General features: G+C 44.0%; 13 protein-coding genes and 1 long non-coding RNA gene across 27 annotated transcripts; 6 read left to right on the top strand and 8 right to left on the bottom strand.

Moving 5' to 3' along the window:
- Window positions 1-41,764: 41,764 nt before the first annotated feature.
- LOC144247222 (uncharacterized) lies at window positions 41,765-77,186 on the top strand. Its single transcript, XR_013340943.1, has 3 exons — window positions 41,765-41,791; window positions 51,184-51,247; window positions 77,123-77,186. It is a non-coding gene; the product is annotated as an uncharacterized LOC144247222 (long non-coding RNA).
- An 8,725-nt stretch (window positions 77,187-85,911) lies between these two features.
- On the top strand, window positions 85,912-100,324 carry CCDC92 (coiled-coil domain containing 92). 3 transcript variants are annotated; one of them, XM_021532785.2, is made up of 4 exons: window positions 85,912-85,986; window positions 96,689-96,825; window positions 97,131-97,172; window positions 97,724-100,324. In XM_021532785.2, the coding sequence occupies exons 2-4, from the start codon at window positions 96,696-96,698 to the stop codon at window positions 98,494-98,496; spliced, it is 945 nt and encodes a 314-aa protein (XP_021388460.1). In that variant the 5' UTR covers window positions 85,912-85,986; window positions 96,689-96,695; the 3' UTR covers window positions 98,497-100,324. The 3 variants fall into 3 exon arrangements, with proteins under 3 accessions (XP_021388460.1, XP_021388461.1, XP_031362137.1); XM_021532786.2 differs by having other exon boundaries at window positions 85,923-86,004; XM_031506277.1 differs by lacking the exon at window positions 85,912-85,986 and adding an exon at window positions 93,997-96,383.
- Window positions 100,325-100,431: 107 nt separating this feature from the next.
- DNAH10 (dynein axonemal heavy chain 10) lies at window positions 100,432-149,229 on the bottom strand. Its single transcript, XM_031506278.2, has 77 exons — window positions 148,941-149,229; window positions 148,544-148,636; window positions 147,940-148,055; window positions 147,334-147,502; window positions 146,548-146,705; window positions 145,635-145,865; window positions 144,786-144,976; window positions 144,123-144,321; window positions 143,361-143,555; window positions 143,040-143,210; window positions 142,227-142,403; window positions 141,709-141,882; window positions 140,917-141,086; window positions 140,068-140,219; window positions 139,527-139,691; window positions 138,864-139,071; window positions 137,839-137,995; window positions 136,228-136,704; window positions 135,912-136,070; window positions 135,452-135,577; window positions 135,270-135,372; window positions 134,859-135,037; window positions 134,095-134,306; window positions 133,641-133,797; window positions 132,989-133,222; window positions 132,765-132,887; window positions 131,770-132,003; window positions 131,050-131,273; window positions 130,314-130,583; window positions 130,044-130,227; window positions 129,624-129,758; window positions 129,086-129,238; window positions 128,334-128,522; window positions 128,091-128,237; window positions 127,374-127,565; window positions 127,089-127,207; window positions 126,769-126,927; window positions 126,338-126,473; window positions 126,105-126,227; window positions 125,809-125,943; window positions 125,290-125,503; window positions 124,925-125,044; window positions 123,864-124,009; window positions 123,295-123,447; window positions 122,753-123,013; window positions 121,942-122,114; window positions 121,484-121,577; window positions 120,302-120,469; window positions 119,823-120,011; window positions 119,000-119,171; window positions 117,927-118,130; window positions 117,068-117,148; window positions 116,464-116,661; window positions 115,683-115,844; window positions 114,965-115,139; window positions 113,935-114,116; window positions 113,597-113,733; window positions 112,654-112,871; window positions 112,095-112,316; window positions 111,409-111,556; window positions 110,404-110,683; window positions 109,815-110,044; window positions 109,173-109,446; window positions 108,428-108,532; window positions 107,808-107,962; window positions 106,920-107,074; window positions 106,523-106,706; window positions 105,764-105,964; window positions 104,473-104,682; window positions 104,007-104,102; window positions 103,226-103,397; window positions 102,691-102,822; window positions 102,188-102,399; window positions 101,946-102,113; window positions 101,554-101,734; window positions 101,158-101,303; window positions 100,432-100,764 (listed from the first exon to the last, which is right to left on the bottom strand). The coding sequence occupies exons 1-77, from the start codon at window positions 149,155-149,157 to the stop codon at window positions 100,618-100,620; spliced, it is 13,578 nt and encodes a 4,525-aa protein (XP_031362138.1). The 5' UTR covers window positions 149,158-149,229; the 3' UTR covers window positions 100,432-100,617.
- A 767-nt stretch (window positions 149,230-149,996) lies between these two features.
- On the bottom strand, window positions 149,997-165,739 carry ATP6V0A2 (ATPase H+ transporting V0 subunit a2). The gene is made up of 20 exons (XM_021532782.2): window positions 165,574-165,739; window positions 164,264-164,342; window positions 163,169-163,266; window positions 162,207-162,344; window positions 161,758-161,858; window positions 160,965-161,091; window positions 160,104-160,186; window positions 159,667-159,760; window positions 159,135-159,347; window positions 158,452-158,602; window positions 157,633-157,772; window positions 156,722-156,876; window positions 155,697-155,787; window positions 155,284-155,402; window positions 154,645-154,855; window positions 154,389-154,508; window positions 153,788-153,907; window positions 152,452-152,569; window positions 151,880-152,051; window positions 149,997-151,014 (listed from the first exon to the last, which is right to left on the bottom strand). Exons 1-20 carry the CDS (start codon window positions 165,688-165,690, stop codon window positions 150,912-150,914), a joined length of 2,550 nt encoding a protein of 849 aa, XP_021388457.1. The 5' UTR covers window positions 165,691-165,739; the 3' UTR covers window positions 149,997-150,911.
- Window positions 165,740-166,682: 943 nt separating this feature from the next.
- On the bottom strand, window positions 166,683-174,770 carry TCTN2 (tectonic family member 2). Its single transcript, XM_021532820.1, has 18 exons — window positions 174,586-174,770; window positions 173,750-173,863; window positions 173,397-173,470; window positions 173,095-173,290; window positions 172,790-172,890; window positions 172,344-172,540; window positions 171,983-172,106; window positions 171,355-171,490; window positions 170,670-170,735; window positions 170,166-170,291; window positions 169,830-169,907; window positions 169,456-169,536; window positions 169,032-169,143; window positions 168,551-168,654; window positions 168,032-168,182; window positions 167,260-167,385; window positions 167,083-167,171; window positions 166,683-166,930 (listed from the first exon to the last, which is right to left on the bottom strand). Exons 1-18 carry the CDS (start codon window positions 174,671-174,673, stop codon window positions 166,824-166,826), a joined length of 2,070 nt encoding a protein of 689 aa, XP_021388495.1. The 5' UTR covers window positions 174,674-174,770; the 3' UTR covers window positions 166,683-166,823.
- A 901-nt stretch (window positions 174,771-175,671) lies between these two features.
- GTF2H3 (general transcription factor IIH subunit 3) lies at window positions 175,672-181,078 on the bottom strand. Of its 2 annotated transcripts, none has more exons than XM_021532818.3 (13): window positions 181,025-181,078; window positions 180,795-180,874; window positions 179,782-179,891; window positions 179,084-179,247; window positions 178,768-178,830; window positions 178,503-178,532; window positions 178,045-178,073; window positions 177,886-177,960; window positions 177,647-177,700; window positions 177,364-177,432; window positions 177,114-177,249; window positions 176,995-177,031; window positions 175,672-176,907 (listed from the first exon to the last, which is right to left on the bottom strand). In XM_021532818.3, exons 1-13 carry the CDS (start codon window positions 181,032-181,034, stop codon window positions 176,838-176,840), a joined length of 927 nt encoding a protein of 308 aa, XP_021388493.1. In that variant the 5' UTR covers window positions 181,035-181,078; the 3' UTR covers window positions 175,672-176,837. The 2 variants fall into 2 exon arrangements, with proteins under 2 accessions (XP_021388493.1, XP_021388494.1); XM_021532819.3 differs by having other exon boundaries at window positions 179,782-179,888.
- A 5-nt stretch (window positions 181,079-181,083) lies between these two features.
- EIF2B1 (eukaryotic translation initiation factor 2B subunit alpha) lies at window positions 181,084-185,900 on the top strand. 2 transcript variants are annotated; one of them, XM_021532781.3, is made up of 9 exons: window positions 181,084-181,154; window positions 182,552-182,653; window positions 182,730-182,866; window positions 182,940-183,056; window positions 183,246-183,358; window positions 183,977-184,045; window positions 184,691-184,766; window positions 184,962-185,087; window positions 185,514-185,900. In XM_021532781.3, exons 1-9 carry the CDS (start codon window positions 181,142-181,144, stop codon window positions 185,667-185,669), a joined length of 909 nt encoding a protein of 302 aa, XP_021388456.1. In that variant the 5' UTR covers window positions 181,084-181,141; the 3' UTR covers window positions 185,670-185,900. The 2 variants fall into 2 exon arrangements, with proteins under 2 accessions (XP_021388456.1, XP_077643391.1); XM_077787265.1 differs by lacking the exon at window positions 181,084-181,154 and adding an exon at window positions 181,350-181,362.
- A 209-nt stretch (window positions 185,901-186,109) lies between these two features.
- Window positions 186,110-193,694, bottom strand: DDX55 (DEAD-box helicase 55). The gene is made up of 14 exons (XM_021532780.2): window positions 193,576-193,694; window positions 193,290-193,340; window positions 193,118-193,204; window positions 192,445-192,536; window positions 192,282-192,344; window positions 191,538-191,687; window positions 190,781-190,970; window positions 190,558-190,640; window positions 189,940-190,071; window positions 188,936-189,028; window positions 188,214-188,328; window positions 187,378-187,546; window positions 186,753-187,045; window positions 186,110-186,357 (listed from the first exon to the last, which is right to left on the bottom strand). Exons 1-14 carry the CDS (start codon window positions 193,681-193,683, stop codon window positions 186,193-186,195), a joined length of 1,791 nt encoding a protein of 596 aa, XP_021388455.1. The 5' UTR covers window positions 193,684-193,694; the 3' UTR covers window positions 186,110-186,192.
- Window positions 193,695-194,263: 569 nt separating this feature from the next.
- TMED2 (transmembrane p24 trafficking protein 2) lies at window positions 194,264-201,085 on the bottom strand. Its single transcript, XM_021532779.2, has 4 exons — window positions 200,875-201,085; window positions 199,593-199,785; window positions 197,195-197,302; window positions 194,264-195,730 (listed from the first exon to the last, which is right to left on the bottom strand). The coding sequence occupies exons 1-4, from the start codon at window positions 201,052-201,054 to the stop codon at window positions 195,606-195,608; spliced, it is 606 nt and encodes a 201-aa protein (XP_021388454.1). The 5' UTR covers window positions 201,055-201,085; the 3' UTR covers window positions 194,264-195,605.
- Window positions 201,086-204,190: 3,105 nt separating this feature from the next.
- Window positions 204,191-225,127, top strand: RILPL1 (Rab interacting lysosomal protein like 1). Of its 4 annotated transcripts, none has more exons than XM_021532774.3 (8): window positions 204,191-204,613; window positions 207,903-208,053; window positions 212,426-212,544; window positions 213,399-213,626; window positions 215,951-216,123; window positions 216,638-216,730; window positions 219,970-220,057; window positions 222,368-222,481. In XM_021532774.3, the coding sequence occupies exons 1-8, from the start codon at window positions 204,314-204,316 to the stop codon at window positions 222,371-222,373; spliced, it is 1,158 nt and encodes a 385-aa protein (XP_021388449.1). In that variant the 5' UTR covers window positions 204,191-204,313; the 3' UTR covers window positions 222,374-222,481. The 4 variants fall into 4 exon arrangements, with proteins under 4 accessions (XP_021388449.1, XP_021388447.1, XP_021388450.1 ...); XM_021532776.3 differs by lacking the exon at window positions 219,970-220,057 and adding an exon at window positions 219,070-219,145 and having other exon boundaries at window positions 204,193-204,613; window positions 222,368-222,463; XM_021532772.3 differs by lacking the exon at window positions 219,970-220,057 and having other exon boundaries at window positions 222,368-225,127.
- Window positions 225,128-225,979: 852 nt separating this feature from the next.
- Window positions 225,980-227,567, bottom strand: SNRNP35 (small nuclear ribonucleoprotein U11/U12 subunit 35). Its single transcript, XM_021532777.3, has 2 exons — window positions 227,457-227,567; window positions 225,980-226,981 (listed from the first exon to the last, which is right to left on the bottom strand). Exon 2 carries the CDS (start codon window positions 226,976-226,978, stop codon window positions 226,181-226,183), a length of 798 nt encoding a protein of 265 aa, XP_021388452.1. The 5' UTR covers window positions 226,979-226,981; window positions 227,457-227,567; the 3' UTR covers window positions 225,980-226,180.
- Window positions 227,568-227,571: 4 nt separating this feature from the next.
- On the top strand, window positions 227,572-237,637 carry RILPL2 (Rab interacting lysosomal protein like 2). 3 transcript variants are annotated; one of them, XM_021532770.2, is made up of 4 exons: window positions 227,572-227,978; window positions 229,514-229,665; window positions 231,873-231,980; window positions 232,459-237,637. In XM_021532770.2, the coding sequence occupies exons 1-4, from the start codon at window positions 227,631-227,633 to the stop codon at window positions 232,481-232,483; spliced, it is 633 nt and encodes a 210-aa protein (XP_021388445.1). In that variant the 5' UTR covers window positions 227,572-227,630; the 3' UTR covers window positions 232,484-237,637. The 3 variants fall into 3 exon arrangements, with proteins under 3 accessions (XP_021388445.1, XP_021388442.1, XP_021388446.1); XM_021532767.2 differs by having other exon boundaries at window positions 231,873-231,983; XM_021532771.2 differs by lacking the exon at window positions 232,459-237,637 and adding an exon at window positions 231,406-231,499 and having other exon boundaries at window positions 231,873-231,975.
- Window positions 233,924-245,311, bottom strand: KMT5A (lysine methyltransferase 5A). 4 transcript variants are annotated; one of them, XM_021532764.3, is made up of 8 exons: window positions 242,323-242,394; window positions 241,920-242,014; window positions 239,729-239,882; window positions 238,697-238,910; window positions 237,946-238,030; window positions 237,545-237,604; window positions 236,872-237,062; window positions 233,924-236,149 (listed from the first exon to the last, which is right to left on the bottom strand). In XM_021532764.3, exons 1-8 carry the CDS (start codon window positions 242,330-242,332, stop codon window positions 235,939-235,941), a joined length of 1,020 nt encoding a protein of 339 aa, XP_021388439.3. In that variant the 5' UTR covers window positions 242,333-242,394; the 3' UTR covers window positions 233,924-235,938. The 4 variants fall into 4 exon arrangements, with proteins under 4 accessions (XP_021388439.3, XP_021388440.1, XP_077643390.1 ...); XM_021532765.3 differs by lacking the exon at window positions 242,323-242,394 and having other exon boundaries at window positions 238,697-238,769; window positions 238,845-238,910; window positions 241,920-242,158; XM_077787264.1 differs by lacking the exons at window positions 241,920-242,014; window positions 242,323-242,394 and adding an exon at window positions 245,201-245,311.
- Window positions 245,312-246,814: 1,503 nt separating this feature from the next.
- Window positions 246,815-278,107, top strand: SBNO1 (strawberry notch homolog 1). Of its 2 annotated transcripts, none has more exons than XM_021532761.3 (32): window positions 246,815-246,969; window positions 253,308-253,441; window positions 253,891-253,995; window positions 254,832-255,141; window positions 256,852-256,952; window positions 258,062-258,158; window positions 259,250-259,410; window positions 260,384-260,517; window positions 260,656-260,746; window positions 261,672-261,833; window positions 262,334-262,469; window positions 262,549-262,654; window positions 263,845-263,998; window positions 264,087-264,269; window positions 264,474-264,571; window positions 265,248-265,399; window positions 265,929-266,126; window positions 266,400-266,570; window positions 266,659-266,828; window positions 267,512-267,643; window positions 268,760-268,895; window positions 269,321-269,433; window positions 269,533-269,604; window positions 270,057-270,156; window positions 270,664-270,738; window positions 270,984-271,130; window positions 271,209-271,303; window positions 271,440-271,532; window positions 271,909-272,046; window positions 272,566-272,642; window positions 273,359-273,552; window positions 274,434-278,107. In XM_021532761.3, exons 2-32 carry the CDS (start codon window positions 253,310-253,312, stop codon window positions 274,574-274,576), a joined length of 4,176 nt encoding a protein of 1,391 aa, XP_021388436.1. In that variant the 5' UTR covers window positions 246,815-246,969; window positions 253,308-253,309; the 3' UTR covers window positions 274,577-278,107. The 2 variants fall into 2 exon arrangements, with proteins under 2 accessions (XP_021388436.1, XP_021388437.1); XM_021532762.3 differs by lacking the exon at window positions 246,815-246,969 and adding an exon at window positions 247,447-247,878.
- The last annotated feature ends 3,372 nt before the right edge of the window (window positions 278,108-281,479 follow it).

Below are 281,479 nucleotides of genomic sequence, written 5' to 3'. Positions count from 1 at the left end.
GGGACTGGGATCATTACCATGGACATCCAGGCCATTCCAGGCCGTTCATGTCTTTCTAATTATCTGCTGAGCTTGTTTCCCCTGCAGCCTCCTTGCTGCCAGATCATTCGCACAGGTTCCACTCCTGTGTCAGATGCTGGAGCTCCTGCTCCAGCACTGCCCAGTGGGAGGCCAGCCCTGGCTGGCTGTTTCCACAGGGCACCTTACAATCCTGCTTTAAACTCACAGGGAGCAGCCGCCTTCAGACAACATCTCTTCCTTTCATTTGACCTTTCTACACACACACATCATGCCACAGGCATTGTGGGTGTAAAATAAATATTTGTTATGTGGGTATCTATAAAAACGCAAGTTCACAAAGCAAAATGCATTTTTTCCTTTGAAGAAAAGGGGCTTCTGCTGAAAAGATGTTATCCTTTGAATACTAGTAGTTTGTCTCATAAATTATCTTGCTGTTTCCTCAAGATCTTGTGCAGAAGTGTTGTGCATTCTGGTCACTAGTTTCAAAGCCTGGTTCAAACCAAACAAACTGCAACAAGTCATCTCTGGAAAGCAACTGAGCTGTGAATAGCTCTGGAGATCAAAAGAAAGAAGCTACTGACAAGACAAATGAGTTGGCTCTTTAGACATAGGCTGCAGCAACAGGGCTTGCTTCCAGTTTCCAAACTTCAGCAAACATAGGAGACAATTTTAGATTCTACATCTTGGCTTATAAGAACGGGGAGCAATGTGTAAAGAAAATTAAAGGCAACGTGATGTAGCAAAGCACTGGACTGGGATCTCAGGTGGCTGGACTTGCTGGGTCATGGGAACCTCTCTGCTTCATTTTTCCAGAGGACATCCTGCTGTTTTGCAGCAGATTTTGGCAGAGAGCAGGATTAATTAATATATGAAAATAATCCTTCACATAAGAGAATCTTTTTCATACATCCTTACATAAAGAAACCCCTATTCAGTTGCTTATAGCATAAACTGCCATAACAAGAACTGAAATATGTCTTTGTGTATTTTCCTTCTTGTCCTGCTGCCGTCCCTGCCCTGATTAGCCACACCTGAGGTGGTCATTAGCCCTGAGGGCATCAGTGGTCCCTAATGGCCCTGACGAGCTTCACCTGGGACCTCCACCCAAATTCTCTGCCTAAGGGGTGGGTCCTTGAATCCAGTTCAGCTCAGTCCTGAGGCTCTCCCCTCTCTCCAAGCAGTGGGATGTCTGCTCGTGGACCTTGTTGACGTGGTCCCTAAATTGTTCAGTGTTCTTGCCTTGGCCCTGCTTGGTGCAGACTGGGCTGTGTCTGACCCTGCCCTGCATTCCCAGGCTGTGCTGTGGATTCAGCTGAAGCTGGCTGCTGCCTCCCCTGCTCTGCTCACTGCTCTCAGGTATGTTGGGGCTGGGGCTGCTTGGCACAGGCCTGGCACTGCTGGCCTTGGTACTCTGCTTGGGGTTTGGCTCCCTCTCCTGAGAGGAGCAGCAGGCTTTTGACAAACTCTCATGCAGAAGATGCCCAGTTAGCAAAGGAACTGTTGTGAATAATTGTAGCCTTTCAGGTCACAGCACTCTCAGGCTTTACTGGCTTTCCTGGCCAGATCTGCTTCAGGCTCTGCCTGTTTCAGGGCTGGCTCTTTCTTCCCTCTATTTGTGAGGAGCAGCAGGTGTCTGGAGAAGTCTGGCAGAGCTGATGCTTCATGGGTTGGTGACACATTACTGAGTTCATCAGGCTGCTGCAGCTGACTCAGGTTACCTGCCCTTTGCAGCCCATCTAGAGGCCACAAGGCTAAGGACCTTTCTTTTAGCATTAAATAAATAAATAAAATTAAATCACACAAGCAGCTATAGCTGTATGGAGCTGCTTCTTGTGTGTATATCTAAGTCACATCTGAATTCTTAGACAAGGTATCCATAATATCACCCTCCTTCCTCAGCCTAGCAGTGCCAAAGGCTCCCTGGACCTGGCAGAACAGATGTCCCCACCTGTGCCTTGGCTCTGCGTGGCCTCACGTGCACACAGGGTTAGCTAGTGAGTAGCTCCAGGGTCTGGTGCAAGGCTCTTTATTCCCACAAAAAAGGGAGAAAGAAAATAAGTCCTCTGAGGTGAACCTGGCCTGTACAAATGTTTTCCTACTTGAATGTTTTCTGAAATATAAAACACCTGCCATCTGGGTAAATACACCTCAAGGAGAAAGGGGTAGTGTCTGGGGCAGGTAAGCCTGCCTGGACCTTCTCAAACATATTTGGAAAAACACAGTCAACTGGAAAATCCTAAATATTGATGCTTCAGCACTGCTGCACTGGTCTTTGTTGCCCAGAAAGTTTTGTGACCAATCCAAAATATTAAATCATATGTACAGGCTCAAAAATCTCTCAGTGGACCAGTCTGTCTTATCAATGGCAAAAACAAGTGTCAAGGCCATTATCTGAATGCTGTGCTGAAAGCAACGTGGTCTAGGTGAGGGATGGAGAAAAACTTGACTATATCCTGACATCTCTCTGGCCTTGCACCAGGTTTACTCTTCTCTTGACAATCAGCTTATATTTTCTTCCTGGAGTGCCAGGATCTGGAGCCACCAAAGGCCCTGGCATTCAATGTGCTGCACAGCAACCCTCAGAATGTACAAAGCAGAGGTGGGTCAGGGAATGGTGAAGGCATTGTGGTTTAGATGCAAAAGCAGTGATACACATCCCCTTGTGACTGTTCCTGAGCCATGTGAGCAAGTGGCTTGTCCTAGGTCAAAATTGGGGTAGGGTGAGGCTGGATTGTCTTTCTGCTGCTTTTTTACTTTCCACCTACAGGCTATGAAAAAACACTATGATTTTATTTATCCAGGAGACCAAGGCTGCTCTGACAGCCAGACTGGTTCCCTGAATGAGGAGAAAAAAAAAAAAAAAGGTGTATTTTTGAATCCTTTCTGTGGAACATACATGTCCTTGCTCTCTCCTTCTTAAATATCATCAAGGAAAACTGAGACATTTCAGCAAGAAATGTATTTTGAGCTTTCTTTGTCTACCTTCAGTGTGTTTTTGTTTCTTTCCAAAACAGTTAGATTTCCAGACAAAAAGGACTGGGACTTTGCTTTGAGTTTCTTGGCTCTTCTTAGTTCATGTTTCCCTGGCCATTCCTTCATTCAAACAGAGGCTTTTGTACGTAGTATATGAAGTTGAACCGAGGGCAAATATTATTACAGTCTCATGTTCTGAACTGACACCAACCAAGCCTCCCTCTGCAGGGCTCCAGCAGGATTTCATGTCAAGTTGTTCCCCTGCTCCAAAGGTCTGACTGTGCCCTTCTTCAGTACAGTCATCTGAGTCCTTTGGCTCTGCAGGGCAGGACTGAGAGCAGAGCAAACTCCCTGCCCAGCTCAGACTGGCTTGCACAGCTGAAATCCAGGTGTTGTCTGGGGAAGGCGAGTGCTGAGACTTTCAGTGGCCTTCAGAGTCAGAAGAGGGAAAGCAGCAGTTAGATCTGAGTCTGGCTGTAGACAGGGTGCACAGAGTTCAGAAATTAAAGTGGTTTGAAGGAAAGGCACTCCTCCAGGGACAGGGTAGGAAAAAAATAACTGGAGGATAACATTCAAGACCAGCCTTGAAGCTGCTAATAGTTTCTTCATTATCTCTCCCTACTTTCGTCTGACTCTTTTACTATTTTGCCTTTTCTTGATGCCTTCCTCTTTCAGCTGTTCCACTAATTACTTCCTTGCTTAACTTTGAAGCCCTGTGTGGCTGTTATTTATTTTCCCTTTCAGCTGGTTGATTGTTTTCATCCTTCATTCTCCTCTTTAGCAGCAGCAAAAAGATGGCAAGCAGAAGAGGTGTGGGTAGAGGAGGTTAAGCTAGTAAGGAAACAAGTCCTATCCCTTTGAGGAGACATCTGGATGTGAGGAGACTGGATCTAGTCAAATATTCCTGCAGTAGCAACAGTTGTATACCTGAGGAAACTGGCCTGAGACATGCTGTCACTGTGGAGTACTTTGTTGTAAGAAATTTTTGGTGAGTGCTTTGGGGTTATGTTTTTCCCACTTAAGCTTTTGGAAATGGGATTTAACAGAAGTTACAGGTAATAGTAAATCCCTAAAATATACTGAAGTCCTGGATTTGATATTGGGAGAGGGAATTGTATATGGCTGCCCCTGGGCTTTAGGAAAAAGGCATGAATGAGCATTATCATCCAACAAATGCAATATCCATCCAACTGCTCACCCTGCCCTGGTCTTTTCTGTCCCTGTCAATGTTCTTGTTGACCCAAATCTTCCTCTGCTTTGGAGTTTATGGTTCAAATGCAGCATTCCCCTGCCCCTCTGATGGGAGCCTGCCTACAGATATACCTGGGTGTGGGTCTGGCTCTCCTTGGTCCTTCTTGATGTGACTGCTGTCTCCTGGGAGCTGTTTTGGCAGGGCTTCTTTAATCTTGTGCACTTTGGAAAATATCCAGACTGTCTTTTTCTGCCCCCTTTCAGACTCACAGCTAATATGCACATTGCTTTAATTTGTTCTTTATATGAAACCCAATTATACCTGTAGGTGCCTGGCTGTTAAGGCAGTAATTTACTTCATGGTAGCTTAGTGTGTTTTTTAAATGCCTGGCTTGCTGTGGGGTGTCTGTTCATTGCAAGGCTGTGCAAACCTGTAAAACAGCACTGGAAAGAATTTCTTAAGGGGAATAAAAGAGGCTCAAGGTGAACCATGCTTCTTCTGTTTACCCATAGGGCCATAAAAGAACCAAAGTGTTGGTGCTGCTTTACAAGCTTTTCAAATTTGTTCACTCTCTCATCGTTGGTTTGTGTATTTGTTAAGGATTTGGAGAGGGACATTGCCTTCTCCCTGTATTCTCTACATGGTAACAGTGTGGATTGTGTGAGGTGGGGTGAGCTTCAAGTCTCAAAGCATCTCTAATTTCAAAGCATCTTTTCCAGCCTCTGCACTGACATTACATTTTTCCATGTCCCATGCCTCATCTTGCACCTGATTTGGGCTGACTCTGCCCACATAAACTAAATTCCCTGGTAGAGACTGGTTATGTAAATCTCAGGATTTTTTTCTGATTGACCTGAAGAACTCCCCTGCCTCAAAAAAAAAAAAAAAAAAAAACAAAACCAGAAGCTAAACGATTCAGGTCATACATGTTGGCTGCTGACCCGTGTAGTCACTAGAAGGGGTGATATTCAGGTGCTTTTGGCTCTCCTTTGCCCAAGTTTGTTGTCGCTTCTCCGCTCCTCCAGAGCTGAAGGCAGCAAAGATGGACGCTCCAGATGGAGGCCTGCTTTGCCAGGACTGTTGAGACTTGCTGAACAGATTGGCTGTGTGTGTTCATCCTGGGACAAGCAGAGCAGCGTCACTGAAACCAGCAACGCGGGGCTGGTTAATGCACTGGGAGAGAACCGGAGATGGGGGAAGGCCAACAGCAGTGGGCCAGGGATGGAGGGGTTTGGGCTAGGAGGAGGCTGCCAGGCTGCATTTCATCCTGCTCCGTGGCAGTGGTGCTGCAGAGCCATCTGCAGAGAGCAGACACACTCGGAGCAAGCGGAGCAGCAGCTGCAGCACCAGTTGTGCTGAAGTGGGGGAACAGCCCTGCACAGCCCCAGGACTGCATGAGCAGTAGTAGGTTTATGCTGCAGCAGCCAAAACTTTAGTTTAAATAAACCAAATCAGTCTAACCTCAGAGCTGCAGGCATTCGTCAGCCTTTGCAGAGGCAGAGTGTCATGGGGCCAAGTGGGACATTTGCCTGAGGATTTATCCTGCAGGAGCCTTTAGTTCCCAACTGGGTTAAAATTGTAGGCAGTCTTCTGCACAAAGCCTCACTGATGTGCTTCTGAGGATGCTTGAAAGAAGGCCAAGGATCTTTGTGGAACAATTCTACATACCCAGCAGCACCAGTCTGTGCTGGCTAAATTGTAGTCCTTTCCAATCTGTGTGCTTTTACTTGGTCCTCAGATTTGTGGTCCCCAAAAGTAAACTCTTTCCTTCTTTCAGCTCTGGTTTAGCACACATGCTTTTAAAGCAGAAAAGCAAAGTATTTCAAAGCTTTCTCTGTGTTTCTGGTGCTGTGGCTTAGACTGGATTGCTGTATTCAGTAAATGGTATAAATGGTATTTGCCTCATTGATGCTATTCCTCTCTGCTGCCTACCCTCTTACAAAGTAACCAACTGCAGGCAGCTTTAATAGGAGGCTCAAGCAACGTCATGGACTGACTTTGCTCAGATGGGTGTTTGGAAACGAGTTGAGAATTCAAAAGACACTACTGCCCTGCTGGGAACATCAGAGCTCTTGGTAACATGGTGTGCTTTTAGGTCTTTCGAAGAAACAAACAAGATTACACTTTCAGCTCTGAAATCTTAGTAGCCTTAGGCTTTTGAAAAGTTCTGTTTTATTTAGATTCTGGCATTTACTTTTGTTTGCTTGGACTATAAAGACTTTTTTATTCTTATCCTCAAGAGCTGTTTACCATCCAGCACATGTGGTCTGCATCTCTCACACTAAAATCTTTTGAGGACTTGGCAACCTTTTTTAGTTCTCTGATCAATGCTGGCTAAGGAACAATGGTAAAAGCCCATGGAAGTGTTTCCCAAAATGTGCTGCCCCTGTTCTGATTAACTAGCAGCCTCAACTGAGGAGGAGGTTGCTGGCTTGATTAGGGTTTTTTTGGGAATGCTGGTGCCAATGTCAGTGTAAAACCAGAGGGCAGCTTTGCTACCCGCTTTTGTGTCTGCACACAAAGTTGAGATCAGTTTTCTTTCTACCCTGATTTACAGCTTAGTGCTTCTGTGTACTGTTGGCACTTTCCTTTGGTCAGTTCCATGGACAGCTCTCAGTTAAGGGTGCATAAAACTGGCACCAGAGCCTGTGTTCTGCCTGGACATACTCTGCATTGGACCTAAGTGGAATCTTCTGTGCATGAAAACCGACATTTATGCCTTGCAATAGCTTTTCTATGAGCTTTGTTACTCAGAGTATCCAAGAAACAAGACTTGGCTTCAAGCCCCCCTGTGCACAGTCGAGGGGAAGGGTGTTAACCCAATGGGAGAAAACATCGCCTTCCTGCAGCACTTCTCAATTAGCAGCTTGGAAACTTGCCCAAGAAGCAACTTCCCATTGCTAAATATTGCAGTGTAAATGTCTGGGGAGAGGTGTTTGCAAAGCCAGGGGAAAATGGGCCATGCTGGCTTTTGAAGAGGAGGAAGAAGAGGGGAGGAAAAGCAACAGCAGATTCACAGTGACTGCTGAGAATGTCGCAGCAATGAAGTCCTAGAGGGAACATTTTGCCTGTGCCCTGGATCAGCCTGTGCTCCTACTGAAGCTGTTTCTGGCTGAACATGAGATGCAGTGAAGCCTCTGAGCTGACGTGTTCCGTTGAGGTGTGATACTGTAGAGTTAAATCCATGTACACAAGGAGAAGTCAAATAATATTTTTTTAGTGACTAAATCGCAATAGCTGCATCAGCACAGCTGCCTAAGGCTTCTCTCCTTTTTTTAACAAATCTACCAGCACCATCCTAGGTGTTAATTTTAGAGGATAATCTGCATATCTGCACATGTGGGTTAGAGCTCACTGCTGATCTGAACCTGCCTTTCTCTAAAGCTTTCAACATGCCTGAAGCTCTGTCTTTATGAGCTGCTCCTCTCTGTAAAAGAGCTAAACCAACTGCAGAAATCCAGTTCCCTCCACCCTGAACTGGGGGAGTTTGTGGGTCAGGTGCAGAACCTTCTCCTGGAAAAGGTGGTGTGAAATTGTTGGGATCACCAGCTTGGGCTCAAGGAAAGAAGAACTGGGTCCATCACTGGCCAGTTTAAAGAGCTGCCCTTCCAATTCCACCTCGCAAGCAGAGGACTGCCCACTACAGGGGTGGTGTGCTGGTGCCAACAAAGGACTGAAACCAGGCCCTCAAGGGACCCTGGTAAGATCATGGTGCTGGAGCAGCTCCTGTGGAGAAGGAGCTGAGGTCCCAGGAGCCCTCTCATGTCCTGACCATGAAATGCAGACCATAAACCCATCCCCCGCCAGGTGGCTTCCAGTTGCAGGAGCTCTGTGCTGAAGCACAGTCATAAAAATAACTAAATTATGTTTCATTTCACTGATGGGTTTGCGTGGCTTGTAGTGGCCACAGCTTAGCAAGGCACCTGCCTAAAATTAAGCACACTACTGGCTCTGTGCCCTGCTTTGCTTTACTGGGGTACAAAGAAGTCTGGTTCTCTTCCTATCAGTTCATTCTAGCAGCAAAGTGAAATAACTGTCCACTGTGCTGGCCTGCTTGTACCTCTTGGACTCTGTTCTTAAAGAAAAAAAATAGAAACTCGAGGGTGCAAGTCATGGAATGGGGGGAAGTCCGTCACTTCCTCAGGAAACACCTATAACAACAGTGCTTGGAAAAAATATTCAAGAAAACCTCTCCTGTTTTGATTAAAAAAAAAACCTTCTCTGCTCTAACTCCACAACATTCTCCTTTTATTTATTTTCCTAGAGACATGGTCCAATTTTTATATTTTGCTGAGTTAAATGAGCAATAAGTAGTAATCAGATGTTGACATAAAGTTATGTGTACACCTGCTGACTGACTCATAAAGAACAAGAATGCTTTTAGTTAAGAAATGGCAAGAAAATTAAAATACAGCAAATAACTTCACTAATAAGAAACCCAGGCAGTTAAATTATATACATTTATTAAATCACACAAGACTTCTGAATGACCTTTTTAGTTTGATGCTGCCTGATGAAAGCAATTCTGATTTCAGTTCTGATTCAAAAAATCTGGAATTCTTCAAGGTTTTCCAGCCAAACTGTGTATTTTAATCTTTCAGGTAAAAGGGAGAGGGAGTGATGGTGCCAATCACTGTAAATTCTTATCTCACCCAACTCCGAGTGCCAGTTGGGCATGTGACTCTTGGATTATTAATGCCTTGTTGGATTCTTAGCAGGTGTAAAATTATCACTCGGTGCCCCAGTCAGGAACACAAGAGGCCCATGAACAGTGAACTGCAGAGATGTGTGTGCACCTGTGTCTCCATTGGCGCTCGAGGTGCTGAACTGGGGGTCTGCAGTGTAAAAATGTGGGAGCTGCTGCCATTCCAAACAGCACAGAATTGCTGGCTGAGAGCTGGGGTAGGTCTAGGTCTGAGCACACCGGGACCCCTGGGGATTTCTTGCAGTTTCTGTGGGTCTGAGGCATCAAGAAACAACAGTACTGACCCAGCCAATGTGCTCTATTTTCATACTAACTGTGATCTTTGGGTGCTCTCAGAAACCTTTCTATTTAGAGAAATGCATCTTCCTGGTTGTAGTAGACTCTGACTTTTTATAATCAGTTGTCTCAAGCAGATAACTGCACTGGTGTTGGGCATTGTAAAGCTTTAGGCCACTTTGCAACAAGCCCAGAATGAGTCTAGAGCTGTGATATCTCTGTGAACAGCATGTCAGTCTTTAATGGTTTTTCAGTTAAAAAAAGTAAGTCCCAGCAAAGGGTGAATTTGATCCTCTCACCATGTGGTGGAGGGAAATCAGAGAGGTGGTCTTGAATTTCAGGCATGAGAGTTGAGTGCCTTTGAACTAACTTCTGGGTCAAGAGCAGTTTCTCAGAAACAGGATATGTGATGTGAACTTCACAGCCTATAACTGCTTCCTAGTTAAGACAGACACTGATAAGCTGTACTCATGAGGTGTGCAAGAGCTCCAAGGGTGTTTGTGGTAATGTCTCAGTGATCCCTTGTCTTTCTCATTTACAGGCTGAATTGGTGCTCGGGGAGTCTGGGAATTCACAGCTCTTGGTTAATATGTATTAATCCAGAAAAACCACCTGAGAGTTTTGGTCACAAGGGTAACACAGAATGTCACACTGCAAAGTTAGACTCTTGACATGCCAAGTATCTTCCTGGTGGTGGATGATGGTGTGATTTTGGGGGCTCTGTGTGTATGAAAACCTGCAAGACTGGAATTGAAGGGCATCCAGTCAGGGAAGGAGCAGAGCCTGGTCTGCTGTGACACTGACAGTCCTCCCAAGGTGAACCTCAGGCACACCAGAGCAGTCTGGCCATATGGCTGGAGCTTGCACTCAGGCAGCATTTCTGAGCTAAGTCTGGTCTATCAAAAGGCTGTTTGACCAGCCTGCATTCCTGCTGCTCCTCTCTCCACCAGGAGATTTAATGGGGCTGCTGGGACAGAGCTTTGCTTGTTCAAATTTCAAACAGCATTGCAAGGAATGCAAGGAAGTTGTTGGACATGTTAATCAAAGAAAACTCATATTCAGGAGTTTGATTTATACCTGTGCCCTACACACAGACCATGTAGGCTGCTAGATTGACACTCAGGCTACAGGTTGTAAAACTTCTCACATGGATTCTGCCCTCTGCCCCTTCCAGCCACATCAGACTGGAAGCAGCTCATATCTGTGTCCCAGATGCCTCATGAAAGAGGGACACTCTGACTCTTGAGAGGCAGTTGTGCCCTCAGAGCTGCTCTGTACCTTCTTTTTATTCCTGCTCTTCTCCAGCTCAGATATGTTCACTTTAAAAGCCCTAGGACACCAAACAGTTCTTGTCCAGGATCTGACCCTGTAACAAAGACAGTGCAGTCCCTCCACCTAGAAGAATCATTCCTGTGAAAAAACAAGAGGGTATTTATCCCTGTCTACCACATCTGCAAACTCCAGCTGGAATCTGAAAGCTGAGCTAACGTTTTTGTTGTCATTAGTGCCTCTTTGTAGGAAATCCTGCCTAGAATTGCTTGCAGAATACATCCTTCACACTAGGAACCAGTGATAAGTAGCACAATGTGTGCAGTGCTGTAGTGTGCCCTCCTTCTGCAGCTCACAGCATGGAATGCAGACACTGAAAGGCCACCAAATTGCCCACAGAATGTGTGCTCATGCTTGTGACACTCTTGGGGAGATTAGGAGCCAGTCCTGAATTCTGAGCTCCCATTACCAGTGCAGCTTGTTCATGAGGCCTCAGAAATGCTGGCAGCTTTGATCGTTTCAAGTCCTAGCATATAACTGGGGATGCCAAGCTCTGAGTTCAAAGTCTGTCAGTCCCCAGATCCATAAACTGATCAACAAGCACTTGCATGTCATCATGTAAAAAGGACTGATGAAGGGGTGGGGTGGGAGTGCATTCCTTCCTTCCCCAAAACTCCTGGGCCATGCCTGGAGGAGGCTGGATGCTTTGGTGTGATTGCTTCTGGTCTTTTCCTTCCTTCTTCACATTGTAAATTATTTAGGTGTCAGCATCAAAGATCAGAGAGGAGCACAGGAAAAAAAAATCTCAAGTAAGTGCTTTATATTCTTTGGGATCATCTGTCCAAAGAGCTCTGCTTGCTTTGTGAGCATGGGCTGCATTCAGCCACAAAACATCCCTATAATAGTTTACAGCTGGGGAAACTGAGGCATGGGGCTGTTAAAACGTGACTTGGCCAGAGCATCTGCACAGTCTCTGCCAGAGATGGGAGGAGTGTTCTGTCCCCTGACAGCTCCTCTGCATCTGCAGGAGCAGGCTTCCTCCCTCCAGCAGCTCTCCAAGGGCTGCACCAGGGGAACCCTGCTCCTGCACATCTCCTGCACATCTCCTGCTCCTGCACATCTCCTGCTCCTGCACATCCTGCCCCTGCTTTTAGCATGGTAATGCTGCTCCCATGACAACTTACTGATCCCATCTACACCCAGCCTGCTGGCCACTCACCAGCCCCATGCCTCCAGTGTTACACACACCCTACCTCTCTGCATTCCCATCCCAAAGCATCATCAGCCTCTTCTGCAAAACTTTGGCCCACATACAAATGTTCTGGGTGAGTTCCTATCCATCTAAAGCTCTCCAAATTTCTTTCACTTTATTTTCCTCACTGGAATGGAAAAGGGCAAATGTCTAGAGATGCTCTTAGAAGAGACTTTCTCCAGGCTCTGCTGAACTTCATGCTGTGCTGCCCCTTTCCTGGGTTAGCATACAGGACTATCAGGCTCCCTGTGGGTGCTTTCTGCTCTGCTGGATTAGTCCAGCTGCCTGAAGAGGAGGGATGTCTTGTTTGGTGTCTCTTCATCATGTAGATTTTACCAGCAGTGGAGTTTAAGGTTGCTATAAACAGTTTTGTGCCTTGTCACAGGAGTTACCCACTTATTACAGTTTTCTTCCTTGTCAACAGCCTTCCTCAAAATTGGCTGTAGCAAAAGTTTTGGAGTCTGTGACTGCACAGTGTTCTTTGAAATGCCCTGTTCTAGAATAGCTGCAGCTCCCTGACTGGGGCAGGGATGTCTGATATCCTGAGGAGCTTTACCTGTTCCAGCCATCTAGTTTTATAACTTAACAACATGGCCTGCAGCTCTTTGGTGGATCCCTTATCCTGGAATGGTCTTGTCAGTTCTGCAACCTCCTTCTGATTTTCCTAGGAAAGGCTACTCAGAGATCTGCCGACAAGCAGAGGGAGAGTATTTTTTAAAATTATGACAAGAGAACAAGAGACTCCCTAATGTGAGTTGGACTTCCCAACATTCCTTCAGGAAACACATCATAAAAGCATTTTTGCTTCATTCCCTTGTCTGTTCCCCCACTCCCATTTTAAAGAAATGAAATCCAGCCCCTCTGGGGTGGAACACAGCATCCACTGAGCAGCCTGTGGTAAAACCACCTGCCTGGGTTAAACATGGAGCAGCAGATGATTTTGTCTCCCTTGGAAGGTTACATAGGGTACAGGGAAGCTTTGTAGCTGACCCAGAGAGAAGTGCCAGGCTGTGCTCTTAGCTCAGACAAAAATTGCTTGTGCTGGGGAAGGTGGTTAAGGGTGAGCTGAGGTTTCTCAGAGTCCTGAGCCAGTGGGTAGCTCCTGTCTGGAGTTTGGTTGTTGTTGGCTCTGTGTAGGCTTTGGGTGCTGGAGGAAGTGAGAGGTGATAAAGTTTGTGCTCTTGGCAGACCCTTTCTGATCTTGGCAGATCCTATGTAGTGTCCAGATGCTGGCAATTTCTTCACTGTGTGCATCTGCCAGCAGGGTTTTTGTATCACTCAGTGGATTTAAAGTTTTCATGGGCATCTGAGAAAGGCTTTCTGCAGTCCAACACTGAATAGCAGAGATCAAAAACACACCTCTATCATTACTAAAGCAAGAAAGACATTTATTGCTTGGGTACCAAAATGAGGCTTTCAGGACCTGCCACTGGCTGTTTTCTGATGTTGGCCAAATCACATATTTGTCCTCACAACATGCCTCAGGTTCCTCACCTCTAAAAGAAGGACAAAGTATTCCTCAGCCCTCCCCTCCTCACTGTGCTGCTGTGGAAGGAAACCTGGTGAGTACTGGTTTTCTTGTGTTATAGCTCCCAGTACTGTGTGGCTTTAACAGTAATTCAGCCCAAAAGAAGATATCAACTTACAGAAAACCTTGAAGAATGTTACAGATTGTAACCTCACCAAAAGGATGAAACAAATATCTGATCTCTGAAAGAGCACACTAAGGGAATCTTCTTTTTATAAAGCCTTGGAAAATCTTTTTTTGTTTTCTTCTCTACAGCTTAGGATAGTGAATCTAGAGCTCAGGTAAGCTTGCCAGCCTTTAAGGGAATGTAGAACAACAGCAGACTGTGGAGACAGAAACCTTCAGCAGTGTGTGCTGTAGGGAATGGTGTGATCCAGGCCTTGGATGAAATGCTTCAGGCAGCTACTTCCACACCTTCTGACATTCATACAGAAAATTTGTCTTTTTTTCCTTTGGCTGCCTCACCCCATGACCCAAAATGCCTAGTCCTTCTCAGCTTCATTCTCTGTTTGGTTCCTGCAGCCTCCACCTCCATGGAGACAGAGAAAATTAGCATTTTTACTTTGGTCTGATAAGAAAATTCATACAGGGTTTTTAGATTGGATGAAGATTCCTAGTGTCCTGCTGTTAATTTAAGAAACTTGTTCAGAAAGAATTTTTAATGCTTGGAGGAGTTGAATGAATCCAAAGAGAAACAGTGGGCTGCTGGAGAGGGAACGGGGACATCACGTTTGCCAAGTGATGGATTTAGCTCTTGGTGGAGCACCCCAACACCCATCTATGCTGGGGCTCCACCCTCTCAGTGTCCCTTTACTGCCTTAATGTTTGGATTCTTAAATCTGGCAGGTGCCTGGATCTGCTGAGCAGGTTATGGCCCCAGTGCTATTTTTATCTACTGACTTAACAAGCAGTTTGTAGAGCTGTAGCAGGCAGGAAATAAAGTCCCTCTAAAAATACAGAGGGTAACTTTTAAGAGGTGGATTTTTAATTGCAGCTTGAGCAAACTATTTTTAGTTTGCATGAGTCTGCTCCTTCTTGTCTCCTCTGCAATCTGGAGCTTCCCCAAAGAAGAACTTGTCATGGTTGTAGCCTTATGGCCCCACGAGTCTGTGCCTCTGCTTTCCCTGAGCTTCTGGCATCCCTGCCAAGATCAGGCAACAGCAGCCCCAGATTGTCTCTCCAAATCTGTGCATCTGCAGTTGGGCTGAGGGGAATCCAGAAAGGGGAAAACTGAGGAAATTGCTTTCCTCCCTCTTTGGGGTATAAAATGTTCTCTTCTTTCAAGTTAATTTGTTCTATGAAAGTTCCCCTTGAAATAATTTTCCAACTACTTTGAAAGATCAAATAGATTATATTGAAAGCTACTGTAAGATGAAGTGCCCATTTGGATTTAATAAATGCTGGTTTATAGAGTTCAGCTCGTTATTTCTTTGGGATAAACCTATAGAGAATGGAAGGGAGGGAAGATTTTCATGTTTCTGAAAAACTTAGCCCACAAACAGTAAAAACATACCCTAGAAATATACCAGCCACAAAAATGACATATTAAATGCCGTATTTATGACCTTCTGTATTTGTTTTGCATAAACTTTTCTGGTTTCTATTACACAGATTGATTTATGGAGTTTATTTGGAATAAATGTAGTGCATATTTGAAGCAAACAGAGTCCTGGCCTGTGAAGCACCCAGGAGATACAAAACCTCTGTATGGTTCAACCTGGAAACCTCCAAATCCTTTTTATCAGAATATCTTTTTCCATTGAGAATAAAATGCAGAAAAATAATAAGAGATTAGATGAAGAAAAGCAATTTGGGAAAACATATGTAGCCAAAGTTTCTACTAAAATTGATCTGAACTTTGTATTCAGTGTCTCATTCTGTTCCTTAATGAAATGTTCTTTATCCAAATGGAAATTTTACCATGAATATAATTTTTCACAGATTTGTTTGGGAGGTGTGGGGAGCTGACAGGGGCTGGAGGGGATTGAAAACTTCTCAGAAAACATTTTGATTTTACTGAAATTCTTGTAACTTTAGAAGGCACACCGAACTAGAAACCTCTTAGTAGCTTTTCCATTAACTTCAACCTTTAGGAGTGAAGGGAAGCAAACAAGAAGAAATTTGCCCATAAACCATTAATTCTTGATCTGTAAATGAGCTAATAGCATATTTTAGCAGGTTGGGGGAAAAACAGTAAAACAAAGATTGTCTGTATTGATTTATTTTTAAAGCACATAAGTTACATTTATCTCTGCTTTCCTCCTGTTCCTCTGAAAGGCTTGGCATCTGCCCTGTTCCTTCCTGTAACTGGATTATTTGTGTACTTTTAGTGCATTTCTAGATTGGCTAAAATAGTACCTTTTCTGTATATTTTAGAGGGGGTTTCCAAGCCATTACAGCACAAAGATTCTCTCAGAAACCTGAGTGTCCTTTACATGCCCACAGCAAAGCACCTGGGCTTTAAATACCCAGTAAGTGATCTGCACACTAATAATTATTAGGCGAATAAAATTTATGGTTATCCTGAATTTGTTATTGAGAAAATGCTGGCAGATAAAAACTGAGGCTTGTCAGCTTTTTAATAGCTAAAAAATGATACTTTAATCTGCATTTTCCTGCTGCCACAGGGTCTGAGTGGCTGCAGACAGGAAGAGTGTATGGTCGTATGCTGCTGAAAACTAATCAGTGGGCTGTTCTCCCAACTGTGTCATCTTTCCAAAAACCATCTGGTATTTAATGTCATAAGTCTATTTTTCACAAGCTGCCTAGAGTTCTCTCTATAAGAAGATCCAAGGCTGTAGTCAGGTTGTCATCATCTGTGCTAAATGAAATGGGGAGATCCCAGCAATCTCCCACCTGCTGGCCTGAGCATTATGACCCATATGGTCACTCCCTAACCCAGACTGATCTAGGGGGAAAGTGACTGCAGGTGCAAAATGTCTGTCCAAATGAACCACCTGTGGAGTTGTTCTCCTCCATCTTTTGGAAGAAAAGAGGGATATTTTTAATCTAATCCTTTGTGGCGCACTGGATTGCAGCCTCAGCGTTGTCATGGGCTCATCCAGATTAAACTTTGTTTCTTTGCAAGCCAGGGTACCCTGAAAGATGTGCTCTCACACATGTGGGTCTCAGCAGTGACCATGTTTGGTGGATTGTGTGCTTGGCTCCTGCCTGGCAGTTTGTGCTTTCCCCTTGTAATCTCTCGTGTGTGATTCCCCTTGAGCCCCACATTGCTCTGAGAGCACTGAGACAATGGGGGCCTCCTACCTTGCCAGGCTCGAGCACTTACATAAGTGGCTGTCCTTAATTAGGACCTATTTGATGGAGAAATAATTGACCGTGGCACATGAGTGCTGATGTAACCAGGTTTAGGAAGCGTCTTTTTCATGCTGGCTGAGTAGAGAGCCATGGGGAATGGAACCAGAGAGAATAGCACTAAGGAACAAATCCTGTCCTCCAGCCTGTGGGCACAAAAAGCTTTGATGCCCAATTGTTAATTGCTGAAAGGATGCACAGATTCCTCTGGCAAGGCCTTCCTTAAGCATCTGACACTGCACTCTGGCAGGGGAAGAGCTTTGAGGTGGCTGTGCTTGACCCACTCTGCCCCAAGATAGCTTTTGTTGTAGTAATAGTCTTCTGTCTCTCAAGTGGGAATTTTTTATTTCAAGCTGCCTATTCTTTGGAAGTTATTTTGAACTTCAAAGAGCTGGGTTGAATAACTTTTCTTTGCCTTGCTTTGCCAGAGAAAAACCTGGGCTGCCTGATTTCTGATGTACTGCTTCTTGTACTTCACAGCCCTATTCACAATCGTGAGGGGTTAAATAGTAAAATGCTACAAGTAGTAGGATATCAGCAAACTGGTAGGAGAAACTGGAGCCTGATTGCTCTGTGCATTTAAGAATCTCCAGGCATATTGGCAGAAGCCCAAATGTGCCCAAGAGGCCAGGATAAGAAAGCTGAGACTATTGTTCTTCCTTGGCTAACATGGCATTCATTGAGGCACAAGCTGTTGCTGCAGGACCAGACTCCCACTTCCCTCTCCAGCTGCTAGTTTTCCCTCAGAAACCTGTTTTGCTCTCCTGTATAGAAATAACTGTGATGTACTTTAGCACATGTCTTGTTTGTGATGGCCCCCATCCAAAACCTACTGATATCAGAGGAATGTTTTGCAGGGACTCGGAGGGATTTTAGATCAGATCTGAACCTTTGCAGCTAGTTTTGTATTGCTTTCCTGCCAGGACTGACTGTCCAGCCACCAAACTCCTGAGAAAATCAGCATGAAGTGTCAGTCAGGGTTCAGTTCAAGTGACAGCTAAATTTGCCTCTCTGGAGATGAATAAGAGTTGGTGGGCCTGAAATGCAAACGACCTCAAACAAAGCCAGCCAGTGTCCACACCAGCAAGTTTTTAAATCATACAGTAGCCTTCAACCATTAACACTTCAAACACCGTCTGGCCCTTTGAAAAGGCAGTTCATTTATTAATGTTCCTGTTAAAGTCCCTTCCACACTCTGTTCACAGGATTGCCTCCTGGATTGGTCAGACCCTGGCTTCTCGATCCCACTCAAGCAAGAATGAAAACCAGCCCTGAAACGTTTCAGGAGAGATGGCAGGATCCAGTGGTGAGATGTCAGTGTCTGGAGTCTGGCACCTCCCCTCCATTTTTGAGTGAGTCACGGCTCCTTCCTCTCTCTGTCAAGGCTGGGAGGCTGCTCAGACAGACATGCCTGCACTGTGGTGGCTGTAGATCCAACTGTGGTTCCAGGGATGGCAGGGAGTTTCTAAATTCACTGCTAGATCCTGCTCACTGGCATGTGCCTGAAAGCCTGAAAAGGTCTTGGATCTGCCATGCTCTGGTTGTCACCCTGTCTGACAAGAAACATTCTGGGCTGTGAGATGGAGCTGCAGAGCTGCCCTGAGATCTTTTTAAAAGTCTGTCTCTGGGTTCTCTGATCAGAAGGCTGTGCAGGGCCTGTCTTCAACTCAGATTCCCCACACAGAAGCTGACCTGCACGCTCCCCTTGCTGGGTTTGGACATCTCTACTTTCTTGATTTTAAAATGTTCTTTAGAGCAAAAAAACCCAAGAATGTTGTCTTTTCTCCTGTTCCATGGACAGACTCAGTGCAAGCAGAGTAAGCATGAATTGCACCACACTTGCTGCTCACCAGCTGGCCAGGGGAGAACAGTGCTTGCCTCTGTCTGGGCTGTGGGGCTGGAAAGGTGAGGCTAGCAGCAGGAGGCAAGACAAATACGAGCCTGTTTTTGATTTGCCATCTGACCCCTGCCAGCTCAGAGCACCCTGTCTGTAATCGTGACCTAAATTAAGCCCAAATGCCATGAGCAAGGCTGTTGCTTTCTCTCACGATGCAAGTGTTTCCAGGTACCTAGCCCAAGATTTATAATCCAGCACTAATTACATTCTTGTTTGTGTCTGCTGTCATGCTGATTTGGGCTTTCTGTGGTTTGTTAAGTCCAGGAGCGTGCCTAGCCCTTTGTGCTGCCAGCCTGTGTGTGGAGACAGCAAGGGGCATCTGTGGCTGACAGCTTAGCAAGCTGCTGGAGGAAACCTGCTGGGCTGGGCTGGCTGTCTTTAGTAGCCCAAATATCATGGGAGACATTTTGGCTTGTTAAATTCTTGACTGCACAGGTCTGCTGTCCACGGTAGGTTCACTTGAAGGAAATAGCTCTGGCAGCAGCCCAGCAGCAGGAACACTGCTTTTCTCTTAAATGTAGAAGACAGAGACTTGGTGTTCCCAACTCTTGCCTTGTTGATGGTGGATGACCAGCATCTTTAGCTGAGCTTAGGTGCAGTGGTTTGGCTGTGAAGCAGAAGATTAGATCCTTGTAAACAAGGTCTGCAGTTGATTACCAATAATTAGCACAGCTTCTCCTGTCAGGGTACGGAAAGGAGCAGGATGGAATAACAACCCTTGTGATGTCACATGGCTCTGCAGTGTTGGCTCCCATGGGCTGTGCTGTGCTGGGGACTGTGCTGGGCAAACCCTTTGTGAGAATCCACAGAGCAGGACAAGATTTTATTCTGCATTGCAAAGCCTCTCCCCAGAAATACAGGAATGGTTTCTGAAGAAACCCAACTGGGTGTATGCAAAACCACTGGCTTCTCCAAGGAGCCAAACTGAGTTTTCACTTGTATGGTCTGTGCTGGCTCCCTCCTGCCATTTTGTGCCAGGTGACACCACCACAGCCAAACTTAAGACTCTCCAAATTGCTGTGGAGGAGAGCCCTAGTGCATATTAGTGGAAAAGCAGTTCCAAATATAATATAATGCTTTCTTCTACCCTTTGTCTGCTTTCTGTGTTTTCTCCCTGTGCCAGGAGTTCTTGAAGTCTGTGTTATGATTGTGACATTGGGACAGACAAGTCAGGCAAATTCTTCACACACACACACACATGCTCCAAGCAAACCAGACATCCGGTATTTAGAAATAAACAGCGTAAAGAGATTTGGGAAAGTTACTGTTCATGCCAAGACATTTAAGAGGCATCTTGGTTCAAGCAAAAGCCTCAACTCATTTCCATTTTAATTTTTGGGGTTTTTTTTTCACTTTGTTTAACTGTTGAGTTAGTTACTTCAAACCAAACTGGATTTTTCCTATTTCCAGTTGATCATAATGAGGTAATTTGTCTTCCACTTACATTTTGAGGTGCTGGTTTTCACCTAAATATTTTATCTGTCAATGGACAATCATTTTACTGATGGAAAAAAAAAAAAATTAAGTTTCTACCTATCCCCTGGTAATTCACTGAAGTTTAAGCTGACTCTCTTCATCTTAAACTCTTGGTTTCCATTGCTTAAGAAGAAACTCCCTCCTTCACTACCCAATACCTGGGTTAGCAGGGATTGGAGGGAGACGGTGGCCATCCAAGAGAGGTGTCAGGTTCCACTTCTGTCTCCTGTCTGCATCACAAAGTGTCACTCAGAGGGCTAAAATCTACAGACACCATTGCCTATAGACTGGGCACTACTGGTCCGCAGTCCTGGAAATTTGGACCAAATCCAGCCTGGGTTTTGCTGGTTTTTAAGGGTCAGCAGTCATTAAAGGTGACGAGAATCTTGGAGTGAGACCCAGTCAGCAATCACTAAACACAGGTGTACAGAACTGGTGACGTTACTTATTTGTAGCTGTAAAGGAAAGTATGGCTGCATAGAGCATGTGTCCTGATATGTGTGCTCAGTTGTGGGATTGTGGTTTGTCTTTGGTTGTGCTGTATATTTTTGAAGTGGAATTGAAGCCAATGGTGTATATACTTTGTCTCGTGTGTATTCAGATTTATGTGGAATGGATTTGAGAAAATATAACAGATGGGAAATAGATGGTTGTTTTTTTCCATGCAGGTTGGCAGTTGTTTTTACCTGCTAGCAGCTTAAATAATGGAAGCTGGGTGATGACCACACATTAACACTTTCTGCTGCTCTGAGTACTTTTCAAGAAGGGAGCAATTACTTCAAAATCTGCTCTCCTTGTAGTCAGGCCAGTATTCAGAATTTAAGTCCTATTTCAGATTCATTTCAGTCACCCATTTTTACCTGGCAGATCACTTGCAAAGATGCTCATTGCTAATCAATACCTAATTTCTGACAGATTTATACACATTCCATCTCTTCCTCTGTTTGTAAATGGAATTGGGGTTTGGTTTTTGGAAAAAACATGAGCAGAGTCTAGGAAGTTCAGGTTCTGACTGTGTCCAGTGTTCATCAGGGAGAAATTTGGCAGTGGTTGCTGTGTGCTACTGGCATAGCTGAACATCAGGAAATGGAACCACTTACTCTTGCAGCCCTCGAGGATGTGCTGGCCATGTCTGGGAATGAGGAGAACTTCCCTTGCCCTGAGAGAGATGGGGCTGGGGCTGAGTGAAGATGGACTCCTCTACATCCACTGTGGCCAGAGGGTATTGGGAGTTTTGAGAGATTCAGTTCACTGAGTTGCAGAGAAATGCAGAATGATAGAGATTTTGTAGTTTCCCTGTTGAGATCTCCCTTTTTCTTAATCCTCCTTCCAGGCCTCTGTGATGCAGATGGGATTCTGTTCATTGGGCACATGGTACACCACGAAACATCTCCAAAAGCCAGCAGTGTAGGAGAGAAGCACAAGCTGGAGGTTCTGTGGCTCCAGGATTGGTAAATTCGTTGCATGCAAGATGAGGCAGTGTTAAAAGAGATGATGCTGACGAAGTTGTCTCTTGCTCCCTGCATGCTTTGAGTTAAATTCTGCCAAGGAGGACTTTTCATCCTGCAAGCTTGGTCTCCTCTGTGGGGCTGTTGGCAGTTATTAAAACACAAAGCCCTTCTTGCCTACAAATCCATGTGCTTGATCTTTCCAGCCCAAATCCTACAAGTAACATGCACTTGTCCCCAGGGCAACTTGCTCAAATAACCACAGCTCTGCCGGAAAAAGGGCCACTTGAGCCTTAGGGAATTGGGAGGAGAGATTGAACTATTCCCAGCATCCAAAGACCAAGAGGTTCCTTCTTCAGCAAATGTTTTCAGTTCCCACTTGGTGAATTATTGCTAGGGATTTTTTTTCCTTTCAGTGTTTCCATGAATGTGGTTGAGGCTCTGATCCAGGAAATGGGGAGAAAAAAAACTTCTGAAAAATGTATCGCACCATTTCAAAACTCAAGTGGAATTAATTAAATCCAAATTTCAACAGTGTGTCCAAAGTTGAGCTAGGCTCAAGACACACTTCAGAAGGTTTGATTTCAAAACAATCCCTTTGAGCACATGCACATAATTTAGGGAGTTTTCTGTGTATCCAGAGCAAGGCAGGAACAGGGACCTGCTGGGTACCTGAGCTCCAAGAGGAAAGGTAGTATTTGCAGGCCATCCAGGAAAAAACCTTTTTCTGCTTGATTCAGTTTATCCTAATCCTCTGCTCAGCAAGCTGCAGGCTGGAAAAAGAGTCAGGAAATAAAGTTGTGGAAAGGAGAGCCAAACCATTTGAAATGGAGATGCTGTGGCTGGTACACTCACAGTTCTGCAGCTCTGCTTGCTGGAGAGGTAAAAAGAAGTAAAAATAGCTAAGGAACAGTAGAGAGAAAGTGTCCAGGACATCAGGCTTGGACTGAAGCAAAAGAGTTTTGTAATGAAAACTTTTTTGAACAGTTCCACCCCTGAAAGGGAGGTTACCTTGGGGGGTCTGAGTGTTTCCATCCTTTTATCTGTTAAGATAATGTAATTTACTGCCCCAGAGAAAACATGATGGATTTTTAAAAAACAGTGCTAGTAGGCTGGAGTTTTCTCAGGGTTTTTTTCAAAGCCCACATGCCAAAACTTTTCCTCATTTTCATGCATATGTCCCAGCTAGCTGTAAGAGAGTTACACATGGGTCAGTGAGGAGTAGAACAGACTTTTTAAAATGGTATTTAACAAATTCTTTCTGTCATGCCTGTTCCCTGTTTTTTCACTCATTTTGGAGGAAACCAGCATGTCTCATTTACTCTTGACTTGTGGTGGTGACCTGGGAGAAAGTTTATGGGGAGGACTCCTGCATGAAAGACCAATTGTGCCTATTTAGTCTCTGCAAATGGGGAGATTTTTCATTTAGAGCCTGAAAATGGGGGTGGTTCTACCTCATTTCTGCCAAGCAGCAACACATGTTGTCAATATTTTTCCTGCAGATCTTCTTCCTGGGCAGGGATGATGTGGGTAAAAGTCCTGATGTGACTGTATTTCTGTGGAAATTGTATATACTTATATATATATCTGTGTGTGTGTGGCTATATATTTTGGTGGAATTTCAGGTGCACTGTGAGTTAATGAACTCTGTCGCAGGTGAGAGCAGAAGTATTTCTGTCAGCCACTGTCTGGGAGAAGGGACACAGCAATCCCTGCTGTACACTGAGTTTTACAGGCTTTAACCTCATCACTACAAGAACAGTTATCTGTAAGTCAGCACCAGCTGTTGCTGCATGGCAGCAGGTGTACCTTGAAATACTGGGGAGTATTTTGGATGGGAATCACATTGCCTTAGCAGGCTGAGAATCCCAGAGTCATGCCTGAACCCTGGAATTAAGGGGCTCTGACAGCTCTGGAAATCTATCTTGTTGAACTCCATAGCAGCTAGACCTGCTGGTACAACAGAGATATTGAAGGATGAGATGAGTCCATTTGTTTCCAAGACCTCCCAGGCAGATGTTAGCCCTGCTGTATTGCATATGGCTTTCTTCAGGCACAGAGTTAACACTGAAACCTGAGCCAGCTGATAACAAGGGCAGCGAGCACCAGCTGGGTCTGTGTGGCATTACCCATCCACCTTTTCCTGGCAGCTCCAACACTGGAAATACATTAACAGTGTGGTTCAGGAGAAGCTCAGGAGCTCGACCATCACAAAGGCCATGCAAATACTTTTTCCCTTTGAAATGGCTACTGACAGCTTGTTTGTTACTCCAAGTCTTTTGTAGGTAAATGGCATATCAGAAATTAATTTCCTCCTGCATCCTTCTGCATTGCATCAGCAGTGTTGGAAGTCATTGGCATGACCCGAAACAACACAATGAAATAACCTAGACATTCCTTTTCCAAGCTGAAGAAATTCCCCTTTATTTTTTTTTCTTTCTTGCCATTACCTGCTGGATCTCCTACTTTTCAGTTTGCTGAGGCCTCTTCTGTTAATTGGCCCATAAATGTCCTTCCTTTTGTCCTTGTATCCTCCAGCTTGTTTCCTTGCAGGTTTTTCATGTCTTTCAGAGGTAAAAAGGAAAGGTAGGAAATTATAAAAGTATAAAAATACAATAGTTTCATGTTCCTGTTCGACTGCTCCTGGGATGCTTTCACATGTGGCAAACATACCCAGACAATTAATCTTGTGCACCCACAGGGTGTAACTGTAAAACAGTGCATGATAGATGAAGATGTATCTTCCTTCCCTATTGTGCTGTGTTTGGGGGATTTTTTGGAACCTCTGCTTTTGCTGTGGCAGGGCCAGTTACCCATCTGGACCCCCGGGCATATTCTAGTTGATGTGATAAAGGCAGATCCTCTGTGTCTTATTAAAATTATATATTAGGGCATACATTCATTTTCCCTTCTTTTCCTTTTTTTTTAATTTTTGGAATGGAGAAGTAGCCAAAATCAGAAGAAACTCCTTGGCATGGAAGAAGGGTGGGAGAGAATTGGCTAACTGCACACTTGTTCTAAAGGGGCCTAAGCTGAAGTGTTGCTGGTGTGAATGAGCAGGTACAAACCAGCCCATCTGAGAGGGCTCTCCAGAGCAAGAACTGCCAACCCATTTAGGTGGTTACACTGCTAAAGGGGTCCTGCCTTCCCCGAGTGTCCTTGTGCCAGGGTGGAGCACTTTGGGAAACTCATATAATGAGCACATGCTGCTGCTTCAAGGGCTGGAGGCAGGAATGCTCTAAGTACAGGAGCAGTGCCTGCTCATTCGTGTGTCTCTTCTGTCTGAGCTGACAGTTCACAGTGCTGCTCCCCTGCAGATCTGGAATCTTGTTATGCTGTCACCTCTGCCATTCTTTGTGCACCTCAGAGTTTTCTGCATTCTCCCCAGTATATCCTCAATTTCTCTGCATTATAAGCACTTCTTCTATCCAGACTTGCTATTTATATAGATGACAAGATGACATTTGGTTTCCATGCAGAAGGCCCTGTGGACATTAATTCTTTGGGGCCATACTAGATGGTCGCTCCAAGTTAAAACTGACTTTGGGATAAGCTCCTTGTGCCAACTACAGACCTGTGTGTCACAGGGAATGAGAGCTGAGGGCAAAGGAAGGAGCAGCACAGCAGTCTGGGGTTTGTTTAACGTGTCTGCCCATGTTGGATAAACTTGTGCCTGGTGCAGTCCACGTAAGAGCACCATCCCCCAGCATCTGATTCTTTCTCACACACTCATCCAGGGTTTTCCAGATCCACCTCTCTGGGAAACAGCCAGCCTGAGAGAAAAGACCTCAGCAGGCAGCAAGGATCCAGGCAACAGGCACTGCTGCTTATGCAATAGGCAAACATTGTAGTAAATAACATGTGTAGCTTTGTTATTAAGCTTGATCTTGTTAGGGGGGCAATAAATGTTCTCTGTGATCATTTTTCTTGTAGAATATCAACACAGGATAAAATTGTGGCTCTGGCTTTGCTCTTCCTGCTCATTAGAGCTCCATGCTGCTTCATGCCATGGCCTCAATCTGTTGCTGTTTGCCTTGACAGCTGCATGTCCCCAATTTCCTTCAGACTCATTTTGCACATGATAATGCTGGCAGTTCTTGGGTTTTTCATGTCCCTTCCCCCCTGCCCCTTCTCACTTTTACAAAACCAACTTAGGAGCAAATTGTGCTTAATTTAAAAGAGATGGTTTGGGCAAGATACCTGTTTGCTGGAAACCAAAATCAGGGACATCTGGCATTCATTGACTTTTAAAAGCAAAGAAATGACACAACTAAAATGCAGATACAGAGGATTTCCAGCTACTTTGGGGGGGGGGGGGGGGAGGGTGTTGTTTTAGTAAATTGAACTCAGATTTGTTCTAGTTGCTCCTAGCTGTTGCTCAGGGTATAGTCTGGACTGAACCACTTGTTTAAATTATATACCACTAAAAAACTAGTTTTGCTTCATAAAGTGTCTTCTCTTTTTTTCTTTTGTCTCTGTTCATCTGCACAGGATGGCTGCTTTAAGGCCTGAAGACCCTTCTAGAGCCATCCCGTGAATCATCAAACTCTACCTTTCTGCCAAAAAAAGCTTTTGTATCATATCCACAGCCAGGTACCTACACTGTACCTGGGGGAACTTGAGCTGGGAACTCCAGCCTCACTTCCAATTTCTAGGTTGATTTACAATTGAGGAGCCAGAGAATCACTTGATTTGATTTGCTGGGCATACAGGTGGGAGTGAGAGATGTTTCCCAGAGCTAGCCAGGCCCTGTGATGCACAGGAGCTGAGTGATGCCCTGCCAGCCTGGAGCTGTGAGGCAGCTGAAGCAATCCCATCTAATCAGTAGCTGTAAAACAAAAAACAGCCCGTACAGTAGAGCTTTATTTGAACTTGGAGAGAATAAATGAGCCTTTGGCATTATGTGGGGAGAGGAGGCTGTGCTGCTTGCTGCCAGTAGTGCATACTTTCTAACTCAAGAAGGAGCAGCAAGGCAGATCCCATAGACAGTATCAGGCACGAACCCAAAAAAATCCTGGCTTTGCCCATGGAGAGAGTGAGAAGTTGGATCCTCTAGAACAGAGGCTACTTTATGAGGAGTCAGAAACTGGGCCACACACAAACTGGGTATGTGAGGGTAGCAGGGCACTGCTGAGGGATCCCCAGGCAGGTCAGCCTGGGCCATACAGCCTCTGTCCCAGCAAGCTGCAGATCTCTCTGCACTCACTGTGCATGACAGGTTTTGTGTCAGCTGCCTCAGACTCCCCACATCTCCCCACTGCTGGCAGTGCTGGAGTCTGGATCAGTATGAAACCAGAATAGTAGAAGAATAACTCTCCCCCACATTTCACTCACTTCCCTATTTGTAATTTCTGGTTGAATCCTTCACCTCCTGCTGGATCTTCCCCTGGGAAGTGATTGAAAGAGCCTCAGCAGTTTAATCTAAATTGCCCTCCAGTTCCCTGGTGATGCAATTAATTGAAAGCAGGATTTTTACATCTCTATTCTGCTTAAAAGTATCCCCTGGCCATCATGCTCTCCTAATGAGAGAGCTAAGAGTCACTGTGCTGGCAGCCACATCCAGCATGAGCCTGGATTTCTAAGGGGATAATCCAGGGAGACATCAGGTCCCCCTGTGTGGCAGTCCCAGCCACAACCAGCCTCTCTTATAGTTCTATTGCAGCATCAGGGGTAGTTTCTTGCAGCACTGAAGCTTGCAGTAGCTGACTTAAACCTTTCTCCCCACAGTAATCTGCAGTGGGAGAAGCCTCCAGTGCCTCCCCATGATGGATTTTCTTTTGAGAATTTCTGTGAATCTGCTCCCCTTGCCACAGAATTAATCGCACTCAGAAAACAGTCCTGCCTTTGCTAGAGAGAATGTGCTGAAATACAGTAAATTCCATGTGAAAATATAATGTCTGATATAGGGAAACTCTAAGGAGACAACTTGAATGAGCAAAATTCTGAGAGCTGGGTGAAGTAGGGTAGCAGATTCTGGGATGAGAGAGAGCGAGGCTGTGGCACAGTGTGCCTCAGTTTGCCTGTTCCACAGATGAGGAAGAGGAGAACAAGGACTGGAGAATTTAGGGCTCTGATTCGTATTTCCTGTCAGAATTAGCTGTGAACAGGATAGGGAGAGGTTTAAGAATTTGGCGTAAGAATTTGGCCATAAGTTCTGACCGGCAGCTCCTCCTGCCCACGCGACCCTCGGCAGTGAGAGCAGACTGTGGCAGACAATTTGCAGGTGGACTCCAAGCCAAGGCTGAGCCCCAGTTTGGCTGCTCTTCCTTACGAAAGGGAAGGCATGTTTTGGTTTTCCTGGGCTGTCTGCAGAGCCTCTCTCTCTCTCTCCAGTCTGGGACAGGTGCCAACCACTTCCAAGCCTTTTCCCAGTGAGTTTAATAACTCTACTTCCTTCATCCTGTCTTGAGCTCTCAAAATAGCATCCTCAGGTAAGACATGACACACTCTATTGCCCTGCTGTCTGCTGCAGACAGTGTCCTCTTTCTTTCTGCTTATCCCTGCTTCAGTCTATACATAGTCCTTGGGATTGGCATCCTTTGTCATATTATAGATGCCAGAGGGACTTGGGGATAAGAGGAGGCAACTCCTGCTGAGAGCACTGGAGTGTGCTGTAGAGTTCTAATTCCCACAGCACTAGGACGCATTTTGGCTTCTTAATTTAACTTAGTACCATACTTGCTTTGGTGTTGGGAGCACAGCACATCCCACAACATCTGGGTTTTACCTGAGGCAGGAGACCCTATCCTTTCACCTGAAAATGGTGGGTCTGTGCAGACTATGAAGCAGTGATCACAGATCTCCCTTCTCAGGTTAACTGCTGACTCCTGGCAAAGCCAAAACTCCTGAGCATGAGTTCATTAGCCCATTGGAACAGTGCTTCCTTGGCTCCTGACTTCCCTCCAAGGCTCTGGCAGCCAGACACCACCTCTGCTGCCAAGCTAAACCTTGCCATGCTGTGTGATGGGACAGGCTCAGCACACAGCCAGGAATGGGCCTGTTCTCACTCAGCCACTGAGCATCCCTGCAGACACGCTGGTTGTGCCAACCTCCATCCTACAGACTTCCATACAGGCTCAGATTTCCTTTGAAGCTGCCTTGTCCTTTCATCCACACCTTATGAGGAGAGGCAAACCCGTTTGCCTCATCCTTCCCTACAAAAAACCTGTCTGGACTGCTGATGCCCCATAGAGGAAGTTAAATGACCCCTTGAAGGGACTGGCTGCCATGTGAACAACCTGGCCCGGCCACTGCAGAGCTCATTTGGCTGCTTTGGCCTCTTGCAGGCTCTCCAAAAGACATCTCTCCCCCTCCCTGCTTTGTGCTCCTGCCAAGTGAGCTGTGCTGTGCTGCGTCCCTGATCTTTTCTGACATTAATTACCCTTTCCTGGCTCAGGCTGCCCTGTTTGTGGCCAGGAAACCAAACTCACTTGCGCCTGGAAGCAAAGCAGGAGGGAAGAGAGAGTGCCTGCTTCCTTGGATGGCCAACTGGAATAAGCAGGTGTCTCTGAGCCCTTCCTGCCCCAGGGAGAGCTGATACAAGGCTTTGCCCATTGCAGCCCAGGCTGGATCCAGCCAACTGCTGAGCACCTGCTCTGCCTGCTGGAGTCTCTGGGAGTGAGGGTAATGGGCCAGCTCTGAATGTGTGCCCAGCATCTTCAGAAATGCACCACAGACAGCACAAGTGCAGTGAGAAACAGCAGGAGTAAACCCCGGAGGCCACCCGTCTCCTTCTTCAGGAGACTTTTTAGGCCACTAATTTAAAAGTTGCTTTCCTCCACCTCACCTGGGTGCTTGTGGTTTCTTCCCTGTTACCTCTGAAGAGCTCTACTGCAGTAAGTGACACCAGTGGGGTGGCACAGGGCCCCAGCTCTTCGTGTACAGCCTGACAACCCAAGGGTGGATGCTTCTCTAAAACACCACTGAAGACTTTCCTGGCACCAGCCACATGCTCAGTGCCACCCACATTCCCAGGGTGACAGTGCTCCTGTGCAACCAGGGATTTGCTGGCAGAACTGAATTCTCTGAGCTTCTGGTGAGGGTGTGCACTTCTGCTGCTGGGCTTCTGGAGACTGCCCCCAGCCTAAACCAGGAGCAAGAGGCTAAGTCAGGGAATGGTAAACACAGACACAGAGTTGTTCCTGACACTTCTACAGCGCTCTGAAGTTCCCATCACACACCCAAACGAAAGAGCAGCACTTGGAGAGTCTAACTGGCAACTCCCCAGTTACAAATTCATAGTCTCTATTAACTCCTGTGCTATAAACAGACAGAAAAGAAAAGCCATACTTTCCTTGAAAAGAGCAGCAGCATTTCTCAAAAGAGCCTGTGTGTGTTTGCCACATCTTTGAGCCTGCATCCAACATAAAGGCACCCACGAGGCAGCGTTCTTTCTAAAATACAGCACCATCTAGTGCTGCACTGCAGCAGGTCACCCACCCCGTGTCCCACCCCGGCACCCGCAGCACTGCGCTCCTCTCCTCCCTTTCCCTCCCCAGTCTCAGACTCTCTGCCTTTTGGGAGCGGGTTTTGATTTGGTTCGTGTGTCAGATGGCAGTGAGTTGTCTGAGAGCTGCTTCAAAAAAATCTCTTTGTGCCTCTGTGTACTTGCAGCGTTCCAGCAGCCTCTTGCATAATTCATGGAGAAATTCTGTTAAAACTTCATCCAAACCCCAAATCATATGTGAAATGCAGCTGGAAACTATCTTTGTAGATTTGAGCCATTGCAAACATCCCTTCCCCCTGCTCCACCACACCTTTTATTTCTGTGTGTTAAAGCCAGGCAAAATTTCTAGTTGTGCAGAAATCCTGGGGCCGAGTGACACAAATACAGCTGTTTTTCTGGGCAGGGACTGTATCCCTGTGCTCTGCACAACCATAGAGGGTGATGTGCTGTTGCTGAGGGTCAAGAGGGGTAAGAAAGATATTATCTGCAAGTTAAAATTTGCACTTTAAAGCATTATGTTTTCACTGGAAAATAAACTTCATGAGGCTTGAAAACTGCTGATCTGAAGTATCTATGGGATAAAAGTGGGATTAAAAGGGATTTAAAATACTGCAAACACAATTTGCTAGGTGTAGAAGTTGTTTGGCCAAAAGCAGAGCTGGGTGATTATTACGGAGTTACTTTCACCTACGTTTCCACCACCCCATCATAAATAAACAATCTGAAATTGATTGGCTTTTTCCCATACGTAAAATTCAAGGGTTCAGATTAAAACCAAATTCTCTTCAAATTATATCCATGATTCATGTACGTGTTAAGCTGTGTAACATGGTATTAAGAGCTTCTATAAATTAGAGTAATCTTTATATCAAAGCAACTTTACACTCTCTTTCCAAACCCAGGCAGTATGAGGTAAAACCCTTGAGCTGTAGGAGCATGGGAGGGGAAGCCAGGAGGCCAGGAAATGCTTGCAGAGGTGCTGTGGGATTGACTCTTGCAGCACAGACAGGTTTCCTCCTGCTTTTCCAGGGAGAAGGAATGTTGTATGAAGAGAGCACAGCCTGGCCATAGCTTTGTCTGATGTAACTATGGGTAGGAGTTGAGATGGAAAATGTTTCTTCTGTGGTAACCAACACCACAATGGGGGAGGACGCCTGAGAAACTCGTTTCTTTCACAAGCAAGTGCGTGATACCTTTTCCCACATTTATTTGACCATTTTACCCCAAGGAAAACATATTGTTTCTTTGCACCAGGCTTTGTTATTTTCACTTTCCCAGAGGATGCAGCCAACATCAGCATAAAGTTGTGAGAATTTGGAAGCAGAACTGCTTGCTGCGTGCATAAGGGGACAGTTTCCTTGTGACACCAACAGAATCAAAACTGCAAAATTTCTATTTTGGAGGCAGCCCTGATGGCAATAAAAATTGTCTTTTTCAAGTTTTTTATTTATTGAAGCACAAAAGCCAGAAGAGTAGGAACTTGCTTTCCATGGCTCACAGCAAAGGCAGGGTTGGAGGATTGTGGTGGACAAGTTCTCAGACACAGCTGTGCTGAGACTCTTGGAGGTTCTGCTTTTGGAGCCCCAGGCCACAGTCATGAACGGTGGAGCCTTGGAAATCCACGTGGCCAAAGCGTTTTGCTACTCAGCCATCAGGAAACCCATTTTGCAGGTGCTGTGGCACATTCCTTTGGTCTAATCTCCACATGTCAAACGGGCCTCTCTCGCTGTTTTCTGCACAAACAGGAGCTGCTGCCTCGCACTGGAGCACACTGGATCTGTTTCCCATAAATGCACCAACATCCTGCCCTGAAGGAGAGAAGTTCCAGACCCTGCCAAGCATCAACATCAAGAACATGTCCCACAGAGACAAGGCCACACAGCAGCTTCCATGTGTCAGCATTCCCACCGAGTCCTTCCAACAGGCAGCCCAAATTCACTGCTCACACACACTGTTACGGTAAGCTAATATTCAGATTAAAACATTGGGAAATTCACCTTTATGTACCTCTCCTTGGCACTGTCTTAGCCTTTCCTGGGTCAGCATGGGACTGTTGCCTCTCTTTGCTTCTAGACCTTTTATTTTTCCCTTTGCCAACCTAATTATGAGTGTCCCAGCTGAGAGGCTTTTCCATTTCCTTCATTTGCTAGGAAACTAAATGTCTGTACATTTCCATAGGGTCCTGTAAACATCTCATGGTACATTCTTCTAATTAGAAAACAATAGTCTGTAGTTGTGTTTACATTGCTATGCTTATTAGGAAGAAAATGCTGGGCTAGTTTTGTGTTATGTGCAACCTGAGAGTGTACATTTGTGTGCTGTTCAGAGTATTTAATTGGTTTTTTAGAAATGTATCTTGGGGGTTTCTTGGTTTCTGAATCAACACAGAGAGTTTACAGCTAGTTATTGTATGAAATTACAGATCATATGTTCCTGTGAACTTTCCCTAAGTTTATTCAACTTAAAGAATGCAAGTTGAGGTAAGAAGGAAAAATTGCATGGCTTCAGCAATGAGCCATCTCCTTGGGAGGCACTACTTGTGATCAGGCAGTAAATTTTGGGGCAGTTGGGCAGAACTAGGAACAAATATCTCAATTAATATCTGTACAAAGGGGCATCAGAGGTTTCCCACACTTCTAAGATGATTAATAGTATTCTAGAAACATGCAGCAGGAATCCATGAGTGCATCAGTCTGATCCTCCATATAATACAGGCTGTAGTAATAAAAATCAGATTGAAATTAATGTCCTTTGAACTGAATATGTATTTGAGAAAAGAGTCCAGTCTGCGTTAAAGGTTGCCAGTAGTGAGGAGTTGATTGCTACCTTAGTAAATTGTTCCATTTATTAGAAATGTTCACTTTATTGCTACTCTAAATTCTCACTTCAACCCCCAGCCTCCAAACCTACATTTTGTCTGCCAGAATGAAAAGTCTTTGGTCAGTTTTGTTCCCTGCATTTCTGCTTCAACAGAATATAAGATCACTCTGTAACAAGAAGAAATTGCAGTACTGGATCCTTCTGCTTGAAACTTATTTTGTAACCTTTTAATTCAATTCATGGCTCTTGCCTGGACCTTTTCCAGTCTATCCATATCCTGTGAATGGTGAACCCAAGCACTGTGTGCTGCCATATGCATCAGTACCAAGTGCAAGGCTGGGGGAATTGTTCTTTGGTACTGATGATGTTACAACACCCAGTCACAGAAATGTCTCTTGGAAGACCATTTTTGGAGACCTACTCACCATCCCTTGCCTTACAGAGTAAGGCAGATCCTAACTCCCTCTGGTAATCTGGACCTGGCCTTATTTTTTAGGAGCCACCCTCCCAGATGGCCAAAGGCTGCAGTGTGCAGGATCACAGCTCCCTGGGAGTCCCGTTGTGAGTCTCAACAGGCACAGCCACAGGGTGCTGTGCCCCTCTGTCTGCCCTTGACAGAAAGAGCCCAGTTCAATGCTAACCCTTAAGCAAACAGTGCCCTGACCTCCCAGTCAGCAGAGCAGCCCTTCTTGCTTATTTTATTCTGGTATTTGAACTGCAGCACATTCCAGTTGGGTAAAAAGGCTTCGCTGTCTGGAGCATGCCGGAGTCAGGTGGTGAGCATACCAAGAGCCAGACAGGATACTGTGCTTCCTGTGGGAGTAAACACTGAAAGTCATGCAAAGCATCCTTCATTCTGGCTGGGCCTCAGCAGCCAGCACAGCCGCTGGAAAGGAAGGGACTTCACAGACACAGAGAGATTATTCTCTTCTGCCTTAGAGGCTACCTGGACTTTTAATTATATTTGAAACTTTGTATGTTTAAAGGCTGCTCACTTTGTTGGCAGAATGTACACCCAAATTTCCCCCAGCCCTACATCTGCTGGGAGCTTGCAGCCTCACTCAGGGATCTGCTGTGGATGCTCTGCACCTCCTAAGTTTATATCTAAGACAACACCATGGGATAACTGAAGAAGCTCCTGGACTTATCCCAAGTCTGCTCCAATGTAAACTAAGAGAGAAATGCACTGCTAATGAAAAGTTCAGATTTGCCCTAAGTAATTGCACCTCTGGACAATCTCTCTTAAGGGCACAGAGAATTGTTACTGCCAGGAGAGGGGCACTGGGTTTGTCCTGCTTTTAAAGAAGTTCAGAAGTCATAAAGAGAATGTCTAAAAGTTTCATCGAGCTTCATAAAGAGTAGAGGCAGAGTTCTTTGCCAGAAACTCCTGTATCTATTCAGTCCTCTTCAGCATTCACATGAACAGCTAAAAAAAACTTCATGGAAACCATTTGTTAGGCATTCAAGACACCTTCCCATGTGGTGTGGTTGTTGACAACTGAGCAGATTGGAGCAGATGTTGATGGCATCCTCACTGTTGCATTTTAGAAGCTGCACCAGTCACAGACTCAAGGCCAGCCTGAATTTTGGACTCTCACAGTGAGGATGAGCACAGGAAAGCCATTGGGATCACAGTAGCCAGCAGGTTCTGCAACAGATGGTTCTAACCTTTCATCATAATGTTCAGGTGTTGTATTTTATGCTATTTTGGAGCCTCCCACTGGAGTGGGCTGGAAGGAAATCAAGCCCTGTCTAGGCATGTTTGAGCTGTGCTTCAAGAAATCCTTTAATTTCCATAAACAAGTGCAGTCAGAAATCTGGCCCTTGACTCTTGTCTGTCTTTATTCCCCATCTGTAAATAGAAAAAGCAGCATAATCTGGCTTGCAGGGATATCTGAGGATAGAAATATCCCCACCATGCAGGAGCAGCTCAGTTAAAACAAGTCACAAGAGTCCATGAATCCCAGTATCCACAGCCAGGTCCCAAAAGGATTTTTCATCACCTTGTGGAAGAAACACTTCAGTTTTCCAACAATCAATAAAAATGAGATTCTGTTCTTCAAAAAGCTTTGCCTTTCATACTGATCTCCACAAAGTTCATGGTGCTCAACAGATTTTCCCCAAGCTGGTCTATTATATGTGTTTTCCTAATGGAGAATTCAATATTTTCATTTTTGCTTGCAAAACTGTCTCTACATCAAACTTTGTTTTGATTTTTATAGACTCGAGCTCTATTTTTAGGGTTATGTTATTCATTGAGGCTTAAAGCCAGCAGAGTCATCTTGGTAAGTCAGACTTTATGGCTATTTTCATGAGATCAGATGTAACATCAGTCCAGGCTTTTGGAAGGCAACTGCTTTAGAGCTGCCAGTCAATTTGTGAGAAGATACTACAAGGATATTCTCTTCCTATTGTGCATTTCTTCCCTAACAAAACTAAACTGTTTTAATACTTTAATGTCTGAAAGGGTTTTAATATCTCTTCCTTCTTGTCTAGCAACATTTTAAGTAAAGAACCAGATATGGTACTTTTTCAACAGAAGAGGTAATAATTTAAAAATACTGTGATTTTATTTCTTTTTAGTGTTTCCAGCTGATCTATTGATCTGGACTTCAACAATTGCTTTATTTATTGATCATGCAGTATTTTAAAAGTGTTTTATTGGTTCTACAGCATAAGCATGGGTCTTTGAAGAAAAAAAGGCTTGGTGGGAATGTTTTGAGGGTTGTGTCCTGCAATGCTCTCTGTCTACTGAGGTTTTCATCATAAATCCTGGCGATATAATTCCATTTCCTAGAAATGTTCTTTTGCAGATTCCAGATTTTTTCACCAACACCAGTTGTCTACAGTATCCCAGTGAAAAGAGTATTAACGTGGTAGTTTCAACCTGGGAAGGAGCTCTGCCAGAGTTTGTAGGGCAGCAGTAATGAATTGTGGATTTCCCTGAAGTGATTCCTCCAGGGAGAAACAATCAGAGGTGGGTTGGTTCTTAGATTCTGGGTTGGTTTTATTTTTTGCAATACTCTCTTTTCCAGGATCTTTTTTCCCCTGACAGAAGGCTTGCAGTGGTGGTCCCAAACTCCTCTATGAGATATCTGTGAGTTAGGAGACCTGGCACACACCCCTATCAAACACCGACTGCTGCCACACACCCTCTTCCCTGATTTATCTTGGCAAGCCCCTCACTTTGCATATCTGACCATTCCCTGCAGGTTTTTTTCATTCTCCATTTGCCCTGATGTTCTTTCTATGCTGTCTAAGTTGAGCTGAAGATCTGGAGAAGAAATGCATAGTGGTGTGTGATTAGCTGTGCCAGTAGCAATTGTTATGGCCTGCAGTGTGTTCTGACATCTGTTCCAAAAGCAAAGCTGTTTTTCCTTCAGAAGCTCTCACATTACTCCAAATAGCCACATCCTTTCAAAACATGCTCCTGTGCTGTTCATACTCTCCTCTGGAAACCACTGAAATCCATTCTTTGCCTGTTGAGGGACAAACAAGGCATATAATCAAGTATTTGTAGAAACAGTAATAAATGCTCAACAGCTTTTGAATCTTATTTACTTCATACTTTTTTGAATAAACACCTAATTTCTAATTATTGCAAAAACTCACTGACTGGAAGCTTTAGAACTTTCTTATAAATTATAGTGCTGCTATAGACAGATTTATATTAATGTTTCTTCAATGGTTAAAAAAAACCCTACCTGTCCTGAAATGGAACATGTGAAATTAATCTATTCCAATTCTTTTTGCATTAGTCTCTTCCCAAGCTGGAAACCTAACTTATCTGCATCTGATCAAGTGCCAATAATGATAGTCTGTAAGCAAAAAACTTACCCAAATTCCTGGCGTGCTTTCGTTTCAAGATAACCAAGTACAGATTTCCAGGGTGTTTCTGTAACAGATTTTGTATTTGGTGTATATTTAGAGGATATTTCTCTCATATGAGAAAAGAGAGAGTGATTCAGAGTTTGGGTTTGCACCTGAATTACTGGTGTTGGCATTTACTTCCCAGTCATTTTCTTTCAGCTGGGGGAAGATTATTGATAGGCTTGACAAGGACTGGACAAACATTTTACCTGGACACCTGGACATTCTGTGCCGTGGGATTTTGCCCTTCCCAGGGTGGCCTGGATTCAGTTTGGCTGGGTGCTGTGTGCTGCATGTCTTTGAGAGTGACTCTCAAACTCCTTGAAGTCTCCAGCAAAGCCAGCAGAAGGCACAGCTGTTTATACTTTTATCTTGCTGTTTTCTTTTGCTACGGGGTCAATCTTAAAATGAAATTTGCCTTTAGAAGTGGGAGCCTTTCTGGTTCTGCACTTACTGGAATAGGTACAATCATTCACATTTTGCCCAAAACTCAGTGAAATAGCTGAATATTTTCTCGACAGCTGCCATGTCTAATCACACTTATTTGTGTTTAAATTTTGACGTATGGTTCCCATTTCTGAGAAGCCTTCATGCTCTTTAATGGATACAACATTATTTTAAAATTGTGGACACAAGCAGAAACACTGCTTGACATTAGACTGATTCTGAAACAAGGTAACCCTATTTAGAGTTAATTATGACCCCTTGAGGGGAGCTGGCATAAGAAGCCCTGAGAATATTTGCAAAATTGGGATGTTAGTCCAAAGAATATTTATTAGGCTTGAAATAAAGCCACATCTTTTTTTTTTCCTTTCTTTTTTTTTCTTTTTTTTTTTTTTTTTTTGTGTCAGTTTGAGAGGAACAAGTATAATTGAATTGGCAAAGCGCTCTCTCTGACATTGATTTTTACAACAACTTTACCTTTTAGACAAAGTCTCACATGTTATTGATTTGAAAATTCATTGTGAATGTTTTGAGGTCTGGTTTCTGTCTTCTCTGGGGAAACCAAAGAACAACACACAAAACATTACAGTGTAAGGTACGGGTCAGGAGCAGAACAGTACATGTGACATTCTCCTATTTTCAAACCCAACATTTGACTTTCCAGAGTTTGTTGTTCCTCTTGACTTATTTCTCTCTGCATCTATTACAGTTATGACAGGGGCACAAACCATCTCTAGATTCATTCATGTGTGTGCCCATGCCCACACAGAGCTCCACTCTTCAGATGTCAGAAAACTCTATTAAAGGGGGGAAAAATAGCAAGACATTTTTGCAAAATATTCCCTTCCTTTTGGTTTTAATTAGTGGTGCTCAATTACACAAAGGCATTATGATTGTATGAACAGAAAGACCCCACTGACTCTTTTGAGGGGGTCTTGCACCAGAGGAAACCACATCTACGGGGCAGGCACATTTCCCTAGTGACTGAGAGGACTCAGCTGTTGGAGATGCATTTACACTTTGTCTTTCTTAAGTGTTTGTTGTCTCTGCTGCCATATTTCCCCTCTGGTTTTTTCCCAGGCAATACTAGATGTCACAGGACAGATGCTGTTTAGGTAGGCATTAAGATGTGGCTTGCCTGAATGCTATTCAGGAATTCCTGAATTTGAATCATTCCTTTTCTAAAATAACAACTTCCCTATGCAGTGAATCATTTGTGACTCCTACCCTTGTGACTGGGACCCCAGGATGGACCAGCTCAGACACTCTGCAGCCTCTGCAGGCTTCCCTGAGTAGCACAGCCCTGTCTCATGTTCCCATTAACCCCCTGCTCATATTTGTGGTGTTTCAGAGCTGTGTTGTGTTGCACAGGCAGCCAAGGGACAGTGCAATGAGAATGAGTCTTTGTGCATTGGGGAGGTATGACATTCTGAGATAATTTCTCCAGTACAGAGCAAGAACTGATCAGCACATGTGGATCCTGGAACTGCAGGGGACATCTGGGCTTGAAGAAATCCCTTCAGGCTGCCATGCTACCTCCAGGTCTCGCAGAGCCCACACTGTGTGCTGGGTTTGTACATAGATCCTGAGTTTATTCACGTTCTGGAAAGCTGCCCCGGGAATGTCTACAATCTGGCATGTAGCATATTACAGCTGCATTGCTGAAAGAACCCTCCAGCCAACAAATCCCAGCCCGTTCCTGCACAAAGGCTCCTCTCTGTAGCTGCAGGCTCAGCTGGGCTATGGCCTCCCATGTGCAGATGTTTGCTCAGCCTGTCTCCACCCCAGCAAGGGCAGGATCTGCAGGCTGTGGGATGTGGCTGTGTGCAGCCCACCTGCATCACCTGCAGCATCCTTTGGGGTGAAGGAAAGACCCAGCAGGTGGATAACTCCTCACACTCCTCTACTCCGTAGGCTCACTTGGGAAATAGTTGACCTGGAGACCTGGTACCCAGTGGACAAAGCAGAACAAAGCCAAACCACATTTCCTGGGTGACTCTTTGCAAGGAGGAACTGCTGCAGTGACCTGCCTCAGCTGTAGTGTCTGTGAGAAGTACAGAGAAAAACAACAGAACGTGGCCTGAGAAGAAACAGAGGAAAACTGAGCAACGTGGCCTTCCTAATTCACACATCTACCCAGATGTCCAGGGCTAAACTAAGTCCAAAGGACCCCAATGTTGTTTTTTTTTTAAGCTGAACAGTTCTCATTCGGGACCAAGGTAATTAATTGCCTTAGCAAGGAATGGCATGCACTGCACCACACTGCTTGCAGAAGTTGCTGATACCCAGAAGCAAAGATAATACTACATTCCCTCTATTCTCCACCCTGAGAATTCACATCAGTAACAACCCATTAGATCTCAACACTGTTTCCAAGAAATGCGGCTAAAACAGCATTTCTTTGGAGGTAACAAAAATAAATATTACTCAAAAGAAAGCAATTTACCTAGGAAACTGAGAGCTCCAAACATTAGCATATCTCAGCTTTCTTGGGATTTTTTTTATTTTTATTCTGCATTTCTAAATGGCACGGATTCAGTCCCCGTAGATGGGCCGTGACGGCACACATCTGGTTTTATGGTTAAGGAAATAGCTGATTGAATCGATACACTCGACACAGCTGACTGGGGTAAATAAAAGAGGCTTTGAAGGAAGCCTTGTTTTCCCCTGGATGGATGAATCCATGTTCAGTGCTGTTGCAATTGCCCTGGGGTGCGTGAAGTGACACAAGGGGGGAAGAGCTGTCACTGTATTCATGAAATGAGCGTGCTTGCTCTCTGTCCATCATAACTTTGGTTTTGTGAGAATACAGCTCTTAAAAACTGTCCGATGCTTTCTGCCCAACTTGCCACAGTCAGCAAGAGAGGGAGGTGGCAGGCTGGGCCAGGAAAGTGGGACTGACCCATGAGGTAAATGGTTTCCATCACTGTTATGATCACACCTAATGATTCTGCGTGGAGTAATTGTCAAACATGAGCTTCTTTGTTCTCACGAGCCCATGGGAAAGGATGGGGGAAATTGTAGGAGAAATCTATGTGTCCAGAAGGGTAGCAGAGGGAGGCAGTGGGGGTTCAAACCTGGCAGCAAATCCTGACTCAGTGTAAATGAACTGCAGAACTCTGGTGGAGCCCCAGGGTTTTGGAGGCCACAGGCTCATGTTTCTCTGCTTCAACCTTTTGGGCACTGTAAACTGTAAAAACACTGGAACAAAAAATGTCAGTCACCTTTTGCAGCCCTGGGGCAGCCAGAGAATAGCACCTGAAGAGTTTGTGGGGCTGCACCATGGACCTCTCAGGATGATCTCCTGGGTGGGCACAGGCTGCAAGCATCAGTTTACAGCTCCTTGTCTGCTAGATGTGTGTGAGATTCCCACAGAGCAACTGGTTGGCTGTAACCATTCCAAGAACTTACCTTTAAGCTGATAATTGGGGGTAAGACACAGACCTTTTACAAATACCTCAGTTTTATTTGTGCCTTTGTTCTCCTTGTGCAGACCATACTCAGAGTCTTTCAGGCCCCTGCTCTCTCTGGAAGCCCATATTGGTCACAGCTGGAAAGTTACCATCCTAGGAATGGCTTTTCCCAGGCAGTGGGAAAGTTATTTTCTTAGGCACCTCATTGTCACATCATATTCTGGGGAACTACTTCAGAGCAGGATCTGTTAGCTTTATGACAAATCCCTTTATTTACATGGAGGGATGGTAGTTTGGGGTTTATCCTACTAAAACATTGCAATGAACAGGCCTACAAACAAAAATGCTGGTGTAAGATTCATGCAGAGCTATCCCCAGGGCTGTTGATCTCCCAGATCTCCCTGCTGCAACCCAAATCCCTCCCTACAGATGCAAATTGCACCTTGGATTTTATCTTCTTTCTGCAGCCAGGTCACCCTCTCACTATAAAGCCCAAGCAAAGGCAAAGTAGGTGGTTTGTTTCTAACACCTGGGGGCCTTTGGTGCTCTGTTGCCCTAAAGCAGCACAGATGGGGCTCATTTACCTGAATTTGACCTCTTAGGAGGGGCCCCTTGACTCACCTCTCCTGGGTAATTCTAGTGCAAAGCTGGAGGTGCTCTCCTAACCCAGGTAGGGCAGGAGCTTCCTTGTGTGCATGATTACACTCCACATACAAGGAGAATATGAAGAAATACAAATGCAGCTTGATTTGGATGTGCAGTATGCCTCTCCATGAGGAGTTTTTGCACTTAAAGTCTGACAGAGAAAGTGTCACCTGCCTGCCAGAGGCAGCCATGCTCCACCAAGGGCTTGTGTCCTGCAGGTGTGAGGCAAAAGTGTCCTTGGGAGCTGAGCTCCTGCTGGAAGGTACTTGGCTGTGTGCTCTTTGTTTGAAAATGATTTAAAGAGGAGGCTCTTCTTAGGTATTGCTTTTAAGGACTGCCATTAGTAGCTGAAGTGATGCTGAGTGTTTAGGGGGTGAGGGAGGCTACCTGGAGGCCCAGTAGGAGAGGAGTTCATGTACTGTGGCTGGCTCTGGTGGGAGTCCCACTGGAACCTGTGCTCCTTGGTACTTACCACGCTGGGCAGGCTTCTCTCAGCTCTGCCAGCCCCGAAGACAAATTATCCAGACCTCAACTTGGGGACTGTCAGAGAAACAATTCATTATTAAAGGACATTAAAAGCTCCAGAAAAAATAGAGCTAACCAGAAAAGATGAGTCTAAACAATGGATTGTCAGGACTTTATTGAAGTATGCAGGCATTGAAGTATGCAGGTTGCTGTAGGAAAACTGAGATTATGACATTTAGTAATACCTTCTTCTCCTTTAGCAGGTAACTTGGCTCTGGACAGAGAAATGGAGGAAATATCTGACAGATTTACACCATGGAGAGCAGCACTTGTTTGGTGAGTGACCTTGGCAGAGGAGGGGTGGTCACTGTCTTCACTGTGGCTGCTTTGGGGACCTTAATTTTTGTGTCCCCCCTATGGCCTGCCTGCTACCAAGTTCCCTCTGCATCTCTGCTTGGTGTGTTTGGCTCAGCATTAAGAGCATGTGTCTGCTCTTAATGGAAATTGTGTTTCTGAGTGACATGGAAGGAGTTTTCCAAACTCTGCTGGTATTTCAATGCGTGATCTGGAGCAAAACAGGCTGCCCTGCTGCACCTCGATTGATTGCTCCTGAAGAAAGTGGACTCTTAATGCCTGTCCACAGGGGCGTTAAGAAATGTAAAAAGTATTTGTAAATTAAAATGCCTGAATGAAAGGCTCTGGTATGTGTAATCATAGAATATCACATTAAGTAGGAAGGCAAATGTCAGGGGAGTTCCTGGCATTCCATGGAGCCTAGCTTGTCTCGCATAAATAGATTTAATAAGCTCTGCTAGAATTGAAGACAGGTTACATTTAAGCATATTTATTGGAATTTACATAAGTATACATCAAAGAGAAAATAATGCAGGCTCTCAGTTACTTCGGTCTAGTTTTTGATAGCTAATACTTCATCCCTTCCAGCATATCATAAAGTTCCTTTTCATGGTCTCAGAAGAGCATAAGGAATTGAGTGAAAGAGCTGAGTTGTTACTCTGTGTGATGGTCTGGGGTTCAGGGTAGAGCTCTGTGTTTCACTGCTTTCCTTGTGTTCTTGTTATGCCTAACTCTCGAGAACCCTGAGAAAGACAAATGACAAAGGCCATCAGAACACTGATACATGATTTAGCCTTCCCATTCAGGACTAAGCAGGGCCCTGGTGAAGGCAGAGGAAATTTCTGCTTTGGGAACAGGTGATCACTCAGTGGTCAGTGCAGAGCTGACCAACCATCTTGGCCCTTTAGCTGTATTTCATGCTCTTGGTGTGTGTGAGAGCAGAAGATGTGTGCTGTGCAGTCAGGAGTTACTAATGAGCAGGGGATGAGATGAGTTCCTGGTGTCCCAGGGAAGCTGAGTGCCAAAGGGACCCTGGAGAGCAGGTACTTGCATGAACACTGTCCCCAGCAGCCTGTCCTGCTTGCTGAGTGCTCTGTAAACACTTGCATGTCAGTATTTCTGTCAGAAGAAGAGACATGAGTCTTTCTTTCACTGTAAATGTCCAGAGGAAAATAATTTAATCTTCCTGTGCTTCTGTTCCCCAGCTAATAAAATGGGGCTGCTCCCCCTGCTCCCCTCTACTTACACAAAGCTTTATCCCTGCTGACAGTGTTATGCTCCAAGAAGCAACCCTTAACACAGCCAGCTTGTACATCTTGGTGACCTGGTCTTATCCAAAAAGCCAAGAAGAGCCCTTGGCAATCACAGCTGGAACTTAGAGGCCAGTCTGTGGTCAGAAACAAGAGTGTGTTTTGTTCATACACAGCCAACTCTGCCAGCTGTTTCCACACTTTAGCAAGTGTTCCCTATTGAAACACAAAATGGTTGATGGGAACTGAACCAGATAGAGCCATTCCAGCTACCAGCAAAGAGTTACACCCACAGAGAAGGTGAAAAAGATGTTAGATGTCTCCAATGCAATATTTACCAAATTGCCAGATGTTTGGAATCCCTTAAGTCATCCAGCAGGCCTTTGCAAGGCAATGTTACCCTTGAGTATCATGGCTCTCCTGAAACAGCATTAAAGTGAACTAATTTTAGCCTTGAATGATGGGATTTTTTTTCTCTAACAGAAGGTGTCCCTGAGGACATGAGGGTAGATTTTTATTTCCAAAACGTTGCCTTTGTATATTTTAAACGGATCATCTGGATGAAGTTCTCATGGCTGGTTCAGACTGTCTGATTTATAGCAACAGCTGTTCACCTTTGCAAATGGGGAGATTCTTGGAGATACAGAATGCATTTATGAACCTGATATTCCACACCAAGGTCAGGGTTTCTTGCCTCATTTTTTTACAGGTATAAATCCAGATAGGCTCCCATGAAGTCAATGAAATTGTTCCATGAAAGGCATGAAAATCAGAGCTGCAGGAAATGGCAGAGCAGTTATTTCTTTCTCCAGTGGACTGAATTTCAGAACCCATAGCGATTGGAGGTGATTAAGGTTGAGAAATGTGCCTAAGGAGTGATAGGGTGTTCCTGCTGAGTGATTGGGAAAAATGTGGATTCTTGCATGATGCCTGGGGAGCCATTTCTTCATATGGCTAAAAAAGATGGCAATCAGAGATCCCAAAATTAGGAAGTAAAAAATGAAAGAATAATGAGAGGGGGAGATACCTTGAATATTTAATCCCTATATTTAAATATTTAATATTTAAATATTTTAATCCCTATATTTCAAAAGGTAGGATTCCTACTGCTGAAACTTCCTGCAAAAATTTCTTTGATATTCATTGTTGAAGTCTGTAAAAAATAATTTACCATTCTGGGTTTAAAAAAAAAATTAAAGCAGCTTTCAGACAGCTGTATCAATATATTTTTTACATCTTCAGATATTTTTACTATTTTATCTAAACTTTGCCAGGAAAAAAAAAAAGCTTCAAAATTTCCCATTACATTTCCGTGTTTTGACTGAGCAGATACTTTTGGGTTTTGCTTGAAAATTTGTAACTCTTTTACAAAAAGAAAAGAAGTTCCTTCAGATATTGTAGAAGCTCCAGCTCTAGCTTATCTGTGGGGACTTACTTATTCTTTTTTAGGTGTTGCTGGAACATTAGTATCCAAATGAACAATCAAGGCTATATAACTTTATTATTACCAAATTTTACTTTATTATTTCACACATTCGCACTCTTTTCACCTCCAGCTACTCAATCCATCTCTGTGTCTCCATATAATACTCTTAGAGCTGAGCTGTTGATGCCAGCTCTGATTTAAAATGCCATGATGATTAAGTGTCCTCCATAATCCACTAAATGGAATAAATAACATTATTAATTCAGTATGCAATTGTCTGGCTTACAACACTGAGCTTAATATTTAATACAGCGTAATGGACCTGATTTCCAGCTACTAGATGCCTTCCCTTAACTTGCCTCTCCAGTCATCACTATTTGCTTAAAATATTGTTCCAGCTGCAGTGCAGCAGGAAAATTGCTCAGTAAAACTGAGGCAGAAATGAGACATGAGGAACTGGTTTGAGTTCCTGGGGGAAACAGGAGCACAAAACTCCCTGTCAGGAGTGCAGGCATGGGCTGTGTTGCTGTCATGTCAAAACTGTGGTACCCCAGCCTTGCTCCTGAGAGCACACGAAGTGTTGTTTCCCATTTGGATCGTGGTGGCCACGTGGTCCTGGAGGAGAAACAAGAACAAAAGGTGCCTGAGCTCCACTGACATTTGTGTAGGTCCCAAAGGATCTGCTAGAGGTAGTGCTGCTCCTCTGGATGGATATTTGTTTGGCAGAGTTATAATGTGCAATCAAAAAATGGAGTTAAATCAAAGACCTGGGACTCTTCCCAAAATAAAATCAATGGGAAGAATTCACCCTGGTATCTTTTAAGCAGTCTGGATACAAAGCAAATTATTTGGAGCTGGATACTCCCTGCCAAAACCCGCAGCTTTATTCATCTGAAATATTCCAGCGTAGGAAAAGGCAATTCAGGACTATTCTCTGCTTTGTCTGGTTTAGATCTCAAGCTCCCAAGGGCAGGGGCTGCTTTTCAATGCCTGACACTGGGACCTTAATGCTGCTCCAGCTCATCCAGTACAGGGATAATGAAGTGAGCTCCTTGCAGTAATTTGGTTTTGCTCTGTAGGCCTGGGCAATAGGCAGTCATTTTAAGACCTCAGAGATTTGGTTTCCAGAATACCTGATGATGGATTTTTATAGCCAGTTTTACTGCTGCTGAGTTGTTGTTAGCAGAGAACTAATCTGAATGCATAATATGTGGAAAACACAGTTTATATCACCTGGCAAATATATGCTTCAGCTTCTCATCCAATCCAGAGCTAGAAACAGGATGATTTGTAGGATCTCCATGGCCAATCACAAGAATTTCTTTGGAAAGGTTCAAAATTCCATTTAAAATCAGAGTTTTTTTTAATGCCAGGGGTTTGTTTTCTGAGTTGACCTGGATTTGCACAGAACTAGCAATGCACAGACAAAAACCAGCTGGAAGTGTAACTGCAAAGAGAATAGAGAAAACTTCCCAAGGGGATTTTTTTTTTTTCCCTTGAAAACGGGCAAGGAATTAGATATTGTTGCTTCAAATATCTAATGAGCAAAGAAGGAAAGCATGAACCTGGGAGCTGGCAAGACAGCCAGGTCAAGTCTCTGCTGGCATTACTATGATCCAAACCACTGGGCCTATCACAAAAAAGATTTTGCTGCTGGTTATTCTGGGACCAGGCTGTGATGTGATAATTCTCCTGTATCAAAACATGCCTGAACTGACTTTAACTGCTGGACATCCATGTCAATGAAAATTTATTCTTAATGAGGTTCCACTGGAGCTCTGTTCTTTGATAACGGTATTTTAAATGTCTTAGGTAGGGTTCTCTATGAAGAGAAAGGATATTTGAGATGTTTAGTTCTTCCATATTTTCTTATATTTGTCACAGAAGGTGCCAGAGAGCTGGCAGTTTGGTACCAGGAGTCTGATCCAGCCTGAACTCTTAGAAAAATCTGTAACTACAGTAGGATTTTTTTTTATGGAGGACCCCTGATTGGAACACTCAGGCTACTTCAGATTAGCCCTTGGTTCTAATGCAAATACACAGAGAAATTGCAAGGAATATATAAATGCCATTTCTGTGGAAGACCTTTTTCCTCTCTGCTTAAGGATTTCTAAACATACAAGACCGTGCCTTAATTGCTTACAAATTATTGGGTTACCACAAATGCTTGGACTGGAAGTGTCAGGAGATGCTGGTGGCTTTTTTTTTTTTTTAATGATAACAAAGTGCCTGTCCACAGCCACACCCTCTCCATAAAGAGACATAACACTTGGAAAACTCTTAAATTTCTACTTGTGACAGAGACTCTGGGTTATGCTGCTGTATCAGCATGTATCTTAACAGTGTCATTCTCTCAGAAATAGCTTTATATTGCTGGTCTCTAAAACCCCAAGGTAATCCTACTCTGCAGCCAGCACTAAGGGATACAGAAATCCATCAGGATTTCAATCCAGGGCATACCTGGGAAACATGAGCATGATGCAGTGTTCCTTGTGCCTGGCTTGTTCCTTGTACAGCCACACTGAACTCTGTTAAAAAATACTCTCCATCATTACCAGCAGCTTTCCTCTACTCTTCTCATGTGCCCCCTCCATTGCTGTCTGTGTTTATAGCTCAAAATGCAGCCAAGGGCCAGAATTGTTGCAGAAATACAATGTGTTCATGCATTGCTTTGGATGAGAGATGGTAGAGTGCTGCCACTATTTTTCTATGGATTGAGAACTTTTCAGCAAGCTCTGTCTGGTCGCTGTGGTGAGGTCAAAGCATTGGCAAGAACAAACTCAAAGGATGTCTTGCACCATTTCTCAATGTCTGTGGTTGGTTGTCTTTTAAAGTGTCAGCTCTTCCTGCAGAATGGAAACAAGGTTTTGTCTAGGAAGCATCCAAATGCCTTTTCTTTTTGGCCCATGAGAAACCTTTTGAAATCTTCCAGATGAAAAACAGAAAACTCCCCAGGCATGAGTATGGGTATTTGTTGGTGCTTCACAACTGCTGAGGGCTAAAAAGTACAAGGAAGTCCAGGGATCTGTGCTGGTAGGGTGCAATGGTAGATGAAGATGCAGCAGTGTCTTGCTTTCAGCCCTCTCCTGCTGCCCTCCAAAAGAAACTCAATGGCAAATTTTTCATCCAAGCCACAAATGAGAAAATGCAGTGGTTCATGTTTCCTGTACTTTACAGTAAGTTTACTGTAGTTGATCAGGTTAATTCATCTTGGCCCTGCTTCTTAGAATGCTCCCTGGTATATATTCTCAGAGGAAAAGCCACCTGTTTTTCCAATCTGCTGCAATATCTACATTTAAAAGAGGGGAATATTGTATGGAGTCCTGCTCCTGTTCTGAATGGCCTCCCTGTATTGGGATGACAATTTTGCCACATCCCAGTCAGTCTTTTATAGGTGCAGAAACTACAAGAAAGTCCCTGGAGTGGCTATTTGGTGAGGACTCTTCTACCATTAGGGCTGCATTATAGGGCACTTCTGACTGCTTTTGTCAGCAGTCAGACTGATCTCCACTGAAAGCTGAGCAAGGGAAATTCCCAGGCCAGCTGGGTTGAAGGAGCTTTTTGTACCTGCAAGGCTGAGGGAAGCAGTGGATGAACTGGATCTGAGTTTGTGCCTTAAAGATTTCCCCACATAATAAAATCTTTCAGGTCTACTTTAATACATCCCTTACTTGGTTCTTTTGAAGGGCAGCAAGAGCAAGTAACTTTGGGTGTCTCTTGCAGCATCTCTAGGACATCTGGAGCTCCTTATCTCCGTGAAAGTAGGAGGTTGTTGGCTTAACAACCTGTGCATGTGACATGGCAACCACACTGGCCTGTGGCACTGCTGGGTTCTCCTATGAGCCACAGGAATGAAGAGCTCTGTGACATGCAGGGCACTGGAGTCCAGTTAGTTGTGTCAGCAGCCCATCTCAAATAACAACAAGAACAGATGACATTCCCTTGGAAACTCCTTTACAAGGAAATACTTTGGATTCCAGATGTTTGGGATTTTCTGCATAGTTGTAAAGTTAAAATGTTCCTGTAGGACTTGGTCAGCAATTATCCATGCGAGGTTTTTTTGCTTTCAAACTGTACTCAATTTTTTGTGAATGTTGGTTGCTGTCCACACTACAGCCTGGAAGTCCTTGCTGGTGACAGGAGAAACTGAACTTGCAATGATTCAATCTCACAATGTGCTGGTAGCAGTTTAAATGATTTGCGTACTCCCATTAAACAAGTGACAGAGCCAGTATTTCTCTTCCCCTACCTTCCATTTAAATCATAGCTTATTGCAGTGAAAAACTTAGTTGTTTTGTCCCTGAGAAGGCTGGGGAAAAAGGTTTGTGTTCCTGCTTGCTTAATTGGGAAAAGGGATTTTATGTGGCTGCCTGCACTTGCTGCCCTTATTACACGAATTATTCCTCTACAGATTTGAGAGCATCCTCTGAGCAGTGAGTCATAAGACACAGCAGACTTCCCTGGAGAGGCAGATGCAGACAGCCTTATCCAGAGCATCAGCTGTGCCTTTCTTCTCTTTTCACAGACAAAGCAAAGGCCCACAGGGGCATCCTGCCTCTCTGCAAGCAGAGACCTTTGTCTTCTAAGATCAGCTACCTAAAGACATATCTGGTTTTCAATCTATTTGGATGAGATTTTATTTCTTTCTGCAGTCCCTGCCCATTTCTGCCTCAAAACCATCACTGTAACCCCACTGCATGATTTAAAATTTTTACTGTCCCTTTCAGGAGATAAGTATCTGTCTTCTCTTCCTGTCTAAAGTACCAACACTCAGCTTCTCCATGTGGTTGTTTTGGTAGGTGCTGTGAGTTTGGCTTAGTGGTCTTTTAGAGGTGCACAGTCTGAGGGCTGGAGAAATTTGAGCAGGGTGAGGAGTCAGATATCCTTTCTCTTGGTTTAGCACATTTGCCAGTGTGCAGCAGCCAGAAATGGTTTCTCCCTGCCCTCAGACCCAGAGCATCAGCACAAACATCTCAGTAAATCCCATTCCATTCCTTGCACAGCATTTCAAAAGTGTCCTTAATGCCATGGGAAATTGGCCCTGCATGTGTCCAGAAGGGGATGGATCTGGCTGGATCACACATTCAGCCCCTGGCTTTGTTCATTTGCACCAGCTTCTGCACACATTGATGGGCTTGAAAAGCTCCCCAGTTCCCACTCCCCCAGTGCCCTTCTCTTGTGCTGGGCAGACAGGAGGATCAGGAGAGACTGGTTCCTTTGAGGGGGAGAGCTGGAGTGCAAAATGAGCAGCCCACAGCCCCCGACTGGCAGTACTTCATTCAGGAACACTTCTCTCTCCACAGGGGCTGGTCTGCTCTCTTTATCCATCCTCTGACATGATCCTATATTCAGGCACTTAAGAAGAAGAAAAAAGCAGCAAAACTGAAAGCTGCTATTTTTAAACTCTGCCCTTGGCTCTTTGCAGCACTCTGCTTTCCTCCCTGTGATTCAGTGTTCCTTTGAAAACTAGGCACCAGGGCCCTGTGGTTTCCTGGTACTTGGAACATAAAATCTCCTAATTCTTCTCTCACAGCAAGCTTCAGAGGCCAGGGAGTGATTGATATTTTCTATCGCATCATTAATAGTCACGGCACAGTAGTTTCCTAATCTGTTTTTGCACTGCTTCTTATTTTGAATAATTTGTCTTTCAAATTCCCTCAGCCCTCCATGTCACACAAAGCGACTGCTGTTTGCTCCCCTCCTGCCTTTTAACTGCTGGGTTGAGATCTTCAGGAGTTGGGAAGTTGTGGGTTTTGCCTCAAGGGGCTTCTCCATGTTTGTTTTAATAAGTGTGGCAAATAATCCCGAGGGTATGTCCCAGAGTGATCAAAATCCTTGGGAAAAGAGAGTTCATCCCAATTCCTGAGAGTCTCTGTTCACCTCCATCACTGTGCACAGTGAGAAAGTTTGTGCCATAATCCATTTTCCCAGCTTCATGGCCAACCTTGGATCTCCGCTTCTTCAAACTGGACCTGTTTTGGAGTCCTCTGTGACAAAGGCAGCCCACCCATCCCACAGTGGTCAACAGGATTCCTCTGTTTGGCCATCAGCATGGATAATCTGTAGTGTCTGAGCTGCTTTTCTGTACTTCTTACATACCTCCACCAATCAATTCTAGTCCAGGGAATTCCAAGTTTAAAACCTGGATATTAGACCTACTTCTGTGGTGAATAAGGTGCTCAGGGCATGGGAGCTAAACAAATCCCTGGCAGAGAAAGGAAAATCTGGGATATCTCCTGCTGACCGTGCCCATCCCCACCACATCTTCAGGGATAAAGCTATACTGGGTAAAGGCAGAAAATGCAGTGGGACCCATTTGCAAGGGGCTTGGGCATCCACAGAGGAGATGGGGGAAAACAGGATGGGAGCCAGTTGAGAGCCAGCTCCTCCCTCCCACACAGCCTTGTAAACACCTGGAAGCTTTACCTGTACATGAGCTGCTGGCCCAGATTAAACAATGCTCTGTGCAGCTGGGGCTCTCTGGCATGACTGCAGTAATCCTGAACTCTCTGTAAACTGCTTTTTCATTCAACCCAACTTGGAAAAAGGCAGACAGGCTGTAGTCTAAACACCCCAAGAGTCTGTATGTGCTTTGTTCCAGCACACTCTGCTCTCCTGTGATTTAAAACAATGTGTCTTTGTGCTTATCTTCTGGGCTTGGCAAGGCAGGATTTACCTCTGAGTTTTTGTCTCAACAGGAGAAATTGCTGTCTAACAGATCCTTTGTGGACTTCCGACCAAAACCATCCAGTGCAACATATGGTAAGTCATTCAATGTTTTATAAACTCAGACCCTCAACTACAGCCATTTATGGTGAAAACTGGCATATCAATATTTTCTTTTTGGTTACAAGGGTAGTGAATTCTGGCTTATAGTTTTTACGACATCTCAGTTTGGGTTTCTCCAGCCCTTCCTTAGATTATAATGCCTTTGACTTTACATTTGTTCCTTCTGGTGCCTGCCACAGCAGCTTAGCACTGTGGTGTGTCAGCAGAGGAAGAATTTCAGCCACATTCCCCTTGCTCCAAAACACACAGGCCCTTATGACTCCTGTTAAAGGGGAAGGCTTGTGCCCTGATGTCACACGTGGCAACAGCGTGTGAGGACGTGGCTTTGGATGATCTCTTACTGCACTGATGTATCTATTCTTAGTCATGTCCTCCTCTGATGCAAAAAGAGATGAGACAGTGGATAAATGAGTGTGGCTTGTGGGGTGGCTTTGTTTAAGTTCTCTTGGTCTAGCCATCAACACTTGAGTGATGCCTGCAGTGGAGAACAGTTGGGATTTATTGCACCTCAGCATGTGGAGGGATACACTGTACAGTGGTGGAGAGAAACTGTGCTGGCAACCTCTGGGCTAGTGCAGAGAGCAGGACTGGGTCTGCTACACCAGCACATTTCTATCACTGCAGCTCTGCAGCTTTCAGCTTATGATGTTGCTCTGTGCTCAGTGTTTGTAGGGCACTTGTGTGCCCTAATTCCAGCACAGGGTTAGGAGGTTAAACTTTTTCTGTAGTTGTTTGATTCATATGAATTTCTTCTGTGTATCTGCTTCTGGTATTCAAAAGTGGTTGTCATGCATTGCAGGGATCACCTGGAAATTAGGTTGACCATCTAGCAGCATTGAAAATATTTCCTCAATTCCTTTTTTTTTTTTTTTCTGATGTGTCACCATTTCAGCTCTGTAGCTACCCTGCTCTTGGATTAACCAAGCTGAGATGGTCAGAACTCTTCTCAGAGTTGGAAAAAGGGGGTGTTCTGGCATGGAGCTGCTGTTAAGCCGTGGCCTTCATGTTTCCTGTTGGATTCACTGTTTTGCACTTGGGGTAAACCCCTCCCTTCTTAACTGGCAGACTTCTGCATTTCCAAGTTCTGCCTAGTAGCAGAATTGGACTGAGCAAAAGACCACAGGAAGGACAATGCTGAAATAAGTATTTATTAACTCTGTTACCAGATGCAGAATGGTAGGCAGCAAATCCAGCCAAGACACATCTAACCAAATTTAACTGAAGGTCGTGAATCAACAGAGGTTTTCTGACAACATGCCCAAGAGATGTGCTCTTGCCTGACCATATCCTATCTCAAATGCACATGTTGCCTTACTGAACTCAGCATTTTTCTCTTCCCATCACCCCTGTTAAATTCAGTGAGGTGCTAAGAAGCCAAGAGTTTATGGTTTCAAGGAGAATGAGGAGTTTTTAAAGTTTCAACTTGGGAAAGTCTGACTCTTGAGAGACCAAGCTTTTCAGCAAGTATTTTGCACCTGAAATTTTGTGTTTTGCAATACCTGAGGATGGTTGTGCCAAGTCACCTTGGACATGCAGCAGTGAGGTCTTTGATCCAAAGTCTCCTGGAAGTGCGTGGCAGTTTGCCCAAGAACAGGGATGGGCAGTTTCTCTCTCTTTCAATTTCAAAAGCTAGCAAAACTAACATGACAAGTTAAAGAGCATGTCCCATCCCACTGCTCTGTGTGCATGCTTATCCTTAATGATGTGCTTTTAAGGATCTTGGATAGGAACCAAAAGGAGAGCTTTGAAAACAGCTCATACAGAATAATTGTATTTAACCTATGCTGTCAGTTCACACCGTATCATCTTCAAGAATAATAAATAAGCAGTCAGCATTCTTACAGTAACCTCTCACTATTCAGTACCAGGAGGTGAGGGGACATGTGCCTCCCCAGACATCAGGTGGGCCCTGGGGGTGGTGGGAGTGCTTCCTTTGGGTTTTACACTTGACGGTAGCAGTGGGGGGATGAAGTTAAAATGCAATCATTCTGAGTCAAACAGTAAGGCCTAGGAAAACAGATGTGGGATGTGTGCCATGAGCCAAGATCAACTTCACAAAACTCAAAAGATTACTTCTACAAAAACTGGAGGGGGGGTGGAATTATCCAGTCAGGGCTGTGATGGATGGGGGCAAGGAAATAGTTCGGGAAAGTGAAACAACAGAATCTGCAACACAAAAATGTTAACTTCATGGTGTTGTTGCTTTGTCATAGGTAGGAAATTCTGATATGAAGGGTATTTAGTATCTTCCTCTGACATGAAATGGGGGAACAGAGGCTTTTATTTCTCTGAACTGTTTCTGCACTATCTCAAGAGTGCAGAACTGCCTTCCTCTTTAAAATCCTGAGCATATAGGGCTAATCAAAGTACAACATTTTGAGACCACTAAGCTCATCCTAAGTACTGCAAATCAGCTGGACACTAGATTGTATTTACCTGCTCTTCTGGCCTGCCTTCTGCATCCAGGTTGTCTCTTATGGTGCTGCTGTGCATCAAGTGTCTCACTGGACTGGGTCTTACAGCTTTGTGCAAGAGTGGCCGTGGAGACAAAGCACTTCCCAACTCAGCTGTGAGCACAATTCTGGCTGCTGCATCTTGTCCAGGGTGAAAGAAGGAGAGTTCCCTGTGCATCTCTAAGCCCTGTGCTCCTGGGGCTCCAGGCAAGAGGCTCAGAATGAGTTTTGTTTGCTGTCTGGGAGCTCTTACCCTGCAGCCTAGAAATCCTTTGGACTTAACTGCAGGCTGTAAAACAGGCTGGGGAGACACTGGCTTCTAGCTGTTTGTCTCCAGAGGTAAACCACTGTTCATACAGTCCTAGCCTCTAGCTCTTAGGATGAAATTCCCTTTCCATGCTAGAAAAGCAGCAGCTCCAGCCTACAGAAAGCTCATTTTCCATGGTTGTGCTGTGGGCTTGTTTTCCTCCACAGTAGCACTGGTGTCTGGCTGGAAACCATGGCAGATGAGGCTCTCAGTAAAACTCCTCATCCCTCACCAGAAGACAAAAGAGCTGCATCTCTAATGGACAGGCTCATATCTCCCTCTGAGGAGAACCATTACAAAAATATTTCCCAGATATTTGGCTGGGCATTTCACAAAACTATCCAGTTTCATGATGCTGATTTTCTCATTGTCTAGACAGTTGCAAATCCAGACAGCATTATCAGTGTGAACCTACTGCACACATGCAGGCACACAAAAGCCCATTTTTCTGCCCGTGGCTTTTACAGGTATGTTCTTGCTCATGGTGGTCACCTTCTGAATTGCTCCAAAGTGCCTGGACAAATCCCATAGGGATCCCATTGCTTCTGCAAGGCTGGAACTTGGTTCAGTCAAAACTGAACTGTGTGGATGCTCTGAAGGTTGAACTGGAGAGAGGACCTGGCCCCTCACTGGCTACCTTCTCCTGCAAGGAAAACAAACTGTGCTCAGGGTTGGACAGTGCTGTGAGCCAAGTCTGGACATCCTCCTTGGGACAATCTCTTGCCACAGTGGAGTTCCAAGGATGAAAGTGTTCTTTCTGTGGCTTGCATGCTGGAAGTGCTCATGGAAAGATATTCTGGGGCTGTAGGCATGTAGATGAGGCCCTGCCAGTCTCCTGACAACAAAAAAGGTCTGTGGGCATTTGTTCCCTCTGTCTGGCTTCAAATATTAAGACCTGGATGGAGGAACAGCACACTTTTGCTCTGCACAGCAGGGGTGCCAGCCCACATTTTAAGAGGCTACAGCACCTTCCCCAGACTTTGGCATGATCAGTACCTGTATTTATAGCTCCTCTGTAATGCCAACACAAAAAAAAACCACAGTAGGAGCAGGAGCTGTATTTACAAGTAACTTCTGAATGAAGGTGCTTAGCCAGCAGCAGCATTTCCTATTGTTTCTCTTCTCTAACTTGCTAAATTCTTCACCTTCTTCTCAGGGTCTCTTTCCATATGTGCATGGTTTTCCTGGCCCACTGAAGTGGGGTTAGCCCCTGGCTGCTGGGCTGTACCTGGCTCTGTCCACACTTCTGAGGAAGGTCCCCTTGAAATACAAAGGGCTTGACTGCAGCACCCTTCCACCTTTTTTGGAGGGTACAGGGACTCACCCTGTGTTTGTGGAATGTGAATCTTGCCAAGCAGCTCTTGACTGTGTGTGGGTTTACCAGCGTGACTGAGGCACCAATATTGTTCTACTAATGAGAGTCCAGGATGTGTAGTGTCTGAACAGCAGTGACCTTGTTCTTTCCCTAGTGAGGGCTCCACCCAGGCTGGGTGATTTGTTTCCAGGAGCCACTACTGGCTCCTAAAGGTGAACAAAAGGGAAGAAACTAAATATTGTGAAAAATAACGACAGTGTGGTTGTTTCATCTTCTGATTCAGAGGTATCTGTTACCAGAGCCTGGGAGGTGCAGGCAGAGAGAACCCAGTGGGATCTGAGCAGTGCTGAGATAATGTTCCAGACAGCCAGTCCATGCTGGAGTGGAGGAGGAAGAGGGCAGTTCTAGGTCAAAATCTGTGAGGTTTCGCAGTGAAAGTGTTGGGAAGGGGGGGCTGGAAAAGTTCTTTCTTCCTCCAGGATGGCTGTGGTCTGTTCCCCAGCTGAACTCTCACTCTTTGTCTGCTCTAATCCACATCTTCCCTCTGCCAGCTGGGTTTGTTTTGCAAATTCAGATCAGATCTCCTTAGTTTGTCCTGTGTGTCTTGCTCAGTTTTCACAACTCCAAGTTTCCACCAGATACACTTTAGAGCAAAGCATCCTACTTGCTCCTTTGTGACTGAAAAGGGAAAGTATTGTGGCTCTAATAATAGCAGAAATCTTCTAGTCTAAAGTATTTTGCAGAAGGCTGGTTACATCAGCAACTTTACTACTGCATCTCTCATTGTGACATTTGACTTATTGAAAACTGAAAGATTCAGCCCCATGCAAATTTTATGTCCATGGAACACACCCAGCTCTAGGACAGTAGCCCCATTTGCCAGAACAATATAGCATGAACAGAGAGGGTGTTTCTGAATCTCTGTACCAGAGCAAAACCCAAGAACTTGGTTAGATTTTTAGATTTGAAATGGCCTTTTGTGAAATGCATGTAATTGGTTATTTTGTGCCCTTCTGACAGAAGTTAGGAAAGCAGACATCTACTTAAACTTTCTTGGAGCAGGTCTGCAGATGAGTCTCTGACAGATTTTACTTGAAACCACACTAACATCACTCTGCAGGCCAGAAACACATATCAGGTCCTGAGATTTGAGGGGTTGTCCTGCTCTGCCACAGCCCTCTGGCACACTCTAGAGTAAGTCCCTGGCTTCAGTGGAGTGAGAGGGAGTTATTTACCCCACACTGATTGCTTTGGAAGGATGTGAACTCAAAAAGTGTTTGAGTAACAGGTGCCAAACAAAGGTCATCAGAAAGACAGGTCCAAAGGCAAAGCTTTTTTAACAGGTGGGCACATCCACTGTTGAAAGAGACTGTAGTAACTGTTTCTAAGGTTATGATATCCCTGAGGAAAGCCCCTTTTGGCAGCAGCCTGGCCTTATGTTTCCCATCAATTGTAGCTTTGTTTCTTCTGAAGCCCCATGCTACAAATGAGCAAACAACTGGCTGAGACAAGATGTATGGAAAATATTGCCTGTGCTAGAGAGGTAATGGCAAATCCCATGCCAGGAGGAATAATGAAAAGGAGATCATTGATAGAACTGAGCTAGTCTCGATAGGTTTTCCACCAGGCATGTGGGAGCACCTATAAAGGAGGCATTGTCTGCACTGTCACTGAAGGGAAACAGGAGAAATGAGCTGGAGCAGGTGAGGGAAGGGTGGGTGTGCCTGGTGAGCAGAATTGATCAGTATCAGCAGGATGGGAAGGAGTGGGTAAGCTGTGAATGCGGAGGATCAAAAGGTGTCCATCAGGCTGGTGTTCATTAGCCAGACCCCTGCTCTCAATCCTTGGTGATAGGCTGGGACTTGAACTGCAGGTGTGAGTCCAGTGGCTTAAGTGCATCTTGCCCAGAGCCCCCATGCATGGATGCACATTTTGCATCTGGAAATGGTGCAGGTTTATCAATGTGCAGGATCTGTGCTGTGGTGGTAGAGCCTGGGCACGTGGAGATTTTAATGTTGCTGCACAGACTGAACATTTCTAACAGGAATGCAGAGTTGGGCTTGTGTGTGAGTGCTGTTGCAAATGTCACTCCTGCAAGTGATATAATGCAGAAGAGATTCCTTGAGGGTAGAGTATTGCACTCCCACCCCAGGATCTTCCTGTGACACTGTTCTACTGGGCAAGAAGCAGGGCAGCTTCAATGAATATGGGTATTGTTTTTCTCTTGGGACTTCACAAAAACCTCTTCTGAAACCCCGATTATAATCTCAGCCAGATTAAAAGGGATGGGGAAAGGTACATCTCACCAATAAGGTTCTGAACATTTGCAGGCAGGAGCACCTCTTCTCCAGCTTCTCTCCCTTTGCTTCCTTGGCTGCAGATAACAAGTGCTTCGGTCCCAGTTTTCCTGATTCTTGGAAACCTCAGGCAGACAGCAGCCTGCTCTTCCAACATGCTGTAGAAAAAAATTAAAGGTGTGTGGGAGGGAGGAGGAGAAAAACTATTTCCTGCAGTGAAACTCGATCCTTTTCAACTTAAAAATAGGAGGAAAACAAATTCCTGTGGGACCTTCTATAAAAGGGTTTGACAGTTGCCTACTCTCAGCCCCACCTCCCAGAGCTCCCCGTTTGTCTGATGCCTTGGAAAGAGCCCTCCTGGGCACAAGCACAGATCTGTGACTGCAGCCCTGCTGCTGGGGGAAGCAGCTCTGCTCCACGGTGGGGGTCAGCTGCAGGGGAGTGTAATGCACTGTGACAGGTAGCAAAGCCCAGGATTAAGTGTTCTTTGTGTGGACCTGCCATGCAAACAGCTTTTCCTGGGCCTCTTTTTCTTGCTGTAAATTTTGTCCAGACCACTATAAAGGTGCAAGGAATTGCTGAGCATATTTTCAGGCTGTGTCAAGCCAGGAGCCCCCAGGATGGATCACACAAACAGCAGACAAGCCCCTATCTGTGCTTGCATCCCATCATGGTGGCCCTGAGCTGTAAGCCTGTGTGCATGGCACCTGGAGGAGAGGGAGCTCTGGGCACAGCTTATCTAGGCTTGAGTGCCTGGTCAGACTCCAGCACCTCGTAGCCAGAGCCATGTCCCTGCTCATCCCTGCTGCTGGATGTCTGCTCTCCTCTCCCTCCCCACCCATCCTCACTCCTTTCTGTATCACCACCTGATTCCAGGGCTGTGTGGCAGTGCCATGGACCCCAACTCAGCAGCCTGTCCACCCACCCCCTGTGCTCTCCCCTGTCAGTCCTGCTCCTTTTGCTTCACTTTATCAGTATTGCTCTCCTCTCCCTTCTACATCCTCCCTCCTTCAGCATTCTGCATTGGCAGGGTAGGGCTGAAGGCAGCTCCAGAGGCAAGTTTTCTGGAAGCTCCTGTTCCTCTCTAGGGAAGAGAAAATTAAGCTTTAGGAGGCAGAAAATATAGCCAGAAAGTCTCAGCATCATTGGCAATGGCAGCCCCACCAAGAATGCTGCTGCAGTTCTCCTGCCCCAGGGTTGCTGTTGGACCTGACATGGCCTGGCCCCATGACAGGCATTGATCAGAGCTGTGCCATCCTCTGCTTCATCATCTGCCCATGCTGCTATCCTGAGTCACTTCAGCTCTTGGCTCCAGTCCCTGCTGAAGGAGGGAAGGCTCCCTACAGGAGTGATTCACCATGCCTTGCCAGCCACCTTTCATCTGCTTCCAGCCACATCACCTCGGGGCTGGAGCCCTGGAGCAGAACAGCTCCAGTGCTTTCCCATGGCCTCACTGCAGAGCTGCTCTTCTCCTCCCTGACCTCCTTTAGACCTCCCAGGTTTGTGCTGTTAATGCATTCCTGTGATTCCTCCCTCCTGAGTCAGTAACAAACCAGTTCTGGTGCAGGTCTTGGGGCTGTGCTCCCCAGGGAGGTGCAGAGCCTGGCTGGAGCAGGACCGTGCCTCTCTGAGCTCAGAACCACCCTCAGTCCTCCTGTGAGCTTGGGGATCCCTGTGCTCGGGAGCCCATGAGCTGTTAAAGCCATCCCACTGAAGCCAATTAACGTGACTAGGTACTTTCCAAAAAGCCAAAGGGTTTTAGGCTATGGGCTTAGGCCAGTTTGTGCTCTGGATAACCACATTATGCCTCACTGTGCCTCAAATCAGCCGTGAGCTAATGCAGGGTACTCTGTGTCCAGCAGCACAGGCACTTAGCACAGCTCAGCTGACCAGCAATAATTCATTAAGCCTCTGTAGCTCAGTCACTGCAATCATCTCTCCAGCCTTAACAAAGCCAAATATATTCCCACTGTGATGTCACAAGAGTACAAAATTCTTTTTTTTTTTTAAATGTCTATCATTGCTCATCCCTCATAAATCTGCAGCTCTTTGTCATCTATCCAGACCAGCAACCTCTCCTTCCAAAGGCTGTTTCCCAGAGTTGTACCTCCTCAAGGAAAACGGGTGGTTTCGATGAGTGCAAACCTCTTTCTCATACAGACATGAGACCAAATTACTTGGCCTATGATTGCTCAATAATCAATTACCCTTCAGCTGAAGCAACCTCAGCATTGTGTACATGCTTACAACTTGCCCAGCTCCTTCTCTGAGCTTGCACAATGTGTTTGTCTTCGTAAGAGTCTGATGCTTGCTGAGCTAATCCAAACCAGCCAAGGCTCTGGAGCCTGTTTGGACAGTCACTCCTGGACAGTTTGATGTGTCACTTCTACTGCGGCTTCTTCCTCCCTCTGCATCCAAAAAGTCAATTTTCCTCTTGCAGATACTTTAACTGTAACCACCAGGCTTTGCCCTGGCATGAGCACAGTCCCTTTAACCAGATCTTTATCACCCTGAGAAACAACTTTTTCTGTAGCACCTAGACACCTACACCCCTAGCATCAGCTTGGTGTACCAGTTGAACTCACCAACCAGTGGTTTTCAAATTAGCTTTAATTAAACACCCATAAATTTATCTGTAGAATGCCCTGTATGTGCATGTGGCACAATAAACCCTGAAGAAGGGAAACAGTCCTTTTGATAGAGGAAGCAAGCATGCCTCAAGGTGGGCTGTGATCCAACTGCATGGAAGGCTTTGTACAGAAATGTGTTGTGTTTGCTGATTTTTTCCTTTTCTTTCTAGCTGGTGTGGAAGAAAAGAAAGGATAGTTTCCAACAGGGAGGATAAAACAGTACAAATTAAATCCATTCTTAGGCCAGTGTAACAATTGTAATTTCCTGCTATTCCTTGGAAGCGGTACAACCCAAAAGGGAGATATTTCAAGACCGGTGTGTCAGGGGTAGAAGCACATGCATCTGGTTATTTTTAATGGCAGCTTTGTCCCTAATTTTCAGTGCTGGCCTTGATGAGATGCCAGCTCTGTTTCATTAACCTTTTGTCAGTATGGTAAAGAATAAAAGGTGGCTCCCAACTTTAGCACCTGAGATAAAGCTCCTTTTTCCAAAAAGCCATTAGAGGTCCTCAGCTAAACCAGGCAGAGTTTTGGGTATAGAATGGAAAGAAAAAGGAAAAAAAAAAACTCTGCAAAGGTTTGTTTAACAGAGCCTGTTCAAGTCTCATATCTGCAGTCTTCATTACTGTCTGAAATGTATGTTAGAACCTAGTTGCAATCAAGGTAACCATTTTCCTTTACAAGCCAAGAAAAATACTGGGTTTATTTTCAGACCATTAGCAGTAGTCTCTCAGAACAGCTCTCGTTTCCTTGCTTCATCTGGGCTGCTTAAAAGCAAAAGAAAAGGCACTATTTCAAAACCATGGCAGCTAGGAGCTGCACATGGGTTAGACCCCAACAAACAAAATCTTCACTGTGGCTTGGAAGTGTTTTCTCAGGGTCCAAGACTTAATCCAACACCACAGCCAAAGGATTAGTGCTCTGGTGGTAGGGCTGGGCAAGAGACAGGATTTTTGTTCTGTGAGAAATAATGCAGTGGGTTGGGGGTGGGAAGAGAGAGGGAACACAAAGTCAGATTTGTTCCAAAGCTCCAGTTTGTTGGGATGTCAGCACAATGCAGCTCCAGCCCTGTCCTCCCTCCATCTCCTGCTCTGTAGGTATGACCAGTTCCTGCAGCCACAGTCCCTGCCATGGATGCTGCCTCCCCCCTCAGCTTTTTATGGAAACAATCCATTGCTGTGAGCTCTGCTTGAGAGAGAGTCTGGACAATGCCTGCAGGCCAGCTGGTGGCTGTGAGTTAGGGGAAGGCTCTGGTTGAGCTGTGGCTGTTGCACAGTTCAGCCCCAGCTTCCAAGTGGTGAAAGACAGAGCTGTTTGCTCTCTGAGCTGCAGCCTCAGGAGGTTTGGGTTTAGCTTATCATGTGAGATCAGGATCACTGCTCCTCAAATGTCAGCAGTGAGCTGTGGAGCAGGAAGAGGAGGAACCCTCACCCAAAATTCAGGCAATGCTAGTAAATGTCAGGTATTTGCACAGGAGTCTTGGGGCTGCTGAGAGGGGGACCTCTTCTGAAAGCATCTGTTCTCTGCCAGGTTCCTGTCATCTTGTACCACAGATCCTGAGGCCTCCAGACAAGGAATGGCTCACCCAAGACAGCGCTGGGCTGGCCAAGGGGCTGCCACAGCATGACATGACTGGGAGCACTGGTTTACACTGGGGCTGATAGCAGCAGAGCAGCAGGGACAGGCCAAAAACACATCCCAGGGTCTCTGAAGGCAGCAGCTCTGGGGAGCACCACCACCTTACTGCTGTGGGATGGCTCCTTCATCTGAGGGGAGTTTGTTCATCATCATATAGAGTTTGTTCTATATGAGCACAGCACAGGAAAGGAGGAGCAGTAAGTGAGGGCAGAGATCCCCAAAGCTTGTGCTGGCCAGGGTGAGCAGGGGCACAGGCTTGGCACAGCCCTGAGGCAGCTGTGCTGTGTGAAATAGAGCTCTGCCAGGAGTCTCAGTGCTGAGTGGCTGCTCATCAGAGCAGCAATCCAGATGGCCAAGAGAAAGGGCTTCTCTTTTCAGGCAGGGATTGTGACTCTGCCTTTGCAGGGGACGGAGCCATGTTTGCTCTGGGCACTTCCAGCACATACAGAGCGTTCCAGACAGCACATTCCCCTTGGCACAGTGCTCTGGTTTGGTACCTCCCAGGCTGTGACACTGCAGCCCATGTGCCTGCCAGGCCACCAGCTCCAAGTCATCCCAGGAACGAGCACAGCAGTGAGCTGAGGGCTGCTCTCACAGCCAGGCAGAGGCCTTGTTAGAAATAAGCCAAGGAAACAATCCAAAACAGGGCAAAGTAAATTACATTTAGACTAGAGGTGCTGGTAATGCTGCTTCTCTAAGCAGTGGTACAATCCTAGCTCCAGCTTCTGGCATGTTTCATGTCTAAACACTCCCACTTTCACTGCAAAAAGCAGTGAGGCTCGACTGCATGCAGATGTCAGGATAGATTGAAAGGAATGGCTTCCATTTAGATGTAGTCACCTCCAGATGGGGCCCTGGGCTGCCCACTGCTTTGCACAGAAATAAATAACCAGCCTGGTGTCTGCGATGCCAGGTGTGGGATGGAGCCTGGAAAACTCTTGGAGTCCCACCTGCTTGTACCATAGCTCAGTGCATCCATTTCTTGTGATCTGTCCTGTCACACAGAAATGGAGACAAGAGCAGAGATGGACACTGAACCATTAGAAAATCCACCAAGTAAAAGCTGTTGGCTGCAAACCTGCTTACTTGCAAACCAGAACATTTCTTTAAATGTTTAGCGCATTTAAAGGCAATGCCAGCACGCAAACGCCGAGCGCTACAGGCCTGTAATTTGCCTTTCCCATCTCTGGGTTACTGGAGTTGAGTGAACATTCTCTAAGTTTCATTATGGTCTCCAGCTGCAAGCCAGGTTCTCCAGGACATCCGCTGCAGGCAGGGATTTGGACAAAGAGAAAAAGAGAGAAGGTCTTGTGCACAGAGCCTGGGATGGGTCTTGATTTGAGGTTTGAGTGAACCTGGGCCATTTGGGTGGGACCAACTGAAGTTAAGAGGCTCTGTGTGCTTTGGATTCAGATCTTGGCAGAGCTAAGCTCCAGCCTTGATGAGCATGTCTTGCTCCAGGCCCTTCCTGAAGTGACACGGAGCAGTCCAGGGAAGGGATGAGTGCTGAGAGCTCCTGGACACAGGCAGTGAGGGAAAGTCATGGTTTTCTTCCAAGCTCTCCTTTCCTTGTGCTTCTGCCCTGGTTGCAGATCTCAGTGCAGGTGGTCATTATTCTCAGTCCTCACAGAGATATGAGGTTTCTTCCCTGCCCTTATTGTAAACCAGGACAGTAAACTTGGAATCTGTCTGGGATGGAATATAGTCACAACACAACCTTGGTGTTCCCTTGAAGCAAAATCCCAAAGCTGCAGCAACAGGATTTCATCTCAACATGGTGTGTTAAGGCAGACTTAACAGTAAATGTGGGTTTATACACACCATGGCAAGAGCCCACCAGAGCATTCTTCAGGGCTGAAATGTCCAGCTGCAGAAAGCATCCATGTAACAAGGGATGCACATGTGAAGATGTGCACATCTTTTTTTGGCTTTGGATAGGCAGGAGGAATGTTTTTCTCATACACTGAGAATAACAAAGAGGATTAATCTCTGGGAAAAAAAAAAAATGGGGCACTGTGTTGAAGTGGGTTTTCATCAGTTTTGTGCTATTGTGTGTGTATCTCAGGTTTACTAATGATTCAAATGAAAAGTAATCAGGAAAAGTGCTTGGAGAAGGAGATTTTCCTGTATTTATTTTGGATGCATGTCCAGTGGAAAAATATCTTCCCAAGCATTTTGCTTGGCGATGTGGCCTGTTTCATTTGGAGAACAATTGATGGTGATGATGAGTGGTGTTAGATGCGATCGCTGTTCGACAGCTTTTTGACTTGCCTGCAAGTCAAAACAGTAAATTCCATGGGACTGCACGTGTGTGCTGAGGAGAGGGTGGGGAGGCAGAGGCCTTGGACACCCTGCTAGGTGTGTTCACTCCTGTCTGTGCCAAACTCCTCACCAGGCACCGCCGGCTCGATAGCGCATCCCGTGTTTGCAGCAGCTCCTGCTCATCCCGAGGGGTTTGTTTTCTCTGCAGTTTGATGGGACACCACTGATCCCATCAAACCTCTGGGGTTCATTTTCTCTGCAGTTTGATGGGACACCACTGATCCCATCAAACCTCTGGGGTTCGTTTTCTCTGTAGTTTGATGGGACACCACTGATCCCATCAAACCTCTGGGGTTCATTTTCTCTGCAGTTTGGTGGGACACCACTGATCCCATCAAACCACTGGGGTTCATTTTCTCTGCAGTTTGGTGGGACACCACTGATCCCATCAAACCACTGGGGTTCATTTTCTCTGCAGTTTGGTGGGACACCACTGATCCCATCAAACCACTGGGGTTCATTTTCTCTGCAGTTTGATGGGACACCACTGGACTAACAATGCCCTGGGTGTACTGCAGGGAGAGGTTTTACCTCTCAGCAGAGAGCCTGCCCATGGCTCTGTGCAAGGTGCACTCCATGCCTACAGGAGCACACTGCTCCTGCTGGCTTTCTGTTTTGTGGGGTATGTTCTCAGTTGTTGCTGTCCTGGCTTTGTATTCACACCTTCCCAGCTGTAGCCCTGCCCATCCCTCCTCTCCTCCAGGTCCAGAGAGGATGAAGAGACTGACACACACAAAAACCATCACACCCTGAGCTGGCAGCTCAGCAGAGGGGTCACACGGAAGGTTAAATCAGTGAATGCCATTTGTCAGGTTTCATTTCTGAAAAAGGAACAGCAGCCTGCCACGTTCATTCCTCCTTTTGCCAAGGACGTTTCAGAGCAATGGCCTCTGGTCTCGGTGGCACAAGGGATAAACCCAAAGTAACTCTGCTGAAAGTCTCCAGAATTGCTCCCAGAGTAACTGAGAGCAGAGCAGGGGCCCTGAGAGTTTCCTGAGCTTCACAGCCATAGCCCCAAGGCAAATAAAATGAGATTAACCAATTACAATTAAAATGAGAGAGAACTGCTTTTGACAGTAATTTTGAATTTCCCCTAAAACCACTTCCAGCTGTGACCTGTGACTCGCACAGCATTTGCCTGAGCTCTGCCCCTGGTTGTTTGTTACAACTGGTGCTTTCAAGGACACTCAGTCCTGCCTAGGCAAAAAAAAAAAAAAAAAAAAAAAAAAGTGAAAAATGGAAGAGGAACTAACACAGGGCATCCCTGCAGCGAGACCCAGACACCAGAGCACTTCTGGCAAGCAAATCACAGCAGCCAGGCATCCTCCAGGGAATTAAGCAGGGTAGTGCTTGCATCAAATTCCTGCAGCCCCACACGGATGTGTTGCTGTCATGTAGCTGTGAATCCCACCCTGGAATATCCTAATTCCTACTGGTGTAGGAGCAGATCTCTGAGCTCACAAAGAAGCTGGTTGTGCACAGCCTTGCCCTTGCAGAAGAGAGCAAGGCTGTGTCTATTAGATAGAAATTATTATCATTATTCTTATCCAGAGCTTCCAGAAGATTTGTTTTGGAGCAGTGCCACACAACCAGCTCTCACCTTTGGTGCATCCAGTCCTTTCAGACCATGTAATATCCTGAAAGGAGGAGGTGGTTTTGAGTCATTCTTTGGCCTATGCTATCATCCTCTAGCAGAATTTCTCCAGGTCCTGTTCAAAAAACAGCCCTGGAGGAGATTTTGGAGGAATAACATAACTGAGTGTGGGTTTTCACCCAGATATTATCAGCAGCTGCCCCTTCCCATGAGGAGACTGGAGATTCCCTTCTGAGAGGATCAGTTCTCTCCTGCGAATCATTTCCAAACAACCAGCAGCACTCACAAGATTCAAGGCTCATCCTTTTGGGGAAGGATGCTTTGCCTTTAATTAGAGATCAGGTGTTGCAAAAAGAGCTGTTGGGGTGTTTGTCAGGAGATGCCTGCAGATTTCTGCCTGGGCTGGTGAGTGAGGAGCCTCCACTGCCAGCACCATCCCTGTGGCCATGAGCCTTGTGCATGCTGCATTCCTCCCTTCCAGCATTTCCATGTCCTGCCTGGGAGGAAGCTGGGACTTGCAGGGCAGGGATCTTGAACTCTCTCCATCATGCAATGTGCAGCAGAATTGGTTTCCATGCTGCAGGGAGACAGGGCTGCAAGAGCAGCCACTTGGGCCAGTGATTTGGAGTGTAAAATTTTATATAAAGTTGCTATTTTTACTCTTCAGGCACAGAAGGTGAGAGGAAGAGTAGACAGAGATAAAGGTGCATCCTCTTAAGGCTGCATTACCTGAGTCAGAGTCTATATTAGATTATTTATACTGATCTGCCAGTTTTGAAAGCCCTCCAGGTGCTGTGGCACTCTCCTGTTGAGGTCAGGACCACAGTCACCTTTCCCTACAATTTCCTGTGTCATTAGTGCCTTTTAGGAAACTATTTATTCTTTAGAGATGAGGTTGAAAAGCAATTTTGGAAACAAAAATGCTGTTTGTTACTCCCACACTAGTTATTTAATTTGAAATTAATCAACTGCTATTCAGTGCTGTTACACCTGGGTGACTTTCAAAACACTTTTGTGTAAGCAACTGTCTGCCCACGCTGGGGTATTCTTGTCTCTGCAAACACCATGATTTGTTTTGTAAAGTACCTGAGTTTATATCTGAAATGCTGCAGTCTCTTCTTAAAAGCTTCCCATGATGGACATTTCCCATTTCCCTAGGCAGCCCATCCTAGAGTTTTCTCTTTAGTTGGCTTTACCTACAGTACTGTCTAAAACTTCCTGGCAATAAATTAGGCTGATTTCTTCTTGCCCTTCCCAAAGTCCTGGGGAACAGTTCCCATCCCTTTTGCAAATATTGGAAGATCATTATCGTGTTCCACTCATTCTTCTCTCTTCTAGACTAAACAAATTCCCTTCCTTCCACCTTTTTTTGCAGGTCATGTTTTCAAAACCTCTTTATCATTCATTTTATTCTCTTTGCACACACTCCAGTCTATTGTCTTCCTGAATGTATACTGCCCCAAACTGGGGATGGAGTCTCCCACTACAGGGAAAATCTCTTCTAAACCATTATCAGCTTCATAACATCCTGTTTGGAATAAGAGCCTGTGCAGCCAGCATGCCCAAAAAATTATTTACTTTTTCAGTTATGTCTTCTTTGGTGATATTCAGGACAAGTCATGGGTGCCATTAGATGTGCTCTTTGTTTTCAATTTAAACTCCCTTCATGAGTCTCAGTAGCCACCTCTTTGCCTGAGTTCTTCCATTTGTGGAAAAAAATGAAAGGAAGGAGAAAAAGATATCCTTGATATACTAAACAGCCCCATACTCGCCTCATAAGATCTTACAGCCCTCAAAATATTTGCTTAATCTCCCAGTATCTTGGCAGGGCACATAGGTATTAGCACTCCCAGGTGTTCTTATCCACTGATCTCAAAATATTCTCCTTCTTGTTTTAAACATGGGGAGAGTGAAGTGTTTGGAAGCTCAGTTTTCATAAGCAACAAAGATCCCCCTCTCCACTTAAAGTCAGTGGAAATTGTGGTTGCAAGCCAGCAGGGGAACTGGGCTTTAAGTGCCAGGCTGGGGTCCCCTCAAAGGTTAATGCCACAGGCAGGAGTTGGAGCCCAGCTTTCCTGAGCCTGTCTGCTGAGCAGAGCCAGGCTGCCTCCCCCTCAGCTCTGTGAACACACCTTGCATGGTCCAACCTGTCCAAAAACCCCAGGAAAACCTCCTGGGTCCTGCCAGGGATCATGGTGCCCTGGAGAAGAGTTGGGCTCATCATGAATCCTCCTGCTCCCCAGCTAGAAATCTTTTGTTTGCATGTTGCACAGCTAAAAAGCCTGTTAAAGAAAGCAAACAGCACCTGTGCCAAGCTCTTTGGTTCTCCAGCAGTATAAGGTATTAATAGTTTCCAGCTCTGTATTTTGCCTCCTGCCTTGCCAGAGCTCACCTGCTCTCTGTGACTCGGGATGCTGCTCACTGAACAAAAGGCTGGTTTGTAAAAGACAAATCTGGGAGAATTTTTTAAATTCCAAAAATAGACAAGGGAGGAAAATGTGCCAGCAAGATGGATTTCATTTCATTTCCCAAATCCCTCTGGTCTCCAGAGTTCATTCTTCGCTCTTAATGTTTCATGCTATGGCTTATTTTAGGCTCCTTAGTGGAAAGTTTAAAACATTTACTTAAAGGCAAAGCTTCAGCTGGCATAAACTGTCACAGCTCCCTTGGCTTCAGTTGCCTTCAACAGAGGCACTGCCCTTTAGCATTTAAATTGCTCATTAGAGAATGGAAAACTGAGTTGCTTGAAATCATCTGCAAATACTAAGGAGAAAGAAATAGAGAGGAAGGGGCCACAGAATGGATTTCAGCTGAGAAAGCGTCTTTCCACGTGCACAGGTGCAAACGCAGAGCACTCCTGGCACTCACTGCTCTTCAAGTCTTTCCTCAGGTCCCCCAAATTCCACCCATGCTGGCCTGAGTTCCTGTGATCCCACAGGGAGGGCTAGAACAGCACTGTCACAGGTGTCATTCAGTTTGTGCTTTTACAGGGAACATCTGCAAGCTCTTCCTTTTGTTCAGCATATTCTAAAGGAAAAAGAAGAACAAAAGAAAGAAAAATCAGTGAAGGTGCAATATGTTTTTCTTTTGCTGTCAAGTTTAACAAACAGCAGCCCTCTGAGCCTGCCTCATTTTATGAGGTTGTGTTTCTGCACTGGGCCCTTTCTTGTGTGTCCTGACTTAAATGGAACCAACCTCCCAGATTCTCTGGGAAATCTCATCAGCAGGACTGTTCCTGATCGACACCAGCCTAAGACCAGGGGAGACTGCCAAAGCCCCAAAGATGGGAGCAGTTATTTTGGCAGCACCCTGGCTGGATTTGTGTTTGTGGGAATGCCTACACTTCCCTTTGCTTTTGCAATGGCATCAGCGTGTTGATGAACTGCAGTGCTGCTATTTATCCCTTAATTACTCCCATGACTCACATTAAAGTAACAATTTTCCATAGAAACAAACACAGGCAGAGCTGACACCGCTCAAACTGCTTTTATTCTGGAACACACTCTGTACTTTGGGTTTTGAGGGTGGCAATTTTGGAGCCTGCTCCATATTCTTGGGTTTTGATGGAGTTAAGGAGAATGAGAGTCACTGGGCACTCACTTGCTCTGGCATGGTGGGGAAGGGTTGTATTACAGCCCACGTGGGGCTGAGGACCACTCAGCATGGTGTGATTTTGGGGGAGATGGATGAGAAGCACAGCTCAGGACAGGATGATTCTGTCCTCAGTGGTTCCTGGGTGTTCTTAGGACTCATTCACCTGCCAGTGTTCTTGGCAGGACACTCCTCTGCTTAATTGCTCATGGGTGTTTCAGCCTGGGCTGCTGCTCTGTGTTTTTACTTGTCTTGAGAGGCTCAATCAGGCAGAGCAGCAGGAGTGCCTTCCCTGGATCTTATCTGGGGATATTCATCCTGTTCTCTGCATCCTTTCAATTACAGGTGTCACAGCTGGGTGTGCTCATCCTTGGCTGAGTCAGTTATTTAAAATGACTAATGAAATAATTAGCTGGCAGATCTCAACTGCATCCTTTGGGCCAACCTGGCATCAGTTCTTGTGTAGGGTCGTCATGGGCTTCAGATTTTGTGCCTGACCTTCATAAAGCATTGTGCACACAGGAGGTGTCAATTGGGATCTTTTCCTTTTCCAAACCTGCCTGCCTTGGCACGAGAATTGTCAAATATCACCCTATTTTTGGTCATCTGTGAAACCAAGAGAAACCGGGCAGAGCCAAAGCTGTTTGTCTCATTTCTCCATTTGCAGCTGCCATTATTTATAGCAATTAGATGTCCCTGGTGAGGGTGTTCCAGTGCTTCCCCATCTGCAGGCATAGAAGAGTGAAAACATCCCTACTGGAGGTTGTTGCCAAGCCTCCCTGTAGCCAAAAAAGAGGGAAAATGGCCCCAGACTATCTCCTCCAAGGCAGGGAATTGTAATGTCCAGTGAGATGTGGATACTGGAGCGCTCAGAGCCCTCAGCTAGGAAACTGGGCCCCTTTACAAAAACTGCTACACAGTCATATAAACACCCCATTCCTGCTCCAAAACACTCCTAGCATCATGGAAAAGGCTAGAGCAAGCAGGTGGATGGAGAGAGGAGGGATGTGGGAGCACGGGGTGATGACAGCAGCAGCACCCAGGGCCAGGAGGTGGCCAGAGGGCATCTGCTTTGCTCTGGGCTTTGCTTTGTACCCTGGGGAAAGGAGGGAATGATGGAGCAGAGCCCTGGACAGCTGGAGTGGGCTGCCTCCAGGCAGGCAGCGTGCTGCTTTTGCCACTGTGTGTTTTGAGAGATTGTGTGAGTTGATGTAGAGTCTGTTAGAGTTGGCTGTAACCTCCCCGTGCTTTGTCCATGCAGATAAAGTTGCATTCATTTCGTACTTCTCTGCTCCACACACACACACACTAACTCTGAGCCGCGTGGTTTGAAAAAAAACAAAACAAAACAAAAATTTAAATGCAACTTTGGCTGTGCAGCCTTCCCAGGAAATGCCTACAGAAACTGCCTGTGCAGGAAACAGCTACAAAGGGAAGGAGGGAGGGAGGCAAAGCCCAGCAGACCTGGATTCTCAGACCATGTGCAGCTTCTTCCTCTCCAGCTCCTCAGGGCTCTTGGCTGTCTCTTCATGTTGCTTCCAAGGCCCCACACATTACAAATGTCTTTCATGAGGGCTTGTCAGCCTCCCACCATGCCCTACTCCCATCAAGTCTCTTCTCCTCTGAAGGAGAAACTTGGAAGGGCTCAGTAGCCACGACTGAAGCCAGATTTTCAAACAGGGCCAGCACTCCATAAACCACTGGGCTTTTCTGAAGGTCTGGCTCTGAGGAAAGCCTTTATTTCCTTTTTATTTTTTTTTCCTACTCTAGGACTGAATCAGTAATATAAACATTAGGCTGAATAGGCTGAATATCTCCTCCCTAGAGAGCTTCTCTCTTTTTCTGCCTCCTTTGTCTCTGCCAAGGTGCTGATAACCAACATGTGCCATGTGGAAGGGTATCCATGGGCTGATAGAGCCCTGTTCCACGGGCATTTTCAACCCAAAAAAGCTGGGAAGGAGAGAGTGGGAAAGCCTTGACTTGTCTCACATGTTTGCCAGCAACAGGTTCTGCTTCCAGTGAGTACTTGAAAATATTTACCTTTTTTTTGAAGCGAGAAGGCAGAAAGAGGATTCCCTTACTCCTTCTCCTGCTTTAAAAGAAGGTTCAATTTGAGATGTGAAGCACAAATCAGTGCACCTTCACACCTGCACTGTTTAGCTTGAACAGCCAGGCTGCAGCTTCCTGGCTGTGCCAAACACTCTCGTCCTCCCAGGATGCAGAAACATCAACTGAGTAGCATCTGCTTAAGTTTTCTTTTGCCTAGAAGTTGGCATGGGGTGACACCAGCTAGTGGCTCATGTTTTCGCAGGTAGGGGCTCCAGATTTGTTCCAGAAAGAGAGTTTAATTACCCCTAACTTCTCCAGAGCCCAGCAGCTTCAAAGACATGTCCCCCACACTCTATCATAACAACATTTAGAAAGCAGTTTGAATTTCTTCCAGCTGGCCTCATGTTACAGAGATCCCTATCAGCACCCAGGAGGAAAGAATTAGCAAGAAAAACAAGCGTCTCTTTAAACTTCACAAAGAAAATGAAAATGCAAAGAAAAAGCCCACGGTAGAAAACATAGATGTAGCCAAACAATGTGCTCTTTTCCTAGGGTTGTCTGAGGTAGAAAGGATCCTAATGCTTGACTTTTCTTGTGTCAGCTGCAGCCTTTGAACACCAATGGCAGGGTTGTCAAAGCCAGATGTATTTGCACAGGTACTGTCTGTGTGACCTCCCTCCCAGCCACGGGGAACGAGCACCTAAAAGTGAATTTTAACCCAGGCAGGAGCGTGTGCCTGGGGATGCAGAGTCACCAGAGAGCCAGCCAGACAATAAACACAGAATAAACTTTCAAATGCATCTGCTTGGCTCTTCATGCCAAACTCCTTTCATGTCCCCCCACAAGGGACTTCTCATGGCTCTCTCTTCCCCAGAAAATCATCCCAGCTGCAGACTTTTCCCGTTTACCAGGAGATCAAGCAGCCAGGCTCAGGGTGAGCACTGGGAAAACCTGGAACAGGCAGCTCCCCTAGTAGCAGGGAGCTTCCCCCACCCAAGGCACTGCCCAGACTCAGCCAGCCGGGTTTGCTGTGGTTTCTGCTGAGCTGCCTCCTCTTGCAGAGCTGTCCTGCACCCAGCCCAGTCCCTGCAGCCATCCTCAGCATCTCTCTGTTGGTCACAGGCTGGCGTGCTGACATGTGAGCAGCTCCTTTTAAAGAGCAGATATCCTCCGTTTCAAAGAGCAAAGTCCCTTGGGCAGCTGGGGAAAGCTGGCAGAGGACACAGACTGGATTTGGTTTTGCTTTGCACTCCCTGTGGTGCTTCACACGAAGGAGCCAGTGCCTTGAGATGGGGCTTGGGGACCAAGCTGGTGCCTTTGCATGTTAGAAACCATTTCCGTTAGAGAGCCTGACAAGCACTGTCTGTTTTGGTATTTGTGATCCCCACAGAGTTCTTTTTCTGCATTTCCCAATACTTTCTCTTCTTCCCTATTCATTCTGCAGATGGGCCCAGCCTCTTAGCTGGCTTTCTTCAAAGGAGGGCATTATGCTATGCCATCATTTATCTCACTGTTCTTTTCTCCAGCAAATTTCCATTATGATTGGGAGGAAAAAAAAAAGTCTGACAGCCATCACCTCTGCTCTTAGCTGGACTTTGGTTGGTTATTGAGCTATTGCTCATAGTTTAATTGTCTTCACTTGCTCTATCTAAGTAAAAAGATGGGTAAATCAATAGATATGGATAGATTAAAGGATGAAGGAGTGGGGAGCAATCTGGGGTGATTGCTGGCCCAAGTCAAGTTGGAAAGGGAGGGAAATTGCATTGAGCTGCACCAATTTACACCTTCCAAGATACTGACTTTCTGTGACCACGAAACATTTCTCACTACAGAACTCAGCTAAGTGTCTGCTGGGGTGCAGTTAAATGAAAATTCACAAGATGCAATTCAAGCAAAAGTTACAGATTGATGTCTCAGCTTCTGAGAGTCCAAAAAAGTGAACTTGAGCATATGTAACTTCAGAAACTAACCTAATCTTCCCCTCTTGCTGAGAAGATTCACATAGCAACAGTGAAAGGGGCTTTCTTCAATTTGCTTTATCCTGTGTGTATTTAAGATAACCCTTTTTTTTCCAGAATTTCATTTAGCTACTCATACTACAAACATAAGGACAGATGGTCACCAGATCAAACTTAATCAGCATTCTGTATGCTGGATTTTGAGCTTAGAAATTCATCTGGTTCTAGTAAAGCACAGTCTGAAACCTGCCTGATGTTTAACTCAACCACAGAATTGTATTAAATTTCTAAGCCTCCCCATCCTCACAGGAGATTGAGATGGGAACCATCAGGCAGTTTTTAAAAGGGGTTGATTAGTAGTTTAATTACCAGAGATATCTGCTCTATTGCTAGTGTCTCGCTGGAGAAGAGCCTTTTTAAGGGGAGGCTGAAGCCCAGTCTTACCCCTTTGTGTCCTCTTGGAATTCATGACAGGACTAAATCCAGCCCTGGAGTCAGAGGATGCAGTTTTGTTTACATCCCCTTGCACCACACTGAATTCAAGGTCTAGACCTTGGCAGTGCACCCTCGGTTAAGGCAATTTGAATTATTTTCCCATGGCTTTTTCTCATTCCTCCTTTCATCAGGCTCTTCCCTTCTCTGCCTCTCTTTGTTGGTAGTTGTTGGCTGAGCTCCACGTGAGTATCCCCATTCCAAGGAGCTGATGTTACACAGGACAGGCAATGAGCTCCCCCAGGGAAGGGCTGTCAGGCTGCTCCACGCCCACGGTACCCAGGTACCTCAGGAGCCACAGCAAAGCCTCCTTTTCCCTAAGTGAAGTCAGGATTTGATGATCCTGTGTCCTTAAATCCTCTGTCCTTCAGGTGTGGTGAGCTTTTTGCCCTCTCTGAAACCCCTCTGCTATTTTATCCCTCGTGCCACAGCGTGTCAGAGGTGAGTGCACTCCTGCATCCGACTCTGCTGCCTTTATTTGCACAACTGTGGCATGGGGCTGCCTGGCTGAGCCCAAACCCCACTCCAAATGGCACAGAGGTGACAGCCATCTGTGTCCTTCTCACATTTGGCTTCATTGTTTTAGGATCCAATCCAGCCACTGCAACCTACAGTAACTCTAGACTTTTCAAAGCTTTCCATAGAGCACGATCTGTGGTTACACCACGGAGAAGCAAACCTGGAAAACAACTCGTTGGACTGGCCCAGAGGTATTTTAGTTAGTGCAGAGGGCTGCCAGTGGTGAAACCAGTACTCCCAGAGCGTGAATGAACCGAGGGTGTTTCATTCTGTGCACGTTGGACAATTCCCTCCTAACTGGGCATTCTGGCTGCACTGGGCAGGTCACTCTCGAGGTGTATTTCCATTGCCACGTAATAAATATAAATAGTCCTTATGAGGCACTCGTGGATGGAAGGCATCTAGTGGTTACTAAAGGTTATTCTGATGATGTATATTCAAACCGCTCCTGTTTGGCATTAATTAGCACAATGTTCTCTTTTGCAATTTCCCAGCACAGACAGATCCAGATTCCTGCTAGGAATTGGAAATGGCATCATCCACCACCCACTCCTCCACCCAAACCAGACAGCACTGATACAATCCCTCCCTCCCATGAACACCCCCAACCCCATGGCAGGGACGTGCAGGGGCTTCCAGGATACAGGATTTTTTTGCATTACAAAACCTAGACATTCTTTCTAGGTTGGGATCTTCATGAAAGTCTCTCCCATGGATCCCAAAAGCCCAGTGCCATTAGCTGGGGGCAGTCAGAAGCTCCAGGTTTGGCGTGTGGACTGGGGTATTTCTGATGTCCAGGTTGAAGATTGCTGGCTGCAGGAAGGTGGTGCCTGAGGAGCTCCAGCCCCTCACGAACTAATGGTAGGTTGCAATTCACACACTGAGTTGAACTCTTCATGTCACAGCACTGGGAAAAATTGGTATAAACCATTCCTTTTTGTGTTTCCCATTTCTCTGGGCTTGGTTGCTCCAAGCCTTCCTAATGCAAATACTAAGACAAATGTACAGGAGGCACTGTGGGAGCTGGATTCTGCCCTTGCCAAAGTGCAAGAGAGAAGGGAATGCTTGCACATTTTCTACCTATTTTATCTCTGTTGGGTGTCTGAAAAGGATTTTCTGCCATCCCCAAGCTGCAGGGATAATTAGATGCTGTACCAACCAAACTGCCAAAAGATGAAAACTTGTGTGTTTCAATATTGCATGGAACATGGCTTAAAATAGCTAAGCAGATCCTGTAATTAGGAAAGTACCAACTAACACTCATCCTCCTCTGCTCTAGGCATCCCACCTTTGGGATGTTCATCCCACCTCCGGGGTGTTCTGAGCTCCTTCCACTGGCCTGGCAGTGCTTTTTCCACTTTGCTGCATCCTCAGTGCAAAGGGACTTTTTTTGCTTCTTTCTCATGCGTGGTTCTATCTCATGTAAGGACCATCAGACTCTGAGCTCCGATGCTGGAGCTGATTCTTCTGCATTGTCCTGCTGACCTGTGACAGTGTGAAGCACCCACAGGGTGCAGTTACAATCCTGCAGCTGTGACCCCTTGTACCCACCGTGGGGGACAACCACCGCTGGATTCTGTCCCCAGTGTCACCGTCCCTGTGGCACTGCAGCTCCACAGCAACTCTGCCTTTGCCAGCACCACAGTCCCTGCACACTCTCCCAGTGCTGGACTTGGGAGCTTTCCCAAGCTCACATGCACCAATTCATTTTGGGTTTTATGCCTCCAGCTTCCCTCCAGATAAATGGTTTTTTTTAACTCAGAAATACATTCGTTCCAAGTCAGATGCCAACTGCTCCCAGTGCCAAGAAGATGCAGCGCTCCTTCTGCTCGCTCTGTTTTCCTGTGAACTTTATCCGTTTTTCCTTGTTTCTCTGTGACCTTTGGAGCCCATTCAAAGTCATCTGCCTCTTGCTTTGATTTTGTTTCAGTCCAGTGCAGGTTGCCAGCTGATTTGCTGCCTGTTTTAACACATCGCCAGCAAATCACCACCTCTTCATATTGTTCAGTCAGTCATCAAATCCAGGCTTGCCAGCTCCTTTTGTTAATGGGCTAGGAGGGATTGTTACATCTAGCTGATGGGACCAGAAAGCTGCTTAATTACAGCTAACAAATCTTTAAAGCCTAATGTAGGACTTTTATGGCCAGTGAGGGGTCTGGCCTCTGTTATGGACCCAAGGTCCACCTGGATGTTGGCTGTACCTCATCTTTCCCCTGGCTAGCCGGGCACTTCAGCTGCCACACGCACTGGTTCTACTCCTGAAAATGTATCCCTGAAGTTGTTGCACAGAGATTTGGCTTGTTCTGATTCTGGGATGGACACAGTTTTAATTGTTGTGCCAAGTGGGACCTCCTGGGTGCTCTCCTACAGCTGATCCCAGTTACAGCCAGGGATCAGTGGGAGGTGAAGGAGCCCCATGGCTCGTAGCCGTGGTTATTCCTGAAATATTGGCAAGAGCCAAGGTGGACATGGGAGCCCCCAGAGAGGTGCAGAGTCCACAGGCCAGGCTCAGCTCCAGCACCACACAGCCCACAAAGTGCTGCTGCTGTGCCTGGAAGGTTCCATGTTTTCCAGGTATTCCTCAGGAGAGCTGTACTGAGGCCCATTTGTGGTGAAAGGCAGCAGTACTTTCTCCAAGACTTGAGTATGTTTCTCTGCATATGCCTCTGTGTTCCCTTTCCAGCTCCAGGTATTCTGCTTGATGGTTCAACCTTGGTTAAAGACCGAGATTTCCTTTGTGGGCCAGGAGTAAAATCCATATTTCTCTCCAATACAGAGGACAGTCAGAAGAGAAGGGGTAGCCAAGCTCTTCCAGGCACCATGGGCATCTCCCACAGCACCACTCAGGAACTGAGGTACGGATTTATTTCTTGAGCACAGACGTGCTGTACGTAGCTTTAAACTATTCCGACTCCATTTTCTGTGCATGGGTCCCAGGCCCCTAAAGAAGGGGGGATTTAGTGAGGGGTGCTCACTGATGTGATCTAACATGGATGAGTTTACATAACGCAGTGGATGCAGCATTTTCAAAGGTCACTGCACACTTCTTCCACTCTTCCCTGAGGTTTAACTTTTCTTTTCCTCTGGGTCCATCCTGCGCTGCCCCGGTGCCCGTGTGCGACTGATCCCGACCCATTCCTGAATAATTCCTGAACTATTCCTGGCCCATTCCCGAATAATTCCTGAACTATTCCTGATCCATTCCAGACCCATTCCCGAGCTATTCCCAATCTATTCCAACCCACTCCCGAATAATCCCTGAACTATTCCAAATCCATTCCCAGTCTATTCCTGAATAACTCTCGATCTATTCCCAACCCATTCCTGCATAATTCCCACTCTATTCTCAATCCATTCCAGACCCATTCCTGAGCTATTCCCAATCTATTCCAGACCCATTCCCGAATAATTCCCAATCCATTCTTGACCCATTCCTGAGTAATTCCCGAACTATTCCTGAGTAATTCCCGAATAATTCCCAATCTATTCGCGATCCTTTCCAGACCCATTTCCGATCCATTCCTGACCCATTCCCAAATAATTCCCAATCTATTCCTGACCCTTTCCAGACCCATTCCTGAATAATTCCCAATCCATTCTTGACCCACTCCTGAGCAATTCCCGAACTATTCCTGACACATTCCTGAATAATTCCCACGGGCGGCGGGGGCCCTCTGCTGGCTGCGGGCGGAACTGCAGCGCTCGGGGCCGCGCCCGGGGATGGGAGCGGGAACGCGCCCGGGGATGGGAACGGGAACGCGCCCGGGGATGGGAGCGGGAACGCGCCCGGGGATGTTGGTGACCTGAGCTGGCTTAAAGAGGGACAATAAACCAGCTGTCAGAGCTGGGATGCTCCAGCGTGCACAATGAGGGGTCACGGTCTCTGTGCCTGCAGGTTCAGGGCAGGGTGCAGCCCCTCTCCTCACTGGCAGGGGAGGGAGCCCCCAGTAGCTCCCTGGTCCAGCCCAGGTAAGGCCTGGGGCGGCGGCTGGAAGGGGACAGCAGCACAAGAGGGGCAGACTGGAGGTGTCCAGGGCACAGGGCAGAACTGTTCACCAGCACGAAACACGTTTGGGGCAGCGCCTGCAGAAAGGATGTAAGAGCAGGGGCCAGACTCCAGGATATGTTTGCTCCCCGTGTTTCTGAAATAATCCCTTGGAGATCAACGGGGTTTCACATTCTTCCCCATCTGTTCTTAATCTGTTTGCCCGACAGATGCCAAACCACCATACCCCGCATGGAAAAACACAAAACAAAAACCAAGGCTTTCTATCTTCTCTGGTTTTATTCACAAACATTCCCCGGAGCCCGGCACTGTTGGTGCCCCAGGGACAGATCTGCTGTCAGCAGGGGCTCCCAGGCAGCCCACGGAGTCTGCTCGGGGCACAGACTGTCTCTGATGGAGCAGCTCTGTGTTCATGCAAACCCCATGACTCCAGCTGGTGATCATCAGCTGCTGGCATCCCTCTGCTGCCAAGAAGCCTCTACCAACATCCCTGTGCTGCTGTTCCAGGCGCTGCAGATTTTTGTACAGCCTGAGGCAGTCCCAGCCTGGCAGGAGGTGGGCAGAGAGAAGGGAACTGCCTCGCTAAAGGTCACAGAGCAGAAGGAAAAGCAGCACCCTGAACCCTGCAGAGGCTCCAGACAATTTGTCGAGCAGCCACTCATCCCAGTGTTATCTCAGAGCCCATCCCGGCCAAATCTGTTGAGGATATGAGCAACAGCATTTTAATGGTACCCATAAATAGTTTATTTAAGGCTGAGACTTGATGACTACAGCACTGTCGTTATCAGTGTCTGGAATAAACCATCTCTGATAATAAATAATCCAGGATAACTCCCAGCATCCAAACTTCTTCTGTCCTAAATTGCTCCCATTTCCATCCTATCAATCAGAAAGTCTGAGTGTTTGCAACGGCTCATACAGTAAATTGACTTTAGCTTTCTTCTTTCCAAATACTGAAACCGGCTCTTTCCAGGGCACTGCCATGTAATTTACAGCTCTATCACCACCTCCTTAATAGCTGCCGTGTTCTTTGGAGTCCTTTGAAAGTGAACATAATAAAAAGATACGAGCTGAGACTGACCATGGGTTTCAAGTCTGCAGGTTTCTACGTGCCTTTTTTTGGATTTTTTTCAGCAAGCTGATGGAAACCAATTCTGTATCTTTAAGGCAAGATGAAAAGATTTTAGAATTCCCCTGACTAGTGAGAACAGAGAATTGGTACAGCTCTACAGCAGCCAAATGCCAGCAAATCTCTGCATCTCAACTTCCCCATTAGTCTCAGCTAAAGAGATGGAAGGGAGAGATTTCCTCTTTGTGTATCATTTGCTTAATCAATCTGAAACACAGCCCTGCAGTCTGAAAACAGGTCTGAAGCAGTGACAGTTAAACAGCTGTGCAATTTGTCTGGTGCCCCAAGAACAGAATATTCAGATAAGGCTTGCCTGAGGAAAAAAAAAAAAAAAAAAAAAAAAAAGAAGGCTGGGAAAAGATTTAGCAGCAGCCCAAGACTGTGTTAATTTAATAAATGAAAACATCCTGTGCCTGCCCAGGCTGGCAAAGGTAGGATTTGGGGTGAAGATCTCCTTTGCTTTCCCTGCATGTTTTGCCAGTATCCCCCAACTCCCTGAAATGTCAAGAGAAAGATCAACAGAGTGAAATGTAATCTCAAAGAGAAACACGATATTTTTTTTTTAAATGTCCTCACAGCAGCAATCATAATAAAAATACAAACCTGAGGTTTGTAAAAATCTAGCAGTAAAACCACAGACATCTTTACAACTCCCAGATACCCAAAGCTCCCCGGCAGCAAGAAAGAAAAATCCCTCCCAGACACAAGGAGCAAAATCCTAACTGGAGATCAGGCCTAATTGTTTTGCAACCAAAAAAAAAAAAAAAAAAAAAAAAATTTTAAAAGCCACATATGACACCAATTCGCAGGTCATTCGCAGCCACCAGCAGGGAAGATAAAATAAACTCCCTTCGTTTTCCCTTGCATAGAGACCACGGAGCAGCTGAGTTGTGGGGAGGTGGAATGCTGTGCTTACAGCCAGTACGTGGTTTGGGTTTATAAGGCGAGCTCAGATCTTTGTGCTGTTTCCTGGTCATTAAAGACCTTTTTAAAAGACAGATTATAGGCATCTGTGCTTCCTGAGCTAACACTGAGCATATTCTGCTCCACAGGAATGGAGAGCATCTCTCTTCAAATGTGAGGCAGGCCCTCAGGCAATGTAGCTCAGCTTCCCAGTGTGCTCTGGCAGGTTATTTAATACTTCCTTGCCTTGAATCTCAGCAAAAGGAATCCTATAGGAATATAGGATATATATAGGAATATATATATAGGAATCCTATATTTAGGTATTTTCCACCTAATACTCCTTTGTATTCCACCTTAGTACTCCTATGATTTCTCCCAGTCTTTGCCCAACCAGATTGAAAGCTCTCTTTGAGGAAGTGGTGGAGGGCTGTGCAAGGTGATCAGACTCAGCACTGATGGGAAATTATTCAGAGGGGGGAAAAATTCAGTGGCCAGGTTTAAAAAATCCCGAGTAAACAGCCTCAGCCTAGTACTGTACAACTGTACTGTCCAGCTGTCAAGTCACATTGCAGTGGGTTTCTTGATGCTGATAATTTAATGATTCTTTGGCCCAGGGGTACATCTCCCACTGCGAATCTGCTTCTCCAGAGGGGTTTTATCACTGACCTGAGAGGCAGCAATCCTGGCTTGTGTGTAAATGTGTGTGACGAGCGCTAATGCACGGTAATGGCCACAGCACATCCTGGGGCTGACAACACCCGATGATGTTTTGTTCCCTGCCAGCACAGAGGTCACGGGTTTTTCCTGATGATCCTCGATAGAATACGGTGGGCAGAGGCTGAGCATACACATCTAAACCTGTCCGTGATTGCTTGCAGACTGCAGGCTGTATTTCTTCTTTTTTTGGGGGGGGGTTGTGAAAGTCTTAAAATGTGGATTTCACAGGTTTTATTTAAAAAAATGTTTGTTCGGGTCCTCTTATTTCTAGGCTAGTTCCAACTCATCCTTTTTCCTTTGTGGACTAATTGTCTAAGTTTAGCTATCTAGTTGAAGAGCTTTTTGAAAGTTGTTCTGAGCCTTAATTACACCCTTTCTGATTGGAATGAGAACACTTACTCCCCAGGTTATGAGAAAGGCCCATGATATAATGGAAAGGTGGGAACTGCTTTTTCCCTTGTTTGTACAGTCACAGAATTCTGACTAATGGCCATCTCATGAATTAACGGTGAAAAATAATGGATTTACTAAGCGTCTGGTTGGTAAAGTGGAGATAAGGGAGCTGAGTAAGGGGCTGACGCCTTCTCCCAGCCAGCAATTGTAGCCATGTCTCAGGATCAGGGAGCAGGTCAATTCACTTGCACATTTAATGGATGAGATAAGGGCAGCTTGCACTAAATGAGCTTTCTGGGCAATATATGATCCAAGGGATGCAAACCCCTCCTGGCTGCCTGCTGCTGAGGGAGCCAGAGCAAAGCTATTTGCAGATGATGCTGTCTCCTAAAAACAACTGCTGGTGCTGAGGCTGTGTGACCCCAGGGCAATGCAGGCCAGTGGGGCACAGCTGGGGCACAGCTGGGGCACAGCTGGGGCACAGCTGGGGCACAGCTGGCCACGCTCTGCTCAGCCCCATTTCCCTGCTGGGAAGGGAGGCTGCAGCTGAGCTGCAGGAGGGATGTGTGTGCTGTGCCTCCCTCCATGCACAGCTCCCACCTTCTGCTGCTCCAGCCCCAGATGCCAGCCTGGATGAGGCATCTCCTGCATCCTGACCTGCTTCCTCCTCCTCTGCAGGTGTCTGGGCATCAGGTCCAGCATTTGCCATCAGATGTCCCTTGCTCTGCAGCAGGAGGTTTCCTCTGGTACCAGGAGCCCCCTAGCCCAAGGGTTGTGCAAACAAAGGAGAAACAATAACTAAAACCAGTGTCTGCCTTAAGGAGCTGACAGCATCGCCCTTATTCCTCCCAGCTTCTGTAAATAAACCCTTGGTAATGCCCCTGTTTTTAGAGGACGATAAAAGGACCTGTCGTCACTCCCTGCACAGACTTTTCCTGCCATTCACTGAGCTTTCCACTCCCTCTCCCACGCAGGGAGAAGTTTGTTAAAAATTAATTCTCATCTGATGACTGCTAATTATCTTAGAGGCTGTTGGTAAAGCGCAGCAAAGGGACCAAAGACAGCGCTCAGGAAGAGCCCTGTGGGAGGAATGCTGGCTTGGGTGGTGCCACTGAGCAGGGTCAGGCAGAGGGGATTTTAACTGATGCTCCTCCAGTAGGATGTCTGGCAGCAGAGGTACAAAATAAGATTCACTGTTGGAGGTCTCTCTACACACACTTACATATATGTGGTTCTGATTTTTTAAAAAATTTTCCCCTTTGAGATGGGGAGGGATCACATCACCCACCAGATTTCAGTATTTTGGTTGAGTTTCATCCTGGAACTGTTCCCCACCAAGCTCTGGGAAAGGCTCTGCACAATCCCTTCCCCGTGGGCAGGGAACTCATCCCCCAGCCTGTGAGCCCCTGCTCTGCCAGGGGACAGACAGAGGGACAGCCACTGCAGCGAGCTGCTCCCCTTCCCGCGGGGTGAATGGGAAGCTAATCCCGGATTCTCATCTCAGCCACGCTGATCTAATTAATAGTAACTCTTTTGGCTTTACGGGGTGGAGGGTGCCTGGATTTAGATCTGCATTACCGGAATCAAAACCAGGCCAGCTGTGCTCGTTGATGTTAGAGATGCACAGCAAAGAGAAACAACATCCGTGTGCAGCGACACAAGAGAGGTGATTAAACCTCCCTGCTCCCAGCTCTGCTGCTCTCCCCTCTCCCTGTAACCTCTGCTTTTTAAAAAACAAAGCAAGCAAAAGAAAAATCAGGAGAGAGGCACCTGAAAAGCAGAAAGACAGCAAGAAGCTTTACAGACCACTGCACATCAGCACAGAGCTTTTGTGATCTCTGATTTTGGGGGACCACAAACATTGTGACATTTTACTGCAAAATGCTCACATCTGAGAGCCTGGTGTTTGCACTTTGATGGATTGGGGATTTGAATTTCTGGCTATCTCCAAAGTTCAGGGGTTGCAATGGGGCTCAGAACTTCCTCCAGGTATAGTAACTGTATTATACTGCACTCCCCTCTTCAGGATTGTTAAAGAATTTTGCAGATATTAATGACACATCATTACCATGCTCACATTCCATTTTGAAGATGAAGAAACTGGGGCAGCTCAGTGCTGCTCACCTGGCAAGGGACAGAGCAACCTTTCAAGGGGTGACAAATTGGGGTGACAAATTGCAGGCTGAAACTTCTGAGAACTGAAAATTTCAGAGAAACCAGGGGCACACGGGAAAAAAATGCTCAGGGTCTATTTCAGTTTTATTTCTGAATGAATGCATTTTTATCTCTTGGTTTCCAACAGGTTTTCCTTACATGGAGTACAGGTACATATTTCTGTTCTATAAATGGCACATCTTAAGGCCTGTTAATAAAACAGCCTTCTTTGGAACAACACAGATGGGGGGTTTCCTTCATTTGTGTTCAGTTATTAGGAATCCACATTGAATTTAACATCCTTCTGTCTTTCCTGCCAGGATGAGTCAGATGGCAAATGCATTTCTCTTCTGGCACAGGTTCTAACTGAATCATTTTCCCAGACTAGGTTGTCACCTAACGGGATCCTAAATTAAGAGCCCATGTTTTATATAAAAAGCTGGATGGATGAAATGGAAGAGCCTTCCTGCCCTGCTGCTGGCAGAGCTAAATCTCCTCCTGCACCAGGCTCTTCACTTCTAAACACCCATTTAAAACTGGTTGTCCTCGGTTTTAGCTTTGACTAAGGGCTAATGAATTTTCTTTAAAATGTTTCCCTCTAGGCTATGTTGTGCTTCCTTTTCCCTGGCTTTAGGAGCTGCAAGGTGCAAAGTACATAAAGATCCATCCTCTGTGTCCTCACACACAACAGAATCACCTTGAAGGTAGGTAGACCCAGAGTCGGCAGCTTGCTGCTGAATTTGATTTTGGTGAAGGTGTGAAATACTTCCCTGTGCTGTGTATAGTGCATCTTTTGACTAAGAAAATTATCTCTCACTTTTCAAAACTTCATTGGCCTTTTCTATTGGTTGCTTCCAAAAGCCAAGTTTCTGTCTCTTAATTTTGAAGCCCCTTATAATGAAGTATTTTATTTCTATCACAGACATAGAAAAGACACTGCATCCATAAATGCTTGTGTGCATTTGCCAGAGACAGAATCACAGGCCAGTGACTATGCCATGTGCCAAATCTTCAACACTGATTTATAGAGAAAATGCAGAGAATGTCCAACCATGTAGGGCTGCACAGCCAGAGCCTACCCTACTGGTGGGCAGCTGAAGGTCACATTTATTCATATATTAATGCAGAAATGATAGTGTAGAGCAGGACAGGCTGCAGGAATTCCAACCCCACAGCTCTCCAGGGGCTCTGCTGCAGCTGGTTTTGTTTCAGTGGGCTTGGGAGAAAAACACACACGTGTGCCAATAGCACAAACACCCCCCAAACTCCAGGTAGGCTGTTTCCCACACATCCACACATGTGTTGCCATCATCCTTTAGATCACACACCACAAATTCTGCTCACAGATGTGTTTCCACCCCCCTCATCCTTCACACCAACACACACGTGCACACACACTTCTCCCAACACACGGACACACCTGGTGCACTTCTGTCCTCACTTCAGCTGGGAGGGAGCTCAGTTATTCACAGTGCTGCGTTCTGGATTTGGAATGAGAACGGTGTTGATAACACACTCTTTTGGTATTTGTTAAGCTCTGTTTTCCCTAAGTCAAGAACTGTGGTTGGTTTTTTTTTCTTTTTTGTGTATCATGCTTTGCCAGTGAGGAGGTTTGCAAAAGAAACTGGGAGGGAACAAAGCTGGCACAGGACCCGAGCTGGCCAAAGGGATATTCCACAGCATAGAACATAATGCCCAGTGGCATAACTGGGGGAGTCACACCGGGGGCTGGTCTGGATTTGGGGAGGGGCAGTCTGACACCAGTCAGCTGGAGACGAGCGATTGCATTGTGCAACGTTTGTCTGGGGTGTTTTACCTTTCCCTTTTTATTATCATTATTATCCCTATTATTCTATGTCACTTTATTTTCAATTCCTGTACTGTTCTTACCTCAACCTACAAGCCTTACTTTTCATTCCCCTCCCCATTCCACGGCGGGGAGAGGGCGGAGTTGCGTGGGGCTCAAACCAGGACAGCGTCTCCCGGGGATGCGCATCCCCCATTCCCCCACAGCTGGCTTCCTCCTCCTCCTCCTCCTCCTCCTGCCTCTCCCGGGCGCGCTCCGGTGCGCGGGGCGGGGCCGCGCCGCCGTTGCCACAGCGACGGGCCCGGTGCCGCAGCCGCCGCTGCGCCTGCGCCGCCGCCCCCGGTGCCGGAGCCGCCGCCGGTCAGTGCCGGCCCCGCGGGGCGCCCGCGCTGCTTCGGGCGGGCCGGGCGGCGGAGCGGCCGCGGCCGGGCACAGGTGAGGGGCCGGGCACAGGTGAGGGGCCGGGCACAGGTGAGGGGCCGGGCACAGGTGAGGGGCCGGGCGCGGCGGGGGCGGCGGCGGCACCGCGACCCCCGCGCCGGGCGGGGAACGGGGCGGCGGCGGCGCTGCCGGGGCGTTTTTCCGCCGCACGCGAATCCACCGCCCTGCCCGGGGACCCTCCCCGGGCACCCCGCGGGCCGGAGCTGCGGCGGGCGGAGGAGCCGCGCTTGGCTGGGCGGAGATCGCCGGGCGGGGGGCGCGATCGGCGCCGTGAGGGCCGGCCGGAAACCCGAGAGCCGGTCACGGACCCCCGGGAGCTGGCCGGAGACCCCGAGGCCGGTCACAGCCCCGAGGCCGGTCACAGCCCCGAGGCCGGTCACAGCCCCCCGAGGCCGGTCACAGCCCCGAGGCCGGCCGGAGCCCCCCGAGGCCGGTCACAGCCCCCCGAGGCCGGCCGGAGCCCCCCGAGGCCGGTCACAGCCCCGAGGCCGGTCACAGCCCCCGAGGCCGGCCGGAGCCCCCCGAGGGTTGATCGGAGCCCCCCGAGGCCGGTCACAGGCCCGAGGCCGGTCACAGCCCCCGAGGCCGGCCGGAGCCCCCCGAGGCCGGTCACAGCCCCGAGGCCGGCCGGAGCCCCCCGGTTGCGGGCGGCCGTTTCGGGGCCGGGCGGCTCCGGGCCGGGCGCTGACGCCGGACCAAAGCGGTTCCCGAGAGCATCCCGCGCCCTGTTCTGTCCCCGGAGCAGCACAGCGGTGAAGGGACTGCCCTACATCGCGCTGTACGCCCCTTGTCTTTCCGTTCGTGCCCGTTCCGGGGAAAGGACGTGTCGGTATTTCTGTTCGGGATGCGCCCCAGAGCAGGCGAGCGGCCGCCCGTCGCCTCCCGCTGCACCGCCCGCACCCACCGGGGCACGGTTTACCCCGCATCCTCCCGCATCCTTCGCAGGCGCCTTTTGCTTCGGCACCTTTCCACTTTGCAATGTGACAACAGTGTCGTTGTCACGATTAACACAGGGCCCGCGAAGGGCTGGACGGGTGGATTGTGTGTATTTTGGAGTGGGTAGGGAATAATCTTCGTTTGAGAGCAGGAGGTTTTTCCTTTGGAGGAGAACGCCTGTCATCTGTGGATCTGGCGGCAGAGAAGTGCAGGGCGTCTTCAGACATGGAGATGCTTCCAGACGCAGTTTCCCTACGCAGGACATGGGGTGGGACAGCAGGAAGGAAGGAGGGGCCCTTCCCAGCCTGGGCGGCAGCAGAATGCACCTGAGCCCACCGTATTAAATTGAGCAAAGCTGAGACACTGAAGGTAAATGTGAACACAGAAGCTGAGGTAGCCCTGGGGGTGGAATTGTCTATTTTGATCTGCATTGCAGGTGCATAGGAAGCATCCAGGGTACTTGTTGGCTTTACTTAGATGCTTACACTTAAAAAGCTGTATTGAGCTTTTGCAATATCAATTATACTCCTTAATTAAAAAATAAAAGACAAATGGATGTGACTGTAAATACAGTGACTTTTCCCATATAATTTGCTCATTAGCAAATGCAATTCTGTAGTGCATTATTATGACTGAGCCTCTGGGAGACTGACATTTATGCTTTTAAACTGCACATTGCTTTTTGGTTTGACAATTTAAAGCAAGTGCTTTATACACAGATAATGGCTGACTTGTAATATTGTTGATTTTTCAAGCTCTTGGTTGTACTGAGGCTCTACCAGTCATTTTCAGTAAAACAAGAAAGACAGGAAGGTCATAATAGAGGAAAGTGTCAGCTGCTTAAGTGGAAAGAAAGAATATTGGCTAAACTAATGCTAAGCACTTGTTTTCATCCTCTTGTACTTCTGTTTAATATATCTGTAAAGTTTCCTCTCTCATCTGCTTAAAAAAACAAAAGTGTCATGACCAATCCAGATACTCTTAAGTAGTTTCCAGTCCAGTAGTTCTTGCAAACTGTAGAGCAGCTTTAAAATTATTTTTTAAATGTGTTGTGTTACACAAATCCCACTGCTCCTTAGCGTGCCCTACTTCAAGAGGCTGTAAGTGTTCAGGGCAATATATTTGTTCATCCAGACCTGCCACATTATTCAGTCCTTTTAGTGCAGGAGGCAGAGCACAAACTGTTCTGTGCTGTTACAGCAGAATGTGGATCATAATGTAAAGTAAAATAAAATATTTATTCAACATTGTAAACAGCATAATAGAGGGAGGACAGTTGTAAATTTTAGGCATCTTATTTCTGTTCTGTGACTTAAAAAATAGGGGTTTAAAGTAGCAAAACTATGAAGGATTATTTTTGTATTGAGTAAAAAGATTACTATTAATCATTTTATTCAAGTTCATGTTTAATTTCATTTTGCATAGTAAAGTTTAAAAAAGGTAGCAAGCTGTAGTTTATTTTATAGAGAGAACAAACATCTTCATCTTTCTGAAGATTTAAAATGCTGAATAATTTTTTTGCTGACAAGTGATACTTTCTATGCATATTTATGTATATGTGTCTGTTAGTAACTAAAAGTGATGGGTTTTGTTGAGTAGCACTTTATTGAAAATGCAGCAGTCAAGTTGAGGACGGGCAAAGTTGAGTGTGTGAATCTGCTTTTCCTTATTGCTGGTTTGGAAAGCACAGCCAGCAAAAGGAACATTTACAGATGTTGGTGTTGCAGAAGGTGCCCAGCACAGGGGGACACGAGTGGCTGTGACAGTGGCACAGCACAGGCACAGCTCTGCTGCTCTGACAGCCTCTGCTCAAGGAGCCAATTGTGTACCCCGGGCCAGCACCCCCAGCCTGGGGTTGGGGTGGGAGGGTGCCTTTGTTCAGGCACAGCCCTTATCAGCAGGGCTCTGCCGAGACAAACCCCGGCCCCCTTGCTGTGCACAAATCCAATATTCATCTGGGCAGCACATGGAGATGGCAAACAGTTCATTGAGTGGAGCTGAGTGGGAATGTTAACCCCGTGGTTAGCACCTGCTGCCCCTCACTCTGCTCCATTGCCTTCACCTGTCTGGCTGTAGTGTCCCTGTGCTCATTTTTAAGTGATGTAAAATATATCTTCCTCTAAACCAGGATGTCCAGCAGGGTGTTGGTCTATCTCCATGTGACAGTGAATAATTTTGTTTAATTTTGCCATTATCTAACAGCTCATTTCTCTTGGTGATGTTAAAGACTATGGTACTATAAATAGAAACAATAAATTTATTTACTACTAGACGTTAGAGGCATGACAAAATATTGCTGAAACTGACGTTTTCAGAATGTGTTGGAAGTTCTGCAAGCTGTTTGTTCGAGTGCTTTTAAATAATCATTGAAAAAAGGCTTTTATTTGGATTGTGATTTTTTTTCCTGCTATTGGAGAGCATGTTTGTTCTCATGTTACTCCAAGGAAACCTCTGGTTTGTATTTAAAATATTAAATTACATTGCTGCTTGTTGGTTTTAATTATTTGATTGAGAGACATGGGGTTTAAAATCAGTGTTATTTAAAAACAGCGCTGGACTGACTGAAAACTGTTCAATGCCATGGCTTCTCTGTGAACAGAATGGAAGGTGTCTCCAGAAAGGCTGTAAATATGCCGGGAACAGTAGCTCCCTGTAACCCGAGTCCATGCCCGGAGGGAGGGCACAAAAGGCACGGCAGATCGCCTTTCTGTGGAGCAGAGGTGTCAAGCTCGGGGAGAGTCCATCTGTGAGGAAAAGCCGTGGGAATGATGTCAGAACCAGCAGGTTCCCTCTGTAATACACGTGTGCCTGCTTGTTTCCTTTCCAGCCTCAGGAGAGCTTGGTTTAAGCTGTGTAGCTTTATTTGAGCTACCTGGGTTATGTAAGGGAGGGTATAAAGCCCTCTTTGGGATCCTATTTAACACCAAAAAAATGTTGCTTAAGGAAGGACTTGGACGTAGGTCATCACCACTACCAGATTTCCTTCATCAGCAGCTCTCAAAACCTTTAGCAAAGTGGGGACTAATTTTTGTGCGTTTGATGGTAGTTGCTGTTCTAAAATAATAAAAATCAATGCCTTATGAAACAGCAGCACAGAATGCATTAGAGAGAAGCATCTCCCCAGCCTGTTACACTTGCCTAGAAATAGTTGTGCAGTTCTGTAGCGTTGCTTTAGAATAGCTGCACTCTGTAAATGATCTCTCAGGACAGATTTAGCTTGCTGTAAGGCTTCAGTGCCTTCTGCCATGTTTCAAAAATATTCCTGGTAACCTCTGAAAATTGTGATTTCTGCAGTTCATGCAGTAGGAGCTCAAGCTCAGGCGAGTGCCTGGAGCTGGCGCTGCTGCACGAAGCAGTTCTGCCTGTACCACTCCCCTGACCTGCTTACAGATTCTATTTTTTATTTTTATTTTTTTCACCTTCCCCAGGCATCTACAGTGCTGCACAGTGAACCCACCACCTGAAAACAGCCAGTGGGAAAATGGGTTTGTTTTCAGCTGCACCAGTTCCCTGACCTGGTTCACTGAATGATCAGGAAGGTGATTCTGGAGCATTTCAGGAATGCAGCACTAAATTCTTGCTCAGTGTATGTGAGTGGGATGGGTGAGACAAAGTCATGGCTGGGCTGGGTGGTGAAATGGTCCCGTGTCTGTGTGGTGATGGATTTTTGTCGTGTTTGGGAGCAGGAAAAGGCCCAGCCAAGTTGGTTATGTGAAAGCAGCATAGTAATTGTTTTGGTTTGTGTTTCAGCAGGCTACAGAAAGGGCAAATTTTTATATTGCATAAATACATTTTCTTCAATTTCTGGTGCAATTCACACATTCTTTATCATAGAGGGCAATAAATTAAGAGAGGGCATGCAGTGTTCATAAGTGAGTATGTGATCTGTGAAAAAAGCCCATGGCTATTCCATAGTATAATGTTATTTCTAAGCATGACTTTGGAGTTATACTTAACAGATCCTTGTAGCAAAACCACCCACAGCTTACCTTACTAATCTAAGTTCTGATTCAGCTTTAACTGAAGCTGGAGAACTTTCTTAATGACTTTGGAAAAAAATAGAATGAGTCTCAGGTTTATGTGTAACATTAATATTGTGTTAGTCTGGGAGAATTGAATATTAATTTTCTTGTCATTCTTGTGACAAACGAAGTTGGTTTACTAGAAAGACTAACATGTCTTGGCAATATTGTGACTGCCTGGTTGTGATTGGGGTGCAGTTTGTATTCTGTGGCTTTGCTGGAGGTTATATTGAAATAACTACTTGTTTTATCCTCAGAATGAAAGGCTGAATAAAATAGAAGAGCCATGCTTTAGGAGTGTGTGCTAGAGAGCCTGTTCTTCTACATGAGATCTTGCTTGTGAGGGCTTTTGTTGTCACTTCATCATTGTTAGAGGGGTTCTTTTGAAGTAGTCAGTGTCATTTAGGTAATGCTTTCTTTGTAAAGTGAATTAGGCTCAAATTCGGTAATTTTCTAAGCTTCCTGCCAGAGTAAGCTATTTGTTCCTGACAGCTGGTCAGCCATAGCTTTGCACACCCTGGTATTGGTCATAATAACTGTGTCTGTGTGAAAAGCCACTGCAGGACCGTTTGGTTTGGTTCTGTAATAGTCTCTGTCACAGTAGTGACTTTAACATCTGATTCCTTTTAGTCTCTTCCCTTGTGACAGCTCTGGGGTTGGGTGGTCTCAAGGACAGAGGAAACACCGTGTGAACTATTCCTGTCAGTGCTCCTGATTCCAGGTAGACAGTGAGGCACTTGGGCAGGCAGTCTGTGTAAAAGTACCAGCTGGTTCCTTTGGAGCATCCAGAATTAAATCATTGCTGCCAGGATGGTGTCCACTCAATTATTCTACCAGCTGCTGTAGGAGTAACAAAAAATCATCTTGGTACTAAAATGCTGAAATGTGTGCTTGCAGAACATGCAGAGGTTAACTGTAGAGAGTTTACACAGCCTCTGATCACAAAATGATGGGGAAATCAAGCAGAGAAACCACTGGGTAAAATAGCATCAAAAGCAGTAGAAATGGAAAGAGAGCTGAGAAAGCAAAATCATGTCCTTCCTCTGGGTGGACAGTGGCACGATTCCTTCTTCCCCTCCATTGTCTGCGGGAAAGAACTACTAATTTTGCTTGGCTCAAAACACACAAACGAAAAGAAGATGAGAACAAATTAGTGGGTCACTAATGATGTGTAAGCATTGTTCTATTGTAATGCAGGCTGAGGATAGAGGTGGTGCTGCAAGAGGCACTCCTCACTGATAAGGGAGCCTGGAGAAGGGGAGGGATCCCCGAGGAGGATGTGTAGGCTGAGTGTGGTGTCTGAAAAGCTTGACTTCAGCAGCACTGGAGTAGTTGAACTGACTCAGTCTGATGCACGGATGAATGAGGGGCGAGCAGAAATTTGGAACTGGAACAGTTTGTCACTGAGTTGTGTTACTGGTGGATCTACCTCAGGAGAGGTGTAGTGGTGTGATGGAATCAGTTTGTGGGGGTCTTAAAAGAAATGTCTAAGCAGGAGAGCAAAGCCCTTGAACTGGCTGTGGAGGCTGCAGGGTCTCCTTTGATACGTCCTTTGAAGGGAGCTGAGCAAACACTTTGGAGATGGCATCATGTCTCAGAGATGGAGAGCTGATCTAAGCAAAGAGCAACAAAGTGGCTGTTGGTAATTCCAGCGTTGCAGCTGTGTTTAGATAAGTCTGGTCAGTTCAGTGACAACCTTTAAAATGGGGTCTGGCTAAAACTTTGGAGGTTCTTACAAGAGGTATCCACTGTCCTTACTTAGTTCTTGAAATAGTATTTTGTATAGCAAACAAATGATATTTTGGCAGCTTTTGTTACATTTTGATGGAGCACTGGCCAGTGAGCAGTCAAGAGGAAAATGTCTGCCCATACATATTTCAAGGCTGTGAGTTGGCAGGGAGCTAAAGCAGCTTCTCAAGTGATGGTCACCCCATCCACATAAAAGGATGTTATTGTGTTCTATTGAGTGGGTACCAAAAAGGAATGAAAATGTTAAATCATTGCTGTTTGGGCTTTGTTCCATCATTTGGACTTGTGTCTAAGGTCAGAGATTAGCATCTCCCTCCTCCTATCTTGCAGCAGGGCGTAGAGATGCTCTGATTTTGTGCAAAGGCTTCTGATACGCAGCCAGATGCTCATTGCCTGAAACATTTTGAACTCCCTCCAAATGCTTAAGATCCAAAAAGGCCTGGAGTCTGCACATCCTCTGCAAGGCAAGATGTGGCTGTTAAAATGTTAGTGACTGTTTATGGTGAGTGTGTGATTAAGTTGCATTTTAAAAGCTCTTTTTTGATATTTTTTCCTTTTCCATATAAGATTTTGTGTGTGTGTTCCCTTTTGAAGAGAACATGCACTTGTAAGGAGGCAGAACAGTTCCTTTTTAAGGTGAGCTTACAGGAATGATAATTGAAGTTACCTTCTCTGCTTTACTGGAAGATGCAGTCATGATTAAAGTGTTGTACTTAACATTCCCAAGGGAATTCTATTTGACTCATTCCATTTGCTCCTTCTTGGCTATATTCAAGAGAAATTGTGACTCCATCATTTGGAGGAGTTGAGGCTCAATATCTGAACTATATATAGAAACATTTGGTGTTGTGGTGGTCCTGGGAAATGAAAAATTGTGGATGTTTGAAAGGTGGAACGCGTTGCACAATCCACACAATGCCTCTGTCACTGAAGGTGGGACACTTGGTGTTCAGGGCCAGTCCTGCTGCCAGAGAGGAGATGTGTCACCCTCACCATCATCCCCGCAGACTGCAGTGTCCCTTTGTGTCCTGTCATCCTTCCCAAATGCTGTGCACGTTCCCAGGGGACTTTGCCAAGCTCTGCATTGCACAGTTCTGTCTGTGTAAAAACATAGCAAATTTTGTTGTTTGGAGACAAAGGGGAAGGGGGAGAAACCATAGTGACATAACTTTGTGCTGTGTATGCAGTCACAGCTTTCTTCCCAGCACTGGTGTCATCTATCTGCCAGCATCCAGCCAGAGCCTGGTAGATTTGGGAGCTTGTCCCACCAATTTCCATGGTGGGAGGTGGAAATTGCTCTTCTGGGCTGTAAAGGGCACCGTTGACTTCTGCATTTGCTGTTTCTCTTGTGGTTTTTGACCTTCTTGTTTCAGAGAGCCTGAGATTAAATCAGCTTAGTGCAATCCCAGGACAGTGGGACATAGCAAATCCATGTCTCTGTATAGTGCCTGACTGTGCAAGCCACTTTCCCTGGTTTGACAGTGGATGGTTTTGGCTGTTTCCCAGAGCACAGGGCCAGACCTCAGTGCTGAGTGTGCCATGTAAAACGGCTTGAGTGGGTGGGTGAGTGGGTTTGGAACTGGATCTGCTGCCCACACATCCATGGAGGCTGTGGCTTCACCTCCCTGGCTTCGCTTTCCCTTGAAGGGAAGGAGAGGGGACAGCAGACCAGGCTGCTGTGAGGGGAGAAGCACAGACAGGCTGCAGAGGGTTGTAGGACACTCCTTAGTGCAGAGGGGCTGCAGCTAAAACTCATTGTGGGTTGATCTGATTGATTTCACTGATTAACTCACTGCTGCTGCAGGGAAGATGCTGCTGCTCTGGTGCTGGTAGTTCTTATTTTCTTCCTAAGCCTATAACCCTCGCTTGCCTCTGATTATAGTTGTTTTTTTCAGAGCAGGTAATCCTGGTGTGATCTTTCAGATGCAGAAGATCAAAGTGAAAAAGCAATTGAGGAGATTAATAGGGAGAGCCTTGTTCTGAGTTTTTTTTAATTAACATGTGTATTTGCAAGGATTGAGCTATGAACAGTTACTGTCTGTTGCTGGTGATGAAATATTTTCCTATTCAGGCAAGTATTTTCCTGTTCAGGTTATGGTTACAGGTGTAAAGCCACTATTAATACCCACTGTAAGAACAGAAGCTCTGGGCTATTGTGTGGAGGCTTTTCTTTCACCTACTTCTATGACAGCTTAGGGTTTCTTTTGGAAAATACATTCCTCGATTAAGAATCCCTTCTGAGCCTCAGTGTCCTGCACAGTGAGAGCTCCAGCTGTGGCTTTGTCCTGCTGTCATGCTCGGTCGATCAGAGCAGGGTGAACACTGAAGGAATGGGATGATTCAGTAAAGCTCCTGTCTGTCTGATGTCAGCTTTGCAAGCCAAAGGATGTCACTCTGAAAATGTATCACAGCTTAAATATCCTCACTCCTCAGAATTAACAGTGCCCCACAGTAATTGCTGTGACTGTGTAGTGCCCCTTCCAACAGGCCTCCAACTCTTGTGAGGGACCACTAGTGTGGCAATGATGGGGTGTTGCAAAATTTGTTTAACCACCCTAGAAATCTATTTTTAGAATATGTTTGGTCCATTATTTTTGCTTGTTTGCTAACGATGGTAATTGTAAAATTACCCATTTACTGGACTAAGCACAGTTGTCACTGCTACCCACATTCCTGGGCACTGAACTTAATCCTTGATCTCTGTTACAAGGTAACCAGGCTGTTTGGCTCCTGCACAGAAGTGGATTTCTTAACATCTTTCACACATTCATTTTATTAACAATCAAATATTTGTTTCTGTAAGGATAAGTCAGTGGAAGACTAAGTCAGTTCAGGTCACTGATGAAATCAGGAGAGCTCTGTGTGTGTGATTTCTTCACCACATCCCCAGGTGCTTTAATGTGTCACCAAGATGCAGGAGTACCAAGTCTGGTGTTCCTTGGGGAATAAAAGTATAAAATTAAACGCGGGCCTGTGATATGTTTAGGAATAACAAAAGTGTGTCACTTGCTCTGAGCATATGCTCTACCAATTTTAAACTGGTAGAAAAAAATTCTTGCCATAAGACTTCATATCAAAGAGTCCCAATGGAAAGCTCTTGCCATGGCAAGGCAAACCCTTGGGCACCATGTGTGGTCCCATAATTCCAGGCATGGTTGCAATGCCACTGCAGGTGTTTGTCCAGGCAACAGGAGTTCTGACTCTTCACTTACCCTTGCAACCTAATTACTGTAATGGTTTCTACACATACAACAGAATTTAGCCTTTCCTGCTGGCAGCACAGGGGTCTTCAAGGATGTCTGTCAACATCATTCTGCTAACTGTGCCTATCTTTGGGCGTGAGCAGTGCTGTAGCCAAGGCTTACTTTTATAAGGCTGTGCTGGAGGGGAAACCCAGTGGTGTAACAGGTTTCCACATACTCGTAACTGAGCAAGAAAAGTCTGTTTTCTCTTTGAGCGAAGCATTATCCTTGTCTTGCTCTGTGTCATTGGGCCTGGTGCTGAGGAAACCCAAGAGCAGCCAGAGCTTCCCTTGTGCTGGTCCCAGTGCCCACATTTCAGTTTGGACATCCACGGCAGTGCCACCAGCCTGGCTTTGCTCAGACCCCTGCTTTGCCTTTCTCCTTAGAGCTGCTTTCTGCCTTGTTCTTGCCAAGGATTTTACCAATCCCTCTGTCCCTGGGGGTAAGTGGAAACAAGATGGGCACAGTAGCCCATTCCTCAGAACTCTGCTTTTAACTTGTAACGGGATTAATGACTTAGACTGTCTGAAGTTAATCCTTTAAATGTGTTAACTCCAAACAAATAAGTTCCCTGCTCCAGCCTACAGTATAATTAAGTTTTTTATGAACTTGGAGCACTTTGTAATCAAAATAGTCCTAAAGCATAAAAACCATTTGTGGCAGAAAAACTGATGCTGGCTGCGGAGGGAGGATCCCTATATGTGCAAGGTAACTCACCATCACAATTCCATGTCTGTTCCCTGGCAGGGTCAGGATGGCCACCTCAACCCTGGAGAACCAGCTGCAGAGTGCCCAGAAGAACCTGCTGTTCCTGCAGCGGGAGCACGCCAACACCCTGAAGGGGCTGCACGCGGAGCTGCGCCGCCTGCAGCAGCGCTGCACAGGTACCCGTTCCTTGGAGGGGCTGCTTCCCATTCAGCACGGGGACTCAGCAGCAAAGCCCACCAGCAGGGTGGATTTAGGGTCTGCAGTTTGTGTCTCGTGGCAAACTGGCTGATCAAAGCCAAGTTTTTTCATTTGTTCTTTAAAAAAGCTGATTGTTCAGTTGTTTTACCTATTTGCTAATTTGCAGTGAATCTCCTATTCTTCCTTTGGGTAGTAGAAAGAGTTAGTTCTGTATTTATTGAAAGCTGTGATGTATGAGCTCCATGATGATGTTCTAACTAAAATAAAAACTTTTTTTCCTCAGATTTAACCTATGAACTGACTGTAAAGAGTTCAGACTTGTCAGGTAAGGATTCCTTTTTTTTTTTTTTAATGTTCATGTTCAATTTACTATTTTTTTTTTCAATGCTTGTATTTTCTTTTCTACTCTCCAGACTTACTTATTTATGAAGTAAATATCAAAAGTTCTTTCCCAAGGTTACACAGGAAATCTGTGAAAGAGCCAGGAATAGCACCTGGAACTGCTGACTCCACTATACAGTCAATTCCTGCTTGCTATATGGGTACACAGGACACAAATTTTAGGGCCAGAAGAGTGAGACTATTTTTACAACTTAGCTGAGCTGGTGCTGTAATTAATCACAAAGCTTTTATTTATATATATATGTATATATGTGTGTGTGTTTGTGCACACTAGATCCTAGTTATTTTATATGTATTATGTTAACAACAGGTAAAGAGCAGGAATAAGATAATTCCCTGAGGTTAACCCCCTGGATCAGGGATGAAATTAGCCTTTTGGATTCCTCTCAGGGATGACAAGAGGAGCCCTAGTGTACTGTTTTACATAATGGCTGTTGTTAATTTAAAACACTTCTGCTTCTCCTGTTCCTCTAGAAAGTGGTGGTTCAAGAAGTGATGAACTCAAAAGTAAGTGCAAAGATCTTGAAGCTCAGCTGAAAATCAAAGAAGCTGAAAACAGTGAATTGTTGAAAGAACTTGAACAAAAGAATGCAATGATCATGGTGCTGGAAAACACTATTAAAGAAAGGGAAAAGAAGTATTTGGAAGAGTTAAAAATGAAAAGCCATAAGCTCAACATGTTGTCCAGTGAACTGGAGCAGAGAGCGAGCACGATTGCCTATCTGACCTCTCAGCTGCACGCGGCCAAGAAGAAGCTGATGAGTGCCAGCGGGACTTCGGACGGGACGCCCTCTGGCAGCCCCGTGCTGTCCGGCTACAAACCGTCCCCCCCCAAGGACAAACTGCCGGAGACGCCGCGGCGCAGGATGAAGAAGAGCCTGTCCACGCCGCTGAACCCCGAGTTCGAGGAGGCCTACAGAATAGGGTCGGAGAGCCGGAAGCTGGTGCTGCGAGAGCCCGTGGATGCCATGCCCGATCCCACGCCCTTCCTGCTGGCCAGGGAAACGGCAGAGGTGCACCTGATCAAGGAGAGGCCGCTGGTCATTCCGCCGATCCCTTCGGATCGCGCGCCCGGCGAGTCGCACAGCCCCGCCCGCGAGAAGCCGCACAAGGCGCACATCGGGGTGGCTCATCGCATCCACCACGCCGCGCCCGCCCAGCCGCAGGAGGTGGAGACCCTGGCAGTGGATCAGGTTCATGGAAACAAAGCGGTCAGAAAGCACCCGGGCACAGACAGAACTGTCTGAGAACACCACAGCAGCGCTGTTCTGTGCTGGTCATGCACTGTGAGCCTGTAGGGTAAATAGCACCTGCGCTGAAGTTTCTTTTGATGCCCCATGCATGCCAAACTCCTCCCGGGTACACCATTAATACATTCTGCTCTAACAAAACCTCCTAGGACTGTGTTCATATGGCATATGGTATACAACCACTCCATGCTGTGGCCAAACCAGGGGGACCTGACCGCTTGCTTCCAAGTGTTGCTCCATGTAGTGTAACTGCACGTGTGGACCAAGGCGCGGGCTGTTAGCGAGCGCTCTTAGAGAGAACACCCCTCCCTCACACTGCAGCCACGCGTGTTGGCTGGTGATGTTTGACCTGGCAGGGGTTCTCTTGTCTCCACTGTGTGTGTGAGCACTCCAGAGCCATCACTGACCTCTGCCACAGCCGCTCTTGCAGCAGCACTGAAAGTTGGGCACGTGTACGTTCACTTTAGTGACCTAAGGATGTCCTGTCCCCAGAGCCCCAGCAAGCACTACTTGATTAATCCTAAATACTTTGGTTTGTGGCTTTAAGTAAAATATGGGTGGGGAAAGCATCATTTTATGAGGGTTAATAACTCTCATAGGAAGAGTATGAACACTGGGTTGTTTGTGGGGATCGTTTTGGGTTTTTTTAATCAAATAGCTTCACAACACATTTTATGCTAGTCAGTACACTGCACTTGTAGCACCTTCCATACTGGCTCCGAGCTCCTTTTCAGGGAGGAAATGTAACTGGCTATCCAATATGGAAATGGTTCTTTATGCGCTAACCTGCACTTTTTTTGTAAAGGGATTATTTTTGTTTCCTAAAAACCTTAGTCTGGTCTGGGCATCATCAGACCAGTGCCGGCTGCTGCCAGCCTAGAAACCTGAGCTGCCCTTCTAAAATGTGAGTATTTAGTTGTAAGTGATGTAACTGATCCATACAGGAGAACCTGGCATCCTTGATTTCTGTCCTTGTGGATTGGGATGGACTTGCCTTGCACTTGACCAGATTCCCCTACTCCTTTCTAGTAAGTAGCAGGTAGACCCAACAGCTGTTAGACTACTTGATTCCTTTTTTTTTGGATTTTTTTCTAGGAAAGAAAGGCATACTAGGAGCTGGGAGGGTATGTAGTTTTGGGATAGGAGCACTAGTTTGTCCATTTTTCTTACATTCTGTTCACCTCTGCTTCACTCTTGTCTGCAGCCTCTAAGTAGGACCAGCAAGAAACACTGGCTCCCAAATGCTGCTAAGCTTATGATGTGCCTTTAAAAATTTGGAACGTGTATTCTCTGTGACAGCTGACGAAGGATCCCTGCCTGCCCCGTCCCCTCCCCTTGGCAGCTGTAGTTTGCCCCTTGTAAGCTTTTTCTGCAGCTGTGTTGGTGTGTGTCTCCCTGCAGAGCCCAGGCCCTGGCAGAGCTGTTCTCCCGCCTGCGGTCCCGCTCGATTCCCGCAGCATGACCCTTCCAGCAGGGCTCACCCCGGGCAAGGCTCTGCCCTCTGTCACTCGCTGTCCCCAAGTCCCAGACCCGCCTCAGCCTCGCGCCTTGCTGGCTCTGTGGTAGGAATGTGTTTCACAAGTGGTGGGGAGGGGTCAGAAAGGGGTTGGTTAAGGCAAGGTTGTTACTCTGAGGTGTACTGTTTTTGCGTGCATTGTGTGAACCAGCGGCTGGTTTGGTGACTTTGGTTGTTGGCACCATATTCTTATGGTCATGTGTTGTATGAGTGACCTACCCTGCCACTTGTTGGAGGCTGGTGGGAGGCACTGCTTCCAGGCAGTGCAGAAGTGATGCTTTGGGCAATTAAAGACATTTCTTACAACCACCCAGGCAAACTGTAGTCTTTGTGTGTGTGAGACCAAATTAATTTTTCTTTGCAGCCACAGACTGCCTTGGAGCCGTTCCAAAAGGAAACACCATCTACAAAACAAACCCTATTCTCAAACACATTTATTGGGAGTATAATACAACCAAGCTAATTCTAACTAAAGTCAGGTGTGCCTAAGTGAACACAACCCCCACATATGGTACCAGATCTCTGTTTGGGTGGAGGGTTTTCTCCCCACGCCTCTGAAGGTTTTCATTCAGGGGGAAGAACATGGTGCCTATGTGTGACTGTCATTCAGCATTCAGGGTGAGACACACACCTTGGAGGACCCAGTGGGAGATGTGCTTGGTAGTGTACAGGTCAGCCTCGAAGACCAGGCCGAAGCCCATGGCGTTGCGGCGCATGGAGGTCGTGTACACCGGCGTCCGGAGCGTGTTCTGCGAGAGGAGGCAGCAGACACCGAGTTGGAACTGCAAACAGCAAGGGCCTCGAGGACACAGGACTGCCCTCAGAAATTCACTGTTTTGGTTAGAGGTCTTAAATAGCCACTACCCAGAAAATGTACATGTCCTGTATGTCATTTCCTGGGGATGGGAGGTAATTGAAAGAGTAGGGGGAGTTGTGTCACAAGATCCCTGTCCCAGAAGGGAAAAGGGGCAACAAATGCAGAAATCCCCTTAGAAGAAACAAAGTGTAGGGATGGTTTGTGTAAGGATAAGTGTGAAAGCAGGTGCTTCAGATGGGAGTGGGATTGACGAAATGCAGCTGGTGGGCAGAGAGGGTGGGGCTGGGGAGGTGTAACAGGAGAATGAAGGGAAAAGGAGACTCGCCTGGAGTCGCAGTCTGTGAGCTTCAATGGGGATGATCCTGAGGATGGGCAGCTCCACCACCGGGACACGGGGCTGGCTCGGGATGAGGCAGCCCTGGTCTATGTCCCAGTCTGCTCCTTCCAGGAACAATCCACACACGTAGCAGCCTGGGAAAGGTAGGGACAGCCTGGATGATGATGGATGGATGGATGGATGGATGGATGGATGGATGGATGGATGGATGGACGGACAGGATTGCCCAGACCATTCTTCATGCTCCACACGACCTCTGAAGGATTTTCTTACGACTGTGAAGTCCCAACCCACCACTATTCTCTGATACTTCACCAACCTTTTCCTTTCTCTCACCAATGACTTGCTTCTTTGCTTTTGCCTAATATTTCTGAAAACACTTACCCTGAGCAGCCCCTTCTGTGATGTCTTCTGCTTTCCTGTACTTGGTTACCTCTGTGTAGAGGGTGGAGTGATCCAGGGGCCACCTGTTTTTCCTGCAGGTGGCTTGAACGAGAGCCGTCAGGTAGGACTCGGGAATGTGCAGGCCTGACAGCCACATCACCTCAGGCTCTCCCTCGCTGACCTGCAACCACAGACAGGGATGGGCAGTACCTGGCGCTCAGCCCACTCTGCCCTTGCAGACGAGCTGGGCTGAGGCTGCCTTGCATCCACAGTTATGGAATGCTAGTACCACTTCAAGGACTTACCTGAAGTGTTCACTGGCTTTGCCCCAGCCTGCACAGCACATGGTGCAGGTTAACAAAACAAAAGCCTGTCTGCAGGCACTTGCTTACCCAGGCGGTGTACTGCTCATATCGAGCTCTAAAGAAAATAATCCAATTTCCAAGTGTTTTGAGGGTGTCTGGAGCCAGCCGCCGCCAGATGCCAGGAATCTGCCCATTGAAGAGGGCCTGAGCCACGTCATCCAGTTCACTGCTCATTCCAACCTCCCCAGCCAAGGCCTGGAACAATGGTGAGAGTTCTGAAAGCAGGCAAAGCCCAGCTGCTCCCATCCAGTTGCTGGGATTTTACTTACACGTTGTAGCTCAGCCAAGGACTTCCCCATCCGAACAATGAGCTTATTAAAACGTTCCAGTTCCTGCAACAGCACCACAGTCGTAGGGGAGATGTTTACTCCATAACCTTTACGTATGTGGTCAAGATCAAATACTTGAGGTAATTTGTTTTCTATATCCTTGGCAACATTTGCAATATATTCATCTCGGCTAATTCCTGCACCAGTTTCACCTGAAACCAAAAAAATTCTGGTAACACAAAATCTATACTAAATCTTCTGAGCTGAGTCACCTTTTGGCATCAGTCTCCCCTCCTGTTCAGCCCTGACCTTTGCCCACAGCCCTGCAGGTGCTGAGCTGGCAGCAGCCTTGCTCCGGCTGTCCCGCTCCCTCTGCTCCCCGAGGCCGCACACAGCCCCCACCTCACTCCTCACACACAGGGGCTGCTGTCCCTACCCCAGGGCTCAGCACTTGCCACTCAGTCTGAGATTTCCTGTTCACCAGCCCAGCTCAGAGCACTCACCGGTTTGGGGCTGCAGCTCGAGCAGGTGACCCCACATGTCCCGCACTGCGTGCATGTAATACCCGATCTCGGCGTTGGCGTGGAGGCCCAGGACCTCAGGGCTGTTGGACAGTGGCAGAGCTTCTATGGCCTCTGGAATACAACCACACACAGGCTCTGGTAACCCAGAACACCACAGCAATTTTGCTATTGCTCTGCTTGAATAAAAAAAATCAAATGCTAAACCTGGTGTTGGAGTAATGCACAGAATAAATACTTCTAACCACAGAGACTCCCCCACAGAAATATTATATATCATTAACAAAATTAACATGCTGCGTTACTGAGGTTTTGTGGTTTGGGTTATTTTCTGGGTTTTTTTAAACACCCAAGGAGTTCAGTGGCAAGCTCACATTCCAAAGGACTGCTCCTGTAATCCACACACCAGCAGTGCCCGGTGTTCTGCTCAACTTCTCACACCCAGCAGCAATGTATACAGACAATCTACAGTGGAAGCAGATTTTTTCTTTAATGTGTCAGGAGAGGCATTTCTTACCAACAAAGTCATCTTTTCCCTTCCCTGCTGGAATTTTATAATCGACTGTGTCACTTTTGTAAAAATGGAACACTTGGAATGTGTCAAACAGGAAATCCCCGAGGTACTCATCCATGTAGACAGTCAGGATGCGCCGGTCAAAGCTGTCGATTGCACGCCCACCATACATGACCTGGAAATCAGTGACACCAATGTTACATCACTGGCTTTTGGAGCAGAAAATGCACTTCAAAAAAATCTCAGAAAGGTCAGAAATGCTCTTTGCTTTTGCAGTGCCTGTGGTCTCCCTTAGGGACATCTTCAGTCCCCTCTCAGGCGGACAGGAAAGAAATATTTGGCACTGGTCTGGAGAGCTGCTCTGGGCACTCCTCATCACCCATCTGGATGATCTGTGTGCAGTGGGGCCTTCCTGAGGTACCAGCTCATGCTCAGCTGGGATCCAGTGCTCCAAAGGAAGAGTTTTCTGCAGGAATTCATGTTGCAGCTCCTGCAGCAGTGCAGGGCAGCTGCAGCAGCTCTAAGAACACACATTTGTACAACTCCACTGATACACCGCGTGCCAAGAGCCCTGTGCCCCTCCACACAGGGTCCCCAGTGGTTTTTTAATAATTAATTAAGCACACAAGTGGCCCTAATTCCCTGAGACTGAGATTAAGGCCCTTGCTCAGGGCTACCCTGGAGTTTCAAACCTGCCCAGGAAAGATTCCCAGCTTTACTTGATGCAGCCCATGCAGAAAGGAAACTTCATTTATCTGAACTGCTGTGACATTGTAGCACTCACCTCCCCAATAAGATATTTGAGACTGCTCCAAGGGATTTGATCATCCTTTTGTTCAAAAGCTTTTGTCAAGTATGTGTTAAGGATTTCCATGCACACCTAATGAATTTGTTGGAACATGTGAGATAAGATTCATAAATCAGAATATACATATTCATAGTTTTTATTTAATGTAGTTCTTGTTTGAAAACTAACAATTACTTCTTTCTGAAATAAAAAAAAAGTATAAATCCTTAAGAAAAGAAACCCATGAGAGAGGCAATAAAAACGTAAAATATTGGGAATCTAATTTTTAGCATCCTAAATTGACATTATAGAAGATCAGGAATGTACATGACTCCTCAGAAGCAGAAAAAAAATACTATGTAAAATCTAATTCTGAGAAAGGTTAAAGCTGGAGGAATTCTGTGTTTTCAAAAATAATCTCAGCTACTCAGGAATATAACAGCCATAGCAATTGTTTTCTTACCTGGAAATCAGATTCATTAAAATCATATGGTACATTCCAGCCAACCTTCCCAAACTTCCTTCTCTCCTGAACCACAGCATGGAAAAATGCCAAGACGTAGACTAAGGATTTAAAGGCAGGATGTGGGCACTGCTCTAAGGCTTCCTGGGGAATTTTGAAGTAGGTGGCTCTCATATTCAGTTTCAGACCATTAGGTGGTTCTGTAACAACCTATCAAAATAATTAGGGAAGCCATCAAGTACTGGATAACTTAAGGGAAATAAGTTATAAATATATCACATTAAGTAAGCTATACAATGCAAGCTTGACATTTTAAGTTGTTTTCCAAATGCCTATCAAATATGGATTTTTTTCTTAAGTAAAGACATGAAACAGACCTTTTAAGTTTATCAAGGTTAACGCACCTATGCAAAGAGAACTCTGTATTATTTTGGAATTAGTAATATTATTGGCAAGACATGAACATTTCTCATACTTGAAGATCTAGTTTACTGAAATACCAGTACTTTACACATTCTAATGTGCCCTATATCCTCACAGTAAGATACTTTAACAGTGTGGCTTTACTGCTGATCAAACAGAAAAAGCTGCCAGGAAGCAGCTCTGGCAAAGGGCTCTAAAGCCTCAGTTCTCACTGCTCCTGGCAAGGCCCACAAAGTGCAGCTCTGCAGCCTTAAAGATCCACTGCAGCTCCCTTCCCACTGCAGGAATGGGAGAACAGCCACTGCTTTCCAATCTGTGAAATGAAATAACGATGTTTACAGGACAGGGCACCACAGCAGCAGTAAAGCAGCCACAGAAAAGAACATTAGGCCAGAATAATGGCCTGTGTCTTCAAAATAAAATCAGCTCAGCCTTTAGTGATAAATATTGCAGCCTGAAGTAGCAGCTGGAAACCATTATCCACTTCCAACATCTGCTCCACTGGCACTGCCAGGCTGACAGTGCCCTGGTTCTGCACTGCAGCATCAGGGCTGACAGGACTATTTCTTTCTCCAGGTACTCCTCACTTTAAATCTAGCAGCATTTAAATCTAAAGACCATTTGTCACATTTCCAGGTTTACTCACAAACCCCTGCTTTGAAATAACTGCTGAACAGTTTTCACCCAAAGGAAACATGCCAGGAAAATAAATAGGGTGATGAAGAAAGGATTTGGCTTAAATAAAGATAAAAAGTGCGTTCATAAGCCTGGGCCAATGTGCTGCACTCAGGTCAGGCTCCTCCCAGAGCCAGCCTGTTCTGCTGAGTACCAGTGGCAGGACATGCCCTCCTGGCTGGGGTTTCCCCACCTTTAAGGCCTTTTGCAGGATTCCAATTGGGAAGCCTTTCGTTGGGTCAGTCGTCAGCCAGAGGCGAAAGTCTTCGTGAGGATCTGTAATTTTCTCCGTGGCCTTTTCCAGATGGATGAGCCACTTCACCAAAAGGTGACAGTTCTGCAACATGAGCCAATGTCCATGAACCACTGCTTCCTCCAGCAACTGCAAAGCAATCTGAGGACAGAGAGAGAACCACCTGTAACTCTCCCTTTACCCTCAGAACAAACTGCCTTTGATGGGCTCGTGCAGTGGGTTTTCCTGCTAGGAAAGTGGTGGCCTAAATGAGTCTGATAGGAGTTCTTCCACTGACTGAAATCATGGCAAATTCAATCAGCTGTTAAGCTCTGGACATCCTGCCTTAGTGTCCATAACAAAAAGGAAAGTCACAGGAAAGGCAGGAGAAGCAGCAGAACTTTCTGGTAGCAAACACTGTAACTTCCAAGTACCTCATGTCCCTACACAGCAACATCTTCTCCACTTTTTAATAGCCAAAAACCTGATTCTGAATCTACCCTCACCCGAACAGCAGCAAGTCAGCCAAATGGTCCCTTTCATGTTCAGTAAAATGTCATTCCCAAACTGACAAATCTATGTCAGAACCATAAGGTAACTCCTTTTCAAATGGAGCAGACCTATGGAAAGGAAATTTGATCAGTCCTAGAGCATTAGGAGCATGGCTTGCAATTCACACTTGCTGCACGCAGCACATTCCCACCCTCCCATCCAAGTTACCTCTTCTTGGCCTTGTCCCATGGCCAGGAATTTGAGTCTATCTGCTTTAAAATCTGTCCTCTCAGCCAGTTTCATGAGGTCACTGACAGGATCAGAGCCAGGACTTAGGATAAAAACCACAGGTGAGAAAGGGCTGCTCTGCTGCAGGATGTCATCGAAGCTGATCACGGGGGGCTGCACATACCTGGCAGAGGGAGAAGCCAAATGATTTGGCTGACTGGCACAGAGCAGCTGCCACGTGTGAACAGAGCCTTGTCCAGCAAGGGCACATGGAAATCATTCAGACACAACCCTGCTCTGCTCCTCAGGCACATTACAGAACCACTGACAAAGCTGCTTAGAGCTGCAGCTCTGTGTGAGGGCTGTGGCTGGGATCTGAGAGAGGACAGGGACTCACGTCTCGCCCATTGTCACCGTCACGTAGTCCATCACCGCGCGGTACATCCGGTCCACCCGGAAACACCGCAGCAGGAGCAGCTTCTGGAACTCTGTGACATTGCCCTCGTAGTGCATTGGCAGTGGCATCTGCTCCAGAGCATCTGTGTCATACCACTGGCAAGAAAACATAGCACACAAATGAATCCAGTGGCTCTGTCAGGGAAATTATTAGGAAAATCAATTTGATGAATGAGGGGCTAAGAGGCACAACAAAAGCAAAGAAAGTCAATCAGCTGCAAATAAATATTAAAAGTTCAGGTGAATGTAAAAAATTCAGCTTTTTTAGTATGAAGTATTCAAGTCCAGAAACACATTTGTACTTTCACTTTATGTCAATTATCTTAAGATATAGAAGATACCATCAAAAGCAAAAAGGTATTAACAGATTGCTTGCAAGAAGACTTCTTATAAAGCAAAAAGATATGGAATGAAGATAAAGGAGGAACAAAGGAAATCTGTGTTTGCCAATAGCCTATAAAATTCACTGCCACAAGAAGATCAAAGCACAATTCAGCTGCACAAAAACACCACTGAAGTGCTGACTGTCAAAATGAACAGAAAATTTCCACAGAAGGGTAAATAACTCCTCTAACAAATAAAGACAAATAAAAATTCTAAAGCATTATCAGGGAAGATATTTTGGTTTGTTTTTTAAATAATAAAAGTCCTTAATTCTTCTGCAAATAAGCCAATCACTAACTGAGGTCAAGAAGCAAAGCAAGGCCTTGAGGGAAGAAGCCCACAGTGACAACTCCCCTGTGGAGTGCTGACACATTGCATCACACTTGACCATTTAATACCAGAAGAAAAACTAGGAGAGAAAACAGCATTGCAAAAAAGCACGTACATTTTTCCATACATCTGGATTTTCTTCCACATCATCTGGAAGAGATTCAAATTTCTCAGGAAATAGCTCAGACAAGCGAATTAGATCTTCCCAGCCTTGATCTGGCAGCCAAGCAAATGGTTTCTTTCGGGCACTCTTCTCCAGGGAAATATTGCCTAGGCACGTTCAGAAACCAGAGTCAGTGTCCATGTCAGAAACCCTCCAATGCATGACCACACATACAGTCCCTCTGCACAGAGGAGCCAAGTGGAAAATTGTTCCTGGAAGCACTGTAATATTAGACTGGTCTGCTGAAGGAAATATGGCATTTCACAAGTGCTTGCAAAAGCCAGAGTTCTATCTTTGCAAACATTTCTAAAATCATGCATACACCGTCAGAAAATAACTACAACCTAGTCAAATTACTTTCCTCCTGTAACATCCTTACAATTAGCTACTATGCAATAGAAATGGCAGGACCCCCAGTTTGTGTACCCAACACAGTGCAGCTCTCCTCAGTGGGAGCCCTTATTGAGGTGCTGCCTCCTAGTAAATCATCTCTAGTCAAAGATGTCTCTTCAAAAGATCTTATAGCTATTGCTACATAGAGCTATATACTTACACATAAATATTCACTTTACCTTTCAAAAAGAAATCAAATTCTTCTTGGGGAACTCGACCTTCAGCTTGTTCTATCTTGACAGTCATATCAAAGGAGAAGAGTAACTTGTGCTTCTCAAACAAGCCTACATTAAAAGGACATTTTCAAAAATCAGCTGCAAAAGCTTGTGCAACTGTAGCAATCTTTCAATCCACATCCTTCATCTGTCGTGGGATTGATGGGATGCTCCACCCCTGCAAGTGCTCAAGGCCATTTTGGATGGGGCCCTCAGCAACCTGATCTAGTGAGTGGCATCCCTGCCCATGGCAGGAGATTGGAACCAAATGATTCCTAAGGTCCCTTCCAACCCAAAGCATTCTGTGATCTGGTCACCCCACAAAGATCATTTGGTTGATACTGGGAATTGATAGTCCTAAAGGTCTTCTCCAATCTGAACAATGCTATGATTCTGTGATCAGGGGATCAAAGCTGGGGCTTTGAGTCAGGTTTTAAGAGTCAATACAGCCCCTGTGAGCTCTATGGCTGCCTTTACCACTTTTAACTGTGTAAAGAAAAATATTTCTCCAAGAGTTGCATAGGTAATGTGCAATGTTCTTCTAACAGAAATAGCAGGGAGGAAAGTGTGAACCAGGAGAGGTGATGAGACCTGAACATCACTTAATTCCCAGCTTGGCAACCTTCCTCTTTCACATGAACCAGCTGAAGTCAGGGCTTCACCTTTATTTGCACTACAGAGTCTCAGCCCCTGGTTAAACAGCACTAACCTGTGCAGCCATAGTTGTAGGTGTACAAAGTCAGTGTATCCATGATGTTTTTTAACCTCTTAGGAAGAATAGGACTGGGCATGGATTTCCGAAGAGAGAATCCAAAAACCTCTAAGAAGGAGACCAGTGAGAACTGGTACATGATGTTGACAAATGCCAATTCAGCCAGCACAGAGAAGAGAATGGCCCCTCTCTTGGCAGCTGGTCTGTAGCCATCTCGGAGAAGGTCGATATCTGCTGCAGTCGTCTCAGCCAGCTTCAGTTTCTCAATCACCTGGGCAGACAGGGGTTTTATACACCTGTAACTACTGTGCTGATCCAGAGTGGATCTATTATAGCACAGCAATCAGAGCTGCTCAGTGCCTGCCTCTCTGTGTGACTGTAGAGGGAATCTGGGCAGGTAACTCAAAAGAAGATGTACAAATTATAAAAATTAAAAATTAGATAAAATAAATCCTACCCTGTATATTTATGAAAAGTAAAGGCAAAGATTTACACTGACAGATGCAACACATTCATAAGAAAACTCTCAATTTCCTTTCAAACTATTTGCAAGCTTCAGGAGTAAAAGACGAAGCACAAGGAAAAGGAAAGACTATGTTCTGTCCATAGATACCCTTCCAAAAAGCCCAGAGCTGGTACCTCAGTAGCTTTGAATTTTGTATCCTCCAAGGTTTGCACCAATTCCACATTGTCCAACATGTTTCCTGTGGAAGTTGACAGTCCATGAAGGAGAGTGTCCTCCAGATTTTTCAGCAGGTTTTTGTTTTCACTTGTCTCCTGAATGAGACGTTCTCTCTGTTCCTCCAATTCCCTCCTTTCAAAACCAGTAATGACACTGAGCAGCTGATCCTCAAGGCCCTTGAGTGTAACTACAGGTACAATACATAGACAGAACACAGACTTTTGTAAGCACAGGGTAGTTTTTATACAACTTATTTAACCTTGACCCTCTCATAAAACTACAGCAATGCAACAGAGTGACCTGGTTAATGACTCTGTATCTTAATTCCACCAAAGCATCCTCACCTGACCAGTACAGGAAGAGATTTTTAGCTCAGTTGCAAATTAGAAGAGAGAAGTGAGAAGGACTTTCTATCAAATCAGATGCTGAGTATAAGGGAGAGTATGAATTTTTTAGTTTCATCAAGGTTTCAGACAATGACTCAGGCCCTAAATTTGCACAACAGCATAATCCTTACTTTGTTATTATGTACACACTTAAGCTTACCTGTGTAATTGATAACAATAGCTCTGCCAAACACAGAGGGAGAATACTTTGGGTTTGCTAATTTCGTGTTCAGGTACATCTTAAAATTGCTGTCATAGTCAACCTCTTTGTCCCCCAGAACAATGAATGCTCGCCCCTGTGCAACTTTGACATTCTTCTCTAAGACATTGTCTATCACAGGATCGATGTATTCATCAACACTGTGCACCAGGAAAGGGGTTCCATACTTTATGGCCTGTTCTAGTTGTTTCAGGAAATCTGGGTCATTAAAGGAAGCCATCTGCAAGAGAACAATGGGAAAACATTAAAGGAGAACTGATATTTAATTTGCTGAACATCATTATTTTGCAGTAGCTGCCAACACTAATGAAGTTTGTTCTTTGCTGTTTTTTGTCTTTCCTCTCACAGATGATATAAACTGCACTTGCACCAAACAGTAATGGATTTGCTTGAGAATAATTTCCATTTGGAAATTACCCTTTAAAGTTCTAGCTGTGCCTCCAAGTGTGTACATTGTCCTGTGGAAGTTCCATCCTGGATCTGAGATTAATCACTATCTACACCAGCCTTTTGGTTAGACTCTTTCTGCATGTGCAGGCAGACTAAGAGAGTTTGGGTTGTTCATCCTGGAGAAGAGAAAGCTCCAGGGAAACTTTACAGAACCTTCCAAAACCTAAAAAGGCTCCAAGAGAGTTGGAGAAGAACTTTGGACAAGCACATTTAACAATAGGACAAGGGGAAATGGGACAATAGGACAAGCTTCTCTTCCCAGAGAGGCTGCCCCATCCCTGGGGCATTCAAGGCCAGGTTGGACAGGGCTTGGAGCACCCTGGAATAGTGGAAGGTGTCCCTGCCCATGGCCAGGGGTGGAACTAGAATGTCCTTCCCAATCCAAACCACTCATTAATTCTGTGATATATAACTGGTTCCCCATTCAAGGTGACAGATATTTATGCAGCTTTGAAAAAAAATCAGTAATGAGGTAAAGCAATCTTCCATCTTTACCTTCAGGTTATTCTTTTCTTCTTTCTTCTTAATCCAATGTAATGCCTGCTGCTGTGGGTCAATACAGAGTGGGAAGCGGCTGGAATACGTTGTCAGGATGCCATTCTGGACAGACAGCTCATCTGGGGGCAATCCTTGAGAAACCCACCTGGGAACAGAATGGACCAAAGACCAGCCTGGGATGAAACCTCGATGGGAGAGCAGCACATTTCATTTGTCAGCAAAATGATGCAACTCACTGAGCACAGAATTAGACACACACACAGTGTTTGTGGTTATGGGGACAGTGTCACAGCTCAGACTGACTCACTGTAACTGCACTACTCAAAGTACTGACTTAGGTGAGCAATCCTGTGATACGTGGGCTACCTGGGCCTGGGTTTAATATCAAACCCATTGAAGTCAATGAAAATGAGAAGACACCTGTTGGGTCATGGAAACATATTTTATAGAGAATACCTAAAAAACTTCCTAGAAATTATATCACATGTGTTTAAGTTCAGTGAATGTCCCTTGTTACAACAAATGGCCCCTGTTAATCAGAAGGACATGAAAGTAAGATTCTCACTCTGGTATGGCTGTGCACCTCCACCCACAATGCCAATTCTGTGCTACAGATTCAGCTCCAGACTCCTACTTTATAAAAGTCACATCCAGTAGTCCCTGGGCCTCCTGACTGTACGTACCTGCTAACCTCCACCTCATTGGTCAAGAGGCTCTCTAACTTAAATGGGTTGCTGACAGGAATTTCTCGTGAGAAAATATCTTCTTGCCACACTTGATAGAGCATTTCATGACGGAACTCCCAGCTGAAGGCTCCCACATAGCACAGAAAGGCAGCAGCGAGCAGACAATCTCCAAGCAACTTCACCTTCCGTATTTCTAATTCCTTGAATTCCTCTGTCCACCTGAAATAATTATATGGGAGATTCTGTACCAGGAAGATGAGGTTTATGTGCAGGATTTCCTGTTACTTTACATACAGGTTGAGAGACAGATCCCCAAATTTAGAATCTGTTTTCCTATTGTGGGGGCCACAGACACTGAGTTGACATGAACTTTCATCCCTTTAATCTCAGTTATTTTCCAATAGCTAATGGATATTAGCTCAGAACAGATAATAGCTCTTCTCAGAAATAAACACCATAGAAAGCAAATTTTCAAAAATGTCTCCACCTGATAGATTTTATCCCTGACACATGAACCTCTGGTGTCAAAAGTGATCCTCTTTGAATCTTGACTTACCTCTCATTCTCAGATTTCAAGCCAGCAATGAGCTTGTCAGCAGCTTCTAATCTTCTCTGCATTATCTCTGCTTCTTCTTGTAACTTTTTGTTTTCTCTTAATGCCTGTTCCAATTTTTCCCCCAAAGACTTAAGCTCATCCTGGATGGCAGCCAGCTCTGCCTGTATCCTTTCCAGTTCCCGCTTACTTAATTCATAGTTCCGTTCTAGCCTGGCCACCTAGAAGGAAACATTTTGAAGGAAAAATAAAAGTGTTAGAGGACACAAAGATTTTAGAGAGAAGTATCAAGTTCTCACATTTCTTTTGGTTGTATCATATTTTTCAAAGTGTTCTGGTAATAAACAGTGTAAGCCAAAATAACTGACACTGTCACCCTCCTCTCCCCATCCCAAACACACATCAAGGTCTGACTTGAAAAATCTACCAGTTTTGTACCCACTAGGAATATTAAAGCACTGGAGGTCAGCAGGTCTCTCATGCCCTGGAAAAAAAAAAAAAAAAAAAAAAAAAAAAAAGGGAGGTTTGTCTGCTTAATAACAATATGAAGGCTCCAAAAATAGTCAGAATATACTTGCTTAAGGAACATGGATTTAGTGTACTACTGACCTCTGTTCTGTCCAAATGCCATGAGTTTTAATGTTTGTTTTTTAGTATACAGCTCTGTGTTTTTGTAAGAACAATTACAAAATTCCAACTGAACACGTTCCTCCCTCATCCCTCAAGCACTGGCATGGATGGCAACCCACAACCCAGCATCCTGACACAACAAATACAGTGATTTATGACTGATAACCTGCCTCACTGCTATTGCAATAGTCTCCTAAACACCACTTTTTAAGCACTTCCATAGGAAAAGTGGGCAGTCTATGAAATGGTCAAGTATTATCTTTTCCATCAGGATCATGTTTCAACCTTCTCTGAGTTTGATTCCAACACATTTTACCTTTTCTTCCTTTGGCTTGACTGTTTTAACTACATCACAGTAGGTCACCACTGCTTCAGCAAACTTTAACATTCCCAGTCCTGCTCTGCTGATAACTTCCATTTCAGCCCAGGTAGTATTAAGATTCTTTAAGAGAGCTAAATTGGTAAACACAAAAATATTTCAAGTGAGTTGAGCAACTGCAAAAACCCTCAAAGAAATAGCTTTTCCTACCTGCAGCATCAGCCAACATAGTGAAAGACAACAGGAGACATTTGTCAGAATATTAAAGAGACTCTGTTGGCTGTTCCCATTAACAAGATCATATATTCACTGCAATACCCAGAACAGAAATTCACCTCTCATAGCTTTCACGTGGCTCCACGGAATTTCCCTAAAATCTGTCGTCAACAGAAGTCGCAGGAAATTTGTGTCAGCCATCATTGCTTTGGCATTCTTCCAGTTTTGTTCTTTGTAACCTCTCATTATAAGAATACAGTCCAGAACAACCTGCACCTGCTTTGGGGGTGTTGCAAAGGACCTGGAAAACAGGTGAAAGAGACAGTGGAAGTGAAAAAAGGAGACAAAGCACATGATGCCAAACATGGGTATTGCCTGTTAAGAGAGGCGTTGCAATACAGGGGCTTGTACATAAGACAAGGCACAACAGTGGCAAAGATAAGTCAGACAATAAATTATTTACTATTCAAAACCTCAGAACCAATTCTTGTATTTAGACAATTTGATCCACAAAATACTAAAGGATTTCAGCAGTGGAAAGATTAAAACACTGAGCCTCAATATTCTTTCCTAGGACAGTGAAGCAGCTGGAGAAAAATCCAGAGATCTATGAGAGAAGGAAACTAAGTAAGTGGCAGGGAAGGGAGAGCCATTGCTATTTTGGAGACAACTATTGCAGGGAGAGCCAAAGACTAGATGTGTCTTTATATCAATCCTCAAAAAAAAAAAAAAGATGTATTATCAAAACACAGGGAGGAGCAACTTTGGCAGGGAAATACATTTTAATACTATGAAAGTATCCCTGAAAAATAACTGTTACGTGTTCCTACTTACACAGGAAAAAAAAAAAAGGAGGAATGAACAGGTTTGGACAGCCACTATTCAGGCAAGAAAACACAGTAGGTTCTGGTGCATCAGACACAGGCCAGAGAATGATTAGGTAAACAGCAAACAAAGGCCTGGAAGAACAGTCTTAAGGCAAAGGGGTGGGCTAGGAATCATGGCATTCTGTTGTGACCTCCACACCCAGACAGCTGATTTCCTGACCTTCACAGGCAGGTGAGAAAGATGAGGCTAAGGTTCAGACCCAGCAAACAAGGGTCTCTCAGTGTAGTTCCAAGAGTTTATGCTACTGTACACACAAATCACCTGAGTTCAGTAACTTCAGCCTTGTCAAGCTTCTCGACCTCCCGTTTGGCAGCTTCCATGATAGGCTTGATTTGATCCAGTGCTGCCTCAGCCTCTGCCTTCTCCACAGCAATAACCTTATTCTGCTCCTGTATCTCTATAGCTTTTTCTTCACCCATTTTTTTCTTCTCCTCAGCTAGTAAAGGCAGGACCATAAATGGATCATTCAAGTTTCCATGCAGAACATATAGTAATACACTAATAGAAATTTAATTTTTGCCAAAAATCAGAAATTATCATCAAGTCAGAACCTTTGTGTTGCCAACTTGCTTCTGGTTACAGCTACATCACCAGGTTAGGAACAGTTAGTGTTCCACAGCATGCACAGTCTCTTTTCCTCCATGTTTCCCTCTGATTTGCCCCTAATGCTAAATTTCCTAATCAGAAGTTGCCTTTCTTGCTACTACCTTTCCAACATTATGTCCTACACCTTGGAAAGGGAAGACAAGGGAAGGCAAACATTGTGTAAAGTACTGTGGGCAAAATGTGGAGCAAGGATGGCAATCTAGGCAAGGCAGGGGACCTGTTCTTCTGGCATGGCATGGGAGCAGCACGCAGAACAAGAGGGATACCTCAAGAAGCAGTTGGAGCTCTTTAAGGGTCTCCCAACCCAGCCTAACACAGATGACGTGAGCCCTGCTTAGTATGTGGGACACTTCACTACTTGTAAACTACCCACCTATTTCTGTGTTTAATTTAATGTCTCTTAACAAAGCCTCACAAGCAGCTGTTTTTTCTGTTAGTATAATCTTTTGCTCAGCAAGTTTCACATTCAGCTCAGCCAGCTGTACAGCAGCTTCCTTCAGTTTAACCAAGCCCCCATCCAGCCGTTTACATTGTGCTAGGTAGGAAAAAAAAAAGGAAGAAATGTCAGTGATTCATTGATTGTGTTCAAGCACACAGGAACAGACAATCTCACAAACAGAAAATACCCTTAGAGGTGCAATGAGAGATTTTCCTTTTCTGAGCCTGCCAGACAAAATGATGTAAAGTCACTTGAGCTGACACAGTGGCCCTGTGCCACAACATATTTGCCACATTACACTGTTTGTGTTTTATCCTCTTCACATATTTCAGTACCACTGAAGTATGAATAAGAATTGCTGCTCAAGGAAGAAAGTCAAACCCTGAGTGAGGACATGCTGGTATTAGATTTCAGCATGATTCTTCCCCAAGCAGAGGAGTGTCTGATTTGGAGATTCTGGCTCATGTTCATTCACAAAAGGATTTGAGGAGAGCCCATTGTTTGACAGAGTCTGAACATGCATATGTGGCCAGGTTTTTAGGTCAATGTCAAAACACAGCCCCACAGCTGGATGCCACCACAGCATTTGAGACAGTACTGCTAACACAGTTTTTGCATATTCTGGCTAATATGTGGGATTCTCATCAGAATTTCTTTTGGTTTTAAAATATTTAAATTGCTTATTAAAAAGGAGAAAACATCTACATAGCCTTACCTAAAATGAACTCATTTTTCTCCTCCAGCAATTTTGCATAGGTATTGAGAAAATCAAGGTAATTTTTTGGTGTGACATGATTTCTACGTCTCAGTTTCTCCAGAAATTTCTTGCTGAAATCCCCTACAGATTCATGCACCATGACCATGTGGTCAATCACTGACTGGAAGTTCTCTGGTGGGATGCGTGGATTTTTTGCTAAAATTGAGCAGAAGAAATAAAGTATTTCAAAGATTTGAGGCTTTTTTCAGAGTACACCAATTACCATCTTTCTTATGTACATCTAAGCCAGGCACAAAACAAGTCTTTTCTGGGACAAAAAGCAAGACCAGAGCAAAGCCAGAAGGGGACCTCCTGGTAGGTAGTCCACATTGTCTGTAGAGTTAGGAACTTGAATTTTAGCAATTTTTAAAATCCATTTGATTAAGAAACTACCATCCACTGATATTTTTTGACTGGGTTTTTGAATTATCCATTTAGACTCAAGGTAACAAGCACAATGGGAAATTAAATTGTGAAATGTACAATAATTGCAAAGTAAATAATATATTTCTTGTGCTATGCCATTAGGGTTAATGGGTTGAAATACTGATGTGTTACATACCTAGAAAGGATTGTGCAACTGCACACAAGGCCTGGGCAGGCCAGGGCAAGAACCAGTCAATACCAGTGTTGTTGACAAGACCTTAAAATAAAAGGACAGTGTTATCTGAAAAAGTCCTTTGTAAAACTAACCCCTAATCAGACAGTCAATCCTCTAATTAACTTCATTTACACCAAGAATTTGCAAATTAGTCTTGACTCCTTCTTAGTAACAGAACTTACCAAAAAGTCCATACTTCAATTTTGACAGTAAATAATGAGCATTGCCCCTGTGTCCTGCTAACCCCACTGTACCATTCCTTAGGCTCTACAGGACACAGTCAAGGGCTGCAATAAGGTATTTTAGGGTCCGGTTTAGCATTCCCATCTGTATCCATCTTTCACCAGTCTCTCTTGTTTCCCAGGACTCCTTTCAGCCCCCTGCAGCACCCGCCAGGCTTAGGTGTTTTTTCTCTCCATGGGTGTCCATCTCACCACGCCCTTTTATTGGCTTTGGATACAAAACATGTTTCTCTTCCCACCATCCTAGTTTCATAATGATTTAACACCACACTTTCTGCTGTAAACTATAGAAAAGTGGCTGCTGACAAAGGCTGAGTATTTCCAGTTCAGTGAGGATGACCAATTGATTTCTAGCTGTTCAGCTGGAAAATGAACTGGTCTGATAAATGCTAATCAATATTGTTCACTGATATGTGGTAATTAACTGGAAAAACAACATGCACTGCAAATCCCTAATCATGAAACCTGCTCTGCTTAGTTTTAGCTGCCAGACATCTCTCAGTGTCCACTGGAGATTCTTCTCTTGCCTGTAAATCTGTTTCACAGGGAAGGGACTAAGCAGTGTGTACAATTGATACCTGGGAAATTTCTGCACCACGTTCTCAGATCCTCCCCAACTGGGGACATTCCCAGGACAATGTGAAGGTTGCTTGCACATTTGCTTATGAAATACTGCCAGATACTCTCTTTAGCTGGGCCCATGCCAGCTTTTGCAGCTTCTTCTCCCATTTGACTTAGTATGGAGTCTTTTTCATCATCTGCATAAAGGGCTGGCACCATTCCTGTAACATAAGGACAGAAGAATGCTAGTGAGAACCACCAGTAAGAGGAAACCATATGGCTGGGGATAGGGCAGATGAGAAACCAATTTTAATCCTAGTTCTGCAAAAAATGATTCTGAGTAGTTTTGAATGAACCAATTCATCTCTCTATGCTTCTCTCCTCCCCATAGCCCTCATGGAAAATAGGCCATATTTGGGATTTAGAGGAATAATTCATTCATTTTTGTTTGGGCTTCAGCAACATATACAAAATGTCACAGGACTTTGCAAAGAAAACCTTCATTCGTGTCTGTGAACTGTCAGTTCACATTTTTGTTCTCTCAATCTTGTGGCAAATACTGCATAAGTAACCTAATGACAGACCAGGGACAGGAAAAACTAGAACAAGAAAAGGGATACAATTAACTCATTTGTTCTCATATCAGACTGTGGAGGAACTTCTATTGAGAGGGTGGTCACACAGTGTCAGCTGCTACTCATTGCCAGCTGCTTCATTTGCTAGAAGATACCAAACTACATTTCAGGACATGTATACATAAATAAACACATGAACAGTTGCTGCAGTTAAGGTGAATGTTATTCAAAAGCCAATTGGACAACAGGTGAGTTTGTGGCCAAATGCAGCTGAAGTTTCCCTCAGTCTTGGAAGAAATCGGACTCCTGCAGCGTCATCACCAGCATGAATGAGTCCTATAACCTCTCCAGACATATAAATGACTTTAAGAAGATTCCAGAAAGCTGTTATTAAGGCCAAGATCATTTCAGGTAGTACTGAAAAGTGTAACTAACTAAAGCAGCAGAGGACACAGGGTGAACCAGTTATTGGTATAAAGGGTATGAGTCACAAGCAGAGAGGCTGCCAGTGGCACCTGAAGTCAACATGTTGTTGATGAGTTCCAGGAAGCTCTCTTCTGCCACATGGCCATCTGTAAACAAGAAGACCACTGACTTGTCATAAATACCCAGCTTCTCATACAAATTTTTCAAATCCTCTCGGAAATTATTTTCTCCATATCCTCGACTCAAGATGATCTCAAATACCTAAGGATGAAAACATACACTGAGAAGATGCAGATGGACTCAAGACATGATGGTAACTCTGAATTTCACTTCGGCTGAATCAAGGTGGTTGGTTTTGCCCCAGTCATCACTAAGTGTTTAAGTATCAATAAAATTGTGCATTTGTACAACCCTGCAGGCTTACATTTTCAAAATTGCTTTGTGTTCATTCTCCTTTTTTGTTCTTTCCTTTCAAGCCTTTTTAAGTAAAATGCCTCTGAGAGGAACATTTCCTCTCAGAAATAATACAGTACATCTGAAATAATACATTTCCTCTCTGAAATAATGGTACAGTTATCAATCACAACAAGGCTCCTCTAGCAGCACCAGAGTGCTGCTGTAACACATTTAAGTATCAACAGCAGCAGTTAGGGACAATTAGTTGCTCATCACCAAACCCATCCTTGTTTTCCTTCCCTAGTGCCAAAACCCAGATTCGGGCACTGACAGATCACACACAGTCATCATCTTGGACTTCCTGGCAATCACCTCACCTGGGGCTTCTCTCCACAGGGAAGAGCTGCCAGCCTGATCTTGTCTTGACTGACTGACCCACTCCCATCCCCGGTTTAATCCCAATGACAGTTTTAATTTCCTTATCTTTTTTCACAGCCAAGACACAGGGTCACTAACCTCACATCCAGCTGTGTGAGCAGCCAGTCTGGTCAGGGACTGCTTTCCTGAGCCCCCCACTCCAATGAGCAGGGCGTGCCCGCGGTCCATCCGGATGATGCGATGGATACGGATTAAGTGCTCCAAAGCATCATCAAAAAGAACCAGATTCATTTTAATATGATACTCGTTGTAGTCATCTAAAATCTCCTTCAGAGAAAGGTGAACAGAATGTTACTAGGAGACCAATGAAACAATTAATAACATTAAGAAAATAGCCCATTCAGCAGCATTATTCCTTTCCCACTCCTTGGGGAAAATGAGCTATTGGAAAACACTGCTGACTCTGTAGCTGATCCTCAGTTTTCATCACTGCAAACCCCAAATGGGCATCAAAGCACATAAAGTTCTGTGTGCACACAGAAGAGAACAGATTTCCTGCAGTTTGAGGCAGGCTCCTGCCCGTTCCTCAGGCACAGTTCCCAGCTGATGCACTCTACCTTAAAGAGAGCTTTTGCTAAATCATAGTCTTGGATATCTTCATAAATACGAGGTTCTGCCTCATTCAGTGCTGTTCTGAAATCTCCAAAAAGAACCGGATCCCTCATGACATGCTCCAAGTCATCAGCGAAATGCTCTTCAACCAAGGTTTTTATATGGCCTTGTACCTTCACAGATAGGAAATTAGTCAGGCAACACAACAAAGCATTTGATTGTGAATCAGTAATATTTAGAAAGGTGATAATGCTGAAATACTGATTTATTTCAAGGTGGTACTTATGTAATTAGAAGATCCAAAGATTACAGCCCCCTTCTGTGTTCTACGTATGATCTGAAATGATTTAATAGCTCAAGAATGGTTCAAGCCAATCAACTGAAGAACATCAAAACTAAAAGGAAGAAGCCTGTCAAATAGAACACCTTCTCATATATTGGTGTAAACAGTATGTTAATTAAGTTCCCTTTTCACCATTCATAGATGTCTCACCAGAAAGATCTCTCACAGTTTCAAAGTCTACATTAATATTCTGCATTGTAAAAATTGAGCTGGAGATGTATCTTTGTTAGAGGAGAAAGTTTTAACTAGAAAAATCCGAAGCCTTCTTGGCCTACCTCTTTTCATCTAAGCAACTTCCAAAGCAAAGCAGGCTGCTTATAGGTGAGAAGTCTCAATTTCTCTCCTAAATCTCAAGGTTTAAAATTGGCATTGTTCTCTTCTGTGTTTTAAGATATAATTTGAAGCATTTTCAATTTGCATAATAGCCAAATTAAATTCACTGTGTAAGAATTTGGCTTTTATCCTTTTTACTACTTGATTGTACAGTCACATTCTGGTACAATCCTTCCTGAAGGAAAATACTGACTTGGAGTTATTTCCTGAGTTTTCTTCTGTACTTCTTTCACACTTTGTCACCTGTACTTCTGCTAATCAATTTTTCTGGACAGGCAAACCAAGTGATACTTTCCATTCCTTCAGTAGATCTACTTTCTTAGTCTGCCCACATTGTTTTAGGAAAATATCTTCCTTGGGCCACGTTTTAAATTAATGAGCAACATATTGCTTAGACAAATCTGCAGTCAGACAGCAAGACCTGAGTCCAACACTTCGTAGTATTGCTGTTGCAAACTAATTGCCATAATAATAGTCAGTGACTACTAAAAAACTGAAAGAAATTACTCACCAATTCTTTGTCTGCTTCATTAATTAGCCTGTCATGGAAAACCCTCAGGCACTCATTTCTCCAAACTCTCACCATCTGGGTCACTGTGTGAAACCTGAAATAACATCAAAATATCAGACTGCACCAAATGAGCTGACATGATTCCTAAGGCCATATGGTTAATAACAAGAACCAAATTCTGGATTGACCCTTTTATTCTTTATTATTTGGTTCTTTTGATAATAACTAATTTGCTCGCATTTTTACCTCTGGTATCTTATTTAAGAGAGACTAATGCATCAGTGTTTGGCATTGAGAGTAAGATCACAATTTAGGATGTTCTATTTCTCATTGTGGTTCAATGAAAAGTGACCAAATGTGACTGATTTCCTGCACCAAATTACCTCAATTCAAATTCACAAAAAAAAAAAAAAAAAAAAAAGGTGTGGGACCACTAATGACAACTTTTCTATTCTTACCTTTCTGCATCTGTAAGAACAAGTCCATTATAGACCCTGGAAAGATCCCGCAGGTTAAAAATGTAGTGGAATTTGGAAGGAGTAGGAGGCAGGTCAGTAACAATCATTTTATAAAGTTCCAAAGTACACTGAGTAATCTTGTCAGAGATAGCTGATATGGACTCATTAAAGTTCTGTAAGCATGAGAAAGAAGAGGTGCTTTCATGAGACTGTCCAGACAGAATTCAATGCTATTAAACATAATCTGCTTTCCAGCTTTTAAACCTGTTTGGTTCAAGAATTCTCTGTAGTATGAATATTCTGCAATTAAATGTTTAGGCTAGGCTCTGTCTTCACTCTGGAATCTTCTGAGTGCTCAAGATAACATCAAACTCAGTGACTGGAATTCTTACAAGATTTCTATAGCAGAAAAATTAAACTGCTCTTTTCGTATCTAATGTTGCAGGTACCTTGCCAGTAATGCAGTCTGTTGCATTATATTACATTTTTCACACTCATTCAGGAAAGAATTTTCAGATCTTTGTATATTTGCTTAAAGGAACTGTAACCAAGTCATTCACACATTTCAACAAATGAAAAGCCCCAGGTTTATAAATTATATGCCATTGAATGTTTACATATTACACAAGAACTTATCCAAGCAATGTAAAATCCACTGAGAAAGACAAGAGAAAAAGAAAGATTATGTGAGGTTCTAGTACAGAAAAAAAGAAAGGTAACAAAGTTGTCAGGTCTTGCAATAACATAGAAATAAATGTCTATTTAAAAATAATACACCTGTTGAGCAATCCTTTAAAAACAGTGAAATTACCGCAGTGTGCCCTTTCAGGATGGAGAAGTAGATCAAATGCAGTGATTGCTCAGAAGGAAAAGGGATGTTAAAAACACTGAAGAGTGAGATGAATCGAGGGTCAACTTCATTCCGACCTCCTCCAGCTTTGCCCATGGCAGCAACAAAACCCAGGTCTCGAAGAAATTTAATGTTCATCTCTTTACCACGATCGTACATGAAACCTTTCTCTAGCAGCAGCTTCAGCAGGGCAATGGGCTGCTGTGTGCCATACTCATCAACCTGCAGGATACACAAGAGTCAGGATACATCAAAGCACAGTACATCAGCTCACCAATTACTGCTTTAAGTGTGGGAATATTGGGTTCCATACTCAGGAGAATATTACAGGGACTAAGGGATGCTTTGTAAAGCTCTGGCACTGATTGTGAACACTCATCCCCAATGTCTCCTCTGGGAAAAGTGCCTCCTCTCTAAGGTAAACTGGATTTGTCATTGCAAGGACTATATCAGTACCACTCCAAATGTTTCTATACTACCTGGCAAAAATATTGACAACTTACCCTTGGCATATTCATATCATCCATGAACACAAGGAGACGTTTTCCCATGGGAGGGCCAAAAGTGTCTTTAGTTCGTTTTTCTACATTTGTCTCCAGGTTTCTCTGAATGTCCATGGATGTTGTACGAGAAGAGAAGTTAATTACCAGCACCAACTGCAAACAGGAGAAGATGATAAGAATGGATTCTAATCTGTTTTGTTGGTTTTGATTTTTACTAGAGCATTCAAAAATATCTTCGTATGAGCTGTCAGACATATAGGAAATGCTGCTAAGGTCCACTACTCACTTGAATTACATATGACAAAGAAAAATAAGCCCACCCTTAGCACTTCAATAATATATTTTTACTTTATGTGAGTCTGTACAAGGTAAAAGAGGACAAAACATCTTTGACCTTGAAGGATTGAAGGATTTTTAAATCAGTCACACACTTTGGGTCTGGAGTGTGCAGTCACATTACCCAAGTCAATATTGCAACCCACAGACTCAGGCTTCGCAATGCAAATTTTACACAAGGGCAAAGAATGAAAATGCAGCTTTACAAACAGAGCAAAATGCCTTACACATACATTAAGGTATTTGTCCAGATTGTTTAGGAAGTTCTGTGTAGTTGCTGTCTTAGATGTACCCGATTCACCCACAAGAACAACGGGGCGTTTCACCTTTACCATCTGTCCCAGTAACCAAGCAGTGCGTGTGGTATCCACTGTGGGCACTGAAAAAGAGCAGGACACAATCCCTGCCTGAATGAAAATGCACTACAGCTGGGGGATTTATATTTATAGAATAATACTGGAACACACTCTCAAGGTATTAACATGCAGTTACACAAATATATAACATGAATTATCAATTCACTAACAATGCCAAAAGAAAATTTTAATTGCTTAACCACCTCTTTTCAGTCTTTGTCATTGGGATCTTTTCTTCTATGTATGTATACTAAAAAAGAAGTTATCTTTCATATAGGAGGGTCATGGTTTGGTTTATCTTATTTTAATCCCTATTTCAAGGATATAATCAGGATTTATTTGGATTGTAAGTATTTTCCCAGAACTCTACAGAGATGAATTTTTTTCTATGTGAATCCCCTGCATTTGGAGCAACTTCAGAGATCATAAATTTATCTCTCATGTCAGTGAAGTTAACCTGTGCTTGCTGGAGTATCATTGTATATTAATGTGCCCAAATTTGTCTTTAACTAAGAAAAGCACCATTAGGCAATGCTTGAAGTAACAACCAATAGCAGCCCTAAGAATGAAATTTTTATCTAGTGAATACCTGAACCACAAGCTGATGTTTTCCAAGAATTTCTGGTAGAGCAAACTGTGAATCTTCTGCTATTCCAGCTTAAAGGTATTACTAACTCCTAAATAAGCTTTATTGACTGAAATATGCTTCCACCCTTTCCTCACGGTTTTTATTACACAATGCTGTAAACATCAACTTTATGACTGCTAAATGACTATGAAAAAAACTTTAAAGAAACTGATTTGTACCATCACAAGAAACTGAACCTGAGTAGATGACCTTCAGTACAGAAGAATGTCTCATGTTAAGTGTCATGCACTCAGTGGTGGTACATTATGAATTAAAAGCAGATCATCACTGTATTTTATCTTATACTCACCTAGAATGTCAAGAAATTTCACTTCAGGATCATGAATATATTCAGGAACAAGCTGCATCCAAGGTACCCACTTTTTTTTAGATTCATCAAAATGGAAGTCATACAAAGTTGGCAGCTGACCTGCAAACCATTAAGCAACTGCAAGTTTTTTAGGACACTGAAATATTTCCTAAGAAAACAATCTGATTGAGATGAAAACAAATGGTAAGATTATAGACCAAGTTAGGCAGCATTTTGTTCTATTTACAAGTCATTTAACCCACTAAGTCATCAATCAAAATTCCTCTACTCTAGCAGCTTCATGAAAACTATCACTTTTCTATTACAATTAATTGGATTCAGATTAAATTCTTACAAGATCCTACCTGGCAGCTCCCCTGGTTTAGCCAGGACATCCTCACCCTGAACAATAGTCATGCAGGAGATACGTTTAACATTTTCATCAAATTTAATCCTCCCAGCATCAAGAAGAGAAGCACCTAAGGAGCAATACAAAGCTTCCAAGAAAAAACACTCCAGAACATCAGGGTTTTCAGGCTGTACAAGCAGGGCATCCAGCATCACAGTCAACTGCACAATCTGTTGGAAAAAGGACAAACCTGTAAAGAAAGTTGCCCTTTAGATGCATGAACACTTTTCATATGTTTTCAGCTGATTGCTGGTCTTTTGTTCTTACATGTGGATTTACTGCTCTGTGCATTGAGTTCAGTAGAAGAGCATTGTTAGGTGCTGAGTGGTTTGGTGTCTCTTTGTGCTCATCACTAGCAAACTGACATTTCAGCACAGACTCTTCTCCTGTTCTTTCTTTGGGAAGGTTTTATTTTCTCAATAATTCCATTTTCTTTTTAGTTAAACATGTTCAATCTTTATTCTCTGTTTCTTACCATATTTAAATCTGTTTGAGGAATAATGGTCTTCAGCTTTCGTTCCTGTTTGCCATCCACAATTCCCTCTATAATCATATCAATAAGGTAAGGCACATACTTTTGAAAGAGACGATCCAACTCCACTTTCTCTTGCTAAGGAACACAAAAAGGACAATAATTCAGCTGGAAAGAAAAATTTTGACAGCAGAGCTTCTCATCAATACCTGGCTGACCAGATATGATTGTTCTTGAAGGAATCAATTCCATCTACACTGTTCAATACAAATACGCTGAAGAAGTACAAAAATTCCCACCTCATTTTCTCTTCCTTTGACCCACTTCTGCCAGTAGGGTTCATATCTCAGATTTTTAGGATCTACAAAGACCATTCCGCAGCGGGATACTGTGGCAGGAGATGCATACTGTAAGTCCCCAACCTATAATATAATCACACAAGATAATGGTAAACTCTAACTGCTTTTCAGGCCTTGAAGCCCCATCTTTATCTAACCCTTCCTGTGTATTAAATGGTATAGTTATTTCTTACCTCAAACAACAAAGCACAATGTGCCTGAAGCCTAATCCGCTCCCCGTTTGCCAGTGTCAGTAACTTGTTGTCATCCATGACAGAATTCATGTTTTCAACCCAGAGAGCATCCACATCTCCATCAAAAAGAATGTACCTGTGTACAAGAGCCATGGGGCACTGACTGACCTCTGATTTTCCTAACATATGTCTGAATTTAGAGGTGTCAACAATGGTGTCATTGCCACTCCAGGTATTTTGAAGTCTACCATTCATTTTTTTATAATTGTATAGTTTCACTGAGACTAGAAACTCACAGAAGACAGAAAGACCCCCTGGACACTTTCTATTTATTTAGCATTTGCTTTTTTGAATAGTGCCATATCATTTTTTTTTTAATTTATGTAAACCCCAAGATCTCAAAACCACCACAATAATTTCTAGCTGCCTACCTTCGCTCTTTCTTGTCAGTGGGTCTGTTGATATCCCGAAAAATGTTTGACAGGACTCCATCTGTCCAGTCTCGTGTGACAGGGTCAAGGATCCCATACAGCTCAATCACACTCATAGCTTTAGGGTTCAGTGTGTAAAGCTTTGTCAATAATCCCAGCCTAAAGATACAGCAAGAAAAGCTACAGTAAAATGTCACACTATCATCTCATGTCAACCCAAGCAAATACTCTGGGGGCAGCTGTTGATCCTGTCATGGCTGGACAGGGCTGAGTAAGACAGACTGTGCCATTTTACAGCCTGGTTTACATTCTACACTCACTTGTTTTGGGCCTGGCACAAGGTTTTAATAACAACTGTCTTGCCACCTCCAGTGGGTCCAACTACCATTGTAGTGTGACGAGTTAACATTGTCTCATACATCTGAACTACTTTATCCACCTGAAAAATAAACATGGATTCAGTAGATTACTGTCATAACTCTGTGGACAAGATTAGCAGCTGGTCTATATCAGATACATTTTCCTGGAGCCACTCCAGGGTGCAACAAGGTATCTGCAGCCTCACATTTACAACAAAACCTCAAGCAATTAACATTTTTTTATACCTGGACTGGTAGAACAATATAACCCCGTTCCTCCAGCACTTGTTCTACAGCATCATTAAAGTCAGGGTAGCGGACTCGAGGGCAATCCAGGCCAGGAAACAGGTCAGAGATTAGGCCAAGGAAGAGAGGGACATCTTCAAACACAAATTTAGGAAGATTCATATCTCGCAGAGCTCTCATTAGTACAACATCCTAGACAAAACACAGCAAAATCAATCTTTACAAAATAGTTAACTTATCAGCTAAAATGAGGTACTTCAAAAATTTAAATCTTTAAAAACTATTGTTTGATTATTTCAGTGCAGCTTTTAGAATGCATTTTTTTGTCATCAGTTCCTAGTGGAAACAACAGAGGTTATTTCATATGGATTAAGCATATCAATAACTAACTGCAGTGGCCCACACCACAGCTTCCCTGAGCTGGAGCACTCACTGTTCAAAAACCAGTTTTTGCTAGTCATCCAGAGATATTAATCTGGCTATTTGCATCCTGGACTTAACAAGCAGGAAAATATCTCATTGTCCATAGATTTCCCTACTTTGCCTGGAGATCTAATGGCAGAAAGCACAATGAAACTCAATAAGAATGAAGGGAAATAATAAGACAACACCAATATTCCTATTTCCAAACCAAAAAAACTACGTCAGATGGGGAAACATATTCCCTTTCTAATGAAAAAATATTATATGCCTAGGGTAACTAAGCAGCAAATCTACCTCACTGAGGTCTGCTGATCCTCTTTTCAATTCTCCAGCCATAACCAACACTGACTTAAGGGCCCGCAGTCCAAAATCATAGTGATGTTGTTTAGAAAGCTGTTCCCTTGCCAGCTTGTACAGCACTGTCATCTTTTTGGCAAGGACCTGTTTGAAATTTAATTTAAATTATCACAAATGTTGCTACTGGCCATGCAAACATGGGTGGGTACATGGGTATGAGTAACAATAGAATTTTCTTACCTTTGCTGTAAGGAACCCTTCAGAAAACAGCATTATTTCACAGATCTGCTGAAGATCTGGTACAATAACAACCACAGGTCTGAACAGAGCTTTTACAGACTCAGGGAGCTCAGTCCGGCCAGCATAACCAGGATTCATTGTAATGAAAATGCCAATACGTCTATCAAGGGAAATCTCCTGTCCTTCAAACTAAAGGCATAAGAAAACATTAGAACAATGTGAATTAGGAACTAAAAAAAAATAGTATTTGCTCAAAGAGAAAACCAGTAATATTGGGGCACCCACTTAGGACAAAGTGCTAAAGTATTTAAAAGTATTTAGCTTTAGACAGTCATCCTGATACAAACAGTGGGATGAATACACCTTCTTTAAGATATTTCACAAGCCTCAAATTTTCTGTACTTTTTTAATTCCAATAAGCATCAGTAAATAAAGCCTCAGTAATAAAGCCTACAATCCACATCAAGTTAAATTACTGCTATTCCTCATTACTTCTGGACTATTACCCAATTTACTTGCTATTATCCTATTAAGATCACTTTTATCTCACTTCACAAAGGAACAGCCTAGCAAAGGATTAGGCAACCAGCAAGGATTTAACATCTTTCAAACCGAAAGTATGTACTCAGGAGCTTGAAATGTTCAGCACAAACGAAATACAGAAGCAGTAGCCCTTTGATCTAATGATGGGGCCTAACCCTGTATCTTGCCCTGATCAGCCTTCACAATTACTCTTCTTTTTTAATGTTTACCTGAAATCTTGTCCACCCATTCATTAAAGCATTTCGGATCGTCTGAATCTGGGAAGAAATGACTGAAAGCACGGAAGCGTCGATACGATTGAATTCATCAAAGCATCCCCATGCACCACACTGGGCAAGGCCTGAGAAAATTTTACCCATTGCCTAAAAGGAACAACAAGAAAAGCTTCTCAGCAGTGACTACAAAAACATTCAGTGATAAAATACTTTGGAACATATTAAAATATTTAATGGTGGATAAACCTCTGGATGTTTATCAGTCATAAGGTCTTGCAATAATTATTTGCCAAGTGCAGATTGCCTATCATAAACACATAGATTACAGCCATTGCTCCCCTGCTTGAAAGGGCCTGAAATTCTTTCAGGAATTTATTCAAAATCGACATTTTTTACTAAATTTAATTATCAAACAGCATGGTATCTTGAAGGGAGATACTTATGTAGAACTTCAAAGTACATCCTTATTCTGGGGACTGAAAAAGAGCAGAAATTGGCATTTTATCAGAGAACACAGATCTTTAACTCTTACTTTGAAGTCCATGCCTTCTCCACAGTTTGTCACTACACACAGCAAGCCCAGTGCTTTGGCCAGATCCTTGGTTGTTTCTGTCTTCCCTGTACCTGCTGGCCCTGCTGGTGCTCCTCCCAAAAACATTGATAGAGCCTTTGAAAACAAACCAAAAAGCAAAGCAGAGCTTGAATTAATTTATGTTAGGTTGGTAACAAAACCAAAAATGAACCCTTGGGTACACAAAACTTTAAACTTTGTGAACACCTTCTACATTGTCTTTGCAGCAATGAGGTGAGAGGGATATCACAACTGATTTCAAACATCTTAGCGTTCACAGTGGGAGACAGCAGAAGAGGCAATGCGGGGGTTTGTATCGCGAACAAGGCAATAAAACCAGGATGTGACTAAGTATAATGCAGGCTTGTTAGCAGGGTGCACCTGTGTGAGGGTGAGGTAGATGCGGTCGGTGAGCGGGGTGATGACGAGCCGCCCGTTGAGCCCCATGTACTCGTAGCCGTAGGAGAAGGCGCCGGTGCACTGCCGCACCATCAGCTCGTCCGGCTCGCGCTCCCAGTAAAACCGCAGCTGGCTCTCCCACTCGAACTCCTGAGCCTGCAGAATGCTGCAGACAGAGCTCACGTGAGCCAAAAGGATGGCAGCACATCTCCCAGATTTGGTATCTGCTCAGGAGCTGGAGGTGGTGCTTACCTATCTCTGACAAATATATCGATGATGTCTCTGGCGTGCACGTCGATGATGAGAACAGTGTTGTATTTTTTCCTGTCATTTTTGCTCAAGGGCATTGTAATGCGGGTAACCAGGTCATCGATTTGCTTGTGCATTTTTTTAGCGTAAAATTTCATTGCCTGCTTTTCTCCCATTTTCACTTTCCGAAAGACATCCTCTACCTCCCAAGTCCACCACACTTGATTAGCAGCAAGCACCATCATGCCTTGGAAGAGCAACATCCAATCAACTCTATGGAAAACACATACAGTGAGGGAGGCTGAGTTACTGGTCATTTTAAGTAGCTGATCAGGAAAGGAAAAAAAAAAAAAAAAACAACAAAAAAGAAGCTCCTCCTGTTCCTGCAACAGCTACAACAAAAGCCAAACTTGATATACAGCATTATATCAAAAGTCTAGGAAATATTCTAATGGAAAAGCTGTTTGTTCCAGGTATAAAATTGCCAAGTGGTATTCATTGTGAGAAAAACTTACTGAACACAAAACACCAAAAATAAAACTCAAGATTTAGGAAAATAAATATGAGAGATAACGCATTCTTCATGGTTGGTTAAAATAGTGCATGTGAATGTATTCATATCCCTCCACATTGAGAAATACAGACTAAATTGTGAAGCTATTGTAAAATTATGCCTTAACTTTTCTATATCACTAACATATCAGGTTATTTGTGTTACCCTTGACACTGATTGTTTCACCTGCTTCTGTCTTCACAATAGCGAAAAATGGCTTCCTTGGTGAGGCGTCTGTTGGTCCGTCTCATTTCCTCCAGCACTACTGTCATCCAGTTCTCCACTCTGCCCACAGCAGGGACATCCTGCCGGAACTCCATCACCTCCCCCTCAGCTGAGATCATGGCTGTGGCAATCTTCTCATCATTGTCACCGTCCTTGAACCTCAGCGAGGCTATATTATCAAACATCTGAAATGCAGCAACAAAGAAATTCAACAGCATTTTAGAAACAAAGTCTCCAAATGTAAGTGTATGCAGCCCCAGCTCTCCTCCAGAGAAATAGATCTGATACCTAAGGAATCAAATACAAATTACATATAGCCCAGCAGCAGAACTGCAGAATATCAAACTAACAATCAGGCCCAAATGACTTTGATTTTTTTTTTTTCCGAGAAAATAAGAGCTAAGAGAAGCTACAATCTATGAGGGAAGTTCTTTATGATAGATCTAATGCATCTTGAATGTTCCTCTACCATAACTGCTACCAACCAGTATGAGAGGCAGCAGAGACTGTGCATGAGATCTGATCTGGTTATTCAGAAGCTTCTTCAAGATGCTGCCAGGATTCTCTTTGTATGCAAAAAAAAAAGAATTCATGCATCCTTATGAGCATGTATAGTAAAGTCTGTAAAACTTTTTAAAGCACCTAAAAGCACAAGGCACTGTGGTAAGCCAGACATTGTACCTTTATCATGTGTTCCTGGACACAGAGTGCGCTGCTGCTGCCAAGGATACTGAGCAACTCGTCATCAGATATAAAGAAAAATCTCGGGAAAGCATTTCTCTTGGAATCCAAATAATCATTCAAGCTCTTCTGGCATTTCTCCAGCACATCATTTATATGGTGGAGATCTGACAGACGATTTGGAACTTCACAGCAATTTTTTATTATTGGGTCTTTTACAGTTTCTTCCATTATCTATACAGGGAGAAAAGGTAGTTTAGAAAATGTTGAAAAGCAATAGGTTATATTAAATTATATTAAATTAATGACAAAGCATGCAAACAGCACAAGAAGTACAGGTCCTTATAGAAGTGAATCAAAGGTTTTGAAATGGCTTTGTGGAGCTGCAGTGCTGTGTGAAAATATGAAGGTAATGTGTTTATAGAGATACAGCTGTACAAGCAAGTGTAAGCCCAACAAGCCTGTATCCCCAATCAGGCCAGCTTAAGCACATACCTGACTCTGCTCCTGTACACAAAGGTACTTCAAGGAGTGATCAAACATCATATTTCAAAATCACAGTACTCTCTCAATTTTGCACATGGGAAACAGAAAAGTAAGCCATATTCATTCCAGGAATATGTGTTCAGTATGGGAACAGTGGCATGAAGCAGGAAAGCCTTTTTAGCATGTACATAGGTCCTCAACCAATAGGAACACATCTAAGCTTCTTCTTACCAGGGTAAAAGTAAAAAGCTGTAAACAATGTAAGGAAACAGAGATTCTGCCTACTTAATGCTGCCAGCCAAGGATCTCACCTCTGTCCATCTTAGCTAAATCAGGAGAAGACTTTTGGTTATGACAGACATGAAGTAAATTCCTGGGTTCCCTAATCTCATATTCAATTAATTATAGCACATCATTCTCAGTGTTACACATGTCATAAAAGACTATAAGTAACTATGGAACTGGAAGCAAAATGCACTAAATATGCTGACCACAAGTCAGTCACTTGCCTGTTTAAACATTTGATCTACACGGTCAAACATTTTGACTTCCTCCGGAAGCTGTGATCTGATATCTCCAGAAACAAAAATGCTCTCCAGGTACATCCATTTCCTCTGAACTGATATCCAGATCTACAAATCAAATGTTACCGTCAGAGGAAACAGAAATACAATGGAAAATTTGGATTATAAATAATAAACATTAATTATTTAGTCCAGTGCTTTCCTCCTACCTCGCTTACTTCACTAATCAATGACAAGATTTTTTCCCATTTTTGAGCAGATGAAAGAAAAGGACCCACAAAGCGACTGCCCAAAACACTCTGAAGATTGGCATTGTTGTCATCAAGAGTCTCTAAAATTTCCTCTACAGATCCCAGAATAAAGCCTCGTGTCTCTGTGCCTTTGGTGTACACTTCTACAGGGAATTTCATATTTTCCCACGTTTCTATTATTTCCTTCAATCCCTGCATGTGAACATAAAAATATGCATATTTCAGTCTTCAAAAACTGGAGGTCTATAATATTAGCAAAAAAATGAAACAGCTAATCCAGCGAATTTTTTGCAGATTTTCTCACTCTGGTTTATAAAGAAGCAATCTATTTCAAAGAATGATAACAAGAGAATTGATCCTTCTTCAGATCCATTTTCATAGGACAAACTTTCTTACTGTAATCACAGAAATCCAATATGTTGCTGCCAAACCAAAATCTGCAAGGATCCTGTGCCAGTAGGAGCTCATTACAGAGCTATAAATCTTAGCTCATGTAGCTCATGACAGCTCCCTGAAGATGACCAAACTTGCAGTCATGTGAATTTAAAAATCTTAAATAAAACTGATTGTTGTCATAGTTTTACTATGATTCTATAATTCAATACATTACCTTCTCAATGGCAAGTTCTTTAATAGCAGTTCCAACAATATCACTGATAACCACAGTGTGTTTGTGAAGTTCCATGGCAAACATATTTTCTAAAGTGAATGTTTCAGTTTTCATTTCAAACCTTGTTCCTGTTTTCTCCATAAGGTCTTCCCAATGCCTGTTTCAATTTGACACATTAGTTTAACACCATAATACAGTAAGAAACAAAAACAACTGTAACATATAATAATGAACTCATGTTTAGCATTCTCCTGTTTAAATAAGAACTACTTGTCTGAATAAATAAAATATCCTAGTCATTGCAGCACCTTTCATGCTATTACACAAGCTCACTAGGCAGACAAAAATTTCCAAGCTCCAGGACATGGCATGACCCCACTAACGGAAACTGAAAGTTCTAACAAAACACATCAAATAGTTCTATATATAGTGATGTAAATAAATCAAAACAAACCTTTCTCTTAAAGCTTCATTTTTCAAATCAAGCAACAAAGGAATGGAGTTTAGAAAAGCCTTCAGTTTTTTATCCAGTTGCTTACATATTGCCATACCACGCACTTGTCTGGGCAGCTTCCGAACAGCTTTCAGAAATCCTTCAGTTCCATCCTGAAGAACCTTGACATTGAGGTTTATCCAGAGTGTCTGAGACCATTTCTCTTTAGCTGCCTGCAAACAAGGACATTAAGAAGGAAAAAAAAAAAATCATGCTCCTTTTAGTTTTGACCATCACAATGTAATTGTATTAACATTTTACAGTCATAGGGAGAGACAAGTTCATGTCCAGGACAGATTCATAGCCAAACACAATCACTTGTATAAAAAATACTAAAAAGGGAATATGGAGAACAGGACCATACTTTACAGGGAATTTAAATTTTGGAAAAACAAAACTTCTTAAAAAATAGTTAAAGCCTGAGGTACCCACCTACCACCTGTACACATCCTATATCCAAAAGTAGTTTCACTGAACTGATCAAGAACCATGTGCAGTAAAATGCCATCCAACAAATATTAGAGGCTGAGAGAAGTCTGTTCCCATCTGATGAGAGGTGTGTTTAGTCCACCATGAAGACACTGACAGTGCTACACTAACAATATTAAAATAATTTCACAGGGCATAGAATATTTCATACAAAGGCTTCAGAGTTGACAGTAACCAGGGGGCAGTGCAGCCTCTTCTTCTGTCCCCATCTTTACTGTTGTGTGTGTGATACTGACCTTTTGTTGTGCATAAATGTCATAGACCTCCTTCATAGCTTTTGCATCTTGCTGTGCTTTTATTAAGTTTGGGTACGCTGTTCCTGGCAAGCCCAGAAGTTTCTGAGCACTGCCCAGTTCCCGCTGCCTTTCTTCTAATCTCTCTAATTCTTTTTCAAACATAGCCATGAGTTCTAGTCCTGGGAAAGGAGAGGGATTTTTCCAGATAAATCATCACAGGGATCATCATGGGAAATAAGACAGAATTTGCATATAGTCTGTAGATGTTCCAGGACTAAAAATGTTCACATTCCTGGGTGATGAGTTTGTATATTAATAAGGAAAGCATAATTTTCTTGTTTTACATAAAATTTGAATTGTCTGAAGACTAGTATTTTCAAAACAAAACTTCACATACATTAGTCCATTTACCTTTATCAAGATCATCTCCAACAACACCAGGCCCCTCAGTCAAGAGTTTCTGGAAAAAATCTTCTGTCTCTCTGCTGTAGTCTGCAACTTGTTGCTCTATCACCTAAAAAGAACAGCATTTAAACAGTTCCATTAAACAGTTTCCATTTCTAATTGCTTTCTATACTAATTACAAGTATTACCTTTGTGAATGCTTCTTTTACACCTCCTTTACAATCTAGGCTGCGACTGACTTCTGCTGCTTCCATAAGGAGAGTCTCCCACGCTTCCCTAAGACTGTCAGACATCTCTTGCTCTTCTTCAGGTACCTAAACCAAACAAGTAGCACCTCTCACAAGACATAAATTGATATACACTTTCACAAGAAAGTGAGGAATATGTGCTTAAATTACAAATTTGAAAAACACAAAACCAATACTGAAGCGACCTTAATCAGATTTAAACACATGCAGTATGTCCATTTTAAAGTGGGCATAGTGATTTGAAAAGGGACTCTGGACTAGAGCCTTCAGACATCCCTTCAAACCTCAACAACACTGTAATTCTGTATCACATCCTAAAAGGCAAACATTTCTTCATTCACATGTGAGGCATTTGTGCCCTTCGCTCAGATCTGAAAGGTTTGGTGAGACATGCACTTACAGGAATATTGTACATCGCAAGAGTTCTGTATTTCTCCCCAATGTCCAAGTATCTCAGTTCCACCTCAACAGCAACATCTCTGACCACTCCAAATGCACTCAGGACAACTCTGAGATCATCCAGGGTTTCAGGAGGTCTATTCACATTCTCTGATAATTTCTGTAAAATGTAAAGATCATTTCCAGAATCAACACTGACAAAGCAATTGTCAGAATTACAACAATGAGTCAAACACAAAACACAAACAATATGCCAGATTAATTTCTTAGTCTATGTGATAAAGATAACAAAAAAAAACCAAACTGAAAACACCTACCTGAATCTCATCTTGAAGGCTGAAAAGCTCCTCCCTTGCTAACTCATTAAGCAACTTCCCAAGTGACATTAGCCAGCTTTTGGCATTCTCCTGCACTGCAGAGGCTAAAGGAGCCAGCTGAAGCCTGATAAATTGTTCATCTTTAATCAAGGGCTGTTGAGTCACTTCCTGAGCTACCTTCATATAGAACTGTAAGTGCTCATCAAAGACAACACAGGGAGGCTTTTCTGCAGCTAAACGGTCCAGGACTGCACTTTTGTCTGATTTCCACAGCAGTTCATACTTCTTCCATCGGTTCAAACACTCCCTGAGAGAAGCCAGGATTTTGTGGACATTCTGAGTGATGAGAACAGCCTGTTCAATTACCAGAGGGCTCTGGGAAACATCACTATAAAAGCTGAAAGTGACAACTTCATCCGCCTTGACGTGCTGAGGAGGGCATTCAATACATGTACCGTGCATCCATCGTACGCAATGCTGCAAAGTTTTAAAGACAGGGTCAGAAAACAGCTACCTTGTTGAGTCATTTGAGTTAAACAATTAATAGAATCATTTAGGTTGAAAAGTCTTGTAAAATATCATTCAGTCCAAGCAGTCCAGGACTGTCAAGTCACCCACTAAATTGTACATGTCCTCATGTGCCACATCTACACATCCTCCAGGAATGGTGACTCCACCACTTCCCCGGGCAGCCTGTTCCAGTACTTTCTTCCCTTTCAGTGAAGGAGTTCACCATTATTTAGTACACAATGTAGGAACTGGTATCAATGGTTTCTCAAATCAATTATTTTTCTGACAGCAAAAAAAGAGATCATACTTTCCCATCAACTTGAGGAGAATTAATTTCATCCTAAAAAAAACTTTTCCATGCATTATTCAATTTGCTTCTAAAAATCTCTACTGAGCAATATCACATGACAGTGAGAAAAAGGTATTGGCTCAAAGAGTTTGAATGCAGCAGTAGAGAAGAGCAAATCTGAGCACAAAAAGCACACTTAAACTAAATTTATTCATTTAAGGGGACATCTGGAATAATTTGTCCATCAACAGAGGGCAAGAACTTTGTCACATTATTTGGCTTCTTCCCAGGAAAGCAGCTCAGTGTGAAACTATTTATGCTACAGCATTGCCAGTTAAGTTAGATACCTAATCTAGGTATTTGCTGTCTTAGATGCCTTTCTCCAACATTTTCTGAACTGTTTTTTTCTGCTGCTTCTAATGTAATGTAGAGGAGGTCACTAACATTCCTTATTCCACCAGCTTATTCCTACATCAGAAAGCAACATCTGCAGTGCAATCTGAGAAGTACTTCCTTCTGATGTATGCTGATTTATAGAACCAAATAATATCCTTACACTGCCAAAACTGCTAAAAAGTCATTAACAATTTTACCTGAGTAAAAATCGTATGGATTTTTTTCCCTTGATCATTAATTTGTAAAATTAGGACAGTCTGTAAAATTAGAACAATGTACTGCATATTTTGATTTCAAGATAAAGCAATATGTATCTCCCCTTTGACATTTACGCTTACCCAAGCATAAAATAAGATTAGTTCATTATAATCACAAGCCAATTCTGGAAACAAAAAGAAATCTTTATCAAAAATCACCTTAGTGACCTCAACACAGTCTTGGATAGATTGCATAGTCATTTTTTCAATCTCACTGGCATTAGGTTGCAGGGTTATCTCAGGAACAGATAGAACAGCCTCTATTTGTAACAGTGGCACATTTTCAAGAACAGTTGCATTAAAAGCCTGTAAATTCCTGAGAAAGGAAAAAAATAGTGTCAAAGAAAGAAATAATCAGGTGCTGCCTCCAGGAAAATGCCCAAAAGAGGCTGCAATTTTCAAGTGTATGCTTAGATCTGTAACCTGAGTTATCACTGATGCCAGCCGGAAACATTGATGTGTCTGGGGAAAAAAACTGTGCCACTAAACTGATTTAATGCAAAAGCTTGACTTGCTAAAAGAAACTGTTGGAAGGAATTAATGGAAATATTTCAGTGCAGAATGATCTTGAGACTGTGGTCAACTTCACTGCAAGAGCTCAGACAAGAAATCATGGCAAAGTCATCTGAACATGGATCTGATTACAAAACATGGATGATGGGATAAAGAGATGGTTGGGAAGCTTAGACAGACATCACAAGAGAGCTGCAATGTTGTATTGCAATAACACCTTGCTTGTAAGAAAAGCTTTTATAATATCTTGCTCCAGCACTGGCCTCAGCCACTGTAGAACAAGTAAAACCTTTGTTCTTGGGCTCATGTCCCATGCAGTACACGGAGGCACCTGGCACCCAGACACCAAGTTCTCTAAATCCTGTTCTTTAGGAGAACAAAACCTGGATTTTAGAGATAAACCACAGCAGTGCAACTACACACACTGCAGCAAACTTGTCTTATTTCTCTCTTCTGCCAACAGCATGCCAATATTCATTTTTTCAGAGTTTGAGTTTCCTTTCTGCCTTGTTATCAGTTCTCCATTCTTCACATTAAAAAAAAAAAATCAGTAGAAATACAAATCTTCCAAATTGTAAGTCACAGATGAGTTCAAACATAATGTCAGCACGTACACTCACCAACATATCCAGGAGAACCTGGAAACCCATTGAAGCAAACAATTTGCTTACCTCACAATTAACTGTGTCAACACCTGATAAATCCTATTTTCCCAATATGCATAATAGGAAGCTAATTTTGGAGATTTGCCACTGTTTGTATAGGCAACTCGTCTTTCCACTTCTATTAGCAACTGTGGAATTGCAGAATAGTGTCTAACCAGTTGTTCCACAACTTTTGGTTGCTCACACTTAACATAGTCAAAAAATTCCTTTGCTCCTGCAACAGATACAAAACCTAGCAATATTAACTTCAAAACAGTTTTATACACTGGAATAATTACCTGAGTTTTATTTTGTGAATATGAAATTGATCTTATATAATGATAAAAAAATCTTCATTTATTAATGCTTAATTTATTAACATGTCAACCCTCTGAAATATGGATTTTAATCTGATTCAGCTATTTAATAGCAACCTTTTTAAAACTATGAAGTATTGAAAGAAATTTGATCCATCACCCACTCAAGTGACAGAGAGATCTGGCAGACAACCAGCTCACTGCCATTTCCATCTGAGGAAACCAGTTCCATCCTCTGTTACACCCTGAATTACTACTATAACCAGTTTTGGTAACAATTAAAAGGGTTAATCTTAGCAACTAAAACCACAAAGTAGCATATAGAGAAAAATAAAACACCACAGAGCTTGGAAATGAAAATATAAAGACTTACCAGGACATTTGTCACCATTTCTTGAATGTGGAAACTTAAAGAGATTTGTTGACTCTATGGACCGGAGTTTGCTGCTTATGTCTTCAGAAATATGATGAATCTGATGGACAAGCAACTCTAATCTCCCAATGGTTTGTGTACATTGGACAACAAATTCACCAATACCTTGAAATAAATCATAACCATTTGGGTTTTTTCTCTTTTAACAAGTATTTCACCAATGCATCAAAATTGCCACAACCAGACATGTTTTATCTCTAAGGTTCTGCAAAATCATAGATTGGATGTTTTCTCAGCTAATCCTTCATCTTCCTCCCTTACAGCTTTTAGCTAAGGGTTTCTAACCATCTCCACTGTTTAAATATAATAAAAACACAAGAAATATCTCCTGGATCAGAGGTTGTCTAATCTGCTATTCTGCCTCTGTGGCAAGAGGAAGGATCAGATGTTCTGCCATCATAAAACTAGACTGCAGAACTAAGGAGATTTTTTTAACTAAAAATAAACGTCCAAAACCATTTAAAAGTAGTATCTCCATTACCTACGGACTTCCATGTGAGTCTTTTGTGTCCTGCTTTCAATATGCTCCAGAGTTCTTGGACATAATGATCAAGAAGTTTGGTTTCTGCTTCATTCATCATCTCCATTAATTTGTGATAGCGATCCAGCATGACTTTCAATTTATTCGTGTACCTAAGGAATGTAAGAAACACAAAAAACCAAAACACAAAAATTATGATTTTCTTGAAAAACAGCTCCAAACTCCACCAAAGAGCAGAGAACTTGCATTGTTCTATTCAGACTTCCATATAAAGCAAAATTTGCAGAACTAACCAGTGAATATGTATTCATTATAAAATAATTTATTTCCCACTGAAAAAAAAGAAAAGTTTCATATGGTTCCAATAGTAGTTGGACAAACCTCTTCTGCCCCATCTCAGAAAGTTATGGAGACAGCCCCAGTTTGCAGCACATTAGTGAAATGAACAGGTGAACTTTAAATCTGTTTAGGAACTTACTGGCACATTTGTGTGCTAAATGTGATAATTTGGACACAACTGACTTATCCAAGGCTGTACAGGAAGAATGCAATAGTGAGTTTAAATGAGCTGAAATCTAAATGTCAGAAACTATTCATTGCAAACTACTCTCCGATTTGGACAAGTTGTTAATTTGTATAACACTCCTACACATAAATAATGCAAAGAGTGCCAGAAAAAAAGCTTATCAGTGCAACATGGCCATTAGAAATTGTACCCTTAAAAGAAAGAATCACTAAGGGGTGTCTCACGTTTCCAAAATATGATGACTCAGGCCTGTTCCTGGAGCGAAATTGCTTGAAATGCAGCCATAAGCCTGTATGTGAGCAGATATTCTGTTACAGCCTTACCTAAGGTATTTGTCTTCCTGTAATGCCACATATCTTGCCATTTCTGGGATTGGAAGCCCCAGCTGTTCCATGTACTTTGTTTCAATTATAATCTCTTGGATTTCAGGAGAAAAATTCAGAGCAAAGCAGACACTTTTCCTGATGGTGAAAGCCTCATCTGTTGCAGAGCTCTACAACACAAGAAAGCAGCAGAAAAAAAGAGGAGAAACAAACTTACATTACAAGGCAAAAGTGAGCTTTTGGAGACATTTGATAAGGCAGAAGGTAAAAGTCAGAATGACTGACATTCAGAGCTTGTGGAAATGCCTTTAAAATTTGATAGTAGCCTCAGCATTCCTGGTTCAGAAATTACACAGAACTACCTTTTCAGTTGTCAATCACAAGAAGCAAACCAAATCACCTCTGTTTACACACTGTTGCAACCAGTTACAACAGAAATCCCACTGGAAATTCAGAGTCAGACAGAAGTTTAGTAGGAATAGGATTCTGCTGGCAACCTGCTTCTACCTAACTTCAATCCCAAGTACTGTAGCAGTATCCCAAAAATGTTCTACCAAAACCTAAAAATTAACAGGAACTACAGCACACAAGAACACACAGAGAAACACCATTCAATTATTTGCCAGGTGATTCAGGAACTATGTCTTATAAAAGACCACAAACAATTCTGAGCTCAAAATTTTTTCTAAATCCGTGTTTAAAATACTACTCTCAGAAAATTCTCGCTGACTATCAGGTAGGTTTCCGTTTTCCTCTCAGAGAAGCCTGCTACACAAACTTCCTACATTTTACCTGCTCAGAAGTCTCTAGATTAACATTTGTTGCAGCCTCATCAGCGACAAGAGTCAGCAGAGTATCTTTCAGTAACAATGGAAGCACGTGTTCTGTCCTCTCTCTCCACTGACGATATTTTTGAGCTTCATACTCCTCCATTTTCTTGGTCACTTGGAGATATATTTGTTGCACCTAGAAAGGACAACTCTGTATAACCATTTTAAAGATCATGAGAGATGTTTAACTAACCTGTTCTCATATGGTCTCTCAATATGGTTCCTGGTTTTTACTGGATAAGAGAACAAGTAACACCCCGTAATTAAAGCAGACAATGGAGAATTTGGGCTCTTGAATTATGAAATTGATTCCATCACTGTCTCCCTGGGAAACAGTGTGAAGGTTTCAATCTAGTTTTCACATCTAATATGGCTTGCTGTGTGCAAAGACTTCCCCTCACATTAGAGCACTTCCACATCTTCAGAAATGTATAACCTAAGTGTTTGTTCCTTCTTCAAGTACCAAAAGACCCAACATACATCCTGTCCACGTTTAGAGGCAAGCAACCCCTCTTCTTCTTGGAATCGAGTAATGGTGTGTCTGATCCGATGGGAAAGGGATCGGGACCAGGCTATTGCTCCAGCCACTGGAGGATGGTTCTTGTACAGAGGTGGATCCTTGAGGTTCTGAACAAAGATTTGCTCAACAATTTCAACCTGGAAGAGAATAAAATATTGCAAGGAATCATTTTCCCACTGCTTGTCCATGATCACTGTCTGATACACAACACAAGTTCTGAAGTTAATTCCAGCATCAAGATAAAAATATTTTGTCTTTATTTCTCTATCTTGTGGAGCTGTAAGATTATCTTTTATTTTTAAGTTTAATGTTCTTTGAAATATCAATAAAATAGCTTATACAAAAACTTTTCCAACGTACATTCTTCTACATTCTAGCCTTCCGAAGTTGATCTATGACACCTTCTGATCATATTATGAACTTGGTCATGACAAGAAAGCTGTAGGGTATAGAAGATCAATTTTCTCAGGAGGGTTGAGCTGCTGTTTACAAGGCGCAGGAACAGCCACAAGCCTTGTTGCATTCAGAGCACCTTCCTGTTCCTACACAGCATTACACATATACAAATGTGCACAACATTTCAGCAAATTAACCAGACTATTCCTCCAGCTTGGTCCCAAAAAAAGAGAGCAATTATCATGTTTATTTATAAAAGTTTTTTAGTGTTTTACATAGTAAATGACACCACACAGATATTTAGGTATATACAGATTTATGATTTTCATTATGTAAAGAACTTCATGTACTGGATAAGAAATCCCTAAATCGAATACCTCTTTACAATATTTCTCCAAAACAACATTGAACTTTTTCATCAACTGCTTATTAATAGTTTCAGGAATCTGGATATATTTGTATTTTAACAGCATGTCAAAAGCTGTTTCTGCTGATCGAAGGGTCGTGAAAGATTCATCAATAAACCTTGTCATCTTTTCTTCAATATCCTAAACAAAGGAAGAAAGCAAAGAACTCTTGTAACTTAGAAGTTCATCCTGCAGAACCAAGAAAGGGTGGCAAAATAAAAATATTTTTTAATAACAGCAGTCAAGCTTTTTTTTTACTATTTTTTGGCAAGCACAGTATATGGTACTTACCAGAAGATCTTCTCTAAATTCTTCCATAACAAATGCCCAGTCACGTGCATTTTCCATGCTAAAAGGGTCAAAGGTCAGGTCTTCCATAGGACTAATTACTATATTTACTTCTCTCTGTAGTTCATCAACACCCTTTGGATTTTCTGTCACAATTATCAGTTCAGGAATAAATATATTGTGAAGTTCTTCATTGACCTATTCATTCAGAAGAACATACCATAAGGCTTTCTTTTTAATATTTTTTCTGCCACTGAACACATTACTGTTGAATTTTTCCTTTCAAAAATATCAGCTACTCAGAGAATGATCGGTTTATGCTGTGATTTAAACCTCAAATATTTTGAGAAACTGAAAAAAAAACACAGCAATAATCTACAAGCCCAGCATTTCAGTTGTTATAACAGAAAATACTCAGTTATTAGTCCTTTTCACACCACTTTACACACAGTTTATTGATTGTGCAAATTGCTAATTACCCTGATTTAAATTAGCCTAAACACAGCATCTCTCCATTCATAGGTTATTCTGCAATTAATACACAGATTGACAGATGGCCAAATTTTATATTAAAGTATACTTAAATGGTATTTTTAATGTATTCCACCTTCAGCATTAGTTGTAGTATTGTTGGAATCAAAGGCACTGCTCAGGTCTCAAACACAGAAAGTTATTAACAAGTCTACACCTACAACACAAAAGAATCTCCTCTACAGAAGAAGACAGTGATTACACAATCTTTTTATTTATTGTCTATATTCCTACCTGAAAAATATAATACAGATCTTGACATATTGAAACCATATAATCTGTTTTCTCAAATAAACATTTCACGTCAAATTTCCAGTATCTCTTACTTCCTGATGCTTCAACTTGGATACAAGTAGTAAAATAACTTTTTTTCCATTGTTCAAGAGTGTTTTTAGCTTCAGTTATTTTCTTTTTTGCAGCAGCTGTGTCTTGTCTATTAATCAAATCAACACAGTTAAGATATTATAGATAGAAATACTATAGATTAAAAAAATCATATCTCAACTGGAATAATATACCTTGGTTTAGCAGGTTCTAACTATACAAAATCTAGGCAAAACTTGTAACTTATTTTCCATGTGATTTTGAAAGGCAATATTAATTGAAGAGTGATTTTGGTTACATTTATACCTCTTTTTTACCTCAGTCTTTCTATTTGCTTTGTTTGTTCATGTTCTTTCAATACAAAAGAGGACAAGAACCTATTTCTTCAGGGCTGATTTAGTAATTTATGAAAATTACAAAAGAAATTGACTTTTAATTGACTTTCTAATACAACATCAGATAGTTGAAAAATACAGACACCTCTTAGGTGGGAGTATCATCTACTGCACTTTGTGTAAGGCAAGCAAAGCTTTTAATAAACACAGCCCAGTTAAAGAGAAACCCAGCACTTACTTAAAGAGCGTTTGCAGATCCACAACTCGGCGCACTCTCTCGGCAATCGCCCAGGAAATTCGTTCCAAGAAGGGCACCATGCGCACGTCCTTGTTGTAGTGGCGGGACATGATCCACACCAGCCTCAGGGCGTTCAGCAGCGAAGGGATTACATTCGAGATAACATCAACCCCAGTGCCAGTTGATAAATTCTGTGAAATGCATATTGTGGGTAAGATGTCATGAAAACATATAAATTCATATTCAGTAAACTAATGTTTATTCTGGAGATGCCTCAGGTTATGAAAGTCTGTAAGATTATTAAATAAATAATCTGGATAAGGAGACATCCTGATGCATATATAACACAGGTTATGAAAGTCTGTAAGATTATTAAATAAATAATCTGGATAAGGAGACATCCTGGTGCATATATAACACAGATGGTTAAAGATGTGCAAATCTGCACCTTTTGCTCCAAATGATTTTAGGTCCTGATTTTAAATTTTGGCTCAACTCTTTGTTAGGATGATTTTCAATACAATTTAAACTTTGAAACATCAGCTGTAATTTGTGGTAGAAACTACCTAAAAAAAAAAAAAGAGTAAAGAAATCTTTGTTTTCCCCAGTTCAGCTATTTCATCAAAACTCCCAAACCAAGTGCTCACAGCTCTGAGCTTTCAAACATTAAAACCACTGAAACTCATACAAAATAAGCACTCCTTTTTAAAAATCAAATATAATTTATTAATCTAGAGTACATCTGTATTGCTGCTAAAAAGTGAAAAAATAAACAAGAAATGATTACATCAACAGAGAATTCAGGTAAGCACAGTTCAAACTTCACCAAGTTTTCTCAAGGGCAGATACCTTCAAATGGCGTTCAAGAGTTGAGAGAAATTTAGCATTATCTTGAGCTTCCATGTGATGCTTTTTGAGGTCACTTAAGACTATCTGTAAATTTTCAGTAAACTTAGATTCAGCTTCCAGCAGTATTTCCAAGACTTTTTGCACTTCTGGAAGCTTTATCTGTTCAGTAAGAGCCCTTAAAGTAGCATGATTTTCACGCCAGAGGTTAATTTCTGCAAGTGGATCAGGACCCTACAAATAATGTGGAATCGAATAAAAAAAGATTAATTACCATTATGCAAGAGTAAATATTTATCATCAGGGTTATACTTGTTCCTTCTTTTCAATAAACTTTATGCAGAGAGAAACTTGATATGATTCAACTATGTAAAACACCAGGCAGAAGAAGATCCCTGAAATAAAGAGCTGTACACACACTAAAGAAACTGCTTATGGGGAGTATATCCCTGAGCTTGTGGCTTTTCCACAAAATGCCTCAGCATCTTTAGTGGTATTAGTTACACATACGTTTGCAGAATCAAAACCTGAAAATAAGATATTTTTTTTGTTTATTTGAAATAATTTTTTGCAAAAAAAGAAAAGAAAAAATATAGCTGTCTATTTAAAAAAAATACTCAGTGCAGCTTTCAGTATTTCTTGGCTCTTCAGAAGAGAGCAGATAACAAAAGTCCCTTAGTTTTCCACAGTTATCCTATGTGGGTAGGATCTGCAGTGAATTACTTCATATTTTATTTATATTCTACTTCCCAGAGCCACACAGTTCCTCACTACTTTTGTTCTCCTTTTTAATAATTAGTAAATGGTTTTCCAACAATCAAACATGAAGACGAATTAAAAATTAACACAGTTCTTGTGAGGAAATGAAGCAAAGTCTCCAGGAATAAAAGCATCTTGGTGCTATAGGCAAGGTTACCTGTGGAACCTTTTTCAGTTGTTCCTCCAGAACTCCGGATATTAATTTCTGCCAGGACACTGCACAGCTTTTCAGGGAACGAACCACTACTGGAACTGTGGCAAGAAGAGTCACTTCTCTGTCTAGATTTACAGTGGGCATCTCCAGTTTAAGATGTTCTATTGGAAGAAAATGCACACAGAAATAACTGTCTTGTTCTGGCAGCAGTGGCAATCTGGCACCACTGGATATGTCTGCCCTCTCTCCTACTCTTACTCCAAACTCTTTGAAAGACTAATCACTGATTTCATCCATTTCTCCACACTGCCTGCTATGCTTCAGGGTGGGAAAAACACAGCTGGTACTGTGGGTCTCAGATTCAGTCAAAGAAAGAAACAGAGTTTCTAGCTACGCAGAGGCCTGGGAAAGAGCTGGGAAAGAATGTAAATAGTTCTTTATCTCTCTTGTTTTTCACATTATTTATAGCTAAGTTCTATCACTGTGCGTCAAGCACTCTGCACCAATGCTGTGGGTTGTTTTCACTTCAGAACCAATGGATTTGATCCTTGCAAAGCTCTGTATAAAAGAGGTGTATTTTGAATAAATCGGAGTTTTACTCTCAGCTGCCTTCTGAGTCAGAGTCTTCTCATTCCTGTCCTGCCTTGACAGCGACACTGGTACCAGCAAAGAGCAGTTTTAATCAAATCTATTTGTTATTCTACATAAAACCACTCTCAGGTGAGCCTCGTTCAACTGCCATGTGCTCTAATCACCACAGTGCTGGCAGAGGCAAAACATTCACCTCACCTGGTATACTCAGCTGAGTTTCACTCGTTGTTGGAGTATTAGAGTCCTCCACTGACTTTCTAGGCTCAGTCTCAGGTAAATTAATTTCTTCAGAATCTGCATTTTCACTGTCTGAATCAAAGGAAGTTTTCTCAGTCTGCTGCTGACCATGGGAGAGAGCTGGTGAAAACTGATAAGATTGAAAAAGGTGCTATAGATTAGATGGTTCATATTAAAAAAAAAAAAAAAAAAGCTTACAAGCAATTCACCTAACCATTCGATATTGCTCTAAAATTTAATTTAAGTGTGTCTCCTTCCATTTCACATCCTTAGCATCATTCTCTCTGCCTCATGTTCTGCAAGGGAATAGCTCCAGCATGCTTTTATGAAAGTCTGTGAGCACAGAAATAGAGGTGTCTGGTGTCACACTCCTAAATTATTCTCAACTAGGGGGGAAAAATGGGGAAACAAAATATAAAATAAGCATTCACAAATACTTAATCTTGACATATGAAGGTCACTTATTAAATATTAATATTTCTTATGTATAATCCATATAATACTAAATAGGCAAATCACTCCTAGAAACACTCAGGATTCCATATATAAAAGCTGTCACTCATTTACCTGTGAGATGACATTCTTCAGCATTGAGAGAGTATCATCAGTCAGCAGACCAGACTTTATCACTCGAGGAAGAATCTCATTAGCTTCAGTCAGGTCTTTAGGTACAGCAACTGTTTCTAAACAGTATACAAAAAAAAAAAGTATAAATCTAATTAATTGATACTAAAAGTATAAAGTCATTTCAATAATAAATTAAAACTCCAATAAAGCACTATTAGGTTTGGTGCAAATCATCTTCAAAACTAGTACTGGTTTTACTAATGCAAATGCTTTTTCAGAAAAGGCAGAAAAACAGTTCAGCATCATCACCTGGTTTTAAGTCTTTACTACTCAGCTTGATAATCAGAATATAGTTTTCTGTTCAAAAGAACAGTGGCTTGATTTGAACTCTTACTCTAGACAGAGGAAGAAAACCTTGCACAGAAATGCTGTTAAATAACAAAGCATCCCAAACCCTGGCTCTATTCTGAGTGTTTTCCTACCCAGATAAATAAGATAGATGTGCACTATCCTGAGTCCTTGTCTCTATCATATCTTCACAATGGGAAGTGCTGTTTAATGCAAAACTGGAAAGGCTGAGGCTGCAGTTCTTCAAGGCACATACCTTTGGTGTCTCTCAGAAAATACACAGTAGAATTTGACACAAACTCTTCGGGAATTTCATTAAAAGCCACATAGAAACGCTCATTCGTGCCACCTGCGAGCACACAAATGCAAAATGGGAGGACAACATGATATAACACTGCAGAGGGATGATGCAAATCCCACAGAGGGGACAAAATTCTAGAAATGGGTGGGATAGAAGGAGTTCAGGAGAACACAGCCGAACCCAAGGGATGGAAAGGCAAGAAAAGGGGTAAAAACAGGGGTCAAGGGATGCGACTCAGCAGATGGGAAAAAGAGAGGTTTGAGGAAGAGGGAAGCAGGGAGCTGTGGCCAGGCAGTGCCCAGGGAGAGCGCAGCGGGCCGGGGCAGCGGGACCCTCTCCCACCCCTCCTCACCGGCCGGGCCGGGCCGCTCGGCCCGCAGCAGCAGCAGCGCCGTGCCCGCCCCGCTCGCATCCTCGCTGCCCTCGGCGCCAAGGCCCAAGAAGCGCAGCACGACCCGCGCATCCTCGCCGCGGCCCAGCAGCTCCTCGAACGGCGCCGGATCGCTCAGACCCAGCAGGGAGAGCGCTCGGTCCCGCAGCCACAGCACCTGCACGTCGTTCAGGCTCATGGCGGCAACCCGCCAGACGCCTCCCGGTGGCCACGGCAACGGTGCGGGGCGGAGCGACGGCTGCCGCCCGCCTTCAGCCCGCTTCGGGAGGCTCCGTGCCCGCCTCAGGAGGAGCCTCAAGCGGCTGTGTTCCTGTACGGAGCCCGCCCCGCGCTAGCGCCCGTGGCGGCCGCTCCTTCTCAACACCGGCCGCGCTGCTTCTCGTCGGCACCAGCCGCTCGTTCCCCTCCACACCGGCCGCCCCTCACGGGCGCTTGCTCCCCTCACGAGCGCTGGATCCCCGCAGCACCCGCTGCCTGTCACGGGCGCTCGCTCTCCTCAGTACGGGCGGCCCCTCACGAGCGCCCCCGGGCACCGGCCGCCCCTCACAAGCGCTGGTTCCCCCCGGCACCAGCCGCCCCTCACGGCCGCTCGTTCCCCCCGGCACCGGCCGCCCCTCACGGCGGCTCCTTCTCTTGGGCACCGGCCGCCCCTCACGGCGGCTCCTTCTCCTGGGCACCGGCCGCCCCTCACGGCCGCTCGTTCCCCCCGGCACCGGCCGCCGCGCATGGTGGCCGCTCCTTCTCCTGGGCACCGGCCGCCCCTCACGGCCGCTCGTTTCCCCGGGCACCGGCCGCCCCTCAGCGCCCGCCGCCCCTCACAAGCGCTGGTTCCCCCCGGCACCGGCCGCCCCTCATGGCCGCTCCTTCTCTTGGGCACCGGCCGCCCCTCACGGCCGCTCGTTTCCCCGGGCACCGGCCGCCCCTCACGGCCGCTCGCTCTCCTGGGCACCGGCCGCCCCTCACGGGAAAAGCGGCGCCTGAGGCAGGGAAAAGGGTACGGACAAACACAGGGCCCGCTCGGCACAGCGCAAACGAGGCTTTATTGGGAATTCGTATGAAACAAGTGCAAAATTTAATTTGTGCTGTTCGTATGGCACAGATGTCAAAATATCATGGCAATATCCCCATTTTCACACTGATACAAAAATAATATGCGGTATAAATTAGGTCTACACTATCAGGACGTGCTGTTTGTGTGTCCGTAGAGCCTAACAGGAATGGGATCGAGGCCAATTCTTCATTTCATGTGCAAAAGTTTTTCCTCACTACAGGGGAAAAAACGAGGAGTAATTCTTGTAAATCCTGCCTTCTTCCATAAGGTTAAATATAAATATCAGTGTGGTTTCCAAAAGTTTAAAGTAATAACCCTAGGCAGAACCCAGAATGAAGAGATAACGTTTCCAGTGCAATTTTAAATACGGCCAAAAAAAGAGCACATTGCATCGGTGTGTATAAATTTACAGTTCATAATCATCCTGGAATACAGACTGAAAACAGACATTGCTTCTATTGCATTGCTGAATAGTTCCCAAAGTGCACAAGATGCAGCTGGGTTAAGTATGTGATTAGTAACGAACCTTTAATATAATGAAAAGTCTTTCCAATAATTTAAAAGTAACCATTCAAGAAAATAAGGAGACTCAAAAAAAAAAAAAGCTTACATGGGTTTCAGAACAAGCAGTAACTTTTTTTTTTTAAGAATAAAATTAATTTACAACATTAGTTTATCAAGAAAATGTACATTTTATATCTATATATTTTACAGGATGCTCCAGATCTATGTCTTTTTATGGGAGGTATGTTTTACAGAATTGTTTGGCTGCATTATAAGGCAATCAGTGAAAACCACTTTGTTCCACAAGAAACCATTCATAGGCAAGTTCCACAGTTATTTGCAGGCAATTCCAAACATTTCTGCTGACAGCAGCCAAATTACAATGCACCATCTTTATTAAAATGTAAAGAAATGTGCTTAAAAGAGAAAGGTGTAAACTTGTATCCTCCACCGGAGTAGAATTTGTTCTGAAATTCCACCCTGAAACGAGACAAAAAAGCAGAATCTGTACATGAATCCAAAACTGGTTGTCAAGGGACAGAACTGTGCAACCCAAGAAGCTGAATAAAACCAACTCCAATCTTTTCACTTGTTTTCTGTGCAGCTATTTAACCTTCTCATGGCAGTTCCAGGCTAATTTCGTGTTTCTCAGGAGACCCACACACACTACACCAGGCTGTAATGGCTCATTTCTTACTTCTGGCTTACTCATTTGTTTCTGAGTGAGCTGTAGCCAATTGTTTTGCAAACGTGCAATAACATGAGGACAATCTGTCATGTACGTAGCTCCACCTCCTGTCTTTGGACACTAAACACCTTTGTTTAAATTGTAAATTTCATCAGATTTCAAACTAAACATGTTCTGAATCCATTCCAAACTGCAGAACTTGTGATAGCAAGACTAAGAAAGGATTAAAATACTTAAGAGTTGGCAGCCCCACTCATTAATAGAAATGTTCTGCTGAACCAAATAAACGGACTGAAACCACATAGTGAGAGAAGCAGACTGAAACTAAAAATACTTATCCAAGCTACTAGTATTCTACATTATGAAAAACTGCAATACTACAAATCAAATGTACTAATATTTTGTGAATGTGGTTGAAGTTAAAACACATCATAAGCCAATATAATATTTGAATCTACTGAAAATATTCCAGAGGAACAATCAAATTCAACTAATAAGCCATTTATTTAATATAACTAAATAAATGTATTTCAGTACCGATGAGGCTGTTGACTCTTGCACTTTCCCTTTTAATAAGACAACTAAAATTTTGCAATAAAAATTCTCCTTAAATAAGCCAGTATATGCTGAAGTGTTCCATAGAAAAGAAGAACATACCAGTGAAGTCGTAGAGCATGGAGAAAAGCAGAAAGCCCCTCCATGACCAGCAGAATAAAAACTGTCAGCACAGCAAAGAATGCCACTACAGGGATTAGCAGCACGACACCGTACTTCGTATCCACACGGAGACCCACTCTCATCACCATCTGCCACAGAACTTCTGATAACTCTAATAAAAAAACAGAAAGTTGCCATCATTCATGCTGGTACTGAGTGCCTTCACCCACTGAGCCACTCTGACCTGTTCATTTAACCAACAGAAGAGCACCTGCTGAACATGGGAACTATAAGCAAACACCCTCCCCAGAGAGCTGCCCCCACCCCCTCAAATGTTTAAAGATACACCTCAGTGTCAAAATCAGATCTACTGAGAGCAGTATTTTACATAAAGTCACAGTTTTAGTTTGGAGGCTTGCATAGATCATGATTAGTTGAAATAGGCTTTTTTTTAATTAAGTGTATTTCAAATTAGTATAAATGGAACAGGCTAGCCTCCTTCTAACAGCATTAAAAATACGGATCTAGGAAAAAAAAACCCAAAAATATAAAAAAACCCACCCCCCACTTACGTGCATGAGCAAGACTTAATGCCCAGAGTCTCAGGTATGAGGCTGTGTTAGAGATGCATCCCAGGCAGTATTCAATGGTATGAATTGCTTGATTCATAAAAACATCTGCAAAGTTCAGCTAAAAAGATAAAAATACATTTGTATCAATTTTAACAAAACAGAGAACAAAACATAAGAGAACAAAAACATTCATCTGCAAATCCTTATTGCAAGGAAGAAGAATTCCATTGAAGGGTAAATAAATTGATTTTATATCAAGTAAAAAAAGTGTGCCGGTAGAAGATCCTTATTACAGAGATAACATTAAAAAAAAATCAGATGCTACAGTTTTCCAGTATTACCTTGTTGATAGATAAAAAACAAATGCAATTTATGTTTTCCACAAGGAGCATGATTAATACTTGAAAACTTTAAGTATTATAATCAGTTCTAATTCCCATTCTATTAAAATTCTAAGTTTATAATATCATTTTTTTTATCTTTAAAAGCAGGGGTAATTATGAGTAATGCTACTGATAGAAAGATAACCACACTAATACTGTAAGATATAAATACTTGTTACTAATAACGTGTTTCAAAATTGTTATTACTGAAAATTTCATCACTTACTTTGTCTGAATGTTGTATTTCAACACTTTGTATCATACATTTTGAACAAATAGTTCTTGTATTTTCTATACACAAGAAACAAGAGTCTACTACCCCAGTGAGACAATAACTATACATATTCTGCACATTAAAAAGCTGAAGCAATTCTTTGTCTTTCAATTCACATGGAATAAGTGAAATCTGTCCAGACCTTTAAAAATTTGCCCAAACTAAACAGCAGCAGTGGGTGGGGACTAGGAATGCTGCCCCAAAACCCATTAGCAATAATCCTCATCACAAGATTTAATTTGCAGACACAGAAAGACTTTTGTCCAGTTGAAAAGCCAAGATTTATTAATAGGAATCTGGGCAGTCACCACCTTTCCTCAAGTCTAAGAATCCATTAAACCAGACAAAACCCAGGATTTTTATCCCACTCTTCAATATACTTCTTTTATATTGAAGACTGTCCTAGATGCAGAGTCTTAACTGCAAATAAAACGCTCTTTCTGTTCTCTACTACAGATAGGTTGTGGTTAACTGTAACAGTCTGAAAATACCAAAAAATAATGATAAAATAGCAACAAATAACTATAAGTAAACTGCATTTGGGCACCAAGGTCTTTGTAAAGGCTCAGCTGAGTTTCTTCAAAACTGCTCAGCAGGTAGTGTACAGTTTATCTATTGACTGCCCACTTCTAATTTGCTTTTAAGAAGACAGAAACCAGAGACTAAGTAAAAACATTACCTCCTCTGCATCCTCCTCTCTGTGCCCGCTGTCTGAGTGACTGACACCTTCTTCGAGATCAGGACATGACAGGAGACAAAGCTCTTCTTCACTTTCTTTTCGGATAAGCTTGTAGCCACTCTGCAAAATGGGAATGTATTGTCTCTTCAAGCAGGCTGCCACTGTCATTTTTTAAATTTACTTATAGTTGCAGGCAAAGGCAAAAAGATTTAGAGGAACAAAGTACTATTATGTGTTTCAGTCCAAAAGTTTCCAAATTAATCAGAAACTGGTAAGACAAGTAGTAATGGGTTCAAACTGAATATAAATATACAGAAGAAAATCTTTCCTAAGAGAGTGGTGAGGCCCTGGCACAGAGAAGCTGTGGCTGCCCCATCCCTGGAAGTGTCCACGGCCAGGCTGCAGGGGCTTGGAGCAACCTGGGATAGTGGGAGGGGTCCCTGCCCACCACAGAGGGTGGAATGAGATGAGCTTTAATTTCCCTTCCAAGCCAACCCATTCTATAAAATACCCAGTAAGGACATAGTCTGTGCAATGAAACAGCAGCTGAATTCTGAATTTCCTACACTTAGGAAATGTGTGAGTGCCTTTCAGTACTTACCCTGTACATTCTTATGCCCCGGCCTCCACTGTGCAACCAGTATAAATAAAGTGGTTTACCAAGCAGCATTACAGGAACACAAAGAAAAGCAACACTAAGCAAAAACTTCTGCAGAGGAACCTGTTGTGGGGAGGCAGGTAGGAAAATTAGATTAGATCACAAAATCCAAAGCAGGAAAAGCCATCCCCTTTTCCTTTAAAGTATTATCTGCATAGGGAACACGGGATTTCCAAAAGCTTGGAAGAGCATTACTCACCTGGCCATTGAAGAAGCTCTGTGTTTCACCACTAGGAAACAGGAACATGTTAATAAATTGTATCAGAATACTGGGGGCAGCTGTGGAATTCTCTGCAGAGTAGGCCAACCATTTAAAGAAGATCATGAACACCAGGTAGCCAAATATGCATAACATGAATAAAAGTTCAGGAATAAAAACCAAATAAATATTATAGGTCTTCTTAAAATGCCTAAAAGGTAGAAATGTGGAAAAAATAAAAGTAAGTTTTACCAACACAGCCCAAATATGATTTCAATAAAACAAAGCACTTTTAAACTGTAAGACTGAGATTACAAACCAGAGTTGATTTCTTTTTATTCAGTGAAATTGTATCAGGTATTTCAGGGGAAATAAAAACTGTAAGAGACATATTTTTATTTAACAACAAGTGAAATAAAGTCTTGTATTAATTTGTTTTGGGATTTTTTTAGTATAATATTGAACCATCATCTCGCATATGTGAAGGAATTTTCTGTCTTTTTGTTAAGAACAGTTTTCACAATTGCTCTTATTCTGATCTCAAACAGTAATTCCAGTTTCTCTTACAAGATTAACAGTTACCATTCCAGACCTGACAAAAAATACAATATTGCTATTATTTTAACTTCTTGTACTTACAAGTGGTTAAACAGCCCCAGTACAACTCCAAATGTCATGTGAGTCACTCCAAGGATCACAGACATTTTCATTTTGAATGAATTTAAAAAAGTGAGACGGTTGCTTGCCAAATTCCATATCTGAAGAAGAAAACACCAAACCAGCATTGAAGAACACCATAACAGGAGGAATACACCAGTATCCTTTTTCTACTGGGGACTATAATTCTACCTCAAATGGAGGTCACAATTGAAATTTGAATTTTGTAAAAATAGTTCAATCTTCAACTTGTCAGAAGAAAAGGCCTTGTTGAACAGAGAATACAAAGAGAAATGTATTTTTTTCTTAATCAGATTTATCTTATACACATACCAAAATATAATGGACAAAGACTGATCATCACAAGTGGAAAATTAAAAAATAATGAAACTAACCGGATCAATACCAAAGGGATAAGCTCCATTGTAGACACCAGAAACATTTGGATCCAGTGCTAAATATTGATTAGATTCCACATCTTTATCACTGCAGTGAAACAAAAACACACTCAGATTTGACACTTTAAAACATGACAACATACTTTCAGTTCTGCAGGACACTGCTCCTGCTTTCCTTTACCTAACTCACCCACTGTCACACTTTAAAAGAGTGAAAGGATTTCTAAGCATAAAAGTCTTGACTAATACAAACAACAGCAAAAAAAAAATCCACCTAGAACCTCACAATCTGGCCTAATTTACATTCACTATCTTTCAAAACAAAGTTTATTGATTTTATTCCACTTCTCCTCAAACTCAAAGTTTCATTTTAAAAGTTCACAGTTTGCTTTTGCTTAAAATTCACTGTCAAACATTCAAAGAGTAACTGCTACCTTTTTTCCGTTTTGCATTTGGGAAAGTTTCTACTTTATTTGCATACAGTTTTTCATTATCACAGCACACACAACCTGTTCAAATTTTATCCACTGGTCTTGACTATTTGAAGCCACATCCTGTTTTGTAGGGCACCATGAGATGCAAGCTGTGAACACTAAAATACCCAAGAGTCATGACACCTCAAATCAGTGAGGTTATCCCACTCTGAGAAAAAGTAGATTTCACAATTCACATAGACTAATTGGGTTGTTTTTTTTTTAATCAAGAAAAGCTGTGTAGAGACTAGTCATTGTCAGGTAATTAATTTACTTCATTAATAGTTAATTTATTTTATTAGAGGCAAATGCCACTCAGCTATTCACTCCAGAAGCATGATCTAGGACAAATAAATCCAAAACTAGACCTATGTTTTCTATTCCTCCGAAAATCTTTATATAGACATACACACACACCTAGAAAATAAAACCTAAAACATCAATGTATAGATAAACCATAGCAGGATAGTTAAAACATGTGAACAAAAGGGTTAAAGTGCTGCAGGAAATACATCTCTGGTTTAATGGTATAGCAAGCATGCTGCTCACCTCCAAACCTTTTCATACATTGCTGAAACATTCCATCCAGATCCAAATATATTTATTGACTTTGAAAAACAGTCATTATAGATCAATCCAGTGTAAATAGAAAACAGTCCCATTAACAATATCATGTATCTGCCTTCAAATAACATTTTCATTGTCTGTCAGTATTGGGGAAAAAAGAAAAAATAGAGAATATCATCTGTTATGTGAGCAAAGGTTACCTAGACATGTCTAAGAGAAACACATTTTTGGACACATAAAGACTTCTAAAAACTAGAATTTATTTTTGAACAGTCATTAAGGCTTATGAGCCCCCATGACACACACTGAGACTTTTATCACCAGCACCTTTACATTAAGGAAGGGCCTTTTAAAGCCACCTCTTTCCTGGGACTACTTTACAAGAAATTACACATTTGCAGGCATTCTTAATTGAACATAATGCTAAAGAGACATGCAGGTGTTCCTGCATTCTAATCCATATGGTTAAAAAAATTAAGTGAAATTTAATAAATTTCAAACTGCAACTCTTTTTATAAACAATAAAAGGTGAAATTTGAAAAATTATTTTCTCCTTACATTGTCACTGTAATAACATTCTGTAAAACACATCACTGAGTAGCCCTCGTAGAACACAAGCATAAAAGCATCAATTTTTTCTAGATCTTTCATTACAACTTGATTAGTTCTGCTCTTCCAAGGAAAGTGAATAGAAATATTAAAATATTACATTAAAATATTAAAATATTACATTAATCTCATGGAATATGGGATCTTTTAACACAGAAAATCCTAAAATAATGGAAAAAAGCCCAATGAAGTACCCATGCAGAAAAGCAGTACTTTTCAGAAACACAGCCACTATTCAAATGATCTGGCTGGATGGGAAGTAAATCATTTGTAGTTCCTTTTACCTCATCTTGTGCTCTTTTTAACCTAGGGTGGTTTTCATTCAGTATTGCCAGGAGTGCAAATATGAACATGAGCAGCCCGTGCCCGAAGTCTCCAAACATAACCGCAAACAAGAAGGGGAAAGTGATGATGGTGTAGAGAGCTGCAAGGGCAACACAGCAGATTTTAGGCACAGCACACAGATGATGTTCTGTCTGCATTATCCCCAAGCAAGCCCATACTTAAATCTCTCAAAGGTTTTAAGTTTGAAAAATTTAACTCAGTTTAAAGCTTGTTTATTGTGTAGCAATGTTACAATTTTGCAGTAGCTGACAGTTCTGAGGATAATAATACGAGCCCAGGAAATAAAACCCAAGCAAACAGTTCTTCCTCTGTGGGTATTTTAGGTCTGTATTACAAGGTACATTCTCCTGTGCAGAATGACCCAGTCAGCATAGCTACAAGTATATATTAAAGTGGGCTATACAACAAGCTGAATTTTTCAAGTGATGAGCTCCACACTTCAGTAAGATCAATTACCATTACCAGTTTTCTTTGCATTTTCCCCTAAATATCTTCCTTACCCAAAGTAAAACATATAGAAGAGAAATTATACAGCTTTTATCACTACCTTTCATGATAAAATAATTCAGCAAAGCCAAATCCCATCTTGCTGCTTGGAGCACTGTTTGTGCTTTCGATGAGCTACTGAAATTTCAAAACAGCTACTAACAAGCAGTATGACTGTCACCATTTGGCCTTGCCAGTGCCCAATTCAGCAAGGTATCAAGGCAAGCAGCAATGACAGCACAGCTCAGAGTTCAGCTTTCAGAAGGACCAACCTGGATTAACTTCCCCATAGCTTCCAACTCCATAAGCATCAACGATGTTCTGGAACCCTGAGGTGAATTTATTGGTACGTATCAAAGTTGGAGGAGGTTGTGTTGTTGGGATGGTATTCATGAATGAGGGAATTGTAGCTCCACTCTTCCTCTAATTACAGACAGAGATATATTTGTGTAAGATCTCTGTAAATCTAATCAAAGTGAAAACATCTGCTCTATCAGCAGCTTCACTGATCCAAAAATACCATTAAATTATGGCCCAAGTTTAACATTTATCCCTGTGTACCCCCTCTAAAAACAGACTATGCAGTGTTCTAATTCTTACTTCATATCAAATATTAGATGAGACTACAGTCACAACATTATAAAACAAAGATTTGTTATTACAGTTTTCTCTCATAAAAACAACCAATGCAAGGGAAGTGGCACCTTCTGCATGACTGCAAATAAAACTGTGGCCCCAGCTGGACTCAGGTCCAAAACAGAAATTATTCAAGATAAAAAAAAAACACTACTCAACATTAAATAAAGGCTCTGCTTATAAAAAAATTGTTTTATACAGAGACCCAGATCTAGCTGTGCCTACTTTTAGCCTACTGTTAATGATTCTTTTCTTTCCTTACATGCATAGTTAGTTGAAGATAAAAGCTTTAGCATCAGTGAGCATTCAGGTGACTTACTGAGCCTTCCTCCAATGCATGGCGCAAGTTCTGGAGATCAGCCACTGGACACCAAACCTCAGCAATTAAACATTTATTTGTGACATCAAAACTGCACAGGTTAAGGACGTGGTAAATGGCTTTCATCTTCTTCACTTGGATAACCCAAGTATAGATGGATTCTGATGCTTTATACAAGACCTGGTGCAAGTATTCCTCAGTTTTATTCAGCACCTTTGTTTGAGGAAAAAAAACAAAGATCTCACTGAGAATGTGACAGTGGTTGTGCTGATCACAGCAAGAGCACCTCGTACGTGTCCAGTGCTGGGCCATGTTTTCAGGAGAGCAAGCAAACCTCTGCTGAAAACAGAAGGCAATTCCAAGTGCTGTGAGTTTTAACAGGTATGTGCAACACGAAACCAGGTACACCACTTACTGTCCCATCAGCTTCAAAGCGGCATGTATGTTAGAAATCAAATCAAACACTGTGATTCGTGAAATTATTTCCTAGGGCACAAGAGCTCCAGCAAGGGGAAATCTGCTCTTTACTCACAGTTTCAAGATCCTGAATACGAACGTTGAGTCCTTCGACCACGGCCTGGCGCTCCTCGGTGGTGTCGGGGTAGGGGTACACGTGACAGCGATAGCTGCAGGAACACAGGGCTGTGTTAATGACCAAACTCCCCCGAAACACAGCACCCAACCCCCTGCCACAGCCAGATTTGCAACACACCACTTAATAACCACGGAACAGGTTCAACTCAGAGGCAGCATTTTGCCTGTACTTGGTAAAGACTGCAAGTGAAATGACTCATGTATTTATTTGTACACTGCGTAATTATAGAGCTGGGTGCAATACGGGGAGGAACAAATTTAACACGAATGCTTGTATAAAAATCAACACTTCTAAGAAAGGGGTGCAGGGAAAAAACCAACTAGAAAATACCCCCAGTATAAAGGAATGTACCACATATTAGATTTACTTCTTACCAGTCACAAATCTTCTTAACTTTCTGACCAATTTGTTCACCCCAATAGGACACTAAAAAAACGGCCCACTTTGTGGTTTTACCCTAAAAAACCATAAAAAGTAAAGCTGATTAATTATGTTTTAACCATCAATTCCACTGTGACACAATAACAGAGCTAAATAACAAAGCTGAACAACTAGAAAAAGCTGTGTTAGTAGCATTAATCTTCCATCCATTTAGTGAAGATCAAAAAATAAAATTCAATTGTGACGGTATCTCTTTCTTTGCTTTTAACATTAGAATAAAACCAGAAAGTTTCCAGGGAAAATTAATGAGACATTATATTTTACTATCTCAGAATTCTTAGTAAGAGAAGAGTATTTTAAAAAAGTAATAAATTAGAATTCAAGTAAGAAAAAAAAATGGTGACAGATTAGGCTGCTGTAATTGATTTACAAAAACTAATTTTGTAAGTTCACAGGAAAACACTTCACAGAAAACTAGCTATACTTGATTTTTTCTTAACTACTGAATGAACAAGTGGAATGGTTATTAAAAGGCAATGCACTGGACAGACCTAGTTAATAAATATCCAAGCAGCCATTTCTGCCATGTATTTTGACAAAGGTGGCCAATCATAAAGTCACCACTATTCCACAATGAAATTCTGCACTCCTCAAACTGAACCACAACAAATTAATTCCCACTTCTAGAACCTTGAATTCTAAAGTCATACAAATTCTAATACTGCTAGATAGTTTTTCCTCCAAGGGCACTGGGAAATCATTTCCATTTACTTCAGGAAGACCTGAGCAGCAATTCTTCCAAATCATATGAGAAGTACAAATGAAATAAACTGATCACTACAATGTTTACTCACTGTATCTGGATCTTCCAGAGCCTTATCCAACTCTGCATAGGTAAGAAAGGGATAGCCTTTACACACTCTCCACAGCATTTTTTCAAATGCTTCAATTTTTGCTATGTGAACTAACCCAGATATGAATCTAGGAAAAGGAAAAATTTTAAATATAAGATAAAATGTACAAGAAAAAAAAAAAAGGAAATTCAGAGTACATCACTACAATAATTTACTATGTGCTATGGCTAGGGAAGGAAGCATCACCCTGAACAGGAAGTAACTGGTATAGAGAACACCAACTGGTATATAAAATGTTTATTTGTGAAACAAATAGACTACAAACCTAAGCACACAACTGGAATTACTTCTAATTGGTTATTTCTGTGATAGTGAGATTATTTATTTTTTCGTGGAAGATATCCTCTCATAATAACACCATAGACAGCAGTATCCATTCGGCATTTCAAAGGCAACATAATTAATGTTACATTTACACTGCCAGGTGATTAAAACACTGTATGTTTATCACAGAAAAAAGAATTTAAACAACAGAAGGAAGCATTGATTTAGAGATTTTCCTTTACACATGTCCTTGGTTTGATGGAAGCTTTGTGACAGATTTTTTGGGCGCTGTCCTGTTTATCTCTTCAAGTAATCTGGGTCTGTTATAAAGGTACATTGGGGCCAGGCTCTTGTCCTGTCTAAAATTGTTTGGCACACCTGAAATCACTACAGGCCATGTTTTAAGAGAACAACCCATTCTTTACAGCCCCTCATCAAGCACTTCTGAAACAGCACGTGCCATACCCACCCCAGCGAGGCACTCAGTCTGTGCGTGCGGTTGTAATCCACCAATGGCTCGTTTTCCACAGAAGAAAATTCTTCAAAATTTCCATGTAAATGGGATTCATGCTAGCAAATTAAAAGAAAAAACATTCATTGCTTCCAGGAAAAGAAAAAAACCAAACAACCTCTCATTCCATTATTATTCTAAGAAAGAAAAGGTAATTAGGTAAACGGTTTAATTAAAAATATAAAACTCATTTCCGTGTTCACTTCAGGCAACAGAGAGATCCTGGATCTCAAGTGCACTGCTTTTAACAATTATAGTCAGTGCTGCAAAATTACAGTGTAAATTTCTTAGTGCAATTTATGCACCAAAATAACACAATTACACCTCCATTTTCAAGCAATTCTACAAGGAAAAAATCACAAAAATGCCACACAACAAAAATCCCTGTCAATCGCCCCAAATAATACCTCAGGTGATCTCCTGACAAAATTCTGTGTGATCTGTAACATGTACTTGTATTCTGTCAATTCAAGCAGGTTTTTCCTCAATTTTTCTTTGTTTAGATTTACTTCCCTCAATTCTGTCTCCAGCTTCTGCAGCTGCTCCTAAGACATAGAGCAAAGAAAAGACACGGAATCAGTTACAGGATTTTGGAAAACAGAATAGGATTCATTTTCAACACATAATAATTTGACACAGTGATAGTAGTTTCCCATTTCTTAATTAACTAAAGCTACAGAGGTTTTATCCCTCAGTATGTCACAGATTGGTTTGTATTAAGTACACTTGATCCTCCACTGGCACCTGTTCTGAGTGCTGCTCTGCCCCTAATTTGTGTCAAAATAATGCAGACCTGGAATTAGAACTGCAGGTAGCAGAGGGTGAAAGATACCCATTTATTCTTTTAATATAATTACAACAAAACGGAATGTTATTCAAAATTACATCTGTGTTTTACAAGCTTCTACATCAAGCACAACACCAGAAAAAGCTTTCAGAGACAACAGCACCACGTTTTGCTGTGTGAGCAGCACCTGCAGAGCTTTGGGCAAGTAAAATTCACACACACCTGGAAATTTTGGATGCACAAAGAGCCTTAGGAAAGTACCAAAGCAATAAATGAGGCTGAGGGACCTTATCTACAGACAATCTGCCTGGAACAGTGTGATGTGCCAATCCATCAAAATATATCGGATGATTGCACACTCCCTGAGTTTGCTTTGACCCTTTCACAAGAATTTTGTGTTAATACCAAACCCTCACTGGCTTTGAAGTCACAATGGCAGCAAGAAATCAGAAAAAAGGAAAACAAATGCTTCTGCCCCCCCTCCCACCACATCCCAATAATTAAAATCTTTAGTAGTAAGATAACAACTCATTAAGCTTGAAATTAAGTTCCAAGACTTTGGCATCTGTTTAGTGGAGTTACCTGGATTTCTAAAATGTGTTTCAGCAAGGGGGCAGGAGGAGCAACATCTCCTTCAGGAAGTGGAATATCTGCTTTTTTAATTTCTTGTACTAAATACCCTGGAGTGGGAAGAAAAACAGCATCAGAAAGGAAACTGCATTGCCTACACTTCCTAGAGTGCTGCAGAGTTGACCTTCAGCTGCTCTTGATGGTGCTAATCACATTGCAGCATCAAGCCCTGGATTTTATTTATTCATTCTAGCAACAATTCACATAGAAGCCTTCAAAAATGAAGAAGATGAAGAGTGGTGGGTATAAAACACACAAACTATTCCTGCCTTGGAAGTCTGCAGAAGCAGGCAAACTTCAGAGGCTTCTCTTTCCCAACAAGTATTTTCTAAGAAGCTTTTACCATTTCACAGAACCTCTTTGTTGCTGCACGGTCCCACTTTCTGTTAATGGTGCAACTGTGTTACTTTCTGCCAGAAACGGATGTGCTGCTCACTGACCCATGTCTGGAGTAAAAAGTGTTCAAACAAAGCTGCTTAAGCAACCTTGACAACAAAATGCAACTCACACTGGGCAGGGGGGCTGCCAAAATAGCTGCTGGCACGACCAGCACGTGCCTCTGATCAGAGATTCCAATCAAAGGAATCCTTCAATTGTAACTTTTCCTCAGGATACACTGAAGACATCTGCATCTTGGCTGTAGTGTTCTGCCTACCCTTCTCCATTCATTAACTATCACGAGAACACCATTATTAAATTGAGGTATTTTTAAGGGTGTCTGGAAAATCAACAGCATTGAGTTATACAGCATGAAGAAAAAGGAAATATCTTACAGTCAAGGAAATATCCACAGTAAAGTTTCACTTTCCCTAGCAGACTTTTAAGTAGTAAACACTGAAACAGCCTCATCTATTTATCAGCAACACATTAGCAACCGTTCTTCACCTCTGAGCATAAGAAAAAACCCAAATCTATATTTAGTGTAAGTAAATTTCACAGCTTACAAAATCTGTGGGGGTTAAAAAAACCTGTAGCTGAAACCTCCACAGTAGTGCCACTCTGGTAATGCCACAGATGAGAAACAGCAGACATGAAAATAAAGCTCACCAAGTATTCTTTCCATTTCTTCACATTTCTTCACTTCATTCACATATTTTCTCTGAAACACACTTACATTTGGGTTAAGCTGAAGGAGAAGGACAAAATGCTTATTAGGAGTTAGAAATAGTAACCTCCCCTAAAAACTACAGCTGTTCCTGCAACTTCCTGGAGACAATTTGCATGAGCTCTGTGCTTGTCAGCTGAGAAGGCACAAAAACCTAAAAAGATGACAAAGCTTTTGAATAGCAAAGCTGGTTTTATTAAAGCAGAATTACCCATGTCAGTGGCTAGTTTTAATCAAACAATAAAACAACAAGGTCTACTGGAGAAACCATTCCTAATCTTATTTTGACAGTTTTAAAATATTACTTAATGACTTCAAATTAATGAACCATTTCACAAATTGGTTCTGATGCATTTCCGCAGTCTATTTAAAATATTAAATTTTACATACATCCCCATAATATGAACATGCAATATCTCTGACTACTTATCCAGCTATTAAATCAGAACCACTAATGCATTATTTCTACAATAAAGGGTGTATCAGGTAACTAGAATGACATCAAAGTGTTAAACATATACTCATGTAATCATTCTTACAGATCTGCCTCTTCCTCCATGCCATATTTACTAAGTAGCTGTTTATTTAAGTCTTCCCAGCAATGATTTTACAAGCTACATTTCAAATGTATGTTTGGAAGACATTCCATAGTCTCAGGAAGCAAAGATCATATAATTATGATGAGACAATGTAGAGACATGGCTACTTATTGCCCAACCCAACTTTATGTTAGGCAGGCAGGCAGGGAGTTTCCTCCAGGATGAAGTGCCCCTCCAGGAACAGGAACCTGTTATCAATAATTCTGCAGAGCAGCTGTTTCTGTGTGTCTGTCAGTGGGGTGGATGGAGCCATCAGCTGAGACTGATGGCACTGAGGCTGCAGGTGGGTCAGGGGCTCTCCCATGGGATTTCACTGCAAATAACCCCAATTTAAGGTACTGCTGTGAGAAAGGTGGGATCCCAAAGCATTCCTCCCGAGAGCGCCGGGGAGGCGGGAGCTCCACACCGCCTCTCCATCACTCATCCCACCCACCCGGGCGTCGCGGTGTCACCCTCTGGGTGACCCTGCCTTGGCAGGGGGTTGGAGTGGCTGATCTCCAGAGATCCCTGCCAACCCCAGCACTTCTGTGATCTGCCTTCAGGCCAATGCCACACAGCGACGGGCCATACACCCAGCAGCTTCCACCGCCCCACCGGCCCGCTGAGGGTCCCCGCAGCCCCGCGCCGCCCCGCAGGGCCCCGGCGGCACTCACGTCTCGGAACTCGGCCAGGCCGCGCTCGCCCACCTCGCTGAGGCACTCGTAGGCCGAGCCGCTCTGCAGGAAGAGCTGCGCCAGGCACACGGGCTCGCCGCGGAACAGCGCGCCCATGGCGGCGGCGGGGCTCAGCGCGGCCCGGCGGCGGCCATGGCGGGGCGGGGCGGGCCCGGCGCCGCTTCCGGGGCGGGGAACGGCCGCGGGGAACGGCCGCAGAGCGCGGCCCCGACCGGCTGCGCTGCGAGCGGGGAATGCGGGACTGAGGGAACACCACGGAGTCACTGAAAATGCTGAGCTGGAAGGGACCAGAAGGATCACGGAGCCCAGGTCCTGGCCCAGCCGCACCGTGTGGGCTTGGAATGGATTTTAGTGTCACCCAGTCCCAGCCCTTCCTGCCGTGGGCAGGGACACCTCGCACCCGCCCGGGTTGCTCCACTTTGAACACTGCCAGGCTTGGGGCATCCACAACTTCACTGGGCAACTTGTTCCAGTGTCTCACCAGCCCCACAGTAAAAATGTCTTCCTAATATCTAACCTCACCCTTCTTTCAATTTGTACCCATTACTCCTTGTTCTGTTCTATAGCTCTTGATGAAGAGTCTCTTTCTGGAGTTTCTTTCTGGAGCCCTGTAGGCCCCTTCAGATACCGGAAGGTTGCTGTGAGGTCTCCACACAACCTTTTCTCCAGACTGAACATCCCCAACTGCACCCTGTCTTTATATAACTGTTCCAGTCCTCAACTTTGTGGCCCATCCAAACCACAAGAAAAATCTCAAATGTTGCATTTCATCAGTTAAGGACAATGAGAAGATGTTTCCTGCACCCTGCATACAGACACAGCAAAGCATTAACTGGAAAAGGGAATTTCACATCAACACGAAAACAGCCAAAGGGTTATGACTTCTCAGAAGTGTGAAAAGTCTGCCCACTGCTCCAAAAATAGGTGGGCACAAGGGGTTTACTGCCAAGAGTTCTAGGAGAAGAGAACCAGCTTGAGAGGACAATGGTCCATCCATGAGGACAATCCCAAACCCGCTGCAGCCTCTGGGCTGGACTCGCCACCTTCTTGATGTCAACTCTGCACTTTGCTACTCCAAACTCAGAGTCTAGAGATTAAAGATAATTTATTACTTTTTATTTTAAGTAGCAGCCATTTTCTGTATGCTGTAGAAGTACTGATTTTATGTATCTTTCAAAGTTTACATAAATACTCTACAAAATCCAAGAATGTTTCTCCATAATTTTTACCTATCTGTTCCATAATTTAGAAAACCAAGGGTTGCTCATAATTGTTGCAAGTAAAACAAGAAATGCCAGAAACAGGCCTTTCGCAAGACTCTGGGAATATGGTTCTCCTGAAAAAAAAAAAAAAACAAAAACAAAAAATGAAAGTGTAAGCATGTGAGAGCGAAATTTTGGTTTATACAACAACCCAAAGATACAAATAAAAGTGTATGCAAATACGGCCTTTCATGTTTTGTGGCATAAACATTGATTATCATTTTACCTGTGTAAAAGCGTGTCAGTGGATAAAGGAGTTGTGGCCAGCACACCTCATTCTGATTGCAGTCAAACTCTGCATAAATCTTCTGATACCTGGAAAAAAGGAACTTCTTGGTCAACGTAATTCATGTTACATCTGCTGAACATAATGGGAGGTTATCAGTGTTTTTACCAAAACTACCTGGTCACTGGAGGAGGTGGTTGTGCTGGGACTTCAATGAACTGAACAGAAGCTGTGATGGGAAGAAAGCTGAGGGTGTTTCTGCAGCCAAGCCCACACTGGAACTGCCATAAGACTGTTGAGTAACTGTAACAAAAAGTGTGACTATTGCTTGAGGGATGGAAATGGAATTTAGACCCTAAACACAAGCAGGAAAAGACAAAACACACAGTATGTACGAAGAGGTTGATAATCCCTGGATTTTCAACTTCATACAAGGGGAGAACTTGCACAGTCTGGAAATGAGGTAAAACAGAACAGAATCCCACTTATTTGATAGGGATTGACTTGGTGGAGGAGGGGAAGTGTTTGCAGAGTGAAAATTCTCTGTTTCAGGAGAGAATAAAGCATTTAGCTCAGCTCCCAAGAGTTCTGCAATGGGGCAAGCCAGAACACAGGACAATCATGTTGATTCCACCACGTGACTCCTGATGGGATGCCCTGCGTATGCTTGCTGCTGGCAGCATCATGTGTTTTATTTAATATTTCAGTGAAGTATAAAGATGATCTGCTTTTAATCATTAATTTTTTCTTTAATTTTCATTTTAGAGGGAGAAAGGCTAACCTGGTTGTGATCAAAGGAATTTGGGTTGCAAAGTGAAAGACATGTAAAAAAAACCAGCAACAAAATCTACCCTTTTTGTCTGTAAAATTAATTTGGGATATGTTAGGTAAACAAGGTGCAAAATGAAGCATTTATTTGTCAGATAGTCAGAGACACAACTCACTTTACCTGATCTGCACAGCAAGAATTTCCTGCTGGGGAATCCCTTGCACTGCTCCCACTTTAGCAAAGATTATGCGAATATTTAGGTTTGCAGGAATATCTGGACAAAAACCTTTTAAGCCTCCAGTGCTCACATTAGAACTAAATGGATCAAGACCTGTGAAGAACAGAGAGATTTAAATGTAAATATTATGGGAAACATTATATATCCCATAATTAGATTATTCTCATAGCTCTGTAAAATGCTAGTAACTGTCATACAGGAACACATTAAAAATGTTTCCTCCTATAAAAAACACGTAAAGGACTACTTTATCAATGGATAAATACCGAGTAACATGTGTAAAATATTCAGTATCCACAGACATACTGAGTTATGTGCCTGTGTGTACACATATATGGATGGATGGATGCAGACACACATATCACAGGCTTTAGGTATTTGAAATTTGGATTTATTTTGACATGCTTTATTTACTGTATGTGCATATTTAGACTACAAAGAACAACACAAGCCTCACTTACGTATAATTTCCACCCAGTCATTTAGATCACTGTAATTGGAATTGTCCCTCTTTCCAATGTGAGTAGCTTGTATTAATGCATTCAATTTCTCAGTCACATTTCCTCTGCAAAGTAAGAATGTAACATCACACAGAATGTAAATTTGTACTGTCTTACCACTCTGGGTTGCAATATTACTGATCCTAAGGTTAGTTTCATCTGAAAGATGTTATCACACAACAAAAACAAACTTCAATTATTGAAGAGAAGAAATGGAAAAGTATCGCAGCCAACACAATCCTCATTTGAGTAAAGAGTGAAACCATCATTATAATTTCCCATCAAAAACAGAAGTGAGACTATTAACCACAGAAAGCTGAAACACACACATGAATATTTAAAAAGAATGTACCAGTGCTGATGGGAGGCACTTGTAGACAGTCACATAACGATCAACAAGAGGGATGAGGCAGGGATAAACAATTCAGCTTGTGTGGCTCACCTTAAAAGGCTGCAATCTTCATTAATATCAACTTCTAGAATGCACCCAGAGTATGAGTCTACTCCAAACAGAACTGGTCTGTCAGTTGTTGATGCACATAAACCTCTGCCAGCTGTGAAATGAAAACATCTTACTTGAGCTTTCCTATTATCCACCTTTGGATCTCCAGCTTTCAATTTTGCGCAAAACATCAGACATTAGAATGCAAACTCAGCGTGGTAGAGTTCAAAAACAGATACAAACAATTCAATTTTCCAATAAAGCATTAAAGGTTTTCTCACCGACCTTTGAAAGTTTGGGAAAGAAAAGCAAAATCTGGCAGGGATTTTTTATTAAAATATGTTTTGAAAAATCAAAAAACCAAATAAAGCTCCAAAACTTTATCATTAACTACAATTGAAGTTGCAACCTCACAAGCCAGTACCTGGCTGCCAAATGTCTATGCTTCCAAGAGGATCAGAAGCATTCAGATTTGCAGCTTTCAGTGGATTTCCAACTTGATACCCTAAACACAGAAGGGTAAATTATCAACACTGTAGAAGAATCCGTAAGCATTAGCATTGTTTTAAATATCATCAATGAAGTAAATGACAAGACATTTCCATTGTAGTGGGAATGGCCTCACTTTAAATGATCAGTATCTATGCAACAAAAGCCTAAGAACCACTCACTGCAGTAAGGCAGGAAGGTGAAGGCTGGCAACATTAAAAAGTACAAAAGACATATAAAATGTAATCACTGATAATATGTACAGTACAAATATTTTTACTTTTAATAGGCAAAATGAAGTATTAATACCTGGATTCTCAAACAGTTCCTCTCCATTAGTACTGTTTAAACTTAGAAATTCGACTGTGAATCTCTGTGTCAGGATTTCTGGTGAAAGAAAAAAGTATCACTTTTAAATAAGTAAATTAGCAAAATGTATGTTTCTATGTAGGGCACAAACTTCTGTCTCTCATTAGTGACAGATTCAAATTGACACAAATTAATGGAAATCAGACAAAATTTTTTTTCTGGAGTCTGAGGAAAGTTATTTTTAAGAAGAATTAGTAAATAAGAGATTCTATCACAGAATTTCCATACAGAAGACAAAGAAATAAATCAAAAACCATAAAAGAAATTTCCTGATACCTCCATCACATAAGCTTCCAAAGAAGACAGTGACATTTACTTGCTCAATGTTCTTGTCTTTCCAAATGAATTTATAATGTTCTGCAAAAGTTACATTCTGACACAGTACCTCAGCAGCAAGGTTTTCTGGCAGAAGGGAAAAAGAGAAAAAGAATTCTAATTAGAAAGCTCTGCTATTGCAGCTGAGAAAGAACACATTAAAACTGTGGCAAAATTCTGGAAACTACAACATTCATCTTTTTGAGAATTTACTTTACTGTTTCAGTGTGCAATGGTGCAATCCACCATGTATGCAACGTAAGGAACCTGATTTCCTGACCAACTGTGATGAACTGGAGTAAATTAAATACTTCTTGCTTTCCAGGAAGCCAGTTTAATTTTTCAGTCTTAGATAACATACAAAATTCCTCCTAATTGCAGCAGGTAAACATTTTAGACATCAAAATCTATTTCATATACAATCCAGGTTAAGTAAGAAACATTAATTAAATGGAAGAGACCTACCACTTTCAGTGATGAATTTGCCCCTGTCAGTGATGGCTCTGTAGAAAACATTTTGTTGGATGAAGTCTGAGAACGAAAAACAAACAAAGACTTCTGTTTTCACATCCAAGGTACAATCCTTGCTATGAAAACTCAGTAGGAAATTATTTAGAAAATTAATTTTGGTAAGGACTCAGACTGTTTATATATTTTGAAAGCAGAGCTAATTAACTGTGGGTCTTACAGAGGTAACATAGACTAACAAAATTAGACAATTATGGAGCATAAAATAAAATATGTTCATGCTGGTAATGACATTATTTCAAACTCCAGGATGACTCTTCATAAGTACAGACTTTTGTAATGCAGAGAGTAACCACTTCTCACTAACTCTGAAATGCTGATGCTGCACCCTCCTGACGGAAAAAGGGCTCTGCAAGAGTCTGAAAATGAGTCACCAGGAACAGGTAAATGGGACACAAAGGCCCATCCTGTATATCTTACCTCCTAAATCTTGGGAAACAGTGGGATACTTGCTAGAAGGTCATGAGAACCAGGAACAGAACATTCCCAAATGCTGAACTACAGCCGCCAGATAACACAGATGTTACATTTAACAACTGTGCCAACAGCCCTCGGGTTTGTTCTGTTCCGGCAGCTCTGAGAAACAATGAAACACATTCCTGCCTGGATTTGTGCAGCATACCTGCAGTGCCAGTGTTTATCCTCACATCATGGGGCAGGCCTTCCTTGTAAGACTCCAAATTGGTCAGGCACTTGACATCGAAGTTTTGGAGATAGGCCACGGGAGCATTCCCAACACACTGTCCAGCCATGGATTGCTGCAGGGGGTCACAGAAATGAGGAAAAAGCCCCTTGCTTTTCATTTGAAGATTACTTGTTAGTAAAATGTCCCACGTGTGCACTACAGCCACACATAACACTTTGACAAACAAGCTATCTGGTGTTATAAAAACACCTCAGCCTCTGGCAAAAGAGGTTAACATTTTAAAAGCACAGCTGTAAAAGTAGTTTCAATGTACACCATGACTTCATTTTTAAAATAATAATAACCAACAAGTGTCTCCAAAATGCATTACCTTTTGCAGGATGGAAAAGGGGATAAGGAAGGATAATGTTTACTTTTAATAGTAACTTTGTGGTTTTGTTTTGTGGTTTTTGTTTGCTTGGTTGAGGGGTTTTTGTGACAAATACACCCCACCATTTCCCAACATCAAGTTGCTGAAATTAGATGCAAAGCCATAAGAAGAGTGATGCAGGGAGTTCCAAACCAACCAAGAGGAATCAAAAGCTCATAAGCACAAAGTGATTACCTGGGGAACAGTAAAATACTCATCTTCTTCTGTTATAATTGGATCTCCTTCTCTGTAACCAGTGAAAGGTTTCCCAGGAGAAGTTTGTAGAGGGATCTTAAATGAATAAACTTTGGGTGTAGAACTGCAAACAAGTTTAAAAATTAAACTAAACTCTTTATCTCACACAAATAATTACAGGTTTGCTTTCATGCCTCCTGTTCTCATATACTACCAAAGACATTTCTCCACTTGCATTTAAGGCTTACACCCTAAAACCCTAATTTCAAAGTAACTTTCATTATAAAGACAAGTTATATGTTTGGTTGCATAATGAATGTGATGAGAGTGTGATGAGAAAATAATTTTTTTTAAGACTTACGTAGAGCCATGATAAAAATAGCCAAGAAATGGTGTGTTGTCAAGAGATGACTGTACACAAAGGAAGGGAAACCACTCAGGGGTATATTCCATTGACTGAGAAGAGCACAGCTGATCATAAGGTGGGTTTACATCCCCACCAAACACTCCAGTGAAACATGATCCATTGAATAACTGCTGCAAGTCTGGTGTACACTCCTGAAAGGGAAAACAATGGTCTTTTTTTAGCAAAGTAATTGCTATATTTACGGATATATAAAGCCAAACTTACAGGTAAATCAAGTAACTTTGTATAGAGAACATATTTACTTTCAGAAATACTGGAATATCCAAACACCCCCCCTTGGCCCATCTAGTCTGAAGCATTCAGTACCTGTCTCTCCCCACAGACAAGAGAGTCTAGAAACTTTGAAAACACTTAAACCAAGTTTAATAAGAAATAAGTACCAGATCACAGCAACAACGAATATCACAAGCTCCAGCTGTTAAATTACAAGGACAAGAGCCCAAGGGCTTAAATGCTTGGTTTGGGATGATAGTTGCATTTTCTGTAACAGAAGTAGAAGAGAAAATGAGTTTAAGTGGACTGAAGTTCAAATAAAAAGACAATGCACACTGCAGTTGATTCTGTGTAGAAACCTTTTTTTAAATTTCATTGATTGCTCAGTATCTCTTATTGCTGCTCAAATACCGATTTTTCCATACAGAGAGGAAAAGAACAGACAAAATGCCATTTCTTCTTTAGCACGTACCTGACACATTTCCTGCAAAGGAAGAGTTGGCAAATATTTCAGCTTGAATCAGGAGCTGTGCCAGCATCACTGAACCACGGCAGGCTAAAACCTGGAGTGTTTCCACCACACACAGAGGTGAGGGGCAGCACTCGGTGGCATTGGGCAAACACAGCTCCAGAGTTCTGTTGAGGCTTACAGTCACCTTGGAAGTGTTCTGGAAAACACAGAATAAAGTTTGACAGCTCTAATAGCTTGTATTAAATTGCTCTTCTGAGAGAGAAGCTGGAATGGAGTAACAGAAGAATCGGTATTCTACGTACCACACCAGGAGTTACATCCAAATTCCAATCTCCCACTCTTTTACTTCCGCTGCAATTTGCAAGTTGCAATTTTCCTATAACAAAATAAAAATTTTAAAGGTCATTTAGAAATGACTGGGAAATGAGAAGTACATTTAAACTCTTCTTGTGCCCCTCAAGCCCAGCTCACACAGAAACAACTGAAAACTAAGGGTTAATCACAGGAATGTCTGAAATTCCTGTTTCTGTACCAATTAAGACACTAAATGACATGCATTACCATTTCTCTAGTAATTTTTTCATCTAAAAATATTAACAATTCAAACGTATTTATTTACATGGGGAAAGGGGATTGAACTATATATTGTTCTTACCTGTCTCTGCATCTCTAGGACTTAAAATTATAGAAAAATTAACTCCTGAAGAATGGCCAAGAAAAAATGAATTGACTCTGGGCCCTGACATATGAATAAACGAAGGCTGAAAGACTGAAAAAAAAAAAAGGATAAAGAAATAAGTTGACTGAAAGAGGTAACATCTGTAAGACATATTGATCTCGTACCTGGGTTATATTCTTACACTCTTAGACTTTAAATTATCACAAACAGAAGAAAATGATCAGTAATGCCTAGTACAGGGTTGTATTTCTATTCTGGCCAAGTGTTGGAGGAGTGGGTGTAGCTTTGTATGCCACATGTTTACATGTGTGAAGATGCCCAGTAAACAGGCAGTAAAATAACATTACAGCACTTACAGCCCACGCAGATACTACACAGCTCAGCAATACCATATTTACCATTTCTTGCTGACTTCAGTTTGCACTTTTTCATTTATTTGGGCCATGAATTGTGTGAGGGATGTACCTGCGATACAGGAGCTGTGGACTCCTGAGTTCTGCATGTGGACACAGTGCCAAGTTTAGGGTTTGGAGTTGGGTGTTTCACTGGATTTTTCTTGCTACACTTTGCCAAGGTTGAAAGGTCCGATATAAAACTGCTTCAGCCTCCCGCTCCGTGCTGAGCAGCGGCAGAAGCTCCACGGCGGGCACGTTCGGGTTTGGGAGGGGAGCCCAAGACCGTCCCCTGGGGAGCCCTCAGGGTCCGCGCCGCTCCCCTCACGCTCCCCTGGGCAAATCCCGCCGCGGCCCGACCGCCATCCCCACACCCCCCGGAGGTCGCCATTCACGGCGGCCGCTCACGCCCTGACCCACCGGTGTCCCCGGCCAGCTGCCCGGGGCAGGGAGCCGCCCGCAAGAGCAGCAGCAGCAGCAGCGGCGCCCCGATGCCGGCAACCCCCATGGCGCTACGGCGGCCGCCCGGCCGCCATTTTGCAGCGCCAGCGCGGCGCCATGGCAACGCGGAGGGCGGGAACGCGGCCGCCTCACGGGAGGGCGGGAACGCGGCCGCCTCACGGGAACGGCGGGAACGCGGCCGCCTCACGGGGACGGCGGGAACGCGGCCGCCTCACGGGGGCGGCGGGAACGCGGCCGCCTCACGGGAACGGCGGGAACGCGGCCGCCTCACGGGAGCGGCGGGAACGCGGCCGCCTCACGGGAACGGCGGGAACGCGGCCGCCTCACGGGAACGGCGGGAACGCGGCCGCCTCACGGGAACGGCGGGAACGCGGCCGCCTCACGGGAGGGCGGGAACGCGGCCGCCTCACGGGAACGGCGGGAACGCGGCCGCCTCACGGGGAGGGCGGGAACGCGGCCGCCTCACGGGGAGGGCGGGGACGCGGCCGCCTCACGGGGAGGGCGGGGACGCGGCCGCCTCACGGGAACCCGGGCAGCGATGGTGGCGCCGGGGCAGCTCCAGACCCCGGGCCGGTCACAAATTAACAGAGCTAACAACGCTAACAAGCTTTAAGTGTGTGAGAAAATAAATAAATAAAGTTTATTTCTCAAACCTGAAAAAGGGAGTCAGCATGGTTTGGGAAGAGGGAGGTAGTATTGATTAAGAATTTATGGACCACTAGGATATCTTCCCATTTAAGGAAGAAACTAGTAAAACCAGCTCAGTAATTGTGCTGAAACAGATTGAAGCAGGTAAATGGTAATTCTGGTAGGAGACCAGTGACCCAAGAAACCCCCAAACCCAAAATAAGAGAAACTGAGCATGTGGACTAATGAGAATGAGAAGTGAGAGAGAGATTCATTAACCAATATGTATTAGAGTACTAATTATAAACAGAAGTATGTAACTTGTAGCAAACACTAATCATTTGTTTGCTAGTATGACTCAAACTCCAGGAAAATCATGTAGCTCACCCTTAAGTATCAAAGCAATATCTGACCACATTTGAAAAAGAGACAGTCTTTATTACAAAAGTTTTATACAACGTAAATTATAAATACAGCTTTCAAACAAAATGGCTTTTGTCAATGAAAAAAAGCTCGCCTTGTTAGGTTGGCAAGCCCAGAAATAACTGGCACTGCAGCTGTTACAGTGACAAAACCTGATGTGAATATCAACACCTGATAAATTCCTGTATACACACCGGGAAGGAAAAAACAACTCGTTTTCTATGTGGAAAAAAAATTCCTCTCTATTCCTTTCAGGAAAAAGGTCAAAACTACTAAATTATATAGTTATCTTTAGAAGGAGATACTGTTTGTTTCTTTAAATGAAAGCCACATTCAGAAGTACACAGCAGACCTTCCTGCCATAAAAGACACCAATCCAAAAGTCTTTGTTCTTGTCACATGTCAGTTGGAAACCCACATACTAAAAATAAGAAACGTGCCTGTTATCAGATTACAACTACATTTCTTGTTTTCCAGTTTCAAAATAAAACCTTGAAGACTAACCAGCTAGTCTGCATTTATTGATGCTATTTTAAACTAAGGGAGGCCTTTTCATCCACAAATGCAGAGATATCAAATTGAGAAAGAAATACCACAAGGACAGTACCGTCACAGGAATATGAATACATGTGAGTGCACATGCAGGGCAGTTAGCACCTTTTTTTTTTTTTTCCCAAGTGGTTCACAAACCATCTTGAAAATGATGGCTCATATTGCTAGTAAGAAGCTGAAGTCCTGAACAAAACTGTGCTATAATTCTGATCCTACACTAGAAATGGTCATTTTTAACTTTACACCAACATATAGAAAGAATTGAAGCTTTCTTGACTTTGAAAATACCTCAGAGGTGTGAAACTTGGCAGTGGACAGAATACCCTCAAATTCACAGGCTGTGTATCTTTACCAGGATGCAACTTCTGGTTCCTCTTACAGTAAAGAATTAGTATTTAAAACAGCACAGATTACATGGTAATACAGTGATTTGTTACTTAACAGGCCGCGTAGAAGACATACATTTTAAATATTTGTCCCCTAAGAAACAAGTAATAGCACTGCATACAGTTCTCTTTCATAACCAATAAAAAGTGCCATCAGTTTCTCAAGTAGGCTCCATTTCACGGCATTCCTGGAGGACGTAAAGATGTATTTACATAATGTTGCTATGCAGCTACCTTTAATTTCTTCTTCTTTGCTTTCATGACAGGTGGCAATGATATTTTGAAAGCAGTCCTGGAAAAAAAATATGGAAAAGCAACTGTCAGATACACTGAACATATTCGCACACCCACCCTTGAACTACAAAGAATAAACACTTACTCGCAGGTACTGCAGATAGGACTGAAGTTGCAGAATACTGAAAAATCAAAGAATTTGCTTTCACTAAAACAGGTCATTGGAACATAAGAAATCATATTGTTAAACATTTATAAACTTACTTGACAAGCACACAGAGCACACGTAGCCAATTTCAATGAGGTTCCGATGACAGAAGCAGGCAGCTCTGTAGTCAACATGAACAGGAGGTGGAAGGACAAGCTGTGATCTCTGCTCTTGATCAGGGAGAAAAACCCACTGCATGGATAGAGAGAAGTATTTTGTGAATTGGGATGGTATTCCTGTATTATCAGGTCAGTGAAGGGAATATCTCACATCTGACACACTGAAGTGTTTTTTTAAGTGACTTACCAACAAATACTGCAGAAGGGATGGCATGTGGGGCACTTTCAAATATATACCACCTGTAATATCACAGGCCTGGAAAGCAGAAACCATGATCAGATTGTTGTTTGATGACATGAACAGGGCACTTAAAATATCCCTGTACTGCAAAAGGCCTGCATGTCCAACTGTCAGATCCACTGAACATATTTCCACACCCACTCTTGATTAAAGGAAAGAGCTGAAGAACGTCTAACATCAAGTATTTATGAGTTAATATAAATGGTAAATAACAACAGCAAGTCTCTACCTGTTGCAGAAGACCTGAATCAGAGTCCAAGACACAGGCATCAATCAAAATACTCTGCAAGAGATGACATGCATGAAAAATAAATTTAGCCAAAACCCACACAGCCCTGTCAGTGTCACTGTCATGACTTGTTTCCATGATAAATGCCCTATAAATTATGTAATCATAAGATAAATTAACATTTGTGTTATTTACACAAAAATAAAAGGTAATATAAATAGAAAAAAGGCCAGCTTCACCTGTTTCTGTGCTGCAAAGATCACATTCATGAAATTCATGTATTGCAATGCGCTGTCTTCTGCAGCTTTTATGACCTAAATACAAATTCAAACTTGTTAGCCTACATATATCACTGGATTTCAAGACTAAAAGAAAACAGTGACAACAAAAGTTCTTACCAGAATCCTTGATTTAATTTCTTGATTGACTAAATATTAAAAAGAAAAAGAAATGCATCAACACCTTGTTTGCATCACCCCTTTAATTCTGTAGCATATGACACCTCAGAACATACTGGATGTTAGATCTAACAGGTCAGATAAAGTATCTATAGGAAACTATTTCCAGTCCCAGTGACAATTATCTATGGAGTAATTCCTCTCAACCTCCAGTTATTCCACAGAAATTCCAATTTATTTCCTTACAACAGAAAATCTCCATAAGGGTGTGGACTATTGATCAAGTCCTTTAACTTTTTCAATGTAGGCAACCTCAAAATAAACCTCCACCTATCAGTGCCAATTTTGGAAATGGGGGTGTATCCAAACATGTATATTTGTGTGTGCAAGTGTATTTATACCTGTTATTTAGGTTAAAATAAACCTTTCAGTGTTGAAAACAGGAAAAGAGGTGGTACCTTTTAGGTCTTTGCCCATCTTGTTGATGTCTACATTAGCTGGCATTAAGGAATCTACATTCCATTAGTGGAAATAACTCCATGATCCACACCACACATTCACCACCTCAGCCAATACACATTTTGATAAACACAAGCCACAGTTATCAGGCAAATGGTTCAGTTTTAAGTATTATAACAAAACAAGAAAACTAAAAGTTAGTACTATAAGAAACAGTGTTAAGAACACATAAAGGCTTTGAAGATTCTGTAATCAAAAGGATACAACAAAGTGCTTTAGCAAGTGATCCTGCTAACAGGGTTTCTGTTTGCTGGCCCTTCATGTCAGCTGCAATACAAGAAAAAGTGCAAAAGTTACTTTTATATACAAAAACAGCTGCTGGACCTAACAATACAAAATACTACACATTTTTATCTTTGGCCAATAATACTAAGGCAGAGGCCTGAAGTGTCAGGCCTGATAAACTCATCTACTTTAAGCATATTAAAATTCATATGATGAAAACAGAGGACATTTCTGCAACTCCTTGACAGTCCAAGCGTTTTCCAATTCTGCAAGCCTAGAATTTTCTTCTGCTTACTCTTTGTCATGAGGTCTTTAATCTCTTCTGCAATTGCATCATTTATTGCTGTTAATAATTCATATTTTCCATCCTTGCTGCTGGAGCAGTTAGATTCCATGGAAGGGCCTCCCTCTCCGAAGGGATCTGCAGCAGCCCAACGCTTCCCAGGGTACAGGAAACGGCTGAAACAGAGGGAAAGCAAAGTATTCATGTAAGAAAAAATGCTATAAATTAATCAGCTGCAGATAACAATATTCTGAAGTTTCATTTAAAATCTTTCTAATACGTTAGGCATTTGTAAGTTAGGTGACCTTCAACTTAAACTGGAGTAAAACCCACATTCAGCTCCCTCCTTTTAAGACATCTCTTAAGAGATCTGGTGAAATTCTTCAGCTGCACTTGAGGGTAGATCCTGAGATTCACAAACATCTGGAGGTAAAAATATCCCCTAAACAGGGAACTTCTTCAATTTGCATTGTTCCACTCCACACATATTCTACCATTCTCTCTCCGTGTATTTTTAAGTCTATTTAAGCCTCCCTTCTAAGTCCTTTTGTTGCTTTGTAAGTCATTAAGATTCTTTCCTACTTAGTTTCAGCTAATTTCTTTTTTTAAGACCATGATATATTACACAGTTTTAACTTGGTTTCTTGCCATCAAACAAGAAAATCAGGAGACAGATAGAGGAAACTGGAAACCTTTAGAAGCAGCTCTACCTTTCCTGAGTGTGACTTGCTATTACAGCGAGTTTGTTGGTGCGATTCATGAGCAGGTGAGAGTTTCCCAGCACCATCACTGCATCGATGCATTTCGACAGGGTGAACTGCTGGAAAAAAGAACAGAGCAGATGTAGCACAGTAACATTTACAGAGAAGCAATTCAGAAATAATCTGTGAAATTGTTGCAGTTTAAAAAACCTAAATTTGAAGATGCAGAATGAGCTTTTGCTGTTGAAAAAGCTCTAATGAACACAGAATGCTGCATAGGTATTTCAAAATGTTATGTGTAGTAAATATAATCTGCGCTATTCTTTATATGAAATATGCAATATTAGATACTTGTTAGATTATGCCCGTTTATATTAGTTCCCCCCCACCTTTGCAGGCAAGACTGGGTGTATATTAGAAACTGATTTACAAGTAAAAGGATTTGGCTTGGCCAGGAGATGGGCCATGTCAAGACTCCATGGGACTCCAGGTGTTGATCATCGGGTGCTGACCATCCCATAAACAGCCCAAGATGGATCTCATGGAAATCCTCAGACCAATACACGTGAATGCAGCGTTCCTGTAAATCTCATCAGGGATTCACCTACTCCAGACACTGAATTATTCCTCCTCATCACCAAAAAACCTATAGACTCTGAATAGAAGAAAAGACTGATTGCTGAAATCTTGGCCTCAAGCAGAATTTTCCCTATAAAAACCGCTTGGGCCAAGATAGAGGTGTGTGGGCATAGGGGAAAACCTCTGCTGAAGCTGACTCCTTGTTGCACACCCAGGGCCGACCCTGGGCTGGGCTCTGTTCTTTCCTTGTGGCTGGCTAGATAGAATTTGACCGCTAATAAAATCATTTTTTATTTTTAATCTGGCTGAATAAATTCTCATTTATAACAAAAAAGTATTACGATACCTGTTACACCCGAACATTAGCACAGTTCAGAAATGAAAGAAAATGACCGTTTCCCCCAGAAATGGCCATCAGCAGTGCCAGCGCCCAAAGGCCGTACCTCAGCCTCTCCCAGAGCCCTCTTCCCCCACCAGATCGGGTTGGTGTCGAGGACGACGATCAGCAGGCTCAGCTCATCATCTGCAAAGGGAGCGCACAGCGGCGTCACTGCGGGCCCCCGGCAGAGCGGTGAAGCCCCGGGGCCCCGCTCCCGGCCCCGCTTCCCCACGAGCCGCCCCCAGCGCGCTCCGCAGCGCGCCCGGACCCGCCGCGCCGCCGGGCCGCGCTCACCCGCGCTCATCGCGCCGCCCGGGCAGCGGCGGCCGCGGCGCCCGCGGATGACGCCCGGCCGGCGCTCCGCATCCGGCACGCCCCGGGCCGGCCCTGCCCAGCCCCGGCGGAGCGGCGATGAGCACGGACGGTAACGGGGGCGGTGGGCACGGAGGGTAACGGGGGTGATGGGCACGGAGGGTAACGGGGAGGAGATGGGCACGGAGGGTAATGGGGAGCGATGGGCACGGAGGGTAACAGGGGGGCGATGGGCACGGACGGTAACGGGGGGCGATGAGCACGGACGGTAACGGGGGCGGTGGGCACGGAGGGTAACAGGGGGGCGATGAGCACGGACGGTAACGGGGGCGGTGGGCACGGACGGTAACGGGGGCGGTGGGCACGGAGGGTAACGGGGGGCGATGGGCACGGACGGTAACGGGGGAGCGATGGGCACGGAGGGTAACGGGGGGCGATGGGCACGGAGGGTAACAGGGGGGCGGTGGGCACGGAGGGTAACGGGGAGGAGATGGGCACGGAGGGTAACGGGGGGCGGTGGGCACGGAGGGTAACGGGGGAGCGATGGGCACGGAGGGTAACGGGGGGCGGTGGGCACGGAGGGTAACGGGGGTGATGGGCACGGAGGGTAACGGGGGTGATGGCCACGGAGGGTAACAGGGGGGCGGTGGGCACGGAGGGTAACGGGGAGGAGATGGGCACGGAGGGTAACGGGGGGCGGTGGGCACGGAGGGTAACGGGGGCGGTGGGCACGGGGGGTAACGGGGGCGGTGGGCACGGGGGGTAACGGGGGTGATGGGCACGGAGGGTAACGGGGGGCGGTGGGCACGGAGGGTAACGGGGGCGGTGGGCACGGAGGGTAACGGGGGCGGTGGGCACGGGGGGTAACGGGGGTGATGGGCACGGAGGGTAACGGGGGACGATGGGCACGGAGGGTAACGGGGGTGATGGGCACGGAGGGTAACGGGGGGCGATGGGCACGGGGGGTAACGGGGGTGATGGGCACGGAGGGTAACGGGGGGCGGTGGGCACGGACGGTAACGGGGGTGATGGGCACGGAGGGTAACGAGGAGGAGATGGGCACGGACGGTAACGGGGGGGCGATGGGCACGGAGGGTAACGGGGGTGATGGGCACGGAGGGTAACGGGGAGGAGATGGGCACGGACGGTAACGGGGAGGAGATGGGCACGGAGGGTAACGGGGGAGCGATGGGCACGGAGGGTAACGGGGAGGAGATGGGCACGGTGGGTAACGGGGGGCGGTGGGCACGGAGGGTAACGGGGGAGCGATGGGCACGGAGGGTAACGGGGAGGAGATGGGCACGGAGGGTAACGGGGGGCGATGGGCACGGAGGGTAACGGGGGTGATGGGCACGGAGGGTAACGGGGGTGATGGGCACGGAGGGTAACGGGGAGGAGATGGGCACAGAGGGTAACGGGGGGCGGTGGGCACGGACGGTAACGGGGCCGCGGGGCAGCCCCGGGAGGCGCCGGACCAAGCCGGGCCTGACGCTCCCCGTTGCCTTCCAGATCTGATCGAGACGTTCAGGGCGCAGCTGAGGGACGACCCCGATGTCGCCTCGGCCGTGGCCGCCATCCGCGCGCTGCTGGGGTTCCTCAGGCAGGACCGAGGTGGGCCCGGGTGCCGCCGGCTGAGCCGCGGCTGCCGCCGGGGCGAGGCTCTGACCACGCGTGTCTCTCTGCCCAGGAGAGACCATCCAGGGGCTGCGGAACAGCCTGCGGGACGCCATCGACACCCTGTCGCGGGTGGACTCCTCGGTGGCCGTGTCCTCCGGCGGGGAGCTCTTCCTGCGCTTCATCAGCCTCACCTCGCTGGAGTACTCGGTAAGGGCTGCCCGCCCTGCCCGCGCTGCTGCCGGAGCCTGCCGCCGCTCACGGGCATCCCGCTCTTTGCCAGGACTACTCCAAGTGCAAAGAAATCATGATCGAGCGCGGGGAGATCTTCCTGACCAAAGTCTCTCTCTCTCGGAACAAAATCGCCAAGCTGTGTCACCCTTTCATCAGAGACGGTGCTGTGAGTAGGCCGGGGCAGCGTCGCTCCTGTTGGGTTCTGCTGCTGCTGGCAGTGAGGGAGGAACAGGAGGGGAGAGGAGTCTGATGGGGACTTCTGCACAACGTTGTTCTGCACGGCAAGGCATGATAAAAGTCAAGGTTTCCCGAGGCTCAGCAGATGTAATGTGTGAATTTATTTCTGTCCTGGCAGCGAATACTGACACACGCCTACTCCAGGGTGGTCCTCAGGGTGTTGGAAGCAGCTGTGGAGTCCAAGAAGCGATTCAGTGTTTTTGTTACTGAATCACAGCCAGATGAAGCAGGGCGAGTATTCATTGATTGGGTTTTATCTTGGTTCATAGGGTAAGTTACAGCTACCATCCGACTGGTCCTGCACTAAGAAAAGCTGCTAGGCTTGGTCGGAGCATGATAAACAGCAAGTATCGCTCATATCACATTATTCTGGACAAGTGAAAAAAATATCTAAAAAATATTGGTAATTAACTTTCCATACTCAATATCCTAATTAGTGTTATCTAGGTCTTCTTCAAAGGTTCACAACTTCTGGTCAGTGCCAGGCAGCCCTTGGGAGATAGGAGACAACTGCTTTATAATTATCTCTTTAAGAAGTAGGCTAAAATAATCAGTATTATGTTAATCATAGCAAAGTAAAATATATAGCTAACAATGTCATTTAAAGATGCCAAATAATTCCTTCAGAGCAGATGTTGTTGTATAAGTGAAGGAGTAAACCCTGCACCCTGCATAATACATGTCACTAACAACACGTAACAATTCCTTCAATTTCTATATCATAACTCATTTTCTGTTCTACCAGAAGGGGAATGGGGGTGGTCATAGGCTTCAGTCTTTCAGACAGTACTTTCATATTATTGTCTCTAAAAAAATTAATTTTTAAGGTCCAAACATTTTCTTTAATAGGCAAAAAATGGCAAAAGCTCTAAGGAAGCTGAACATTCCCGTGACTGTGATTCTGGATGCTGCAGTTGGGTAAGTCAGATTATAAATATTTTTCATCATAATTTCATTTTGACAGTAAGACAGAATAAACTCACATGTTAACAGCTTGTTCAAACCCCAGGAATATTACTTAGTTTGTCAGAGTCATCCAACAGGCTAAACGAGTTACAGCTTCAGGTGCACAATTACAATGTGTCAGCTACAACACAAGCATTTGATTTTGCGTGTTGGAATGAAAGAAGGAACCAGACCTAAGAATGTGTACAGATCTGTAAAAAAGAACTGAGGTGCTAAACAAAGAAGCCACTTTTTTTCTCCTAATTTACAAAAGTGTTATAATTTTTTGCTTTCTTAAGGTATTTGCTAAATTACCACTGCTTAGTACAAGTCCAATACATGAGAAAAAAACTACAATCTGAACATTCTTATAGAGTTCAGCTTCTTCCAGCATTTACAGAGTTGCCAGGGTCAGCTATGGCTGGGGAAGAAAAGGCTGCTTAATATTCCTGCAGGGAAGCAGATGAAATCTCACTCCAAGGATGTGGACTTATAAGCGTTGGATGGAACTAGTGGAGAAAATTGAAAGACTGTTTGAATTACTCACTTCTGTTCTGTTCAGCAAGTCATTTGTCATATTACCCAGTAATGCTTGGTTTTTTTGACCCTTTTTAACAGCTACATTATGGAGAAAGTGGATCTGGTGTTAGTTGGTGCTGAAGGTGTAGTTGAAAGTGGAGGTATTATCAACAAGGTAATTGTGAATTTCTTACATCATTCTGTAAACTCTGGCCTTTTAAAGTTTGGTTTCTCTGAAGCATTTAAAGCTTTTTGAGAAGTCTCTTCCATTTGGATTTTATCCAGTAAATGTCTGTTGATTGTTGGAAGCTGGGCAATATTGTCAGGCAAGCACTGAGTCTGCAATGTTCTTTTCCATCTGTCTCCACAGATTGGCACCAATCAAATTGCTGTATGTGCCAAAGCCCAGAATAAGCCATTTTATGTGGTAGCAGAAAGTTTCAAGTTTGTCAGACTCTTCCCTCTCAATCAGCAGGACGTTCCTGATAGGTTTAAGGTAAGAGAAACTCAACTTCCATCTTACCCAGCTAAGGTGCACACTGGTGTGTCTGTGAAAAATTGTCTTCTAAGCATCTCTGATTATCTGCATCTCTCTGCTGTGGTATATTTTGGGGTTGCTCCATGGTACAGTGAGGCACCAAACAGCCACAATTTGTCCTGATACTGATACTCTGTTCCTAAAGCAGTTCCTTTAGGCCACAGGAGCAGCTGAGGGTAAGAAACAGTTAAACCAACAAACTCCAGAATTACAAATTGTACTTTTTACACGAGATAAAAGAGCTAAGACCAAGATGGCACCAGTCTGTGCACTTGACTTCCTTCAGTTTTACCACAAACACCTGCTTGAGGCTGTAGTGCTGCTCTTGCCCAAAAGAGGATTAACTTGCAGTTGTGTAGTAACAAATGGTCTGTTTCCTCCTAGTACAAAGCAGACACTCTGAAAACGGGTCAGAACCTGACAGAGGAGCACCCCTGGATTGACTACACCTCCCCTTCACTGATCACACTGCTGTTCACAGACCTCGGTGTGCTGACTCCTTCAGCTGTCAGTGATGAACTCATTAAACTCTACCTGTAACTCAGAGACTCCTGCACAGGATGTGTCATCAGGGCTTTAAGAACTTGGAGGATGATAAAGGAACATGGCAAGGAAATGAAATGCCATTAGAAGGATTAACATAATTATGGACCACTATTGAAAAAAATTCCCAAAGCTACGACAGCTTCCAAAGGCCACAACTAAATTATTTTAAAGAGGGATGGAGTTATTTTGATACCGTAAAATAAAATCCCTTATGGTGTATCCAGATTCATTCTTAGGTGTGCTGTTACTGATCTGTGGTACATACTTGAAAAAAACAAAATTACAACATGCACAAGGCTGCTGATGGAAACCTGCAGCTCCTGCCACACCAGAGTGGTGCTTTTAGCTTTGTTCTCAACAACTGCAGGCTCTGTGTCTTTAGGGGTGCCAGGTCTCTCTGGGAAGAAATTAGATCAGCTCTCTTTTTATAGAGGTATTTTGTTCTCTATTTTTTATAGAAATCTGATTTTATTGAAATAAGCAGTGTTTTAATGTAAAAATGTGGTTAGAGTAACTGTCAGCCTTCAGATTCTATGTCCTCAATAGTTCCTGCTTTGAACCTGTGGTTGCCTGTTAGTTTCTTCTCAAACTCTTCTTCACTAATTTTTCCCTTTTTTAATCTTTTTAAGAGTCTTGTGTCATTCAGCAACTCTTCCATATCCTCATCTTCAATATCAGAGCCCTGTTGGAAGTTGAAAACAACAAATTAAACACAACACCAAAAGGTTTTCATTGTATACAGTTGAACACAAGGGAAGATTACAAGTCAGAGTTTGCCAGAAATATCCAAGCAGGAATTAATATTCAGTTCCTACCCAAGCAACTGTAACTCTCAGCTACACTTGCTGAAAACTGACAAAATTATCTTCAGACTTCTGAGAAATAAAAATCCTATTAGTGACCAGCACCAGTGCTGAGTTTGGCTTGAAAAACCTCTATAATTTTTTAAGTGTTGCTTGTCCAAGTCTTAAAGGGTTATTTCACAGCCATCAGTTCCACCACACTAAAATCCCAGGCTCTCTCCCAGTGGCAAGACTACAGCACCCACTTGGGGTTTAAGGGAATGGACACAGTTACCTCTTCACGCTTCCTTTTAGCTGTTACTTTCTTTTTCTTCTCCCTCTTGGCTTTCTGCTTTGACCATGCTTTGTTCTTTACAAATTTCTTTTTCCCTTGATTTTCCTCTCTTTCTTTTCTTTGTTCTTCTAATTTCTTTTGTCTCTGCTTTTCTCTGTTTTTATCCTTAAATGAAATGGAGTCTGTATTGACAGTGACTGGAGTAAAGTCTGGAAAACATTTTCCTCTTAATTCAGGCATCTTTGGCATTTTTAACAATGCAAAACCTCTGGCAAGACTGGCAAAATCCAGATCTGTTGAAATAAAGATTATGAAGTCAGTTTCCTGCTCGATAAAAAGTTTATTTAACTGAGAAAATAAAAAAAAAAGTCAACATTATTTTAACGTATTGTTTGCACTCTATACCTTAATACTAACAACAATATTAAGTCACTTTCATTTGTGCTTTAATTGAGTGTTTTCTCTTGAAACAAGTTGCTTGAAAAAAATAGGAGTTTTGTCAAAATCTGATGGTGCAGGAAGTGAATGTGAAATCAAAAATCAGAAGCTGAAGCTTTTGCACAACACCACCATACTTTTGTTACCTGAGAAAAACAGTGAGGGACACCAGGCCTGCTGGAATTACCTTTGATCCGGAAGATCAGATTGCATTCGTGTTTGGCATAAGCCTGGACGTAAGACACAAAGGCTTTCATCCCTTTCTCAAACATTGCCCTGTCAGCCAGGGCCATGGACTTCAGCTTGGGAAGAAGATCCAACACATTTGTCTGCGGTTTCATTTCCTGCATGGGACACTGGGAACCAGAAAATAAAGAAGACCAAAGGAAAAGTTTGAGTGATGTGGAATGTACTGTGAAACCTCAAACACACCTTTCCTGCACAGTTAATCCTCTGTCAGCTTTGAGCCCCTTTCCCTTTGGTCACTCCAACACACGAGCTGACCACCAGCCCCACACAGCAGCTCCTGGCCCAGCAGAGTTCTCACACTGCAGCTCCACAGAGGCAACATCTTCATCTCCTGCTTTGTCAAGCTCTGGTCTGACTAGGAGGTCTCCAGAGAATTCCTGCCACAGAGGCAGGAGCAGGCAGGGAGATTGTAGGAGTTGTAAGTGAAGAGCAGAGAGGCTGCAGGGTGTCAGCTGCTGGTGGCAGGCCTGGGGCAGGACCCTAAAACAGCACTGCCCTCCTGCAAATGCTCAATCCACACCCTTAGGAACAAAAGGCCTTTCCTTACTCACTGCATCACATGTTCCTCTTACAAACCCAGTGGGTAACACTGGAGTTTCATGTTCCAGCTGTATTTTGTGATTAATAAGGAGCTCTTGTCTTTTAATTCTGCATCTCTGCTAAAATATTACCATGTATGACCCCAAGTTCTACAAATTCTGATTTCAAAGCTCCTATCAGTAAGTCTGTGCCCTTCCTCTTTCCTGCTTTGGGGTAGAATAAAAGCCTACTCACCTTTTGGTTGATTGAGAGGAAGTTCACGTAGGATTCTTCCATGGGAAGCAAAAACACCAGAGCGCTGCCCACGTTGCCGATCCGCGCCGTGCGACCGCAGCGATGCACGAAGGCACTGAAAGAACCCGGCAGGAGAGCTCAGCTGGGTTTGGAAGCACTGGGCAGCAAAAGGGAAAATCTTGTGGGATGGAAAACACTAAACTAAAGCAACAGGAATTAGCAAAGTGTAACACGAGAGATCTATGGCAATCCCACTCAATTGTTACGCTAAAGCAAGGGGTGTCTGTTTTGGGAGTGAAGTTGAAGCAAGTTGGAGGAAGAATTATGGAATCCATGGAAAAGCTGCTTTTCTGTGAGTTTCAGTTCCTTGAAGAGCTCAGTCCCTGCTCTCATCTCTGTTCTCCTTCACTCCAGTGTCATCTCTCACTCCTTCTCTGATATTCTCACACAAAGCCTTACCCCAGAGTCACCTGTGCACACAGATGTGACGATCACTCCCCTGACACCTACACACCACAAGGTCATTTCAATTCACAGCAGTGACAACAAAACCTGCACTGTTCCAGCCTCCCTTTCTCCTGCATTGTGTTCTGTCAGATTAACCTCCAGAAGTGATTAAATGTGTTTTATGCAGTTTTTTTGTTCCCAGCTGAAACCTGAGCAGTACAGTAACAAGACCACAGAGAAAAAAAAAAAAAGGATCTCAAGATTTGAAGTTGTACCTGGCACTGCTGGGTGGGTCGTACTGCAACACCCAGTGCACTTCTGGAATGTCAATGCCACGGGCCATCACATCTGTGCACACCAAAATGCCCCTAGCAAGAAGGAAAAGTGTATTTTCATGAACCTGTCATTTGAGAAGAGCCAGCCTCCTGACAGCTGTGTGTTCTGCACCTTCACTGGAGAGTGAGCAATAAAACATTTTAAAACATTTGGGGTATTTTAAGAGACAAAATATAAGGTAATTGCAGGTTTCACCAACTAAAATTCTAAATAACATAATGAAAATTATTTTGATCTATATTGCATTTCTAAGACAAATTAATTCTCCATTAAAATTCAAATTTTAAATCAGCACTGCATCCACCACAGCTGAATGCACTATAATAAATGTTTAAATAAAAGACTTAAGACTTGAGTGACAATTTTAGCAGAACTGCCACGCTGTTCTTTTCAACAGCTGTTCTTACAATCTGCTGGTAATTATTTTTCTCACAATACAAAAAGATAAAACTCAGGTCCCATGCAATAACAAAAATGACAGTTGGATGAGGCAAGAGTTTCTTAACAGCATCCTGCAAAGCTGCCAAAGAACACTCTGTGGGTAGGTTACAGCACTGTGTTACCATGTTCTTGTTCATCCACTAATAAAGTAATAGCCTGGGTTTCCACTCTGGCTGCTCATAGGAAAAGCTTATTTTTGCCACCAGTTTGTTTAAACATCAGGGCTAATGTGTGATTATAGCAAGTGACAGTGCCGTGTGCTCACCTCCTGTGTGCTCACCTCCTGTGCTGCCACATGGATTATCTGAAGCAGGGTGCAGATGCTCGGGTCACATTTTCCCTTTGTTTTTGGTTGCACTTTGTGTACCTCAGCACAATTTGTGACTCAGAACCAGCCTGGAGAATCCTTCACCTGAGCCACCCTTCCACACCAGGCAGCAGAACAGTCAGACACAACCACCTCCCCTCACTGTTCTGCTTCAGGCTGGTTCAGCCTTCTTACCCTGGGAGCTTACGGAACTCCGTGAAAATCTTGTTACGCTTGTGCTTCATTTTCCCATGGATGCTCATTATTTTCACCTGCTTAATTAAGGATTCCAGAGCCTTCCCATAGTATTCCACACAGGCACACGTGCTGTTGTGATAAAGACAGGAATAAAGCAAAAGGTTTTGCTGCATTTTTAATCCGGTTTAGACAATCAAGCTAGAGTTTCCCAAGGTCTTTCAAAACTATATACGATTTTTATTTAAAACATGCACATAATTTTTATAATTAATATATAATATATTATTAATATATAATATATAATATATAATATATAATATATAATATATTATATATATTATATAATATATTTTATATATATATATGTATATATATATATATATATATATATATTAATATATAATCACCTATAATGTCTTACTTTAAAAATTTATGTTTTGCTTAATAACACAATCCTGACATGAAGCAATGATTAATCTCTTTTTTAGGCACCGTTTTATAAAAAACAGCTCTCAAAATCACTTTGAAAATAGTTGTGTCCTTTGCAACAAAGGGTACAGCTCTGGAATTTAGGTAATGAAACACCAAACTGTTCTCACAATGAAACACAATTACCTGAAAAAGACCAGATGTTTTTCCTGTTTGTGCTGCCGAAGAAAATGCACCAACTGGTTAAATTTTTCATCTGCTCTGCAGACCTGAAAAATGTAAAAGAAAAACATAAGAAAATGGACTTTGGCTTTCCTGTTAACGTGATTCTAAGTGGTCAAAACTTAAAATCTCATTGATGGAAGCAGGAAGAAGGGCCAGGGAGCTCGGTCAGAGCCCAGGCTCACACCATGTAGTAGTTCTCCAGGCGTGTTGGGGTTTTCTGGGTGTTGCTGGCTGCCACTCCCTTCTCCTTGACCGAGATGCGGACGGGGTTCCGCAGCCCTGCCCTCACCAGGTTCTCCACCTCCTGGGTCTGGGTAGCTGAGAACAGACCTGTCCTCCTCTGCTTGGGCAAAAAGTCCAGAATGGCATTCAAGCTGTAAGTAAGCACATGGAAAATGTAACTGTCACGAGGCTTCCCTCAGGAAGAGGTTTCATCACTGGAAAGGAGTTTAGGCTTTGTTATCACATGTCAAACTTCTATTGAAATAATTCTCTTAACTCTGAGAGAAAGAGAAAACAGAGATCAAACTTTATTGGTTAAAGTGCTTTATTGGTTAAAGTGTTTATTGGTTAACATGTTAAGTGTTTTATACATTAAAGTATATGTACTTTAATATAAGTACATATAAATGTATTTATATTTCTGGAGTACAAATAATGATATTGAACCAAGCATTACTGGAGATAGGCTAACATAGATCTCAATAAAGGAGATTCCATATTCATTGAGGTTCCACATTTCCTGATTCTCTTCCCCCCCTAGCAACTGCTTTGTGTACTAACAGAGCAAAGATGAAAGAACAAATTCAGAAATTAAAAAAAAAAAAAAAAACAGAACAAATTAACTTCGGAGGCCATTGCAGGCCACGCTCATTCACATCCATCACACACCAACTAATTTAAAACTGCAGAAGAACCACCAGAATTTATTATTTCAATACCTTGCTTCAAAGCCCATATCTAGAAGTCTGTCTGCTTCATCCAACACCAGCACATCCAGAGCCTTCACACAGCTGGCAAGGTCCAGCCCGTCAGCTTTCCTCCTGAACAGATCCTCCAGGCGGCCCGGGGTGGCCACGATGATGTTGCCACTGTTGGTGCACACACACAGCAATTCCCTCAATACAGGGTGAGGAATCTGGGAGAACTCCTGATATTGTTATCCCAGCACAGCCCTGCATTCTTCACCAAAACAATTTCATTCCATCACTTTTAACTGCAGCCGTATTTCAGGTGCCATGGCATGAGGGGAAAGCACATCCCCCGTGGCAATAAAATTTTGGAATATAAACAGAAAGTATGGAAAGCAGCTATCAGCTGCAGGAAATATTTGGTACCTCCATAAAAAGCCTGGGGCAAACAGGACTCCTTCAAAACTCCATCATCAGTATCAGCACCAAACAATCCCAGGAAATTAATGAGCAGGGAGAAGTGAAATATTCACTGAAGACACTTTTCAGCTCTGTTCTTCATCCAAACAGCAGATAAATGGTGCTGGTGTCACATAAGAGCCTCTCCTCACACTGTACCTCACTCCAGGAACAGACCCCACAATTTCCCAGCTCACCCCAAAGGATTCTGGCAGCACAATCCCATTCCAGCACCAGCAGGACCACAGCTCTGGGCTGAAAACCCTGACAAGGAGAAAACCACAGCTCTGAGACACTGACAAACAAACAGCTCACCCATGCTCCTTGAACTTCTCAACATCTTCCATGGGGTTCCTTCCACCAATTAAAAGAATCTGACTAAAACAATAAAACAGAAAGATTTGGGTCATCTTTAAGCTTTGCTGGGTCATGACTGACAGAAGGAATTGTGGGCATGGAAATGCTGAAGGTCACCCACCTGAACATGGGGAAGTGTTTTGTGAAATGTGACAGCACCTCATCAATCTGAATGGCCAATTCCCTCGTTGGTGTAATAATTATAGCTCCAACCTGCACGTGAAAATCAGGAATTTGTGGGGAGGAAAAAAAAAGAAAGATTTGGGGAGAATCCTCCCTTTCAAGCTAAATTAATAGAAGCCATGATTTTGAGCCTGGTTTCAGACAAAACATTTCCACAGAAATACAGTAAAGATTTAAAAAACATCCCAAAATGTCTATGAAAGACTCTGTATCAATGTGTAAAATATCTCTGCTGAAAGAGCAGCATCTAATAATGACATTTACCAGCAAATGACACTGAAGTTCCCTGCACACTAAAATGTATTCAAGGCCAATGGATGCTAAAAAGCATTCAACACTTGCAGTGTACCAGTGCATTCCATATTTTGGGACATCGTTCCAGCAGCTCAGAACCCTGTTCTGTTCATGCCAGAGAAGCTGTATCTAAGTGCAATGAGAGCACCCCATATTTAATTCAAAGTTTTAAACAGTTTATTGTTGCTGTTACACTGAAGAGCTGAGCACACAGTCACTCTGTGTGGGCAATTTTCCTTATGGATGTTTTCTTGAAGTTCTCAAATCTTATTGGCACATCATAAAAGTATCCTCGGTAGTTTGTCTTTTAATCTCACCTGCATTTTCTTTAACTTTTCCTCCCGTCTGAGAAGAATTTCCAGTATGGGAATCACAAACGCCAAGGTTTTCCCACTGCCTGTGACCTGGAAGAGTGGAAAGAGCGTCAGCCCTCCCTCAGCTCGAGAGAAGCCTGGAAAACAACGAACTGCACGAAGGAGAAGCACTCACCGCTTCTGCAGCCACATCTTTGTTACTCATGAAGAGCGGGATGGTCGCAGACTGAAAAGAGAGAAGAACCAGGTGAGGAGGTGAAGCGGTAGTAAATCTCCAAGAGGTGAAAACTCCTCCGAGACATCAGAGCTGGAGCGGAGCCGGTGGGAAAGCCACGGCTGCGGCTTCTCGCTGCTCCAGCTCCCGGCTGCGGCCGCCACCGGCCCAGGCGCTCCAGGCGCCGCCCGCGCCCTCCTCCCTCAGCCCGGCCTCCCCTTCCCGGGCGTGCCGCGGGGCCCCGCACCTGCACCGGGGTCATTTGGTGGAAGCGGAGCTGCCGCAGCGCCCGCAGCACGCCCGGGCTCAGCGGCACCGGCAGCGAGCCCCAGCCGCCCTCAGCCGCCGCCGCCATCTTGGCCCGCGCCGGCGGCGCCCGGCGGAAACAGCCGCGGCACCTCCCGTTCCGCCGCACTTCAGTTCCGCCGCCCCCCGGTGAAAACTTCGGATTTTATAGAAAATTCACATTTCTGTGGCGAGCTGCCTGTCGCAAAGAGTATTTCTGCCGGTCTTACAGCAGCGCTGTGCCACACCACTACGCCAAACCTAAGATGTAGGGCAGAGCTACCTGATATTTATTCTACCTGCCCCCAAAGCAGGATGGACTGGGGGTAAATTCCCGATATCCTAAGAAAGCCGGGAATGACAGAATCGTTAGGATTGTGAGGAAACTCTGCGGTCATCCAGTCCGAGCCCCGTGCCCAGGCATGGTCAATAAGCAGGTGACACAGGATCACAGCCAGGTGGGTTTGGGATGTCTGCACAGAGAGAGAATCCTGCCTGGAAAGTTCTTCCTCCCTTTGATATGGAACTTCTTGTGGCTCACTTTATGGCCACCACTAAACGACTAATTTATAAAACCCCCTTTGTTTTAATCTGTACTTCTTAAGGTACCAACCCTAAAAAAAAAAAGAAAAAAAAAAAACCAAAGCCGCTTTTTATTTTTTTAAAGAATTTGTTTATTTATCGAACCTGGGTCATATTTAGATTCACGAGCAATTTTTAAATGTACATCTTAGAATTCAATTTTCAGTGTTTTACACAAAAATATTGGCACACAACAGTTGCAATAAGGTGTAACAGCCACCTCTCTGAAGAACTGCTGCAAGTGTTTGCCCGAGGTTGAAAAAACTTTACCTGGAACATGAAAACCTGTAACAAATTTTAAATTAATTGTACAAAACTGTTGTGTGTTACTTGTAGAGGATCCCCCCTGGAAAAGACCCCACCCCACCCCCAAAAATGATTACAACTAATATACATCAGTCACAACATAATCCTGGCTCAGCACCCACATCAGACGCTTCTTAAATTTTTAAACCAATCATCAGATAACTGAGGAAAGTAACTTTATACAAAAACAAATCTACATGTGCCTGAAAAAAGAAAACACACCAGTATTTAGCATTATGCTAATTCTGATCAGATCATGGCAGAGTTTGCCACTGCACTTAAATACAAGGGCTGCATAGCGTGGATTGAACCCCCAAATCCAGAACCCTTTGGCCTCAGGAATCCAGATTTCCTGAACATTTCTGCCCTGGGCACTGGGCAAACAGTCTGAGCTTTGGACCTGCAAAAGCCAAAGGGTTCACGAGTGTTTGCCAAGACACTGCACACAATTGGCTTCCAAATAAAACCTCTGAGAGACTAAAAACCGTGTAAGGAACATTTGGTGATGAGAGGAGGAGAAAAAAAAAAAAAGCATTTTCGTATAAACTATTTAATTAAAAAGAACTTTGGGAAGAAGTTGATATCATTAAGACAGTTGCTGATGAGTATCTTTTAAATAGCAACTAGGTGTGAATTTTAACCTTTTCCTTGGCAGTTTCTGTGAGTGGAGAAGGGATTATTTCAATTTTATAACACCTACTGCAGGGTTAAGGATGCAAACAGTCACCTTAGGGCCTTGTACCGTTTCCCTGGACAGAACTGCAAGTGCTTGTGGAAACAGGGAAAAAAGTTAGAAAAGACAGAACAGCTTGTTACTAGAGTGAGTTACAGAGTTTGCAGCTTGCCTGGACCTTGCTTAGCACACAGACTGGGCAGATCTCAGTGGAACAAAATGATGCCAATAAAGTGACAAGATTTCAGCACAGCTTTTGCTACAGAAGATATATAAAAACAATTCTTTTTTTTTTTCTTAACTAGGAAGGAATATAAGCAAATAAGTTTTATAGTTCAGTAAAGAGGGTTCAGAAACTAAATGACTTTTTTTTTTTTGTGACCAGGATGTTTGGTAGAGAGTGAACTGAAATCTGAGACCACAGAAGGATCTTACACCACCCTTCGGACTTCAAAAAACCTCTTCAGGTAGTAGATTTGTCCCAGTGTCATGGCAACTAGTACAAGGGCTTCAAAGAATGACCAAAGAACCACTCTGCTGTTTGTGTTGTCATTAACTGTTGGGGAAAAAAAAAAAAAAGAAGAAAAAAGTAGTAAGTAACAAAGCATTTAAACTGAAAACATTCTGCTGTGAAACTGAGCACTGCACACGAAGCACTGGGTTTGTGTCAGGTCATCACAGGTGTCCCTGCAGCCTCAGAGATGAGAGCTGAGGGGGATTTTTCTGAACAATTTGTTTTTAAACCCACTTTGGACATACACTGCAGCATCTTTCTCAGTTCTGCCCACCCTTCTGGCCTCTGAGCTGCCAAACAAAGCCTCCTGCTTTTTCAGAGTCAAGCAGGAACTTCTGACCTCTGAAGGGTCACCATCTTTGGTCCTAACATTCAGATTTTTCTTAAATCAGACCATTAGTAACAAATGTCACGAAACTGGAGATATTCAGAGCTTCAAATTAATGAAGAGACAGTGCTTTTATATAATGTTGTGTTTTCACATGCAAAATACTTGTCCTTGATTCTCACTCATGAAAGCAACAGTAGTTCTGCTCTATTTCAACAAAATGTTTTAAAAAGAGACTTTGGCTCAATTATTAAGCCACATCCAGTTCAATGGTGAAATAACAGTTCAACCAAAGTTTGGGAACCAAATAATGGAATGGTTTGGGTTGGAGAGGACCTAAAAACTCATCCAGTCTCACGCCCTGCCATGGGCAAGGACACCTTCCTTGGGCACCTCCAGGGATGGGGCAGCCACAGTTTCTCTGGGCACGCTGTGCCAGGGCTGTGCCACGCTCCCAGGGAGGAATTTTTCCCCAGTATCTGATCTAAACCTCCTGCCTTTCAGTTTAAAACCATCCCATGGTTTACCATGTCCTTGGAGGTGGATTAAATGATATCATCACTGGTATCTGCATGAATACAGAATTCAAACAACTACAAAATTTACATCACTTAAGCAAATCTTATTTTGTATAACAACCACACTATGAAGCCAATTTAAAGATGACTGCAAGCAAAATCTACATTCCTTACTCCATGGGCACGGCCTGCAGGATTTAAATTATTTTTGAAGTCACTTGGAAAAGCTTTCATGGACTCAAGTGTCACTATTGGACACGAAATGAGTACACAGAAGCCTGGTAAGTTTAAAAGAGAAAAAGATCCACTTTTATTCGAACATCTGGTATTTATAGAATTCCAAAGGTGACCGTGGATTGGAGGATGGAATTACCACCTCTCCAACCACACTGATCCAAAGATCAATCAATCATTTCTCTCCACTCACAGAGAAATAACTAAACTATTCTATTTCTACATGAAATTGTGTGGGAACTCTGACTCTCAAATATGTAAACGTTATCAGAAGGCTGAAGAAGTTTTATGAGAACTTTAAAACTTTCACAAGAACTATAAAAGAAAACGTAACACTTTTAAAAATCAGGGCAACACTCATGTTTAAATGACCATTTGCAGGCTCCCTGGAGAGGGGAGCAGGCATTGACTGAGTCAGGCACCTACTTGCTCTGTGTATCCTTTCACGGACTTCCATGTACTCCTGCTCGTGCTTCACAGCCGTCATGGCCACTGCTAACTCGTTAATCATCTCTTCTAGCTTGTTCTGATGAGCTGCAGAATAATTTCAGAAGCATCAGAAATTCTGTTAATGACTGGAAAAAATTATTTCAGTGAATTGATGAGCAGTTAAAAGTAATTTCCTGCTGCAGAAAGTCTGACAGTACAGCTGAACACTTTCTAGCCTTACAGCCAAGTTCAGTTTCTGCAGCACCAGTTTCCCTAATGTGTCTCTGTGATGTTTAACAAGTGGGAAAATATTTCTCCACATCCAAACAGGAGGAGACAATTCAGACTCAGTACAGATCCCACATTTCCAGTGTGCACAAATTTTTCCAGGAGAACACAATGGAAGAATGCACGAGACCAATACCACACACTAATATCTATTTTGCCAATATCATCCAATATATTCCAAGCAAACTATCTTAACATGACAGCTTTTCCTAGTTGTTAAGCTTGCAAAAATAGAATGACTGAGAATTTAGCTCAAGATCATGATGCTGGCAAATTATGAGATCGCTTTCTTTAGCAAAAAAAAAATCACATCCTGTGATCTTCAAGGTCAGCTGAAATCCAGCATTCAGGGGGCACAATGCCCAGGGGGCCTGGCACAGCCTTCCCTTGTGGTGTTGTGAAAGCAGGAGAGGAGTTAAACACCAAACCAGTAGCACAAAACCAGCTTGAGACAGTTCAGCAAATGGCAGGCTCAGAGATGTCAGATTTAGTGGTTTGACTGTCAATCACAGGATCTTTTTTAATGCTGCCACACTCAAAGAACTGTCCATCACAAATTTATAAATTAGGCAAGTCAATTGCCAAGTTTTCTAGCATCAGGTGGAGGTGCCATTCCACAGACATGCCCTGGGCAATCAGCTCTCTTTAAAAGTCACAAAACCCAACATATTTTCCTTTCAAGGGACATAGTTGATTTGGAAGCTACCTTACTACAGCTTTATGTGTAAATTAAGTGTTTCAGATCACAGTCTGAAAATAGAGCTATTCAAAACACACACCTTGTGGGGAACAGTCAAAAGAGAGGACCAGAGAATAACATTTATACAAGTTACAACTAAAATCCAAATAGTTGTGCAAACCACGCTCACTTTTCTCATTCAAATCCCTTATTTTCATGGCCAACTGGTCATTGCAGTAAATGCAGTTTATTAGTAAGAGAAGAAACTACAGTTGCAGGGATAGCCTAAAACCACTCCAAAAATTCACTTCAGAAAATTGTCTTATCGCACTAATACTCTTTACAACAGATACATGCAGACTCAATAAAATATTTAAGTGAGTCTTTTTAAAAAAATCCAAAGTTAGGAATGTGCTACTTTTTAAGTGACATCAAGCACTCAATGCCCAAGTTATTTACTTGCTAAAATAGAAAATAAGAATTGGTTATCTTTCTAGCTACAGTCAGCAATTGCTAAATAAACTTTGTAACTTGCTACGCAATACATTCATTTTTTTTTACAGCAAATGACAAGTTTGAGTTTTTCCCCTGATACATCAGTAATAATTCATAACCTACAAGCAGCTTATTGCTTTCAAAACTTTTTCTTACTCAACATCCCCTTTAGCAATAGAAAGCAAATTCTGCCAGAAACATCCAGCATTCTTGGATGTTCAATGTTTTAGCTCAATTTCACCTAAACTGATTAAATCTTCTGTCAGCCATAAATAACCACCTGAGGACAAACTGCCATGGCCAGTGCAAGGACCTGATCCCAAGAGCTGCTCAGGGTATAAACCTGCCAAAGGGAGCCTGCAGGTGCTCAGCATTGCTCAGAATCAGACCTTTTGGGTAGTTTATTAAAAAGACATTCTCATGCTCCAAACCAATGTTACAGAGAAAAAGCCAAGTTAGCTGTTAGTGAATGAACATGTGCCAGAGACAAGATGCTAAGGAGCTTTCAAAAAGCAGTCCACATACCATCCCAGGTATCTCCACCACCTAGAGGAAAGTGTAAGAGATGAACACAGGTACAGGACAAAAGGCTGCAGATAAAACAGTCATTTACACAGCTATGGGAGAAGTTTTATATTAGCACATTTATCAACTAAGGCTCCACACTGCTGAGCCTACTAGGAATCAGGATGGCACTGATGAAGGGCTAAAGGATGGAAGCATTAGTGTCTGCAGATGGCCGAGGGATTCTCTGGTGATTTTGCCTCAAATTGTGTAACCAGGTCTAAAAACATCCACTTTAGCTGTGCAGGAGAACAGCTAATTACACCTGGAGGAACGGGAATCCTGAGAGCCCTACTCAAGTTCCCAAGTCATGCAAGTAGGGAAAAGCTCCCGAGCTGGAGCCGAGTTCCTTCCAGGACTCTTCCTCACCTTCTGTCTCCATGTCTTGCCCCTTGGGAGCTTCCCCGATATCAATAGTGAACATCACTATCTTGGGAGTCATGGTGGACATCCTGTTGCTAAAGCAAAACTTGTAAGTTCCATCCATGTGGGCAGCAAAGGTGTATTTTCCACTGGACTCTCGATCGCCTTTATAAATCCCTTTATTATCGGGGCCTGTAATCTGCGTGGGGAAAACAAGAGGATCACACGTTTTTATTCCAAACACAGAGGTTTAAATGCACCATCCCAGCACTGCCAGTCAGCCACTCACAGGCACCAACACCATCTGGAATCTGCCTCCTTTGGCAGGCTTCAATCTTTCCCTCCCACATCTCACTGGTGCAGCTCCTCGCACAGAAATATCTTTTTAAACCGCACAAACTTCTTGGTAAAGAAAGTCGTGCAAAAGCCTCTCTCCCTGGCCTCCTGTGGTCGAGATAAGCAGTCAAGAACAAGCAAACCACAAATCCTGGCTGTTTGGCAAATTAACAACTGCAGAGAAAACCTTATCTCTGATGTCTGAAGGAAAACAAAAAGGAAAGAAAGAAAGACATTCTCCAATCGACTTTAGACACACAGTCGGGCATTCCTGCAGTTACCATTTCTAATGGACTGAACACCCGAGTTCTGAGCTCTCAGGGTCACTGTGATCCTCAGTTCCCATCCCACCAGCCCAAACTGCAGCCGAGCTTCCACCAGCGACACGTGAAGGGATCTCGCAGCCACCAGCCCCTGTCCTGTGCCACAGCCTGGTGTCATTTTCAACCGGTACAGGGCTCTCAGCAACACCTCCCACCTCTGAGACATCCCGAACAAAACCTCTCTGCTCTGTAGTACGATGAAACCAACTCGTACTCCCGATCTCCTGACTTGATTCCTCTTTGAAGATCAGCACCGGCTCAAAACTTGCCCGGTGCCAACCACGCGGATTAGAGACAACACCTTGGGATGCAAGCAGCAGCACGCTGCTCCTCACGGGGCAGCCCCTGATTCCAGCGAGCAGCCCCGGTGCCGAGGCTGCACCGAGCGCAGCGGGGAGCCCGAGGGAACGGGGCACAGCCCGAGCGAGCCCCGTGCGGCGGTGCACAAGCAGCGGGGCCCGCCCGGGGCCGCTCCCGCCGCCCCGAGCCCCGGCGGGCGGGACCGGCCCCGCTCCGGCCCGGCCCGAACCCCGCGGGCGGCTCCGAGCCCGCACCCGCCCCGCGCTCCCCAGGAACGAGCCCGGCCCCGGGACGGCGCCGCTCCCCAAGGTCGGCCGCCGCCGCCGCACCTCCACGTCGATGTCCAGGAAGCCGCCCTCAGCCACCTCGAAGATGAGCCCCATCTTGGTGCCGGACGGCACGCGCTCCAGGAAGCACTCCTCGGCGTGCGCGTCGATGCTGACGAAGTAGGCGGCGGCCGGGGCCGCCAGCGCGGCCAGCAGCGCCAGCACCGCCCGCACCGGCGACATGGCGGAGCGACCGGCGGCGGCACCGAGCGGCGCTTCCGGCCCGCGCCGCGCCCCTTCCGGCGCACGGGGCCGCCGCTCATTGGCCGCCGCCGCCCCGCTGCCACGTACGGGCCGCGCTACGGCGGCCGCCGCCAGACAAAGCGCAGCGGCACGGCCGGCGCGCTGAGGCAGCGCCCGCGCGGCGCGGGAGCAGCCAATGGGCGGGGAGGAAAGGCGGGGCGGTGGCGGCGAGAGCCAATGGGAGCAGGGATGAGGGGGCGTTGCCTGGCAACGGGGCGGGGCGAGCGCGGGAGGCGGGAAACGGCGGCTGAGGGGATTGGGGGGGGCGGCGGCCCCTGAGGGACCCCGGCGGCTCCTGGGTGTGAAAAATGCACATTTTATGATTGGCTTTTCGCAAATATTACAAGGAATATTATATGTGTAATGTCAGAAAGTTATGCTGTATTAATTCTCTTAAATATAGTTTTAGGTTCCAACATAATGTTAAAATAGAGAGTATGTATGTGGGGGGAGTTTTTTTTAGGAATGAGATACTCCCTTCGAGGAACACCTAAATCTTCCAAAGGAGAGGAATTTATGGCTTCTTATCAGAAGAAACTAATTTCTTAAGGCTTTGCTCAGACTCGAAGAAGCCAGGGGATTAAAGGAAACAGTTGACATACAAGAGACAGAGTTTCTTGTTTTAAATAGAATGTATACATAACCATGAAAGATATATGAATATGCAACAAGTGTATTGTTTTAAGGGTAATTCCTTTGTTCACAAAGCATGCTTTTCGTGACTTAGTGTACAAGAACATCCAGATGTCCGTAATTCTTTGCTTTTTATTGTCTTATAATTGTCCTAACTCTAAACTTTATTAATCTAATTGTATTATTCTTCTTATAACCATTTTATTATTATTAAACTTTTAAAATTTTAAAAAACAAGTGATTGGCGTTTTCCACACACTTCACCTGAGAGTAACTGTTTAAAAACTCATTCCATTCCTTGCATGACCATGCTTAAGCACTAATTTCCAATTAAACCTCCCAAACAGAAATACAGAAGTTCATGCCTGAGCTCAAGGCAGCCTGCTTCATGACCAGCTGTTTTAATGATGTGGGGAAGGGTTAAAGACTAACACAATTTGGCTTTCCAGTGAAATATTTGTGCCTTGCTTTTGCCAATAAGCGCCGGTTGTTGTACCCCTGGTGACACCCAGACACGTTTATCTGGACAAATCGCCAGATTCACTTCAGTGCATTCTTCTCTCTGCCTCCAGCCCCAGGTGTGAGCCAGCAGAGCTGCTGTGTCACTGCAGGCACAGGGTGTGGACAAGCGTGGATAAAATTCTGCAAGACAAGCTGAGCCTGAGGAGCCGCAGCTCATGTACGAGACTTTTCCTGCCAAGTCGTTTTCCAAGAGTTTGGATCAGGCCAGCATCAAATCTACTGCTTCCCATGCCACAAACTGTGCTGGTTTTTCACCTTTCTCAGCTGTACTTTTAGTCTTTACCCACGTGTTCCCTACACTGTTATATTTTTCCTCTACCCGCACTTGAATACAACAATGGGAACTCGCGTAGTACCAAATTCTTGTGGCAAAAACTCTTTTTTTCATCTCTAATTTGGGCAAAACTATGACTTCACAGCATAGCTGCTCCCCTGAGGTACTGCAGAGAGTTCTCCAAACATTCTGCTCGGGCTGCTTCTCCTCCTTGTGTTCGTAAGCACCTTTGCCAGGAAAGGATGACTACACCATTATTCATCCTCCTGCTCTCCCTGGAACTTTGTGCAATATCCTGTGGTGTTCAACTTTGAGAATAAGTTCCATGAACAATATGTAGATATATAATTTCACTGAGTTAACTTAGATAATTGTTTGCCAGGCTCAGGTATTTGGGGATTGATTGTTCCCCTCCTGGCTGCCCTGGTACCTACTGACAGGGCACAAGGAAAATCAATATTTTGTACTTTATGGCAGAAGGAGGTTGTGACAGAATTGCATGAAAAAGCTGGTCTGGCTGTCACAGTGTTGCATTTCTGGGTGTTGCAGTGTGACATTTCTCATTCACCTGTGCTAGGGTTTTGCATCTGCCAAAAGTAGATAATTAATGCTGTATTCACAACATGCAGCATGTGTCAAGTCATTCCAGGCTTGGCTTTTGCAGCCCCACTAGTATTTCTCCTGACTGGTTCCAGTGTTTGATATTACTCATCGTATCTTACCCAAAATAAAATGCATTCTTCCTACTCTGCATAGAGCAAATGGCAGGACTAGGACCTAAAATTATTTCCAGGCACATTTAATTTATCTGTAGATACTCATCTGGAGCATCTCTTCCTAAACCCTATGGAAATAAGAACATCCAAACTTTCACACTCACACCTGAAAGCAAAAAAATACTGAAAAACCTGACGAGAAAAATGCATTTTGGTTTCATTTAAATTCCTCTGTAAGTGGATCCATACCAGCAAGCTGCTTGTATGTATAAAATCTCCACTGATCCTCTGAAGATGTTCTCAGTAAAGACTCTGTGCTCTTGTAGAGAAGAGCCTAAAAGCGCTAACGCTGATGTGTGTGAGCTCCTCGCAGTGCTGCAAAGGGCTCGTTCACCTCTTCCAGGCGGCTGCAGACACCCGTCGGTGTCGGGAGCAGGGGAACATCACCCCCGGTCCGTCCCGCTCCGGACACGCTCGGGACGCCGCGCTCGCTGCTGGGTACCACGGGCACACCCTGCGAGCCCGCTCCATCCTCTGCGTGGGCCCGAACCCCGCACACGGTTTCGGGGAGCTCTGCCCGCTCAAACTCGCGGCTTCCTCCCCGCAGGCGAGGTCGGTACCGGGAGCGCTCCCGCTGCTGCTCGGCGCAAGCACCGAGCGAAGCGCACCCGCGGTGGCGATGCGGCGCGGTGCGGCGCGGTGCGGTGCGGTGCGATGCTCCCCACCCAAGCGAAGCCCCGCGGAGCACCGACCTCCCCCGCCGCTCCCCCGGGCGGGCACGGCCCCGGGCCCGGGCGCGGGGGCCGCGGACATGCGCGGGGCCGCCCCGGGGCCGCCCCCGGCCCGCCCGGCGCCGGGCATTGGCGGCGGGGCGGTGGCGGCGGGGACGCCGCGCCCGCCTCCCGCCGCCGCTCCCCCAGCGCCGCCCGGCCAAGTTTAAACACCCCCGGCCGAGCCGCCCGGAGTTCCCGGGAGTTGCCGGGAGCCGCGGGACCGCCCCGCCCGGAGCGCGCCCCGCCGCCGCCTATGCGGGCAACGCGGGGCCGGGCGAGCCATGGACGGCGGCGGCGGCGGGGTGCCGCCCGCCCTGGAGAAGAACGCGGCGGAGCTGACGGTCATGGACGTGTACGACATCGCCTCGGCCGTGGGGCAGGAGTTTGAGCGGGTGATCGATCAGCACGGCTGCGAGGCCATCGCCCGCCTCATGCCCAAGGTGGTGCGGGTGCTGGAGATCCTGGAGGTGCTGGTGAGCCGCAACCACATCAACCCCGAGATGGAGGAGCTGCGCCTGGAGCTCGACCGCCTGCGCCTGGAGAGGATGGACCGCATCGAGAAGGAGAGGAAGCACCAGAAGGTGCGGGCGGGGAGCGGGGGGACGCGGCGGGGCAGGGCTGCCCCCGCCCGCCGCAGCTCTGGGGAAGTCGGGCTCCGGCTCCCCCGCCGCCGCCGGGAAAACAAAGAGCGAGCCCGGCGTGCGGGCCGGGATGCCGCGGAGCCGGGGCAGCGGGCGGGGCACGCGTGCGGTACAGCCCGGGCGGCTCGCGGGCTCTGCGCGGATGCTGTCTTAGCGTCGCTGAGGCTTTGGGCGTGTTGTTGTTTTTTGTTTCCTTCCCTCCTGGAAGTTTCCTCCCTCCTTCCCTTTCTCCACCCCTTCCCCAGTCACTGCATTTCCTTTCCCTGTGCCTGGCCGATTAGGACTCCTGCTCCATCCCCTCTCCTGACGAGAGGATTCTGCTGCTTCCTGCTGGGTCAGAAAAGGTCACTGACAAGAATACACTTTCCTCTCCGGAGCTGGGAATGATTTAGCAGTCTAGTTTTCCTGGAACAGACTTCGGGTTAGACAAGTCATAGGAGAGAGATGGAGAACCAAGTGATTTCAGAGCAGAGTTAGAGCTGAAGAGTAGGGAAGAGCACTCTGCCAGATTGCTGCTCCATCCTCTGATGGCAAGACGTCCCTTGGCTTGTTCTGGGGTGATCATACCTTTCCCTGACCCCACTCCCATTAAAGCCCAAGGCAGAGAGCATTTCCGTATCCTGTTAGCCTCTTATGGCAGGACAGCACGCTCCAGTTACTGCAGTAAAAGTGGAGATCCACTCTTTAAACCATCCAGATAACTGACATAAGAAATGGTTCTTCTGGTAAATGACTATGCTAAATCATCACTGCTGCCTCATGCCATTCCTGATTCCACACAGAGAATCAGGATAAACAGGAGACAGGGGATTCTGGAAGAGAGACCCCAAATTTCAAGATTTGGCTTAACTGGATAAATCCCAATTTTATATTTTAAAAATAGTCAGCTAAAGGATTTTTATCTAGCATATGGAAAATCTAGGATAAACCCTGAAACATTTTGCAGACGAAGTCTCCTCTGAAAAGGAACGTAAAAGACCTTTTAATGTACAAAGTCTTGAAAAGTCTCAAGAGTATGAAAAAAGAAGGTCTAGAGAACAGATACAAACATGTTGGATATTTACCAAAGGCTGTGGGTGAAGCAGATACTGAAGTGAGCCAGTGTCATTGTACAAGTTGTTCTGCGGAGATGTTTCTGAAGTTCTCATAAGTGTTAAAAAGTTTCCTAAACATGTCAGTTGATCTCCTGCCAGTCAACCACCTCTGCTCTGTCAGCTACTCTGAGGGCCATGAAGTGGTTCAGGGAGTTTTTAAACAATTTACTCAGTCTAAACAGATTTTACAGGAAATAAACTGCATGATACATACCTTTTATTTTTTTTAATCAAGCTGCTTCCTAGTGCACCAGATCCCTACAGGACTGTGGTCTCTCATCTTCCCTGTTCCAATGTGAGGGTTTGAAGCCTCTTTCACAGCACAGGTGCTGATAAATAGAAAAATTCAGATACTGAGAAACAGTTTTTGACTCAAACCCTCCAAAAAAAAAAAAAAAAACAAACAAACAAAAAAAAACCAAAAAAACAACACCCAGAAAAGCTTTTGCAAACATCAGTTTATGAGATTTCAGCACTTAAACTTTATGTGTGAATCTGTTTTGCTTGTAAACCTGGCTCAGTACCCACTGCCTGGGGCTTCCTGAGCTGGCTGGCACTGCCTGGCCTGTGGATGTGCCTCCCTGTCTGGTACTTCCACTAATGAGGATTCAGAAGTTAATTTCTGCTCCAATTCATTGGGCTCTTCAATAGCAATAAATGACAAAGTTTGCCTAGGCAAACCTTGGGATGGTTGTGTGCAGCAACATATAAATGATATAAGCTTAGACTGGGGGTTTGTGAGCATTCTGTTTTGGTTTTATCAATATGCTTGTAAGAGATGAATGTGCTGGTTTATTGCTAAAATAGGTCACTGCGTTATTTTAGCTACAGAGTTGTAACAGGCAGCATCACTGTAAATAGTCCAGGTTTTTGGAAAAATCCATTTAATTACAGATTTACTTTCCTCTCAAGATAAAGGGTTTCAAGTAAAATAGGTGATTAATGAGATTTTCTTTCCTTTTTAATGGTTGTCTGTGTAGCTTACCACACCTTTGCTATTTATTATTCTTTGCCACCTAATGTTTTCTGCAACACTTTTAGCAGCAATAGGGTAATAAATGCTGGAATAAAATGGCATTTGGACCCAAAAGTCATCAGGAACACGACTTCCCATTATCAGAGCATACATACAAAGCAGAGAGCTATCCTTTAATCTCTCAGCAGAGCTTATTTTAGCCTCGAGCTGCGCTTGGCTGGGTTGTTGTGTGAATGTGTTTTGTTGTTAGGTAGGAAAGGGGCATGTGGATGGATGTGAAAGTCAGCAGTGACTCAGCCTGGCTCCAGGGATTTGCATGCAGCTTTTTGTCTGAAGAACATAAGTGAAAATGGAGCAGGGAATGCCCCCCACTGCAGAAGTGAGATATGCAGAGAAGCTTTTGGAACAAGCAAGGTTCTAAATACAACTGTTTTCCTTAAGGACTTTTTACTTTTTGTCCTGACTTGACCTTCATGAGGATTGGTGACAGCTGCTCTTGACACAGTGTCCCGACAAATGGGAGCTGTTTTGGCTGGCCTGGCTGCACTAAGGCAGACACCACTCAGGACATTCCAGCAGAACGATTTACATAGGAAGCAGCACTTGTGTTCATCGTGTGCACCAGGAGCTCTGCCTTTGCTGCACTGGATCACACACTCACCAGTTTACACTTGTGTTTCTTAACAGGAATTTAGCCCAGGCTGTTCTGTCAGAAGGAGCATGTCCACCCCTGAGTTCCTGGGATGGTCTGGGGGCTCTCTAACAGCTTTGCAGTTTCCTCCTGGGGTGCTGGAGGGAATTGGTGCTGGTGTTTGGTTATTTGTCCAGCACAACCCCCTTCATGTGGTCCTCACAGCACAGCAGGGTATGAGGAGCCATCCTTTGGGTAACTTGCTTTGCATCAGGAATGATCCCCTGGGTACATTCAGCATTCAACAACTTGGGCACATTCAGCATGTAGCAAAGGGGGCTGTGCTGGCTGGTTTCCTGGTGGTGGCATTAGAAAAGCAGATGTCTTCTAAGAAACTCCAAGTAGTCTCATTTAATTGTTTTCCATAAGAATCAGTAGGATTATTACTAGCTTGATCTGTAAATTGTCCAGTCAAAGACTCTTAACATGTTTTAAAATATAAATGTGTTGTCCTGATCTACCCTATAGGAATTAGAACTGGTGGAGGATGTCTGGAGAGGGGAAGCACAGGATCTTCTTACCCAAATTGCACAGCTGCAGGAGGAGAATAAACAACTGATGACAAACTTGTCTCACAAAGACATTAATTTCACAGAAGAGGAATTTCAGAAGCACGAAGGCAAGTTTGCTACTTCAAATTCAGTCCTTGCTTTGTTACAAAAAGCAATACTTTATCAAAATACTTTGACTGGATATTTTGGTGTGGTTTTTCCCTGTAGATTAATTCAGATCTGGGTTTTGAAGGCTTGTTTATTTATTTATTTATTTATTTTACCTAAATAGAAAAATCTCTGAATACATGATGACACTGAAGATATGATAAAAGGTAAAGGAATAAGGGAAAGAAAACCAACTTTTTGTTTGGCTGAAAAGCATCTCTGGAAGTAAACTTTTGGTCTATCTCTTGTATGGGTTCTCATTTTGCTGGAGGTGGATGAAACTCTGTCCAACACTGTGAAAGTTGCACTTACTCTCTCCCCAAGGCTCAGTGCTGCTCACTTACATGGGGGAAGAGCATAATGAAACCTTCAAAAAGTAAAAATTATTAAACCTCTCAAGATACTTTTTAAAACAAATGCCGTGCTTTCAAATTAGGAGTCAATTAGTGGCAAAGAAGTGGCTCAACATCAGGCTGACAAACTCCATGCAAAATTCAGAATGGCAGCAGTGAGTCATGGACCATGAAGAGTGACATTGTGTTATAAAGAACCAGCTTCCCCTTTGTTTTCTTTTTTTTCCCTTCTTTTTTTCCCTTCCAGTGGCCATCTAGCTCACTGCAGCTCATGTGCTTGCATTTAAATATAGCCATACTCTTCACATCCAGCCAGCCAAGCAAATGCCAGACGTGCTTTTCCTGTTATTTTTACTGTGTCTACCCATGTATGACAACACAAACAAAACCCATAAGCCCATTCCAGAGCTTAGATTCTGAGATCACTGATATTCTTTGGCCAAAATATTAGGTTGAAGTGAAATCTTTTAATTTATATCAACCCCATTTAATTATTTGTATCTATTATATCAAACCTGACTGTTTTTCTTTTAGGACATATTGTCATTAATGAGCTGGGATAGATTTGCCTCAAGTGACTTGTTTGGATAGTGTCAGAAAGCAGTTCTGCTGCTCTCTTTCAGTCTCTGTCCTGTGGTTTGATGTAGAGTCCAAAGAGGCAGCACGTCAAGCTCAATCCTGTGTTAGCTGCACTGATTTAGAGCAGAGTGCAGTGCTCCTGTGTGAGCATGCTTTAGCTCTGTGATCACATCTCCCCTCAGCGCTGGCCCCGGGGATCAGCAGCTCATCTCACTCACCACACAGAGAGGGGTTATTTTATACAGGCTGCAGAGACCACTGATCTGGGTGTGCAAGGCCTGGAGAGTCAATCCTGCCAGTTAATTCTCAGAGCCTTGCTTGAGTGTGAGGAAGTGTTTGGGTGAGGCAGAGGCAGTCCTGTGCAAGCAGGAGTTCTGTGCAGTCTGAGCAGAGCAGGGCTCCTGTGAAAGGACCTGTGACAGCAGCACCCAAAACACAAGGGAGGGGTTAAAGATGAGCCTGTAACCCCCATCAAAGTGACTCCTCCCAAGCCCAAATGGAGCGCTGCTTGAAACTTGATGGTGCTGACTGATTGGAATATCCCAGGAAAATGCCACATGCAAACTTGACCCAAGTGTGTCAGACAGGACGAGCAGGCTGCTGTGCCACTGCAGGGCAGCTGCTGTCCCAGCCTGGCTGTGGTGAGGGACAGGCAGCAGGATGGCAGCACTCCTGTGACCCTCCTGTGCTGCAGGACCTACAGTTCCCTTCAAAAGGGGTGTTGAACTCGTTCTGAGTGTTTAGGTAATGGTGCAGTGCCACAGGCTCTGCCTGGCACTTGGCCTGTAGTGACAGATGTTGTATGGACACAGCACTGAACAGATCACTAAACAAAAGGCATGTACTTTTTTTTTTCCCCCAGTTTCTTTTCTTTTATCGATGTCCTCCCCTCCAGCTGCTTTCCATTCTCTTGCTGGAACAACACCAGGATCACAGCAAACCACAGGAAGCTGCTCATAGGATGTGCCTGGGGAAGCTGGCTGGGTGTGCCATTTAAGATCTTGCATTTATTAGAGTTTGAACCATTTAGAGATAATTATTTTACATTTAGGGCACTTAGTGATTTCCCTCTCCTCTTTCCCAGTGCCTGAGGAAATGGAAGGAGATGTGACTGTTTCACAAAATTCCCCACCTTTCCTTCCCCCCCCACCATTTCCTGAAATAAAAATTGTAAGGATCTGTGCACACAATTGAAGCCTTTTAGGTGCACTGAATGGTATTTTTTCCTTTAAATAGCACCTGCTATCTAGAGATCTCAAAGCATCTCACAAGTACTAATGGATACAGCTGCATTCACTACCTCCTTCTGGGTGAAACCACCAGTCTAAAGTTTCACTGCAGTCCCTCTACTTCAAGGCAAAGTTTTAGATTCTTTTGGTTTTAAATACAGCCAATGTTTCAGGCCCCAACCCCAAGTGAGTGGATCCAGGAACCTGCAGTGAGGTTTGTGGGTGCAGGGAAGTACCAGACCTGTGTTGTGAGAGAGGAATGTGGATCTTTTAGAACAGTTAAGCAGCAGTTTGTGTTTGTGACACTTGTTCTCCCTGGTAGGTATGATCTGGTACCACAGCAAAGAATTAAAACTATCCTGTGAAAAACTAGAACACAGAGCTGATAAAAACCAGAGTCCAGAAATAGAGCAGGCAAATGTACCACAGAATTAAAAGGGGTGAGAACGTAACACTAGAATGTGAACACCATGTCACTGACAGTTCTTTTCTGGGGTTTGACAGGAACACGTCCTGTGAACCAAATTCCTGGCCAGCCATGGCCACCAGTCCTTTTCCCAGCAGAGCAGTTCCTGTTCTCTGCAGTACCACAGCTCTGGTCCTTTAGCACTGAGGCTTGGAGCTGCTGTTCCCCTCTTTGCTCTGGTCCACTCCCTACATGGGAGTCCACAGCTGCTGCAGGAGTGCACATCCACCAGTTACTCCCTTTCCTTCTCTGAGCTTTGTCCTGCTCTTCTCTATTATCCATCAGTTCATTCTGTAGCTGACCTGTGAGCTGGAGTTCCTACAGACATGCAGCTAATTTCTCTTGTGGAAACAACTCTGGATTTCTCTGATGGGGAAAGAACAAAACCAGGAAGTCTGAGCTGATGTTAGAAAGTAGAGTCTTTCCTAGCTGGATACATTTGATGCATACAGAGAATATTTCTGACGTGGGAGCTGCTTTAACATATTGAAAAGGAAGCAGCTTTCCAGCCAGCCCAGAGTGAGGAGTGAATTAGCACCACTTGCAGTTCGTAAATGGAAGAAGCTGAAGACCCACATAACAAAGTACTTTGCCAAAATGAATACAGATAGCAGCAGACCCTGAATTTGAGTTCCTGCTTGGGCTGGGCTTTGGCCAGGGGAGCCACACACTGCCCTGGCTGCAGGGTTTTCATCTTCAAGGATGCTGTGCAACGTGATTTCATGTGATAGCTCAGGACCATCAAACTGCACATCTCTGTGCCAGTCTCAGGGAAGGAGATTCATCATCTCACCAAGGTAAAACCTCTGCTCTGTGTCTGCTCTCGAGTCCATCACTGCAGTGCCAGATCCAAGTTATCTCTGTAATGGCAAATAGAAGAATGTTTCCTGTGGTTTATGACATTTCTGAATGATTAATTGGTCAGATTTAAGTCTAACCCTTTCTTTATTTTCAGACAAGATCGGTGTTGGATTCTTGGCAATGTTCCAAACTCCTCTCACCAGCGAAATGCTATCAAGTATTCTTCTCTCAAGTGCAGTTACTCTAAATATGAATTACCACACAATAGGATGGGAAAAGGGTGGCAAAAAATGAGAAAATATGTGACCATGATTCAGACTAAATTTTGGTTCTGCATTCAGGGTGGGGGTACCCTCTGAAGGTCCTGTTTCATCTTTTCACCAAGCACAAAGCTGGATTTCAACTAAAAATCAATCTAGTTCAAAAACTGGATTTCAACTAAAAATCAATCTTCTCAGCTGTTTTGGATCCAGATGCAATCCACAATAGTGATATGTTGTTTACATCTTACTGAAGATCCAGACCATCTTTTTTACAATTTTCATAAGGCCTTGGCCAGCAGATTCCAGAGATAATCACACAGATAACCAAGCTCCCTGAGGCACAGTATGAACATTGATGTAAAACTACTAAGGCAGGAAGATGCAGCAGTGTCACTCACTGTTATAAATGTTTCTGAGGACTGTCAGTTCCTTTTTTAAAGAGTCTCTTTGCAGTGGCTTTATGGAGTGGATTCTGTCATCAGCGTTCTCTGTTACCCTTGAGGTAACCTCTAAAGCATCTCTGTAATTCTACCAGCAGGCAACTTCCAGAGTCTACTTAAATATTTCTCATTGCTATTGTTCTCAGCCTCAGCAGCTCCTGACTGTCCTTAGTTTGTGTTCTGTGTTCTTTTTTTAACCAGGGATGTCAGAGAGAGAACGGCAAGTCATGAAGAAGCTGAAGGAAGTGGTAGATAAACAGAGGGATGAAATCAGGGCAAAGGACCGGGAACTTGGCCTTAAAAATGAGGATATAGAGGCTGTAAGTGGTTCTGGGTCTTCCTATTTCTCTTTTTTCTCACCCACACCTCCACAGCCTGGTTTTGAGTTTGAAGTTCATACAGAAAATATAAATAGTGCTGCTGCAACTGAAGTGTCCAGCAGAGCTGTGCAGTGTCCAGAATGGTCAGGCTTCAGTGCAGTCCCACCCCAGGGATGCAGTGTGGATCATCTCTGCACGAGAAGGACACTGCTCAGCCCAAGCCTGTTCAGATGAGTCACAGACTCCACTGTGACTCCAGGCATGACATGAGATTTGGCACTTTCTGTGGAATGACCTCCTTACCCATATTTTGCTTTCCATTCCTCACACTGCCTCATGTCCTTAGGCCATGGGACTTTCCTGGTGCTAGTAAAGCCAGGCCTAAGTGATCTCTGCTCTGCCCAAGTGCCTCTGGAAGGTGCTGCCTTTCGAGTTGGGGCTGTCCACACACACCCAGCAGGTCACATCCTGCCTTAGGAGAGAGCCCTGGAGCTGAAAGCAAAGTACTTATAAACTGAACACTGAGGATTCCTCTGTCTTGTCTTTCTTCTCCCCTGGGTTAAGATTTGATTCAGAATCCCATAAGCCACCCTATCCTTGAATATCAGAAGTGATGGATTTGGTTTTATCTGAAAATCTCCCTGTGCTAGGGGAATTTACTTTAGAAATCAATTAAATTTGGGTGACTGAAACTGTAGTAGATAATTAGATATTAGAAAAACTAATCTGGGGTTGAGGAGAGGGAGGGAATTTTTTAGATTAAATGCAACAGGAACCCGCTGCTTCAAGATGATGTTTGGGACTGGGCCATGATGGCTCATGGCACACTGAGCCCTTGCATGGATGTTTTGCAGCTTCAGCAGCAGCAGAACAGGCTGATGAAAATTAACCACGACCTGCGGCACCGGATCACGGTGGTTGAGGTGCAGGGGAAGGCGCTGATCGAGCAGAAGGTGGAGCTGGAAGCGTATCTGCAAACCAAGGAGCAGGAGATGGGCAACCTGAGAGCAGAGCTGGGCAAGCTCAGAGAAAAACTGCAGGGTGAGGACAGCCAGGCCAGCCAAAATGGGGAGGAAGTAAAGGTAAGAGGCACTTTGGGTCACTTTTTAAACAGCTTTTTAAAAAGCTTTGGACTTCGTACGAAGTACCTCTTGGTGTTTCGGCAGAGTTGTGGTAGTGAGTTTGCTTCATTTTCTTTGTACACACCTACCCTGTCCCCCTGAGGAAGACAAACCTATTCCTTGCTCTGGGTTTTCAAAAGACACACAGCCAGCAGTAGCTTCAGCTTTGCCAGGTCTGTGAATATTCGAGGCCAGATGGGTCACAGGGGTGCATGGGGGTGATGGTGGCAGCTGAACCACAGTGGAACAGAAACTGCCAGAAGTGGTCCCAGAGTGGGGGCAGAGCTCTGCACACCTGGTCCCTGCAGTTCTTATGGCACTTCAGACCAGTTAGGATTAAGCTGGTTAAGTGCTACCACATCAACATATAAATATTTCAAGGCACTTGTTAGAGGAACTAACTTTGGCCTTATTTCTGCTTTTGCTTCCTATTAGAATTTGTGCAGTGAAGTGTTGTGAGCACAGATGTTCATGAAAAGCAAACGTTCCTGCTGGCAGAGCCAGGTTCTTGCAGAACAGGCAAAGTGACAGTCTGCAAATGGAGCTGGGCTGAGATCAGAGCAGCAGGAATGCAAATCTGAGGGGAGCTTCCTGAGAAAAAGATGCACTGATTTGTTGATCCCATAGTCCTCTTTATGGTTCCTAGTATTTTCCTTTGTGCCTGTGACATTACTTTTTTATTCCTGAAGCAAATGTACTGCATTTCCCCCTCCTAATGATGCTCTTAGCAGAGCAGGAAATGCAATAAGGGGTGTCATGATATTTAAGAACTTAGAGGAGCTCTATCACACAGAGCTGTTCAGCTTGATGCACTGGTAAGAGCTCCACGGTGTAAATGCCTGACAGACTGCAGCAGAGAGTGAAACATCCAGTGAAACATGCATTTCACTGGCAACAGGCAGGAACACACATCAAAAAGGAGAGACAAGTGCTGATGGGGTACCTTGGTCCCCTGGGAATGCGACAGCCAGTGTTGTGTTAACATGTCACTGCTGAGTTGGGCAAGCACTGTATTAATAATGAAAAGGATTATTTCATTGCTGTTAATTCAGCCAGGACACCCATCTTTGTAAACAGGGCTGGGGAGCCCAGGCCTGGAGCCAGCAGGAGTGAAAGTGTCCTCAGTGTCTGCAGAGAAAGGATGCATTCTTCACCTCTCTCCAACTCATCAGTTCCATGGCAATGGTGCCTCCTCTAATTAGAGCCGTCCCTGCTCCCTCTGCCAGGACACTGCTCCCACAGGAACTGCAGTGGCAAGCAGAAAGCTGGAGTAGCTGCATGCTCCAGAATGGACATTGCTGGCTGGCCTCAGTCAAGGACATTTGCATCGGGTACAGGCTGCTCAGTCTTTGCTGGTTTGAGCCAAATCTAGCAAAAATAGCTTATCTGGGCAGAGAGATGGGACAAATATACAACCAAAAGAAGAGACAGCAGCTCATACCTGTACCTAGCGGGTGAAGAGGAGGAAAAGTGTTTGGGTGATTTCCTTTGAACCTCTTGTTGCATCAATCTTTATTCCATGTAGTCTGTGCAAGGGTGATCAAACAGTGCCCAAGTGAGCATCACCCCGCTGAAACTCACCTGAAATGCACCTTGCACCTTAGCCAAGTTCAGCCTGAAATCATGGATCAGTGGCACCTTAGCCAAGTTCAGCCTGAAATCATGGATCAGTGTATGGACAAACCATTTCACAAACACAGGAGCTTAGAAGAGGGTAGAGTCAGGATTACAAAACATGGACTGTGTAGGAATTTCACTTCTCAACTCCTCAAATTTCCAGCTTGTATCCCAGCAAGCTGTCACTGCCACACAGGAGCTCTGAGACTCTGATCTTTGCATCCTCCTATGAGAGTGAATGGCTGACCTGGCTGCTGGCAGCTCTGATTTCATGTGCTGGCCTTTATCAGTCCTTGCAAAAAAAATCACATTTCAAATGGACTTTGCTACATTTCAAATGTATTTTCCTGGAACAGAGTGTCCTGCCTTTATTTGTATTGTTATAATTCCTGCCTCTTAAGGCTGGGAGCTGCTTTTCAGAATCTCAGTTCCAAGTACCCTTCCCAGAACCTTGTGATTTTTTTATCATTGTATGTTTACACTAGAAGAAGACACTTCTTTGCGGGGGGAGCTGGAAGGAACTGTATGACCTTTGCCATGCCATAAAAAACTAATAAAAATGTTTGATTTACACTATTTGTTAAAAGTTTGAATTCCTAAAACTGACTTATCAAAAGTTGGACATTTGAATTGGACAGTGAATTTAAAGTCCACATTTTACTCCCTAGGCAGAACCAAACAATGATGATTGTCTCTCTGAGTCAGAAAAAATGGCAATGGACTTAAAAGATCCCAATCGCCCAAGATTCACCCTGCAGGAGCTCCGGGATGTCCTTCACGAGAGGAATGAACTGAAATCTAGAGTGTTTTTGCTTCAGGAGGAGCTTTTATATTACAAAAGGTGGGTTACATCTCCTCTCCTGTTGGATGAAATACTCAGGGAGCCACAGGGCAGGTGTAGAAACAATAAATGAAGTTCTGCCCAAGTTCGTGTTCCTGCAAAGGCTTGTGCAGAGACTGCAAGAATGCAGCCTCAGTTGGAACCCCGTCCCTCAAACTTGTCCTTCCCTAACTCCCTGCTCTGCCCTGAATCCTAGAAAGATTACAAACATCTAACACATTTGAACTTCAAGAAATGAGGATAGGAGTGGGTCTAAAATGAAAATTCTAGACCTTTTGTTTAATCCATTCCTCTTCTCCCTCTCCTTGTCACAAAGGGAAGAAAATATTGAATGGAGTCTCAGTTCTTGCTGCTGATCCTTGGTTGATAAAAAATCTTCAGTTTATTTGAATGGGTTTTGAACGGATCTTTTTGCATTCCTTCATCAACAGTGCTACCTCAGATTGAATTGTAGATCTCAAAGTGCTTCCATGGCTTGGGAGGAGAACATTAATTATCTTTTCTTTCTTTCAAGTGAGGAAATGGAAGAAGAAACTAGATCCCCACAGCCTACACCCATAATTCAGCCAAAACCCTCAACTCAGCCTGAATCTGGAATCAAACGACTGTAAGTAGCACATTTGCTAAGCATACTGGGTACAGTCTGTAAATACCAAATGTTTCTTATGCATAGGACAATTTTAAAGACTTTAAAAATTCAGATAGCCACATTCCTACTGTATATGAGAGACACACTGAATGAGTACTTGGCAGATGTGAAACAACAGTTGGTTTTGGCCAAAACTTTTGCCTAGATCTGAGACAACTTTCAGGCTTGGATTATCATTTTCCCATGACCTCACTGTGTCCATTTCCCTGTTGACTGAAGCCTTTAGACCCCGACTTGCACTATGTGGGCAGCACAAAACCCTTCTGTTTGCTGAGCAAATTTGCTGCTGAGAGGATGGGCACTTGCTTGGCTAAAAGAACCCCACCTTTTTCTGAAATATGAATGCTGCTGTTGGCACCAAAGCTTACTGCCAGAGATGTGCTGTTACTAGAGTATCACTTAATTATAAAATCACTGTGTTGGCCAGTCTTTTTCTCTGTTGAAACTCCCTCCTGTACATTTATTTATTTCAACTTAAGTCTTCTCACAGCAACTCTTTAGATTTTTATGATACCAGAAGCTTAACTTTTTAAACTGCATAAGTGTTTTTGGAACTGTTGTTTCCACATAAAGAGTTCTTCCATCCTGTCCCCATGTCCACAACCTTCAGTCCTTGTTTAGTAACAGCTGCAGCCCTGTGAGAGTAAATTCCATAGGAAGATCTGGACTGACCCAAAACACCAGGAAGTCAGGAGGGCACTGTTGATTATTTGCAGTAGACTGCAACTTTCTGCCTGTGCTGAGAGAAACCTTCCTCTCACTTGAGTAGAAAATACACTTTAAGTTTGGATTTCAGTTCTCATTCTGTGACTGTGGTGATTATGATGATGATCATACTGTGTCGCACAAGATATTAACTGTAAAGTTTCCTTTACATTTCTTTTAGAGTTTTTAAAAGCTAATTCTGTTGTAGAGAATGGCTGGTTTCAGCTCACAGAGTTTGTGTTGAGCAGCTCCTATGTTTGATTTGAAATGCTGCCTTTGATGAAGCAAAGGCAGCATAAAAATGTAAATAGAGGTTGTAAGGCAGAGCACATGCTGGTGAGGTATTAGTTTTGACTCTGCCTAAGCTGAAATGACTTCTTTTAGATGTCATGCTCTGTCCCCAGGTTTCACTCTGCTCTCTCTCCACTTAACCATCATATTAAATAAGGGAATAGAAAACTGTCTACCTGAGTAATCTGAAGGATGGGAACAGTTTTCAGGTTTGTCTCATTCTTGCAGCCTGTCTGGATAGGATTTCTCTGGTGGGGTTTTATTTTCCTTTCCTCCTCCCGTCTCTGTGTGTTGTGAACACTGTACTTATAGTTGGGCTTTAAAAAGTCAGGAAGTGTCACTGCTGGGCAAACCAGAGAAGCCAGTGTAGCTTCTGTCCTGTCCCAACATGCTCCTGCCCCAGCTGCAGTCCCTGCCTCTGTGAGGTGTCCCCAGAGCTCCCTTCTCCCTCCCCAGGGTCCCTCTGGCTGCCTGGGGAACACCCTGGCACATGAACTCTGTCCCCAGTGATGTGATGAAAACTTCCAGTGCTGCTCTCTGCATGCAGAGTGCCTTTACAGAGGAAAGTGGCGTTGCTTTTCCTTCTCTTTCAGAGTTTTCCTCCTGATTAAACAAAAAGCTGAAGTACAAAAATAGGAGCCCTCTCAAGGGGAGTTTTATGCTTGCCTGTGCAATGTGCTCTTTTTGCCTTTGTCACACAGAGTCTGGGGGAATGAGCCATATGGATGTGTAGCCTGTGCCATCCAAGATGTGCTCAGGTGATTCAGTGCTGCAATTCCACAACAAAAGGAAAACAGAAGCTACAGAAATCAGCATTTTTTTCTGGGTTGGCACGTTTGGGGCAAACTCTGAGTTCTCATCTCAGACTGCCTGACTCGAACATTTGTCTCTCCCACATCACATGACAGAGTTTTAATGAAATAATGTAACCAGGAGGCTTTACTGAGGAGGAAAAGTCCAAGGATTAAAAATGCTCCCTCTGTTTGGAGCAGAAAACACCCTTTTGTTTTCTCCTTAAGACTACGTGCTTGTTTGTCACTGATGTCATGCCTCAAGCAGCCAGGAGTTTTCTTCCTATTCTTGCAGTCTACAAAAGCTGGTGTGTCTGTCAGCTCTGCAGCTCAGGATGTGCCATGTTGCACAAAAATAGAAATCCTGCCTGCTGCTAAAGATCCAACAGTGCTTGCCCATTTGTTTTCCATTTTAATCTCAGAACAGCAGTTAGTGAGCTGGGGAGAGCTGCGTTTGGTCACAAGTGAAATGTCTCTCGTGATTTCAACTTAATCTTTAATTGACATTAGTCCACAGTTCAAAAAAATATTTGGCACAAGGGAGAGCCTGTGAGGAGAATCCTTAGACAGACAGAGGGTGCTGCAGGTACGGATGGAGGTGTGCTGGCAGGGCTGGCTGGGGCTGGCTGGGCGCAGAGCACTCGGCTCTCTCAGCCTCTGTGCTGCATGCAGTGGCTAATGCTCAGTGGAAGTGCTGAACCCTCACAAAGAACCCGTCTTGCTGCGAGCCAGCTCCTAAATGCTGCTGCCAGAGCAGCTGCAAGGTTTCCCAAAAGCATTCAGCTGCCTGCAGTTGGCATCTTTCTGCATGAGAAGTAACACAAGTTCCTTTGGAACAGACACACAGGCCTTTTAACCACGGAGCTTCCTAGGAGGTTATTTCAAGAGTTCACCTGCAATACTGTTTTTTAACTTGAAAATATCAACTGTTACCCTTGTGGAATCTTTAACTGTAATGCTGGTCCTCTCTAACCCTTTGCCAATCCAGTAGTCACAGAAGAGTCTTGTTTTGTATTTCTTAACACACACACCTTCATCCTTCATTTCATTGTGCCTGTGCCTGTTTGTCTCTTGGAACAAAAATGTGCACTCTGCTCTGCATTGCTAGAGGTGGTCATACCTTCATGAAACCCAACCCAGGTCGCAGGCTGCCTTACAACAGGAAAGTGGTATCTTTTAGAAATCCAAAAGCATTTGAAACTGCTACAATAAATGGTATTTCTGAACAAGAGTTTTTCACTGAGGAGAGCTGTCTTGGGTGATGCAGATCCCCCTCTCCGTGTAACGTGTCCTGTGTTGTAATTTAAAGTAACCCCGTGTATCATGTTTGCCTCTTTTCTTTTTAATGGAATGCCTTTTCTTTCCCTTGCTCCAGTCTTATCTCTTCTGTGTCTGTACTTTCCTGACCAGGATCTTTACAGCCATAATGCCCATGGTAGCAGCTGGATTGATTCCAGACGATCCCACATTGCAGCCAATAAGAAGACTTGTGTCCCTTGTAGGAATTTTTTTAAAATGTTTGGTACTGTGGTTTCCTCTTGCATGACCCTGTGTTAACAAGCACTGCTGGTTGCATTCTCCTGGCTGCCAGTGGGATCCCAGAGGATCAAAGTGCCAATCAGAATGACCAGTCAGTGTCAGTACTTATCCCAGTCCTCCATGCTCATCCTCCAACTGACATGTTATCACCTTTTGCCTTAATGTTGCCACACTAAACCAATCATTATTCCTTGGAAAATCGGTGCAATATGGAGTTTTAACCAGCATCTGTTAATCTGCTTCCTAAGCAAAGCTATTCACAGTTCTCACCAGTGCTCTTTGAGAAACTCGTTTCTAATAATTTGTTACAATCATTAGTTAGAGTTACAGAATGGAGAGGCTGATTTCCACATTAATTTCCACTGTTAATTACAGGCTGTTGCTTTCATGTCTTTCTATCTATGCCCTGTATATTTTGTCTCTAATTATGTATTTTGAAATAGAGTGTAAACTCTTCATAATCAATTCTGTCATCCAATTCTTGGCTCTCCTGGAAGACATACTGATAATTGTTAATTCAAAGTCTCTTTGCATTAGAACTGCTGCTTTAGCAATCTTTCTATTTACAGCAATGACACAGTTTCCTCTCCACACAGACAGGCTTTTTCCAAACATCCTCCATGAAAATTTTCTAGGCATAATAACAATTTTCATTGTTTCAGAAGGAATTTTAAAAGTTGAACCCTTTAGAGATTTACGAACTTCTTTTTCTCCTGCTTAATTTCCTGATAAAGTGAAAAATTACTGAGCTTTGAAACTGACTGTATAAACACAGCAGTCCTTTGTGTGAGCTTCCAGACAGTAACCCTGAGCAGGCAGAACCAAATGTGCTCTGTAGAAAGGCTCGGTCACTAAACACTCCTTTTATCAGCTGGAGCTAGCTCTGGCCCTGAAAATATTCAGTATATGTGTGTGAACTCATGAGCTCCTGTGATGAAGGTGCTAGAAAAGTATGAGGCTAATTAAGTGCAAAGTACTTATTTCACTATTAAGGCTGCACATTTGAAGCCAGGAAATGCAAAAGTTCAGGTTCTGCTGGCACTGTTATTTATGTGCACTTAACTTGTGTAGTGGTTTACTGCCCTTTCTAAACAACAAGTAATTATTTTAATATTCTCGGTTATTATCATCCAGCCTCCTGTGTATTGAGAGACATGGAAGGTCAAACTCCCTGCTCTGCACAAGGCAGCTGGGAGGGCTGAGGGGGATGAAGGGAGAGTGGGATTTGGGAGAATGCTGAGGAAGGTGAGCGTGGACTCAGGGTCAGGTTTTTGCCCTGGCCAGTATTCCAGCCCCTGACAAAGCTGAGGTTCTATTGGCACGATCCCTTACTGGGTAGCATTTAGCAGTTCCTGTCCTGTGTGACACTTGGTACAGTGCAGGCAAAACAATCTTCACCTCCTGAAGCCTGCCCAGCACCAAGACCAAAGGGATCCACAGCCAACTCAGTCCTTTGGTAGCTGGAACCACAACTTTTGCATTTCTCAGCAGGCCTGAACACTGCACTAACACTTCTTGTACTGAACCCACAACGAACATTGAATTTGCCTAATCCAGTAACTTCATCCCATACAAATGAAACAATACTAAGGATTTTTCCAGCTATATATTTTATGTGTATTAAATGGCTGTTGGTTCATGTACGTCATTATCTTAGAGCACCCAAGCTGTGTGACAGGAAATGACGTGCACACTCGTGTGCATTTGTTTAGAGCCTTCATCCTGCAAACTCTCATGCACATAGGTGCATTTATTCATTCCTTTTTGCAGGAATCAAGTCTATGTATCAAAACCTCTACACTGGGAAAAAATGTGGAGAGTTATTTTCTTATCTTGTGAACTTCCCTGCTGACAACCTTAAAAAAAAATATATTTCTATTTTGTGGTAAAATATACAGATTTAATGCCAAAGATACCACTTTACTTATGCCAAGAAACTAACCTGGATCGTGTGGCTTCGTTACCTGAGAGCTGGGGAAGGGGGAACCCAAATCTAAATGATACCTGCACCTTGTAGAGTCAACAGCATTTAGAGCTTATCTGAAGCTTCTCTAGCCAAACTGCTTGAGATTGCAATGACTCCATTCCTAACAACATTCTGACATGCACTCCCATCAGGCCGCTCTGCCTTGATTTTCTGCAGATGCAAACAGAGTTTTTTGCTCGGTGTTTTGTTGTGCTGTGTATTGGGGTGGGTGTTTGAAGTGCTTTCAGGATGGTAAACACTGTTCTTTCTTTTCCCTCCCTCTCACTGCTCCCATCCCGGAAGGTTTAGTTTCTTCTCTCGTGATAAAAAACGTATGCAGGCATCACAGAAAAATGTCCACTTCCAGGAAACTTTTGGACAATGGTCACATTCAAACAGAGATGACTCCTACATGGAACAAGGACAAGAAGCCCTGCAACACCTGTGACTAAACCCCTGAGGTGTTTGGTTTGCTGCAGTAGATCTCGACAGTCTCGTAACAAGAAGCTTCTGTAAAGCATCACGGCAGCTCGTCACTTTTACTTGCCTTGCACACCTCGGGGGTTGTTTCAGACTCTCCAAAAGGGATCCCTCACTGTTCACTTGGTGACTGTTTGCTGCAAACAGGAACCCAGGCTTTGTAGTAACAGTTGCTGACACCCTGGGACATGGAAGCTTCTAGATGACTTGTTTTGTGCTGAATAACAAGTCTATGATCTTGTTCATGCATTAACTACAGTAACACAAGCTTCTTTAAACCAAAAAAGGACCTCTGCCATTATTAGAAGTTTGTTTGCAGTGTATATCTAGTAAAGGGCAAAGACTCTTCTACCCTGTTTGTTAACACTACTGGTTGTTTGCTTTTTATTTCTGTAAGAATTATTTCAAGAGGGATATGACAGCTGGATGCCCTTGGAGGCAGCCCACAGCTCTGCTGTGTCCTGTCAGTGCTGCTGGCATCAGCATCTTGCAGAGTCACCCCTTGGAAACCCACCTGGCACAGTGATAACTGGAGTAGCCTTGAGAGGGACAGTGAGTGTACATTTCCCTTGTGCTTATAGTGCCTAAAGCATGAAGAGCCAATGTACGAGGTGAGCGTGCCTTGTGTTCTGCAGTATTAATGGAAAACAAATTGCCTACAGGGAGGAATCCTAACTCTTGAATTTTTCCCTTCTTACCAGAGACTTCCTCACAGTGCACAGTGTAGCAGGCAGCTGCTGTAAAAGAATTAGATCTTTCCCACAGACAGGTTTTTAATTAAGTCACACTTCAGTTTCCTGTCTAGGTAAGACTGCCCAGCTTCAGAGGGAAACACATCCTCAGCTGGCTGATGTGAACTATTTCACTGACCTAGACATGAGCCCAACCTTTTCTCTTGACTAAACACTACGTGGGCAGAGCAGATGAATTCTGTGTGTGAAGCTGCTCCTCTGGTGGTGGCAGATGTCTGGGTAGCCCCTGTTACAGGCTGAACTTGCCAGCAACAGCCCAGCAGCCAACCCCAAGGGCTGGGGCTGGATCTGCTTCGCAGCTGAGCTGGTGAGACCCCGGGCCTGACCGAGGTTGTCCTTCCAAAACTAAAACCTCACAGCAACAGTGCTGTGGACACCCAGTGCCAGTGCACTCCCCACCTCTGCTCCACACACTCCACGAGGACCTGACCAGGAGGGAGAGGGAGCATGAATCCATGGCTCTGTGTGAGGACAGGGCTGAGGTGTCTCCGTGGCCTTGGCCCTGGCTGGGAAGGTCCATGCTGGAAACCACTGCTCATGGGGAAGATCTCGTGCCAGCAGGGCCATGGGCAGCTTCTGCACGAGAAACTCAGTGCCAGGGACTGGGAGCTGCTGTTGGCACCACACCCCATGCTGCTCCACCTGCTCCCTAGAAGCCTCTTCTCAGGAGTGGCACCAAGGACAGGAATTACAGCTCAGGCCAGAGCAAATCTTCAACTACTCCAGGTCCTGAGTGTAGGAGGAACTCTCAAAGGCCTCCAGAGGACTTCGTGCAGACCAGTTTTTATTACAGGGTGATCCAAGAGTGGATTTTTAATGTGTGTGAGCAGCATCTGTAGTAAAACCCTGGCAGTAAAACCTCTCCTTGCAGTGGTGGGCTGTGTGCTGTCCTGCTTCTGGCTGTAATTGCTTCATTCCAACGTGGACCTTCTGTGTGTTCTAGGAAGGGAAAGTGTTTACTGTGCCCCCCTGGTGCCACTGCAGCTCGGGGCAGGGGGGACACGTGGCCTTATATGGGACATGGTGATCAGAGTCTAATGTGGGTATGGGCTAGATGTGTTTTTGCCTGGTTATGTTTTGGTAACATCCTTAAAACAGCAGCACTTGCAACTCTTAAATGGGGGGAGTGTCTTCATTTGTCTTCGCTTCCATATAAGAAAACAAAAAGTGCAGTACAGTCATACCAGGCAGTTAAATTGTGGATGACCCCATGGAGTCTGTCCCAAGCACAGTTCAGTCGTGTGGCTCATTCAGAAGGGATACAGTGAGCAGAAACAACACAGGAACGTGGGCCTGAGTAAGCAGATCCCTTTGGAAATCAGCTGAGAGCAACGAGCTGGGATAATGGAGCTTCACAGACCCAAGCTAAGCTGGTGCAGCACAAAGGAAATCTCCAGGCCTGGTGCATGTCCAGCGGAGCCCGGGGCTCTGTCGGGCCAGCTCTGCAGCCAACACCAAACTGCAGGAGGCAGGACAGCCTTCCCACATCTCTGCAGCTTTACCTCAACCCCTCACAGCTCCTCCTGACCTGCTGGCATTAACCACTCGTTCTCATGTTGGCAATGTTGCATCCACACACCCCAAGTGCCATCGGGAAGGATGGCGCAGAGGGAAGTGGTTGTAAAGATCTGAAGATCTGTCATGTATTGTTTGTCAATATTCAAGGAAAACCTGCTTTTAGAAAAGGGGCCAGGATGCTGGCAGGTTAGGGGTGTAACAATCCTGCCCGCCAAGTGCAGGATCACTGACATTTTTTGGGTTGGTTAATTTTTTTTTTGGTTGGGCAGTAAATAATTTTAACAGTTTAATAAATATTTCTGAAAAACACATATTTCTGCGAGACTTGTGTCTTTTTTTTTTTTTTTTTTTTTTGTGGAAAGTAATACCATCCATTCTTGGGGATGCAGCTTATGGATCTGTCTGTGTACAACTTCATGGAAATACAGCCTCAAGCCAGACAAGGTTTAGGACAGAGCCATTCCAAGATTTATGAAATACATTTTAAAATACATTACATATTTAGGAATGGCTTATGATGACAAAGAATATGACAGAGCCTTTTCTAGAAAGTACTGTAAGCTCCTTAATGGAAGAGGTGTGTCTGTATTTACACATCCTAGCCCTGAAACAGATGTTTTGCCCTTTTTCCCCAATTCAGCTAAAACCAGCAGCAAGTCCAATTTCCAGAATGGATTTAAATCCTGTGTAGAAGGGTGAGGACAGAATGAGTGCAGCTGCAACCACATTTACCCATGACACCCTCCTTCAGTGACTGCCCATGGATTCATCAGGATCATGAGGCATTTTCTGATGTGTTTACTGTCCTGTGGTGCACATTCCTCTGTACAAAGGAGTTTCATCCTCCCATGTCATAGACAGTGGATTGGTCCCATGTTTCTCTCTCACCTGGCAGAACTAGTTAAGGACACAGTATCAATAAAGGCCTTGCCTGTCCCAGTGTCTTCACAAAAATGAAACCATTTCCCATCAGCTTCTGTTTTGGGGCACAAAAGTTTGTTGCCATTCCAATCGTGTGTCTCCAGCATGGGACTGTTTCATAACAGACCTGTGGACATCTGGCACACGGATAACTCCTCACCCAGGCAGCCAGACAAGGTGTGTGCTCATCTCAGTGGGATGCCTGTACACACGGTGCATTTCTTACAGCAATCACCAGTTCAAAACCATTCATACAAAAGTTTATTTTCTCTAAAGAACAATTTGACACACATCTGAACTGCAGTAGGAACCAAACCATAGAGAGCTGCTGGCAGCAGAGTCACAGGCACAAGGTGGCAACACCACAGCTTGTTCTGGAAATGCTGTCACAGCCCTGAGCTGCCATAAGGGTAGGTCACGGACCTCAAGGACAAGGCACAGTCACCTATCGGTGCTTATCATCATCTCTTTGCTTCTTGGTATCTCTGTCCCTGCTCCGGTCTCTGTCCCTGTCCTTCCTGTCTCTGTCCTTCCTTTCCCTCCCCCTGCTCCTCTCCTCTTTGGAGTCTCTCTCTCTCTCACTGTCACCCCAAGCCCACGACCTCTCCCTTTCGGGCCAGCGTTTGTCCCTACTCCTCTCATGGTCCCGGTCCCTTGTTCTCCAGTCCCTCGTTCCCTCACGAGACCAGTTTCTTTTCTCTGATGATCCTTCTCCATAGAAATCATTTTTCATGTTTGGCAAATTGATGGGCTTTCGGAAAGGTCTGTCCCGTCCTCCGAACCGCAGCTGCCCGGATTCCTTTTTGCCTCCAAACCCACCCCCAAGCCTCCGGGGAATCCAACCTTTGAGAGTTCTTTCCAGTTCAAAGTCTACAAAGATCTCATGTTGGTCGATGACCAGCCTGTTGGCATCTCTGTGCGCCTTCAGCAGCGCGCGCTCCTCTTTGTACTCAATAAACGCATAACCCTTGGAAAATCCTGTGACCAGGTCTCGAACCAGACGGATCTTCCTGATGTCTCCATAGCGGGAAAACACCTCCTTTAACTTCTCTTCTGTGGTCTGGAGATTGAGCCTCGCCACAAAGAGGGTGAGGTGAGGATCCCCCGTGACGCCCTTGTTGGGCACGTACCGTGCCAGCATCGCCCGCCATATGGCCCGGTCGTGGGGCTCCTCGTCCGTGCCATCGATGCTGCCAGCCTTGAGCGGGTCGTACTCCTTCGCTATGGGGGCCCAGTCAGCCATTGTCTAGCGGGGGAGAGCACACATGGCACAGGCTCACGGCTGTGTCAGAACAGCCTGTGCAAGGAGCGCTTCCAGCACTGTGTTCATCCGAAAATCCCCCAAAGTGTGACACATTAAAATACACCAGCCGTGTCGCTGTTGTTTGAGTCCACACGCCGGGACAGAGCCGTGTGGGGGAGCCGCATCCTCCCCCGGCCTACCCCGGCCCCTCAGCCCCTCAGCCGCCCGGCCCCTCAGCCGCCCGGCCCCTCGGCCCCTCAGCCGCTCGGCCCCTCGGCCGCCCGGCTCGGCGGGACGCGGCTCTCCCGGCGGGCAGGGGCCGGTCCGCCGGCCCGGAGGAGCCGCAGCCGCTCCCGCCGGGCTCCTTTCCCCGCTGCCGGAGCCGCCGAGGCGGACGTGGCGCCGCGGAAAGGCCGATGCGTTCCCCCGCCCCGGGGCCGGTTCCCGGGGCTGCGGTGAGCCCCCCCCCGTCGCTTACCGGCAGCGGAGCGCGGGCGGCGCCTCCTCAGGGGAAGGGGCAGGGCGGGAAGCGGAGCGGGGCCGCGGCCGCCGCCATGGGAGCGCCGGGGGCGGGAGGGGCCGCGCCGCCCGCGGCAGCGCCGCCCGGCCCGGCCGGAGGGAGGGAGGGAGGGAGCGCCGGGGTGCGGCGGGCATGGAGCGGGGCCGGGACGGGGAGGAGGAGCTGGAGGAGGAGGATGAGGATGAGGAGGAGGATGGCGGCCCAGAGAGCGCCCTGGAGAAGAGCCCGTTCCAGCTGACTGCCGCAGATGTCTACGACATCTCCTCGGTGGTGGGCCGGGACCTGCTGCAGCTCCACGCCGGGCCGCAGCTGCCCGCCGCCCGCGCCCGGCTGCAGTTCAGGATCGTCAGGGTGCTGGAGATGCTGGAGGCGCTGGTGAGCGAGAGCAGCGTGGCCGAGGAGCAGCTGCGGCGGGAGCGGGACAGCCTCCGGCGGGAGCTGGAGCAGCTGCGGGCGGCGGCCCGCGGGAGCGCCCCGCAGGTGGGTGCGGGGCTCGGCCGGGGCACAGGGGACTCGGCTGGGACACAGGGGGCTCGGCTGGGACACAGGGGACTCGGCCGGGGCACAGGGGACTCGGCTGGGACACAGGGGACTCGGCTGGGGCACACGGGACTCGGCTGGGGCACAGGGGACACGGCCGGGGCACACGGGACTCGGCTGGGGCACAGGGGACTCGGCCGGAGCACACGGGACTCGGCTGGGGCACAGGGGACTCGGCTGGGACACAGGGGACACGGCTGGGGCACAGGGGACTCGGCCGGAGGACAGGGGACTCGGCTGGGACACAGGGGACTCGCCCGGGGTACAGGGGACACGGCCGGGGCACAGGGGACTCGGCTGGGACACAGGGGACTCGGCTGGGGCACAGGGGACACGACCGGAGCACAGGGGACACGGCTGGGGCACAGGGGACACGGCTGGGGCACACGGGACTCGGCTGGGACACAGGGGACACGGCCGGGGCACAGGGGACTCGGCCGGAGCACAGAGGACTCGGCTGGGACACAGGGGACTCGGCCGGGGTACAGGGGACTCGCCCGGGGTACAGGGGACACGGCCGGGGCACAGAGGACTCGGCTGGGACACAGGGGGCTCGGCCGGGGTACAGGGGACTCGGCCGGGGTACAGGGGACTCGGCCGGAGCACACGGGACTCGGCCGGGGCACACGGGATTCAGCCGAGGGCACAGGGGACTCAGCCGGGGCACACGGGACTCGGCCGGGGCACACGGGATTCAGCCGGAGCACACGGGATTCAGCCGGGGCACACGGGACACGGGCCCCGACACCGGCACACCACGCGCGGGTCGCAGAGCGCGCCCAGAGCCGCACCAGGCTGGCCGATAGTTGTGGTCTCTTTTGTGTCACAAAGTCACTTCCCGTCTTTGGCCGTGAAAGGCTTGAAGCTCTTTCCTTCGGGGTGGTTGCAGTGCTGTGGATTCCTCGCTCGTTTCACTGCAGTGGCTGACCCAGCAAAGTTGGGTCGGTCATGCACAAAGACCCGCACAAAGTTCAGAGAGTACAAACGCGCCGTGTTCAGCTCTTGCACAGCACCGGCCCCATAGAGATAACTGTATACAAACACTGAGGCTTTGTTACCCCCTGTGAGGGAAATGGATGTCTTGATAACTACAGAGGTCTTAAATCAAAAAAGGCGAGTTCAGTTCTCACCTTTCTTTGACACGGACTTTTGGTGTGGCATTAGATGGCTCAGCCTCACTCATCATCTGAGAACAATCTGATAAAAGCGTCTTCCTGACAACTAAATTGCAAACTCTTGGGACAGAGACTTTTCTTTTAACGGTCAGAGCCTGTCACAGCTGTGGCCTATACTTGGCTGGTCACTAAGAGAATACAAAAATATAAAGAACTATAATTAACTGCTTGAAAAAAAAATCAGGATTGTGATGAATTCATATTAGTTCTAAAAATTCCGTATTTAGAAAATCCAGATATTTTACTCTGAATGCTGAGTTTTTTGAGAGGTTACAAGGTCTATCACTGTTTATTTTACAGCCCAGCCTTGGACCAGATCAAATGGTGATAGACCTCACAGACCCCAACCGGCCCCGGTTCACATTACAAGAGCTCCGAGATGTATTGCAAGAGAGGAACCAGCTGAAAGCTCAGCTTCTGGTGGTGCAAGAGGAGCTGCAGTGCTATAAGAGGTAAAGCTTGAAGCCAGCAGAGAACTAATACCACTAATAACAAGTACTTCATGAAGCTTATCAGGTGAGAGTCTTGCAGGTTTGGGCCCCTAGGTCAGGATAGGCACTGCCCAGATATGTAAGTGACCTCTGTGCTCCCCAGAGCATACAAATGAACAAAGAAAAATGGGGGAACAATGAAGTCTTTATGCAACAGGAATTAAAAACCAAACTCCCTTTTCTTCTGCACAGTTCTCAGCCCATTCCCATGATTGTCCCACTCTCAGCCTACGCAGAGTTACTCCCACTCCACATCCAGCCTGGCTTCTCCTGCACAGGAATTCATCTGTGCAGTCACAGCAGCTGCACAGACACTGTATCTAAAGCAACACGACATACCAAAGAGCACGGGGGGTTTCCAGCTCAGATTTAGTCAAGCTTTCCTTCCTCCTGCAGCACCGTGCTGGGTGATCTCCGGTCCTTTGCTCCCACGGGGATGTCGCACTGATCTAGAAACAGAATATTGAGCTCTTTCATTATTCATGATAAGCTGTGGGGTTTTTAAGACTGCCAACAGAAGGTTGTGTAAGGCCTTTGAACTGTGTAAAGCAAGTGATTTCAGAGAAGGGTTTGGTCATTCCTGAAGGGAGAGTCAGTGAGTCAAAGGGTGGGATGTGGGAAGGGTCTTGATCTTGGTGCTATAAATTCATTCACCCCAAAGGATTTCCTTCCCAACCTCTGCCCCCTCTCATCTGGTTGGATTATAAACTCTTTGGGTCAAGAAATTTCTTCTTGATCTAGACACAAAATGTCTGAGCACATTAGATTTCAGTTGGGATATCTCAGCAGCACCCTCCTGGATACAGCGAGCCCGCCCTTTGGCTTGTCTGTAACAGGCAGGTTAAGCCAAGAAGTTACACTTAAATCCAAGAATTTACAAACTGCCTAGCAGCACTTCCCAGCTCAGCTGGCTGCTTTGCTGTGCAGCAGTGGAATGGCTTCTTGCTTTGATTTCCCAGCTGTTACACAGTTTAGTATAGGCCAAGTTAAACATGTAACAGTGGGAATGTTTTCAGGTTTTTAGTGATCTAGTCAAAATGCTGTGCACCAAGAGAAGGGCAGGGCTGCTTATCAGGTCGAGTAATTTGTGAGATTATCTCCTCATACAGTGTTACAGCTTAAGCCAAAACCCATTTTCCCTCTAAATAGTCACATAAAATCCTAATTGTAATTGTGTAAAGAGTAATTGTGCAGAAGAGGATAAATAGATGTTCTAAAATGCCTTGTATGCATTGGAAATAAGCTCTGCATAACACAAGGTAACAAACAGCTCAGAGACTGGCTCAAAGTGGCTGGTGCTCTGCAATGTCACCCAACAGCTCACTGTCTCATTTATCCAAGAGGAGAGTCTGCCTCAGAATTATCCTGTGCCTGGTGTCACACCAGTTTTTAAGTGCTCTGTGTTTTTATTTCCGAATCCAGTTGAGTGTTGCTTGGCTGCTCTTTGCCTGCAGCTACCACAGTCACAAGCTTTGATCCACTGAGCTCTCCAAATGACTGAGGTCAGCTCAGGACATGTTGTGAAAACACTGAGTGAGCAGGCTGGGAAAATCTCACCCTGTTCCAGGCAGGGAAAACACCCTTTGGTCAAACCGAAACTGTTGCCTTGAGTAGGCGGTTACAGCTTCTGGATTGTAGAAACACTGAAGTGGGATGGCAAAATCTAGAGCTGAGGCAAAGCCTTTCTTCTCTCCTCTGTAGGGTGGAAAGAGGAACAGGCAGTTGCCTTGCAGGAGAGCTGGGAACTTCCCATCTGTTCCCAGGCCTGGTGTGAGCCTGGGTGGCTGTGCTGGAGGTACAACACATCTACCCCTGCAGAAATTCACCATTTGTGTCTTCACCCTCTTCTTACCCTTCGGTTTTGCACAAATCCAAGTGTGATTACACTTCCCTTTCACCCCCATTATGACTTGCCATTTTTTTTCTCTGTGGAGAAGTCAGCTTGTTACTTTTTTAGTGTTCTCATTAAAGCATAACCCTGGCACCATTACACTGCTGTATTTAGAGATAATAATTCATTATTTTCAGTTCACTACAGGGAAGAGGCTGGGCCATCATCCCTGTCCTGTGAACACTCATTCACCCATGCCCAGTGAGAGGTCTAACTCATGCACTGTCACACTCTGCAAAAACCCACAAAAAATAAACAAAAACATTTATTTTCCCAGTGGGATCATCTCACAGAAAAGGGACCAAACTGAAGAACTGGAAAAAGAAGCCAGTGGTAGCAGTGCTGGCAGCAGAAAGGACAGTGAAGAGAAGACAATCATCAAACGGTTGTAAGTTTGTCTGCAGCTTTTGGGGCAGAATTTATGGGAACATGGCCCACTCCTTTCACAGTGAATCCAGGAGTGGATGCTGAACTTTAGCCTAATTGGCTGGATATTGTTTTCTGCTCTCCATGAAAAGTTAAAAGCCTGATAAAGCAATCTCTTCCTGGGGAAAAAGCACTGCACAGGAAAGCAACCTCCACCCAGGCAAACAGGGAGTCACTTTTTTCCTAGGAAAAACAAGCATTCCTGAACAAAATGATTCAATACTTGCCTCCCCTGCCAGCCCCTCAGGGTTGTGCTGTGGGAGCACCCCAGCTGGCCCCAGGCTTTATTTACACTGTACACAAAACCCACCAGCTCAGGGTCTGTTCCTAAAGTCCCCCAAAATAGCACAGTGGCAGGGCCAGCCCCCTGCCTGTTCCTTGTTTTCCACTTGTAGATTATTGTTCCCTTTCTGCTATTGATTTTTTTCTTTTTCTAGGTTTTCTTTTAAACATGGAAAATGAGCATCCTCAAGGACTTTGCTGCTGGTGAGAATGGCCCTGATGAGCCTCAGAGGCACTAGGAAAGACAATGATTGGAAGCAGCAGCATCACTCCTACTGTAGAGAATGAGCAATCTCATTAAAATCCTGTTGTATAATATTCTTTCAGAATAGATTTTACTCTGCTTTTTCAGAAACTGTTTGAAACAGACACTTTTTGTATTTCTTAATGTCAGACATTACCCACATGTAGAAAATAAAACATTTATAAAAAGTTGGGGTTTATTCTTATTAGAAGAGCCTGTGATGATCTGTACTACAGCATACTTATCCTGTCCAGCTATCAAAACATTCAGCCCAAATGATTTTGTAAGATGAAGATAAGTTAAGACAGACATGCCATTCACAAGTGGTTGTTTGAGGTGAGATGACCAGTGGAGAAAAGTACAGTGAAGGAAGAAAAGCTGCTGCAATTTGGCTCTGCCCACATGAAGGCCTGAGGTGCAGGCACTGCTCAGACTGGAACAGATGCAGCAAACATTTCATTTCTGACAGCTGAAGGTCTCCTGTGGTAGGAGTTGTGTTTTGCATAAGCTCTGTTCTTTCAATCACCTGCCACAAGCTGTGTATTGGCCTCAGTAATGAGATTTAGCACCAGTGGAAGCATATAGGGCAAACAGAGGAGTGGGGAAAGAAGCTTGAAAGACACCAATTAGATTCTCCATTTAGAAAGGTAGAATATCCAGAGCAGAAGTCTGAACAGACATAAAAGAAGCAGTGACAGGTATCAAACTGTGATCTTACTCTCTTCAGAAATAAAAGCAGGCTCTGAAGTCTTGATTCCCTCTCCTACACTGGCAGCATGAAAAATATAGGGCACTTCACACATCTGCTCAGCTGCACAATGTAAATGTGGCTCAGCAGAAGGCAGAGCTGCAGCCTCCCTTCAGAGGTCAGGAACAACTACCTGTTGTAGCAAGGCCACACCTCAGGTGGCTGACCCAAGCCAGCTGGTTTAGCCAGGGCACAGAACCAATGAAGTCCTTTTGCCATCTTCAAAATATCAATAAGCCTTGGCCATGCCCTCATTGTGTATTTTCTAGAGCATGGCAGCAGGGAAGGCAGTACTGCATGGCCTGAGCAGAGGCTTTGTGCACAGAAAAACAAAACAAAGAAACAATCAGCAACAGCCAGGATGCATCTCTGAGCTGGAGAGATGCTGATATGTAATCTGAATTCCATCCTCTTCCAAGGTTTATCCAGGCATATATTTTCCAATCTCCTTTAAAAAGCAGTTTAGCTCCCAACCCAAGGGTATCTTTCCCTGTGACACCTTGTTAGAAGATGAAGCTTTCCTGTGAGGCACAGAGATAAACACCCAAATGGCACATTCCAGGGAGAAGTACATTGAGATAGACCTCTAGATCTCTGTATGTGTTCCTAGAAAAGTAAAGGATACATACGCAGTGCAACATGAGCTTTATTCCATCCTCCAATGCAGTGCTACTCAATTACCAGTTAATCTTTCAGAAAATACATTTTCTTTTTATGTAAAACAGGGAGATCTTTCCCCTTTCTTGTTTACAAAAGCGATGCTGAAGTACAGAGGTTTTAAGCTATTTAACCTGATAGAGAACACATAAATGTTTAAATAAAATTTTAAAAATTTATTCCAATTTTGACTTAAGGGAAGTGCTCTAGTTTAACAGGACACTGTACACATTGCTGAGGTCCCTATTACTGAGACCAGAGAAAAAAATCACTGCCAACTCAAGACAAGCTGGCCAACGAGGCTTACCTGAAATTCAGTACATGTAATTCAACAGGTCTCCAGTTAATTCTTCAGAAATGGGAAAATACCTAGGCTTGCTCTGACGAGTTTGCCTTGTGTGAAGCAGTAAATAATATAAAGCATTTAATAGCCAATGATTTTCACAGCTTTCTTTCAAAATGCTCATAAAACTGCAATGGAGACAGGTAGTATAGCAGCCGTTTCATCAATAATAAATATATTCTTTATTTTACAGAGACATTGTCTTCAAGTTTTTAATTTAAAAAATACATCACTAAGCCACCTCTCTTGCTGCTGGAGCACACAACCAGGATGTTGTTGCTATCTGACCTATCACATAGGCAAGCATAAGATTGTCTAGAGGGCATTCAGCTGGAACAGCAGCAGCCTTCAAGACATGAGGAATAGAAGACATTAACAGAGCCACAGATCCCTTGCTGACATCTTCCAGCAGCAAGCGTGGCTGATGGCTCACAGCCATTTTCATCTACACACGTGCCAAGCCTGCCTTGGCAAAAATTCCAACTGGTAAGAATTCCTCTTTAACATAAAGGACCTGCATTGTATTGCCTGCCTATATCCCAGATTTGGCTCTCCAACAGAAACGTTCCGAACATCCACGAGATGCCAAGCACTCGACTCCCGTGTGAGACAGTGGGACCAGACATGCTGGACAGACCTACAGGACCAGGCAATAAGGAATCTACTTTCTTCACTGCATGAGCTCCATCACTACAGTTTGAAGCTGCATATGAAGAGGACTCCTATTTTTGGAACCACTATGCTCTACTTCAAGCATTCACAGTAAATAAATAGCTTCTGATGTGGCTAATTAGCATAGGAAGGTAATATAAAAAAAATTTTGGAGAGAGTTTTTACTTCTTTAAAATCCTCTGGGAGATGCCTCTGATAATCAGCCATCAACTATAAAAAAGGTACCTTCTCAAAGTTTAGAAAATAAGTAAATGTCAAACATTAATTCTCACTGTGAAGTTCTATCTTCACATCTGTAATCAGTATCAACCCAGTCTACTAAAATTTATCCTCATTTGGCCGGGAGCAATTTCTCCAAAGGAAGCAGTCAATCTGACCATCCTTTTCCCTCAGTGCCAGTGCATTTGAAGTTCATTGCCAACAGAATGTATGACACAGGAGAAACTGGATTCCTACCACAAATTATTTGAGAATGACAGTAGCATCCATCTCAGAGAAGCCTGTCAGCACTGAGCTGTGAAAAGCAGTCTGACAGGCAGTCAAGCCACTGGATGACCAAGTCAGAGTACAGCAATACTTCTGTCATAAAGCCAAAGTTCAGCACCCCAACGTGGGGCGTGAGATTTCCTTGCAAAAGCAGAAGCACAACCCCAGTGATGAAGTTTCTGTGCAAGTCTTTCACTGCTCAAGTGGCACTGGTCACTACGCAGAAGCAGTCGAATTTTAAGGAGGGTTTTCCTTTTATGATAGAAAAGTTTTGGCAATCTAAGATCAAATATTCAAGCCTGCCTGGAAAACTGTAATAGGTATTTAAATACTGCAAAGCAAAAAGGCAGTTTTTGAGGAGCTTGGAAGACCATAAGCCATCCACTAAGAAAGCTGAGGGAAGTGAGGGCAGAAAAAAAAAAATTCATTGACTCCTTGTAGAACACTCAGTCCAAAAATAAAAACCCCAAAACAAGGAAGATGAATTAGTGTTTCAGCCACGGGTGAGCTTCAATGGAAGCTTTGCTTCTGTCTCCATAGTCGTACAACAGTTCTTCACCTGCCTTAATGTCCCTGGAAGCTATGAGGATGAGATGAGGCACACCATCGATGTCGTGGAGCTTGGTCTGACAATTGCCACACTTGCTGTGATTAATGAGCCTTCCCAGACGATTCGTTTCTTTTGTAGCATCGACACTGAAAGAGCAATAACAACGTGGGATGGCACCTGGGAGAGGGCCACACATGTGGACAAAGCCCAAAGTGCAAATCACACAAAGAAAGAGGAATTCACACCAGTCTTGAAAAATTAAGGAGAAACATAATGTTATCATGTTACATTACAGAACAAGCATGATTAAATAAGCAGCCCCAATATGGCAAGGCAGGGAAACTGAAACAGCTCTGTAAGATTTTTAAGTTAGTACAAAACCCAGAAAATGAAACATTTGGACTGTTTGAGCTGCCTGTTTTCAGGAATAGCAGAATCCAGACGTGAAAAAAATTATAAAGCTTGGACTGGAGTGGGTGTCAGACTAGAGCAACAAGGACACCCAGTCAAAAGAAATGTCTCTCTTCCAGGGAGTCTGTCCATCCTGCCTTCCAAACCAACTCATCTCAACTCAGATAAAGGAGTCCATTTTACAAAGGATAAATTTAGGCAGAAGACCAATGCAGAACTACAAGCCTCATCCAAGCAGAGCAACTCTCCACATAGCTTGTGCTATACTTCAAAGAAGAGGGCTTTGAGTCACCTACCATTCCTCACAGCCCAGGCATACAGGAGGCTCTCAGACCATGGATCAGTGCTCCAAAAGATTTCATAATTCACATTTCCCATTAAAAACAAAAAATTTGTATGAAAACAAGAAAAGAATTAGAAGCATTCAAAGCCTCTATCAATAGCAACTTGAGCTTACCAGTAGGTTTTGCTGAGGTACTGGAAATAGTACATGTAGCAGCCTGTGGATGGGTCTTGAGCATATACTGCCTCTCGTTTCTTGGCATCAGTGATCTCAATGAGATCCCCATGATATTCAACCACAAATTCTCCTCGATTAAAATGTTTAGTAGCAATTACTCCTCTCCCTTTTCCATCAATGTAATCAATCTGTTGAGTTGAAAAGAAAATACTCTCTCACTTCCCAGCTGCTTAACATCATTGCAGATATGCTGATTACTAGGAAATGCTTTGTCATTAAAAAGCTGCTGCAAAAGGGAATTTGTGTGTACTGCAGACAAAGCTGTAGAAGCACAATGTATGGCACAGTGGAATGCAGGATGAATTTGTGACACACTGAGTTACTGGGTAGCTGGACACAAAGTCTTCCAATGAAAGAACTCAGGAGTGCATTTCTGTGAAGACCTTAAAGCCCCCTCAGATTTATAAGTGAGGCTGCAGCACACACATATCCTCCACTCAAAAGGACATTGCTCACTCAAAAGGAAGGACTGTGTTCCAGTTCTCCTGCATTTTCATCAGAGATTGCAGGGTCCTGAGACTGAGTTCTGCTACTCTTTGTTTAAATAGATTAACATCAAGATACTCTGTAATAAAAAGTACATGACTACTTTGGTTGGCACTGCAGTTACCTTCATTCCTTCTTCTTTCCCACTTGTAATCAGCTCATCTATTTTCCTCCTTTCCTCAGTCTGCAGAATAAACAAGAACAAACAAAACCATAATGTTGTTGATAGCTTTTGTAGCTTCTTCTAGAGCTGGAAGGAAATTACCCACCAATGACACTCATTGTTCCAAACCATCTCATATTTCCAGCAAACTGAACAGCAGAAAGATTTCTGCCCTCAAAATACATAAACAGCTAGATTCTGCTCTAAACTGGACCAGCATTTCCAAAGCTTAAGCATGTTCTTAACAATACTTCAAGTGCACAACTTTATTTGCATTTTGAATGGAAACCATAGTTACACATGTTAGATTTTCAGCTAGTCAGACATGTTATAAGTAATGTCATTTTAACAAGAAACACTACCTCCAATTCAGATTTGCTCTTCCTGGAACTTCTTCTAACTGGGTAATAATCCGTCACTTTTCTGTTTGGTGTTCTTCCTTGTGTTCTAAGGGGGAAGAAAAAGAGAACACACACACATATTTCAGACTATTTGTTAAGTTAAAGCACTAGAGCAAAGGTATGTGCGATAAATTTTTATTTGAGCTTGGTAAGTTGAAAGGTGATCAATATGAATCAGTGTTTTTTATCAGTACTCTTAGTTTCAAGCCACAGCTACATCCCCTTTTCTTCCCCACACTATTTCCATTACTCCAGTACTAATTCTTGAACAATACAAGTGAGATGTCGTTGGAAATCAACTGAAGGTCACATTACAAGTCTGGGGCCCCCTGCGTGCCTTGCCAGAAGGCACTCGAAAATTTAGGTCATGAAAACTGCTTGGCAAGGAATTAATTAATGTTAGGTCATATTACTCTGATACCAAGAGAAAGGGTATCAGCTCAGCCAGGAAGCCTCCAACTGTTCTGTTTCTGACAAGACACATTCCCATTTGTCCACAGGAAAGTAGGTCTTAATGGCTCATTATTTTCTTCCATAGGTAACCAGCAAACATTTAACTTGTGATAGAACAATAGAACACATTAACCTTGCTTTCACAAGACAAACAAGTCCTCTGCAAAGTAGGTACTTGGATGCTATTTTAGGGTTTTTAAAGCATGATATTCTTGAGAAAACAAAGAGCCATCCTTTCACAATTCCAGAAGTCACTTACTTTTTCCTTGGTCCTCGTTTTGCTTTAACCATCTTCTTCTGAGCTGGCTTTGCATTGGCCTCCTCAGCACAGTCTGCAGGCAAGGGAGTCTTTTGGGTTTCCACAGTTTCTTGGTTTTGATCAGAGGGCACCGAAGGATTGCACCCACCTTCCTTGTCCTTCTGGTCATCTGGTTTCACAGCACCTTCAATTATTTTGCCACCTTTCTTTTTTCCTGGTGACAAGGAAATCGAGTAAGGCTCTGAACTTAGGACCAACTATACCTGAGTGCTTTAAATGAATTCCAGTGGTTTAGAGTTCTGTCAAATGAGAGAAAAAGGAGAACAATGACCCTGCACTGCTGGGCTCAGCAGCTGCAGATGTTGGTACCAAGAGGCCAGTGCCACCCAGGGTAAATCCATGGGAGCTAAAGGGCTGGCACTGACAAGAAATCCGCACTCCCCACAACAACCAACATTTACTTGTTTTTTTGCATCCTACCCCAATACAACCACATCCTCCTCCTCAGATAACTGACTCAGAGGTAGGCGAGAGTGGTTTAAAGCTCATCAACGTTTTTATGTAGAGTAAACCATCAGGTTTAACAGTCCCATCTGCTGAGACAGATGCTTCAGTCTCACTGGAGAAAAGAAGCACAGCTGCAAGGCCTCAGCAGTGGGACAAACTAAAGCCATCTTTACCTCCTTGCCAAAGCTGGGGGTGCCAAATTAGGAACTAAAGGCCCCAAGTTTCCAGAAAGCCTGACACTCCTTGTGTCAAATGGGACTGAAAATGCCTGATTGTAAAATTGTTTGCATCAAAGTACTTTGACAAATTACCAAGGCTGTTAAATGCACCTTTAAACACAAGCCAGATGGGTTTTCTTCCCCTTGGTAAACTTACAGAACACTCCCATTTCTAGTCACTGTGAAGCCTGCCACTCGGCATCCAGTTTGGGCTCATCCTCACTGCTTGTATTTCTTGATGAAAATATTAGAATTGGGGCAGTGGGAGCACCTTCACCAAGATAAGCAATCCAAAGCTTAATCTTACCAGCTCCTTTCCTGTAGGTTTCCTTTAGTGTTTTGCCCTGACATTTCACCTCGTGATACATGACAGAGTTTTCTTCTTGAAGCGGGGGGCGAGCACCAGGTTTGTTGGGATTCAGGTAGCTGTAGATTTTGGATTGACCAATAAACACATTCTCCTAAAACAGACCCACACAAAAAAATCAGTTCAGCACAGAGAGTTCAGGAACCTCAAGCTGGCATCCACAACCGTCTGCAGCAACCAGGGCTGACAGGTGATTGTGCTGATGCAAATTATACTGTTTGAAGCATCACACTCACTGAGGTTTTGATTTCTAAGTGAAAACAGAGTGCTGAGAACTTAAATAATAAAATGTGGCAGGATGGAGTAGTCATAGCTAACTCCAGCCTCCACCCTTGTGCTTCACAGTATGAACTTTGGTGTGAAAAAAAACCCAAGTGGGAGCTCCTGGGGAGGAAGGCAGCCTCAAAGAGCACATGCCAAAAAAAATATGAATAGTGCAGCAAAAATTGCCCAGGCCCAGTAGAGAGCTCTCACAGCCAGAGCGGTATGATCTACCCAGCTACTCTCAGGAGGTATCAAATGTTGTTGCAGCAAATTATATGCTCAACTGAGCAGCACAGAAATCAGTTTTACAGCCTACCTTGAGTGACACCTCTCAGCAAAGCATAGGAGATAAACAGTGCTATATTTTATCCATTATATGACATAAAAATAAAGTGTAAAGGTTGTTTATGGCAAAAAAAAAAGGGCCCTTAAAGGATCTGTGCAAAGCCCAGTCAGGAAAATGGCAAAATGGCAAAACCCTCTGGTATGGCCAGACACCACAGAGCCTGGGGTTTGTTTGCTGGCTCAGGCTCCAAGATGCCAACAGTGAGCAGTGTCAAATTTAGCAAAGATTAGTGGAGTCCTGTCACCTTTGCTTTCACAGCCTCCTGCCACCTGGCTATGATTGCCTGTGCAGAGTATGGCAGGCACATTCCAACCGTGAAATCTCAGAGTCTGGACAAACAGATGCAACTTGGGCAGAATGAGTTTTTCTTGGCTATAATTTGACTCAACCAAAAGCAATTTTCAGACATTGCATGCCAGTTAAAACAACAAAAATATGCATCCATTTTCTTAGAAAAGCAAGGAACAAAGGGTCCCAGTAGTCAAAAAAAGCTCAAATATTGCTGACTAAACAAATACCTCAGTATTTCAGACACAGACAATGAAAAAGTAAACAAAGTACACAATAGAACAGATAGGATAATTTTAATAATTAACGTGGTAATGAATAACAAACTTCCTATGTACATAATTCACACAAAATTAGACTAGTTAAAAGCTCAAATCTTAGTCCAAATATAAACGACTAAAGACTGAGATTACGATGGAACATCCTGAGAAAAAGCAAACAGGACAGACACTCCCTGACCTCTAATATTTCTGAAAGGCCTATGAAAGGCAAAACTTCCTTATTAAAAAACCGGAGCTTCCAAGCATGAAATACTATGAAAACACTCAATTTTAACAAATACAAGCAATGAACCCTGAGCTTCAAAGTCCTCAAGATTTAGTAAGAAGTTTAAATACGGGCATTTTGGGAGAAAGCCCAAAGCAGTGAGCTGCAGTCCACCTGCCAGCTGAGCCTTCAGGCTTTGAATACACCATGAACGGGAAAGGAACAACTATTTTTCCAGCATTGCTTCCTCCCTTCATTCCCAGCTCCCTTCCTGCTGCGCTCTTGGCGCAACCGAGATGCCGCTGCCACGTCTTTGTCTGTGCCAGGCTTGAGACCCCGGGGAGCAGAGATTTTCTCAGCACAGCGAAACACACGGAAGGCTAGAGAGGGGCTCCAGGATTTAATGCAACAGCCACAATTATTCCCACTGGGAGTAAAAGGCAAAGAGACAAGCAGCGTCCGGCCAGCTGCCTGTGACAGAACTACAAGACGGGGAAGATGGCACGGAGGGAATGTCGAGCCTAGTGCCTGTCTGCGGTAGGGCACAGGAAAACACGGAAAGAGTCCGACCGTACTTAAAGTTAACCGATTTCTGGCGGATTTGAGGGGGTCCCGAAGGCCCGGGCCCCGCGGCTCCCCGGGGCAGCCCGCACGCCGGCTCGCCCGCCCCGGGGGGAAGCGGAGGGCACGGCAGACCCCGGGAGCCGCCCGCCCCGCTCCGCCCGCCCAGGCCCGGGCACTGCTTACCCCGCCGGCCCGGGGGCGGCTAGGGCCCTTCCTCTCGGCGCTCTCGGGGCTTGCCTTCTCCACGCCGCCCGCCCTGGTCTTGGGCATGTTCTTCCCTAGGAGCAACGGGGGAAGGTCGGCGGCTGAGCCATGTCCGGCGCTGCCGCCCGCGGTCATCGCCCGGCCGCCCCGGCCTGCGCCATGTTTAAAGGGCTGGATGCGGCAGGGCGAGCCGCGGCGGCCCAGCCCCTTCCCGGCGAGCTGCGCACACCGCGCGGGGGAGGAGTCCCGCCGGCCCCGGCTCCCCGCACCTCCCAGGAGGAGCTTCCGCGCCGCGGAGATGCCCCGCGCCGCGCGGGCCCAGCCCCGCCGGCCCCGCCGCGTCCCGGCCCCGCTCCGCTCCTGCCTGCTCCGCCCCGCGCACCTCCGGCCATGGCGGCGGCGGCGGCGGCCGCGCGCCTCGGAGCCCCCGCGCCGGGCGGCCCCGGCTGTCCCCGCGGAGTCCCCGCCGCCGCCAACCGCTCCGCAGGGAGACGCCGCGTTACCCTCGGCAACCCCATTGGTTTAACCGCCTGCCAATCATCGCGCTCAGGCCTCTGATTGGCGCGAGCGGCCATGGCCCGCCCTCCCCCTGTCACACCGCGGTGGCTGCGGCTCCCGGGAGCAGGGTTTAAATGTGTGTTCGCTGGGCGCTGATTGGTCCGTGCCGAGAGCAGGCGGCGCTCTGATTGGCGGCCCGGCAGGGAATGCCCCTCCGCGGCCGGGCCGCGCCACGTGGTGGGAGCGCGCGGGGCGCGAGCGGGGCCGTGCGAGCCCGCGGAGCGCGGGGGCACCGTGGTACCCCCCGTCCGCTCCGCACCGGCCCACGCCACCTCGCAGCAGGGATTCGGGGTACCCCTAATCCTGGCGGGATTGTAAAACTCTGCTCTGCGAAATTATTAGGCTGCATTACACAATGTTTGGTTTAGATCTCCCTGGCTGAAGTTTAAGTCTATTAGTTCTATCTTCCAAGCTTGCCTGGAGAGCAGGTAATTCTCCAGCATTGCACTGAAGTGTCAAAGACCTTATGTAAATCTCCAATCCATAACGAGGGCAGCTAAAATATTACAAAGGCAAATGACAGCCATCATTATCACCAGGAGAGCTGGAACTGCCTTCAGCATCGACTTCCTTGTCAGAAGCTTCCAACAGGACTAGTACATGCACTTTGAAATCAAGAAAGTACAATGGCAAAGAGTAACACAGCAATGAGGCAAAGCACACGTGGCTCAGGGGATCTGGATGGATGCCACGTGGATGCCATCATGGAAATCAGGAAATTGCCACACAGGACTTCAATGCTCCACGACAAGCAGAACGCTTCTATTGAGCAATGGTGCAGGACTCCTGTTTCCTATCTGTGCCACCCCTCCTGCATCGAGGCCTACAGAGTGTGTGTGCTCAGGAGCTGGGGCTGTGGTGCTTGTGCTGGCCCGAGCGCTATCGCCACAGGGGTGGCTTCCCACCCCAGGCTTATCTGTAGCCACAGGCTGCTGCTTGTCGCTGGCATTCCCACAGTGACATAAACAGCCAGTCTGTGGTACAGCTGAAAGCCATCCTTTCCCTTAAGAACAGGAAAAAAACCCTTCTCATCTTAAGTAAGAACTTGGGGCCTCGTCCTTTCCAAGCTGTCCCACAGCAGCTGGGAGCTCAGAGGGCAGGAATTCAGTGTGACTGCAGAGGAGTCTCAGAAGGCAGCACAGCATTCCAGCCCACTCCCTACTTTTCCTGTGACAGTTCTGCATTCAGGCACTTTGGGAGAAGACAGAACAAACCCAGCTCTTCATGGGCACTGTCATTTGGTACATCTGGGTCTTCGATCACCAGGCAAATGAATTTTACAGAGAGGCAACCAAAACTCACTGGGAATTCCCCTGTAAACTCAAAGCTGCAGCCAGCTGACATTCTCTGGGCATCACGTCCATGAACATCCACGTCCATGGTGTTCTTCCACCAAGGCAGGTACTCCAAACTCTCTGCACAAGCACCAGAGCAGACACTGCTCTGATTTTTCCACCCCAGTTTGCACTGTACTTATTGCACAGCAGGGATGTAACTGGCAAAAAAAAGATCTTCATAAACTACTAAGATGATTTCCTTCTTACAGTAATAGGGAGCACTCTTCCTAATGTCTTGGGAAAGCTCTGGAAACGGCCTCAACTGTAGTTTTGCTCAGCTGTTGGGGGTTGTGTGTTTTAAATTATGATTTTACATATGTATGTTAAGCAAAGGCACCGAGTTGGCATCGAAGCCGTGCGGGCCACCAGTAGAGGGCAAAGGAAGCCAAGGAATTCTCTTCCCCAGAGCAACAAAGAAAACAACGTCATCTCTAACTGGCCGCTGCTCCCGGCGCGGTGGGATCACGCTGTGAATTAGCAAAACATGTTGGCTTTGCCCCTCAGCTGGCTGCGGCCAGAAGCCAGAGATGAGCAGAAGTTGAAATGCTGAAGGCTCCAGCCCAGGAGAGCGTGGCTGGAGCCGCCCGTCACTGTGACTCGGGACACGCGGCACATGCAGGGAGCGCTGCCGACTCCCGTAATCCAGAGGGAGCAGCGCTAAAACCCAGTGACCTAAATATTCTCTCCCGTAGTGCCGCATGAGCAGCTCCCGAGAGCACCACGTTTTACTGCGGAAATGTGAAATTGTTTTGTGGGGGAAGGGAAGGAAGAGCGAGCGAGGCGTTGATTTGCTCAGAAAGGGTAGAAAATCGTCAAGGTAAATCTCTTCGGTCTAGATGAACACTTCATCCAGGTTAAAAAAAAATTCTTATTTTATCTTTGAATTAGTAGTCTCATTTTCTGTCCAATATACCAAGGAGATGCTTGTTAAATATTGCCACCTGAGAGCAAGTTCTCACACAGCACCTGTCATATTTGCAATTTGCAAAATAAATGACAGCATTTACACAAATTTCTCGTTCACAAGATGAAATCCCTACAATTTGTGCTTCAGCCACTAGAAATCAAGTAAAAATAATCCCTGAGGGTAACTGCTGAGTGTTACATTAAGCAACATCATTTTATAAAGTCACAGAGTAAAATGCCAGTAGGTGCTAACTGCATTTCATAGATTATAAAATATAATTACATTCAGAATTGTATCTACCAATGATTAAAAAAAAAAAAAAATCTCTGACTAGAAAGTGCAGCGAGATCCGTGAATTACATGCCAAAATTCTATGGAAACAGAGTCCTGCAGACAAATGTGCCTGTGCTAATTCCACGCCAATGGAAAGCAGCATTTCCACCAGCGGGATTACTCACCTATTGCAGTCGAGGATGATCACAAACGCTGACAGGTAACTCCCTTTTCAACTCAAGACATCAAAACCCTCCCTTCCTTGTCACGTTTGTACAGAGCTGCTGAGATTTAAAGTTCGGTTCAGCACGTGTGAGCTGTACTTCATCATCTGAAGTGTGCAGAGGGCAATAATCAAGATAAAAGCTGCCATTTCAATTGTTCTTCAGGTCTCTGGCCTCACTTCTGTCATCTTTTTCTCCGTTTGAAGCATCACTGATTAATCTGAATTACTTAAATCATTTTAATTAACGTTGCTTTGTCTTTAAATAGTTTACCCTTAATCTGTCTAATCCTTTATTGGGTATATTAATCTCTGTTAGATTTGTCTAATGATAAGTAAACTTGCACAAGATTGAATAAGTAGCACTGCACATTTGAATTGCTTACACTTCATCTGTCTGCCTCAATTCTGTGTGAAAGTTCTCACAAATGTTCATGGTTTACACAACTGGGAAAGCATTTTATTGGAAGATTGTCTCTTTTAACAAGTCTTCTCAGTCTGGGGGGCCTCCAGCGCTAAAAAAAATGTCTCCAAATGTGAAACTAGCACGAGTGGTCTCCAGATTTTAACTCACTCTTTGCAGCAGCAAGTTTCACATTAGCAGCTTGTAAAACATTCGCAAGGGAAAACTCATCACATCCCCTGGGCATTCCCAGGGAGGGCAGCAGGGAAATCCTCCCGCGTTCTGCCGGGGGAGATCCGGTGCAGGAGCTCCGCAGGGCCGCGGCGCCGTGAGGGGGCGGAGGTGGCGGCGCCTCAGGGCGGGGAGGCACCGGCCGCACCGGGCTGCTCGGAGCCGCCAACCGCGGAGGGACGGGACCAGGGGGCCGGCTGAAGTGAGAGGCATTCACCGGCGGGAGCAGGGGCGGGGATGAGCTCAGAGAACACCGTTTCGCCGTTCCCCGTTTCCCCTCACGCTCACACCGAGCCCGGCCCGGTCCCGCCAACGCCGCCTCAGGCGGGGGCGCGCGCACGGCGCCTCCCCCCCCCCCCCGCCCCTCCCCGTGATGCAGCGAGAAACGCGAGGTCTCGCGAGAGCTCCGCCGCGCTGCCGGGTTCTCGCCGGCAGCCGCCATCTTGCGGGAGCCCTAGGTCACGTGACCGCTCGCTGCCGTTCGCCTCCGCCTTCCCCTCCCCCCACCCTACCGGGAACCGGGCCCGGATCGCCAAGGCTCGAGTGCGGCCGCCGCTTTGGGGCGGGGCCCGCCCGCGGGGACGTCGCTTATTTGAAGGACGGTGGATACGCCGGGTTTTTTTGTTTTTTTTTTTTTTTCTGGGGTGGGGGAGAGAAGGGGGAACTTGCTACCTCCCCGTTGCTGAGAGCGGAGAGAAACCGAGGCGCGGCATGCCACGTGATGGGGGGGCGAACGGGGAACGCGCGCCAGGGCCCGGCGACGGGAATGGGGGGGGGGGTGGGCGCGAGACGGCGGCGGCGGCCACGTGACCGGGGAGCCCGCGGGGCGGGGGGGGCGGGTCACGTGGTGCCGAGCGCGCGCCAGCGGCGGGCGGTGGCTGGCGGGGTCACGTGGGCGGGGAGCGCGCGCGGCGCGGCGGGGGGAGGGAGGCGCGGCCCGGGTCACGTGGTGCGGGCGGCCCCCTCCTCCGGCCCCCCCCCCTCCCCTGTGAGGGGAGGGAGGGCAAAGATGGCGGCCGTGAGTTAGAAAGCGGCGGGCGGCGGGGCCGGCGGCGGAGACTTCCAGGAGCCCGCGGGAGCATCGAGTGCGACGGAGAGTAAGTCCCGCGCTGTTCTTTTGCCTGGCGCCGCGCCTCTTTGGCCGCCTCTGGCCGCTTCTCCGCATTGTGGGGCCGCCCCGGGGGTTTCTTCCCCTCAGCTCCTCACCGGGGCCCGCGGCGGCGGCGCGGGGGTGTCCGGGGAGGACCCGTTGTGCTGGGAGCGGCTCCGCGTCTCCCTCGGTCCCTCAGCCCCGGAAGGCTGCGCGGCCGCCCCCGCAGGGGTCCCGGTGGGCCGGGGGCGGCGCGGCGGGCGGGCCGGGCGCCGCCGCCGCCCCGGCGGAGCCCCGGTTGTCCCGCGAACTTGGTGCCCGGGGGCGTGCGGGGGCGGGCGGCGGGGCCCCCCGGTTCTGGCGGAGCGCTTCTCTACCGGGGGCGGGCGCGGCGCTGGGTTGAGCCGCTCCCCCCCGCCGCAGCCCTGCGCGGGCAGAGCCCCCCGGGCCGGCCCGGCCCGCGCCTTTGTGCGCTCTTTCCGCGGCCGCCGATTGTTGAGGTTTGAAATGGAGAAACGAGGCCGGGGGGGATGGGGGGAGTGTTTGATTTATGGTGCCGGAGCGGCTCCGAAAGCCGCCGTGAGACGGAGCCCTCCCGCCCTTCCCCCGGATTGCGGTGCTGTTGGAGGGATCTTTAAAGAGGTGAAGGTCTGGGAACAAAAAGTCGCTCATGGGACGGGATTACGCAGCCGATTCTGGCCCAACCCGGAAGTTTATGTCGGGAACACGTGTTGGTGGGAAGGTGGCGGGGCAGGAGCCGCCGACCCCCGTCTCTCCCGTCGCCTCCCCGGGGGCTTCCCCGCCCTGCCGAGCCCTCTGGGCCCCCGCTGCTCCCGGGGAGTTGAACCGCGGCGACAGACACGGCCTCAAAGTCCAGGGACTCGTAACGAGCGCACCTCAAACAGAGGTTGCTAGGGTGAGTAATAGTTTAACATAGAAATGCCCCTGCAGTCTGATGGGGAAGAGGCCTTTTGGGTTTTTCTTCTGGGTTTTTTTTTGTTGTTTCTTTATTATTTTTAGCTGGCCAGGTTCCACACTGCATTTGAGAGTATAAATTAGAACTCTTGTACTTACTTTCAGGTATTTAAACACGTAGGTTGGTTATACGTGTTCGATACCTATTAAAGATGAGGCAGATTTTGTAAATGCTTCAAAAATAAAGCCCTTGAATTGATTTGTTAGGTAACTCCAGAGTGAGTGAAAAAAAAAAATTTAGTGTGATCAAACGGCACAGTGTGAAGTTAGGAATTAACTCAGTGGTAGACTATTTGGCTTTAGACTACCAAGGCTGTGTCTGGATTAAAATTACTTAAAAACATATATTAATGTTTTGTAAGCTGCCCTCCCCCAAAATGAAAATCTGTAGTTGATGTTGTACAGCAAGAATTGAAATTGTGTAACAGCGTGACATTTGAATTGGTATTCTGTATCTCCCTCGAAGCCATGAGATGTTACATTTGTATGCAATCTTAATATTTAGAAATAAAATGTGGGGAGTTTGTCTTTTTTCCAGACTACTACTTTGGTTTCAAAACTGGCTGAGAACTACTCTAAAAGCAAATTAAGCAGGTCATGGATGGTGCTTTGAGACACACCTGGAGCTGCCTCCCAGGCTAAAACTAAGGGTCCTAGTGCTCACTTGCTGTTCTTATTTCTTGGAGTTTTTACTTCTTAAAAACTTTCACTGCTGTCCAAATTACCAGATCTAGCCTTTTAGTATGAAAGCTGATTTTATGCCAGATTATTGCATTGTTAAGTCTTAATATTTTCAGAACTTCTGAATTTCACATTTGCAGACTGTGTAACATGGCAGTTGTAAATTTTGTAGAACAGTCATTAAAAAGCTCTGAGGCAGAGTTGAAGCCCACAGAGCCCCGAAGTGTCCCTTGTGTCCTTGAAAGCTTTGATGTTTGAGTGGTAACCTGCCTTGGAAAAGTGGGAATGACTTTTCCAGGATTGGATTTACGGTTTTTGTGAGAATGCCTTTGTACGTGTGAATGCAAAATTAACTGCTAGTCTTGAGGTTAAGGCATGGAAGGATGAGTGAGTTCATTAATTAGGGTTTTGCTCTTTGATTGGATGGTGACTTGGACAGGACCAGAAGGGGTTGGGTCGGTTGAGGTTTTTTTTTTACTGTTACCCAGGTTCCCTTCTGGAGACAAAAGCTGTGAAATGAGCAGAACCCACGTGGCTACCCAGAGAATCCTGCTGGGTGGGATGGGGCTCAGCAGCCCTTACACCTCTGCTCTGAGAGGCTGCAAAAGGAGATGTGAAGTTTTCAGGTCACTAATAACTCATGGTTTAGACAGGCAGAGAATTTGCAGGGCTGTCTTGTCTCTACAACTCCAGTATTTGTGTGATATTATAAATGGTTTCCAGTACAGCTCAGATGACAGGTATTCCCTAAAATGCAGTGGGAAATCTTTCCAGTAAAAGAAAAGTTGCTGAATGCTGTTTGTGTCCCAGCCAGGCATTAACACCCAGGCTGCAGCTGGGTGCACCACAGAGCCCAAGTGTCTGAAGGGCTTGGGAATAGCACTGCCTGCTTGATTGTGATGTTTGGTTTGGACCAACTTATGATACTGTAATTGATTATGGTTTTTAAATAAGCATTTCAGGCATGCAGTGTTACAATGTGTAACTCCCAGACCTGAAAATCAAAAGGCTTTTCATTGTTTGGGATTCTACCATTATGCTTCTCAGGGGAAACGGAGCAGGTTGCTTGACATGTGTTTTAGAATCTTTTTTTTTTTCTTTTCTTTCTTTTTTGTTTTGTTTCTTTGTACCAAAGCTAAAATGGAAGGAGAGAGAGAGCCAGGTTGGCATGGATACATGACATGATATTAAACATGGCATTCTAGTTTTGTATCTTTAAATGAGGAATTATTTACATAATGTGCAGTGATCACATAACTGCCTCTTTATCAAAGTTTTAATCTATGTTCTTCATCAGGAGAGCACCTTACAAAAATGTTTGGTCTCCTTTGGTAGCTCTTCTTGAAATAGCAGCAGTTTGCTTTTTCTTAATACAAAGAAAGTCATTAAAATTACAACCATTGAGATTTCATAAATACATTTTTTAGTTTTATTTAATTGGCTGATTCTTGCTCAGTGACATTAGACTACCTCACTAAACATAGACAATCTTATCTGCAAGATTCTACATGCTCAAAACAGTTCTTTGATGAAATGCTCAGAGAACAGCTTGTAATATTCACAACTTTTTAATAAGTATTTTCTTTTGGAGATTTTGAAGATGTGGCAAACAGGTCCTTATATAGTATTGCCAAGGCTGAGCTGCAGAGCTTGATAAAGTCACTTTCGCTCGTGTTAGCTGAGGAGCCTCCTACCTTGCAAGATTATGGAGCTGGTTCAGCCTGATAATGTTTTAAGCTTAACCAGCATGTGCTACAGAAAATAAAATAAGTTACCACAATGCAGCTTCTCCTGTGTTTTTTTCTTCCTCATTTAATTTCCTTGCAAAATGAAAATGAGGAGGGTGGGCAGCATTGGTGCTTGGAAGTTGCACAAAGCCTAAAATTGGTGCAAAGTATTCAGTGACTTCTAATGTAAAAATTCTAGAAGTTCAGAATTCCTTTTGTTCCAAACAATGCAGCTTTGTTCCTACTGTACAGAAACAAAATAAGTGAAACTAGTCAAACTTTCATTGTCCAAACTGACAGACAGACAATTGCTGTTGTTTTACTGAGCTTTTTGCAGGGTTGTGAGCAACGATGAATTTTTAAGACTTAAAATTTGGGGTATCAGGAGAGAAGTGCAGCTGGGGGATTTCTTATATGAAAACAGCCTCACTAGAAAGAGGTGTTTCTACACTGGAGATATTTCCTCTGAAATTGTAGGAATTGCTTTGCTAGTTTCTATTGCCAGTCATTTGCTGAAAACTTTGAAATAAGCAACTGTTATGAATTGGTTTTTTTCTGAACTCTGAAACTTTTTTAAAAAACATAATGTTTTTAAAGGCTAAACATATAGAGGTCAGTGGCATTGTGGAAATGTCAAACTGGTCTTCAAACAGATGGCATGGGTTGTGACACCATTGTAGGGTGGCTGGGGAAGATGTGTTTTTGTGGTGTTGGGTGTGGGTTTTTCTTCTAGCTTTGGTTTTGCTTTGAGTCTCAACTTCATAGAAAGGCCTTTCATTCCTAAAATGTGAGAGCAGACTAAGAATTCTTGAGTCTTTTAATTTTCTCTTAGTTCTCAAGTGAAAATCCCCAAGCTCCTGCCTTTTTGTGCCTCTATTTAGTCCAGTCCTGTAGCTCTCAACCAAGTTTTAGTCATATCTTCATTTAGCAGTGGGGTGATCACAACTTCATACAGACTAAAGAATTACTTAACTGATGGTTTTTCTGTTGTACATTTAAATATTTTAGTTTGTCCTTTGAGCAGAGGTGTTGCCCTGTGTGGGTGTTCATGCCTCTTTCCCAAATGGATATTGTGAAGTTATTTTAACTTCACTAGTTAACTTCAACTAGTTATTTAGTGATTTTAAAGTGTTTTGGAGCCGTTTTGGTGGGGTAACCTGTGTTAATTCCCCTTCTGTAGAGAAATTCATCTTCAGTAGCTGCTCTCAAGTTCTGAACACCAGACGTACTGATAAGCAACAATTTCATCTGCAGATTTAAACTTTCCATCCCTCACCTGTTACTGGTTAGTAAACAATGCTGCAAGCCTCTGAACTTGGATGTGATGGTCACTGTTAAGATTTCAGTCTGATGAAAATTAAGGATTTATCCTATCTAATTAATGTATATATATATAGTCTCCTTTTTTGAGAGAGGAAGCACAGTCTTTCTGGAATGAAAGTTGAAACTAAAAGTCGGGTCTTACTACTTTTGTTGATCCATTCAAGATTCTGGGAGACAGGCTAGTGGGTGGTGATATCCTTTTAATGATGCTGCCATATCAATTAAATCAGCTAGATGACTTAATATTTTCTGTACCTCATAGCAGCAAACAAGACCATTCTGCCAATTTATATGGTCACCTCAAATGCCTTTAAGAAAGAGGAGTCTTGTTCTGACAAGCAAGTGGTGTTTGATGGGGCTGTGTGTAGTCAGCAGCAGTCCCACCAATTGATTGTTGCTTTGATATTGTTTGGAGCATCTTTATTTTTTCATCTATTAAAATGTATTTTCCCCTTGTCCCAGTACATGGCACTTATGGTGCCACCATCTCAGTATGAATCCACAACCAAAAGGTTTCTCCCTGCTATTGCACAGACTAAAACTGGGAAGAGTAAGAACTAAGTGCCTGAGGCTTAGCTTATTACAAGAATTACCTGTTCTGCTAAATGTGCTGAGGAATATGTGTGACCAGCCAGCTGGATGTGGCTTAGCTGTGCATGTAGAAGGGATGAATAAGGGAATGCTGTTTTAGAGTTTTTTGAATGAACATCTAAAATGCCAACAAAAAATTTTGTCCTCTTACCTGCTTTAGAGTAGGTGTTTTGCTTCATTGGGTTTTGATGTTTTAATTCCCAGTGGGTGTTAAGGGGTGTGGAGGGTGAGTGAAATTAAGATCTGCTTGAGGTGCATTTTAGACTGTATAAGCACCAAATCAAGTTCTGTGAAATCATTTAATTTTTTTCTTAATACTAAGGCAGATGGGTTTCCTTCTTAAGCAAGTGAAATGTGTTATCTTCTCTCTTCATCTTTAAATATGGAGTATTTGGCTTTTTAATAAGTTTTTATACTGTCTAGAATAGCTTTTTGAAATTAGTTTTGCTTGTCCTACACATAAAGGAGTCTGTGACCTGATGTTAGTGTCCTATTTAATAAGCAGTTACATACTATAATAGTAGCACATTTGTTCTCTCCACTATGCAAAACAAAATTTCTCCAGTGAATGAATGTAACCTAATGTAATAGCAAGCAAGAAATTGAAGCTTTCCTTATAAGCTCTTTATCACTAGCTTGTTACAAGATAAAGTAAATGAGTTTTAATTGTGTTTCCCTCATGCAGTTGCTTCACCAACAAAGATGGATCATTAGCATAACATGGTCTGACCATTTCTGCTCTTGGTATTTCTTGTAACACTTGAAAATGTAGTGCCTCAAAGACTAGAAAAGGTGTCTTAAGTTTATGGGTATGATAGCATTTTGTGTAGTAAACTGTTTAATTCTCTCTGCTTTTAAATGTGGTGGATATGTTGAAAAGCCTACACATAAACAAAAGAACTAGAGCACATCTAGAAAGTTAAACTGTGTGTACAAGAGACTGCAGTGTGAATGCCCTTAAATCGAGGAAATGGAGATGTGTGTGGGCAAAAAATAAATCAGAATTAAATCTACTCGTATTCAGGTGTTTTTGGTTTTTTTTTTTCAGAGATGGTGGAGCCAGGACAAGATCTGTTGCTTGCTGCTTTGAGTGAGAGTGGAATCAGTCCAAATGATCTCTTTGATATTGACTCTCCAGATGTGGTTCTTACAAATCCAGCACCAACTCCAGCTGTTCAGCAGGTTAAAACAAGAACATAGGGATTTGTTAGAGCTTGGATTTGCTGGGATGGAGGGGCTAAAGGGGATAGTGTGCATGGCAAGTGGTTGAAGTATGTGGAGTTTTCTTAAGTTTCTTGCTTCATAGTACTGAGGTTGGAAAATGGCTTGTGAATTAATTTTAAACTTCCATACAAGAAATCAATGTTAAACACTTGAGAGCAGTACAGACAGAAATATGCTTAATTCTAGACATGACATGGGGACATAATGTCAGGTATCCGTGGAAAACTCTCATGTCATTGGGAACTAGCTGCTCTGCAATAAAATACATAAAAACTGTAATGAAATACCATGTTTAAACTCCCTGATGGCCTTCACTCTGCCAGAGTGTAGCCACTTCAGGCACAAACTGGGAACAAAAGCCTTAAGGTTTTATTCCTGCTGACTTGTTTGCTTTCTTCCCTCTGCAGTCAGTACCACTCAGTGCATTAGAGCTGGGCCTGGAGACTGAGGCTGCAGCTGCTGTCAAACAAGAACCTGAGACTGTCTCCACTCCAGCCTTATTAAATGTTCGGGTAAGAACTGAACTGCTGCTCCAGCATTTGGGTGGGGAGGGGGCTTAACTTGGGCTGGGCACCAGGTGCCCACAAAACTGCTTTATCACTCCTCCATCTCAAAAAACCATGGTGAAAGGCTCATGGGTTGAGATAAGGACAGGGAGATCAGCAATTTGTCATGGGCAAACTAGACTCAACTCGAGGAAATTAATTCATTGCCATTTAACAATGGAGGAGGAAAATTAGAAATAAGAACAAATCTAAAAATACTTTCTCCCCACTCCTTCCTTTGTCCTGGGCTCAACTTCACTCCTGGAATCCGTGGTCCTCCAAGGGCTGCAGGGGAGTCCCTGCTCCAGCACCTGGTACCTCCTCCCCTTCCTTTACTGACCTTGGTGTCTGCAGGGGTTTCTCACATATTCTCACTCCTCCATCCCAGCTGCTGATGGTGTCACAGTTTTTGGCTGTTGTCAAGCAAATACCTTCTCACTGGCACTGCCAGTGACACTGACTTGGCTGAGCTTTGGCCAGCAGTGGGTTGGACTGGCTTTATCAGATAGGGGGAAACTGTAGTGGTCATATCTTGTACTTGGGTGATGAATTTTTCTTTTATTTTCCTTACCTTAAAAAAAAACCAACTTCTCAAATATGTACCATGTATTGAGAGATGCTTTTTGCTCAGACTGTTGCAGCACAAGATAATTACTCTGGCACCTTCAGCATGTTACTTAAAGATATTACTTAATTAAAGTGTCTTCTAAAAACTGGTGTATCCTGTGTGCTAACTGAAGTCTAATAAAGTTTGCTCTTTTTTTGACTGTTTTCTGAAAATTTCCCTGCTTCTTTGTTGCCAGCAACCACCATCCACCACAACCTTTGTGCTGAATCAAATAAATCAGCTTCCAACTCTGGGGACGACAATAGTGGTGACAAAAACGACGCCTGTCACGACCTCGAGGCAGACGATCACTGTAGCAAAGATCATCCAGACCAGCACAACCACTCGGCCCTCGGTGGCAGCACCAGCAGCTCGCAATGCCTTGACCACTGCACCTTCCAAGGACCAGATTCAGCTGAAAGATCTGCTCAAGAACAATAGTCTTAATGAACTCATGAAACTGAAGCCACCTCCTAATATTGCCCAACCAGTAGCAACAGCAGCAAGTGAGTTTTCTTTCTAATTCAGTATTTATTTAAATAATGAAATAAAAGATCTTTGCACATCGTGGATTTTCATTGATTAGTATAATATCTTGGTAAAATGAAGTGGTTCAGGAAACCTGATAAATTTCATTCTAACTGTAGTAGTGTTAGAATTTAGGGTGAAGTAATATAAAATAACAGTTTAAAAATTAAACTCTTAATTTACGGCATGGATTGAGGAAAATGACATTGCAGCTGGAAAATTGGTAAAATTATTTTGTGAACATTACTGAAGTCAATTAGCTATGTTACTGGAGTCTCCACCAGTTCCTGTTCTAGTGTATACTTGGAACTACAACAAACTAGTACTATTTTCTATTTAGCATCTTCCAAACTAGAATTGTAGCCCATAAGGTGTTTGTGTGAATTGTCTCCTGCAAAAGGAAAATCTGTCCCTTTGTTTCGTTGGAGGCATCAGAACTATTGTTTAAGAAATTAAGCCCTAAAAACTTGCTGTTTATTTTCATGTTACTTCTGAAATGCTGCAGTAAGTTAAATGCCACAACTTCTTAGTTATCTTCATTTTGTGATTCCTTCCTTGATATTTTCTTGTATGTTATTTTTAACATGTGGTCAACTTGTGGAAGGAAAAAGCCACATGTGTGTGAAATTAACTCTTTGAAGTTGTTCTGATTTTAGCTTGAGGTTAAGATTAGGCCAGTTCAATTTGAGAATATCTTCAGTGCTGCTTTTTTTTTTTTATTCTGAAAGATACACAGGCATTTTCTGGATTTCTGTTATTTTCATTGTCTCTGAAACAAGCTTTGCTGATTTTATAGGTGTGGTTGGCATAACCTATTTTTCTGTATGCAGAGAGAGTGCAGTGCAGGAGCTTTCTGTTAGAACTGAAACAAAAAGCAGAATGTCCCTCCTGTGTCATTGCTTTCTCTTAGGGAGTGGTTGCCAAAACCCAAGTTGGGACATGAACTGAAGTTGGGGCAAGGAGTAAAGGAAGTGAGGAGGAGGGAAGAAAGCAGAAGGGGATAAGTCAGTGCTATTAAATCAAGTGCAAACTCAGAGAAGCACAGAGTAGGTGACACAAACACAGTAACTGTTAGAGGGGCACAGCTGCAGAAAACATGCAATCTGTAGCTTCTGTGTCAAGTGAAAAGGGGACTTGCAACTTCTAGAACTGCATTCCTAATCTTACTTGTGTTCCCGTGTCTCTGGATCTTTCCTCATGTTTATTTTAAAAAATGACAAATACTTGTAAAATAGAGAAGCTCCTGAAAGGAAAATGGTCTTTTCATATAATTCAGACAGCAGGAGTTCTAGATGGGAAAATATTAAGAAGTTAAATTATGCAATGCCTTTGAGGAAAACATTTATTTGTGCAAGTGCTCTAATTGTTTTTAGGGACAATTATGCTAAGTTTATTACATGCATTGATATGATGGAAGCTTGACAGCTGCTTTCAATATTTTGCATTTATCCTTATGCAAATTATTTTAGTTGTGTACTGAGCCCTATTCCTAGTTCCTTGCAAATGTGGCTGAAGACAGGAAGGTTAATAAATGGTTTTCTTAAAGGATCCTGTTACAAATTTGTTCTTGAAGCATCACTGTGCTCCTGAATACTTCAAACTTCTGTTCCAGCTCGTTAATAGGGTAGCATGTTAATCTGAGTTGATGTTTGGAGGGAATTCTGTAAAGCACAGCTTTTCTTTTGCAGCTGACCTAAGCAATGGTGCAGTGAAGAAGGAGGCTTCCACAAAAGAGGTAGCAAGAATATGGATAAATGACATTAAAATGAGAAGTTTTTCACCGACTGTGGTAAGTGGCACAAATTATTCATTTGCCAGACCAGAGTGTTGCTGGCCATAAACAGTTGTGGCCAGTTCCAGGAGTTACTCATACTTGTCTTGTGTGTGGTGGCACTGTCAAGTGCATCTGTTTATTCAAAAGGTCAGTTGCTCCACAAGATGAAACTTGGTTAGATGAGTGAAGTTAACAGGTGTGCTGAGCTTAGATAGTAAAAGACAATTTCAAGAAATTACTGTCCTTAGCAGAAGCTGATGTGGGCCAAGAAAGGTGTGGCTCTGATTAAAGGTGATAAGCATAGCATTTCCTCTGGGTTAAAACATTCTCTTTTAAAATCAGTAGCAGTGAGGAAACTGAAAGACTTCCCCCTAGCGTGGCTGTGCTTCTAGGCAGTTAAATTGAAGATGTAAATTGAATATCATTCAATTTTCTAAATGTAATAAAATTACATTCTGATGTTGTAAACATTTGATTTTTGGCATCTTCACTGATAGCTAGACTCAGGTTGATGTTTGGGAAGAACTGTGCTCCTCAGTGACTGCCATACAGGAGGGGGTTTTTAGATAATTTCTTTTGTATTAAACATTAGTAGTTGTGGAGGATGTTTGATTTTTCTTCCATTGAGTGCTTTACAAATACATAATTACATTGGGCAGGGTCACAATAAATGGGTAACTGTCAGGTTTCAGAGAATACTGGACAGAACTGACTATTTAACTATAAAGTTGTGAAATGGTGTCATGAATATGGAACTGCAGGAGACTCCAGGGGAGTGCTTGAATAGGAGGGCTGTCATGTTTTCAAGGCAATTTTCTTTAAGTTATAGTCTGATTTTAATATGCAGTAAGAAGAATTTCTTTTTAATTCTGCTTATGTGAGTTTGGAGTGCTTGATCTTGCAAAGAAGAGCAAATTCCCTGACTTAGTGTCTTTAGAGGGTTGTTCAGAATGTAAGCAATCTACATTTGTGTGTAGTTTCCCAGGGATTCACTGGTTTGTTCCCTACATGTGTTAAAACATTGAAGTGCAAGTTTGTCCTCATTTCCTTTCTCATGTTAATTTCCAGGAGATGGAATATTAACAATGTGCTGTTTGACTAACACAAGTATTTCTCAATTCTAGAAAGTGCCAGCAGTAAAAGAAGAGGAGGAACCCGAGGAAGAAGATGAAGAAGAAATGGGCCATGCAGAGACCTACGCTGAATATATGCCAATAAAATGTATGACCTGATCTTCTGTTACATCAAAAGGCTGCATGTTTTGAGAGTCAATTTATTTACTGTTGTGTAATTACTAACACAGGAAGTAGATACTGTCTGAAGTTAACAGGACCTGAATACATTGTGGGTTTTCCTAGGAAATCTATCTTCTGTAATGCTTAGATTTGGAAGATAAATGGATTTTTAAAAGAAGATAAATTCTTCAGTATCATTGAGCAGTATTTGTTTCACAGATAATGAGTGATGAACTAGAATCAGGCCTGTTTTTTTACCTCTGTTAAGATGCCTTGTGCCTCAGCAAAGGAAATTTTGTAAAGGAATTCAGTGCTCACTGCTACACTTGGGAAACTAGTTTGAGTCTTTTGGTGTGAAATCACCCTAAGTACATTCTTCCTGCATTGTTCCTGGCTGACTACTTAGAGCTGACTCTTGGTTGTTTTTGAGTGACTCTTTTTACTGCTGTTAATTGCCATCTCCTCTCTTTTCTCTTTTCTTTGTTATACCCATTGACAATGAGCTGTTATCTTGTTTGCTAAATACAGTGACCTGCTGTAAAAGCAAGGCAAAATTTTTCAGGGAGTTTGTAGCTAAGTGGTTAATTTTTATTGTTACTGATGAGATCTGTCAGCAATTAAATCATGTCTGTTCTAAATCTTTTTTCCTCTCATTCTGCTTTAAAATGGCACAGTATAAATAGTGAGAAGAATGTTGCTTTTGTGATTCTGGCATCCTGAGGCTGCTTCTGGCCTTTTTGGAAAGACGACGTTCAGACTGGTTTTTCTCAAAAAAGTCAAGTACACAAATACTTTAATTTTCTGTAAAGTGAATTTTATCTAATCTCATAAAAAATGTAGGAAGGTGGTGAGAAGAGAAAGTTAAGATTGCAGTTATAAATTCAGATTAATGTGTTCCTTCATATGCAATACAGTTTAACACTTGAGAGATTGTTGCAATGAAACATACTCGTTGAGTTCAGCCTTTGCAATCACAATTGTAAGTTGTTTGGGTAAAGATAATAACTTGTGCTGCAGCAACAGAACTCTGTATTTTGTTTTCATCTTCTGCCTTCCTTCCTCTTTTTTCTCCATCAGTAAAAATTGGTCTGCGTCATCCTGACCCAGTAGTGGAAACCAGCTCCTTATCCAGTGTGACTCCTCCTGATGTGTGGTACCAGACATCAATATCAGAGGAAACAATTGACAGTGGCTGGTTGTCAGCTTTGCAGCTCGAAGCAATCACTTATGCAGCCCAGGTATGCCAGACATCAGCACAGCTTAAAAGCTAACAGAGAATTTAAGAAGAAAAACTAAAATCTGACAAGTGCAGCTATGTCAGTTTTACAAGGAGATAAAATAATAAGAGCTTAAAGGTTTGAGTTGCATTAGAAGATGGCAGGTGAGCTTCAGCTCAGATAAATGTGAGGTAATACAACTAGGAAAATTTCCTCTAAACCACTGCCATGATGGTGATCTTTTAACTGTCTTAGAACATGTTAGTCATTTTTATTTCTCTGAAGTAGTTTAATGGCTGCAGTAGCAGCAGGCTGAGAAAGCCAGCCCTTTTTGACATCCTTGGGAAGGGAATAGAGAACAGCACTGGGTGTTATTTTTGCTGCTGGGTTAAACTTCAGTGTTCCCACCCCAGATGTGTGTGCAGCCCTCTGTGCTGGGGAAAGGAGGCAGTGGAGTTACAGGACAACTAAAATGGTCACAGGAGGGAAAAGTTACCTCATGTAAAGAGACTGACACAGCTGGGACACCTGGGGCTGGAGGAGAGAGAAAGCAATGGGAATTAAATCAGGGTTAAGATAATGAAGAAGTGAGTGATATCACACAAAAGCAAAGCAGAACTTGGTGACGCTGACAAGAGATAGATTTAAAATGGGTAGATTCAGAATACTGCATTCCACAGGCTGTGGATGTCTGGGTCTTGCTGCTGCAAAAGGCTGTACAGGTGCCTATCAGTGGATTAGGAAAAGGCACAAAATATTGTACCGATGTTTAGAGCAGTTCTGGGTGCTGAGGGAAGAAAGGGGAGAATGGATCACACAATACAGTTAGGGTGCTGTGCTCTCCCTAAATAAAATCCCCTCTTCCTGCTTCCAGGAGTTTGCTTGGACCACTGGTCTCCTCCAATAGGATGTTTCTTATGTTTGCTCTTTTCTGACAATCCCCTGTGATGTATTCTGGAGAATGGGTACAAGTTTTTTGTTCTTTCTCCTACAGCAACATGAAACATTCCTGCCCAATGGAGACAGAGCTGGATTCTTGATAGGTGATGGTGCTGGTGTAGGAAAAGGAAGGACCATAGCTGGAATAATCTATGAAAATTACTTGTTAGGCAGAAAAAGAGCAGTCTGGTAAGTGTGTCAGGATTTGTTAGAGCAGACACTCCGGTGACTCTATGACAAATTCAGGGTCATCTGTCCTCTGACAAATGTTCTACTGCCTTTTGACCTGCTGTAACTTACAGAACGTGCTTTGTTTTGTATCTTCAGGTTTAGCGTGTCAAATGATCTGAAATACGATGCTGAAAGAGATTTGAGAGATATTGGAGCAAAAAACATATTGGTGCATTCATTAAACAAGGTGTGGAAACTTTTTACTATGTACAGTTGAGGCAAACCTTTAGGTACGCTTGTGTGACAAGTTGTGCGTGTTGGCTGTTTTAAGAGCAAGAATGTACTAATTTCAATAAATTTGCTGTCTAGGTCTTGTTTGACAGGCCTAAATCTTACAAAGAACCACACAGAGCTTTAAGTTAATAATGTAAATAGGCCCCTTGTAGGATTAAGTCTTGGCATGTGTCCTTTTTTTAAAAAAATTACACTTCAAACCACTACTGACACTACTAGTAAAGTATTTTCTAGAAGCTGAAATATTCTTTACATATTTAAGGCATTTGAATTTTTTCCTATCTCAGTGCACATTTTATATGTAATGTATTTTATGTGTAATACTTGAATAACGGACTTGCTCAGTGATTTATTAAAGCAGCAGTGGTGTATGCAGTTATTTTTGGAGACACTGCCTCTGCTCTGGATTAGCTGCTTAAAATGTAAAGTGTGATTGCTGGTTGAATTCACTGAACTTAAAAGTTTGGTTTAAGTTGGTATTTTTGCTTTATGAATTCTTAATTTCCAAAACAAGGCTTTAGAAATCATCATGTGTGGTAGCAGCAGGTAAATACACTTGAGGTATTGGTTCATACCAAGGGATACATTGAAACTAAAATCTCAATTGTATTTAAACTAAGGAAACCATGTAGCAAAGATTGTGGCCGCTAAGCTTTTGAAACCTCAGATGTAGTCTTCCTTAAGTCTATGTTTTAGTAAGGCCCTAGATAACCCCTTAACCACTTTGCCATATCAGCTGTGCCCTGATCATGATGTGAGGTTATGGGTGGCTCCAAGTGTTCACACCTTTAAGACCACCAGCATCCCTTAATCATCTGGTAGGTGTGACTGAGGAGGAGTATCTTTTGATTAATTTCTGTAATTTCTATTTATTGCAGTTCAAGTATGGGAAGATTTCATCAAAACATAATGGAAGTGTGAAGAAAGGTGTCATCTTTGCTACCTATTCTTCTCTTATTGGGGAAAGTCAGTCTGGTGGTAAATACAAAACCAGATTAAAGCAGCTTCTTCACTGGTGTGGTGAAGACTTTGATGGAGTTGTATCCTTTTTCTGGAATTCATTTGATTATAATGAAATTGCTATTTAAACTTATATCTTTAAAGAGTTTTAGGTATTCTTAATTTGTAATTGCAATCAGTTGTGTGCATGCTCTGACATTACACTTGCAGTTTCAGAGACTTTGTGTCAAACATTGCCATCGACTTGTAACACAACTGGTACAAGAGTGAATTATCTGATTTTTTCTATATCAAACCTATAAAACTAAACTGTTATCCTCAAGAACATAAAGTTTACATTGATATTTTTTACTGACTTATTCAAATATATATTTGGAGTATCCACCAGCATTTTCAAGAACTCAAGTGTGGCAATTTACTATCTAAATATTTTTCCAAGGTTTTTAGTTATAATTACTAGTGTCTTGAGTTTACAATTTCCACCTGCCCCCTGTTGTAAGTAGTAGATTTTCTTGCCTTCTGTTCTAGCTCCTCATTCTGAACATTAGTGGGACAAAGCTTTTTCTTAATTATGGTTCAGATCGTATTTGACGAGTGTCATAAAGCAAAGAATCTGTGTCCTGTTGGTTCATCAAAACCAACAAAAACAGGTCTGGCTGTATTAGAACTTCAAAATAAACTTCCAAAAGCCAGGGTTGTTTATGCCAGTGCCACAGGTATGTACTGCTGGGTTTGTATTAAATGTTTCTGGATGGTTTTGCTGGTACTGGTACAGATTCATGTTTCTCTTTTTAGGTGCATCTGAGCCAAGAAATATGGCATATATGAACCGTCTTGGAATATGGGGTGAAGGAACTCCATTTAGGGAATTCAGTGATTTTATTCAGGCTGTTGAAAGAAGGTAAAATTTCAAAGACCTACAGCAGAATGCACAGGGTTGTGGCTGACTGTACTTCCCAGTTCCTTATCTTTGCTCTCTAGTTCTTTGCAAGCATGTCCTGTCACACTAAGAACTCTGGCTTCTAAATCTAGCAGAAGTGTAATTTATCGTAAGTGATGAAAAATAAGATGTTTCCTTTGTTCACAGAAAATTTTGAGAGCTTTAAAAGCTTTCTGGGAAAAGAGGCCTCTCAAAAATGTGGGTGTTAGGAAAGCAAAATACTTTGCTGCTCCCCATTAAAATGCCCTGTATTGTAGTGAGTATGCTCAGTGTAGTTAATGGCTCACTATTTGTAGAAGGCCTCTAATGTTTATGCATTCATCTTAAGCAATTTAACAGGAGGAAATCTTGTGCTTATTGGCATAAGAACCCAGTTCAGGGAAATTCTTTGTGCTTATACAAGGTACTTGGTGTTTCAGAACATACTAATAATACTAAATGTGAGAGGTGAGTAGAAAAGGCTGCTGCCACATTCTCTGGTGGGTGAGCATCTTGCTTTGCCTACTCAAAAAGAATTTTGGACACTTCATATTACCACAACAGGGTTTAGGATGCATCTTGTTTACCATCTACATGATGTGTGGTTTTTCTGGACCCTGCAAGTGTAGCCTCCCTTCATTGCTGGGTGCATATCAAATAAGCAATAATAAAGTTAGAGCCCCAAGTCTGTGAGTAGCAGTCAGCTGTTTTGCGGGTGACTTCTGTGCTCTCAAGGTGTGTTGCTGTTGAAGAGAACTGATGTTGCTTAATAATTTAAAAATTTTCATATCAGCGTAAGTCTGAATAACTTACAATGGTTTGTATTCTTTCAAATCATCAGCAGCTTATAAAATTAGAATGCAAGAATTTGCTGATATTTGGACCAACTTTATTATCCCATTTGAATTTATAAGTTACTGTCTCTTAATCCATCCTAGGTCATGTGGGAAAAAAGTAACTGAGTCTTACCTCTTGGGATACACGTAACATTTACAAGGCAGGGATACAATTTTATGTAAAGACTAAGTTTCAAATTATTTCAAAAAGATATTCCTTCACAATTATAAGCTGTTTTTTTTCTTAAGTACTTGGGGTTGTGTTATGAGGCTTTTTTTAACAGATCCTTGCTCTTGAAAATTCTAATATGGACTTAAATTGTTCCTTTATTTTAGAGGTGTTGGTGCCATGGAAATAGTTGCTATGGATATGAAGCTGAGAGGAATGTACATAGCCAGACAGTTGAGTTTTTCAGGTGTAACTTTCAAAATCGATGAAGTTCTGCTCTCACAGGAATATGTTAAAATGTACAACAAATCTGTGAAACTGGTAAGAACCCCTTTTGAAATTTGCTTTCTCTGTTAAGTTCTGAGAGGTTGAAGTTGGTTGAAATTTGAATGCTCCTTTTCTTGTTTAGTGGGTCAGTGCTCGAGAGAGGTTTCAGCAAGCGGCCGATCTCATCGACGCAGAGCAGCGCATGAAGAAGTCCATGTGGGGTCAGTTCTGGTCAGCTCACCAGAGGTTTTTCAAGTACCTTTGTATAGCCTCAAAGGTGAAGAGGGTGGTGCAGTTGGCTCGGGAAGAAATCAAGAATGGCAAAGTAAGTTGATCAAGACTGATTTTTAAATATTTGTCTTAAATGTAAAGCTATTCGATTAATTTTTTTTAATAGATATAAAATAAAAATATTTTCAGCCATAGTAGGAGCATGCTTTTGTATTTCATGCTATCTAATGAGCAGAAATCAGGCAAAATAAACCTACAGCTCAATCATAGTTGACACTGGTATTCTTTTGTCCTTCAGTGCGTTGTCATTGGCCTGCAGTCGACAGGAGAAGCAAGAACATTGGAAGCTTTGGAGGAAGGTGGTGGGGAACTGAATGACTTTGTTTCTACAGCAAAGTAAGACTGAATTTTGAAACTGTTCTTTACAAAACTAACCTTCATCCAGCTTAGTGTGTGTATGTAGTCATTTGTCCTTCTGTGTGTCAAATGTGCATCAGTGCACAGAAGTTTAGGAATCCTTTAGTAGTGACATTCTTTACTGAAGCTTCCTGTACCTAAAATCTGGCAGCACTGCTCAGGTGAGGCAGTGGATATCTCCTGGTTCTTGTGGCATTCCAAACTGATGTTTTCAGGTGTGAATAGCTCATACTGTTCTCTCAGTACTTCAAACTGGGAGGATGGGGAGACCTGCCAAGTGTGTGCTGCATTTATACCAGAGCAAGTTACAGACCACGACTTCCCTCTTTGATCGGAGGGAGCAGAGCCAATCCTGAGGCTGCCTTGCTGAAGATCTAAATGAATTAACTTAATTTTTTACTTAAATTGAGCAATAAAAAAATGGCAGTAGCACTGCCACTTGTTCCCAAAACTAAATTTAACAAGTTATAACAGTGCTGTAGAAGAGATGTGTCCTACTTTTAGGAAGGTGACAAATACAGTAATGGTGATAATACAGAGAGTGCCCAGCTGTGCTCACGAGGAGTCATTCTTCAGAGAAGTCAAGCAAGCTGTTGAATGTTACAGGTTTGTACTTAATGCAAATTCCACTGAGCAGCCCTTTTTTCTTAAACAGAGGAGTATTCCAGTCTCTTATTGAGAAGCACTTTCCAGCTCCTGACAGGAAGAAGCTGTTTAGCTTGTTGGGAATTGACCTGACTGCTCAAAGTAATAACAACTCACCCCGAGACAGCCCTTGCAAGGAGAACAAAGTAAAGAAACGAAAAGGTAATGCTGAAGTTCCTACACTAATGGCACAGGGAAAATGGCAACTTCAGAGCTGCCTAAAAGTGAACTTTGTGTGGGGAAAACTGGGAATATCTGTACAGTCATCCATGAAGGAGAATGTAGTAGATCTCTTAAGGCTGTTGTTAGAAGTTGCCATTAATTGCTATAAATTTTAGTTAATTTTGCTCAAAATTTGATTCATCTTCTATGGAACCATATCCCAAAATGCCTTGTCTGTGTCAGCTCACTTCCTGATACAGTCATGCTATCTAATATCTATCTAGTCAAGTAATTTTTTTTATCTTGAGGCTTAATGAAGAGAAGCTTAATACGACCCCCTTCCCAAACTGAAAAGTAGGTGATCATAAAAAACTTGGGGAAGGGATCTTGCTTAAAGCCTAGATTATTTTAAATAGCTGTGTTTTCAAAATATGAATATTTTTCTGGTTTGTATGGTAAAACAGATCTCGAAGTGTGTAGACTACAATGTTTAAACTAATCTCTCTTTCTTCTGGGATGATGGAATTAGGTGAAGAAATAAGCAGAGAAGCCAAAAAAGCCCGCAAAACAGGTGCCCTTGCAGGGAGCAGCTCTGATGAGAGTGAAAGCGAGTCTGATGCTTCAGACAATGAAGAAAGTGACAATGAGAGCTCCAAATTTTTGAGTTCTGGAGACGACGATGACTTCAACCCATTCAGAGATGAATCCAGTGAAGATGATGAAGATGGTAAGACAATCTAAGTGGTTCAGCAAGAAAGTAGCTGTATTTGCAGAGTAAGCAGGAAACCTTCTCAAACATTCCAGTGAGCCATAGAGAAGTGTTTATAAGCAGGTAGTTTAGTTCCAGTGAGACTACAATTAGTAGAATGTGAAACTTCAATTGGATTTTTGTACACTGGAATTCAGATTTTTCTAAGTCACTTTATGCAACGATAATGTATTTGTTTCGAAGGGATAGATGGCTGCTTAGTAAATGTTTGAAACTTTTTTTTAACTTCAGATCCCTGGTTGATTAGAAAAGAGCATAAAAAAAATAAAGAAAAGAAAAAGAAGAAAAGCATAGACCCAGATTCTATTCAAAGTGCCTTACTAGCCTCTGGTCTGGGATCCAAACGACCCAGCTGCTTCACTTCCACTGTTGGAACCACCACTTCTAGTACCAACACGTCTGGTAAGAGCAACTTTCTTTGATGTTGATTCATTTCCCAGCAGTTAGGCAATAAAATTCTAAATCTCAATGAGTCTTTCTTAACTTTCAGCAAACAGTAACACAAACAGCAGCTTCGTAACAAGTCAGGATGCTGTTGAAAGGGCCCAACAAATGAAAAAAGAACTGCTGGATAAACTGGAAAAGCTGGCTGAAGATCTTCCACCTAATACACTGGATGAGCTTATAGATGAACTGGGTGGTCCTGAAAATGTTGCAGAGGTAGGCTGGTGTTCACATATAGAAAAAGTATGTTTTTGGAGAGGCTGTTTATCAGTTTTAGACAGTGATTTTGGGAATGAGAGCAGAGATTACTGTGCCTCTGAATGAAAGAGAAATTTGAAGATTGTGTTAGAATACAAAGGGAGATCTGAGTGGACTAACACATTATTTCTGAGGGTTGATAGTTCCTGGTTAGGTAAATCACACCAATTTCTCTTTTGTTTTACTGTGGCCTATTTCTCTGACTGGCTGCAGTCAATTTGCTGCTGGTGTGTATTAAACAGACAGGAGCTTTAGTTCATCCTCCAAGGCAGTGGAGATTAAGAACCTTTATGTGTTGATGAAAAGCCTGATTAATTAATCTCTCAATAACTGTCTCTATCAAGCAGCAGCATCAGTGTGATTTAAAAGACCCTGTTAAAATCAGTTGTAGCCTAATCTCTCTGTTTAGCTTATTTTCTTAGTGCTGCTGGTAAATCTGTTATGAACAGTAGCATAATGCAACATCATTTCTACATAGATTTGCTCTGTCATATTCCACATAGCAGAGAGTAGTAGTTTTGCACTGAGAGTAAATTACTGAGCATTTTATTGTGGGTACATGGATATATAATAGTGCTTGGAGCTTTTGGTGCTGGGGTAGCTTTGGTATTGCCACCCTGAGCTTGTGTTCCCTTCCAAAGATGACAGGCCGCAAAGGCAGAGTGGTGAGCAATGATGATGGCAGCATCTCCTACGAGTCAAGGTCTGAACTTGATGTACCCGTTGAAATCCTGAACATCACAGAAAAGCAGAGGTTCATGGATGGAGATAAGGTAATCTTTGAAGAGAGAGACTGTAGACAAATGTGTCAGATGCCATAGTAACTAAGCTATTCACCAGTGACTGGCAGGTAGTGTAAGTACTAGTTAAGAAGCACTTTCAGTTCAGTGCTGTTTTGTTTTTCAAATCAGTGTGTTTAAAGGTCAGGCTGTAGTTTGGGTGACCTCAGAGGACTGTGTTTGGTGTGCATACATGTGCCAATCTGAAAGCTGGCACCTTTAAGTTTGTTTGTAAAACAATATGTGTTTAAAAGGCAGATTTGTGATTCGTATCTTTGATTCATTGATCTGGGTCACTGTGCACCTCCCCTTTCAAGAGGAAATAATTAAATTAGGAAATGAGGAAAACCATTCTATGAAAACTTACAGTGAGGGGTGAAGGGAAAAGGTGGGACCTGTTAACCTTAACAAGGATTGAGAAGTTACACTGGGAGGAGTGGTGGCTTCTGCCTTTTATGTTGCACTCTGAAAGAAAATCCTGACCTGAATAATGATAGAATTGCATCTGATAAAAGAAGTGGGGGGGAAAAAGCCCTTACCAGTGGTTCACTTGGGCTGTGCTGCCACAAGAGGGCAAATGGAGTAAATGTCACTGCATGGAACTTGTGTGGTCCCTTTGGCACTTGAGGGGAAAAACTCAGGTTCCTGTAAGTGATTTGTGCACAGTCCAAACATTTACATTCTTTCAAGGCAAATGCATTCAGGCACTGGGATGGCTGGATCCTCTTCCTTGTACAGCATTAGCAGCAATATTTTGTCCTTTCTTTGGTTTGCTATTGGAGCAAGCCTGTGTCCCTCCCCTTTCCTTCTGAAGTACAGGCCAGTGTCAGGGAGACCTGCCCCCTGGGCTGGCAAGGTTTTGTTTGCTCAGGGAATTGTTGTTGAAAAGTAAAGCAAAACCCCCTCCTTTCACTCAGAAAAGTTCATTAGCACTTCTAACTCTGATACAGAAAGCCACACCTTTGCTGCCCTCCCTCTGCCTTGTGAGTAACAGTGAAACCATTCTAGACCCATGTTTGGTAATAGTTGTAAAACGAGAATTTTTGTTTTTGGAAGCTGAAGCTTGATCTTGGATTTCTTGCTAACTAAGAGTTCTTTTCTCAATCATAGAACATTGCCATCATCTCAGAGGCTGCCAGCTCTGGTATCTCACTGCAAGCAGACCGCAGGGCCAAGAACCAGAGGCGGAGGGTTCACATGACCCTGGAGCTACCGTGGAGCGCAGACAGAGCAATCCAGCAGTTTGGTAAATCACTCACTGTGTCCTTAACCAGCAGCAGACTCAGGAATAATAACTGGACTTACTGCTAACATAGAAAATCAGATGGAGTAGGCACCTCCTAAGGACCCCTCCGGTCTCTGGTACCCATGAACAGAATCAGCTTTGTCTGTGGTCATAGCTAATGGTCTTGAAAGCTTTGAAAAAAACCTCACAAACAAGCCTAGACTGAGCTTTAGAGTTTCATTCACATATGAAGTGTCTTTATAGAAGTTGCCATCATTTTTAGAGTATCTCTGTGCTACCTTCTGTTTGCTGTATTACAGCAGAAACTAATTTTAAGCAGGATTAAGTTCTGCCCTTTTTCCTTGCTCTTCACAGTTTGTATTTTATTAAAAATATTCAGTGAAATAGAATTTATCTAATATACATGCTTCTACTTAATTATTCAGGAAGAACTCATAGATCCAACCAGGTGACTGCTCCAGAGTATGTGTTCCTCATTTCTGAACTGGCAGGAGAGCAAAGATTTGCATCTATAGTTGCAAAAAGACTGGAGAGCTTGGTAAGATGTTTCATGAGGTCTGATCCTTCCTTTGAGAAAGTGCAACTTAGATTTCTTCTTCTTAAAAGTTGTGTTTAATGACAATGACGTGTCTTACAGGGAGCCCTCACCCATGGGGACAGACGGGCCACAGAAACTCGAGACCTCAGCAGATTCAATTTTGACAACAAGGTGACAATTCTATTTCTGTTGGGGAACTCATGCTGTGGCACTCATTCCACAGATGACCTGTTGAGGAAGGTTCCTCTGCATCCCTTACCTTTCACTGTATCACTTGCTGATGGAAGGCCTCTTTCTGTAATCCATAATTCTATTTGTGAAGCCATGTGGAACACATGTGTGTAAATCACTTTTCTGCTCTTGCAAACAATCAAACTTTTAAGTAAATGGTGTGTGTCCTTTAAGCCATGATGAAAGATTAATTTGGCAGTTCTTATTAAAAATTAAGACTGGTCTGTTTTCAGTTATAAACTACACTACGTAAAGGTGATAAACAATTCCCTTCACTGTTGCACAGAAAAGCTTTTCATTGGGAATTATAAATCCATGTTAAACCATGTGTGCCTGGGGCTGAGGCACAGACACTGGATGGCATTGACAGAGCAAGTTTTTTTCTTACACAGTATGGCAGAAATGCCCTGGAGATTGTTATGAAATCCATTGTGAACTTGGACTCCCCAATGGTCTCACCTCCTCCTGATTTTCCTGGGGACTTCTTCAAAGGTAAGATAATTCACTAGCTGTGATAGCTACCTTTTGATCCTTCTCCACTACAAAGAAAATCAAAATACTGTTAGGGCTGTAAAACACTGTTACAATTTAAAATGATCAGCTGAGACAGATGGGAGTAAACGCCCAGTGAGAGTCTGTGCACATTGCTTGAATGTTGAAGTTCACACATGAAACCAGATCTGTGAACTCCTAGTGTGAGGAATGTTCTGTATCTGCTTGGCCAGTGTGTTATAAACAGATTTTTATCCATTTTCCCATTACCTGTTGGAACTGTTCTCGTGCATGGTGCCATTGGTGCTTTCCCTGCCTGGGCTTCCTGCAGGGACAGAAGGCAAAGCTGTGTCTTGCTTATTGATGTATCGGGCAGAAACTGCAAGTAATGGGAAGTGAGGGGTGTCAGAGGCTTTGGAATTGGATCCTATGGCTAAACAAGCTGTTACTTCACTGGGCTATTTTTAGATGGCAAAGCAGCTATGATTTAACTTCTTTCTTTCCTAGATGTTCGTCAGGGATTGATTGGTGTAGGCTTGATAAATGTAGAAGACAGATCTGGAATCCTGACGCTTGATAAAGGTACTTGGGTGTGCAGTGTATCTGTAGAATGTCCCTGGGAACATCTTATGTCATGACAGTGGATTCCCAGCAGCAGAACTGAACTTGTAACTATCTAAAAAGTGACTTTTTTTGAAGAACGTAATGTTTTCTGCATTTCTGAAAGAATGTATTTACATAGTATTTGTACGAGTCTTTGGATACTGATTGAGAGCTTGTGGTTATCAAACTTGCCCTAATACTTTTATTTCTTACTCTTTTTTAAGATTACAACAATATAGGGAAATTCCTGAATCGAATTCTTGGTATGGAAGTCCATCAGCAGAATGCTTTGTTCCAGTACTTCTCTGACACATTGAATGCAGTTATTCAAAATGCTAAAAAGAATGGAAGATATGACATGGGCATCTTAGGTGAGTAAATAATTTCATTGTGCTCTTGAACTTCAGTAAGAACAGAGCAACAGAATAAAACTCTGCTTTCCTTTTCAGATTTGGGCTCTGGGGATGAGAAAGTGAGGAAGGCAGATGTTAAGAAGTTTTTAACTCCTGGATATTCTACCTCTGGGCATGTTGAGCTGTACACAGTAAGTTAATCCTCTGTCATCTCTGTAGGAACAAATAGCACTTGTCAGTAAGTTTTTACAATGTGTTCAGTCCCTACGTGTGTAACTGTTTTAAAATCTGTTCCCACTCAAATACCCCTGCACTGCTGTCTTGTAGATCAGTGTGGAGAGAGGAATGTCTTGGGATGAAGCAACAAAGATCTGGGCAGAACAGACAGGTCCAGATGATGGATTTTATTTATCACTACAGGTAAGATTCTTCTGTCTCTTGGCTTATGTTCAGAGGTTTTGGGGGCTAAACTGAAAAATTTGTTCAGTTTTGCAAAATACATTAAAATCAGGGTTTTTTAACACGGAGTATGATATTCTTCCTGTTATCTCCTCAGGATATATCTGATAGGAATATGAGCCCAAATTAATAGCTCTTATTGAAACCTCCACCAGGAAATTGTGTTTTCACTGTGAGGTTAATGTGGATTACTGTGTTCTAGAGGTGTATTACTGTCCTTGGTTGTACTGTTACACAATCCTATTACTCTGTAAAGAGCACAATATGGAAACACTTAAGCAGATGCTTTAATCATGTGTTAATTCAGGAAGTTTTTGGTTTATCTCTTGTTTTCCAGATAAGAAATAACAAGAAAACAGCAATTCTAGTAAAAGAAGTGAATCCTAAAAAGAAGCTTTTTTTGATATACAGACCAAATACAGGGAAACAACTCAAACTAGAAACATGTGCAGACCTGAAAAAGAAATATAAGAAGGTAACCATTAAAGTTATGCTTGTTTTTTTTAATTTAGAAAAGTTTGAAAATAATTATAAGGGCTTTATTTTTTTTTATATTTATGTATAATTTTGACAAGTCAAAAAGTAGGCTTCTTTCTCTGGAGCAGACTTTTTATTTGGGTCTATTTAAACAGGTCTGCATGACTTTGGCATTCCTATATCCTTTTCTGAATTTCTTTCTGAATATAAATTATCTGTGGTGTGGTAATAAAAAAGGAGGTTCCTTATGGTCTAGCAAGTGTTGAATTTGTAAGAACTTAAGGAAACTCTCATCAGGTGGATTATTGAAAAAGCTCTGAGGTTCTGCTGTGTTTAAGCATTTTGCTTGTCCTTTGGAATGGATAATTGGAAATTATTATAATGTAGGATGCTGTACCTCTCTACAGCATCCTGATGTTGGTGCTCCCTCCTTTCTCTTTATAATGACCAAATTATTTTTATTCCATGTAAGTTTTGATGTGTTTTACTTCATTCCCATTTTGGATGACTCTTCCAGGTACCTTCTGAGGATGCTCTGCCGCACTGGCTGGAGCAGTACAACTCCTCTGCAGACACCTGCACCCACGCCTACTGGTCAGTGGCTGTGCTTTAACTTCTGCTGTTTCACTTTGGGCTGCTTTGTCACAGCTTCTGTTCTTCTGTCCTGCTTGTAAAGTCTTGTGTTTCTTGTGTAAGGGAAATTCCCCCATGACCAGTCAAGTGACCCAACTTGTGAGTGAAAACACTGAGCTTTGCCCTCAAGTCCCAATACATGAGACAAATGTTAATGCATAAATTACACTCAGAGTGACTCAGGAGTAGCTCGTGCTTGAAGTGTGTTCGTCTGTTCTGTCTTTATAGTCTGATAGTTGAAATGTTATTGGAGGGGAGATGTTTAGAGATGAGATGGATGTCAGAAACAGCTGTTCCTCTGCTGCCTCCTGTGTGTCTGAACTCAGCTGATGGCCGAATTCCTGAGGAACTGCATAACTGGTAGAAGTTTCAGATTAATATTGGAGCTTCTGAAGTAGCCTGATCAGATACCAGTGTCCTGTAACATACTCCAGTTCTCAGGTGACCTCAGTGATGGTATCTTTGACTCAAAGCTCTGTGTGTTTTGTAGATCAGAGCTTAACTAGGCCAGCCTTTTCCAAAGCTTTACTATTTCCTGTCCTCAGTGTTCTTCTCTTAGTGCATGTGCAGCCCTTGCTCGACTCTTGAGTGCACATTAAATAACGAGTCTCGTTTTTAATGAAATTAGATACTTTAATTTGCAGAATGGTTTCAAAAGCTTTTCTCTCTGCCTGCAGGAGAGGCAATTGCAAGAAGGCAGGCCTGGGGCTGGTCTGTGAGGTGGGGCTGCGCTGCAGAACCTACTATGTGCTGTGTGGCTCCGTGCTGAGCGTGTGGACAAAGGTGGAAGGAGTCCTGGCCTCCGTCAGCGGCACAAACGTCAAAATGCAAATCGTTCGCCTGAGGACAGAGGATGGGCAGAGGATCGTAGGTGGGTGCATGGGCTGCTGCTCTGCTGCACCTTGGAGCAGGGGGGCTCCAACTGCTGAATGAATCTGTGTTGGCAGCCACGTGGCTGAGTTGGGATAAAGGTGTTTAAAAGAGAGCAGGCTTGTCTGCTGTGGAAGGGGCATCAGTGCAGCTGTACAAATCTACAGTACAAGATATTGAGGAGATTAATGAAGGCAGGTTTATTTTTCAACGAGGTCTTGGAGTACCTAATCTCAGTTCTTTGGATTTACTGCAGCAAAAATGTCATGCACTGCCTGCTTGAGCCAAGGTTCTGTGACATCATCATGGCTCCACTTTTTCCCCCACTTTTGGCAATGAATGGCACTTTGACCTTTGAAATAATTTTCGTGGTTTTAGAGCTACTGAAAGTGTGTAAAATTACTTCAGGATGATTGTCTCTTCACTAAACCTCATAGTGAAGCCTTCAAAACAGGGACCTCAGAAACCAAACTCTCCAAATGTTTTCTGAAATGTGGACTTCATGTGGATGTGCCAATATGGCAGCTTCTCTAGTACCAGTTTGCTAGGATGTTGGAAGTAGGTTTTTCTGTGCTTAAACTTTCATGGTGCTGTAACTTCTGTGAGATTAGAAAAGCAAAAATAGCTGACTTCTCATGACAGCAGGTAACATGAGAATAAATTTTGTTGTCAGGCAAAATGAAAACTTCTTTCCCTTGCTTCACAACCTAAAGGATGTGAAGGACTGAGGAGCAGGACTTGCATCTGTGCTGATTAGACCTGACATCAGAACAGTCATTATTGAATGTTGCATAAATTAAAGGGTGGAATCATCAGCCTGAGGTCTTAATGAACACAACCGATGGCGTTTTTATGAAACAATTGATGTGTTGCTGTTCTCAGGTTTGATCATTCCTGCAAATTGTGTGTCGCCCCTCGTGAACCTCCTGTCGACGTCCGACCAGTCGCAGCAGCTCGCAGTGCAGCAGCAGCAGATCTGGCAGCAGCACCACCCCCAGAGCATCACCAACCTCAACAACGCATAAGAGGACAAGCTACAGGTGTTGACTTTGGTGTTTGAGGAAAAGGCTGTAAAAGCATATCACTCGCATAAAAATCAGGGACAGATTCCAAAGAAATATAACTTTTTCAGTTCAGTTGTGTCTCAAATACTTTGGGAATAAAGAGATCTAAAAAGGTTGGTAGAACTGAAAGCCAGCAGCTGTTTATGGTGGTGCATCTGTCTTTCCTTATGCTCTCTGTAGTGCTTCCTGTTTGCTTTTACTTTTGGCCTTTTAAGCTACAAACCACAATTTGTTTGAAAATGCTTGAAAATCCCCAAGCAGGCTTTATTTTTATCTTGTCATACAGTGCTCAGGGTTTAACGCAGTGCATCGATGCCATTGCTGTGGGAGATCTCGAATGCATGTATTGAGTATATATATAGAAAATATATATTGGGTTTTTCTCTTCAATTTGAGTTTATAAAAGCATGAAACCTAGAGGTTGCACATCATGCATTCAGGTTCCTTCCCAGTTTCTGTTTGACAGTGCATGTCTTTGGAAACGGGCATGGACAGCATAAACACACGAGACAGGAATTCAGAGAGAAACGCAATCTTAGTTGTACAGCATTGGTTATTGCATTTTTATAGTGTTTATACCCAGGTGTTGCATTTTTTCTGGTTCTCTCCTGGGACTTATATATTTGAGTCTACAACATGTTCTTTTTTGTGATAAACATCTTAAATTAAAATTAGTTCATTTTTAATGTATTAATGGTATTCCTAATGTGTACTGCAAAGATGGCTGGATGCCTGTTTTCCTTAAATTGAAGCATTTCCTTAATCTGAGGTGGTTATGGAAACTTAAGTGCAAATTCACTTCCATCTCGCATACAATCTTATATTTTTTACTTCATTAACATAATTTAATTTGTCACTTTTAAGATGAAACCTTACTTGAGCTGTAAATTAGAGAATGGGAAACACTTGAGGGTTCCGCTGTATGTGCTGTTTCTGTTATGTTTAATATGTTGTAAGACATTGTAGAGTTTATCTGGAGCTGTTTAAAAGAAATTGTAATGTACAAATGTGAATAGTCACTTATCTATAATATGGGTAAGTTTTGTTTTGCCTATAATAGTAGATGTTTATAAGAAAGTGAAGGACAATGTTTGTCATTTCTTGCTTGCACAGGTTGCACTATTGAAAAATTGAGATTGTATAAACCTGTCCAAAAAACTACAAGATAATCATCTTGTAGATGTCAAATAAAAGTTATTGTACTAACAAGAAGTGGAGTCTTGTTTAGGCAATCACCATATTCCAAAAAAACTAACAAGTCTGTACAATTGGAATTGGACAGGACTTGGCATGTTCCAGGCTGCTCTAACCAGGCTTCTGTCTTGCAGCCCAAATCTCTCGGCTGAACTCGCTAATGAGGCAAGAACTCAACTCTGTCTAAACCTCCGTGTGTATTTTAAGGAAGGCTCAGTTCCAGAGCAGGATGGCTGCAGGTGTGGCACCTCTGAAGCACTTGGTGAGCCACTCAAGGGTCAGAAAGAGTGGGGCTGAAGCAGGGGCTTCCCTTATGGAATTATTGCTCCTGGGGCTCAGTTAATGCTCCCTGTGCCGGCAGCTCAGTGTGGTCACTGAGTGAAGGAAGTTTGCCCAGTTCCCTCAGCCCCAGCCTGAAGTGGTCAGGAGGGATGAATCCCCTGCTCATGCTTGGAGTGACTGGAAATGCAGATCTGGAATAAATCCTGCTGCTCCTCTGTAAATACCTGGGCTGCAGGTGCTCGGTGTTGGGGGATCTTCGGTCTGCTGGGAGCAAGGGAGGGGAGCTGAGCTCTGTCACAGTCCCAGGAGCTGATGCTGCCCTGGCAAACTGGAGCACAGGCTGTGGGGGAGGCTGTTCCTGTGTTCTGTGCCCACCTGGGGATGCATTTGGCACCCATTGCAGGAGCAGGGCTGGGATTTTGGGGAGTGTGTTGACAGATTACAACTGCAGCAGACAGCACACCAAACTGCCAGTAACGACAGGCTCTGTGTGGCTGCTGCTTAATTGTTACTTGCTGTAGAAACTTCTGCCATCTGAGATGATGACATAACATTTTACGTCTTGATCCTCAGTAAAATAGTTCTGGGAGTGGTAGATTCACAGTTAGTGATTTTCTTTTTAATATTTTTTCTTAAATAGTTATTTAAATATACTCAGTTCCTAAGTGCTCTTCTCAGCCCGGTGTGCTCACTTTGATTGTTGGGATGAGCAAATCTCATATTCCCTGTATTGATGAACAAACAGCACTATTTTGCTTCAACCTTTTAAACTTCCCATGGACTTGTGTCCCCTGGAGGGGAAAAAAAACTGACAGTACTTCCAAGATCCATAAGAACTGTTCCTGTTCTAGAAATCCATTCCTCTACTTGCTCTTCTTTGCCTGCTCCCTGCTCCTTGCAGCATCACTGCCTTGGCTTTGCCATCCACTTATTAACACAGCTGCAACCACGGCTCTGGACTGTTGTAACAACTTGAAAATTAACATTGGAAAAAAAAAAGAAAACTGCCTTCAAGCCACAGCAGTATTTTCTCTCTTGAAAATTCCTACTTGGTGCTTGGGGTGTGGATTTTGGCATTTGTTCCCTGCATGAGCTGCTGATACAGCTTGGGGAGAAAGGGAATATAAATTGCCCTGGATGGGGTAAGAACAGTGACTGGTGTCCCTTTGTAGCACTGCCTGTGAGACAGACATCCTCCTGGGGAGGAAAAAAAGACCAATTATTAAATCATAAATTACCAGGTCAGCCAAGGGTGGTCTCTGTATTTTCCTGCTTGTGGGATATTGATCTTCTTTGTACAAAATACAAAAATGCTTTGTACATCTGAAATGGATATAAAACCTATAAATGACAGAGGGCTCTGGTCACAGGGGCAATGCCAGGTGCAAAATGGCAGCAACTTCTGTACTGTGTGGATTTTGGAATTGTGCTGCAGAAGGGGAAGGTACATATTTGAGTTGATTTGGGAACTGAAAACCCAAATTCTTGGTTCTTTTTTCTAACTGTCCCTTGACAGCAACTAAATTGTGACTTGTTAACTAGTTTGATAATTAAGATATGTCTGGCATGATAAATGCAATTATAACCCCCTGAAAAACTCCTTGCACTGCAAGTATTCCACTTTTTTCCTGTGTGGCTCATAGGGATCACACTCCTCTTGTAAGGACTTAAATTTCCCCAAAGATGCAAGTTCTCTGTTCCATGTGTAGTATTTTCTTTGTAAATGGAGAAATCTCTGCAACCTGTAAACGCTTGTTCAAGTGAATTATCAAGGGGTTTTGTATTTTTCTTTTGTGTTTGGAATAACTTCAGTCGGCTCCCAGCGCAGTCTGTACATAAATAGAGCCTGTTTGTATATAGAGGTGTTAAAGGCTACTGAATTATTGAATGTAAATAACTCTTGTTTTCCTCTGTGGTTTTTTCCTTCATGACCTTCCCAAGATGTATTCCTATTTTCTCAACCTGCCACATGGGCAGCTTGTGTGTACTTTGAAATATATATAGAGCATATATAAACCTTCCAGGGTGTGTGTGTACATTGTAGATGTTATGTTGTCATCTTTTTTTTTTTTTTCAAAACTCTGTTGTCTGTCTCCCATGATCCCTTTGATGCTCTGTGGGTTTATTCTACATTTTCAGTGTAAAATGCATTCCCTTGAGAGAAATGGACCCAATGTCTTTCAGTGATGCATGTTCACTTTCACAGAAAGTGCCCGTATCACAGAAAAAAATATTGAGTTTTTGTGCAGATTGTTTCCTTTAGTCTTTTCAGTATTTCAGAACTTGAGCTTTAATCCTAGAAAAGTTTCTATTTTCTTCCACCTATTGGTATCCCCAGCCATGCATTTAGTGAACTCCAAAAATCAGAGTTCTAGAATTAAGTTCTAACATATCAAAGTCTATTACTGCCTTTATATTAAATGTGAACTGTCTTAAAAGTGCTCTGGAATGGCAGTGATTGAGAGCAGAAAAGATGTGTCTATTGTAGCATTTTCCTGGGAAAATGTTGAGCTTCCTGTCATGTCTAAATGTGCAAAATGAACATAATGAAACTTTCTTACCTTGGGGAAAAAAAACAGTGCAGATTTTTAATTGCCAGGTAAAAATAATATATTTCTATCGAAGTTAGAGATGAGTAAGAAATCCCATTAATTGTTTGTCTCTTAATTATCCCTTGAGCTTCCACAGCTGTCCCGTGGGTTTGGCCCTTCCCCAGCTGCAGCGAAGCGCTGTGGCCGTGCAGTTGTTCCCTGAATAAAGTCTGAGCCAGGGTGAGAACTGTGCAGCTGCAAAGAGCAACCAAATGCTGCTGGTAATTTCTGTGGTCACCGTGAGCTTGAAACGGGGAACGCTGAGAGCGGAGGGGTGGCGGTGCCCACGCTGGCAGCTGCAGCCTCTGCTTCCCTGAGGGTTGGCAGGAGGGGAGTGCCACGAGCAAAACCTCGGGCAGCAGCGTCGGCCCCGGGTGCTCCTTCGGTTGTGGAATGAGTTGGAAAAGCAGCAATTCTCTTCTTGGGGAGAAGAACGGGGAAGAAAAGGCTGTAAGGTGCTGTTTCTCAGCCCCGCTTAAAAGCTCCTGCTGAATAGAGTGAGATGTAAAAACCTGCAGAGAACTTCCTGGCTCTGATGTGCTTTGCTCTTTCTTTATTGGCCCAAAATAATTTTTGAGTGAAAGGGGATTTTGAGGCACCACTAAGATTCAAGAATAGGAACTGGACAGGGTTAAGCTGAGGCCAAAACTCGTGGAAGAAATGCCTGCTGTGTCCTGCACCAATATCCAGGATTCTGTGAACCTGGCATCCTGTGTGTGAAGGACGCCGAGTTGTCTGGGTGGGAGCTCAAAGTAAAGCATTTGGTGCACTTAAACAGGCAGCTGAACCAAAATCCAGGAGTATGTTCAGATCTAAGTGATGTCCTGCAGTGTCAACACCTGAACCGACGTGTGTTACATTTTATTTTGTAAGAGCTGACTTTGGTTGGTGTCTCTGAACTTAGCTGTGCTTAGGGCATCACTTCAGTGACAGGGGCCTCTGTGGAGGAGTAGTTTCCTACACTTAATTTGTACTGGGAAGGATAAAGAGACATTTCTGCTGCCATTTCTGATGCCATATATATTTATATGTATCTTTCTGTCTTGGAGAAGATAACCAGGAAAATGCCAGCTTCCTTGCAGTCACAGAATTGCATTTTTATTTGCCAAGTAATTTGATTTATTTTTCAGTCATTGACATATTGAGTTTTGTTGGAGGTGGGTGTTCACTGCCTCAGCACCCCAGCCCTGCAGTAACTCGCTGGGAAACTGCTCTGCACAAAGGATACACTGATTATTTTTGAGTAGGGCTTTGCTATTAGTGCTTGTTCAGTCTCCACCTTTAGTGGTCCAAGGTGACAGAACCCCAAAGCCACGAAGGATTTCAGCTGAGCTGTGTGAGGTGTTTTTATTGCCTGCCCTAATGGGAACCTTTGCCAAGCTGAAAGCCTCCATCCTGCAGCCTGGGGTTGTGCTGTGTCCCAAATGTCCCCAGAGCAGCAGGACTTGGAGTGCCTGGCAGTAAAACATCAGCAGTGTTTGGAAAGATTTATACCCCCAAAGATGACAAACAGAAACATGATGGAGTCTGTACTCAGTTCTTTCTTTCTTGGTAAAATAAATGTTAAATAAATTAAACTGACTGCTACTTAGGGATTTTTTTTCCTTTCCCCTTTTAATTTTCTGTTCTGGAGCTTGCCCACAGAGATGCTGGAATGGCTTTCAGCAGCACATCTACATCTATTAAACACACTCCTTGTCACACCATTTTAGGATCCCTCAGACTAGCAGAAGTCATGTTCTAGTGATCCAAACAGCTTTTCTTTGAATCCTGGCACTTAACCTGGTTAATGTCACTGGTAAATCAAACTGGTTTTATTGGTAGTTAAGAGCAGACTCACAATGTTCTCAAAATGCTAATTGTGTTGGGCTTAAAAAAGAGAAGAGGTTTATAAAAACTATATCAAGATTGGAAAATATCAACTTCATATTTTATGCATATTTTATGCAAAGTATGAAAATAGTTTTCCTTTATCTAAAGAGTTAGTCTGGAGTAAACAGACTAATCTTAGTTTTGTACATCATTTAACATTGACTTTTATTCTCATTTTCCCCAAATATGGAAAAGTGATTATGCCAAGATCTCAGCAATAAATGAAGATGCCCAAACCTCAGAAATTAATTATTCATTTTCACAAAGCAGTAGACTTTGTTCTGTATGTAAGGGAGAAATTTCTTAAGAGAGGTTTTGGTTGGCTCCTTTCCAGCATGTAAATAATACACCTTAAAAATGCCAGCGAGGCAGCTCGGGAGCTGACAGCCTCTTCCTTTGGAAGTCCAGATCTGGCCTGTGTGTGTTCCTTCCACGTTTATGAAGTGGAAGAACTGACTTTGCCTGCTAAATGCACAGTGAATTGCAGGGCATGAAGCAGAGCTCTGTACTCAGAGCGAGTTCAATCCTAAACCAGGGTGCGAGTGACTGAATCCCTCCTGGGTAAGGTCTCCCCTCACGTTCCTTGCAGGGAATACAAACATGGAGCAATGGAATGGTGACGATCTGAGCCTGCACAGTTCCCAGTGTCACCTCTCCGTGTGGAATCCTGGCCTTTGGGACGGGGCAGAGCTGCTCTGTGCAGGCAGCCCTTGGGATCGGGACCTTCCTGGCGACAGCTCCTGCCTGCTTTAGGGAGTGCCCCCCAGTTGTGCTGCCCCAGCTCAGGCTGAGCCCACGCATCCCCCTGGCCCTCTGCCGGAGCACAGCCCTGCCTTCGTCCCCTCTCTTTGGCAGGAGAAAAGCCCACGGGCTCCTGGAGAGGGGAGGCTCCTGCCGAGGATGCCAGGGCCTGGCCTGGCCCCCG

Source organism: Lonchura striata, chromosome 18 (assembly GCF_046129695.1).
Source record: "Lonchura striata isolate bLonStr1 chromosome 18, bLonStr1.mat, whole genome shotgun sequence".
In the NCBI taxonomy this organism is placed as follows: Eukaryota; Metazoa; Chordata; class Aves; order Passeriformes; family Estrildidae; genus Lonchura; species Lonchura striata.
Note: the sequence above shows the minus strand (reverse complement) of the source record. Positions and strands in the feature narration are given on the sequence as shown.

Bases quoted from the DNA above. Each gene is read 5' to 3' on its own strand.
- CCDC92 (XM_021532785.2), top strand. From the start codon at position 96,696: ATGGCCACCTCAACCCTGGAGAACCAGCTGCAGAGTGCCCAGAAGAAC. The intron at 96,826-97,130 runs GTACCCGTTCCT...TTTTTTCCTCAG, and splicing joins CCTGCAGCAGCGCTGCACAG to ATTTAACCTATGAACTGACT. The intron at 97,173-97,723 runs GTAAGGATTCCT...CTGTTCCTCTAG, and splicing joins AAAGAGTTCAGACTTGTCAG to AAAGTGGTGGTTCAAGAAGT.
- DNAH10 (XM_031506278.2), bottom strand. From the start codon at position 149,157: ATGAGCCTGAACGACGTGCAGGTGCTGTGGCTGCGGGACCGAGCGCTC. The intron at 133,798-134,094 runs GTTTGTTTTGAT...AAATTGAAACAG, and splicing joins AATGAAGCTTTAAGAGAAAG to GCATTGGGAAGACCTTATGG. The intron at 129,239-129,623 runs GTAAGAGTTAAA...TGTTCCTTTTAG, and splicing joins GAGAAGGCATGGACTTCAAA to GCAATGGGTAAAATTTTCTC.
- ATP6V0A2 (XM_021532782.2), bottom strand. From the start codon at position 165,690: ATGGGCGCGCTGTTCCGCGGCGAGCCCGTGTGCCTGGCGCAGCTCTTC. The intron at 164,343-165,573 runs GTGAGTGCCGCC...CTTCTCCTTCAG, and splicing joins GCCTGGCCGAGTTCCGAGAC to CTTAACCCAAATGTAAGTGT. The intron at 158,603-159,134 runs GTAAGTCACCTG...GTCTGTAATTAG, and splicing joins ATGCATTGGAGGAAGGCTCA to AGGAAGAGTGGAGCTACAAT.
- TCTN2 (XM_021532820.1), bottom strand. From the start codon at position 174,673: ATGGGGGTTGCCGGCATCGGGGCGCCGCTGCTGCTGCTGCTGCTCTTG. The intron at 172,541-172,789 runs GTACTTATTTCT...TTTCCCTTTCAG, and splicing joins TTCGTTGTTGCTGTGATCTG to GAGTGTACACCAGACTTGCA. The intron at 166,931-167,082 runs GTAAAATGATAA...TTTTTTTTTCAG, and splicing joins ACTGACACGCTTTTACACAG to GAGAACCATATTCCCAGAGT.
- GTF2H3 (XM_021532818.3), bottom strand. The intron at 177,701-177,885 runs GTGAAGCTGGCC...CATCTCTTGCAG, and splicing joins TCTTTGCAGCACAGAAACAG to AGTATTTTGATTGATGCCTG. The intron at 176,908-176,994 runs GTAAGTGTTTAT...TTTTTTTTCCAG, and splicing joins CCTATCTGCAGTACCTGCGA to GACTGCTTTCAAAATATCAT.
- EIF2B1 (XM_021532781.3), top strand. The intron at 182,867-182,939 runs GTAAGGGCTGCC...GCTCTTTGCCAG, and splicing joins TCACCTCGCTGGAGTACTCG to GACTACTCCAAGTGCAAAGA. The intron at 183,359-183,976 runs GCGAGTATTCAT...TTTCTTTAATAG, and splicing joins TCACAGCCAGATGAAGCAGG to GCAAAAAATGGCAAAAGCTC.
- DDX55 (XM_021532780.2), bottom strand. From the start codon at position 193,683: ATGGCGGCGGCGGCTGAGGGCGGCTGGGGCTCGCTGCCGGTGCCGCTG. The intron at 189,029-189,939 runs GTAAGAAGGCTG...CCTTCTTGCTAG, and splicing joins GAGTTCCGTAAGCTCCCAGG to GGGCATTTTGGTGTGCACAG. The intron at 187,547-188,213 runs GTGAGTAGGCTT...TCTGGTTCCCAG, and splicing joins TCCTCTCAATCAACCAAAAG to TGTCCCATGCAGGAAATGAA.
- TMED2 (XM_021532779.2), bottom strand. From the start codon at position 201,054: ATGTCGCCGGTGCGGGCGGTGCTGGCGCTGCTGGCCGCGCTGGCGGCC. The intron at 197,303-199,592 runs GTGAGGAAGAGT...ATTATTCTGCAG, and splicing joins GCAAGACATGGAGACAGAAG to CTCATCAGAACAAGCTAGAA. The intron at 195,731-197,194 runs GTAGGTGCCTGA...TTTCCCCAACAG, and splicing joins TGAAAGGATACACAGAGCAA to TTAATGACAACACAAACAGC.
- RILPL1 (XM_021532772.3), top strand. From the start codon at position 204,314: ATGGACGGCGGCGGCGGCGGGGTGCCGCCCGCCCTGGAGAAGAACGCG. The intron at 204,614-207,902 runs GTGCGGGCGGGG...TCTACCCTATAG, and splicing joins AGGAGAGGAAGCACCAGAAG to GAATTAGAACTGGTGGAGGA. The intron at 212,545-213,398 runs GTAAGTGGTTCT...GATGTTTTGCAG, and splicing joins AAAATGAGGATATAGAGGCT to CTTCAGCAGCAGCAGAACAG.
- SNRNP35 (XM_021532777.3), bottom strand. From the start codon at position 226,978: ATGGCTGACTGGGCCCCCATAGCGAAGGAGTACGACCCGCTCAAGGCT.
- RILPL2 (XM_021532767.2), top strand. From the start codon at position 227,631: ATGGAGCGGGGCCGGGACGGGGAGGAGGAGCTGGAGGAGGAGGATGAG. The intron at 227,979-229,513 runs GTGGGTGCGGGG...TTTATTTTACAG, and splicing joins CCCGCGGGAGCGCCCCGCAG to CCCAGCCTTGGACCAGATCA. The intron at 231,984-232,458 runs GTAAGTTTGTCT...TTCTTTTTCTAG, and splicing joins AAGACAATCATCAAACGGTT to GTTTTCTTTTAAACATGGAA.
- KMT5A (XM_077787263.1), bottom strand. From the start codon at position 242,075: ATGACCGCGGGCGGCAGCGCCGGACATGGCTCAGCCGCCGACCTTCCC. The intron at 238,031-238,696 runs GTAAGTGACTTC...CTTCCCCCTTAG, and splicing joins AAACGAGGACCAAGGAAAAA to AACACAAGGAAGAACACCAA. The intron at 237,063-237,544 runs GTAACTGCAGTG...TCAACTCAACAG, and splicing joins GGAAAGAAGAAGGAATGAAG to ATTGATTACATTGATGGAAA.
- SBNO1 (XM_021532761.3), top strand. From the start codon at position 253,310: ATGGTGGAGCCAGGACAAGATCTGTTGCTTGCTGCTTTGAGTGAGAGT. The intron at 258,159-259,249 runs GTATGACCTGAT...TTTCTCCATCAG, and splicing joins TGAATATATGCCAATAAAAT to TAAAAATTGGTCTGCGTCAT. The intron at 269,434-269,532 runs GTAAGATGTTTC...CGTGTCTTACAG, and splicing joins CAAAAAGACTGGAGAGCTTG to GGAGCCCTCACCCATGGGGA.